Raw genomic sequence first — 280,208 nt, 5'->3', positions numbered from 1 at the left:
TGTAGTGTGCCAGAGGACATGGGGCAGATTAGGGAAACACCTATCTCTGAAGTAAAAGGAAAAGGGAACGTAGCACACCCTAAAGTGAAACACACTGTGAAAATCACAGGAAAACTAAAAGTGAGGTCAACATGGATCTACCCACTGAAGAATCACACAATCAGGTTCCTAATCCAAAACTAATCGAACCCAACAATTTAGAGTCAGAACTCAGCAAGAATAAGGGGCAGGAAGAAATCCCAGATGCCTCACATGGGCTAAAAAAACAATGGATCACCCACTACCACCCTAGAATTAAGAACTATCAATGTGCCGGAACCTGAATGGTTAACAGCATGTATTGTGGAAGCAGTAGTTGAGGGGTTAAAGCTCATGCAAACAGGGAACCTTGCCACAAGCAGTAACAGAAATTTTCACACTACAAGCTTCACCAATGATCACATGGTCCTGGAGATTAACTTTCTTAGAATAGTACAAACTGGTGTGAGAAACTACAACCACATTTGGCAACACGTAACCAAAATAAATGCAATTTTTTGATGAGACCTCATCCAAAGGAAAGATGATTTAAAAGAAAGCTTAGGCTAGCAGCATAAGGAGTGAATGAAATGAATGTGTAAAGTGGTGTGACTCTAAACTATCTTACTGTTTCTTTTTTCCCTTTCTAAACTACCCCCAAAAAAACAACATAAAAATGAAATCCAGGGAACTTCATTTGTTCCCTTTTGGGAGGTGTCACGCAAACAGGAACTGCGATGATACAACAATCACAGACTCACTCTGAAGAGTTATGAAAAATGGACTTTGTCTTTAAAAAATGAGCCTTTATTTTTAAAAGTGATCAATGGTCTAAAATGGCCACCGAAGAAAGGGGATTGGCCTTTTGTGTATTCAAACTGTCTGACAAAGACAAAGGACTAATCTTCAAAACCAAAAGATGTTAATTATAACCTCTCCTAAAAACATTCCAGAATTGAATGTCTTCTTCTGAAACAAAGGAAGTGTGAAGTAGCCACATCCTAGGCCATTGTGCCATGGGGAAGAGATGAGAATGTCTCCTACCAGAAGGTGAGAGGTGAGACAGTTTTACCTTAAAAAAAAGACAGCCAGAGAGAGAGAGACTGACCCAGAAGGTGAAGCTACTTGTAACAGCTTGAGTTTCAGCCAAGCCAGGAAGCACAGTGCTCTGCTGGAAAAATCCAACATCAACAATATATAGCAGTGAGAGCTCGAAGTAACCACTATCTTCAACAGAATTTTTAATCGCGAGAAATCCACAATCATCTCAGGCCTACATCCATCTAGAACTTGATTTACCGGATGAACTCGATTTATCATAAGCTTTCCACTGAAACCACCTTCCTTTTTCCCTTCTCTATCTGTCTCTTCGTGTCTATGTGTGTGTGTGCGTTTATGTGAGCAAATGTGTGAATGGATGCGGGGTTACGATAATTTTGGGATAAGGCATATTGATCAATGAAGAATTGAATCACTCACGTCACACCACGTGGCTGTAACTATGCGTACACACTTATTTTCTTTATAAAGGCTTCAACATATACTAGAATATAGGGATATTTTTCTGCCCTGGGCTGCAACCTATATTGATAATGGAATTTATTGTTTGGAATGCCTTACATAGAAACATAGAAAATAGGAGCAGGAGTAGGCCATTCGGCCCTTCGAGCCTGCTCCGCCATTCATTATGATCATGGCTGATCATCCAACTCAGTAACCTGTTCCCGCTTTTGCCCCATATCCTTTGATCCCTTTAAACCCAAGAGCTATATCTAACTCCTTCTTGAAAACATACGATGTTTTGACCTCAATTGCTTTCTGTGGTAATGAATTCCACAGGTTCACCACTCTCTGGGTAAAGAAATTTCTCCTCATCTCAGTCCTGAAAGGTTTACCCCGTATCCTTAGACTATGACCCCTGGTTCTGGACTCCCCCACCATCGGGAACATCCTTCCTGCATTTACTGTGTCAAGTCCTATTAGAATTTTATAGGCTTCTATCAGAACCCCCTCACTCTTCTGAACATAATCCTAACCGACTCAATCTCTCCTCATACGTCAGTCCCACCATCCCAGGAATCAGTCTGGTAAACCTTCGCTGCACACCCTCTATAGCTAGAACATCCTTCCTCAGATAAGGAGACCAAAACTGCACACAATATTCCAGGTGTGGCCTCACCAAGGCCCTGTATAATTGCAGCAAGACATCCCTGCTCCTGTACTCGAATCCTCTCGCTATGAAGGCCAACATACCATTTACCTTTTTTACCGCCTGTTGCATCTGCCTGCTTACCTTCAGCGGGTGTGGCCTCAAATAATTGCAGTAAGACAGGGTATTACTGAAGCTTGACATATTTTAGATGTAATCATCTTGTCAGCCTGTGCTGCCAGCACAGAGCTGTGTATGTTAAAATGAAGTTCAATTACTTTTATCTTCAAATGTCTTTTGGCATTGCTGTCGCAGTACTCTTCAAAAAGTAAGTGGATCTCTTAAAATGCAGCAACTTGTTCCACTAAACATGAAAATGCCCGATACCTATTATTTAAAAGATGATTTTTAAAAATCTTGCTACGTTTATAGAAAAACAGGTCTATTTCAGATGGAAAAACACAAAGATTATTGATTCAGTTCTGATTTCCTATTTTCTGCTCTTTTTTTGACTTCGCTTTCAAAAAAAATATTCGTGTATCCATCTCTTGGATAAGTACCAAGGCTAATCTCAAACTAATGACTCAGGGGTAAGTAATAGCTGCCTCGAAATGAATTGCCCTGATTTTTCTGTCGCTACTCCAAGTTCCTGATGAATTATTAGGCATATAAAGTCACCTGGCATTCAGTACTAACTTGTATTTATATAGCACATTTTTATGTTGGAAAATGCCCCATAGCATTTCACAGAGACATAATCAAAAATGGAGTCTGTGCCAATAGTGGAGATATTAGGAGGGGTGACCAAAAACTTGGTCAAAGACCTGGGTTTTAAGCAGGGCCTCCAGGAGGAGGGGGAGGTATGCAATTTCACATCATGGAGCCTAGGCAGCTGAAGGTATGGCTGCCAATGGTGGGAAAAAGGAAAGATGGGTATGCACAAGAGACCAGAGTTTATTTTACTGGAGTAGTAATCCAAAGGCTCGGACTAATTCTCTGGCGCGGTGTGTTCAAATTCCACCATGACAGCTGGGGAATTTAAATTCAACTAACTAAATAAATCTGGAATAAAGAAACTAGAATCAGTAATAGTGACCATGAAACAACCGGATTGTTGTAGAAATCCATCAGGTTCACAAATGTCCTTTTAGGGAGGAAAATCTGTTGTCCTTACCTGGTCTGGCCTCCGAGTGACCCCAGACCCACAGCGATGTGGTTGTCTTTTAATTGCCCCTGAAATGGCCTAGCAAGCCACTCAGTTGAATCAAGCCACTATGAAAAAGCGTAATAATAAAACTGGATGTACCACCCTGCATTGACCTAGACACCAGATACAACAAAGGCACATCCAGTCCAGTTGACCCTGCAAAGTTGTCCTCCCTAACATCTGGGGACGTGGGTTTAAACTAATTTGGCAGGGGGGTGGGCACCAGGAACTAGCATGGACAAACAAGGTGGACAAAGGATTAGGAAAGACAGCACGAGAGTAAGAAATAGTAAGGTATTAGGTGGGGTCAGACTAAGAGAATACAAGGAGGTATTTGCTGTGGCAATAATGGGAGACCTGGCTCCAAAAAGGACAGGATTGGGTACTAAATATTTCTGGATACAAGGGGCTGAATTTTCATTCTGGAGGTGGGAACAGGAACTTGGTCTGTTTAGGATTTGAAACCTGCCTCCTCTCGGAAGCTGATTCAGATTGCAATTTTCAGGTGGAAAAGCCCTTAATTGATATGGAGATGGGTTTCATGTCCTCTTAGAGCAGTGGGATTGAAAATGGCAGTGGGTCTGCAAGTGTGGGGCTCATGCAGACTTCCAGGGCAGCCATCAGTGAGGCTGCTGATTGTCCTGAAGGAGAGATCTGCCTTCCACAGTACCAGAGGGAAGTGAGGTGTCACAGGGGAGCTGGAGGCCTGGCACTAGGGGCAGGGCAAACTCACGCTTCATCGATGCCCACCTGGATCTAATGCTGTAGGCCATGAGGTAAAGGAGGGAGGTCCTATTCCCGGAGGGTGGCAGGAGGAGGCCTCTCTGTTAAGTGTTATCCCCTTCTGCCCCCTCTTCCTCCTCCCCTCTTACCTCCTCCTCCCATGACGAGCTATCTCCTTCTAGGGTTTCAAAGGTCTACACCTCTTTGGAGGGCCATGTTATGGAGAGCTCAGCAGACTACCACAATGACCGAGATCCTTGCAGGAGGATATTGGATGGTGCCACCTGACTGATCCAAGCACCAGAATCACAATTCACAAACCCAATGGCTTACTCAATGGCTGGTCTGCTGAGCAGGTGACCTTGGTTCTTTAACTCTGCCTCCGTCTGTGGCTCCCGTAGAGGGGTCAGTAGCCATCTCTTCAAGGGATTTCCCTTGTCCCCTTGGATCCATCCACATGCGTTGGGGGAATGGAGTGAAGATCAGAGGCAGCCTGGACTGGCGGAGTTTGAAGGAGTTGTGGCAGCTTCCAAGAAAGCAAGCACAAAACATGGAGGGAGCTCTTGTGGAAGTGGACCATTTCAGTGTTGAGGGAGTGGAAGCCCTTCCTGTCCATGGATCTCACTGTGTGCACCTGAAAGAATCCATCAATGTTGTCAAACCCCAATGTCCTCTGTGCCAGTACAGCCCCATCTGTGTCAAAGTGGGTGTAGTCCTGCCCTCCTGTAAAGGGCATCTGTGATGACCTAATGAGATGCCAACTGCAAGATGCCACCTAGGTCCACAGCTGATCCCTGGAATGGCCCTGTTGCATAGAAGTTCAGGGCAGCTGAGACCTTGATGGCTGCAGGTAGGTGACTGCCATGGGGGCCGTGAGGCCTCAGGTTATTCTGGAACAGAGCACACAGGACAGAGACCATCTGCCTGGATAGGCACAGGCGCCTATGGCACTGGCACTCTGTCATTTGCAGGTGGCTGACTCTTGGGCTGTGCACCCGATGTCTTGGGTAGCGCCTTCCTCCCCTTGCAGCTCCCACTGTTCTCCTCTGGCTTCCTGCTGTCTAGGAGGTTGATTCTGCTGCAGTTCATCCTGGCTGTTCTGTCCAATGTCAGACTAGCCTGATCCCATCTGAACTCCCTCTGCTGGGCTTTGTGCGTTCACCAGGCCTTTCCCTGTCAACCCCATTGTCCCTGTGTTACCAACTGGCTCACATCCTTCTCTGGCTTCCTGCCACTTACCAATGAGAAAGTCAACTCTTCCAGCTGCACCAATATCTACACTGAGGCACATCTGAAGCAGCTGAGCTTTATTTACTGCCTCTGCTTTATTTCAATCAGCCCTTCTCATGGCCCGCCACACTGTTTACGTCTTCACAACCCTGTCGTATTCCCATGGCATCTTCCAGGTTCCCAGCCTTTAAAAATAGCTCCCTGCTCCTGAAAAGCCTGTTAATGCACTCTTTAGTGAGCTCAACAGGCAATTAATTGGAGGCGACGCCCGACCCATTCCCTCGCTCATGGCGTCCCTTTAAAAATGGCGTCACGTTCCTAAAATGGCGGGTCCCGGTGGCAACCTCTGTGAACGCGATCTTCAAATCACGCTCAGTTCCATTCCTGCCTTCAATGGACTTTGAAAATCTGGCCCAAGCTGTTCAGGAAAGATTGGGAAGGAAAGAAAGGAGCGGGTGCATGGCAGTATTGATTAAGGAGAATATTACAGTGCTGGAGAGAGGGATGTCCGAGAGGGGTCAAAGACAGCATTTATTTGGTTAAAGTTAAAAAAAATAGAGCTGCCATTACACTACCGGGTGTATCCTATAGTCTACCAATTAGTGGGAAGGATATAGAGGAGCAAATTTGCAAGGAGATTGCAGAGTTTTGCAAGAAATATAGAGTTGTGATAATGGGAGACTTCAATTATCCTAATATATAATTGAATAATAGTGTAAAGGGCAGAGTGGGTGAAGAATTTTTGAAGTGTGTTCAGGAGAACTTTCCTTATCAGTATGTTTCCGACCCAATAAGGAAGGACACATTGCAGGATCTGGTTCTGGAGAATGAGGTGGGTCAAGTGGAACAAGTGTGATTTAGATTTGCTATGGAAAATGACAAGAAGCAATCTAGGGTAGAAATATTTAACTGGAGAAGGGTCAGTTTCAATAGGTAGAGGGCGGATCTCATCCGGGTAAATTGGAATCAAAGATAGGTGGAAAAAATATAATCCATCAATGGACGGCCTTGAAAGAGGAGATGGTTTGGGTACAGTCTATGTACATCTTCATGAGGGGGAAAGGTAGGGCAACCAAACTGGAGCTCCCTGGATGATGAAAGAGAGTAAAATGAAGGGAAAAAAGGGGGTCTTTGACAGATGTTAGGTTGGTAATACAAGTGAAAAACAGGGTGAATATAGAAGGTTCAAAGAGGAAATAAAAAGGAAGAGAGTATGAGAATAGACTAGTACCTAATATAAAAGGGAATCCAAAAGTCTTTTGTAGGCAAATAAATAGTGCATGGGTCATAACAGCAGGGGTGGGCGATTAGGGACCAAAAAGGAGACTTATGCATGGAGGCAGAGGGCATGGCTGAGGTACTCCGTGAATACTTTGTTTCCTCTTTCATCAAGGAAGAAAATGCTGCCAAAGTCAGAATGAAAGAGGAGATAGTTGAGATACTGGTTGGGCTAAAAATTGATACAGAGAAGGTACTAGATAGGCTGGCTGTACTTAAAGTAGATAAGTCACCAGGTTCAGATGAGATGCATCCGAGGTTGCTGAGGGAAGTAAGAGCGGGAATTCAGGACGTACTGGTGATAATCTTCCAATCCTCCTTAGATAAAGCCGTGGTGCCACAGGACTAGAGAATTGCAAATGTTACACCCTTGTTCAAAAAGGGTTTAAGGATAAACCCAGCAACTACAGGCCAGTCAGTTTAACTCAGGGGTGTCCAACCTTTCTGACAAATTACAATTTTTGTCCTACATGGGGGGCTGGTGAATCAATTTCAGAAAGATAAAGGCATTAAAAATTCACCTTACTATTAATCAAAACAACAACAAATGTGCATTTTTGTGAACAAGTTTTAAATGAGAAGACTAATTAACTTACTTTATCTTCACAATGTTCCAAATAGATGTCCATCTGTCAGGACTGATCTTGATCTCTGTCCATCTCCCTCTCTCTCTCTCTCTTTGTCTCCCCATTCTCTCTGTGTCCCCCCTCACAGTGTCTCCCCCCTCTCTCTGTCTCATCCCCCTCTCTTTGTCCCCCAACGCATCTCCCCCCTTTATGTGTCTCCCCCTCTCTCTATGTGTCTCCCCTGTCTCTGTGTGTCTTTCCCCTCTCTCTCCCCTCTCTCTCTCTGTCTCCCCCTCTCTCTGTGTCTTCCCCTCTCGCTCTGTCTCCCCATCTCTGTGTGCCTCCCCATCTCTGTCTCTCCTCCTCTCTCTCTTTCTGTCTTCCCCGTCTCTGTGTGCCTCCCCCATTCTGTGTAGCCACCCTCTCTCTCTCTCTGTCCCCCCTCTCTGTGTCTCCCTGCTGCTCTGAATCACCCCCTGTCCCCACCAGTACTATATGGATAGCTTACATCAATGTGTGATGAACTGTTTTATTTCAATGCAGACGGGATTAATGAGTTTCAGTTCTAGCACACATGGATGTGTATTTCAGTGCAAGAGAAGGTATGTGTCATGTGATTTTGTCCTCCAACCTGTTGAAGGCAAGTGTACCAATCTTTTTAAATTGTTCTTTTTTTAATAACTCTTCAGTTTAATTTTTGTATTTCCATCGCTGCATTTCCCATGCACGTGACAAAAGGAATGTGTGTGATAACAAGGTGTGTCAGTCAGAGGAGTGCTGTGCAGGAGAATGAGAGAGATTGATGGCTGCCACGTGAGAGTTGCAGGACACTCACCTTGCTGAGCTAATGAGGCCATTAAACCCTTTCTGGCACTGGATCCATGTGTTCGACACCACACAAGACTGCTTGGTGAGGCTGGCTGGCCTCCTGCTGCCATCCTCAGGGAAGAGGACTTCTCTTTATGCCCTCACTGTATTGATCAATCAGGAACAATTCTGAGAACAGGGAGGCAGGCTTTCCATGTCGTCCCTCCATTCTGCAGCTCTTTGCTCCTTCCCACTGGTATCCTGAATAGTGCAATCACTGTTGCCAATTTGAGTCCTGCCAGGATCCCTTTAAATAGAGACCCTTCATTGCTTGTTTAGGTGCATCATCCTGCCCACTCTCTGTGATTGGTCAGTGAACCTGGAGGCGGGATGATGATGTAATTGCTCTAGGAAAGAGCCATGGCATGTCGCACAAATTAGTTAATCGGGTTCTCGACCTGAAAATGATCCTGCCCTTCAGGCGGGACTAAGTCCAGAAGATTCCGCCTATTAGGTCTAATTCTGGGCACCGAACTTCAGGAAGTATGTGAAGGCCTCAGAGAGGATGCAGAAATAATTTACTAGAATGGTTCCAGGAATGAGGGACTTCAGTTACATGGATAGATTGGAGATGCTAAGGTTATTCTCCTTAGAGAAGAGAAGGTTGAGAGGAGATTTGATAGATGTGGTCAAAATCAAGAGGGGTCTGGACAGTGTAGATAGAGAGAAACTGTTCCTGTTGGCAGAAGGGTCAAGAACCAGAAGCAAAGATTTAAGGTGATTGGCACAAGAACCAAAGGTGACATGAGGAAAACAATTTTTACACAGAGTGGTTATGATATGGAATACATTGCCTGAGAATATGGTGGAGGTAGGTTCACTCATGGATTTCAAAAGGGAATTAGGTAAGCTCTTGAAGGGAAAAAAAATTGCCAGGACTAAGGGGAAAGGATGGGGGAATGGAACTAGCTGGATTGCTCTTACAGCAAAGCGGCATGGACTCGACAGGCTGAATAGTCTACTTCTGTGCTTTAAACATTCTATGATTCTGTGTCAAGTCCCACTTGCAGGATCGACCCATCAGAGGTGACTGCAGTCAGGAGGGAGTGGCTTTGAAAGTCCTCAACTCCAGACCTCATGACGTCTCATGACATCAGGTCAAACATGGGCAAGGAAATTTCCTGCTGAGTACTACCTACCACTCTCCCTCAGCCGATGAATCAGTGCTCCTCTATGGAAGAAGCACTGAGGGTAACAAGGGCACAGAATGACCAAGAGAAACCCGTTAGCACTACTACTGACTAAACTGGCTGAGTCCTGAAGGACACTGGGCCTCGAAAGGTGGCAAAAGAAACAATACTCTATGACTCTAACACAATGGAAAAACCTACTTGACCTTGGCCTCACCAATCTACCTGTCGCAGATGCATCTATCCATGACAGTATTGATAGGAGTGACCACTGTGCAGTCTTTGTGGAGACAAAGTCCATCTTAACATTGAGGATACCCTCACTACCACTGTGCTAAATGGGATCGATTCAGAAAAGATCAACAACTCAAAACTGGGCTACAACACTGGCATTTACCCAACAAATTACCTATGTACATCCTGTCCACAAAAAGCAGGATAAATCCAATCCATGAGGTGCTGGGGGGCCATCAGCATCAGTTGAATTGATTTGATTTTTTGATTTGATTTAGAGATACAACACTGAAACAGGCCCTTCGGCCCACTGAGTCTGTGCTGACCATTAACCACCCATTTATACTAATCCTACACTAATCCCATATTCCTACCACATCCTCACCTGTCCCTATATTCCCCTACCACCTACCTATAAAGAACAAAGAACAAAGAAAATTACAGCACAGGAACAGGCCCTTCGGCCCTCCAAGCCTGCGCCGATCCAGATCCTCTATCTAAACATGTCGCCTATTTTCTAAGGGTCTGTATCTCTTTTCTTCCTGCCCATTCATGTACCTGTCTAGATACATCTTAAAAGACGCCATCGTGCCCGCATCTACCACCTCCGCTGGCAACGCGTTCCAGGCACCCACCACCCTCTGCGTAAAGAACTTTCCACGCATATCCCCCCTAAACTTTTCCCCTTTCACTTTGAATTTGTGTCCTCTAGTAATTGAATCCCCCACTCTGGGAAAAAGCCTCTTAATATGCACCCTGTCTATACCTCTCATGATTTTGTACACCTCAATCAGGTCCCCCCTCAACCTCCGTCTTTCTAATGAAAATAATCCTAATCTACTCAAGCTCTCTTCATAGCTAGCGCCCTCCATACCAGGCAACATCCTGGTGAACCTCCTCTGCACCCTCTCCAAAGCATCCACATCCTTTTGGTAATGTGGCGACCAGAACTGCACGCAGTATTCCAAATGTGGCCGAACCAAAGTCCTATACAACTGTAACATGACCTGCCAACTCTTGTACTCAATACCCCATCCGATGAAGGAAAGCATGCCGTATGCCTTCTTGACCACTCTATTTACCTGCGTTGCCACCTTCAGGGAACAGTGGACCTGAACACCCAAATCTCTCTGGACATCAATTTTCCCCAGGACTTTTCCATTTACTGTATAGTTCACTCTTGAATTGGATCTTCCAAAATGCATCACCTTGCATTTGCCCTGATTGAACTCCATCTGCCATTTCTCTGCCCAACTCTCCAATCTATCTATATTCTGCTGTATTCTCTGACAGTCCCCTTCACTATCTGCTACTCCACCAATCTTAGTGTCGTCTGCAAACTTGCTAATCAGTCCACCTATACCTTCCTCCAAATCATTAATATATATCACAAACAACAGTGGTCCCAGCACGGATCCCTGTGGAACACCACTGGTCACACGTCTCCATTTTGAGAAACTCCCCTCTACTGCTACTCTCTGTCTCCTGTTGCCCAGCCAGTTCTTTATCCATCTAGCTAGTACACCTTGGACCCCATGCGCCTTCACTTTCTCCATCAGCCTGCCATGGGGAACCTTATCAAACGCCTTACTGAAGTCCATGTATATGACATCGACAGCCTTTCCCTCATCAATCAACTTTGTCACTTCCTCAAAGAATTCTATTAAGTTGGTAAGACATGACCTTCCCTGCACAAAACCATGTTGCCTATCACTGATAAGCCCATTTTCTTCCAAATGGGAATAGATCCTATCCCTCAGTATATTCTCCAGCAGCTTCCCTACCACTGACGTCAGGCTCACCGGTCTATAATTACCTGGATTATCCCTGCTACCCTTCTTAAACAAGGGGACAACATTAGCAATTCTCCAGTCCTCCGGGACCTCACCCGTGTTTAAGGATGCTGCAAAGATATCTGTTAAGGCCCCAGCTATTTCCTCTCTCGCTTCCCTCAGTAACCTGGGATAGATCCCATCCGGACCTGGGGACTTGTCCACCTTAATGCCCTTTAGAATACCCAACACTTCCTCCCTCCTTATGCCGACTTGACCTTGAGTAATCAAACATCTGTTCCTAACCTCAACATCCGTCATGTCCCTCTCCTCGGTGAATACCGATGCAAAGTACACTAGGGGCAATTTATAATGGCCAATTTACCTATCAACCTGTAAGTCTTCTGGCTGTGGGAGGAAACCGGAGCACCCAGAGGAAATCCACGCAGACACAGGGAGAACTTGCAAACTCCACACAGACAGTACCCAGAATTGAATTGTATTCTACCACAATCTGTAACCTCATGCCCCAGCATATCCCTCACTCTACTGTTACCATCAAGCCAGGGCACTAACCCTGGTTCAATGAGGAGTGTAGGAGAGTATGACAGAATCAGCACTACTCATGCCTAAAAATGAGATGCCAAACTGGTGAAACTATAGCACAGGACTACATGCATGCTAAGCAAGATGCACTGCAGTATTTCACCAAGGCTTCTTCGACAGCACCTTCCAAACCTGCAACCTCTACCACCGAGAAGGACAAGGGCAGCTGATGCATGGGAACACTACCACCTGCAAGTTCCCCTCCAAGCCACACACCATCCTGACTTGGAACTATATCGCCGTTTCTTCACTGTTGCTGGATCAAAGTCCTGGAACTCCCTTCCTAACAGCACTGTTGGTGTACCTACACCCCAAGGACTGCAGCAGTTCAAGAAGGCAGCTCGCCACCACCTTCACAAGGGCAACTAGGGATGGGTAATAAATTCTGTTCTAGCCAGTGATGCCCACATCCCCTGAACGAATGAAAAATAATGGAGGCAGTATGCTATAGGCAGAGCTAAGTGATCCCACAACCAATGAATCAGATCAAAGCTCTGTGGTCCTGCCACATCCAGTCATGAATGGGGGTGGAATTTAAAACTAATGGGAGATTCCACGAACATTCCCATCTGCAATGATGGCAGAGTCCAGCACATGAGTGCAAAAGACAAGGCTGAAGCGTTTGCTACCATATTCAGCCAGAAGTGCCAAGTGGATGATCCAACTCAACCTTCTTCTGAGGTTCCAAGCATCACAGATGCCAGTCCTCAGCCAATTTGTGATAACAAGAAATGGCTCAGCGCACTCAATCCAGCAAAGGCAATGGGCCCTAACTATCCTGGTTGTAGAGCTGAAGACTTGTGCTCAAGAACTAGCCGTGCCCCTAACCAAGCTGTTCTAGTACAGCTACAACACTGGCATTTACCCAACAAATTACCTATGTACATACTGTCCACAAAAAGCAGGATAAACCCAATCCAGCCAATTACCATCCCATCAGTCTACTCTCAACCAATAGCAAAATGATGGAAGATATCATTGGCAGTGCTATCAAGCAGCACTTACCCACCAATAACCTGCTCAGCGATGCTCAGTTTGGGTTCTGCCTGGGCCACTTGGCTCCCTAGTAAAATTGAAATCAATGAGAATCAGGGGAAAAACTCTCCACTGGTTGGAGTCATAGCACAAAGGAAGATGGTTGTGGTTGTTGGAGGCAAATCATCTCAGGTCCAGAACATTGCTGCAGGTGTTCCTCAGGATAGTGTCCGGGGCCCAACCATCTTCAGCTGCTTCATCAATGACTTTCCCTCCACCATAAAGTCAGAAGTGGGGATGATCGCTGATGATTGCGCAGTGTTCAGTTCCATTCATAACTCCTCAGTCAATGAAGCAGACCATGTCCACATCCAGCAAGCCCTGGATAACAATCAGGTATGGACTAATAGGTTGTAAGTAACATTCACACTACACAAGTACCAGACAATGACCATCTCCAACAAGAGAGAATCTGACCACCTCCTCTTGACCTTCAACAGCAATAATACTGCTGAATCCCCCACCATCTACATTCTGTGGGTCATCATTGAACAGAACTGGGCCAGCCACATAACCGTTCATACCTTCTTCTGGTACATTGATGACTGTATCAGTGCCGCTTTCTGCTCTTGTCCTGAACTGGAAAATTTCATTGACTTTGTTTCCAATTTCCATCCTTCCCTGAATTTCACATGGTCCATCTCCGACTCTTACTTGCCCTTCCTTGTCTTCTTTGTTTCCATTGCTAGGGATAGGCTATCAACTAGTATTCACTATAAGCCCACGGACTCCCACAGCTACCTGGACTACACCTCCTCACATCCCACTTCTTGCAAGGACTCAATTCCATTCTCCCAGTTTTTCTGTCTCCATCACATCTGTTCCATACTAACGCTTCCAATATGTCTTCCTTTTTCCTCAACCAAGGATTCGCCCCAACCGTAGCTGACAGGCCCTCAACCGTGTCCGATCTATTTCATGCACATCTGCTCTCACCCCTTCCCTTCTCTCCCAGAACCATGATAGGATTCCCCTTGTCCTCACCTTCCATCCCACCACCCTCCGTATTCAAAGGATAATCCTCCACCATTTCCGCCACCACCAAACACATCTTCCCCTCCCCTCCCAATTCAGCATTCCGAAGGAACAGTTCCCTCTGCGATTCTCTGGTTCACTCCTCAGACACCCCCAACACCTCCCCCCTTTCCTACAGCTCCTTTCCGTGCAAGCGCAGGAGGTGCAACACCTGCCCTTTTACCTCCTCCCTTCTTGCTGTCCAGGGCCCCAAAATATTCCTTCCAATGGACAAGGCGATTTACTTGTACTTCTTTCAATTTAGTATACGGTATTTGCTGCTCACAATGTGGCCTCCTCTACACTGGGGAGACTAAACGCAGACTGGGTGACCACTTTGCAGAACGTCTCCGTTCAGTCTGCAAGCCAACCCCACGCTTCCTGTCGCTTGCCGTTTCAATTCTCCGTCTTGCTCCCACTCTGACCTTTCTTTCCTTGGTCTGCTACAGTGTTCCAGTGAAGGTCACCATAAGCTCGAGAAGCAACACCTCATCTTTGAGTTCGACACTTTATAGCCTTCGGAACTCAACAGAGTTCAATCATTTTAGATCATAACCTCTGCCCCAATTTTATTTCTTATTTTATGTATTTTTTTGCTGGTTCGCGCCCCCACTAACCACCCCACCCCACTCCAGCCTTGTAGCCTTGTTTCTTTCTTTGTGTTTGGACGGCTGCTATATGGCCATTTACACCTCATCCAGACACATCTTTTATTTCTTCACTTGGCTTTGTACCATGAAACTTGTTGTCATTTAATCTCTCCTGTCCTCCACCCTATCACAGACCTTCCCTTTTGTTTTTCTTCTCCCCCTCCCTCCTTTCACTTGCTTAAAACGTATTACGTTTCTAGTTTTTGCTAGTTGTGATGAAAGGTCACAACCTGAAATATTAACTCTGTTTTTATTTCCACAGATGCTGCCTGACCTGCTGAGTATTTCCAGCATTTCTAGTGGCTACTATAGCAGCTCATAGGCTGGTATTCTGCAGTGAGTCTTCTGACTTCCCAAAGCTTTTCCACCATCTATAACACACAAGTCAGGAGTGTGATGGAATACTGTCCACTTGCCAGGATGAGTGCAGCTCCAATAACACTCAAGCATCTCCAGATTACTCCCAGTACCACGCACAAGTGCATATAAAAATAGGAGGATAGAGCAGATGAATGCTTGGCTGGAGATATGGTACAGGAGGGAGGGCTTTAGATTCCTGGGACATTGGGACCAGTTCTGGGGGAGATGGGAGGACCTGTATGGACAGGTTGCACCTGAACAGAGCCTGGACCAATGTTCTTGCAGGGCAATTTGCTCGTGCTATTGTGGATGGTTTAAACTAACTTGGCAGGGGTGTGGGAACCAGGAGGTAACATTAGAGAGGAAAACCAAAGTGCACAGAGAATTGGGAGAGACAGATAGCACTAGAGTAGGAAATACTAAGGCATTAGGTGGGGTCAGAGTAAGATGGAATGTATTAAGGTCTAAATTAGATTTACTGTGCATGTATATGAATGTGCAGAGTGTGGTAAGTAAGCTTGGTGATCTGCAGGTGCAGATAGCCACTTGGACATATAATAGCATGGTGATAATGGAGACCTGACTCATAAAAGGGCAGGTCTTCCTGGATACAAGGTGTTCAGGAACAATAAGGAAGGAAGGAAAGAAGGAGGGGTGGCTGTATTGATTCAGGAGAACATTGCTGTGCTGGAGAGAGAGGATGTCTGAGAGGAGTCAAGGACAGAATCTATTTGGTTACAGCAAAGAAACAATAGAGGTACCGTTACATTGCCGGGTGTGGTCTGTAGGCCACCAACTAGTGCGAAAGATATAGAGGAACAAATTTGCAAGGAAATTAGAGAGGTGCGGCACAGTGGTGCAGTGGCTAGCACCGCAGCCTCACAGCAACCTGGGTTCGATTCTGGGTACTGCCTGTGTGGAGTTTGCATGTTCTCCTTGTGACTGTGTGGGTTTCTGCCGGGTGCTCTGGTTTCTTCCCACAGCCAAAGACTTGCAGGTTGATAGATAAATTGGCCTTTGTAAATTGCCCCTAGTGTAGGTGGTAGGAGAATTGTGGGGATGTTGTAGAGAATATGGGATTAATGTAGGATTAGTATAAAATGGGTGGTTGATGGTCGGCACAGACTTGGTTGGCCGAAGGGCCTGTTTCAGTACTGTATCTATAAATAAAAAAGGTGTATGAATTATAGAGAGGTATAATGGGTGAATTTAATTATACTAGGATAGTAATAGTGTAAAGGGCAGAGAGGGGCAAGAGTTTCCAGACTGTATTCAGGAGAATTTTCGAAATCATCATGTTTCCAGTCTAACGAGGAAGGAGGCATTTCTGGATCTGGTTCTGGGGAATGAGGTGGGTGAATCAAATGTCAGTAGGGAAACATTTAGGAACAGTGACCATAGCATCATAAGGTTTAGATAAGCTATGGAAAAGGACAAGGAGCAATCCAGAGTAAAAAATAATTAATTGGGGGAGGGCCAACTTCAATGGAGGGAGCATGGATCTGTCCAAGTAAATTGGAATCAAAAGATTGGCAGGCAAAACTGTAACAAACAATGGCTGCCTTTAAAGATAGATAATTTTGGTACAGTCAAGGTGTATTCCCAAGAGGGGGAAAGGTAGGGCAAATAGATCCAGAGCTCCCAGGAGATAGAGAGAGAGAGTAAGATGAAGCAGGAAAAGTGTGCATATGACAGATGTCAGGTGGATAATACAATTGAGAATCAGACTGAATATAGAATGTTCAGAGGGGAAGTGAAAAAACGAATAAGGGAAGCAAAGAGAAAGATTGAGAAGAGACTGGCAGCGAACATAAAAGTATTCTATAGATATTTAAATAGTAAAAGGGTGGGAAAAGGAGGAATGGGGCTGATTAGGGACCTAAAAGGGGAGTTACGCTTGGAGGCAAGGGGTATGGCTTAGGTACTAAATGAATACTTTGCCTCTGTAGTTACAAATGAAGAAGAAGCTGTTCAAGTCATAGTGAAAGAGGAGGGAGTTGAGACACTGGGTAGGTTAAAAATTGATAAAGAGGAGGTATTAGATAGGCTGGTTGTACTTAAAGTAGATAAGTCACAAGGACCGGATGAGATGCATCCAAGGATACTGAGGGAAGTAAGGGTGGAAATTGCAGAAGCACTGGCCATAACCTTCCAATCCTCCTTAGATACCGGGGTGGTGTCAGAGGACTGGAGAATTGTAATTGCTACACCCTTGCTCAAAAAAATGTGTAAGAACAAGGCCAGCAACTACAGGCCAGTCAGTTTAAACCCAGTGGTAGTAAAGCTTTTAAAAACGATAATTCAGGGCAAAATTAATAATCACTTTGACAAATGTGGATTAATTAAGAAAAGCTAGCATGGATTTGTTAAGGGCAAATCATGTTTAACTAACTTCCATGAGTTTTGTTGACGAGATAACAGAGAGAGTTGATGAGGGTTATGCTGTTGATGTGGTGTACATGCACTTCCACAAGGCATTTGATAAAGTGTCACATAACAGGCTTGTCAGCAAAGTTAGAGCCCAGGGAATAAAAGGGACAGTAACAGCATGGATATGAAATTGGCTGAGTGACAGGAAACAGAGAATAGTTGTGAAGAGTTGTTTTTCGGACTAGAGAAAAGTATATAGTGGGGTTCTCGAGGGGTCGGTGTTGGGACCCCTGCTTTTTTTGATATATTGATGACCTAGACTTGTGTGTACAGGGCACAATTTGAAAATTTGCGGATGACACAAAACTTGAAAGTATTGTGAACTGTGAGGAGGATAATGATAAACTTCAAGAGGACATCTACAGGTTGATGGAATGGGCGGACAGTGGCAGATAAAATTAATGCAGATAAGTGTGAAGTGATTCATTTTGGTAGGAAGAATAAGGAGAAGCAATATAAATTAAAGGGTACAGAGGTTCCTGGGGGTATACATGCATCATTTGGGAGAAGGTAGGATCGTGGTAATGTCACTGGACTAGTAAACCAGAGGCCCAGGCTAATGTCCTAGGGACATGGGTTCAAATACCATCATGGCATATGATGGAATTTAACTTCAATTAATTAATTTTAAAAAATCGGGAATTGCAAGTTAGTCTCGGTAATGGTGCCATGAAACTATCATTGATTGTCTTGGGTCTTGCAAACAAGAAGAGCTCAGAGAGAACATAGGGGAAATAGGAGATAAGCTAGAGAGAAACATGGGTGAGGGCAAGGGCAGCTTCAGAGAAGATTTGACTTGTTGGGTAAGGGGGAAGCACCAGAGGCAGATGGTCACATATTTCTTGACATGGAAGTCCATGAACTCTTCACACTTGTTGAAGGTGAATAGGGCAGGGGTTTAAGGGGATGGTTGGTAGTAGAGAAAAGAAGAGGGTAATCTTGGCTCTCCAGGATGAGTCCAGAGTAGTGGGTGGTATTGGTAAAGAAAAACAATCACTTTGATGTAGTATCTTTCATGACCTCTGAGCATCCCAATGTGCTTCCACCCAATGAAGGTTGGACCGCAAATCCTCTCCATCACAAAGACCACCTCCACCTTGACACCATTGCCAGTCCCGGTCCCTGTCTCAGCCCCTCTGCTACTGAATTCCTCATCCATGCTTTCGTTACCTCTAGACTCGGCCATTCCAATGTCCCCTTGGCAAGCTTCCCATCATCCAACCTTCATAAGCTTGAGTTCATCCAAAACTCTACTACCCTTGTTCAACTTGCACCAAGTCCATTCACCCATCACCCCATGCCTACTGACCTACATGGGCTCCTAATCCACCAACGCCTTGAGAGATTTTCTCTCAGAGGGTCATGAGTCTTTGGAACTCTCTTCCTCAAAAGGTGGTGGAAGTGAAGTCTTTGAATATTTTTAAGGCAGAGGTAGATAGATTCTTGATATGCAAAGGGGGGGTCAAAGGTTTTCGGGGGTAGGCAAGAACGTGGAGTTGAGGTTACAATCAGATCAGCTGTGATTTTGTTGAATGGAAGAGGGGCCAAGTGGCCTACTCCTGCTCCTAATTCGTATGTTTGTATGTTGATTTTAAAATGCTGATCCTCATGTTCCAATCCCTCAATGACCTAGCCTCTCCCTACCTATGTAATCTCCTGCAGCCTTAAATCCATCCTAAAACTCTACATTCCTCCAACTCTAGCCTCTTGTGCATCCCCAACTTGTTTCACACCATTGATAGCTGTGCCTTCAGTCATCAAGACCCTAAGATCTGGAATGACTTCCATAAACCTTTCAGCCTCTCCACTTCTCTCTTCTCCTTTAAGACATACCTTTAGAACCTACCTCTTTGACCAGGCTTTTAGTCACCAGTAATTTCAGGAGCTAATCCAATCATGGAGTTCAACCTTTATTTCTTAAACTATGTACATAATGCATTAATAATTATGATGTCATCTGACCTGTCAATTAGTCTGCTGCCTTAGCAATTCATTAAAAGTGGCCATTGTTCTACACATGATTCGAAATCACTAAATGAAAGGGTTTACCCAAAAGAAAAATACTGTAATAGTTGGCAAGAATTATTGTATTTGTTATAGCTGGACTTCCTTGAGGGCATTATGGCAATTTAAAGTCATTCCACCTCTTAAGTTATCATTATTATAGGAAAAAAATCTCATTATTTGCTTTATGTTTGGCCTCACTTTTTAAGAAAAATTATTGTTGGGATGCAAGTGATCAGCTTTTTCTTGAACTGTTACAATACTAGTGATGTTGGTGCTCCAATAATGGTGTTAGATTGGTAATTCCAGATTTTTATTCCAATGATGAAAGAGCAGTAGAATATGTCCAAATCAAAATGATAATTGATTTCATTGGGAATTTGAAGATGATGAAGTTCCCACAACATTGCCACTCTTGCCCTTCTTCATACGAAAGCTTCTGGAACTAGGAGGTGCTATTAAAATAAACTTGGCATGTTGCTATGGTCATCTTGTAATTTGTACGTACTGCAGCCACAGTGCACCAGCTATTGAGCTCTATGGTAATTGTTATATATTATTTTATTCGTAAAGAGCTAGGGACTAATTAGCTAAGAACTAATTTTTAATGTGTAAGTGTGTTCCATGGTGCCACATTCACTGGTGCACTGGAGTCATGTGATGTGTAACACTGCACCAGCCTAACAGCATGGTGAACTTATGAGAACCAGAAGATATAAATGGTGACAGCAGGTGGCTGTGAGTAAGCCTAAAACATTTTAAATGAATTTAATGCTGAATTAGATTGAAATAATCGATTCAAATTAGTGCGAGTGAGTAAGAGAAAAAACTGAGCAAATCGTGTGAAATCAAAATGGCCACTGCCACAGCAATGAATGCACAGCTAACAGCCCATAATGAATTGGGAAGCTGATGATGTCGTAGAGGCATTTGCCAAGTTTAAACAAAAGTTCAGACTGACATTCAGTAGTTTTCTAAAAGGCACTAGTAAAGAGAGGGTCAGCTTATATCCTTCTGAGGACAGGAGATAAAGAATTAAATTTGCTTAATAGCTGGGAGCTGAGTGAAGAGGACAGCAGAAATCCAGACAAAAATTTTTAAAATTTGAGCACCCATCTCCAATCAAAATCGAATCATCGGATCTACCGATATGAATTTCAAGGCCTCACAGGAATTAGGTGAGACGATTGAAATTTTGTTAACAAGATTGGAAACTTGACCCAGAAAATGTATGTTTAAAGACACAGATGAAGGGCTGATAGATCAGCTAATTTGGGGTCCTTCACACCGTGAAGTACAAAAAGCTCTACCTGGAAAGGACAAGCTCACAATATCACAGGTTGTAGACACTGCCAGAGTACATGAAGCCATCAGTAAAGACAATGGTTAACCTTCAGTTAAGCCAAGAGAAAGGCAGCAGGGTTGATGCCGTGAAATGGCAACAAAAGAAGGCACACCAGACAGAAAGATGTGCAGGAGCTGTGAATGCCCACATGAATTCATGGACAGAAGGAGAAGTCCTGCATATGGATCAATATGCAGAGCTTGCGGAAAAGCTAATCACTGGGAAAAGATGGGCAGAACAAAGGAAGAAGATGGTAGATGAGTCACCAAAGAAAGAGCAACAGGGCGAATGAGTAGGAAAAGAAACCGAAACATCCATACCCTGGAAGATGACGATGAGTTTGCTGTTAACAACATTCAACACACCCTTTGGATGGTACAAATTCTTGTGTTGACCTTTTGGCCTTAAAGTGAGCCAGGATGTCTTCCAGCAGAAAGTAGATGAGACATACCGAGTATGTAAAGGAGCAGTTGTCATAGCTGATGATATCCAGATATATGGTGTAGACAAAAAAGATCATGACTATCATCTACATGAAGCTATGGGGGAAACCAGGAAAGCTGGGATCAAGCTAATCGCAGACAAATGCATTGGAAAGGTGACAGAATGCCAGTTCTTCGGAATGGTGTACACATCTGATGGAGTCAAGCCGAATCCTGAAAAAATCTCAGCTATCTCTGGGATGGAAGCCCCAAGGGATAAGAGAGAGTTGAGAAGTTTCCTTGGCACGATCCCATACATGAGCTCCTTCATACTGCATATGTTGGAACACACAGCAAACTTGCAGGAGCTGATGAAAGAAGATGTAGAGTACCAGTGTTCAGAGTCACATGAGAGGAGTTTCAATAAACTCAAAAAGATGGTATGCAAGGAGACAAGTCAGTCATACCTCAAGAAAGAAACGTGTCACTCTGCAAATAGATGCTTCTACAAAAGGACTAGGAGCAGCCCTGGTACAAGAGGGAAAGCCAATAGCATTTGCAACTGGTGGAATTTAAATTCAATTAATTAATTGAAAAAACTGGAATTGAAAGCTAGTCTCAGTAATAGTGCCAAGAAACTATCATCGATTGCCGTAAAAACCCAACTGGTTCACTACTGCCCTTTAGAGAAGGAAGTCTGCCGTCCTTACCTGGTCTGGCCTACACATGACTGCAGACCCACAGCAATGTCGTTGACTCTTAACTGTCCTCTGAAATGGCCTAGCAAGCCACTCAGTTGTCAACAGCAATCAGGGATGGGCAACATCGCTTGCCAGCGATGCCCACATCCCATGAAAGAATAAGAAGAATAAGGGTCATTTGCATTTTAATGACTTCTCTAAGATATGTCCCAAAAGGTTATTTGCATTTTAATGACTTCGCCAAGCCTTGTCCAGACATGAAAATTAGCTCAGGGTTCTTGCAGTTCCATGCGTATTGGCAGGAAAGTAAAGGTTTTCTGACCTCACAACTCCATTTTGTTTTACAGGAAAGTGTGCATTTCGGGTTTACTTCATTTTTTTATATTTATAATTCATAAGTTCATATTGTGTTAGCGTGTCAATAACTTGCAAAGACAATTTGGAGATTCCTTCTGCCATAATAAATTCAGTGAATTTCCTTTTCCTTGTTTCTCACAACCAGGTTTGTGTTGAAATAGGTGGAATCACTGACAGATTCTTCCATCAGCATTGGCCCTTTCATTGTCTTCTGACTTTTCCATTGACAGTTGTTTCACACAGCTCATAGCAGTAAGAGAGGATTGGCATGACATGGGGACACTTGCTGCCAGTTTCACCAGATCCTAACAGAACACACCATGCTACTCTTGTCCCCATCCAAAACATGATTTCCCCTTGTAAGTACAAAACCTTCTTCAATTCTCATAATGACACAGTTGGTAAGACCAGCATGTGATTGAGCCACACATACCAGAGTACTACAGTCTCAATTCCTAGTCTGGGCAGAGTTACCAGATCTCAATCAGGATAGTAATAAGAGCATTTTAATTGATTGACTGCAGATGAACCTTCTGCTATTCTGGAAGGCAGTAGCAGTTGAGGGCAGTGATGACTTTCAAGCATTAAATATTGCAGTTGGGACAGACCCCTTAATTTATGAAGAATTGTCTACACAAAAAAACGACCACTGTCTCTTTAAAAACTCCAATCCCCATTCAGCTAACTTTAAACAACCCATTGTCAAAGGGTAGAATTAGCACTGGGCAGGACTTTTGCCTGAAAACTAGGTAATCCTAACTTTCATAGGAAGCGTCTTACTTATATGTTTGACACATCCATAATCAACCTCTTTCACATTGTATTATACACCAGCATTGAAGGCAGGCTGGAAATTTGTGCAGAGATAGCTGTGAGTGGGGAACCAGCAAGATAGTTAAATGTAAGATTTTGCTGCTCTCGTCTTCTTTCCACAGTCAGGAATGTTCCTGCCACTTGGAAATTCTCTTCATAAATTTTGCTGGTTGTGAACAAAGCTGTACTTACACCATGGATGTACTACAGCAACGGGAATGTGGATAAAGCCTGGCTCAGGTATAAAATTAAAACCCGACCCAGGCCCGACCTGACCACAGCCAACCAGGGCCTGAGTCCAGTTCCGAAGAAGGGTCACTGACCCGAAACGTTAACTCTGCTTCTCTTTCCACAGATGCTGCCAGACCTGCTGAGTGAATCCAGCATTTCTTGTTTTTGTTTCAGATTTCCAGCATCCGCAGTATTTTGCTTTTATTACCTGAGTCCTTCTATTTTTTTTCAAGCCCGACCCGACCCGAAAATATCAAATATGTTATTAGTACAGAAAAAAAATGGCGTCCAAATGTAGATTTAGAAGAAAACAATATAAACAAAACCTGATCACAACCAACCCGAACCCAACCCGACCCAAGCCTGAATGCTGGACACAGAATATAGACCCGGCCCAACCCGAACCCAATACATGTAGTCGGGTTTGGTCGGGTTCGGGTTGGGCAGCCAGGCTTTAAATGTAGATTCTCAGATACAAGCAACGCACATTATATCTGCGGTGCTGCCAGCTACAAACCACTGTCTTCCACTACTGATCTTAAACCATTCATGCAGCGCAGATGCAGCCTTTACTTTTAACTCATCAAAGGTGGACATTAACTCACCACTAACAAAAAGGTGAGTGAAAATTTGCCCAATAACAAGAGAAATTAATTCATGCAGCCATTTCTTTTCCCTGACTTCAATTCAGAATCCTTCAGCTCCACCAAGTGGAGAATGAGTAAGTGTGGTAACACTTAACAGACCCAAGAGAACAATACAAGCACAAGTTGAAAACACAAGAAAGCAGTGTTTTAAAATGTTACCTACAATTCAACTATTATTTAAAGGTTTTAATTAACCAAAAAAATCAGAAAGGTAGAACTTATGATTAGCCAAATTCATGTATGAAGATTTAACTTGCATGGAGCTGGGTGAATCACAATGAGAGTACTATTTGGTGTGAGGAATTCAGTGGAGACAAGGAAGGTGGCTCTCATGCCAAATTCCAAAGAAGGAGTGGAGCCACAGAACCCAAGGATTTGAAGGTACATTTCTATGCTAAGTATTTTGATATTTATGTTTTTTGTGTTCAGTAATCCTAGTGGTTCTTGCTAAGCTTAAGTAGAGTGTAAGGGACATCATGGAGAAAGTGCAGAACATTTATGTTTTTGCGGGAGGGAAGGGGAAAACCAGAAGTTGTAGTCCATGTTGAAAGTAAAGACACAGGGAGGAGACACAGGGAGGAACATAGGAGCGGGAGTAGGCCATTCAGCCCATCAAGCCTGCTCCACCATTTAATACGATCATGGCTGAGCATCCACTTCTATGCCTTTTTCCCACACTATCCCCATATCCCTTTATGTCATTGGTATTTAGAAATCTGTCAATCTCTATTTAAAACATACTCAATAACTAAGCTCCACAGCCCTCTGGGGTAGAGAATTCCAAAGATTCACAACCCTCTGAGTAAAGAAATTTCTCCTCATCTCTGCCCTAAGTGGCTTCCCCCTTATTTTGAAATTGTGTCCCCTGCTTCTAGATTCCCCAACCAGGAGAAACATCTTACCTGCAACTACCCTGTCTATCACTTTCAGTATATTGTAGGTTTCAATGAGATCACCTCTCATTCTTCGAAACTCTAGAGAATACAGGCCCAGTTTCCCCAATCTCTCTTCATAGGACAGTCTCGCCATCCCGGGAACAAGTCTGGTGAACCTTCGTTGCACTTCCTCAATGGCAATAATATCCTTCCTAAGGTAAGGGGACCAAAACTACACACAGTACTCCAAGTGCGGTCTAACCAAGGTTCTATACAATTGAAGCAAGACTTCACTACTCCTGTACTCAAATCCTCTTGCTATAAAGGCTAACATAACATTAGCCTTCCTAATTACTTGCTGCACCTGCATGTTAGCTTTCAGTGAATTATTGACGAGGGCACCCAGGTCCCTTTGTACATCTACACTTTCTAATCTCTTACCATTTAGGAAATACTCTGCACATCTATTCCTCCTTCCAAAGTGGATAACCTCACATTTTTCCACATTATATTCCATCTGCCATGTTCTTGCCCACTCACTAAGTCTTTCCAAATCCTCTTGAAGTTGCTTTGCATCTTCCTCACAACACACATTCCCACCTAGTTTTGTGTCATCTGCGAACTTGGAAATATTACATTTGGTCCCCACATCCAAATCATTGATATATATTGTGAACAACTGGGGCCCAAGCACTGATCCTTGCGAAACCCCACTAGACATGGCCTGCCAATGCGAGAATGGCCCATTTATTCCTACTCTCTGTTTTCTGCCTGTTAACCAATCCTTAATCCATGCCAGTATATTACCTGCTATTTCATGTGCTTTAATTTTGCTAACCAACCTCCTCTGGGGGACTTTATCAAAAGCCTTCTGAAAATCCAAGTTTACTACATCCACTGACTCCTTTTTATCAATTCTGTTCGTAACATCCTCATAAAACTCCAACAGGTTCATCAAACATGATTTCCCATTCATAAATCCATGTTGATTATGCCTAATCAGATCATTATTATCCAATTGTCCATTTATCAAATCCTTTAGAATAGATTCTAACATTTTCCTACTACTGATGTAAGGCTAACAGGTCTGTAGTTCCCCGTTTTATCTCTCCCTCCCTTCTTAACTAGTGGGGTGACATTTGCTACCTTCAATCTGCAGGAACCATTCCAGAATCTATAGAATTTTGGAAGATGATCACCAATGCATCCACTGAAGTCACCTGGCAGACAACACTTCAGTTTGAAGATGGTACTGGTATATCTTAGTTCAATTTTCACAGGTGGAGGAGTTGTTCAAAAGGTACTCGCTTACTTCTCTGCTGCAGTTGGTTGCCAACCCATCTCACCAGGGTTCAAATGTCTTAGCTGGAATTGATCTCTCTCCCTCTCTCTCAGCCTTATGCTGGAATTAAAGATGGCTTTGGATGTTCTCTCTGCTGCCGAAGATTCCTGTCTGATGATCTTGATGTTCTGATGACTTGATGACAAATGACTTCCTTTGTTCTCCCAAAAAGGTTAACTTTAAAGGTAAGTTCATAAAGTGTTTGTTTTGGCCATGTGACTTTAGGCTTTTGGTTCCTGAGGGGCTATACAGTGGCTTCTGATCTCAGCCCATTTTGACAAGGTGAGGGATGTTCACGCCTCATTGTAGTGATTGTAGCTGGAGATGAAGCATCTGCTAATGCCTTTGCTTTAGCTCACTTTGTGGAGAGCTCACATCCATGTGTGATGAGCTGCTTAATTTCAATGCAGAAAGGGTTAATGGGTTTTAGGTCTTGGCTGACATGGATGTGTATTTTAGTGCAGGAGATGGCATTTGTCATGTGACTGTATCGTCCATCTATTTGAAGGCAAAGATGTACCAGTCTTTTGCAAAGTGTTCTAATTTTTATTACTCTTCAGTTTAATTTTGTATTTTCACCGTTGCACTTCTTGTGAGCGTGACACCCTACTCTATCCCCATTGCCCTGCATGTCTATTTCCCTCAAGTGCCCGTCCAGTTTCCTTTTGAAGTCATTGATTGTCTCTGTATCCACCATCCATGAAGGCAGCGAGTTCCAGGTCATTAACACTCGCTGCGTAAAAAGTTCTTCCTCACATCCCCACTGCATCATTTGCCCAAAACCTTAAATCTGTGTCTCCCAGTCCTTGTACCAACAGCTAATGGGAACAGCTTTTCTTTGACTACCTTATCTAAAACTGTCATAATCTTGTACACCTCTATCAAATCTCCCCTCAATCTCCTTTGAGTGCTGTCAAGAAAACACAATATGCCAAATGAAAAAAATTATTCATCAGTTGGAAACTTTCATTAGACTTTCAATTGAGAAAATCCTACTGTTAACTTTAAAAAAAATACTGGCAGCCAAGATGGCCACCACAATTTGCATCTGAAATACTTCACTTTCCAGAACATCGAATTGGAGACACAAGAAGCCCAGCCAGGACAATGCTTTGGCTAACTAAGTAGATTATCCAGATCACCTCGTTAGCAGAACATTCAAAGCCATCTTGAGGCATTCATGAGTGAGATATCCCTCCAGGGGTTAAACACTGACAATACCACCTAAGAGAGGTTTTTGGCTTCTAGACTTTGGACCTCATTAAAAAGAAAGTGGATTAAGAGAACCATGTGACCATCTCCCCAGGCTGTGTAAAACTGGGAGTTTTGTTACACAAAAAGAGACAAGCAATAACTGAGTGTGCAGCATTCCCTTTCTCTCTCTGCCTGTCTATCCAGAAAACACCAAGTTTGCAAACCGTCTGCGACTGTGGACCCTCCAAGCTTAAAGATTGATACAGAGGCCGAGGAAGAGAGCCACCTATAAAACTGCCACCAACAAAACCCTGAGCCTAGTGGGCCAGCCACAAAGTGCGCTTTGACCAGGCAAAGGCTTCAAGAATGCAACTCCAGCCAGAAGACCACTGAATCATCCAACCTGAGACTGTGTATTTAACATTTATTTATTCTGGACTTTAATCCAACCAAAAAACCTACCTTCCACTTTGTAATCGATTTGTGTGTTTGTGATCCGCATGTGAATGTGTGCGTGAATGTGTAGCATTTTTTTGATTATTTTAAATCGGGTTTAGATTGTTAAGTAAAATAAACTCACCTCTTTCTTGTTTAAACTCAAGAAAACCTGTCTGATTGGCTCTTACACGATCACATTAAAGGTAAAAGGTAAAGACTCACTGGGGTGGTAAGCACAACCAATTTTTAAAACAGGAATAAACCTTGTTGCGGTCAAATAAGATGACGACTGTGACCCCCTCCTCACCTGGCCATAACAGTACAAAAGCCAGGACATTATGCTTAACCTATATACTTACTGTTTTACTTACTGTTTTCCTTGTCTTTGAGTTTCTTTTGGCGCCGGAGGAACCGGAAGCTGGTCGGCAGCGAGGACTCCTGGGTAGGTATTTTCCTTAAAGGTGCGGAGCTGAGTAAACCCGAGCCACTACACATGTAGTGTCTCCCACCCATCCTCCTCCTCTAACCTAATAATAAGACCCTTTTTACCCTCCTCCTCTAACCAAAAAGGACTGAGCAGGTAAGCTATTTACTGTTTTTGTTAATATCTATAGTTGTACTTAACTAAGGGGTAATTGAATAAAAGAAATGGCAGCCAGTGTAGTGTATTGCTCCTCCTGCAGAATGTTCGAGGTGAGGGAAACCTCCGGTGGCCCTGCCGACTTCACCTGCTGGAAGTGCATCCGTCTCCAGCTCCTATCAGACCGTGTTAGGGAATTGGAGCTGGAGCTGGATGAACTGAGGATCATTCGGGAAGCTGAGGGGTTGATAGATAGAAGCTACACGGAGGTCGTTACTCCACAAATCAAAGGCAGCTGGGTAACAGTTAGAGGTGGGAAGAGGTCAGTGCAGGGATCTCCTGTGGTCGTTCCCCTCAACAACAAGTATACAGTTTTAGATACTGTTGGGGGGGACGGCCTATCGGGGGCAGGCTGCAGTGACCGGGCCTCTGGCACGGGGTCCTGCACTGTGGCTCAGAAGGGAAGGAGGGAGAATGGGAGAGCACTAGTCATCGGGGACTCGATGGTGAGGAGTACGGACAGGCGGTTCTGTGGGCGCAGGCGAGACGCACGGATGGTTTGTTGCCTCCCTGGTGCCAGGGTCCGTGATGTTTGTGATCGCGTCTTCAGGATCCTTAAAGGGGAGGGGGAGCAGCCAGAGGTCGTGGTGCACATTGGCACCAACGACGTAGGAAGGAAGGGTGGCACAGATGTTAGAAGTGAGTTTAGGGAGTTAGGCTGGAAGCTGAAAGCTCGGACGGACAGAGTTGTTATCTCTGGTTTGTTGCCGGCGCCACGTGATAGTGAGGCTAGGAATAGGGAGAGAGCACAGCTGAACACGTGGCTGCAGGAATGGTGTAGGAGGGAGGGCTTCCAGTTCTTGGATAATTGGACTGCATTCTGGGGAAGATGGGACCTGTTCAAACAGGACGGGCTGCATCTGAACCAGAGGGGCACCAATATCCTGGGAGGGAGGTTTGCTAGTACTGTTCGGGAGGGTTTAAACTAGTTTGGGAGGGGGATGGGAACCGGACTTGTAATCCAGGGACCAGTGGGTCCACTCAGAAAGACAAAGAGTGTAGTGAGGTATTGGGGAAGGTAGCACTGTCACAGAGGACAGATGGGCACGGAGAAGGGTTAAAGTGCGTATACTTCAACGCAAGAAGCATCAGGAATAAGGTGAGTGAATTGAAGGCGTGGATGGGCACTTGGGACTACGATGTTGTGGCCATCACTGAAACGTGGATAGGTGAGGGGGAGGAATGGTTTTTGGAGCTACCTGGTTATAGATGTTTTCATAAGATTAGGAATGGTGGTAAAAGAGGTGGGGGGGTGGCATTGTTAGTTAGAAATAGTGTAACAACTGCTGAAAGAATTTTCGAGGAGGATCTGCCGACTGAGGCACTGTGGGTTGAGGTCAGGAACAGGAAAGGAGCAGTCACCTTGATGGGAGTTTTCTATAGGCCCCCCAATAGCAGCAGGGAGGTGGAAGAGCAGATTGGGAAACAGATTTTGGAAAGGAGCAGAAGTCACAGGGTAGTAATTATGGGGGATTTCAACTTCCCAAATATTGATTGGCAACTCTTTAGATCGAATAGTTTGGATGGGGTAGTGTTTGTGCAGTATGTCCAGGAAGCTTTTCTGACTCAGTATGTAGACTGCCCGACCAGAGGGGAGGCAATATTGGATTTGGTACTAGGTAATGAACCAGGGCAAGTGATAGAGCTGTTGGTGGGTGAGCACTTTGGAGATAGTGATCACAATTCTGTAGCATTCACTGTGGTAATGGAGAGGGATAGGTATGTGCAACAGGGCAAGGTTTACAATTGGGGGAAGGGTAGATATGATGCTGTCAGGCAGGAACTGAGGAGCATAAGTTGGGAGCATATGCTGGCAGGGAAGGGCACGGTCGAAATGTGGAACTTTTTCAAGGAGCAGATAGTAGGGGCCATTGATAAGCATGTCCCTGTCAGACAGGGAAGGGATGGTCATGTGAGGGAACCGTGGTTGACAAGAGAGGTTGAGAGTCTTGTTAGGAAGAAGAAGGATGCGTATATAAAGTTGAGGAAAAAGGGCACAGGCATAGCTCTGGAGGGATACAAGATGGCCAGGAAGGATCTGAAGAAAGGGATTAGGAGAGCTAAGAGAGGGCATGAAAAATGCTTGGCGGGTAGGATAAAAGAAAACCCCAAGGCCTTTTACGCGTATGTCAGAAATATGAGGATGACTAGGGGGACCATAGGTCCGGTCAAGGACAATAGCGGGAGACTGTGTGTTGAGCCGGAAGAGATAAGTGAGGTTTTGAATGAGTACTTCTCTTCGGTATTTACGAATGAGAAGGGGTGTATTACTGAAGAGGACGGTGTGAAACAGACTGGTAAGCTCGAGGAAGTGCTCGTTAGGAGGGAAGATGTGTTGGGGTTTTTGAATAACTTGAAGATAGACAAGTCTCCCGGGCCTGACGGGGTATATCCAAGGATGTTATGGGAAGCAAGGGATGAAATTGCAGAGCCGCTGGCAATGATCTTTTCATCTTCTCTGCTGACGGGGGTGGTACCAGGTGATTGGAGGGTGGCAAATGTTGTGCCCCTGTTCAAGAAAGGGAATAGGAACAACCCTGGGAATTACAGGCCAGTTAGTCTTACTTCGGTGGTAGGCAAGTTGATGGAAAAGGTGCTGAGGGATAGGATTTCTGAGCATCTGGAAAGACACTGCTTGATTCGGGACAGTCAGCACGGTTTTGTGAGGGGTAGGTCTTGCCTCACAAGCCTGATTGAATTCTTTGAGCAGGTGACCAAGCAAGTGGATGAGGGTAAACCAGTGGATGTGGTGTACATGGATTTTAGTAAGGCATTTGATAAGGTCCCCCATGGTAGACTTATGGAGAAAGTCAGGAGGCATGGGATAGTGGGGAATGTGGCCAGTTGGATTAAGAATTGGCTAACTGATAGAAGGCAGAGAGTGGTCTTAGATGGTAAATACTCAGCCTGGAGCCCAGTTACCAGTGGCGTGCCGCAGGGATCAGTTCTGGGTCCTCTCCTCTTTGTGATTTTTATTAACGACTTGGATGAGGACGTCGAAGGGTGGGTCAGTAAATTTGCAGATGATACAAAGGTTGGTGGAGTTGTGGATACCGAGGAGGGCTATTGTCGTCTGCAAAGGGACTTGGATAGGTTGCAGTGCTGGGCTGAAAAGTGGCAGATGGAGTTTAACCCTGAAAAGTGTGAGGTCGTCCATTTTGGAAGGACAAACATGAATGCAAAATACTGGGTTAACGGTAGGGTTCTTGGGCATGTGGAGGAGCAGAGAGACCTTGGGGTCTATGTGCATAGATCATTGAAAGTTGCAACTCAAGTGGATAGGGCTGTGAAGAAGGCATATGGGGTGTTAGCGTTCATTAGCAGAGGGATTGAATTTAAGAGCCGTGAGGTGATGATGCAGCTGTACAGGACCTTGGTAAGGCCTCATTTGGAGTACTGTGTGCAGTTCTGGTCGCCTCATTTTAGGAAGGATGTGGAAGCCTTGGAGAGGGTGCAGAGGAGATTTACCAGGATGTTGCCTGGAATGGAGAATAAGTCTTACGAGGAAAGGCTGAACATTCTAGGCCTCTTCTCATTAGAAAGGAGAAGGATGAGGGGTGACATGATAGAGGTTTATAAGATGATCAGGGGAATAGATAGGGTAGACAGTCAGAAACTTTTTCCCCGGGTGGAGCAAAGCGTTACAAGGGGTCATAAATTTAAGGTGAAGGGTGGGAGATATAAGGGGGATGTCAGGGGAAGGTTCTTTACCCAGAGAGTGGTCGAGGCATGGAATGCCTTGCCCGGGGAAGTTGTTGAGTCAGAAACTTTAGGGACTTTCAAAAGGCTTTTGGATAGGTATATGGATAAAGGAGAATGATGGGGTATAGATTAAATTGTCCTTGACAGAGGACAAAGGATCGGCACAACATTGTGGGCCGAAGGGCCTGTTCTGTGCTGTATGTTCTATGTTCTATGTATGAAGTGAAGTTGGAAGGGGGTAGAAACATCAGTGATGAGGGATACAAGGGAGTGAATGGAGATAGCCTTGTTTGTGATTGCAACCATGGGAGTAGCGAAGCTACAGGACCTGCAAAATCAATTGATGCCTGTGAATATGGGTATGAGAGATTCTAGGAAGGAAAAGGTCTAGGGAAGACAGGGAGCAATGAAATTAGAGAGAAGGCAAGGAGTATTAATGCAATGGAGATTAAAATCACTGAGGATGAGGAGTCGCTCAGTGCAGAATCCGAGGGAGGAAGGGAGGCAGGATTTTTTAGTGAAAAAATAAGGTTTGGTTTTGGAGAGGGCAGTCGATAATGATAATTTTAGTGTCGAAGCGAGAGAGATAGATCAAGAAGAAGTGCATGAAGAAAGGAGCAGGTGAAGGACAAGGCGTGATCTGTTGATCAGGGCCATTCCATAATTGTGACAGTTTGGATTGGACAAGTGGCGCAAAGCATAGCCAAATAGGAAGGATTTAGTAAGGGATGAGGTTCTGTACCAGGAGCAGGACCTTTTAAAAGGTCACAGAAACATAGGATAGGCCATTCAGCCCCTCAGGCCTGTTCCACCATTCAGTTCAGTCATGGCTGATCTGTATCTTAACGCCATCTAACTCCCTTGGTTCCATAACCCTATCAAAAATCTATCAATATCAATCTTGAAATTTCAATTGACCTAGCCTCAACAGCTTTTTGGGGGAGGTTTTGACTACCCTTTGCGTGAAGAAAAGGTTTCTGGCATCACCCCTGAATGGCTTGACTCTAATTTTAAGGGTATGCCCCTTTGTTCTGGACCCGCACACCAGAGAAAATAGTCTCTCTCTGTCTACACTATTAAATCCTTTAATCATATTAAACTATTTGCTATATTCAATGGATTACAAGATTAGTTTATGCTACCAGTCCTCATAATTTAACTAAAATAAAAACAAGAAATGCTGGAACCACTCAGCAGGTCTGGCAGCATCTGTGGAAAGAGAAGCAGAGTTAATGTTTCGGGTCAGTGACCCTTCTTCGGATTTAACTCCTTTTTAGCTCTGGTGTCATTCTGGTGAATCTGTACTGCATCCCCTCCAAAGCCAATATATCTTTCCTGAGGTGCAGTGCCCAGAACTGAATACAGTTCTCCAGATGAGGTCTAACCAGAGGACTGTACAGCTGTAACATAACTTCCACCCCATGGTATTCCAGTCCTCTTGAGTTAAGGCTTAACATTCTATAAGCTTTTTAAATTATTTTTTGTACTTATCCATTAGCTTTTAGTGATTTCGGTACTTGGACCCCTAAATCGCTTGCTTATCCATGCTTAGCCAGTTCCTAGCTTCTCACCATTTAGAAAATACTTCACACTTACCCCACATTGAACTCTGTCTGCCATAGTTTTGCCCACTGTCTTAATCTAGATGTTCCTTAGAAACTTTCTGTTCCCATCTAAGCTACTTATTTTGCTACCCAACTTTAATGTTGTCAGCAAACTTAGATATATGGCTCTCTATTGCTTCATCCAACTCATTCATAAATACAGTGAAAACTGTAACCCTGAGAAACCACAAGTACTCACATCCTGTCAAATTGCTTACATACCCATATGTCAGTTACGAGGTCATTCCTTTATCCAAGTAGCTACATTTTCTATTGTACTAACAAACAAACTAGTAAGCTGCTCTGTTACAACAACTAATTCCAAATTTTCAGACCAGTTTATTACAGATCATAATTTCAACGTTTAAAAAGAAATTTAAAATTCCTTCTATCTATGAAGATAAATTTCATGTCATGACGACCTCCTGGAGACCTAGCCGTGCCAAAGAGCACTAAAAAGACAGTGAGTCTGATAGAAGACAGTTGTACCCATTATTTTCAGTATCCTTCAAAGTCCTGGATATTGATCTCACTGCAATTGTAACATCTCCTCTGACCATGCCTACCAACAAGACAACCCAAATCTAAGAGGCCCCTTGCAGAGCTGGTACCAATTGTTGTCAGACAAGATAATTTTCTAATTCTTTGTGTAGTTCTGACCTGAAAAATATATCTGTTTGGCAAATATATGTTTATCTTTCTGTTCAGTAGTCTTACCTTGCCAGATTTTTAAAAATATGCCGTCTTCTTTTGCATCTGTTCTCAGCTCCTTCTTTATCCCTGACCCCAAAGCATTGTTTCAGCTTTTGTCAGTCCCTAACCAGTTGTCTTTAATTTACCTGCACTCTACTGCCATCCATGTGTGCCTCTCCCTTCCTGGCCATTCATTATCCTTTACCTCCCTCTTTCATTATTCCTCCTGGCCCCCCAAAAATCAATCCAGCTCTCCCTTGCCTCCCTCAGGATCTCCTCCCCCTCCTTTGACTTTCCAGCACCAGTTTGGCTCTGCAGAGGGATCATCAGATTTTCTCCCACCTCAAATCAGCTTTTGGAATGCTAATAAGGCCTGAACATGAAATTGGTTCAGGTCTCAGACTGGTTCCATCAGGCAGATGGCAGGTTCATTCTGTCTACCTCCTACTGCATGGATGCTGTTACATGAAAATGTACCTCATGGAATCCAATACCAGGGCAAGGGAATTTGAAACCACATCCTTGTTGGTTCTAAGGCCAGTGTGAAAAGCTGAATTTGTCTGTAACTTTCATACAGAATTATACCTAAAATCTACAGAAATCAGATTTTAATTTTGAAAATTGGGAGTTTTATTAATTTTTCACAAATAAAACCAAAAATCAGACACAGTAAAGTATTAAAAAACACATGAAAAATACTACATTGACAAATAATTATTTTTGCCACACTGAATATTACAATGATTATAACAAAGACATAAATAATGTAACATGTTTTTGCAGTGCTTTGTAGTTGAAGTAGTACAGTTCAGTATTGGGAAACTAAAATCAAAGTAGTATTTTTTTAGTGCAAAATCATAATACAATATACTGCTCTAGAAAACTCTTAGATTCTAATCTATATGATTTATGTTAATAAAACCTCCAGAACTTCTATTTTTATCTTACATTTTGCGATGCATTGCTTTCTGCCATTTTGATGGCTTCTTACTCAACACTTCATAGAAATAAAACAATCTATAAAGAGCATAATTCACGAAAATAATCTTTTCTACATGAACATAGGAAGGCCAGGAGAGGATTAGTATGCTGAAAGTATCTCTGGCTATGTGTCTTCAAGTGTTGGAATATAGAGAATCCTAAAGTACTGCTTTATTGGCCGGAATTTTTTGGCTCCCGGCATCAGAGCGGCCAAGTTACCCGAATCCGCTCTGCGCTGCCTGCCCACCGACATCACGCGCGGGGCTGCCACTTAGCAGTCCCTCGGCGTATTCTCCACCCGACAAGGTGAGCGCAGGCACGTCAATCAGTAGATTTTGGGGCTCGGCCAATGTAAGCCCTTTAAAAAGGCATATACCATTGTAATTGAGCAGCCGCACAGGGGAATACATCGGAGGAGGAGCTGTGACTGTAACTGCTGGACCTTCCGAGGTGACCAACTGACTGTAAAGTCAAGAAGTTAAGGAAGACTGACAGTGCCCGGGGCAGAAAAGGAGAAATGATTTGCATTCAGCAGAAGAAATCCAGATTGATGGAGGGGAGAAGGTTCACCACAGCCCCCAGATTCTCATACGAATCTCTGCAGGTCCTCCTCCAGTGGGTGGAGGCGAGGTATGATATTTTATTCAACGCTGATGGCCGAAGAAGGCCCACAGAAGTGACCAAGAGGGCCTGGCTGGAGGTCGCCGAGAAGGTCAGCAACTGCTGTGTGGTATGGAGGACATGGCTCCAGTGCCGCAAGCGGCTCAAAGACCTGCTTCGCTCTGCCCAGGTAAGGGGTACTCCTCATCAATCTTATTGTGAATGTGTCAGGGAAGGGTCAGTCTGTCCTAACGATGCAAGGTGGAAGCCAGCAATGAGCAGTGCTTGCCTGATGCATTGTATTGGGATGCACGATGGGCAGGGCTGGGATGCATTGTGATCCATATGTGTTAAAATTGGGCGGTAGCGGTGAAATGCAACAACAAACCCAATGGGTAAGGGTATGAGATACCAAATCATATGTTTAAACTAGGTGTGCTTGTTTAAATAGGAGAAGTGGGGTCACAGTGCCCGAGAGAGGTCCCGGACCGGTGGTGGCCATGGCAATCAGGCATACCTGACCAGTATGGAGGAGGATGCCTTGATGCTGGCAGGGGAGGACCCACTGTGGCAGATGGCGATATTGGCGGTGCTGGCCGTCAGAGTGAATGACCCATAATGTGGCGGGAGAGTCTAAGGGGGTTGGGGGGGCCGCGGGGTTGGGGGGCAGTTGAATTGGTGATTGTCCTACGCACTGAAGTGTGCTAATAAAAGTTGATTCAAATGTGTGCAAACTGCAGTAAGAGACATGTGCTTAAATCTGTGGTGCTGATCAAACTGATTTTCCCTGTAGGTCAAACACATCAGCAGCCAGGAGGGGTCTCGGGGGCTCAACAGTCCACCACTGAGGATGAGGAAATCGCCTCAGAGGGTGCACTATCACATCATCGCACCTCACCAAGCGCTAGCGCAGAGACTTCCAGCATGGTTGGGATTACTGTCTCTGTGGAAACGATGTCATTTATGGGTGTTCGCATAGCACAGTCGCTGGACCAGAGGCAGAACCAGCCAATGCCTCACACTCGGAGGAGTGTGGGAGACCAGGCCAGTGCAGAGCCGCAAGCCGATGATGCACCTCTAAGAACATCCATTCGGTGGGAGATGTTGCAGGTTCAACATGCGGGGCATGAACATCTGGCAGAGTTGCCAGAAATGCTGCGAGCCATAGCACATACCCTGGAAACTTACATCCAGGGCATGTCAGCTGCAAACTCTCAGGCATTTGTCCATCTGGCATCCTGCAATGACAGATTGACAGCTGCAGTGGAGGGGCCAGTCCTGGAAGCCATCTGTGATTTATTTTTATTTATTTTATTTAGAGATACAGCATTGAAACAGGCCCTTCGGCCCACCGAGTCTGTGCCAACCAACAACCACCCATTTATACTAACCCTACAGTAATCCCATATTCCCTACCACCTACCTACACTAGGGGCAATTTACAATGGCCAATTTTACCTATCACCTGCAAGTCTTTGGCGGTGGGAGGAAACCAGAGCACCCGGTGAAAACCCATGCAGTCACAGGGATGACTTGCAAACTCCGCACAGGCAGTACCCAGAATTGAACCCGGGTCCCTGGAGCTGTGAGGCTGTGGTGCTAACCACTGCGCCACTGTGCCGCCCCATCTCAGAGGGAGTGTAGCCTCCCTAGACCAGGCCATCAGAGCACAAACTCAGATGCGCATGCGGCAGGTCAAGGCTGCTCAGCCCTCTGAGGTCAGCTTTGATGACCAGTCAAGCCTCAGGAGGGCACAGGGGCAGCAGCCAATAGCACATGGGAGCTCCTCTCATGCAGCCCCTCTCTCCCTCCGCTAGTGACATGCCAACCGCATACTCCCAGGGTGTTAGAGGGTGCTCCTGATATTTCTCATGATCACCCTGATATGCCGCGGCCTGCATGGCGCGAGCAGGCAGAGGACATCCGCCAAAATCATCAAGAGCAGGGCAGCAGCCCAATCAGCCACCTGCCTCTGGTGAGTCTGGTAGCGAGGGATCGTCCACCTGCAAGAGCACACACGGCGGCTCATTTACTTGGCTGGGGCAGACCATACCCCACCGATGACATGGAGGGGACGGGCAATCCGTCCCCGGCAATGGCGTCCGGCGCCACCATGCAGGCCCCAGCACCATTTCAAGCCCTTCCACTTCATTTAAATTTTTAAAGTTATAGGGAGTATAAATTAAAAGTGAAAAATGTAATTAAAGTTTCCAGACCTTCTCCCCCCGCCCATTACTAAACAAATTATTACTTGCCCTCTCCTCCCCAAAAAACTTATCTTGCAATCCTGACACCCCCCCCTCCACCCCATAGTTTATAAACTTTGAACTTTACCCCTTCCCACGACCCCCTGGATCAATCAAAAAGGTTTGACGCCGCTTCCCTCCCCGCCCTGAAAACTTACCTCCTCCCCCCTCCCCACTTGTGTCCTGCCATACTTCACTAGTCAGGTATCGGACGGCACACGAGTTCCGGCCACCGACCATAATATGGGAGCATCATTATAATATTTAAATTCCAACCCTTCGCAGGGCCACCACGAGGCCTCACTGCCACCGGTAATATGGGGCAGGTCTCTCCTGGAGGCATTTTCCAGGCTCTGCTGCCACGAACCCTGATACCGGGGGGCTGGTAAATTTCAGCCCATTGACTGTGACATCTCTGGTGAGCTGCTGAACAGGACATGCAATTTTATTGAAGGATACAAAATGGCAAATTACGGAAGTGGTTTGTATACTCTTCTATTATTATCCTGGCCCAAGAAAAATCAATTCTGACTCTCCCTTGCCTTCCCTCGGGATCTCTCCTCCACCCCCCCAACCTTTGACTTTCCAGCACAGTGTGGCTCCGCTGAAACCGCCAGATTTTACATCTTATCCAATCAGCTTCTGGAATGCTAATAAAGCTTGACCATGAAATTAGTTCAGGCCTCATCTTCATCTTCTCTGGCAGATGTCATCAAAAAATGATGTCCTGGAGAACATTTAAATCCCTATCTACAACAACAACAACAACTTGCATTTCTACAGCATCTTTAATGTAGTAAAACATCCCAAAGGCACTTCACAGGAGCGTTACCAAACAAAATTTTACACCAAGCCATCAAGACAAAGAGAGCAAAGGCCTGAAGGAAAACAGTTTCAGGGGCCTACAGTTAAAAGCAGCATCAGTGAGACAGCGGGAGACTGAGACAATGAGAGCCTGAGAGCAAACACTGCCAGAGACCCACAGGTAAAAGCAGTGACTGGGAGTCAATGGGACACAAAGCAAGCAAGAGCCTGAGGGAAAACAGAGCCACAGACTGACAGTTAAAAGTGACAGCAGGGGGTCAGTGGGAGGCAGAGAGAGCAATCCTGAGGGATAACAATGCTGGAGACCCACAATTAAAAGCAGCGGCAGGGAGTCAGTGGGATTTAGAGCGATCACGTTCAAAAAACAAGAAAAAATATCAAAGTGTAACAGGAAAGCAGTTAAGTGATTGGTTGATGACGACTTCTCTTTTTCTTTCTCTAAACTACGGCATTTGTTTAAATTCCACAATTCCCTGTCCAATAAACACATGATGAAATTCTATCATAACTTTGAAGATGATGAAAATATCTATATCTCGAGCACGTCAGGCACAGTCATTAGAGCAGATATTGAAAGCAAGGAAAAGTAAAACAGTAAGAGGATTAATAAAAGTATTAGCACAGAGCAGGTCAAGAGGCATTAATTAAAATTAATAGTTTAAACAAGGTACTAACTAGATTCTAAAAGAAGGAATAGAGTTTTTTTAGACCATGGATGGGCAGCTGAAACCTGTTGTTTGCAATTCCAAGATCATGTGGGAACTTCAGGACAAGTCATCTGTCTTGGGGACCACATGTGTACGAAACGTCTCCAACTGCTTGAGCTCAAGCTCAGGATTTCAGATCTTGAGGGACAGCAGGAGTCCCCACGGAACATCGGGGAGGATGAGAGCTGCCTGGATCCTACGTTCCCGGAGGTGGTCACCCAGAAGCAGAGAAAGTTCAGGATAGTAAATGGGTGGCCATCTGGAAGAGTTGTAAGAGGCAGGAAGTGCAGGAGTCTTCAGGGTGTGTGCCACTCTCAAACTGGTACTCAGTATTGGAGACTGCTGGGAGTGACAACACGTTGAAGGAGTGCAGTCCAGACCATGGCATCAATGGGCAAGGGACTGAACAGGGGGAAGCAGCAAAGAGTAAAAATGCAATTGTTATAGGGAATTCCATAGTTAGGGGGACAGACAGGCACTTCTATAACTGCCATCGTGAGTCCGACATGGTGTGTTGCCTCCCTGATGTCAGAGTAAAGAACATCACAGAGAGGGTGCAGAATATTCTGCAGGGGGAAGGGAGTGAGCCAGAAGTTGAGGTACACTTCTTGTCCCTCCAATCAGTATAATCCAAAGATGAAGATGTCCTATTTTCTGACTTGTGCCAGTGTTAAATTCAACAGCCCTGCATCCCAATTGCAATTGCTTATAACTGTATGTTTTCAGAGGGATTTTCGAGGTTATAGTCGGAAAAAAAAGGATAGCTCCTTTCCCAGCTGCCCTGGCCTCCCATAGCTGGCTTCTATCCCGGCAGGGTAGCTTTTTCCTTGATTACCTTGGCCACTATGTAAAAATATAACCCATTAACAGGCTAACAAAAACAAATGTTGTGTAAATGCTGTTTAACTTTGCACATAAAAAGCTGCAGATCTATAGCATCTATAAAGCACACAGCTTTGTTTAGCCACTTTTGTGTATGTCATCCATAGTGCTTCTACAGTTCACCTGTATTTCTTTCATTTTCTTAACCTTTTATTAAGTTATATATTTCAGCTGATCCACATGAATGTTTGGGGTGCAAGTACAGCAAAAAAGGCTCAAATGGAAGTTAGTTATAGAATGCCAAGTGCTGGTTATATTTTTAGTGTACAGGAATTAGGTATGGAATGAATGCACCCACCCATTTACTGACTGAGCCAAACCAGTCCAAGGTTTCTGCCCAAAGTCCTAGTTGGATCTCAGCCATCTTTGTGTCCAAGTAAAACCGCTACCTTTGGAGAATATATTATTTCGAGATAGAGATTGGATTTGTCAGAATGAGCATGAAGATTAATTTGAATGCTAATTCGCCAAAATAGCCTCTGATCAGATTTCAGTGGCAACTCTAAGTCTTTTCAGCAAAGTCTGGATGCTTCCAGAAGGCTGAAGCTGCCCTATAAAAAGTTGAAGGAATCCAAATCCTTACTTCACTCCTGAATATCCTAAAGCAAAATCTTTTTAGGTCTGGCTTGCCTCAGTGTGCTTAAGGGTACAAATGATTGCAGAATTGCCTGTGTTGCAATATGGATTTATTCTAAAATGGTGAAAAAACTACTTGATGAGACGAAAAGTGATTAACAGTGCAACATATACTCCCTTGCAAACAGTAATTCCACTGCAATCTAAGGGAAATGTGCTGAACCAGTTTACATTATTAGTTCAATTGCTGAGAAATGTGGGAATTTGCATGATTTTGATGAGATTGATTGTCCATTATTATTAGAAGTAGGTTAATTCATTAATATGTTCCAGTTGTAAAGAATGAATTGTTCCAAACATTTGGCTCCCCACAGTATGATAAACGGCGTTTACACTGAAAGCAACGGCGGTATTTATTACATTGATCAAGTAGAAAAAGTCCTCCAGCCCTGTAAAGTAAATTAAAAATAGTTAGTATTGGCTTTGGCTTAATAAACAATTACTAGGTTCCTAAAATACCTCGTCAACCATCCCTCTCTAACTGAACCACTTTTTCTAATGAAAGATCACAGACTTGAAACATCGGCCTGAATTTTCCGCCGTCCCAGCGGGTCGGATGGTGGCATGGGGGCAGCGTAAAATTGATTGGGAGGCTCCAAGAGGCCTTCCCACCTGGCTGCCGCCTCCGGCCAACTTTACAGTGGTCGGGCAGGGGGCAGAAAATGACCCGCCCGCCCGAGACCAATCAAGGCCCTTAAGTGGCCACTTAACGGCCCCAAACTGTAGTGGTAAAGTTGGGAATGGCATTAAACAGGAAATTAGAGATGCGTGCGATAAAGGAACATCTGTAATTATGGGTGAATTTAATCTGCATATAGGTTGGGCAAATCAAATTCAAAGTGATTATCGACAAAGCAGCCGGCAGCTGACGTCATCAGACTGTGCCAACCTGCGCACATGCGCAGATTGGCTCCTACTCTCTGCGCATGCGCTGCGTTCCGCATTGCCAGGACTGGTTGGCACATGCGCAGATTACACCATCGAGTAACGCGTGCAGAAAGCCGGGGTGGGCAAAGTGGGGAGAGAGCCGGGGATGGGGAAAGTGGGGAGAGAGCCGGGGATGGGGGAAGCGGGGAGAGCATGGCCGAAGACCATGGCGGTGGCGGCGGGTGCACTCTCCTCCTCCACCACCCGCCCCGGGCCCGCCTGCTCACTCTCACTCCCCCGGCCTGCCCGCTCAATCTCAGATCTCACCGCCCTGGCCAGCCCGTTCGCTCTCTCCCCACCGGCCCACCCGCTCGCTCCCCCCCCCCGGCCCGCCCACCCGCTCGTTCCCTTCCGGCCGGCTGGCCCGCTGCCCACCCTCTGCTTGCCCACCCGCTCGCTCCCGTCACCACCCCCAGGCCCGTCCGCTCGCTCGCTCACTCGCTCTCTTCCTCCTGCCATTGTGTGCTGCCAAGTGTTTAGGTTGCCTTTGTGTGATTATATGAGCAGCGCCATTTTTAGTCCTGGCAGCTGCCTGACGTCACAGACTTTGACGTTTCAGTGGCACAGGCTGCATTTGCGTATGTGTCACTGCAGCGCTACCTAGTGGTAGCATTGTCAGCAAACGCAGCCAATCAAATTAGTCACAATACCATAGAGGAGGAATTCTTGGTGTGTATACGGGATGGTTTTCTGGACCAATACGTTGAGGAACCAACTAGAGAACAGGCCATATTAGACTAGGTATTGTGGAATGAGAGAGGAATGATTGACAATCTAGTTGTGCGAGACCCCTTGGGGATGAGCAACCATAATATGATAGAATTCTTCATCAAGATGGAGAGTGACGTAGTTGATTCTGAGACTACGGTCCTGAATCTTAGTAAAGGAAACTACGAAGGTATGAGGCACAAGTTGGCTATGATGGATTGGGAAATATTACTTAAAGGGATGACAATGGAAAGGCAATGGCAAACATTCAAAGAGCGCCTGGATGTTTATTCCTGTCTGGCGCAAAAGTAAAACAAGAAAGGTAGCCAAACCATGGTTTACAAGGGAAATTAGAGATAGCATTAGATCCAAGGAACAGGCATATAAATTCACCAGAAAAAACAACAGACCTGAGGATTGGGAGCAGTTTAGAATTCAGCAAAGGAGGACCAAGGGATTGATGAAGAAGGGGAAAATAGAGTACGAGAGCAAGCTTGCGGGGAACATAAAAACTGACTGTAAAAGTTTCTATAGGTATGTGAAGAGAAAAAGATTAGTGAAGGCAAATGTAGGTCCCTTACAGTCAGAAACAAGGGAATTTATTATGGGGAACAAAGAAATGGCTGACCAACTGAATGCATAGTTTGGTTCTGTCTTCACAAAGGAGGACACAAATATCATACTCGAAATGTTGGGGAACACAGGGCTTAGTGAGGGAGAGGAACTGAAGGAAATCAGTATGAGTAGAGAAATGGTGTTGGAGAAATTGATGGGATTGAAGGCTGATAAATCCCCAGGGCCTGATGGTCTGTGTCCCCAGAGTACTTAAGGAAGTGGCCCTAGAAATAGTGGATGCATTGGTGGTCATCTTCCAAGATTCTACAGACTCTGGAACAGTTCCAACAGATTGGAGGGTAGCTAATGTAACCCTACTATTTAAAAAGGGAGATAGAGAGAAAGCAGGGAATTATAGACCAGTCAGCCTGATGTCAGTAGTGGGGAAAATTCTAGAGTCCATTATCAAAGATTTTATAGCAGAACACTTGGAGAACAATGGTAGAATCAGACAGACTCAGCATGGATTTATAAAAGGGAAATCATGCTTGACAAATCTACTAGAATTCTTCGAGGATGTAACTAATAGAGTTGATGATGGGGGATTCAGTGGATGTGGTTTATTTGGACTTTCAGAAGGCTTTCGACAAAGTCCCACATAAGAGATTAGCATGTAAAATTAAAGCGCATGGGATTTGGGGTAGGGTGTTGTGATGGATAGAAAATTGGTTTGCGGACAGGAAACAAAGGGTAGGGATAAATAGGTCTTTTTCCGAATGGCAGGCAGTGACTAGTGGGGTACCGCAGGGATCAGTGCTAGGACTGCAGCTATTCACGATATATATTATATATTAATGATTTAGATGAGGGAACTAAATGTAATATCTCCAAATTTGCAGATGACACAAAACTGGATGGGAGGGTGAGTTGTGAGGGGGATGCAGAGAGGCTTCAGGGTGATTTGGACTAGTTGAATGAGTGGGCTAATGCATGGCAGATGCAGTATAATATAGATAAATATGAGGTTATCCACTTTGGTAGCAAAAACAGGAAGGCAGATTATTATCTGAATGGCTATAAACTGAGAGAGGGGAATATGCATTGAAGCCTGGGTGTTCTCGTACACCAGTCGCTGAAGGTAAGCATGCAGGTCCAACAGACAGTCAAAAAGGCAAATGGTATGTTGGCCTTCATAGCAAGAGGATTTGAGTACAGGAGCAGGAATGTCTTGCTGCAATTATACAGGGCCTTGGTGAGGCCACATATGGAATACGGTGTGCAGTTTTGGTCTCCTTATCTGAGGAAGGATGTTCTTGCTGTAGAGGGAGTGCAGCGAAGGTTTACCAGACTGATTCCTGGGATGGCCGATTGATTTATGAGGAGAGATTGAGTCGGTTAGGATTATATTCGCTGGAGTTCAGAAGAATGAGGGGGGGAATCTCATAGAAACCTATAAAATTCTAACAGGACTTGACAGGGTAGATGCAGGAAGGATGTTCCCAATGGTGGGGGAGTCCAGAACCAGGGGTCATAGTCTAAGGATACAGGGTAAACCATTCAGGACTGAGATGAGGAGAAATTTCTTCACCCAAAGAGTGGTGAACCTGTGGAATTCGCTACCACAGAAAGCAGTTGAGGCCAAAACATTGTATGTTTTCAAGAAGGAGTTAGATATAGCTCTTGGGTTTAAAGGGATCAAAGGGTGTGGGGCGAAAGTGCGGACAGATTACTGAGCTGGATGAGCAGGCTCGAAGGGCTGAAAGGCCTACTCCTAAACCTATTTTCTATGTTTCTATGACCCTTACCCACCTCCATGGGTATTTTACCCATGGCAAGCGGGCGTGCTGGGGATGTGAAAGGCTCCCCAGTGATTGCTTTCACTTTTTAAAAATCCCATTTTAAATTTTTACTCAATTTTGTCCTAATTTTAGCAAACCGTTGATATATCAAGAAGTGGACAACTAATTTTTAATCTATCTAAATTGACTACTAGACAAATACATATTTAAAGTAGAAATTTAAGGGAAGATTTTGAGGCCTCAAATTCAGGTGATACAGGATAGCAGCTTCCCAAAAATGGGGGGAATAACTTATTGCACTGTTCCCTATCTTTCCCAAGGCCTGCCTCTGGGCCATCTCACAGCCCATCACAGTAGACCCTTTTAACGTGCAAACTGAGGTCCTATGACATGCACAGGGCTCTGACTGCAATTTTATGACAGTACAAAAACAGAGCATGGCCAGCTCACAAAACACTGCTCATTGGGATGGGGTTCGTTTGGGGGTTTGGGGGGGGTGGGGCGGTGGTGGTCAGGGAGTCTATCCTGTACAATTATCTGGAACATGCTGGGAGCATCACTTGTAGGATAACTGTGCAGCAATGTTCCAGCTAGAGCCGATCCTCTTGGTGCACTACAGTTGATCCAAGTGGGCCAGTAAAGAATATTTTCAGAAATTGGAAAGATATTTTTGAACCTTAGTAGAAATATTTTCAGTTTCTACTAATTTCTTATTCCTCACTTGCACATTCAGATAAGCTTTTGTTATGAAAACCCTACATGTCAAATGGGAAATATTAATTTCATCAATTGGAACTTTGCCTGAGACTTTTACTGGAAATTGTTACAAATACCTTTTTTTAAAAGAACAGCTAGCAGCCACAATGGCCAAAAACCTTTGCATTTGAAACACCAAAGGATTAGACTGGATACAAACTTGATTGACTCAGCCCAGCCAGAACAATGGGTGCTCTCTGATTAAATTACCTGAGATAGCCTTGCCAATGTGATCGTCAAAAGCCATTGACACGCCATTGACTTTGAAGGAGCCAGCTCCCCACCAAGTATGTCTGGGCAGCCTGAGGGGAGAGCCTTGAATTTCAGTGAAAATTCCAGAAGATTCTCATTAAAACACAAAGAGCTGGTCATATCATGTGACTGCTTATGCAACTCTGGGAGCTTGTGAGTGGTGACTCACAAGGCAGACTATAACTGGAAGTGAGCAAGGGAACGGTTCTCTCTCCTTCTCCCTCTCTCCAGTGGAGATCCAGAGAAGCCTCAAGCGGCAGCTGGTAAAGCCAAGTCTACAGGCTCCTACAACCAACAACTAGGATACAAGCAAGTCTGAAACCATGCACATGGCCCAGCGAGAACTTCAGGACTATAATTTCAACTAAAGACTTTGAGACTACTAAACTGTATTTCAATTCCGTTTATTACAAACTCTACTCTAACCTCCCAACAAGGTTTTTCCCTCTGTAATCTATTTATGTATGTGTGGCTCTTGTGTGAATGTGGGCATGGATGTGTAGCGTATTTTAGTAATTTTAACTGGTTTAGAGTGATAAGGATAATAAACTTACATCTTTCTTGTTTAAATTCAAGAAAACCTGTCTGATTGGTTCATTTGCAATTATATTAGAGGAACAGGAGCAAGCGCTCACTGAGGTGGTAAGTTCAATCATTGTGTTGAAAAAAGGATAAACTCTGTTGCAGTCAAACCAGAGAAGGGAGCCTAAGACCCCTTCCTCACCTTGTCATAACACTTTATTAACCATTGATGTAGCAGACTGGCAACTGATTCATCATCATAAATTCCAAGTTGAATCAGGACTGCTATTAATGTACTTGTCAGAATTTCTGTATCTCATCATACCTTCCCTTAATGTTTACAAGCCTTTTGTTTGATTAGCAGACAGAAGTGCCATACCTCCTCATAGTATTCAGTAAGTCCAATTTGACAGGTATTTAAACCAGTTGCTCCAATCACCTTCCCTCTGGAGCCTGTGGGGAGTATAGTGCTTATACTCATCAGGCTTTTAAATTCTGCCTCTTCCTTTCTCCTCACCCCACCAACATATTGGTGGTCCTCTATGAACATGTTTATATAGATACCGATAACTCTCTCATATGTGCATCTCTCCACACTCTCTCCGATTCTAACTTTTCCCCTTTTTCCTCTCATTCCTGTTTTTTTCTTTCTCTCACTTTTGCTATTCTCTTCAATTGTGGTTTTTTACTAACTTATCTGTCGGTCTCTTCCTTTGTGTCCCTACTAGATTTTAGCTCAATTTTATACAATCACTAAGGACAATGCTGACAGTGCTAGTCCTAGTGATTAGGTGAACTTTATTCTTATTGTTATAATGGTCCAGATCTTGCTGCAAAAATAATAGTGAAGCTATCAGCGCTAACCATTATTAAACTGCAAATTGGACAGTAACTTCCAACGACCACACATATGCAGTTAATTGCGGAAATCAGGAAGTTGTTGTTCCAGTTATCATGCTCTTCCAGATGCTTCACTATACTGGTATCTCTCTGAAAGACTCAGCATTGAAATACATAGAATGGGGTGAACTTGCTGTACTTGCATGACAGAAACTCACTAAACTCACCAGAAAAAATTAGGGCTTGTCATTGCAGTATAAGTACATTTTTAATGGCGTGGTTAGTCATAATTATTGCCAAACAACCTCTTTGGCACTGAAAATTAACTTTTACAAGTGAGGAGTCTCATTCCTTCAGAGCATAATTGTTTTATTGTTGTTGGAGATTTAAAAACAAAGAAAAATTATTTCTGTCTCTTTTATCTCTTACTCTTAATCCCATCTTTCTTTCCCTCTCTTTATTTCACTTTCTGTACATGATTTGGCATTGAATTAAATATTCCAAGTTGCACTTCGCAGTTCAAATGCTGTGCCTCATTTGTAATTCTTCAGTTTGGTTGGTTAAGGAGATATACAGTTGCTTGCCCTTTTCACACAGGTTCCAGATCCCCTTTAGAGGGCACTATGCTGAAATGGTTTTCTAATCACAACAACAACGACTTGTATTTATAGAGTGCCTTCAACATAACAAAATGTCCCAAAGTGCTTCACAGGAGCGTTATATAGCAAAATCTGACACCGAGCCATATAAGGCTATATTAGGGAAGATGGCCAAAAGCTTGGTCAAAGAGGTTGGTTTTAAGGAGCATCTTAAAGGAGGAAAGAGAGGTAGAGAGGTTTAGGGAGGAAATCGTAAAGCTCAGGGCTGAGGCAGCTGAAATCACTCTGGCAGAGTTATGTGGCTGAAGGAGATTACAGAGATAGGAAGGGGTGAGGCAGTGGAGGGAGTTGGAAACAAGAATGAGAATTTGAAAATCAAGGCATTGCTTAACTGGGAGCTAATATAGGTCAGTGACCATGGGGCAGCGCGGTGAGGTGGGGGGAATAGGTCAACAGAACCTCGTGTGAATAGGGCCATGGGCAGCAAAGTTTTGGATGACCTCAAGTTTATGGAGGGTAGAATGTGGAAGGCCAACCATGAATGTATTGGAATATACAATTCTGGAGGTAACAAAGGCATTGCTCAGGGTTTCAACAGATGAACTGAAGTGGGGGCACTGGCAGGTGATGTTATGGAGTTGGAAATAGGTGGTCTTTGTGATGGTATGGGTATATGCTCAGAAGCTCTTCTTGGGGTCAGATATGACACCATGGTTGCGAACAGTCTGGTTCAGCCTCAGGGAAAGCGATGGAGTCGGTAGCTAGGGAATGGAATAGCCGATGACAATAGCTTTGGTCTTTCCAATATTTAATTGGAGGAAGTTTCTGCTCATCCCATGCTGGATGTCAGACAAGTAGTCTGATAATTTAGCGACAGTGGAGGAGTCAAGAGAAGTGGTGGTGAGGTAGAACTTGCTGTCATCAGTGTACATGGGAAAACTGACGCGATGTTTTCAGATGATGTGACTGAGGGGCAGCAGCTGGGTGAGAAATAGGAGGGGGCCAAGGACAGATCCTTGGGGGATGCCAAACTAATGGTGTGGGACAGGGAAGAGAAATCATTGCAGGTGATACTTTGGTTACAATTATTTAGATAAGAATGGAACTAGGAGAGTGTAGTCCCACCCAGCTGGATAACAGTAGGTTCCAGCAGCAAATTCCAGTGCAATACATCATGGAAAGTCTGTAGGCCAGTGCAGGTAATGGATGGCATCTTTTGTTCGCTGCTGACCACAAAATTTGAGGTATTACTTCCACAATTATGGGATCTGGGACCAATAAAACAATAAACACAAAAATCTTTGACTAGTCACTCAAGTGGCCAAAGTAGTGGGGTCTCAATGGACATTGTGGGGCTGAGACCCCAAGCATTATTGCTAGGATGGGCTCACCAGGTATCTGCACCACCAACCCTGCCAGTGTGCATGTTGTCAGAGGAGGGGTCCTGATCTAATTATGACTCTCAAGTACCTGCATTATTAGGAACGCATTTCGGGTGTCTGTCAGATGGGATGTCTGCATGCTTTGGAGGGGGCGCTCTCCTCAGAAAATCCCAAAATGTGGACCATCAGCTTCCTTTGTAAGGGAGTCAAGAAAATTCAGCAGCACAAACGTTTTTGGCGGGGAGGGGGTTCCAAGCTACATCCCAGGTTATGAGCTGATACGCCTCTTTTCACTGGATGCATCAGCCATTGCAGAGAAGAGGAAACTCCTAGCCACACCCTCACAAACAAGACCCTGCAAAAACTGGCAAAGATGACCAGGCCCTTCTACAGCTCTCCTGTCAGACTTACGTGAAAGTGCACTGGAATAACAACAGATTTTTGATCCCTGTATATATCATGCCTTTTTACTGGCATTTACAGCTTAAATTAATAGAGAATTATCTTTTCTTGGTGTCAAGATAATGATATTTCAATGACTAATCTAAGCTACATGCAAATACTTGAATTCGAATGTGCAGAACAGATCTGATATTTTAAGAAAAATGTGAAAGCTGTACGACTCACAAGCATTGCTCATACAACTGAATTGCATTGTCTTTCATAAATATAAGAACTTCTAAAAATGCTGGCATATTCTCTTTACTCTTTGAATGCACAGGTCTTGGTAAAAGCTTTAAGCACCTCTTTGAATGGAACACCACCATATTGATTCTATAGGCAGTGGCATTACCAACAATGGGCACAGATCAGGTTGCTTTAAAATATTATCTGTTAGCTGTAACAGTTTCATCATCTTACTTTGAGTATTGTTTCTCTTCATAATCTTTCAGTCGCTTCATAGTCACATTGTCGTCCCATGCTTCCTCTAAAGCTTTACGCATTCGCTGTAAATTTTCATAGCGGTTTTTATATTCATTTATCAAACTGTGGAAAGTATTTAAATTCCATTAGTAACATAGCTGCAGATAAATGCCTAACCTCCTGTATAGATTTCATATTTACCAAATTTTCAGTCTAGTGATGTTCGTTGACGCTTAAATATGTTTCCTACAACAGTGATTACACTTCAAAGGTACTGCATTGGTTGTAATGCGCTTTGGAATGCCCTGAGGTCATGAGAGGCATAAATGCAAGTCTTACTTTCTTTTCTGTCTTATGTTCAGATGTACAAGACATTTATACTTAAGCTAGATTCATGAATCTTGCTGGTACATCCAAGGTGAATATATAGAATTATATTCTTGGCAGTTTTCAAATTGATAGTCTGTTGTATTGCCTCTCACAGAACTTGTCAGAGCTCTGTACATTTTCCCCACTATATTTAAAGCCTCGTTCTCTAGCTGTCACTCAACTACAAATATTTTAACAATTTTACTTGCTGGCAATCCGAGTAATCAACAAATGGTGTTATTATCTAAAATTAAATATTTGACAAAAAATCTCATAAAAACTACACTGGAATCATTAATCCTACAATTAGCTGTCGATACCACTCTCATCTCTGATTCAAGCTTAAGAATAAAATCTTGTGCTGAAGGAGTGCTGCATTGTTAGCAGCACCAGCCTTCAGAGGAGACATTAAACCACATCCACTCCTGCCTGTTTCGCTGTTTCAAATGGACTGTTAAAAACTCAGGTCTGTCATGGATGACTGATGTCAGTCACACCGGAAATAGTCTGAGCATCTTACTTTTGAGGGAGTTAACTCCCATATGCTATATCTACTTGTGCTATAGGATAACCCAGAGAGGCAACAATAGCATTCCTCTGTGAGCTGGATTGGGCATTCATATCTTTTGCACAAATGCTTCTTTAACCTGTCTGAAAGCGGGCTGTGTAATATAGTGGGATGAGGTTGGATAGGAATTATTAAAACTGCTTTATTTTACATCAGGTAAACATACAAAACAATAGTTTTATTCAGATTCTTTTACTTGAACCAGTACAATGTGCGCTCACATAAAAGTAATAATGAGTATTATATGCTATCATATCAGTCCATCAGCTTACTTGATGTAAAATAACTTTCCAACTCCTGCATGCCATCCCTCTTGTAGACTTTTTCTGCCTGACTGCCTCTCATTTTTCTGTTTCAAACAAACGCTGACTGCTTGAGGGTAATTTAAACTTTGGGCGATAGTGTAAACCTTGCAACATCAGCACAACCATCCATTAAACAACTCTCTCGATTTTCATTTCCATTTATGTCAAATGAGCCTAAAGGAATTTTGACCCCTTTGTCTCCCTTCCTTTCTTTTAGATGCTGCGGGACTTGAGTATCTCGTACAAGTAGCTAGTGTTCATCTGTAAACCTCGGCAGTAACAATTTTCTGAGCTTATTATTAAAGTGTATGTAACTGAGTTTCATCCTACCCTTGCAGTTATTAGTTGAGACACTGGCAGGTGACCTCATTGACATTTCCTCGCCCGAATCTGTTCACTATGAAGCCAGTTGTACTGTTCACATTGACACCTCACCCTAGATTGGATTTCTGCTATATTTAACTCCAGAAACAAAAGATTTATATTAAGATTTAACTCACCCCTGTTGGTCTCTCTGATTTTATATTGGTTAAGCACACTGACATATCTTTTTACACCTATTAATATGCAATTCCTCAGTTAAATATTGCATAAAAATAATCCAAGGTGAAGTATCAATGTGAATAGTACAACTGGCTTCACTGTAATGGCTATGGGGGGGTGGGGGAAAGGGGTGAACTCTGCGTTATGCTGTATTGTTTACTGGGCTGGCAGCCTTTTAAAAATGGCACCAGCACCTGCTCCTTCAACAGGTGATGCTGTGAACAGCCACCATATTCCAACTACAAAATCCAGTCCAATGTTTCTGTTAAGATGCTTACCTCATAGCTATTACTCGACAATAAAAGTACCCAGGCATATCTCTAATGAGCTCTGTGTCAGTCAGTACTCATCCAAGATAATAAACAGGACATTATTATATGAAGGAGAGAAGAGGATTGAATTCCTCCACCTCCCCAAATAACAAGGACATATGTCTTCAGTCAGTCAATCTGCACAGAAAAACACTGCAGCAATAGATGGGGAAAATATTCAAACCTGTTTATCCACACTCCCAGCTTATGGATGATTTTTGAATCCAGTGGCTCATTTGATAAAGTAAAAATGCAAACCCACTGGCCAGAAGAAGAGTTAAATTCAGTAGTCCTGACTTGATTAATTTGCCAGTGTTCATGCAGAAGTAAACATATATGTTCATCTTTAAAGACAAGTCAAACAGCAGAAGCCCAGAACTGGAAAGTAAATCTCAACTTACCCATTCTTGTTTCGTTCTAGCATATCTGACTCAGTTTTCTGTTCATACAGTTGATTCAGAATGGCATTCCTCTTACGATCTGCTGCAGCCTGAACCTGATCTTTGTAAAGGTTATGAGCAGCTTGCTTTTGTTCTTCTGTCTTTCCAAATGATTCAGTGATACCAAAGATTGGTTCAAAGGAATCAGGTACAAATGCAGGTAATTGACGTGGTTTCTCTTTTCTCTAGATGTAGAAGGGCTAATGATTACATATGTGAACAATTGTCTTTTGTCATACCAATATATTAACTGCAGCCAAATACCCTGTGATCAGCAAGTTAGCAGGTTTTAGGTCAAAGTAATTAATAATAAACACAGCGGGCAGAATTTTAACTGCCAAGGGAAGGGGTGGGTTCAGGTGCAGGCGAGGAGTTAAATGGCTGAAAACTGCAGGCGAGGGGTTAAATGGCCAAAAAGTGCTGGCGAGTCAGAAACCTGACATGATCCCACTCATTTCCAGGTTTGGAAGGGAGTGGGACCCCCCTCCCCCCTCCCCCCCATGGAGCTGTTGGGTCAGTCATTAAATATGCAAACAAGAAATTATTTGTGGCTTTAACTTAGGACTCTGCTTTAACAGCCATCATTTGGGTTTCCCAAGCTGTGTGGAACTCACCAGGGTCAACAAGGTGAGAGCATAACAAGGAGTCATTGATTAATGAAACAGACAGGCTTGAAAGCCTTTAAACAGTGACTCACCACCACTTTCTCAAGGGCAATTAGGGATGGGCAATAAATGCTGTCCTAGCCAGCGATGCCCACATCCCAAGAATGAATAAAAAAAACCATAGCTGCTGGCCTGCCTATGTCAAAGGTTAGTGCTCACGGGACTTGTTCTGACAGTTTGATTTCACTGCTTCCCAAATTATTTCCGACATTTTGGAAGTCATTTCACCTACTTTAGACTTTACTCACCTTGATCTGAACTTCCCAGCTGTCAGCCTTCGCTGCAGCAGGGGAGCAACTTATGCAGCTATAGCATGGAACAGGAGGAGCAGCCATACCAACAGCAACAACCCCAGCTGCACCGGGAGCAGTAACAACACTAGCTGCCTTCTCCACAGCCATGTGCTGCTCCACAGGACAGAAGGGATCGGCAGAGAGCTCCAGCTCAAATATGAGATAATATGCCCCCAACACAGGGTATACAGGTGGAAGATCAGCTTCCTCAACATGACACAGCAACAGTGCCTCAGGAGGCGCAGGTTTTCAAGGCAGGTCATTGCTGATATCTGCAGCTTCCTGGAACAAGACCTCCTTCCAAGAGGGCCAGATGCACACGCATTGCCAGTGGCTATCAAGGTCACCACAGCCCTGAATATCTTCACCTCTGGCTCCTTACAGGGATCTGCTGGTGACATCTGCAAAATTTCAGAATCAGTTGCCCAGAAACATATCCCCCAGGTTACTGATGCCATGTTTGCTAAGGCTGTCACTTATGTCCACTTTGACACTAATGAGGCCAGTCAGACCCAAAGGGTTCTCGCATTTACTGCAGTGGCTGGATCCCACACATCCAGGGAATCATTGGCTTCACACATGTGGGAATCAAGGCACCCTCAGATCAGCCTGGAGTATTTATCAATCAGAAGGGATTCCACTCCCTCAATATTCAGCTTGTGTGTGACCACCGGAAGGTTATCATGCATGTCTTTGCAAGTTATCCTAGAAGCTGCCTTGATTGCTTCATTCTGCAATAGTCACATCTCCTACATGTTTCCGCACCTCTACACAGGGTAAGTGGGCGACATCTTGAAGATAAGGGCTATGCACCGAGGACCTGGCTGATGACTCTTGTGAGAAGACTTACCACTGATGCAGAGGAGAGGTACAACAAGAGTCATATGACCAAAAGGGTGATCATGGAGCAAGCCATTGGATTGCAGAAGATGCGATTCAGGTGGCTGGACAGCTCTGGAAGTGCCCTTCAGTGTACTGAATCAAGAGTCTCCAGAATGGCTGTGGTCTGCTGTGCCTTGCACAACATTGCGCTGTAAAGAAAATGGAGCTGCAAGAGGAGGAAGATGCTGTCTGCTTAACATCCTCAGAGGAGGTGGAGGAAGAAGAAAAGGAGGAGGAAGTAGATACGGCTGTAGTGCCTACATCCACTCACCTGACTGCCAGAGAAGCCCATGTCAGCTAAATTGAGCACATTAGGGCATATGGTAGTGCCATCAGAAACCCTGTGGCACTCCCCTGCCCAACACATATCATTCTCACAGTCAAAAATTCAACCGTCACATACACAGCCTTTCCTTGTCTTCCAACCTCGTCATACCATTCACCTCAAAGCTGCTGTCCAAGTGGAATTAGGGGTGCAACAAAGTGATGGCAGGAGAATGAAGAGTTCAAATAAGATGTTTGGTTCATTTAAATAAACATAAATATAATGTCATGAACATTGTTATACACATCCAAGTGAATTTCCGTATGCATTAAGTCTTTATCATCCGATTCCTATTACTCATACATGGTGCAACCCCTGTGGCTTCAGCAGGGCTAGAGGCAGGTTCCCCTGCTCTGACAAATGAGATGCTCATGGTGGATGTCCTCTGGGTTTTGGAGCCCGTGAGGGTCCTTCCAAAGACTGCCCTAAGGCAGGAGGCAGCATATAGGGTTCTGTCTGAGGTTGGGGTGAAGGAGGGGGGGGCAAGTGATGAGAAGTGGGGGTGCCTTGAGAAGAGTCCCCACTTCCATGTGCCCGTTCTCCATCTTCCCTTTCATGTCCCACCTGCACTCCCTGTTAGCCAAGAGTGAGAGAGCATTTCACTGCATTTCAGTGAGGCGTTGAGCCACCAAGGCAAGGCTTTTCTCCATCCTGTGTAAAGTGGCAGACTGAGGGCTGAATTTAGTGAGTCCATCGTGGATCCCGGCAGCGGACCCAGAAGTGGGCACTGTCACCACTCGTCATGTGTGCGACCAGCCAACTCCGATTACATGGTGGGCAACCACTTATCATAATGGAGGCCAGGGTCTGTTTAATTATGCGATGGGGGTGGGCTCCAAGGCACTGATTGCGGCATCAGATGACTCCGGAGCAGGTGCTGGCGCTATATTTAGAGCCCTGCTAGCCCAGCTTGCATTGCAGCCTTTGAGAAATTTACTGTTTGCCAATTGGTGGACCCGGTGTGGTAGTAACTCCTAGACTCCACCCCACTTCCCTCCCACCACCCCCCCCCCACCACACCCCCTCTCCCAGAAAGAAGGATGGCGAACCGTGGCAGAGGCAAAACACCGGGTGGCCTCACGGTTTAGCAATGCATCCCTGGAGATTCTTCCCCAGGCTGCAAGGGAAAGGCAAGAGGTCCTCTTCCCCAGGGATGCAAGAAGAGGTCCTCCCGCTTGACTAAGCAAACGTGGATGGAGATCGTAGAGGAGGTCAACAGCCGTGGGGTCACTCCCGAACATGGGTGCAATGCAGAAAGAGAGTCAATAACCTCCTTCATTCTGCCAAGGTGAGTGCTCCATACCTCTCTTCTTTTTGGGGCTTGCATTCAGCTTTGAGGGAGGCAGCACAACATGGGGAGGGAGTCACACTAAGGTGCTGGCACAGGGGGCTAGGCATCACCACATCCAGCCAGATGCATGGCTGCATCTCGACCACAGGCCACCTTCTTTCACAGCTCACCCCCATTACCTACCCTGACAGCAGACATGGGGAAAAGCCATGGAGGAAACCCCAGCTGGGGACAAGGGGATGCCACTAGCAGAACTCACTTTTCCTGCGAGCTCTTACTATCTCCCTCTTTCCACTTGAAGGACAAGCGGGCCCATAACAACAGGGAGACTTCAAGAACTGGCAGAAGAATTCCAGATATATGGCCTCTGTGGACGGTTGAGGAAGAGGCACTGGAGCTAGCAGGGACCCAGGGCAGCCACTCTGTAGAGGATGGTGATACTGGAGTATCTGTACAAGAGAGTAAGGATTGTCTTCATTCTATATCCAACACGCTTTTGGAGAGCCACATCATACAGGCTGGCTGGACAAGATCTGCACTGCCCAACCCACACGTTTGTGTTCTCTCATGTAGGTCGGCTTCCGCAGGAGGTTCCAGCTGAAGGGGGACAGCTGTCAACCTCTGAGGAGGAACAGTCAAAGGATGCACCATCACATAACTCTCCTGCACCTTCCACCAGTGCAGATATGTTCACCTCAGTGGGTTTCCGCTTGGCTTTAGAATCCTGGTCACAAGCTGGTGAAGACACTGCACACATGCCCAAGCAGCTGGCTGCGACTGAGACAGCCAAGCCACTGACAGTCAGAGGACTGTTGGTGGCCAGGCCCATGCTGAGCCCCAGGCTGATGATGAACCTCTGGTGTTGACATTCTGGAGTTGCAGAGAGAGATAAGGCAACATTTGGCAGAGCTGCCAGAGGCCATACGCGGCCATGAGCGGACGATGGAGAAGTCCATTCATGCCATGAGTGCCATTATGTCTCAGGTGTGTGAACACATGGCTTCGTCCATCAAGAGGTTAGCGACCCTCATGGAGAGACAGATCCTACAAATGTGCACAGACCTGCATACCATCGCCTTGGCCATGAGCACGATGCAGCAGTGGCAAGGCAAGAGAAGGACGAGGCACCAGGTCTTCATCTTTCTCTGGTCAGCAGGGAAGTTCAAATGTCTTGAAAGGGAGGAGGAGAAGCTGACCTCCTTAGCTGAGGTCTTCCCTCAGGACGCTCTGAGTGTGGACAGCAGCTCCTCAGCTCCCCCGCCAGTGAGCTCAGCTCCAGTAGTCGTGATGCCTGAGGAGAGTCCTGCACCTGTGCAGGAAACCCTCAGGCAGTTGGGGCCTTGCAGGTCTCAGGCAGCCAGAGGACGGCCGCCAAAGTCATCTCAGGCCAAGGGGCAGCCTGATCAGCAGCCTGCCTCCAGCCCAGCTGCTATCACAGGGGTCACACTTCATAGCAGCACTCGTAAACATATTAGGAAAAGCACGTAGACACACTTGGGTTTCACAGGTATTTGATATTTGCCATTTGTTTTGTGTTATCAAGTTCTGTTGTTATTACAGCTCATATTCATTGTTGAAAAATGCTTATTCTTTCATGCCTTAATTGTGAGATGCTGACTTTACCCTTCCTCCCTCATTGTGCTGCCAGTGTAAGCACAGCCCTCCTTAGATAAGTGTCTCAGATGTCAGAGCAAGTGGTTAAGCTGGGTGTTAGGCATGGAGTCCAGATAGAAAAGAATTGAGGTGAGTCTTTTATTGAGTTCACTCTGAAAAGCTATCATGGAGGCAGGAAGTGGATAAGTATGAGATTGTTTCTTGACTCCATGGCTCATCACTCAATGTGCCTGGCCTCCAGTGCAAAGAGTTCAAGATCCAGTGCTGCCTGTTCATTAGCCTCCTCCATGTCCTCCTCATCAGTTGAGGAATGGCGATCAATTATGTCCTCTACATGCAAGGCCTCCCCCCTCTGCGGTGCTAGATTGTGCAGAGCGTGGGAAACATGTACCCTGTGGATCCCTGAAAAGATCCAGACGTGTAAACGTTGAGTGCCACCGTGATCTTCAGGGCCACTGGCATAGGGTGACCACCAAATCCCACAGGTCGCAACTCGTCCTGCAGCATGGTGCCTAAGTCGGTGACAGCCTCCCTGAAGAGCCACAGTCTTTGCTGACAATGCTGCTCAGACATTTGCAGGTGGCTGAGTCAAGTCTGGTACATCCTCTGGCGCAGGTGGGGCCCTTCTTGGCGTCGCCAGCTGCTGTCACTCTCAGTGTGGAGCTTCACAGGCAGGTGCAGCAGCCTCCTCGCCCACCCACCCCCCGCTCCCCCACCACCCCCTCTGTTGGAAGTGCTGCATCACATCATGAACACCACAGGGATCCACAAATATAGGGCATACGAGACCCATGCCAGCTGATTAGTAGGCCTACAGGGCACAGTCCTCACAGAGATGAAGTTGCCTTAACATCTTTGCCTTTGCTACTCCCCTCGTCTTACGTTCTAATGGCCCTCAGTGTCCACCCTTGCTCATCAAATGACCCTGTTCTCAACGACCTTCCATTTGACCATCATCCACAGCTTGATGCAATGGCACTGTCACCATCTCCAGGGCTGCCTCCTCCATAGGGGTCAGCATGTGGAGCTACGACATATCACTACCAGTCCAAGACATCGCTCATTGATTAACCACTCTCTTCTCCTACAGGAGAAGGGACAAAGATTTATGAATGGGCTGCCCTACCTCACCCATTCCAGCATGACATTCACATGAGATGTTGTACTCCTCAGTGATGCCCTTTGCTCAATTGCACCCCATATGTGAGGGTTGTTGTGTCTTATTAATGCAACTGGTCACTTGATCTGACAATGTTCAGGAAAACTATGGGCACTCAGTCTGCTCAGCTGATGTGAACGTTGGTGTCTCCAGAGTTAGAGGCTTGTCACCTGTCTGTCACTTGCCACTTACCTTTCCAGACCTTAGCAGAACATTGAAGTGCTTTTTGCACTGCAGCCACATCCTCCGAATGACTCTCCGGCTGCTGACGTCCACGGCCAACTCCATCCATGCTCTCTTGGTCTGGCTGGGAGGATTTCTTCTTCTGATGGAGGGAAAAGCACAGCTCTCCTCTACAAAACTGTGTCTGTCAATGTCTCAAGGGAGGCATCAGACAAATGTAGGGCTGCCTGGGGACGCCTGCACAGGCCAGCGCTGGCCCTCTGACCACCCTGCTGCTCCATTCCTCCAGGCAATGGAAAGCCCAATCATGGCTGCCGTTTGCCTTTTAAGATCAACCTCTGTTATGAGGTCCCATCTCCAGGCTGCTCCCGGCGTCACTAATTGGGTGCCCAACTCGCCTCCGGCCTAATTAGGGCCTTTGACTTTAAAAATCGCATTGCATCATTGACGTTGACGCAGCACGGGGTCAGGACCCGGAAATGATCCAGCCGTCGGGTTCTCGATGCTGGATTGAAAATCCAGCCCCTAGCTCCTGAAATTCCAATCTGCTTTCCTCTTTCCTCCATCCCATGCTCTACAGATATATCCATAGTATCAGAAAAATGAGTTGACTTCACATTGTCAAGTGAGGTCAGCTGATTCCTGCACTGGCTTCTTCTATTGTATTTGATCATGGTCTTTGTTAATTTTATATTTTAGTAATGTTTTATGCTAATCAAGAGGGATGATTGTTTTGGAAATGGAATATTTTTTGCTTTTGGCATCTTGTGATAGCATTAAGTTGTCCAGGCAAGGGAGCACATGGGTTCTCTGGGAGCTCTAGGCATGGTAGGAGCAGGGGTGGCAATAGTGATCAGGGCCCCTGGCAGGGAATTTCGTTTTTAATTGGAATCTCGCCATCACCTCAAAAGGGCACTGTGCGATTGGAGATTCAGCAAAATAACTTTTATCCCAACATCAAAGGAGCCATTGGGTTTGAACCAAAACAGAAAATGCAGGTCAAGCATTTCAGCATTTTCTGTTTTTGCTTCAGATTTCCAGCATCCGCAGTATTTTGCTTTTGTATTAACGTTTAATTCACTGCCACTTCTCTTCTAGGAATGCCCACCTAGAAGAAGCTCTGCTCGTCTCCAACAGGATTTCCGTTTGTCTCTTCTACCTTGTTCACTTCATTGTTTTCTATCTCCATTCTCATGTTTGGTCAGGTAACTACCAAAACTCAGTTTCACAGCCACATCTCCTTCCTCAGCAACTGTCTCCAGCTCCAACTTATTCCACATGGATTCCAAGTAAAATTCCACCTTTCGTGTTTCAGATCCACCCATGATTACAAATATCTCCTAGACATTCAGCAATTTCCAGCATTTCCTGTTTTTTTTCAGATTTCTAGCAAATGCAGTATTTTGTTTTTGTATTAGAGTCTGAACCATCTTGTTACGGTGGGTGTTTAGATAAACTGGGTAGTTTTTTCAGATCATCATGTTATCTCTATTTTTAATATTGTTGGTTATGTTAAGTAGAGCAAATAAGATCAGCTTGATGGCAGTATTTTAAAGCAATTGAAGAAATTCTGTAGCAACAGTGTGTTGAGAGAAGGGTGAATTGTTCAGTGAGTTAGATGTTATATTTCTGTAGTATCGTCTTTCTTTGCCCCTGCAATAGATCTTATATTAATGTATGGACATTTATACTAGTTGTTACAGTGCTCCAAATATGAATACACATATTTCTTAATTATTTACCTGCATATCCAGTGCTTTCTTATAGGCCTCTGTTTGTTCATGTTTCTCCTTCTGATACTGTTCTCTCTGAACAGCAAGACTGTAAAAAAGATGTTCCTTAGAAAAACATATTTGGGCCAGTTTTTAATTAAGCATAAAGCAAAATGCAGATCAAAATGGTTCATAATACTCTCGGAGAGTTCCCTACAAATTAAAAATATATTATGACAAAAATAGCATCCTATAACCTAGTGCCTTTAAAGCAGCAAAATATCTCAAAATACATCACAGGAAAGAACAGACACAAAACAAGAGTTAAAGAAGCTTACCAAAGACATAGTCAAAAAGTTAGTTTTGATGAGGCTTTTAAAGGTAAAGGTAGAAAGAAATGGAGCAAGGTGGAAGGCTTTAGGAAGAAAGTTCAAGAGTGCATGGATGCAATGATGGAAAGTTCTGCTGTGATGGTAGAGCAGAAAGGATGTAGCAGGATGCACAGTACACAGTTGGAAGTGCAGTGTGTGCAGGCTAGGACATAATGCTGAAGGAAGGCACAAGACTAGAATATAGCAAGTCTATATAGAGATTTGTAGAGGAGAATAAGGATTTTTAAATCAATACAATGGGGTGGTCTCCAGTGGAGGTTAGCAAAGATAGAGGTGATAAATGACAGGGACTTCGGTTAGAACAAGAAAGATAAATTACTTAGCAACAGATCCCAGTTGCTTGTAGTGTGGAAATGAATCTATGTGGCCAGCAATCTGTCTGGCTGGTGGAATTTAAGTTCAATGAATACATATGACAGAATGGGATAATGTGAGGATAGTGTGGGAAAAAGGCATTGAAGTGGATGATCAGCCATGATCATACTGAATGGTGGGGTAGGCTCGATGGGCTGAATGGCCTACTCCTGCTCCTATGTTCCTTATTCCTATCTCCATTCTAGTTCCTTACAATGTTGCTGTTTATTCAACTACTAGAGGGTGTGCAAGAGCAGTGCTGGGTAATATTACCCATTTACTGGGTGCAGTGGCATAGTGGTTATGTTACTGGACTAGTAATCCAGCAGCCTGGACTAATAATCTAGGAACATGAGTTCAAATCCCACCATGCCAGTTGGGGAATTTAAATCAGGGAATTAAATAAATCTGGAATATATAGCTAGTATCAGTAATGGTGACCATGAAACTACTGGATTGTTGTAAAAACTCAACTGGTTCACTAATGTAATGTCCTTTAAGGAAGGAAACCCGTTGTCCTTGCCTGGTCTGGTCTATATGTGACTCCAGACCGACTGCCCTCTGAAATGGCATAGCAAGCCATGAAGCTGTATTAAAATTGCTATGACAGACTGCAGTGGTTTAAGTAGCTGATTCACTACCACCTTCTCATGGGCAATAAATGCTGGCCTTGCCAGTGACACCCACCTCAAGTGAATGAATAAAACAAAATGCCCACCAATTTTGTTACTACTACTTGGTACTTTCCTTGATAGTACATTTGAGAACTTGATGCGTGTGGACCAGCCAGCAGCAATGCATGAACTACAGCATTTTAATTGAGCCAATAAATACTGCATAGCCCACATCCCAACAAATTGAAAAAACATACTCTTCAGCTAACTGCACTTGTTCCAAGCGATCCAGAAATTCTTCATCCTGTTTCTTTCTGTTCTCTCTTTGCTTTTTCTCTTGAATCTGTTCATCCAGACACCGAGCATACTGCTGTTGCTTCAGAAAGATTGGTGGTGTAGACAGTCTCTTTTGGAATATGTATCCATTCTAAAAGCAAATCCCCAATATTACTTCCAGGATATATTATGTATAAAATAACAAATTTTCAATATTGAATTGAATTATTAATTTTCATAATTTTAAGTTTTTTCAAGGAGTGTAATTTATACTTCTAAACAATTACTTTGCAAACAATAAATGCATATGACATTGCAAAGCTGGGTATGCACAATTGTTCTATATGTAATAAAAACTAAGATTTAAATTGCAAGAGATGTGCTTAAAATGCACATATTCAGAAAAATTGGATGTTGTATGCAAACAAAACACCAGGTCACAGGAGATCCTACTCTTCCAACATAAAATCACTGATACATATGCATTTACAATAAAGCAATGTGGACCTACAGCTCCTGCACTAATTCAGCAATTTTGCAAGACTATGTCCCACACCCAAACGGTGCCTGAACTACATTCAATGTTTTATTGGTTTGGGTGATATATAGAATTCTCTGGGTCCATCTGTAACGGGCATTGGGCCCCTTGCATACACCAATGAGGGGCTTAACCCCTGTTTCGCGACCGCGATACAAAATCCAGCATGACTGAGCGGAGCATGCCTCACTCCCTTCAGTTTTTCAGGACTTCTGCGTCCTAACCAGCAGTCCCTAAAGAGAATACTAGAGGCTGAGGGTTGCTGTCAACATTGCAGGTGACCCAAACAGGTGGCCTTAAAACCTACAAGCTGCATCTTGATGTCTGATTGGAATCCGTGACGCGAAGAAACAAAGTTGATGAAGTCCAAGGCTCAGTTTCGGATGAGACTCAAGATGCAAGGAAGAGCTTCTGAGAATTATAGCAATCAACGCTTTGATAAAGATTTTGAACAGGATTTCCAAGACCTCACCGAGACAAGTCAGTGTATGATAATATTGATCAGTAGCACCTCTGGGGGCTAAATTTGAGCGACTAACAGATGATATACTTCAATATGTGACCAAACCAAAACCTAAGGATGGTCCTAAATTGGTCCTCGTGCCTCATTTTAATAATCAGAGTGGCATCTGTTGCACCTCAATAGTCAGCTTTCCTGTGTGGTTGCATGGAATTTGGGTCCCTTGCCTCGCCTCTGTGGCCCTCAGCTAAGTCCTGGATAGGTAAGGGGGAGAGCAGGTTGGGGTGGGGGGAAGAGAACAAGAAAAGAGGGCCTGACAGCACCCCATGGTCATGCTGTGGAGCCAGGAGCAGCACTCCTGCTTTTCACAGTTGCATGTCAGAGTAGTATGCTGACCTCCAGCAGTCCCTTGAAGGACTGGTCAGATCTCCTGTAAACCTGGTACTGTTGAGTGAAGCAGTTCTGAACAAAGAACAAAGAACAAAGAAAATTACAGCACAGGAACAGGCCCTTCGGCCCTCCGAGCCTGCGCCGATCCAGATCCTCTATCTAAACCTGTTGCCTATTTTCTAAGGGTCTGTATCTCTTTGCTTCCTGCCCATTCATGTATCTGTCTAGATACATCTTAAAAGACGCAATCGTGCCCGCGTCTACCACCTCCGCTGGCAACGCGTTCCAGGCACCCACCACCCTCTGCGTAAAGAACTTTCCACGCATATCCCCCCTAAACTATTCCCCTCTCACTTTGAACTCGTGACCCCTAGTAATTGAATCCCCCACTCTGGGAAAAAGCTTCTTGCTATCCACCCTGTCTATACCTCTCATGATTTTGTACACCTCAATCAGGTTCCCCCTCAACCTCCGTCTTTCTAATGAAAATAATCCTAATCTACTCAACTTCTCTTCATAGCTAGCGCCCTCCATACCAGGCAACATCCTGGTGAACCTCCTCTGCACCCTCTCCAAAGCATCCACATCCTTTTGGTAATGTGGCGACCAGAACTGCACACAGTATTCCAAATGTGGCCAAACCAAAGTCTTATACAACTGTAACATGACGTGCCAACTCTTGTACTCAATACCCTGTCCGATGAAGGAAAGCATGCCGTATGCCTTCTTGACCACTCTATTGACCTGCGTTGCCACCTTCAGGGAACAATGGACCTGAACACCCAAATCTCTCTGTACATCAATTTTCCCCAGGACTTTTCCATTTATTGTATAGTCCACTCTTGAATTGGATCTTCCAAAATGCATCACCTCGCATTTGCCCTGATTGAACTCCATCTGCCATTTCTCTGCCCAACTCTCCAATCTATCTATATTCTGCTGTATTCTCTGACAGTCCCCTTCACTATCTGCTACTCCACCAATCTTAGTGTCGTCTGCAAACTTGCTAATCAGACCACTTATACTTTCCTCCAAATCATTTATGTATATCACAAACAACAGTGGTCCCAGCACGGATCCCTGTGGAACACCACTGGTCACACGTCTCCATTTTGAGAAACTCCCTTCCACTGCTACTCTCTGTCTCCTGTTGCCCAGCCAGTTCTTTATCCATCTAGCTAGTACACCCTGTACCCCATGCGACTTCACATTCTCCATCAACCTACCATGGGGAACCTTATCAAACGCCTTACTGAGGTCCATGTATATGACATCTACAGCCCTTCCCTCATCAATCAACTTTGTCACTTCCTCAAAGAATTCTATTAAGTTGGTAAGACATGACCTTCCCTGCACAAAACCATGTTGCCTATCACTGATAAGCCCATTTTCTTCCAAATGGGAATAGATCCTATCCCTCAGTATCTTCTCCAGCAGCTTCCCTACCACTGACGTCAGGCTCACCGGTCTATAATTACCTGGATTATCCCTGCTACCTTTCTTAAACAAGGGGACAACATTAGCAATTCTCCAGTCCTCCAGGACCTCACCCATGTTTAAGGATGCTGCAAAGATATCTGTTAAGGCCCCAGCTATTTCCTCTCTCGCTTCCCTCAGTAACCTGGGATAGATCCCATCCGGACCTGGGGACTTGTCCACCTTAATGCCTTTTAGAACACCCAACACTTCCTCCCTCCTTATGCCGACTTGACCTAGAGTAATCAAACATCTGTCCCTAACCTCAACATCCGTCATGTCCCTCCTCGGTGAATACCGATGCAAAGTACTCGTTTAGAATCTCACCCATTTTCTCTGACTGCACGCATTATTTTCCTCCTTTGTCCTCGAGTGGGCCAATCCTTTCTCTAGTTACCCTCTTGCTCCTTATATATGAATAAAAGGCTTTGGGATTTTCCTTAACCCTGTTTGCTAAAGATATTTCATGACCCCTTTTAGCCCTCTTAATTCCTCATTTCAGATTGGTGCTACATTCCCGATATTCTTTCAAAGCTTCGTCTTTCTTCAGCCGCCTAGACCTTCTGGCAACTGCTTCACCTCTGGCAGATGAATTTTGTGGATGGATTCTGAGACAGCTGCAAGACATTCATTTCCATTTTGAACTGATGCCTGAGCTCAATTCAATTGGCTGGCATGGTTGCTTAAAAGGATGCCCTGACAAAGTTAGCAGTGGCCTGGGTGCAGGTGCAGGCCTTTCCACTGCAAAAATTATGCAGAGTTCAGGCTTACAATAAGTAGAGAGACTGGAAGTTGGGGTTGATTCTGGCTCAGCTGGGTTTCTGTTCCTTCTGTGTAGGTCTGGGGTATTCCTGGGCTATGTGGAAATTCCACCAGATATGCCACCATAAGCCAGTTGTCGCAACAAAAGCAGGCATAGTTATTGTTCTGAGCCACAAGTGAGCCTCAACCAGAAAAATAATCAAATAGCAATCTATCCTGGAAAGATCAATTGTCATTTGATTTGGGGTTTCCCAGCTTGGGAGTTTCTCCTAAAAGTCTAACACGACTTTATTTCTTTTGCTCAATAAGCCCATGACTTCCCCTCTTGGAGAGGATACTTCTCTAAGATTCAGTTTACTCTACTGTGGGGGTGACCTTGATGCATCGCTACTGAGGAGGGTACTTACCCCCTTTATGGTAATGGTCCCAGCCCCGAGTTTGGAACAAGAAAAGGCAGGGTCAAAAAGGTGAGCAGAATTTCCGACCTGTCATGCTTCCTACAGTGCCCCTGAGCAACCAGAATTTCTACCTTCATGCATCACAATGATCTTAAACACAAACACTAGATTGTGCCATTTCTGCCATCAAACTAGTTGGATTTTGACATACATAAAGAAAACAATTCCAGAAACAGATTCTTGATATGCTGTTCATGCCTTACGTAAAAGTCTTTGCATTTTGAATTCTTCCGTCTCTTTTTGGCTTCAGCGACTCCTACATTGAATGCTGAAATTTTCTGGTTGAATTCTCTGTGAGCCAACATTTCACACTGGGAAACAACAGAAAAACATTAATTACAATTAAGAACAAGAAGGGGAAATTGCCAAGAGAGAACATTTGAAGCACACATTGTCATTTAAGTAAACATAGTGAAAAACATTATTTCTTACTTATACCTGTGTATATTTAAGCTATAATTGCATCACAAGAAAATGGGGTGTTTTAACCATGCATATAATCATTTTGATAAAAAATAAGAACCTGTAAAAGAAGATATTAGTGTAGCAAGCATCCCTCCCTTTGTGTTCATTAAATGTCACAGCACTTTATCTGAATATTAGATATTTGAACTAACAAAACTTCCCCTAGATATTGGATTTCCAGCTTTCAGTGTGCATTGTAAGTTCACCAATATAATAAATCTATCAAGGAATCATGCCATTTTATTCAAAGGAGAGTATACCAACAGTTGTATAATCTTTTTGCCAATTACACCAAAATTCTGATCTCTCCATAATCTAATTAGTCACTACACAATGGATTATCATAGGGCAAAATAGCTCACAACTCTGCTGAATAAATTATTCACTTTTTTGCAAATAAAAAGAAACATCAGAGCTCGTCAAATGTCTCAATTGGCAAATATGGAACTTCCCTATTGTCACTGAAATCAGCTAGGCTGTTACGGATTTGATTATGTCTCCATACTGAGATGGTTGATCTAAGACACCATGATAGTATGCTCATACCTAATCATCCCTCTTACATTCCACTTCCCCCTCATCCCACAATCACTTCTAATTTACAAACAGCAGATGGTTTAAGGATGAACATGTTGCTTTCCCCCACTCAGTTCACTGCAATCCTACTCTTGTGTCTTCCTCCTTTCAGATACCCAAGAACTATAACCTGGCCAGGTAATGGTGCAGGAGCAAATAAGTGGAAGAGGAAGAAGAGAATGATGATGAAGCAACATCGTCACTTGCTCTGACATTCACAGCTACCAGCTCAGATACTGACACTGCACGTACTTTAGGCGGCATCTAAGAGGCAAGATTGCATATGGTGAGACTTTGGGCACAAGTGGCCTGCAGGCAGGGCAGGGGGAATGGGTAGCGGAGGTGCCAGCTTCCCAGAGGCCATGGTTGCACACAAGTTCTGTTGCAGATGTCTCAGATGAGGACTTCAATGGGCGGCCTACAGTCAAAGACAGATGGCATGCACAGCAAAATGCTTTGTGCATTGGCAGACCTGCCAGAGAGCCTGCTGTCATTGTCAAAGAACATGGAGGAGTCTGGCTTCAACTTGACACAAGACTTCATGAAGACCTTGGAGCCATCCTTTCCAGTGTGGAAGTTGTGGCCAACTCCATGAGGACACATGCAGATCCAACCATGATGCAGCGTCTGATGGCTGATGCCTCAGCTTCCATTGCAGCACAAGCCACACAACATCTGAGTGCTGCAGTGGAATTGGCCACAATTTTCACACTGGAAAGGATGGGTTCCAAGCTCTGCATAAAGCTCTGTGCAAGGTTGGTGCTTGATTCCTCCATGCTCCTTGATAATGACCACAGCCTTTCTGGAAGGCTTGTCAATGCATTGAGCATCTCATTGTGCATATCCATCAGCCTTTTACTGTTATCTGCCCCATCAAAGTCCTCAACTCCATCCTCTACAGCACATCTGGGAAGCTGGCACCTCCGCTACCCATGCTGGCATCCATGTAATTTTTCCCCCATTCTGGTTGCAGTTGCTTGTGCCCGGTGACTCACCCCAAACAGATCCCGCTTCCATGCTCTCTCTCTAAAGTACACAGAGTGCCAGTATCTAAGCTAATGGCTGTGAGTGTCAGATTGACATCAGACACCCATGATGCTTCTTGCTCCTCAGTCTCATCTCCCTCTAGGCCTTCAGCCTCCTGCACCAGGCCAGGTGGCATTTCTTGGGTAGCTGAAAGCATAAGGGCACAATCGGAGGGTTGAGGTGAGGGAAGCGAGGGGAAAGTGAGATGTACATTGTTACACCATCTGCAGCTAGTACATCATAATAGATTGCAGGACGAGTGTGAATTTGGATGTGAGAAGGTGCATTAACCAGGAGCATACCATCATCCTGGATGGTTTCAGCCCCACTGCTGACCATGGCCTCAGTGATGGCTACTCCAATTATTCCCAGCACCGTCTCCTCCAAGGGAGGGGTGAGCACATACAACTGCGTCTGCCATCCAAGGGATAGCTGCTACTGTCACCTATTATGGGCCACCTTGTCCTGCAAAAGAGAGGGAAGTGTGTCAGTGTGGTGCAGTGTGTTTGGGTGATGTGCCTGCCATAAGTGAATAGATGGTAGTGTGTGCAAACTATGAGATGTGAGAGTGCAGCTTTCAGTAGTGTTAAGTATGTGAGGGTAAGGTGAAGCATATGTGAGGGACAAGTCGTGGCTAATAGAGATTGTTAGTAGGTGATTGAAGGGGTGTGGTGAATACGAACATATGAATTAGGAGCAGGTGCATGCCACTCAATTCTTCGCGCCTGCTCCGCCATTCAATAAGATCATGGCCGATCTGATTGTAACCTCAACTCTACATTCCCACTTACCCCCGATAACCTTTCATAACCTTGCTTATCAAGAATCTATCTCTCTCTGCCTTAAAAATATTTAAAGATTCTGCTTCTACTGCCTTTTGAGGAAGAGAGTTCCAAAGACTTATGACCCTCTGAGAGAAAAAATTTCTCCTCATCTCTGTCTTAAATGGGCACTCCTTATTTTTAAATAGTGACCCCTAGTTCTAGATTCTCCCACAAGGGGAAACATCCTTTCCACAGCCATCCTGTCAAGACCCCTCGGGATCTTATATGTTTATGTTTATGTTTAGAGATACAGCACTGAAACAGGTCCTTCGGCCCACCGGGTCTGTGCCGACCATCAACCACCCATTTATACTAATCCTACACTAATCCCATATTCCTACCACATCCCCACCTGTCCCTATATTTCCCTACCACCTACCTATACTAGGGGCAATTTATAATGGCCAATTAACCTATCAACCTGCAAGTCTTTGGCATGTGGGAGGAAACCGGATTCAATCAAGTCGCCTCTTACTTTCCTAAACTCCAGCAGACACAAGCCTAGCCTGTCCAACCTTTCCTCATAAGACAACCTGCCCATTCCAGGTATTAGTTCAGTAAACCTGGAGCAGTGTGTGAAGTTAGTGGTGCAATTGGGAGGGTATGGCATGTGAGGATTCATTCACTGACCTTGACCAGTTGTGTGAGGTCATTAAACTTCTTTCGGCATGACATCCAGTTTCTCAGGGCTATACTGCTGGCATTAACTCATACAGCTACCTGCTCCCACTGCCTTCTCAGTACTTGCATGGAGGGTCTCAAGGCCCCTTGAGGGAAAAGAAGCTCTCTCCTCCTGTCAACCTCCTGCATCAAGGCCTCCAACTTGGCATCCGAGAGCCTTGAACTGGCTATCTGGCAACTTGTGCTACTTCTGTAGATTCCTTCAGGTCCTCCACTCTTCAAGCAGTTTCAGCCCTTGCTGCAGCCAGAAGGCACCTCACCTTTAAGAGGTGCAGTCTGGCTTTAAGTAGTGCAGGCTAATTTTAAGTGGTGCTAGCCTCGCAGAACTTGGGCCCCCTGCTTAGATGTGCATCCACTCAGTAGTGCAATCAGCGCTGGGCTGCATGCCACAATCATCATAATTAGCGGGCAGCATGAAGTTTGTGTGCTGCCTGCACCACTTTGAACAGGGGCATTGTGATCCCTGCACCCAATTTTGGGGCTATCCAATTTAGCCGCCAAGAATTATTTTTGATTGTGCATCTGTGAAGTGATTTGAATGGTTTTCTATGCACTGTATAAATGCGTGATTGTTGCTGAATTGTTAAACAGGAAAGTACTACATAGCACAAGAAGCTAGAGTCAGGGTAACAGAAAGTTCAAGGGGGAATAGAAGAGCTGGTGGAGATTACAGAGTAGGGGAAAGGTGAGGCCATGAAGGATTTCGGTGCCAATGTATGTCAGTAATGACAGCAGTGATGGAACGTGGGGGTCAATTTTAACTCACCCTGCTTGCCAGAAACAAAGTGGATAAGCTATTAAAATTGAGCAGCTCCACATCCTGCTTTGATCCCACAGACCTACAATTGTAAAGTGGCTCTTCAATAGAAACTACATGCATAAATTCTTAAATCCTATCTTACGACCAGGTGAGAATGGTGTCTAGGGGTCCCTTTCAGCCTTCTCCTGGTCTGTAACAGGATTTAATTTTTAAACACACTGTGTTTTGAGCTCCCCCTTGGTGAATCCTTGTTCACAACTTCCCAATTATAAGGCAAAGAAATGAGTACAAACAGGCTTTCTTAGGTTTAAAGAAGGTGAAATTTTATTAAAACCTAAACTCTAATTCGGTTAAGGCCTATGGATACACGATGCGCCTACGCTAGCATGCATACGCGATACACAATTACAGATAGGGACAGAAAAGATCAGAAAAAAATAAAGTGGAGAGGTTTGAGGCAATATCTGAAGAGTTTCTTGTTACTGTGCTTCGAGCTCACTATAAAGTCCTTTTGTAGGTAATTCTTGCTTGTAGATCATTCTTGCTTTTCATTGGGGCCCAGTATTCTTCTTAAACCTTGTTCACTGTAGAGACTTTTCTCTCTTGGGGTTTATGTGTCTTCAATGGATCCCAAAGCCGGTGAGAAAGAGATGGGAGCAGACAGGAGAGAGATGTTCTCAATCCAGGAGCCAGGAGCTTTCTCTCTTCAAACACTGTTTCTCCAATTTAAAACTCCCCAAGTTGGCCAGCAGGGTGGTCACGTGATTGAACTGGTTTGACCAGGTCTTTTCTGTGTATTGGGAGCATGGCCTGGTCCTTTGTTCCAAGCAGTGTCTGCTACTATGCAAAAAATGTCCTTCCGGCCAGGCCTCGCAATTCCTTGTATTCAGCCTTCTCTTCTTCCCAGCAACAATTTGAAGTTTAATGCCCATGTGGCAAAATTAATGTGCCTCATTCTTGGCAGGTGGGGGCCTGCATGACACCTATGACATCAATAAGATCCCTCTTGCATTTTAACTGGGGTCTGAGCAGGTCTACAGCTGGTAGGAAGAATGAAGAAGTCCTCCAATTAAATAAAAAACTTTCCTTTATTGGGCCAGAAAGGAGTTTTCCTCCAGGCTCACAAGTAAGTTGCACTTCTCTTATCTAGACTACCCCATTTTCCTTCCGGTAAGACCTTTCAAAACTCCCTCCCTGTCACATACTTCCAAGCCACCATCTTTCCCAGCTGGCAGCCACCCTGTACCCTCTTCCTGCCAGAATGGGGAAGAAATAGACTGACAGTATTTAAATGAGGCATGGGGGCTTAAAATACCCTGGATCTGAAATTTAGGCCGGCGAGTACATTTTGCACTTGCCCTGCCTCCTGTCTGCTCAAAACTCACTTGGGTTAGCTGAAGTTTATGAAAAGTGGTGAATGGGAGGCCAACTAGCAGAGCATTGGACTATTCAGGTTTGGAGATGACAAAACATTAAAGAAGTTTTCAGCAGGAGATGGATTGAAGTTGACACAGAAGTGGTGATGTTACTGAGGTGGAAGTAGGTGGTCTTTGTGTTAGAGGAGCAGGCAACAAAGACAAAGGACCTAGAAGATAAGTCCCATTTTTTTATATACAGATACATCAGACCATGTATCAGATCAAGTGGCTTCTCAGGCCTGCAACAGTAGCAGACGTTCTTCTCCAACATCAATGCATTCGGCCCTGTTGGGTACAAGTTATGCTAGAGACACTTCAGAGCCAAGCACATAACTGGAATCTGAAAATCCATGCAGAGTCAGGTCCAGCAACACACACTTAGGGTGTACTGTACCTGACTAGCACCCAGGTGGAGAGAAGGAAAATCAGTCCTAATAGCAACACAAGAAAAGGCATGTGGATGAATACTGAGTAAGATGAGTACATTCTTGAGTGCTGTTTATACTGCCTTTTCTAGTCTTCTCTTGAACACTACTAAATAATGCAGTGTAATTTAATGTTGCTCTTCCTGATGAAAGAAAAACTGTGTGATACTTGAGAAATTACAGTGTCATTAGATAAGGATTTTTAAAGATATTCATAAACTAAGGTAATTCTTTGGTATTTTTTATTTTTTTAAAAGTAAGGGTGAAATGTTCAACTTCAGCAGGGCATGAAACTGACAGTAATGGATGTGTTGCCCATTATACATGCTACCCGATCGTCCTTTCCATTGAAGTTTTCCAGCCCTGCTGAAACTTCTACTCTAAGTTTCTATAAGCTATAAGCAAATAAAAACACCCAACATTGCAATGTCCATCATAACATTCTCAGTCTCAGCCATCACTAGCCTGCTTAGCCCATCAACATCTTTTTAAAAAAAATCTTTCTTGGGATATGGATGTCACTGGCAAGGTAGCCATTTATTTCCCATCCCTAGCTTTTCTTGAGAAGGTGATAACAAGCTATCTTCTTAAGCTGCTTTAGTCCACATGGTATGATACTCCCAGAATATTATCAGATAGGAAGTTTCAGGATTTTGACCTAGTGACCATGAAGGAACAGTGAGATATGTCCAAGTCAGGATGCTATGTGTTGAGAATACAATTTTCACATTCTTTAGCACAAGTGGAAATTTAGGAATAATTATTCGTAATCTACACCCAAGCATTAAAACCCTATGTTCATGATTCTGTACTGCATGATAGCTGGAGTTAAGCCACATATAAATAAAATCCAAATACAACTCACATCTGTACTGTATCTGAGACTTTCTCAGGCTTTAAGTCAAAAGGCAATGAATATAAGAAATAACTTGAAAGCCAAATGCCTATTACTTTTAAACTGTTCACATAATTATCCATTATTCTATTTCCATTTTATAGCTAGATTCTTGTCCTTTATTTTTCGGTTCTACTAATTACTGTTACCCTTCTGACATGGGATGGTATTTGCAACTAGACAAAAGGATAGGGACTGGCTTTTATCACAATTACACAAGAGCATGTAGTACTCCCATACAAATACTCCACATAATATAGTCCTAGCTAGCTTATAGAAAGTCCTTGTCAAATAGCTAACATATCACTAAAATAATTAATTACCATGAGTGTGTAGGTTGCATACTTTAACGGAATTCTGCACTTCACCCTTTGTTCACAATTTGTTATATACCTGCTGCTGGAAGAGGGTCTCCTGGTCTTTTATTTGCTGGTATTGCTGCAGTATTTGTTCGTCCTCCTCTTCCTTTCTTCTCCTGTTCTCCGAAAGATCAATAGGGGAATTCTTCAGAGCTCGTTGCATGCAAAGGTAGCACAGCTCCTGCAATACCATACAGCAGCAAATATATTCAATTCACTCTCCTGTTTAAGAAATATTCCAATAGCTTGCAAATACACACTTGATATTCGTAGTGCACAGTTTAGAAGCTTATTGTATTGTTAACAATACACATTTCTGCTCCAACCCCAATGCATCTATTTAATAATGTTTTTATGCTCTAGTCCTTACAATTACTGCCACAGCTTTTTAAAGTCAATGGACAAAGCACAATAATATCTCTAAGAAAAGAACTATGCCTAAGAAGTTCCATTTTATTTCAGCTGTAATATTGGGGAAGATATCGTACTCAGCTGCACTAATTGCACAGGCGCAGAATAGGTATATCAGACAATTGGGTAACAGGTCATGTGCTACAACAAATTCCTCTGCCGATGTGTTTTTAATCTGGTGCATTTTGAGCAGCTCCGTCCAGACCAGTATCATTGTGGCCTTGAGGATGCCCTTGCTTTTGCAGAACAGTTTTTCACTTCTTGGCTTCACTTTGCCCACTAGTACCTCCAAGGAGGCATCTGAAAAGCGAGGGCAGCCTTTTGACTCACTTGTCTTGCCAGAAAGTCTTTCAGCGTTGCACAAGCAAAAATGCAAGGAGCAGATGCAAACTCGTTATGAGATGCATCGCTGCTTTAAGTAGGTCTGAAAAATTGCATGTGGGAGGGCTGCCCAATTTGTCACGATTGGGAGAGCAGCTGTCAATTATATTAAAATAAGACTCAAAGCTGAAGGGGCAGGAAAGCTATTGAATGAATCTTCTTATACACCCTTTAAATTTGTTTCCTCATATAGCTCAGTGTCAAGAAACCTTAGACACCCATTTATATGATGTGATTTGGATACAGTATTTAAACATTGTAATGAAGCTTCCATCTCTTTTCAGGTGGCAGTTTCCTCTGCCCACCATCAACCCATCAAAAATGCTCATTATACATAAAAGGGTTGGAGGGTCAGCGTTATAGGTCTCTGCCCCTTTTTCTGTGGCATAGTTCCACGTTAAACTGAACAGATGGCATGGACAATCATAAGACAAAAATTGGCCCCAATGCCTTCAAGTACTTTTTTTTTAACAGAAATTGCATCTAACAGAGCTCTCTCAAGATCACATGTTTGTTCACTGACATTCATATATTGTAATGGATGTGCTCTACCATGTATACAATACTGTAATGGGATTATGGCAAGTAATAAAATATATCTATTCAGATGCCTCAGTACTTGAAGAAGTACATACCTGTCCTGCCCTGCAATGGTCAGAGCAGGCAGTGGCTGGAGGCGTTTTGAGCTTCGGTGCCTGCAGGTTTGTGTGTTGAATGCCAGACTGACAGGATGGAGAACGATATGGAGAAGACAACCTAAAGATGTATGAAAAAACATGCGCTCCAAAATTCCACTTTAATTAAAATGATTCAAAATCACTTCTTCTACAAAACAACACATATTGCAGAAAACTGCAAGATTCGATACCTATCAATCAAGCGGCAAATAGTGCTGCTCCTGTAAGAAGATGAAGGCATTTAACAACTATGAAAGGATGAAAATTGTAATTTAATTTCATCATAATATTTCCTAGCACCTAAAATAACTATACATAATATTTAAAAGGAATATAGGTTGCAACTTTCCCCAATATATAAAAAATATTAGTTTCAGGCTATCTCATTTAATGTTTTCCCACAGCATGCTGTGACAAACAGATGCTTTACATCACAAATTAACTAAGTAACTAAAATGAAATGAATTATTTTGACTACTCAGCTCCAAACTATTTTACTTCATTGGTAAAGGTGTCAGAGAGATTAATATCACTCCCTAAATGACTTTCACCAAAGTTAGCATATAAACTAGACATGTCCTCAGGCTGAATTTTTACAGCTCGTCGCCAATCTTGGCGGCAAGCTTCAAAGACGGCATGGCCTCATGGAGCCGCCGCGATATTTCATGAGGTGGGCTCATGAACATGGAGGGGGCGGAACGCACACCCCTGATGATGTGGAGGGGGCGGAACGCACACCCCTGATGATGTAGAGGGGGCAGGCGCTCTGACGCCGGCAATGGCGTCTGGCACCACCGTACAGGCACCGCCGCCATGTTTAAAGGGCTTGAAGCCCTTCAGTTAGATTTAAATTTTTAAAGGTCCTGGTGTCCGAAATATTAAAATAAAATTGTAATACCCCTTAGAATCTCCTCTCCCACCCATCCCCAATAAGTACTTAATGTTGTGAGGAAAACCACACCTGCCAAGAATGAGGCATATTAATTTCATCATATGGAACATTAATTTTAAACTCTTACGGGACTGAAAACATGGCGGCACCTGCATTCTAAAAGGACAGTGGCTGGAAACATTTGCATTCTAAGGGACAGTTGCATGGAGAAGACAATGGAACTGCTCCCTGATTCAATTAACTAAATGGATTTTGATCAAAAGACATTGAGTGTGTGAAAGCTAGAGTTCCAGACCCCCTACTGAGGATATCTACTGAGATTGAAAGAGTCTACTAATAATCCAGGTGGGGAGCTAGTCACATGACTGGCCTGATGGCCCAGGTTTGGTTTGAATTGTGTACACAGAGGTTTGGGTCAGACTGCAACTGAACTTGAAGGAAGACAGCATCTCCCTGTCTTGCTCTCTCTCCCTCTCATGCAAAGACGGGGACCCACGGAAGAAACTAAGCCAAGACAGAAAACCATCGAAACATGTTTGAAAGAGTGCGCTGGGCCCCAACGGGGTGGCAAGATTTAACTGTAATCAACGATTTTACATCAAACTCGAAAGACAGTAAATGAACTCTAGCTATTGCTTCAAACCTTTCCCCTTGATTCTTTCTCCTTTTCTGTCTCTATCTGCATGTGTGTTTATCGCGTATGCATGCTAGCGTGGTCGCGTCACATATTTTTAGTAGTTTTATCCGAATTAGAGTTTTAAGGTTAATAAACTTACACCTTTCTTGTTTAAATCTAAGCAAACCTGTCTGGTTGATTTCTTTGCCATTACAATTGGGGAGCAGTGAACAAGGATTCACTGAGGAGAAGCTAAAAACAGTGTTTTGAAAATTAAACCCTGTCATGGTCAAACCAGGAAAAGGCTGAGAGGGAACCCATAGACCCCTTTCTCACCTGGTCGGAACAATATATAAATTGCCCTATCCCCCCCAAAAAAACTTTTATTCTGATGCCAAACTTTTCCTCCCAAACTTTGACCCTCAACCCCTTCCCTCAGCCAATAGTAAAATCTTTCCCCACAGCTCCCCCCCGCCCTGAAAACCTCACTCCTCCCCCCTCCCCACCAGCGTTCCGCCTTAGATCTCTGAATGGAGATCCGAAGGTGCAGGACTACTGTCAGGAATATCAGCGTGATATGGCTGTCGTGAAAAGGCAGGCTATTATTCAGTCATTAACATTTATTTAAATATTTAAAATAAGTTTCTATCGCCAAGAGGCAGGCGGGGAGGGGGGTGGCTTCCACGAGGCCTCGATAGCGGGGCTTTCCCAGCATCGAGGCCCGTGGCGGGGATCTACCGGAAGTATTTTCCGGGCCCCCCCCCCCTCTGCTACGACCCCCGACGTCAGGAAGCTGGTAAAATTCAGCCTTAAACTTTCTTCCTGATCACTATAGTGTTATGACCAAGGCGGGAGGAGTGCACTGTCTTTTCTAGTTCCACTTCTCCACAGGTCACAACATATATTTAAATGTTTACCCAGTTTCCGATACGGTCAATCATATACCCTACTCTTTATCCCAGAATAAAATACACCAACCAGGTTTCTTTAATAAACAACGAAATTATCAGTTTATTATGAAACAAGACTTATCCAGTAATGATGCAAAGCATTAACACACAGATTGAAATATGAAAGTTCCCTTTAACCTTGGCTATACACACACACACACACACACACACACGTTAACCGAAAAATAAAGAGATTTTCTCCGCAGAGTTTTTTTACAAAAAAAAAATACTTTGGCCAAATACTTGTTAATTCTTGAAGAAAACAGATGAGATATGTTGTGTCCCGAAATGGCATACAGTCTGGCATCTGAGTACACATAGACGGATCACGAATCTTTTCCAGAGCAGTTCTTTTCAGGCGATGTTAAGAATTAATCTGGCAAGCTTTCCAGGAGCTCCTCAAGCGAAATGTGGCATTTCATAGAGACAAGAGGAAGGAGGCAAGCTGGGTGTTTCTGTCTTGGCAGGTTGATCTCCAACTGCTTTTAAACACAGTCCACACCCCAACTGAACCAAACCATGGGCTGCATTTTATAAGCTCGCCGCTGATCTCAGCAGCGAACTTCAAAATTGGCAGTCCGCCCAGGCAGACCGCACGTCGTGGAACCACCCCGATATTCAGTGCGGCAGCTCATTTAAATGGCCGGGGTGGACTGCGCACCCCCCCCCCCGCACTCCCCACAATGGCGTGGGGGGGGCAGTCCAACCCAGCAATGGCGTCAGACCCACTGCGCAGGCGCCAATGCCATTTTTAAAGGGCTTTGAGCCCTTCCATTTAATTAACATTTTTAAAGACGCAGTGACTTAAAAAATGAAATAATTTATCCTGACCTTCTCCTAATGCCCCCCCGCCCCCTCCATAACCATGGAAAAAATATCCTGCCCTCTCCCCACCCCAAACACTCCCAACCTATCCCAACCCCAACGCTCATCAACGTTAAATTTTACCCCTTCCCACCACCCCCTAGACCAATGAAACCAGTTCTACCCCCCTCACCCCTTGAGAAACTCACCTGCTCCCCCCTCCCCACCAGTAACCGGCCTTAGATCACCGGATGGAGATCCAAAGGCATGGGAGTGCAAGCCACCGGCACCATAATGCACCAGAACAGAGGGCAGAGCAGATAAGTAATTAATTCATTTATTTTACTAAATTAAAATATTGAAATTTTGTTCCCATTGTCGAGTGGCAGGGGGGACCGCCACGAGGCCTCACCACCGCCAGTAATATCGGGCCAGGCCTTCTCAGCATCGAGGTCCATGGTGGGCCTCTGCCGTAGGCATCTTCCAGCCCCCTCCCCCACCTCGCCAGGACCCCTGACATCGGTGGGAGCTGTAAAATCCAGCCCCATATCTCAGAAGCGAAACCAAACAGGAAGTCAGAACCTCCTGACCCTCATAAATCGTGACATCTCACTTCTCTGTAAACATCTCCCCAGGTCACCATGGTTTCTGTTGTTTATTGAGCTTAAGACATGTGACTTCCAGTGAAGGGTGTTTTCAAACCAGACCTCAGTGTCTTTCCGATGACCTCTTTTAAAAAACAAAGTCCAACGTCTATGGAATTACTTCAATGAATCCATCTCCACAATTCTAACACACAAATCCTCAAAAAAAAAGAAGCACCTTCATAACAATAGCATATTTCATTAATTATGAAAATTTAATTTCAATACTTTAATTATCAACTGCTCCTCAGATATTCACTAAAGTTTAATGGTGAGACCTAACAATTCTTACAATCATTAACATTTTCATACTACATTCCATGCATATGCTCATACTAACTTAACACTGGAGATGCCTTTTTTTTATCTGGCACTCCCACACCTTTGGATCTCCAATATAGGTTCCTAAAAAGGAACCACTGTTGTTGCTTGTGACTCAAAATTACCCAGTCTCTTTTATCCATTACTATGTTCCTTCATGGCTTTTACAAAAGCTTTAGCAGTTGAAGTTCTTTACCTAAGTAAATATCTGAACATGTTGTTGTATTGAGAGTTTCACAATTTATTGATTGTAGTAGAAGATCATATTGGCAGACACTGCACTGAATGCTCTTCATATCTAGGGCATGTGAATGAGTGCGAGACTGTATTACATAGAATTTACAACACAGAAACAAGGCCATTCAGCCCAACTGGTCCATGCTGGCATTTATGCTCCACACGAGCCACCTCCCACCCCTCTTCATTTAATGATATTTGCAGAACCTTCTATTCCTTTCTCCCTTGTGTACTTATCTAGCTTCCCCTTAAATCCAGCTATACTATTCACCTTAACTACTCCTTGTGGCAACGAGTTCCACATTCTTACCACTCTTTAGGTAAAAAGTTTCTCCTGAATTCTCTACTGGATTTATTGGTGACTATTTTATATTTGTGGCCTCTAGTTTTGGTCTCTCCACAAGTGGAAACATATTTTCTACATCTAACCTGTCAAAAACCTACATAATTTTAAAGAACTCTTATTAGGACACCCCTCAATCTTCTCTTTTCTAATGAAAAGAGCCCAAGCCTGTCAGCCTTTCTTGATTTTTATAGCTTCTCAGTTCTGGTATCAACCTTATAAATTATTTTTTGCACCTTCTCCAATATCTCTGTATCTTTGATAATATGGAGACCGGAACAATGCACAGTACTCCAAGTGTAGCCTAACCAAGGTTAATAATATTGCTAGCGCAGAGTCTGACAGTATGACCCTTTACTACAAACATAAATTGTGAAAGTCACAATACAAGATAAGTTTAACACAACTTCTGTTTTTCAATTTATTCCCTCTGGAAATTATCCCTTTTCATGACCTTATCAACCTTACTATTTTCAGTGATCTGTACTCCTAGATCCCCTTGTTCCTCCAGCCCATTTGGACTCTTATTTTACAAGACGTATGTGGCCTCCTCACTCTTCCTACCAAAATATAACACTTATGTGTATTGATATTTATTTGCCAATTACACACCCATTAAGCAAATTTATTCTCAATGTCTAAAATGTTGAAATTGTTGAACTTCTGATTCCTAGGTCCAAATCATTTGAACAACAGTGGTCCCACCGTTGATCCTTGTGGAACTCCAGTACCCCCCTCCCCCACCCCCCCTTTGCCAATTTAAATAGCTTTCCTGAACTCCTAGGGCAGGATTTTGGTGGCCAAATTGGGTCGGGAATTGAGCCACCATGCTGGTTTCCCAATGCCATTCCGATAGCCAGCGATTTTTGTGATGAGGCGGGAAGGCGAGACCCGGCAACACACCTGATTCTGAGCAATGACCAGCTAAGCCTGTAAACCAGCTTGTTGCCAGCTCATTAAGGGATCGTCTGTAATTTTTATGGGAAGGCACAGCATCCATGTTGGATATAGAACAAGCCAAGTAGAAGGAGGTGGAAACACAATGGGGAGCCAGTCATGGTTGCTCAATTCAATGATATGGGCTCACAAAAGGGTGCACGGCTGAGAACGGCACTCATCCATTGGCGCACAGTTCTCATTTGGTGATTGGAATTAGCAAAGCAAGGGGTCTGTGCATGCTTGATTAGTTGAGGGAATCGTGACCCTCCTGGGATCGTGAGGCCATAAGAAGGGGCTACAGGAAGCAATGTGGGTGCAGCTGACCACAAGCAAAGCAACAGCTGGGCATGGGATTAAGGTAATCGGAGGTAAGGACAAGTAGATGACGATAAACATCCTCAGGGTAGATGCAGAGCGCTAGGCATGAGGAGGGCAGAGGAGAGGAACGAGGGGCAGGAAGGCAACAAAGGCCATACCCTCAGCATCAATTTATTGCCAAAGAAGAAGCTTCCTGAAAATGTCAGAAAATCAGTGCCGCAGGAGACTGCATCTATCTGGGTAGATGGTATCTAAGATTTGTGCCTGCATTGAGGAACATCTCAGACCTTACAGTACTGCTCACCATAGTCTGCCAGCAGTCATAAGAGTTACTGTGGTCTTGAACCGCTTTGCCTCTGGCTCGTTCCAAGGATCAGCAGCAGCAGACCTTGGTGGTGTCTCTTAAGCAGCAGCACACCACTGCATCTCGAAGGTCACTGATGCTCTATTTGCAAAAGCAGAGCAGTGCATACAATTTCAAACAGAAGGGGCCTCACAGGCACAAAGGGCAGTAGGATTTGCCTCCATCACCGGATTCCCGCAGGTGCAAGGTATCATCGATTGTACCATGAGGCCATCAAGGTGCCGAGTGAGAAGCCAGTGAGATTCCTCAACAGGAAGGGCTTCCACTCCCTAAATGTTCAGCTGGTATGTGACCATAAGTGCTTTATGCATGTGTGCACTTGCTATCCTGGCAGCTGCCACGATGCCTTCATCCTCTGGCAGTCCAGGGTGCTGCTGCTCTTCATCTCACCACCAAAATACCATGGATGGCTTTTGGGGCACAAAGGAAGAGATGGCTACCCACACCTTTACATGACTCTGAGACAGAGGTGCAGAGGCTCTACAACCGAAGCCACATGCTTACAAGGGCCACCGCTGAGCAGGCCTTCCGACTTCTCAAGATGCAGATTCGGTGCCTGTGCCCGTCGAGTGGCGCCCTGCAGTACACTCCTGCAAGGGTCTCATGCATTGTGCTGGTGTTCTGCACTCTCCATAACATGCCCCTCCAGAGAGGTGTGGACCTTGAAGGGGATGAAGTGCGAGATCGACGCAGTTCATCGGAGCTGAAGAAGGAGAAGAAGGAAGTGGAGGAGGAAGATACACAGCAGAACAGTGCCCAGGCTGTATAGAGGGATGGCCGGGGCTGTCTCAGGAGTCCAAGCACTCATCAGAATGGCACAGATGCCAGGGCACATCTGATCCACGCACATTTCACCTAAGCACTACTCATCCAGCAGGACTACATGCTCTGGTACTCACTTTGCACTGCCTGTGCGAACACATTGTTATGACCATGTGAGAAAGGTGTCTACGGGTCTTTTACTGTCTTCACCTGGTCTTATTGTAACAGAGTTTAATTTTAAATACACTGTGTTTTGAGCTCCCCCTTGGTGAATCCTTGTTCACTGTTTTCCAATTATAAGGCAAAGAAATGAGCACAAATAGGCTTCCTTAGGTTTAAGGAAGAAAAGTGTAATTTATTAAAACTTAAACTATAAATTCAGTGAACATCTACAGATACACACCACGCCCACGCTAGCATGCATACGCAATACGCGCATACAAATCGAGACAGAAAAGAGCAGAGGAAAAGATAAGTAGTACAGTTTGAGGCAATATCTTGTTACTGTGTTTCGAGCTCGCTGTAGTCTTTGATTGAAGATATGGGCTTGCTTTTCGTTGGGGCCCAGTATTCTTCTTAAACTTTGTTCACTGTGGGAGACTTTTCTCTCTTGGGGTTCATATGTCTTTAATGGTTTCCGAAACTGGTGAGAGTGAGATGAGAGCAGACAGGAGAAAGGTATTTTCCAGTCCAGGAGCAAACAGCTTTCTGAGTTCAAAATTCTGTGGCCAGTTCAAATTCAAAAAAACCAATAGCCAGCCAGTCATGTGGCTAAACTGGTCTGACCACCTCTTCTGTGTATTGGGGAAGCAAGGACTGGGTCCTTGTTCCAACATTGTCTGCTAGCATGCAAATGTATTTCCAGTCAGGGGCCTGGCAATTTCTTGTGATAGGCCCTCTTTTCTTCCCAGCCACTATTTTAAGTTTTAATGTTCATGTGGCGAAATAATGCGTGCCTCAGTCTTGGCAGGTGGGGGGCTTGCCTGAGAACATTCATTCAACGAACAACTTTGATTAGTTCTATTATTGCCGCCAATGCATGATACACATCTCGCCAGCGGTCTCAGTGCCCCCATTTAAAGACCACTGCTTCCCTTCACTGCTTCTTCCCTCTTTCCCAGTTTTGCCATAAAAGAATGGAACCTCACACGTCAAAGATCATGGCTCAACATGTCCAATGTAGCCAAAAAAATAACAATTTACACAAATGAATATCACCCAAGTGAACCACTCAATGCAATGAACAATGTGGTGGCCTTTGCTCTCTGCCACTTCTACATTGTACTCCCCTTGTGGTCTCGGATGAGTGGAGGCAGCCTGCTCGCCTGTGTCTGCTTGCGGCTGAGATGCCCGTGGCGGTCATCCTCATCATGGAGGTGCCAGTGGGAGCACCTCCAGAGGCTGCTGCACTGGCGTCAATGCAGGGGTAGCATCCATCTCAGGGCCCTGCTGCATAGATGGTCCCTCAATCAGATGGGCCAAGGAGACCAATGATGATGATGGCATCCTGTGATGGGTGGCACCCTTATCCTCTTCGGTGACAGCCTAAGTCCTTTGATGGCATTCTGTATTGCTAGAGGGGATCACCACCTGGGGCACAACTGGAATCCACTCCATGCATCTTTGTGCCACCAGTGTCACTAACCGGTCAATGCTACAGAACACTGCATGCATTCTGTGCGTGGCAGTGCGCTGTTCCTGCATCCACTCAGGGTGCTGCCGCATATAGCTCTTCATGAGGTTGGCCACTCTCTCAATGGAGGAGCTCATGCATTCAAAACCATGAACCATGTTAGTACACGTGAGCTGAATGGACTCCTCCAGTCTCAGCCCATGACTCCACACTGTCTCAGGGATCTCCAACATGTCGGCACACATCTCACGCTTGCTTGTGACTCCCGAGGTTGTGCATCTGCGCCCAGCTGAGCATGGCTGTGTCTGTCCTCTTTTTTCCAAGGCAGATTGCCCACAGTTGTCTCTGCCTCTCTTCTCCTCACACTCACTCGTGATGTGCTCTTCACCCAGTGCCACCCTTTCTAATTTTGCTCGAAGACCCACCGATGTAAGTTTATTTATTTATTTTTTTATTTAGAGATACAGCACTGAAACAGGCCCTTCGGCCCACCGAGTCTGTGCCGACCAACAACCATCCATTTATACTAATCCTAAATTAATCCCATATTCTCTACCACATCCCCACCATTCTCCTACCACTTACCTACACTAGGGGCAATTTACAATGGCCAATTTACCTATCAACCTGCAAGTCTTTTGGAGGTGGGAGGAAACCGGACCACCCGATGGAAACCCACGCAGACACAGGGAGAACTGACAAACTCCACACAGGCAGTACCCGGAACTGAACCCGGGTCACTGGAGCTGTGAGGCTGCGGTGCTAACCACTGCGCCACTGTGCCGCCCACTTGAGCTTGTGGAGAGCGCACTTGGATGGTGTGACGGTGCTGGGTCTGTGGCTTCCATCTCGTCCGACGATCCTGGTGATGTTGTTATGGCACCTACATGCTCACCCAGCACAACTAGCCCTGTGGGAGACATAAAGAGAATCATGAGAACTCGTCTCTGACAGTGGATGCTGCTGAAGAGCTGTGGCTTCCCATTGCAGCTGAAGTTTTGGCATGCTGTCAGATGGGAAGGAATACATGCCATCCACATCATCTACAGAATTCAATATCTTTACACCCTCTCCTACAGGTATTCCCATCTGTTTATCGCCCATTTGCGATGCCACACTTGCAATGTCAAATACCACCTCTTCCATTGCAGTAAGGATAGCGAGCTGAGCAATCTTCCTCCACTGTAAGCCCTCTCTCTCCTTAGCATCGTGCACACTCTTCTCCTGCAAGGACAAAAGACCAAGTGATAAAGTAATGCTGGCCTCTCTCACCAATTCCAGCACCTCATTTAAATGAAATGCTGCATTTATCAGTACTGCCAGCTCTTCAATGGTGCTAGGGATTTGAGCCTTGCTCACAGGTCAGTAATTATCCTAGGCACACATTTCTCCCATATTCAGGAGCACCATGCATCCTCAGGCTGCTCAGCTGATATATCTCTTGGTGGCTAATGACCTGGATGCCTGTCATCTGGGTGTCGCATTGCACTCACCTTGCCAGAACGAAGAAGGTCATTGAACCTCTTACAGCAGCACACCAGGATCTCCTCACGACACTGTGGGACTGTTCAGATGCTCTGCCACCTCCAGCCAGGCCTGCTTGGTTTGGCTGGGTGGCCTTCTGCTGCCACTGGGAACAAGATGCCTCGCTTTTCTCGCACTGCCTTCAGCATCATCTCAAGGACGGCATCATTAAACTTTGGGTCTGCCCTGCCACGGGTGCCTGACCTCTGCCTCCCCTCCTCCTCGCTTCTCCCTGCCTTTGCATTGCAAGACGGCTGCCACAATAATGGCTACCATCATCCCTTTAAATCAGGGCCCTGCTTTCAACCTCGCTCCTCCTTCCTGTGGCCGGCCGCCTCTGCTAATTGGCCACCAAACTCACCCTCCAGCCAATTAGAGCCAACCTCCGGGAAAATCACAACCCATGACTGCTTCCTCCTTGGAGCAGGGTCGGCACCTGGAAATGGTCCCGAGCCCAAATAGAAAATCCTGCCCCTACACTCTGACTCTCTGTCTGCTGTTCTGCAGTAAGTTTGCTATCCATTCTGCTACTTGTCCCCTAACCTCACAAGCTCTGACCTTAGTCATAAAGCCAGATAATGGTTACAGCTCAGAAGGAGGCCATACAGCTCACTGAGTCCGTGCCGGCTTTCTGCAAGAGTACTCTAGCTAGTCCTACTCCCCCACCCTTTCCCCTTAGGCCTGCAAATTCTTTCCCTTCAGGTGCTTATCCAATTCACTTTTGAAATCCATGATTGATCTGCCTTTGCCACACTCATAGGCATTCCAGATCATAACCACTCACCAAATAAAAAGTTTTTTCCTCATGTCACCTTGGTGCTTTGCCAATCTCTTTAAATCTGTGTCTTCTGGTTCTCAACCCTTCTGGAATGGGAACAGTTTCTCGCTACCTACTCTGTCTAGGCCTCTCAAAATTTTGAACACCTCTATTAAATTTCCTCTCAGCCTTCTCTTTTTTCTAAGGAGAACAACCCCAGCTTCTCCAATCTATCCACGTAACTGAAGTCCCTCATCCTTGGAACTATTCTTATAAATCTATTCTGCACCATCTCTAATGCCTTCACATCCTTCTTTAAGTGCCTTGCCTAGAATTGGACACAATACTCCTGGTGAGGCCAAATCAGCTCATCATAACTTCCTTGCTTTTGCACACTATGCGTCGATTTATAAAGCCCAGAATCCCGTATGCCTTTTTAACCACTTTCTCAACCTGACGTGCCACTTTCAATGATTTGTGCACATATAGCCCCAGGTTTCTCTGTTTCTGCACCCCCTTTACAATTATACCCTTTAGTTTATATTGCCTCTCCTCATTCTTCCTACCAAAATGTATCTCTTCGCACTTCTCAGCGTTAAATTTCATCAGCCACATGTCCGCCCATTCTACCAGCCTATCTATGTCCTCTTGAAGTCTATCACTAACCTGACAGTTCACTATACTTCCAAGATTTGTGTCATGTGGCCTGCAAACCCAAGGAACGCCACTATATACGTTCTTCCAATCTGATAAACAACCATTCACTGTTAATTTGTGCATCAATTGTTTAATTATTTGCAGGTGCAGGGTGTTAACTGGGGTCTTACTTCAGCACTTATAAGGGGACTGTTACTGAGACTGGTGGATGGTTTTGAGTGAGGAGCTACATGTTTGTAGTTCTTTTACTCTGTACAATAATTGTGAAACTGAGTAAAGATAGGCTCCAGCATTATCCTTCCACAACAAGCTTCTGGAATTTAACATTCACCACCACTCTCTGTTTCCCGTCGCTCAGCCAACTTCATATCCAAGGTGCCAATGTCCGTTTTATTCCATGGGCTTCAACTTTGTTGGCTAGTCTATGATGTGACACTTTATTAAATGCCTTTTGGAAGTTCATATGCACCATATCAACCCTGTTACCTCATTGCCTTGAGTCTATAACGAAGCACATTATTGAAGGTCTTAATGATACATCTACTGCATTACCTTCTCTAATCTTTCTGCTGCTACCTCAAAAACTCAATAAGGTTGGTCAAGTATGACCATCCCTTCAGAAATGTTTGTGTGTATCTGCACACACTGGGTAATTCAGTTTGAAGAAAAGGAGCCATTTACCATATTAGCTTGCAATGAGGCCAGGAATGGTAGTTGGGTTGGTAGCAGTTAGTGGGAATGCAGTCCAGGGAACAGGTGATGGATCTCACAGATGACATGAGATCAGCGTAGACATGGGACAGATGGAAGGGAAGTTAGAGAGAGATTAGGGTCTGGGGCTGGGGGAGGATCTTGGAGATGTTTGGCTTGGTGTTAATAGGAAAGGAAGGAGAAAACTGCAGAGATAGTTGAATGGATGGTGTCTGTTTTGATATCCAAGATATCCATTCAGCTACTCACATTATTAGATATAAGTGCCGGGAAAAGTGATTTAAGGAGATGGTTGGTAGGTGAGAAAGATTATCTTTGCTCTCCAGTGTGAGTCTGAAGTAGTGGGGAGATTAAATACGTGATTCGTTGTAGACTAATTTCCACAACCCTGAAATCCATCACCCCCCTCCCCCCACCACCCTCTTGATTGGAGTGCAGGTCTGGAGAGCACAGGACCACAGCCCCACCACAAAGATGCACTGCTGACCCAGCCAACCTTACATACAAGATACAAGCTCTAACAAGGGGCAAGGCACTACTGAAATGGGCAGAATTTAGTTGCAGCAGGCCACTGAAGCCTGCCAAAGCACAGGGATGCAAGCAGTTACTGTGTTGCCCATTAAATTGGAATTTAACACAAAAAAAAACGTATTTCTCTTCAGCCTGTGCAAGGCCAAATTCTATGAACACTGGTTGCCAAAACAAATTATTGAGTTCCTTCCACCAAAACCCAGGACAGCATGGGCTCAACAGGCATCTCTTGCATTCAACTAATGCTAATCCCAAGAAATATGTTGGTGGATACATTTCCCTCATACGAATTTGTTTTAAATCAGTCCACCCACATATGGGCAAGCAGATTTTGCAGCACTAGACCCAGGCACCAGAATCCTGGAATATTTACAGCACGGAAGGAGGCCATTCGGCCCATTGTGTTCATGCCAGCCAATAAGTAGCCATCCAGCCTAATCCCACTTTCCAGCTCTTGGTCCAGAGCCTTGTAGGCTACGGCATTTCTAGTTCATATCCAACTACTTTTTAAATGTTATGAGGATTTCCGCATCTACCACCTTTCAGGCAGTGAGTTCCAGATTCCCACCACTCTCTGCGTGAGAAAACATTCCCCTTGAATCCTCTCTAAATCTCCTACCTCTTTCCCTAAATCTATGCCCTGGTTATGGACCCTTCAACCAAGGGGAATAGGACCTTCCTATCCACTCTGTCTGGACCCCTCATCATTTTATACACTTCAATTAGGTCTCCCCTCAGCCTCCCCTGTTCTAAAGAAAACAACTCTAGCCTATCCAATCTTTCCTCATAACTAAAATTCTCCAGTCCTAGGCAACATCTTCATAAATCTCCTCTGTACCCTCTCTAGTGCGATCACATCTTTCCTATAGTGTAGTGACCAGTACTCCAGTTGTGGCCTAACTAGTGTTTTATACAGTTCCAGCAAAACCTGACAGTTCTGATATTCTATGCCCCGGCCAGTAAAGGCAAGAATCCCATATGCCTTCTTGACCACCTTACCTACCTGTCCGGCTACCTTCAGGGATCTGTGGACATGCATTCCAAGGTCCCTCTGTTCCTCTATACTTCTCAGTTTCCTACCATTTATTGTGTATTCCCTTACCTTGTTAGACTTCCCCAAATGCATTACCTTACACTTCTCCGGACTGAACTCCATTTGCCACTGTTGAGCCCACCTGACTAGTAGTCTTCCTGTAGTCTACAATTTTCTTCTTCATTATCCTTTTGTATCCTCTGCAAACTTCTTAATGATATCTCCTACATTCAAGTCCAAATCATTGATATATACCACAAAAAGCAAGGGACCTATGCAGAACCCCACTGGAAACTTTGTTTCCTGTCTCTGAGCCAATTTTGGAACCACTTACCACTTTGCCTTGGATTTACTTTTGTGACCAGTCTTTCAGGTGGGAACTTATCAAATGCCTTGCTAAAATCCATATAGACTACATCAAATGCACTACCCTCATCGACCCTCCTTCTTACCTCCTCAAAGAATTCAATCGTGACAGTCAGACACGAACTTCCCTTAATAAATCCGTGCTGACTGTCTTTGGTTAATCCGTGTCTTTCTAAATGATGACTTATCCTGTCGCTCAGAATTTTTTCCATAATTTTCCCACCACCAAGGTTAGGCTGATTGGCCTGTAATTACTCGGTCTATCCCTTTCTCCCTTTTTAAACAATGGTACAACATTAGCAGTCCTCCAGTCCTCTGGCACCACACCTGTAGTCAGAGAGATTTGGAAAATGATGGTTAGAGACTCCGCTATTTCTTCTCTTGCTTTCCTTAGCAGCCTAGGATACATACCGTTTGGGCCTGGGTATTTATCCACTTTCAAAAATGTTAAACCCCTTAATACTTCCCCTCTCACTTTGTTAATTTCATCTAATACTTCACAGTCCTCCTCCCTGATTGCAATGTCTGTATTATCATCATCCCTCCCTTTTGTGAAAATAGACAAAGTATTCATTAAGAACCCTACCCTCCTCCTCCGCCTCCACACACAGGTTACCCTTATGATCACTAATAGGCCCTACTCTTTCTTTGGTTATCCTCTTGCTCTCTTTGTACTTATAAAAAATCTTTAGGATTTCTTCAATTTTACATGCCAAATTTTTTAATGTTCTCACTTTGCTTTCCTAAATTTCCCTTTTAATTTCACAGAATCACGTTGGGGAGGCGGTGACGTAGTGGCAAAGTCACTGGACTAGTTATCCAGAGCCCAGGCTAATGCTCTGGGCACATGGGTTTGAACCCCACCACGGCAGATGGTGAAATTTGAATTCAATTAATAAAAAACAAATCTGGAATTAGAAAAGCTAGTCTAATGGTGACCATGAAACCATTGTCAATTGTTGTAAAAGCCCATCTGGTTTACTAATGCCCTTTAGGGAAGGAAATCTGCTGTCCTTACCTGGTCTGGCCGACATGTGACTCCAGTCCAACAGCAATGTGGTTGACTCTTAAAATGCCCTCTGAAATGGACTAGCAAGCCATTCAGTTCAATGGCAATTAGGGATGCTCAATAAATGTTGGCCTAGCCAGCGAGGCCCACATCCCACAAACGAATTTAAAAATCACAGAATTGTTACAGCACAGAAGGAGGCCATTTGGCTCATCGTGCTTGCACTGGCTCTGTGAATGAGCAATTCATCTAGTGCCATTGTTAGTTTAGGCAACCTTGTTGGAGTTTAGTAAAGGCCAAGACGCAAAGCATGATTGTTAGCCTTGCTTAAAAGATGTCAATGAGTGATTGTGTTAGACCCTGACCTTTGTCTGTCTAAAGGCTGAAATAAAATGTTTTCTTGCAAGGACATTGGTGCATAGAACAATGGGATAATTATAAACCAATTAAGTTAGAGCTGCAACAAAAACAAGAAATGCTGGATTCACTCAGCAGGTCTGGCAGCATCTGTGGAAAGAGAAGCAGAGTTAACGTTTCGGGTCAGTGACCCTTCTTCGGAACTTCGGGTCACTGACCCGAAACGTTAACTCTGCTTCTCTTTCCACAGATGCTGCCAGAACTGCTGAGTGAATCCAGCATTTCTTGTTTTTGTTTCAGATTTCCAGCATCCGCAGTATTTTGCTTTTAAGTTAGAGCTGCAGGTCATGAGGGATGTGCAAGTTTGCTGTATGCCTATGGATGGACAATGGGATAATTGTAAACTAACTAAGTGGGCTCAATTAAGGATTACCCAATATGGCATGAGGCCAGAGATAGAGGGGCATAAAGGAAGAACCCCTTAAACTCCAAGGTGCATCATCAAGAAGAACAGAAGAAAGAAGATAGACTTCAATCAAGAGACAAACGCTGCAGTCAACCGGAGGTCGAGGACCAGTGTTCCACAGTGAATGCGACTGCTTACCACTGCCTTTTTTAAATATCATGTTTTTGTGCTCATTGTGATAAACTTAATAAATTCTGTGGAGCCTGTGTAAACACACTCGTACTCAGTGTGGTTTGTAACTAGTCTGAACTGAAAGTCCCTTTGAGCTCAGCTCTCCTAACTTGATTTGTAATTATAATTAAATTAAAACAAACCCCAGATCTTACAACTGGTGCCCAAACTCGGGACCTTGACTCGTACTCAAATCAAGTGTGTTGAAGCAAGTTTCACGAGTGTAGGAACTTTGTTTGGCCAGCAATAACTCTTGCTGGGATAACCTCTTTTGAGGGGCAGAAGATTATACTGACCCAGTGGTGTCTAATCTTTAAAGTATAAATTATGTGGAGAAAGAACAATATAAAGAAGGGTCTCTGGGAAACATATGAGTAAAAATTAAACACTAAATGTCATACAGACAGTATCCAGTCGCTGTTAGAGGAGTGCTTATGGAAGCATGAGCGCGTTCCATTCAAAGAAATGGTAGAGTCTATCCAGGCGCAAGTCTTGGCTGAACTTTGGAAGAGTGACAGGGCATATGCAGTATCACATTGTACGTAGCGCAATGAGGAAATGATAGTCACACATGGTAGCTCAAAGTGAACAAATCCAGCAGCAGCAGACACAGCTGAAAATATTACATAATCAGCTAGCATGCTCGACTGCAAAAGTCGAGTCGGCAAAAGGTGCTTAATGCTATAGAGGCTGGGGCAGCTCAGCAGCAGTTAGAATTGGCAAGAACTGAAACTTATAAAGGGAATAGCATGAAAAAAACCAGTGCAGATAGCAAAGAGACCTAAGGTCACCCCCTCAGCTCCCCCTTTGAAATGTTACAATTGTGGGTGGGGAGGACACATGGCTCAGGAGTGTAGGGCCCCAAAGAAACAGGAAAGTGAGAAAAAGCGAGGTCCTCCACAGTTTAACCAATCATAGAGTAGGAGAGGACCCTCTGTCCCCCGGGATAATCCACCTGATTATACCCCACACTCACGGGATCCACACAGGGATAGAATAGAAGCTTTGGCTAGTACTGTGGAAAAATTGTCATCCGTAGTGCAGACAATGGTCACTACCCAAACTCAGCAGCAAAACCAAAGATTATATCCTGGCTGCCCATCTATTACAGAAGCATCGTCTGGTTCCTTGCTAATTGATGGGTGCAGGCCCCACAGAGTCACTCTGAGGTGGGGTTCAGACGTGACCGACACAGGAGACCGGTCATCACTATTCCGCTGCCAGGGGGCTGATGGCAAACAATGCTAATAGATACCGGTTCTTCAGTGACTACCATTCATACAAACCCCTCAATGGATTAAAGAGTCAGGGGGGGCAGAAAAATTGGCATTCTCTGGAGGAAGTACTAAGTTGAGGATAGCAGGAGAACTTAAAATAAGAGAACCCTTCTATATGGCTGCGTCTGATACAAAAGGAATCCTAGGAAGTGATTCTTTAAAGGAGGCAAGAGTTATTATTGATTACACCCAAAATTGTTTGTGGCTAACACCTTTGAAAGAGGATGTAGTCCAGATTTCAGATGCTCATTCAGTTTTTGTCATTAAAAAGGCTGAGGCACTGCCTCTCCCTTGACCATTCACTACCAAAAGTATAAACAGTATTCCAATAGACTGCTGAGGTTTTGCTGTCTCTAAACATGATTGTGAACGATTAGATACTGAGGTTCAGACCTACACAAGCCTTGTAAGCAGTATCCCATCCCATGGGAAAGTGTTCCTCATCTACGGACAGTCATTGCCTCATTAATGCAAAAAGGGGTTTTACAGACAGGATCTTTTACAACTAATTCCCCTATATGGCCCATTAGGAATCCAGATGATTCCTGGCACCTGACTGCTGATTACAGAGCCCTTAACAAGGTAACACCTAAACAAAACCCGACGATTAGTCAGGCCCCTTCCTTATTGTCAGCTACTCTACCCTGTGCTACTATCTTGATATAGGTTTTTGCAGCATTGCAGGAACAAAAGAAGACCAGTATAAATTTGCATTTACATTTGAGGGCCAGGGATATGCAGGTATATGCATGGACTTGTCTCCCACAAGGATTTCATAATTCTGCCTCTATTTTCCATCAACATATGGCACAAGCGATTAAGACTTTCTGTAAACTAGAAGCTGTTCTGCAATACGTAAATAATTGGTTATCTCGACAGTGGAAGAACACATTACCCTCTCAAATTAACTGTTAGACTTACTAAATAGGGCAGGTCCAAAAGTTAATCTGAAAAAGGCACAGTTGGTGCAGGATGACGTTACCTTTTCAGGTGTTAAGATTTCAGCCACCGGATTCACACCCGATCAGCAAAAAGTAGCCGCTATACAGAGGCTTTCCCTACCTGCACCCAAACAGCAATACAATCCTTTTTAGGGTTGGTGGGGTATCAGAGAAATTTTATTCCTAATTTTGCAGAGATGGCTAAACCTTTGTATGAACTGTTAAAAGGAGAATGAGGAGAGAACATCTAAACAGCCTGGGGAGAAGAACAGACACAAGTTGTAGAGTTCTATGTTCTATGTTAATTCGAAAAGAGCGACTATGCCGGCTATGGCACTGATGTCATCGGACCCAGAACAGCCGTTCCACCTAGAGATAGGGTCCACTGCATTCAGTCTCACAGCTGTCTTAAGCCAGTGAAGGGGAGAATCCCTGAGACCAATTGCATACTTCCGGCTCCTGCAGGGGGCAGAGAATACCTGTTCAGCCTGTGAACAACAGCTACTAGCTACCTTTTGGGCAGTGAAGCATTTTACTTACATGACTGGCTTGCAGAAGATTATCCTTCACTCTCCAACCACTCCGCTTAACCTCCTGAGGAGGACGGGAGACACAAAAGTGTCCTCTTAGCGAATTAGGAAATGGACACTTGAGCTGTTACAACGTGATTTAGATATCACCCCCAAACCAACGACACTACTACCTCTGGTGCTAGCTTATAATGGAACTCCTCATTAGTGTTGACTACCATCTTTAGGGATGGAACCGAGCCCGATAGCACAGAATCCCATTCCAGAACCCCAGGATATTTACGCCGTGGATCAACATATCATGCTGATGGGACACCGAAAACAGGATGTGCAACACTAGACATGGTAAATCCTGATCAGTCTATGGGGTTCCAAATTCCTGTCCATTTGTCACAACAGGCTGAACTAACTGCAGTCATCCTTGCCGCCCGCTATATCTCATCAGATCCGACTAACATCTGGTCTGATAGTGGATATGTCTGTAATTGTTACGACCAGGTGAGAAAGGTGTCTAGGGGTCCCTCTCAGCCTTCACCTGGTCTTACTGTAACAGAGTTTAATTTTAAACACACGGTGTTTTGAGCACACCCTTGGTGAATCCTTGTTCACTGCTTTCCAATTATAAGGTAAAGAAATGAGCACAAACAGGCTTTCTTAGGTTTAAAGAAGAAAGGTGAAATTTTATTAAAACTTAAACTCTAATGCGGTTATCGCCTACGGATACATGACGCGCCCACGTTAGCAAGCAGACGCGATACATGCAGATAGGGACAGAAAAGAGCAGAAGAAAAAATAACTGGAAAAGTTTGAGGCAATATCTGAAGAGTTTTTGCTTACGGGTCTTCAAGCTCACTGTACAGTCCTTGCTTGTAGGTAGATCTTGTTTTTCGTTGGGGCCCAGTATTCTTCTTAAACCTTAAAATAAAAGCAAAATACTGCAGATGCTAGAAATCTGAAATAAAAACAAGAAATGCTGGAAATACTCAGCAGGTCTGGCAGCATCAGCTGGAAATCTGAAATAAAAACAATAAATGCTGGAAATACTCAGCAGGTCTGATGCTGCCAGACCTGCTGAGTATTTCCAGCATTTATTGTTCTTATTTCTTCTCAAACCTTGTTCACTGTAGGAGACTTTTCTCTCTTGGGGTTCATGTGTCTTCAATGGATTCCGAAGCTGGTGTGAAAGAGATGGGAGCAAATAGGAGAGGCTGCGGTGAGCCAGCCAGGAGAAATCTTTTCTATCCAGGAGCAAAGAGTTTTCTGCCAGTTCAAACACTGTCTCTACAATTTAAAACTCCCCAAGTTGGCCAGTAGGGTGGTCACATGATCAAACTGGTTTGACCAGGTCTTTTCTGTGTATTGTATGGGAGCAGGGAATAGCCCCATTGTTCCAACACTGACTGCTAACATGCAAAAATGTCTTTCCGGCTGGGGGCCTGGAAATTCCTTGTAATAGGCCTTCTCTTCTTCCCAGCAACAATTTGAAATTTAATGTCCATGTGGCAAAATGAATGTACCTCATTCTTGGCAGGTGGGGGCTTCCATGACAGTAATGCAGTCCTAGCATCACCACTGTATCACAAGAATGGGTACGATTCATCAGATGGTAAAACTTTACTACGTGCAAACCTATTACACACACTCTGGAATGTACTCAAATAGCAGAAAGCTCCATGTCGTGTGGGTAAGGTATCAGCATAGAAAAGATTCCTCACCACACAGGCAAGGTAACAAGCAAGCTGACAATCTAGCAGCTGAGGAAGGTCTCACCCCTCCAGGGTGGGTTCTATCTAACCCTGCCATAGAAGTTGAAGTGGTGTTTAAAGTAACTGAACCTTATGTTTCTGAGTTACAGGACTCATATGATTCCTACCATAAGGTTAAGACCTGGCATGAGCAGAAGTGTCCGCTTCTGCAACCCATGCCTTGGGCTCACCTGACACACGTTCAAGCTCAGGGAGGTAATCCCTATCTGCTGATGGTTTGTAATAAAGAAGGAAATCTGGTTCTCTGTCTACCACCACAGTTAAGAGAAATGTTGGCACTGTTATACTCCAACCCAAAGCAGGTCACTACTCATCTCACACTACACTACAGCAGTTATCACATTTCTGTTGGTGACCAGAGGTGGGGGAGTATGTGGAGCAATGCGTGAACTGGTGTTTACTGTGTTTACAGATCAATTTCCCATCTCAGTCCATCCGAGCTTTGCTCAAGTCACAACCACCTCCAGGTGGTTCCTGGGCGCACTTGCAAATTGATTTTATAGGCCCATTCACTAAAGCTCAGGAGAGCTATGAATGTGCTTTAGTAGTAGTCAATCAATTCACCAAATGGATAGAAGCATTTCCTACCTGGAATAATAAGGCTTGAACCATGGCCCGCATCTTGCTCAGTGAGGTGTTCTGTAGGTGGGGAATACTACTCCAAGTGGACAACGACCAAGGTCCGCACTTTATAGGGTGAAATTTTTAAAGCTCTACAGTAATTGCTGCAGATTCAGCATATATTGCACATAACCCACCATTCGCAATCCTCAGAGATCGTGGCGAGAGGAAATATAAATATAAAGACTATGCTGAATGAGTTATGTACAGAACACTCCACTAAATGGGCAGATATGGTTCCGCTGTGTCTAATGGCAATAAGATCTACCCCACATAAGACCACAGGTGTAAATCCATATGAGGCCTTGACTGGACAGCAAATGAAAATCCCAGGTTACTTGAATTTTGGAAGGAACACTCCATTAATGTTACAACCATGCAGTCAGAAATGGCTACAGAATTTGATTGAGACATAGCCGAAGTAAACAAACTGGTGGCAAAAAATACAGGCAATCACGGAACAAAATTAAGAAATATTTTGACAGAAAAGTAAACCCATTTGAATATGATGTAGGAAATCACGTGATGGTGCAAAACTACCCCCCAAAAAACACTCATTTGATGTGAAATGGACAGGACCGTACACAATCATGGACAAATTGAACCCTGCTGTTTACCTATAAAAGGTTCCATTTGGGCCTAAGAAGGAACCAAAGTTGAAATGGTTCCACATCAATCAGTTGAAAACCGTGAAGGATAGATGCTAAACTTGGTCTCCCTGTTGCAGGTTGGAGGAAGATGGGAATTCAGGGCATAATTTTCATCATGCTGATGATTCCTGAGACTCAGAGTTTTCCACACCTACATAAGATGGGAGGATACGCTGTTAAATGCACACACTGGCTGGGATTTTATGGGCCCCCCAAGGTGGGTTGGGGGGTGGGGGGGCACAGAGAGTCGCGACAGGTGGCGGCGGGGGGCGGGGGGGCCCGTCACCTAGTGATTTTCCCTGGGGCGGGATAGGCCAAGGACAGCCTTGCTGCCCACAGGCCAATTGAGGCCCTTAAGTGGCCTGTTAATGACCAATTAAGGGCTCTTCCCACCGCCACTGGAATCTTACCTTGTAAAATGAGGCGTCCTCCCTGTGGGCTTGAGGGGGGTCTCTCTCACCATGAGCAATTTGTGGCCCACGGAGGACCCCCAATGGGAATAACTTTACCCTTCAGGAACCCTCCCCTCCCCGGACTGAATGACCCCCCACCCACCGCCCCCCCCCCCCTCGCAGGAGCCTTCTGAATTGGCCCCGGCGACCCTGCCTCACCTACCTCCGTTCCAGGATTCCATCGTTGAGCCTGGGTCTGAGGCCTCTACTGTACCGGCAGTGACCACTACTCCTGGTGGTGCTGCCGATACTGCTGAGCTGCCAGCCCTCTGATTGGCCGGCAGCTCTCGGAGGCAGGATCTCATCTCTTTAAAGGGATGGGGATCCCATCTCCTAAAACTTTGAATCAAAAAGACTGGAGGATCGCTCTGGTTTGGCAGGGGGTGTGGGGAGGGGGAGGGGAGCGGGGTGGGGGGGAGCTGGTGGTAGCGGTGGCACGAAAAGGGAGAGGCGGGATTCCCCCCGCCTTTTCAGCCCGCACCGGGAGCCTCACCTCCGGCATAAAATACAGCCCACTTTGACTGGACGGTCACAGAAGATATCCTCATAACAGAGACCTCCCAGACAATATGCATGAGCCTAGGCCCAAGATCTTAGTTAGGCAAATACAACAGATTGATAAGACCCTGATGAATTGTAATAGAAGTGATTTTATAGAATCCCTATTTTAATTTCTGTGTGATTTTGTATCCTTATTTTAATGTTTATAAGATTACCATGATCAAATGAATTGTAATTTTCTTGCTTAATCAATGGTCATTAAAACATTTGTAACAATAAAGCAATACAATTCAGCCTAATTAAAAGACTTAGAAGGGTGTATCTTGTTAAATACACAGTAATAACAATGCCTGAGTTTAAAAGAATAACTAATGATATTTTGTAAAGGGTGGACTCTTAGGAGTGTGATGATTTGAGTGATCAGCTTTGCTTCACCCTCAAGGTGGGGAGTTGTAGGTTTAGGCAATCTTGGAGGAGTTTAGGAGTTTAGTAAAGGCTGAGAAGGGAAGCATGATTGTTAGCCATGCTTAAAAGATGTTAATACTTGCATGAGTGATTGTGTTAGACACTGATGTTTTCTTGTACAGACCTTGGTGGAACTATGCCATAATTGTAAACCAACTAAGTTGGAGCTGTGGGTCGGTGAGGGATGTGCAAGTTTGTTGTATGCTTATGGATGGAGAATGGGATAATTGTAAAATAATTAAGTGGGCTCAAATGCAGTTTACCCAATATGGCACAAGGCCAGAGATAGAGCGGTATAAAGGAAGAACCCCTTAAACTCCAAGGCGCATCATCAAGAAAAGAAGATAGACTTCAAACAAGAGACGAGCGCCGCACTCAACTGGTGGACAGGGACTGGTATTCCACAGTGATTGCGACTGCTTACCACTACCTTTTGTTAAGTATCATGTTTTTGTACTCATTGTGATAAACTTAATAAATTCTGTGAAAACACACTCGTACCCAGCACGGTTTGTAACTAGTCTGAACTGAAAGTCCCTTTGAGATCGGCTCTCCTAACTTAGCCCTTTCATGAGTGGGTACAGTTTCTCCTTATCTACTCTATCCAGACCCCTCATGATTTTGAATACCTCCATCAAATCTCCTCTCAGCCTTCTCTTCTCCAAGGAAAACAGGCCCAAATTCTCCACTCTGTGTTCATAACTGAAGTACTTCATACCTGGAACCATTCTAGTGAATCTTTTCTGCACTCTCTCCAATGCTTTCACATCTTTCCTAAAGTGCAGCACCCAGAACTGGATGCAAAACTCCAGCTGAGGCCGAACTAGTGTCTTATACAAGTGCAACATAACCTCCTTGTTCTTATACACTATACTCCTATTAATAAAGCCTAGTATTGTGTATGCTTTATTAACTGTGCTCTCAACCTGTCCTGCCACCTTCAATGACTTATGCACATATACACCCAGGTCCCTCTGCTCCTGCACCCTCTTTAGAATTGTACCCTTTATATTGTCTCTCCATGTTCTTCCTACCAAAATGAATCACTTCACATTTCTCCACATTGAACTTCATCTGCCACTTGTCTGTCCATTCCACCAACTGGTCGATGTCCTTTTGAATTTCTACTCTATCCTTCTCACAGTTCACAATGCTTCCAAGTTTTGAATCATTCACAAATTTTGAAATTGTGCTCTGTACATCAAGGTCCAGGTCGTTAATATATATCAGGAAAAGCAAGGGTCCCAACACTGACCCTTGGGAACTCCACTAAAAACCTTCTTCCAGTCCGAAAAACATCCATTAATCACTACTCTCTGTTACCTGTCACACAGCCAATTACGCATCCATGTTGCTACTGTCCCTTTTATTCCACAAGCTGCAACTTTGCTCACACGTTGTTGTGCTGTACTGTATCAAATGCCTTTTGCAAGGCCATATACACTACATCAACAGTATTGCCCTGATCAACCCTCTCTGTTCCCTCTTCAAAAAACTCCAGTCAGTTAGCTAATCACAATTTTCCCTTAACAAATCCGTACTGGCTTTCCACAATTAACCCACATTTGACCATGTACCTATTACTTTTGTCCCAAATTATTGTTTCTAGAAGTTTCCCCACCACCAAAGTTAAACTTACTGGCCTGTAGTTGCCGGGCTTACCTTTACACTCTTTATGAACAAGGCTGTTACATTTGCAATTCTCCAGTCCTCTGGCACCACCCCTGAGTCTAAGACTGGGAAATTATGGCCAGTGTTTCTGCAATTTCCACTCTCACTTCCCTCAATATCCTTGGATGCATCTCATCTGGTCCTGGCGTTTTATCAACTATAAGCATAGACAGTCTATCTAATACCACCTCCTTATCAATTTTAAACCCTTCAAGTGGCTGATGTACTTCCTCTTTCACTGTGACCTGATTGCATCTGTCTTTACTAAGGAAGAAGATGCTAAGAATTAATTTAGTAACTCAGCTATTCCCTTTGCTTTCATATGTAAATTCCATTTTTGGTCCCTAATCAACCCCACTCCTCCTTTTACCACCGTTTTACTATTTATATGACTATAGAAGACTTTGGGATTCCCTTTTATGTTAGTTGTCAGTCTCTTTTCATACTCCCTCTTTGCTTCTCTTATTTGCTTTTTCACTTCCCTTCTGAACCTTCTCTATTCAGCCTGGTTTTCCACTGTATTATCCACCTGTCATCTGTCATAAGCACACCCTTTTTCTTCTTCAACTTAATCACTGTCTCTTTTGTCATTCAGGGAGCAGTGGATTTGTTTGCCCTACCTTCCCCCTTCGAGGGAATATACCTTGACCATGCCTGAACTATCTCTTCTTTGAAGGTAGCCCATTGTTCAGCTACTGTTTTTCCTGCCAACCTTTGATACCAATTTATTTGGCCCAAATCATTCTTACCCCATTGAAGTCGGCTTTCCCCTAGTTAATTATTCTTACTCTAGATTTTTCTTTGTCCTATTCCATAACCTAAACCTTATGATACAATGATCATTGTCCCCTAAATGTTCTCCTAATATTTGATTCACTTACAGAGGGACATAGATAGGCTGCAGAGCTGGGCTGAGAGATGGAAAATGGAGTTTAATGCGGAAAAGTGCGAGGTGATTCACTTTGGAAGGAGTAACAGGAATGCAGAGTACTGGGCTAATGGGAAGATTCTTGGTAGTGTAGATGAACAGAGAGATCTTGGTGTCCAGGTGCATAAATCCCTGAAGGTTGCTACCCAGGTTAATAGGGCTGTTAAGAAGGCATATGGTGTGTTAGCTTTTATTAGTAGGGGGATCGAATTTCGGAGCCACGAGGTCATACTGCAGCTGTACAAAACTCTGTGAGACCGCACCTGGAGTATTGCGTGCAGTTCTGGTCACCGCATTATAGGAAGGATGTGGAAGCTTTGGAAAGGGTGCAGAGGAGATTTACTAGGATGTTGCCTGGTATGGAGGGAAGGTCTTACAAGGAAAGGCTGAGGGACTTGAGGTTGTTTTCGTTGGAGAGAAGGAGGAGGAGAGGTGACTTAATAGAGACATATAAGATAATCAGAGGGTTAGATAGGGTGGATAGTGAGAGTCTTTTTCCTCGGATGGTGATGGCAAACACGAGGGGACATAGCTTTAAGTTGAGGGGTGATAGATATAGGACAGATGTCAGAGGTAGTTTCTTTACTCAGAGAGTAGTAGGGGTGTGGAACGCCCTACCTGCAGCAGTAGTAGACTCGCCAACTTTAAGGGCATTTAAGTGGTCATTGGATAGACATATGGATGAAAATGGAATAGTGTAGGTCAGATGGTTTCACAGGTCGGCGCAACATCGAGGGCCGAAGGGCCTGTACTGCGCTGTAATGTTCTAATTCTAATTCTAATTCTAATTCACTTGGCCCACCTCATTCCCAAGAACCAGGTCCAGCAGTGCCTTCCCTCTCATTGGACAGAGCGCATACTGCTGTAGAAAATTTTCCTGAACACATGCTAGGAACTCTTGCCCCTCTCTGCCCTTTACACTACTACTATCCCAGTCTATATTCAGATATTTAAAGTCCCAAAGTCCCCCATTATAATTACTCTATAATTCTTGCATCTCTCAGTAATTTCCTTGCAAATTTGTTCCTCTAAATCCTTTCCACTATTTGGTGGCCTATAGACAACACCAAGCAATGTAATTTACCTTTTTTGTTCCTGAGCTCTAGCCAAATAGATTCTGTCCTTGACCCCTCTGGGATATCCTCTCTCTCCAGCACTTAGTGCTTTCCTTAATCAACATTGCCACTCCTCCCCCTTTTCTTCCTTTCCTATCCTACCTGAACACCTTGTATCCAGGAATATTTAACGCCCAGTCCTCCCTTCTTTGAGCCAAGTCTCTGTAATAGGCAGAGCATCATATTTCCACATGTCAATCTGCACCTATAACTCACCAATCTTATTAACCACATCTGTGCATTCACATACATGCACAGTAACCCTGATTCAGACTTTATTACTTCCTCCTTTGCTCTGACCCTACCTAATAACTCACTATTCCCTGATTCCCTCAACTGAGTCCCAGCTCTATTTAGATGCAACCCATCTGGCCTGTACAAGTCCCATCTCCCCCAGACCCAGTCCTATTGTCCCAAGAAACTAAAGCCCTCCCTCCTGCACCATTTTTCCAGCCACACATTCATCTTCTTTATCCTCCTATTTTTATACTCACTTGTGCATGGTACTGATCCAGAGATTACTACTTTTGAAGTCCTGCTTGCTAATTTCCTACCTAGCTCCCTAAATTCTGACTACAGGACCACATCCCTCTTTCTGCCTATGTCGTTCATACCAATGTGTACCATGACTGCTGGGTGTTCACCCGCCCCACTCAAGGTGCTGTCCAGCCATTCAATGACATCCTTGACCCTGGCACCAGGGAGGCAACACACCATCCTGGAGTCATATCTGCAGCCGCAGTAATGCCTGTGTATTTCCCTAACTACCGAATCACCTATCACTATTGCTCATCCAGGCTTCCTTGTACCCCACTGTATAGCTGAGCCACCCATGGTGCCATGGACTTGGCTCTGGCTGTACTCCCCAGTTGAAACATCACTCTCAACAGTATTCATAACTGAATACTGGTTGGAGAGTGAGATGCACTCAGGAGACTCCTGCACTATCTGCCTGTTTCTACTTGACTTCCTTTTGGTCACCCATTCCCTCTCTCCCTGTATATTCGTAAGCTGTGGGATTACCACATCTATAAATGTGCTATCCACGAAGCTCTCAACCCCACGGATGCACCACAGTCATGCCAGCTGCTGCTCAAGTTCCGAAACCCATAGCTGAAGCTGCTGCAACTGACAAATGATTATCCAGGGAAGTCTCCTGGTGTTCCCACATAGCACAGGATGTAAACTCTGGAGGTCGGAGCAGCTTTGCCACTCCTCTGTTAGTTAATAACCTTGTTACTGCTACTAAACCTTTTTACTGTTAATAAACCTTTACCAATACTAATAAACCTTAATACCATTAATAAACCTTACTAATGTTGATAAGCCCTACTAATACTTAATACACCTTACTAGTAGTAATAAACCTTACTTTTTAAAAAAGAAAGATGAGACTTGCCTGTTTATTCCCTAGTTTAAATAAAATAGGAAATACTCACCAGCCAATCACCTACCAGCTTCCCTGTGATGTCACAGCTCAAGTTTTCTTTCCGAACATGGGCTCTGAACCTACAGACTGGTGTCGGCGGTCCGCTCCAGTTCCTTCCTGCCACTCTCCAAGTGAACTCTCGCTTTCTCCGTACTGTTTTTAAGTCCTGCTCTGCTCCTTCCATCGCTCTCTGAGTGAACTCTCGCTCTCTCTGCGCTGTTTTTAAGCCACGCTCTGCACTCGTTCCTTCCTGCTGCTCTCCTACAATTTTTATACTCCTCTAGGTTTTCTGCAGAATTGAGCCCCCAGTAGTGTCCTAATCGTCCCTTTTTTCTCTATCCTCTCCTTTAAGCCGCTTGATATCCAAGGGGCTCTGGATTTGTTAGTCCCACCCTTTTTCATTAAGGGAGCATACTTGCTCTGAACCCTCATTATCTCTTCCTTGAATGCCTCCCACTGATCTGACACGGATTTACCTTCAAGTAGCTGTTTCTATTCCACTTTGGCTAAATCATATCTCAGCTTAGTAAAATTAGCTTTTCCCCAATTGAGAACTTTTATTCCTGGTCTATCTTTGTCCTTTTCTATAACTACCCTAAATTTAACTGAATTATGATCATTTTCACCAAAGTGCCCCCCAACTGTGCTCTTTCCACCTGCCCAGCTTCATTCCCTAAAACTAAGTCCAGAACCATCTCCTTTTTTGTTGGGCTTGCTATATACTGCTAAAAGTGTTATCCTGAATGCATTTAAAAAATTGTGCTCCCTCTATTGGTCCCAGTCCTGTTGAGGTGCAACCTGTCTGATTCTCACAGGTTCCACCTCCCCCAGAAGCTGTCCCATTGCCGCAGGAATCTAAAGCCCTCCCTCTTGCACTAGCTCTCCAGCTAGGAAATGAGAGGAAGTACAAGGATGCAGCGGATCGCATACTGGAGCAATTTTCCACCCCTGCCTGCTTCAGACCCACTGAACTATCACCAAAGAAGGAGTTGGGGGAAGAGAACTAGATTCCAGGCTTGAGGTGCATCATGCACATGGTTGAATGACAATATATTAAACCAACAGACAAGGCCTTCCACAGGGGTTGGGGCACAAAGTCAGAAAATTACTCCTTACAGGCATTTTCACACCGCAAGAGTGCAGCCAATTACAGACAAGGCAGGTTCCCTCTCAGTTGGCCATATTCAGTGTAACTTAGCCCTGGTATCAGGAATAAGTAGACCTATACTTCTGAAACTTGGATAATGGAATAAGCTTTACTTATGTAAATCCATTTGCTTTCTATGGCTCTTCATATAAAAGTGAAGCTCACCATACCTACAGGGACTGGCTCATTCGTCTGAATGTAAAAGTGGAAGAGAGTTGCACACGGATGCTCCTTTCCTGAAATTGGAAGCACAACTATAAACCCAGTTTATGTATCTTTGTTGGGCACACTGCTTTGAGTGCATTTATCCATCCTATTGATGTACCATCCATTAATGAAGAACCTGCCACAGCCCTCAAGAGTTTTATTCCAGATTGCATTTGTTTCCCTTTCAACACATTCCTGTGACCATTGTTATTGTTAAATAAGATCAGGGAGATAACTGAAACCATTAAAGGCATTAGTTTACATGATTGCCAATCTTTATTAATAAATTATTAGCCACACAAAACATTTACCTCCAAGAGAAACTGAATAAATAATGCAAATCCTCTGCAATGTTTATGAGCAAGGCAGATAGCAAAGACAAGTCCAACACTTCTTCAACTAATTATAGAATTGCTGTTTATTCAGTAAAGTTCAGAAGATCATAAGATAGATATATTTGTGCAAGGATATTCGGAATCTTGCTTTTTTTATCCAACTAGAAAGAGGCTACAATTCTACGTCACTGTATCCAGCTGTTTCTTAAAATTACTTTTTTTTCCACTACCCTACTTAAAAGTCCATTCAAGATTGTGAGCATAATTTAAGGGCAATTTTCTGATGTTGTGTTTCTAGAGTGAAGACTCATCCATAAGCAGTACATTTCAGAAATGCAGGCACCAAGACATGCTAAAAGCAATCAAAGCAAATAACTCCCAGGGGTAGATGGTATTTATCCCACAGCTGATAAGACAACAGAGGAGATTTGTGAGGCAGTGACAATCATGGATCATTATAGAGCAGTGGTTGTCAAACATTTTCATTTGCAGACCACTTAGGCGGGGCAGAAGATGCTGCAGACCACCTACCGGTCCTACCCCATCCCCTTTTGCTCGCCATGGCGAAAGAAATCTCATCAGAATTAATAGGAAGAATGGCACTGCTTTGAGGTGATGTCTGGTTCCAAGCTGCAGAGCTTCAGACACATATCAATCTCCACGTTCGGCTGGTTGTTCTTCTTTATTTGAAGTGTTGAAAATCCGATCCCACAGTTGTATGTTGTAACAGTGACATAAATCTTGCTAATAAAACTACATTGTTGTTGTTCATGCTCATGATGGCAGAGTGTGACATCAGGCAAGAGGTGAGGATGAGGGTTCTGGCCTGTTCTCTCATATAGAGTCATAGAGTTATAAAGCACAGAAACAGGCCCTTCGGCCCATCGTGTCTGTGCCGGCCACCCAGCACCTACCGATTCTAATCCCATTTTTCAGCACTTGGCCCGTAGCCTTGTATGCTATGGCGTTTCAAGTGCTCATCTAAATACTTCTTGAATGTTGTGATGGTTCCTGCCTCTACCACCTCTTCAGGTAGTGCATTCCAGATTCCAACCACCCTCTGGGTGAAAACATTTTTCCTCAAATCCCCTCTAAACCTCCTGCCCCTTACCTTAAATCTATGCCCCCTGGTTACTGACCTCTCTGCTAGGGGAAAAAGTTTCTTCCTATCTAATCTATCAATGCTCCTCATAATTTTGTATACCTCAATCATGTCCCCCCTCTGCTCTAAGGAAAAGAACCCTAGCCTTTTCAGTCTCTCTTCATAGCTGAAATGCTCCAGCCCAGGCAACATCCTGGTGGATCTCCTCTACACCCTCTCCAGTGCAATCACATCCTTCCTATAGGCACGCGTCAGTGATTTGCATTTGGACCAGCCCGCAGACCACCTAGAGGACCCTCGCAGACCATCAGTGGTCCACAGATTATACCTTGGGATCCACTGTTACAGAGGACTAAAATACTCTAAGGGACCGCATGTATATTCTGGTGTGCACATTCCTTGACAAATCCAAACTCTGAACAGAATGTAACAATTATGCTATCACTCCCAGCTTTTCAACCCAGTCTAAACAAGATAAGAATAATTAATTGAGAATATTTTTTCAATGCCTGTTCACAATATTGAGACAGGAAAAGGGGAAAAGGCAGATTACTGTCTTGTTAAGTGCATCATTGCCTTCTCAAGCTTGTGGGCTTAGCAGGGATTTCTTTGCGGTATTCAAAGTATTACATGCAATGAAAAATCTTCAGGATAGATTTTATGATCTAGCACACCTGGCATAGAACTTTGCATGTTGGTATGGCATATCAGGAATTCAGATGTGGAAGTCAGTGCACTGGAGTCAAGAACTGTGAGATATTACACCAATTAAAATTAATAACTAGAAAATTACGTGAACCATAAATCAAGTAGCCTAATCTCTGCATCTGAATTCCCAACATGTACTCTTATTGTGCAAAGTTCTGTACCAATAGCATCAACATAAAGTGTACCCCTTTATCTCAATTCACCCTATTAACCTTGCCACTGGGAGAACAGAAATGCTTTTTTTTTGTATCTATACCAAAAGCCAGAAGGGAATCCGGAAAATAGTCTTTGATCTTTAAACTGGGTTTAGAATTGATAATAGCCTACTGGACCTGAGGCAGTATACTTAATAATACTTCAGTGACAACAGAAGTATGATTAGTTCAATTGACCAATAGACACCACAAGGGTTGCATTATCTTATTAGGAACATAGGAAATAGGAGCAGGAGCAGGCTATTCAGCCCCTCGAGCCTGCTCCACCATTCAACTAGATCATGGCTGATCTTCTATCTCAATGCCATTTTTCCGCATTATCCCCATATCCCTCAATATCTTTAATATCTGGAAATCTATTGATCTCTGTCTTGAACATTCTCAATGACTGAGCCTCCAGAGCCCTCTGGTACAGAATTCCAAAGATTAACCATCCTCTGAATGACAAAATTCCTCCTCATCCCATTTCTAAATGGCCTACCTCTTATTTGGAGACTATGTCCCCTGGTTCTAGACCCCACTCCACCCCCCTACCCCCAAAGTCAGGATAAATATCCTTCCTGCATCAACCTTGTCAAGCCCTGTAAGAATTTTGTATACTTCAATGAGATCATCTCTCATTCTTCTAAACGCTAGAGAATATAGGCCCAGTCTCCTCAATCTCTTCTCATAGGACAATCCCACCTTCCCAGGAATCAGTATGGTGAACCTTCGGTGCATTCCCTCTATGGCAAGTATATCTATCCTTAGGTAAGAAGACCAAAACTGTACACAATACTCCAGGTGCGGTCTCACCAAGGCTCTATACAATTGCAGCAATACTTCCTCACTCCTGTACTCAATTCCTCCTGCAATAAAGTTTAGTTTAGTTTAGTTATACAGCACTGACACAGGCCCTTCGGCAAACCGAGTCTGTGCCGACCATCAACCACCCATTTATACTAATCCTACACTAATCCCATATTCCTACCACATCCCCACCTGTCCCTATATTTCCCTACCACCTACCTATACTAGGGGCAATTTATAATGGCCAATTTACCTACCAACCTGCAAGTCTTTTGGCTTGTGGGAGGAAACCGGAGCACCCGGAGAAAACCCACGCAGACACAGGGAGAACTTGCAAACTCCACACAGGCAGTGCCCAGAATTGAACCCGGGTCGCTGGAGCTGTGAGGCTGCGGTGCTAACCACTGCGCCACTGTGCCGCCCAACATACCATTTGCCTTCCCAATTGCTTGCTGCACCTGCATGTTAGCTTTCAGTGACTTATGAACAAGGACACCCAGGTCCCTTTGGACATCAACACTTCCCAATTTCGCATCATTTAAGAAATACTCTGCATTTCTGTTTTTCCTACCAAAGTGAATAACTTTACATTTTTCCACATTATATTTCATCTGCCATGTTATTGCCTGCTCACTTAGCCAGTCTAAATCCCCCTGAAGTCTCGTTGCATCCTCTTCACAACTCACATTCTCACCTAGTTTTGTATCATTAGCAAACTTGGAAATATTACACTTGGACCCCAAATCTAAATCATTGCTATAAATTGTAAATAGCTAGGGCCCAAGAATTGATCCTTGCTGATACACCACTAGTCACAGCCTGCCAACCTGAGAATGACCCGTTTATTCCTACTCTTTGTTTTCTGTCCATTAACCAATTCTCAATCCATGCTAGTATATTACTCCTAATCCCATCTGCTCTAATTTTGCTTTCTAACCTCCTGTTGGGACCTGATCAAAAGTCTTCTGAAAATCCAAATACACCACATCCACTGATTCCCCCTTATCTATTCTGCTAGTTACATCCTCAAAAACTCTAACAGCTTTGTCAAACATGATTTCCCTTTAATCAACCCATGTTGACTCTGCCCAAACTTACCATTATTTTCTTAGTGTTCAGTTATAACAACATTTATAATAGATTCTAGCATTTTCCCTACTACTAATGTCAGACTAACAGGTCTATAGTTTCCCGTTTTCTCTCCCTCCTTTCTTAAATACTGGGATTACATTTGCTACCTTCCAATCTTCAGGAACTGTTCCAGAATCTACAGAATTTTGGAAGATGATCACCAATGCATCCACTATCTCTACACATACCTCTTTCAACGCTCTGGGATGTAGATCATCAGGTCCAGGGGATTTATCAACTTTCAGCCCCATTAATTTTTCCAGTACTATTTTGTTACTAATACTAATTTCTTTCAGTTCCTCATTCTTGCCAGTCTCCTGGTTCTTTAGTATTTCTGGGAGGTTTTTTTGTATCTTCCTCCAGGAAGACAGACACAAAGTAGTTGTTTGGTTTCTCTGCCATTTCCTTATTCCCCATTATAAATTCTCTGTCTCTGCCTGTAATGGGCCATTTGTCTTTGCTAATCTTTGCATTTTTACATTCCGAAAGAAGCTTTTATAGTCAGTTTTTATGTTTCTCGCTAGTTTACTTTCATATTCTATTTTCTGTTTCCTTATCAGTTTCTTGGTCCTCCTTTGCTGAATTCTAAAATGCTCCCAATCCTCAGGTTTATTACTTTTTGGACAACTTTATAAACTTTCTTATTTTGATCTAATACAATCTTTAACTTTTCTTGTTATCCATGGTTGGATCACCTTTCCTGCTGGGTTTTTGTGCCTCAAAAGAATGTAAATTTGTTGTAAACCAGGTATTAATTCTTTAAATGCTAGCCATTGCCTGTCTACCGTCATACCTTTTAACGTAGTTTCCCAATCTACCAAAGCCAACTTGCCCCTCATACCTTCATAGTTTCCTTTGTTTAGATTTAAGACCCCAGTTTCGATTGAACTACATCACTTTCTAACTTAATGTAAAATTCTATCATATTATGGTCACTCTTCCCTGGAAGCTCCTTTACACCAAGATTATTAATTATTGCTTTCTCATTGCACAATGCCAGATCCAAAATAGCCATTCTCTAGTTAGTTCCTAAACATACTGTTCTAGGAAAGCATCTCACACACATTCAAGGAATTTGTCCTCCACAGCATTAGTGCTCATTAGGTTTACAGGGAGGCAATGTGTTACGACCAAGGCAGGAGTAATGCTGTTACTCCACATGTCACAGCATATTAGTAAAGTTTCCCACCTACTGGAAAACAGCCAAATTAAACACTCTATTTGGCCCCCAGAATAAAGCACACCAAACCAGGTTTCTTCAAACAACAACAAAATTAACTATTTATTCATAAACTAAGTCTTTAGCAATAATGAGATAACTCTACATGTGAAAAGATTCTTTTAAAACTTCTTATTGTTCCTAACCCTCATGCACACTAAAGGCCTGCTCAGGTCAGGAAAAAAAACCCGACCCGAACCAGACAGAACCACATCGGACCTGAGCCCAACCCGGCCCGAGTATTTCCATTTTTTCCCACGCCCGATCTGACCTAAGCCCGACCTGACCCGAGCCCAACCTGAACACGGAATGATCACTTTAACTGGTTTTAAATGGATGTTTTGGATTACAACTGTTTCTTAGGAATAAAATAATTAGGATGTCATGTTCTGTTAGGATATTTCCGGGTCAGTGAGGTGTCCCAGAGTCGAATAGTCAGATGCCACTTGAAGTCTCTCCAGGCGAGGTTGATGAACAGTCTGTGATGAGGTGTTCATGGCACTTTGTCTGCAGCAGGCATCACACAAATCTTTCAGCAAAGGGTGTAGCAGCAGGTCTACTTGGGTTTTGAAACAGCAGTCTAGTAATAGAAGCTTTCAGGTTTCCCAAAACATAAGAGGAAACAGGAATCACCCCTGAGGCAAAAACTTTTCAGAGACTGGAGGCAATAGGAATCTGCTTCCATTAGAAATGCAGAGCTTGCTCTCAGCCAAGCAGCCTTCCTCCACAGAGAGCAGCAACTCTTCTTTTCCTGGGTCTTTTCCTCTCATGGGGTCTTTTCTCTCTCCGGGCAGACGAAGCCACCACCTCAAATGTAGAATTCATTTTTACAAGAGAGGCAATCCTTCTTTTTCAGGGAAAGGTATTTTATCTGGCCGGCAACAAACAGTTCCCAGCCAGTTTGTTCTGCCTCCTGTCTGTCCAGCTCACTGCTCTTTCACAATGCCAAATATGAAACTGAAACTCAACAATCAAATCATGTGACCTGTCATTCCCTTGCTGTTGGTGTTTGGAACAGGTGCCTTGCAGTCTGTCCCACTCAGTTCAAATACCAAGTTTCAGCATTCAATGTTCACAAAAAAATCCTTTTTTCTCAGTTTTTAAAAACACACAGAATTCTTAGTTTTCAAATAAAAAAACAAAACTCTTGTAACAGGTGGTGCAGTGGTAATGTCGCTGGAGTAGTAATCCAGATGTCTAGGCCAAGGGTCTGAGAACATGGGTTTGAATCCCACCACGGCAGATGGTGAAATTTGAATTCAATGAATAAAGCTGGAATTAAAAGCTAGTCTATTGGTGATCATGAAACCATTGTCGAAAGTTGTGAAAACCCATCTGGTTCACAAATATCCTTCCGGGTAGAAAATCTGCTGTGCTTACCTGGTCCGGCCTATTATGTGACTCCAGGCCCACAGCAATGTGGTTGACTCTTAAATGGCCTAGCAAGCCACTCAGTTGTACCAAACTGCTACAAAGCCAAAGAAAAGGAATAAAACTGGACGGACCACCTTGGCACTGGAAATGACCTTGGCAAACCCAGTCCTGTAGACCCTGCAAAGTCCTCCTTAATAACATCTGGAGCTTGTGCCAAAATTGGGAAAGCTGTCCCACAGATTAGTCAAGCAACTGCCTCACATAGTCATGGAATCATACCTTACAGATATTGTCCCTGACACCACCATCACCATCCCTGGGTATGTCCTGTCCCACCGACAGAGGTGATGGCACAGTGGTATACAGGCGGGAGGGAGTTCACCTGGGATTCCTCAACATTGACTCCGGACCCCACAAAGTCTCATAGCATCAGATCAAACATGGGCAAGGAAACCTCCTACTGATTACCACCTATCACCGCACCCCACCACCCCCCCCCCCACCCCCGCCGCCCAACTGATGAATCAGTGCTTCTCAATGTTGAACACCAATTGGAAGAAGCACTAAGGGTAGCAAGGGCATGGAATGGACTCTGGAGGTGGGACTTCAATGTCCATCGCCAAGAGTGGCTCGGTAGCACCACTATTCACCGAGCTGGCCGAGTCCTAAAGGACATAGCTGCTAGACTGGGTCTGCGGCAGTGGTGAGGAAAAAATCTACTTGACCTCGTCCTCACCAATCTATCTGTTGCAGATGCATCTGTCCATCACAGTATTGGTAGGAGTGACCATCACACAGTCCCTGTGGAGACAAAGTCCCATCTTCACATTGAGGATATCCACCATCCTGTTGTGTGGCACTACCACCAGGCTAAATGGAATAGAATTTTGAACAGATCTAACAACTCAAAACTGGGCATCCATGAGGCGCTGAGGGCCATCAGGAGCAACAGAACTGTATTCAACCACAATCTGTAACCTCATGGCCCAGCATATCCCCCCACTCTACCATTACCATCAAGCCAAGGGACCAACCCTGGTTCAATGAAGAGTGCAGGAGGGCATGCCAGGAGCAGCACCAGGCATACCTAAAAATGAGATGTCAGCCTGGTGAAGCTACAACACAGTTCTACATGCATGTCAAACAACAGAAGCAGCATTGATAGACAGAGCTAAACGATCCCACAACCAACGGATCAGATCTAAGCTCTGCAGTCCTGCCACATCCAGTCGTGAATGGTGATGGACAATTAAAAAACTAACAGAAGGAGGAGGTTCCACAAATATCCCCATCCTCAATGATGGAGGAACCAAGCACATCAGTGCAAAAGACAAGGCTGAAGCATTTGCATCCATCTTCTGCCAGAAGTGCATGATCCATCTCAGCCTCCTCCTGAAGTCCCCAGCAACACAGATGCCAGTCTTCAGCCCATCCGATTCACTCCACGTGATATCAAGAAATGGCTGAAGGCACTGGATACTGCAAAGGCTATCGGCTCTGACATTACAGCAATTGTACTGAAGGTTTGTACTCCAGAACTAGCTGTGCCCCTAGCCAAGCTGTTCCAGTACAGTTACAACACTGGCATCTACCCGGTAATGTGGAAAATTGCCCAAGTATGTCGTTTACACAAAAAGCAGGACAAATCCAATCTGGCCAATTACCACAATATCAGTCTACTCTCGATCAGCAGCAAAGTGATCGAAGGGGTTGTCGACACTGCTAACAAGCAGCACTTGCTTAGCAATAACCTACTCACTGACGCTCAGTTTGGGTTCCGCCAAGGCCACTCAGCCCCTGACCTCATTACAGTCTTGGTTCAAATATGGACTAAAGAGCTGAACCCCAGAGGTGAGAGTGACTGCCCTTGACATCAAGGCAGCATTTGAGCAAGTATGGCATCAAGGAGCCCTCGCAAAACTGGAGTCAATGGGAATCAGGGGGAAAATGCTCCGCTAGTTGGAGTCATACCTAGCACAAAGGAAATGGTTGTGGTTGTTGGAGGTCAATCATCTCAATCCCAGTACATCACTGCAGGAGTTCCTCAGGGTAGTGTCCTAGGCCCAACCATCTTCAGCTGTTTCATCAATGACCTTCCCTCCATCATAAGGTCAGAAGTGGGGATGTTCGCTGATGATTGAACAATGTTCAGCACCATTTGTGACTCCTCAGATAATGAAGCAACCCGTATCCAGATGCAGCAAGACCTGGACAACATCCAGGCTTGGGCTGATAAGTAGCAAATAACATGCACACTACACAAGTGCCAGGCAATGACCATCTCAAACAAGAGAGAATATAACCATCTCCCCTTGGTGTTCAATGGCATTACCATTGCTGAATCCCCCACTATCAATATCCTGGGGTTTACCATTGACCAGAAACATAAACACTGTGGCTACAAGAGTAGGTCAGAGGCTGAGAATTCTGCGGCGAGTAACTCATCTCCTGACTCCCTAATAGCGGTCCACCATCTACATGGCACAAGTCAGGAGTGTGATGGAATGCTCTCCACTTGTCTGGATGGGTGCAGCTCCAATAACACTCAGGAAGCTCGACACCATCCAGGACAAAGCAGCCCGCTTGATTGGCACCCTATCCACCACCTTCAACATTCACTCCCTTCACCACCAATGCACAGTGGCAGCAGTGTGTACCATCAACAAGATGCACTGCAGCAACTCACCAAGACTCCTTTGACAGCACCTTCCAAACCCATGACCTCTACCACTTAGAAGGACAAGTGCAGCAGTATCATGGGAACACCACCACTTGCAACTTCCCCTCCGAGCCACACACCATCCTGACTTGGAACTATATCGCCGTTCCTTTACTGTCGCTGGGTCAAAATTCTGGAACTCCCTTCCTAACAGCAGTGTGGGTGCACTTACCTCACGTGGACTGCAGCGGTTCAAGAAGGCAGCTCACCACCAAGGGCAATTATGGATTGGCAATAAACCCTTGTTACATGCACCTCTAATTTCCTGATTTATACTGTCCCCTACATTACCACTACTGTTTGGTGGTCTATATACAACTCCTACCAATGTTTGCTGCCCCTTGCTGTTTCTTAGCTCTACCAAAACTGATTCTACATCTTGATCCTTCAATCAAAGATCCTCTCTCACTAATGTGCTGATCTCATCCTTCATTAACAGCGCTACCCACCTCCTTTTCCTTTTTGCCTATCCTTTCTAATTGTCGAATACCCTTGAACATTCAGTTTCCAGCCTTAGTAACCCTGCAGCCACGTCTCCGTAATGGCAATTAGATCATATCTGTTTACTTCTGTATGTGCTGTCAATTCATCTACCTTGTTGCGAATGCTGTGTGTATTCAGATAGAGTGCCTTTAATTCTGTCTTTTTATTATTTTCAGAACCTCTAGCCTTATCTGCTGATGCACTCTTAGGTTTGTATGCTCTGTCCCATCCTGCCACACTCAGATTATCAAATCACATCTTCCCTCACTTGATCCCTCATCCCCACTATTTAGTTTAAATCCCTCTCTACCGCCCTAGTTATACGACTCGTCAGAACACTGGTCCCAGCTTGGTTCAGGTGAAGACCATCCCAATGGTACAGCTCCCACTTTCCCCACTACTGGTTCCAGGGCCCCATCAATCGAAATCTATTTCTCCCACACCAATCTTTGAGGCACACATTTAACTCACTAATCTTATTTGGCCTCAGCCAATTTGCACATGGCTCAGGTAATAATCCAAAGATTATTATCTTTTAGGTTCTGCTTTTTAATTTAGCCCCTGGCTGCTCATACTCCCTATGCAGAACCTCTTTCCTAGTCCTATCTATGTCATTGGTACCCACATGGACAACAACTGATCCTCCCCCCCCCCACTGCAAGTTCCTCTCCAGCCCTGAGCAGATGTCCCGAAGCCTGGCACCAGGCAAGCAACACAGCCTCTGGACTCTCGCTCTTGGCTGCAGAGAACTGTGTCTATCCCCCAACTATACTATCTCCTACTACCACTACATTCTTATTTACTTCCCCTGCTTGAATGGCTTCCTGTGCACAATGCCATGGTTAGTTTGCTCATCCACCATGCAGCCCTCACTCTCATCCATACAAGCTGGAAGAACCTCAACCTGTTGGGCAATTGAAAGGGTTGAGGCTCCTCTCCTTCTTCCTTCTCGATCCCCTTACCTGCCTTGCACCCTCCTGTCGCTGACCACAGACCTAATCAGATGACCCTATCCTAAGGGGTGTGATTGTCTTCTGAAACAAAGTGTCCAGGTAATTTACCCCTCCCTGATTATCGCAGTGTCCGTAGCTTGGACTCCAGCTCACTGATTCTGAGCCAAAATCCTTGAGCTGAGACAATTACTGCTGATGTGGTTGCCATGTATCATACTGGTGTCCACCTGCTCCCACATGCTACAGCTGCAACACATCACCTGCCCTGCCATCTTTATTCTGTTTTAATTAACTATTTGATTAATTAATTAAATTTTCTTTTACTCAACTCACTAGCCACTTACCTAACTAATTTAAACCTTGTAATACTAATAAATCTTACCACTTATAAGGTAGCAACTTGAGGGTTATTTAAAAAAAAAAGAAAATCTTCCGTTTTCTAATTTTCCAGCTATTTACACACAAACCCTAACAGCAGGTACTCACCAATCAATCAACTTACAGCTTTCCTGTGATGTCACTTTTAAATTTCTTTTTCACTCTTCAAACCCAGCGCATGCAGACTTCTAGCCATAGTCTGCCTCTCCGCACGCCCAGGTAAGTGTAGGCCCTGAACCACAGGCTGGATTTATACTCTCCCTCTCCGGTGCATTTCCTCACAGGTCCACCGCCTCTCCGCTCTCCCAGGTAAGTGTGGACCCTGAACCTCGGGCTAGATTCATACTCTCCCTCTCCAGTGCAGTTCCTCACAGGTCCACTGCCTCTCTGATTTCCCAGGCAAGTTATGTTCAAGAAACCGCAATGTTGAAATGGTGCAGTCTGACAGTAGTAATAAACACAATGACATATTTTTATGAAATTCCTTTGCCTGCTATTCTTCCAAGGTTGTTAACCCATTTACTTTAAAAGATGAATCTGTTTCTTAAAATAATATTAAAACAATTTCTTACAAAGTGTGTTTGTTAGTATGTTCAACCTACTTGTACCTTTTAATGTGGTTGAGTTAATATACAATAATTCCCTCTATATTAGTTAGGGACAGATATTTTCATATAATAAATCCCTCTCCATCCCATCCTCTAAACCAGGGTTGTCTAACCTATTTGCGGGGGTGGGGGGGGCACATTACAATTTTTGTCTTGCATGAGGAGGCTGGTGAGACAATTTCAGAAAGATAAAGGCATTAAAATGTATCTTACTATTAATCAAAACAACAACAAAGCTGCATTGTTGTGAAGAAGCTTTAAATGAAAAGATTAATTTATTGACTTACTTTCTGGTCACAATGTTGGACACTGATTTAGTGAGATGCCTGGCATTTTTTTTGCTTGCACAAGTAGTCAATATTTGCCTGTACACTTGTAGTGATGTGGAGTATTCTGGATAGATGTCATTCTGTCAAGTGTGATCTTGATCACTCTCTTTCCCTCTCTCTCTGCCCCACTCTCCTCTCTCTCTGCCCCACTCTATTTCTGTTCCCCCCTCCCTCCCTCTCTCTCTCTCCATTAACTTCTCTCTCTCTCTGTGCCCCTCCCCACCCCCTGTCCCCCCCCTTCTCTCTCTCCCTCTTGCTCTGTTGCAGAGAGTGGCAGTGCTAAGCAGATAGTTGATCAGTTTCACAGCTGACATCATGACATCGGGAACAGCAGTTTCTGAACTTCGGACAGATTCTGAGTTTTTTTAAAAGGCCGCAGGAAAACTGCAAATCTTTCCGAAGTTGAGAAATTACTGTTCCCGATGTCAGGATCTTTCAGCTGTGAAACTGACTTGTGATCTTTTTTAAAAGCTGGTCTGAAAATGTGGAATTTCTCATCTCCAGTCACAGACCCCTGGGGAGGTTGAGGAATGGCCCCAGTACGGTTTACATCCACGGGCCGGGTAGAAACCTTTGACGGGCCGGATCCTGGCCCACGGACCGTATGTTGGACAACCCTGCTCTAAACCCACTATACCTTACACCCTTACCCCTTCCCCATCTACCTTGCTGTACCTCTTCACTTTGGCTTCTTCTATCTTTCAGTGTTGCAGTCCTCCATCCATACCAATCCAATTACTCCCATCCTCAAAACTAACTTGATGACTACACTTAGCCTTGACTCCCCATGTGCAACAATACAGGAGATTGACGAGTAATTTTTGCACCTAGTGTACTCTTCCTGTTTGTGACACTTCTTGTTGTCACAGTTTTTCCATCGGACTTTCACCATTACATTTTCAGCATCACACTTGGTTGATTATCTCATAGCAAAATAGCACTGAAGAGCTGAGGAACTTATGCATCAAAAGTGAAGAAGGTGGCTAGGAGATGGCCAGTGAGAAACTAGTAAGAGCTTAGGAAAACAATCAATCCTGAATTACAACTAAGGAGAACCTGCCACCAATAAAAGAAAAACAGTAAAGCAATTGAACCAAAATAAAAACAAGAAATGCTGGAATTGCTCAGCAGGTCTGGCAGCATCTGTGGAGAGAGCAGCAGAGTTAACATTTCAGGTCACTGACCCTTCATCAGAACTTACAAATATTAGAAATGTAAAAGGTTTTAAGCAAGTAAAGTGGGGGTGGGGCAAGAGATAACAAAAGAGGTGTTGATAGGACAGGGTCACAGAGAATAAGTGGCCAGAAGGTCATGGAACAAAGGCAAATGGTATATTAATGGTGTGTTGAAAGACAAAGCATTAGTGCAGAGAAGGTGTTAATTGACTGTAAAATGAACAGCCCTGGCTCCAAGCACAAACATTTAAAAAAACAGTGGATAGGCACAGTAGAAACAAACTAAAACAAAATAAACAAATAAAAAATAAAAAATAACTAAAAATAAAAAGGGGGCACGTCATGCTCTGAAATGATTAAACTCAATGTTCAGTCCAGCAGGCTGTAGCGTGCCTAATCGGAAAATGAGATGCTGTTCCCCAAGCTTGCGTTGATGTTCGCTGGAACACTGCAGCAATCCCAGGACACAGATGTGAGCATGACAGCAGGGGTCGAAATGGCAAGCAACCGGAAGCTCGGGGTCATGCTTACGGACTGAGGGGAGGTGGTCCGCAAAGCTGTCACCCAATCTGCATTTGGTCTCCCCAATGTAGAGGAGACCACATTGTGAGCAGCGAATACAGTATACTAAATTGAAAGAAGTACAAGCAAATCGCTGCTTCACCTGAAAGGAGTGTTTGGGGCCTTGGATAGTGAGGAGAGAGGAGGTAAATGGGCAGGTATTAAACCTCCTGCAATTGCAGGGGAAGGTGCCGTCAGATTTCCAGCATCTGCAGTATTTTGCTTTTATTTTAGTGCTTAATTGCTCTCTCCACAGATGCTGCCAGACCTGCTGAGTATTTCTAGCATTTCTTGTTTTTATTTCAGATTTCCAGCATCTGCAGTATTTTGCTTTTATTTTAAAGCAATTGAACGATTTGTATTTAGTAAATGAATTCAAAATAAAGCTTGTAGATTAAAAAGGCATTAAATTACAATTAATATTTGCAAACATGATTGAAAATAATTCTAAAGTTGCTGTATATATCTTTTAGTTCTTTCATTAATGTTTTTACTTGAAAACCTCAGCCTCTCCCAAAAGCTTGAGCTTGAGCTTGAAATTTTTACTAAGTTATGATGCAGATGAGGGATAGATCCAACAGTCTGAGCATGTGCACTGTATAGAATTTCCTTTCCACAGCCTATAGCACTAAGTTTTTTTTTTCAAAATTATTTGAATAAAAGCTAGAAGGATACATTTCAAAAATGTTATTCAGTTAACGTTCATATCAAGGTTAAGGAGGACCGGGGACATAAGTACAAGATACAAAAGCATAAAACAAGACTGAATACTAGGAGGTATTCCTTTTCACAGTTGCCAGCTTTTACAGTGTGTAAATTTGCTGCAAGCATTTAATAAAGAAAATGAGTGTTTTCTGCCAGTGGCAAATATCTCTATACAGAGAACAAATGAACTTGCATTGAAATACGAATTATAGCACCTCTAACGATCTCAGGAAGTCCCAAATTGCTTCACTGCCAATGAAGCACTTTTGAAGCATAGTGACTACTATAATATAGCAATGATAGGTAGAGCACGAGGGTTTGTGTCCGCAAGTAATGCCGTGGGAAGTCTACTAGTAATAATCAAAGGTCTTGCGGATAGCACACACTGTCACACACTTCCTATAACACTTCTGTACAATATTTTCTGCAACATGTTTTAGCTATGACAAAAAATATTGAATTTGTTCTAACCTAGGCAAATTTATTCTACAGTAGATCACTTGGTCATTCTTCCCAGTCTGGCCCCGCTGGTCCTCATTACCAAATTCTCAACAACTGCATTATCTCTGCCACTTGTAAGTATGTACAGAAGGCACTACAGACTTAAGACAATTTTAAAATACTTTGGGAATGAATATCTGCAATTCTCTTCCACTACTGCATTTATAGCAGAGCAGAAGTTGTGCCTGACCCTGCCACAGCTCTCAGGGTTAGGGAATTTGCATTAATGCTGACACAGATGCCTGTAGCAGTATTGGTGCATCCTGAGTACTTGCTAGGTGGTGGGGGAATGGAAGATGGCACTGTACAGCTGCTTGCCTGCAAAGCCAGCAGGTCCTTGATTTTATTACCAGACCCTCTTCTGAAAGGCCACTGCTTGTCCTCTTCCATGTGTTTCTATCCACAAACCTGACCTGGAACACTTTAATAGGCTCCTTTTGCTGCATTCTCATGTAATTTATATTGCCGGCATGCAGTACATTGCAGGCACAGAAGGCAGGAGCAGTGGGAATTTTGGCAGATGATGCCATCGCACCAGTTCTTCCTCCTTCTTGTACAGTGGCACAGTGGCGCAGCGGTTAGCAATGCAGCCTCACAGCTCCAGGGACCCGGGTTTGATTCTGTGTACTGCCTGTGTGGGGTTTGCAAGTTCTCCCTGTGTCTGCGTGGGTTTTCTCCGGGTGCTCCGGTTTCCTCCCACAAGCCGAAAGACTTGCAGGTTGGTAGGTAAATTGGCCATTATAAATTGTCACTAGTTTAAGTAGGTGGTAGGGAAATATAGGGACAGGTGGGGATGTTTGGTAGGAATATGGGATGAGTGTAGAATTAGTATAAATGGGTGGTTGATGGTCGGCACAGACTCGGTGGGCCGAAGGACCTGTTTCAGTGCTGTATCTCTAATCTAATCTAAATACATCAAGCTCTAAGGAGCAGATGCAACACCAGTTGCCTATATCCCTAGATGAAATCCCAGTGGAGGTTTCTTCAGGTCCTAACTGTTTTCCACTCCCACCAGTCCTTACCAGCCCCTCTTACATAGATGTTAGCCTCAGGCCCCAAGGAAATTCATAGGCCATGAGTTTTAGAACCCTCTCTACAAGGACATATCAGTTTCACAATATCTCCAAATGTTTTAATTGACCCATCAAACAAACAAAATTAGGATTTCATTCTATTACCCAATTTTAACCCACAACAGCATTTCTTTAAAGTATGTACAGACATCACATTTAGTCTTAAATTCCCATTTACACAGTATAATGTTTGTCCTTATAAATCATTATATCTTCTGTACAGTATCATGCTAGGGCCCCACCTGCCAAGAATGAGGCACATTAATTTTGTCATGAACATTGATATTAAACTGTTACTGGAGTGAAGAAAGGACTTGTTAAACATATCAGCTGTGGCTGGAAAAGACATTTGCATATTAACAGACGGTGATTGGAAGGACAAAGAACCATTCCCTGAAACATTCAACCCATAATGGACCTTGATCACCAGGTGTAAGAGCAGCATTCCAGAGACTGCTAAGGTGATACAATCCAAGACGAAGTCAGACCAGTTAGTCACATGACTAACCTGCTTGGCAACCTGGATTTTTCTGAATTGTACAAACTGTTTGAACTGAGAAAGTCTGTTTGCTCCTAGACTGAGAAGATCTCTCCTGTCTGCACCCATCTCTTTCTCACAAGCCTCTGAATCCATTGAAGATACATGAACCCCAAGAGAGAAAAGTCTCCTACAGCGAACAAGGTTTAAGAAGAATACTGGGCCCCAACAAAAAGCAAGATCTACCTACAATCAAGGACTCTACAGTGAGCTCGAAGAACCATAACAAAAACTCTTCAGATATTGCCTCAAACTTTTCCACTTTATTTTTCTTCTCTTTTCTGTCTCTATTTGCATGTGTGTATCGCATATGCATGCTGGCGTGGGCACGTCGTGTATCTGTAGGCGTTAACCGAATTAGAGCTTAAGTTTAAGTTTAATAAACTTCAACTTTTCTTCTTTAAACCTAAGAAAGCCTGTTTTTGCTGGTTTGTTTGCCTTATAATTGGAAAGCAGTGAACAAGGATTCACCAAGGGGGAGCTCAAAACACAGTGTGTTTAAAAATAAAACCCTGTTACAGTAAGACCAGGTGAAGTCTGAAAGGGAACCCCAGACCTCTTTCTTACCTGGTCGTAATAGAAATTTGGGTGCTAGCATCCGGAATTGACCCACAGACAAACGAGTGAAATTGGAAGTGGGAAGCCAAATTGTTCCCAATCAAAAAAGAGCAAGATTTCAATACAGGTCTTCTTGTGGTTGTGTGTGCTTGAATACTAACATCTCTGCAACTGAAGCTAGTAGCTCCCCAAGCCAGGGTGAAGTAACTTGGGATAAGTTAAAAGCACTATCTATGGAGGAGTTGAGAAAAATGGCTGACCAGTGTGGCAAGGCTAGGAAGTCTGAACTCCAACCTTTTTTCCCTTGAATCTGAAAAAGTAGAAACGGGGTTAGAAGCAGACTCCAACAGGGTACTGTTAGCAAAGATACAACTGGAACAAAGGAAACTTGGAGTAGAAGATAGAAAAAGAGAGAGGCAGGAGATGGCGAGCCTTCCAGAAGGAACATGAAGAAAATGAAAGGCAGGAGAGGGAGAGAGAAAGAATATTCTGGAAGGAATGTGAAGAAAGAGAGCTGAAGCAGCTTGAGTTTACTAGGGGGTGACAGAGTAACCCCAGTGAAAGCATGGCCAATATGGAGGGGCGTAATTCAGGGCTGGGTACAAAATTGTTAAAGCTAGCTCAACTAATTCCAAAATTCAATGAGGAGGATGGAGAAGATTTTTGTGTCCTTTGAGAAACTGGCAAGGCAGCTAAAATGACCAGCTGAGACCTGGCCTCTTTTACTGCAAAGCAAGCTAACTGGAAAAGCCCATGAGGTTTATTCCCTGTTGCCAGATGAGTGTTCATCAAATTATGAACTGACAAAAAGTGCTATCCTTCGGGCAAATGAATTAGTACCCGAAGCCTATCGCCAAAAGTTTAGAACACTCAAGAAACAAGTACAGGATGTTGAGAGTAGTGAGGTCAGGGATAAGGTTACAAGGACGAAAGAGGACACTGGCAAGCAAGAACCTGGTTTAAAGTGTGTCTACTTCAACGCCAGGAGCATCCAAAATAAGGTGGGTGAGCTTGCAGCATGGGTTGGTACCTGGGATCTCGATGTAGTGGCCATTTCGGAGACATGGGTAGAGCAGGGGTAGGAATGGATGTTGCAGGTTCCGGGATTTAGATGTTTCAGTAAGAACAGAGAAGATGGTAAAAGAGTGGGGGGTGTGGCATTGTTAATCAAGGAGAGTATTACAGCGACAGAAAGGACGTTTGAGGACTCGTCTACTGAGGTAGTATGGGCCGAGGTTAGAAACAGGAGAGGAGAGGTCACCCTGTTGGGAGTCTTCTATAGACCTCCGAATAGTTCCAGAGATGTAGAGGAAAGGATAGCGAAGATGATTCTCGACAGGGGCGAGAGTAACAGGATAGTTGTTATGGGGGACTTTAACTTTCCAAATATCGACTGGAAATACTATAGTTAGAGTACTTTAGATGGGTCAGTTTTTGTCCAGTGTGTGCAGGAGGGTTTTCTGACACAGTATGTAGACAAGCCAACCAGGGGCGATGCCACATTGGATTTGGTACTGGGTAATGAACCCGGCCAGGAGTTAGATTTAGATGTAGGTGAGCACTTTGGTGATAGGGTGATCACAATTCGGTTAGGTTTACCTTAGCGATGGGTAGGGACAGGTATATACCGCAGGGCAAAAGTTATAGCTGGGGGAAAGGAAATTATGATGCGATTAGGCAAGATTTAGGATGCGTAGGATGGGGAAGGAAACTGCAGGGGATGGGAACAATCGAAATGTGGAGCTTATTCAAGGAGCAGCTACTCCGTGTCCTTGATAAGTATGTACCTGTGAGGTAGGGAGGTAGTTGTCGAGCGAGGGAGCCGTGGTTTACTAAAGAAGTTGAAGCGCTTGTCAAGAGGAAGAAGAAGGCTTATGTTAGGATGAGACGTGAAGGCTCAGTTAGGGCGCTTGAGAGTTACAAGCTAGCCAGGAAGGATCTAAAGGGAGAGCTAAGAAGAGCAAGGAGAGGACACGAGAAGTCATTGGCGGATAGGATCAGGGAAAACCCTAAGGCTTTCTATAGGTATATCAGGAATAAAAGAATGACTAGAGTTAGATTAGGGCCAATCAAGGATAGTAGTGGGAAGTTGTGTGTGGAATCAGAGGAGATAGGGGAAGTGTTAAATGAATATTTTGCGTCAGTATTTACAGTAGAGAAAGAAAATGTTGTCGAGGAGAATACTGAGATTCAGGCTACTAGGCTAGATGGGATTGAGGTTCACAAGGAGGAGGTGTTATCAATTTTGGAAAGTGTGAAAATAGATAAGTCCCCTGGGCCAGATGGGATTTATCCTAGGATTCTCTGGGAAGCTAGGGAGGAGATTGCAGAGCCTTTGTCCTTGATATTTATGTCGTCATTGTCGACAGGAATAGTGCCGGAAGACTGGAGGATAGCAAATGTTGTCCCCTTGTTCAAGAAGGGGAGTAGAGACAGCCCTGGTAATTATAGACCTGTGAGCCTTACTTCGGTTGTGGGTAAAATGTTGGAAAAGGTTATAAGAGACAGGATTTATAATCGTCTTGAAAAGAATAAGTTCATTAGCAATAGTCAGCACGGTTTTGTGACGGGTAGGTCGTGCCTCACAAACCTTATTGAGTTTTTCGAGGTGGTGACCAAACAGGTGGATGAGGGTAAAGCAGTGGATGTGGTGTATATGGATTTCAGTAAGGCGTTTGATAAGGTTCCCCACGGTAGGCTATTGCAGAAAATACTGAAGTATGGGGCTGAAGGTGATTTAGAGCTTTGGATCAGAAATTGGCTAGCTGAAAGAAGACAGAGGGTGGTGGTTGATGGCAAATGTTCATCCTGGAGTTTAGTTACTAGTGGTGTACCGCAAGGATCTGTTTTGGGGCCACTGCTGTTTGTCATTTTTATAAATGACCTGGAAGAGGGTGTAGAAGGGTAGGTTAGTAAATTTGCGGATGACACTAAGGTAGGTGGAGTTGTGGATAGTGCCGAAGGATGTTGTAGGGTACAGAGGGACATAGATAGGCTGCAGAGCTGGGCTGAGAGATGGCAAATGGAGTTTAATGTGGAAAAGTGCGAGGTGATTCACTTCGGAAGGAGTAACAGGAATGCAGAGTACTGGGCTAATGGGAAGATTCTTGGTAGTGTAGATGAACAGAGAGATCTTGGTGTCCAGGTGCATAAATCCCTGAAGGTTGCTACCCAGGTTAATAGGGCTGTTAAGAAGGCATATGGTGTGTTAGCTTTTATTAGTAGGGGGATCGAGTTTCGGAGCCACGAGGTCATGCTGCAGCTGTACAAAACTCTGGTGAGACCGCACCTGGAATATTGCGTGCAGTTCTGGTCACCGCATTATAGGAAGGATGTGGAAGCTATGGAAAGGGTGCAGAGGAGATATACTAGGATGTTGCCTGGTATGGAGGGAAGGTCTTACGAGGAAAGGCTGAGGGACTTGAGGTTGTTTTCGTTGGAGAGAAGGAGGAGGAGAGGTGACTTAATAGAGACATATAAGATAATCAGAGGGTTAGATAGGGTGGATAGTGAGAGTCTTTTTCCTTGGATGGTGATGGCAAACACGAGGGGACATAGCTTTAAGTTGAGGGGTGATAGATATAGGACAGATGTCAGAGGTAGTTTCTTTACTCAGAGAGTAGTAGGGGCGTGGAACGCCCTGCCTGCAGCAGTAGTAGACTCGCCAACTTTAAGGGCATTTAAGTGGTCATTGGATAGACATATGGATGAAAATGGAATAGTGTAGGTCAGATGGTTTCACAGGTCGGCGCAACATCGAGGGCCGAAGGGCCTGTACTGCGCTGTAATGTTCTAATTCTAATTCTAATTCTAATTCAAACTTATCTGGAGATTGAAAGAAGTAAGCAGCTGGCTTTTGACCTGTGAAGTGCAGCTCAGCTATGAGAATCTCAGGGAAGTAGTTCTGTTAGAGAAATTTTAAAACTCTCTCCCAGTCTCCATAAAGACCCGTGCAGAGGAGCAGCAGATACAGATAGCCCGGCAAGCGACCATCCTGGCCGATGAGTTTGCTTTAATTTATAGGTCGGTTTCCTGGGGAGAACCTTACCTAGTCACCCCCACAAATCCAAAAGGGACGAAGGGTGGGAAAGTGATAGGAGCCCAAGCAGTTCTGGGAGAGAAAGGAAAGTAGGAGACATAGGGGGCCCTCCTCTGGCCAAAAAGGAAAATGCTGAGCAAGAGTGAGACCCGGAGACCTGTGTGCTTCCATTGTAATAAAGCAGGGCATTTAAAAGCTGACTGCTGGAAACTAAAGGGAAAACCTGTAGGGTTAATCAGGGCACACCTGTTCAGTGAAGAAGGGACCCTGATGGAAAGCACAGCAGAACAAGCTGTGGCTTTAACTGCAGTAAGAGTGAGACCCAGGAAACTTATGGCTGCAAGGTTATCAAGGTTTTGTGTTTGAAGGGAAAGTAACCTCATACTGCTCGAGCGGGGAAAGCAAGCAATTCTCAGGGACACAGGGCCACTGGAGCCCTTTTAATGGGAAAAGGCCTGACCTTCCTCCAGAGAGCGCAGTGAATACCAGAATGGTGGTGAATGGTATTGGAGGGCAGTGTACGCCTGTACCTGCACCTGGAGTGCGACCTAGTTTCGGGACCGGTGACCGTAGGGATTGTCCCTAGTTTGCCTGTGGACGGGGTTGACCTGCTCCTAGGAAATGATCTGGCGGGGGTGAAGGTGGTAGCTCCCCCAGTAGTGAAAGAAAGACTACAGGAGGTCAGAGAGACAGGGCCGTGGCAGAAGACGGACCCCTGCAGTTTCCCTGAATGTGTAGTGGATCAGGCCAGCTCCCCCAGAGGAGACTGAATTATCACTGCAGGCAGATGACCAGGTCCAACTGTCTGAGACTTTCTTTGGAAAGTTAGGAGATCTAGGGAAAGAATTAAACGGATTTTCCCTAGGTGAGGCTCAGTGAGCCGACCCAGTATTGCGAGAGTTAGCGCAGGCTGCCCAGTCTGAAAGTGAAGCAGAGGGAGTCCCTGATTGCTACTATTTAAAGAATGGGGTACTGATGAGAAAATGGAGTTGTCCTCACAGACCTGAGAGCAAGGAGTGGACAGTAGTTCACCAGTTAGTGGTGCCACGGAGGTACCAGAAAGAACTATTAAGAAAGGCCCACGAGACTACAGTGGCTGTACATACTGGTATACGAAAGACCAAAGCCCACATAAGACAGCAGTTTAACTGGCCAAAACTCCACAAAGATGTGATGGAATACTGCAGGAGTTTCCACATGTGCCAGGTTGAGAGGAAACACCAACCTGCAGTGAAACCTGCACCCCTAAGCCCTGTACCGGTGTTAGGAGGACCCTCCAACAAGGTTAGACCTATGTAAATGCAGACACTAGATGCACATCACCTGAGTTGCTAACAGAATTTACAGGAACCTGCAGAGACAAAGCAAGACCTCGGGTGGGGGGGGGGGGGTGGGGGGAGAGAAACCATGAAAGTGATGCCTCACCTAGTCGAAGTGCGACAGGGGAGTGCAGTAGAGTCTGCACAAATACCTGCAGGCAGGACTGTCCTCTGGGACAGTGGGGAGATTAGCAAAGAATCCTCCCCCGCAGTCAGAAAAAAGAAAACCACCCAACCCCAAAGTCAAAAGCCTTTGCATGACTCAGCAAAGCACTGGAAGAGAGTTCAGGAAAGACCCGCCCACTACTGACTCTCCTGAAAAAAAAGGCTGCATTTGCTGTCAACAATGCAACCACTAGGTGACGCTGTACTGGCAAGTGCACAAATGTAGCCTGTTCCACTAAAACGTCAGTCTGCGAAGTTCAGGCTGCTGTCAGGACTAAAGATGGCACTGCTCAAATAATCACTGAAAGGCAACATAAACCCATGGCAAAACACAATGGCCGGAGAGAGCGGGCGGGCAGGGGCAGGGACGGGGAGGGAAGCGGGGAGAGAGCAGCGGGGGGGAAGTGAGGAGTGAGCCGGGGTGGGGGGGGGGAAGCAGGGAGAGAGCGGGGGGAGGGGTGTGGGGGAAAGCGGGGAGAAAGCGGGCGCGGGGTAGCGGGGGGGGTGCAGTGAGTGGCCAGAGAGAGCAGGCGGCGCGGGGGCAGGGGGGAGATGCAAGGAGCAAGCAGCCAGAGCTGGAAGGGGGGGGAGCGGGGAGATAGCTGGGGTGGGGGGGAGCGAGGAGCGAGTGGCCTGCAGTCAGTGGCTGGGAGGGGGGGTGCTCTCTCCCCGCTTCCCCCCACCCCTCTCTCTCCCCGCTTCCCCCCACCCCGCTCTCTCCCTGCTTCCCCGCATCACGTGATGACATCATCTGCGCATGCGCCAACCTGTCCTGGCAATGTGGAACGCCACATATGCGCAGAGAGCAGGAGCCCATTTGCGCATGTGCGCAGCTTGGCGCAGTCTGATGACGTATGCCGCCGGCAGCGTTGTCAGGAATCACTTTGAAAAAAAAAAATTACCTCAGCAGGAACAAAGATCCTAGGCAGCCATGGAAATGGGCAAATGGAAGAGAAACGTCCCCAAAAAAGAACCACATAATTATTGCGATGCCCAAAAAAGGGGCAATTTTACTCAGTTTTAGGATTTGTGAATGAATGAGAAATGCATGTTTTTTTTCTGTATCTTATATTTTCTCTTGACCCTTTTAATGAAATGCACTTTTCTCAATTCGCATTTCTTTCTGCTGGGTGTGGAGGTGTCATGCTAGGGCCTTACCTGCCAAGAATGAGGCACATTAATTTTGTCATGAACATTGATTTTAAACTGTTACTGGAGCGAAGAAAGGACTTCTTAAACAGATCAGACTTGGCTGGAAAAGATATTTGCAAATTAACAGACAGTGATTGAAAGGACAAAGAACCATTCCCTGAAACATTCAACCCACAATGGCCCTTGATCAGCAGGTAGGTAAGAGCAGCATTCCAAAGACTGCGAAGGTGATACAATGCAAGACATGATCAGACCAGTTAGTCACATGACTAACCTGCTTGGCAACCTGGGTTTTTCTAAATTGTACAAACAATTTGAGCTGAGAGTGCCCGTTGGTCCTGGACTGAGAAGATCTCTCCTGTCTGCTCCCATCTCTTTCTCACAAGCCTCTGAATCCAAGGAAGACACATAAACCCCAAGAGAGAAAAGTTTCCTACAGCGAACAAGGTTTAAGAAGAATACTGGGCCCCAACAAAAAGCAAGATCTACCTACAATCAAGGACTCTACAGTGAGCTTGAAGAACTGTAACAAAAACCCTTCAGATATTGCCTCAAACTTTTCCACTTTATTTTTCTTCTGCTATTTTCTGTCTCTATTTGCATGTGTGTATCACGTATGCATGCTAGCATGGGCGCGTCGTGTATCCGTTAACTGAATTTTTTCTTTAAACTTCAGAAAGCCTGTTTGTGCTGGTTTCTTTGCCTTATAATTGGACAGCAGTGAACAAGGATTCACCAAAGGGGAGCTAAAAAGTGTGTTTAAAAATAAAACCCTGTTACAGTAAGACCAGGTGAAGTCTGAAAGGGAACCCTAGACCTCTTTCTCAACTGGTCATAACAACTGTATCATCAGAGAATAATTAGTAATAATATACAAGTACTGGATATGATGAGGAAGGCAAGTTATAAGTTGGAGTTATTAGCAAAATTCAATGATATTATACAGTACTCTGACAGAATTTTATATTTTGTCAATCATTTAGCAATCTACACTATTGAAACAGTTGGGCCAAATGACTTTTCCCATTTCTTACCTCCTTATGAAATAAAGACAACAGCCGCAGTGGAATGTAATGCTGAATCCAGGTACCGTATAACATACCAAAATTGAAAATTGTTTTCAACTTGCCCTATTGCAATTTACTTGTAAGATTCTTGAACAAGGACACAAATGACTGAGAATTACTAGCTGCAACCAGTCACATATTACCTTTCTGATATATCTTTGGATTCAGCAGCCTTTTGAAAATCTTCTGTCAGACATATAGCAGAGGTTTTAGCAGGAGTCAAAGATTGTTTAACAAAAGATTGCTTGACATCGAGCATTTCTGTTAAAACAAAAAGAGTATTAGGGTTAGGAATTTGTCGGTGCCTGGTTTCAGGCACAAAGGCAGTGATGCAGCCCCAATGTGCACCCGAACCCGGAGGCCAGCCCAAAATTGGGCCTCGAACCTCATTAATATTAACTGAGTGAGCTGCCGGCGCATGTGGCGCTTCCACAGAGAGCTTTCCCATTTGAACAAAAATTAACATTCGATCACTTGCCTTGGCAACAGCAGCCCAAAACTAAGTCCCATGGCGTTAGGGTGGAGGGGCAAGGAGGGGATGCCCAGTTGGGATACTGTGGGGTCAGAAGAGCACTCCTATGGATGCTCTTTGCTGCCAGCCAAGTTTTTACTCGTAAAGTGTTTCACAGGTCTAAGCAGACAAAAATGGACACTGAGACAAAGAATGGGATAAGGGGTGACAAAAAGCTTTTTCAAAGATGTTGGCTTTAAAGAGGTGGTAAAGGAGGATAGGGAAATAGAGAGGTGGAGGGGATTAAGGAGGGAATTCCAGAGCGTGATGCTTAGCCAGCTGAAGGCACAGCTACCAATGGTGAGGTGAAGGGAGGACAGAATGCATAAGACATCACAGCCATAGGAATGGAGAGTACAGGACAAGGAGTGATTGTAGGGCTGAAAGAGCTTATTAAGATGGAAAGGGCAGGACCACGAAGGGATTTGAGCACAAGGAGAAGAATTTTAAATTGAAGGCATGATGAAGTGCGAGATAATGTGGGTCAGCAAGGACAGGATTGATGGGTGATCGAGACTTGGTGCAGGATAGGATATGAGCAGCAGCGTTTTGAATGAGCTGAGGTTTAGAGAGCATTGATATGGGAGGTCGGCCAGGAGAGTGTTAGAATCGTTGAGTCTGGAGGTGACAAAGGCATGAAGGAAAGTTTCAGCAGCAGGTGGGCATTAAGTAGAGGAGGAGGAAGTAGGTGGTCTTTGTGATGGAGAGGATATGTAAAGGCTTAGCTTTAGTTTAATAGGAGGCAAAGCTAAGCTCCCAACATAGGATTCGAGAGCTAGCAATTCACACAAAAATCACAGAAGTTTATAGCACAGAAAAGGTGCTTTTTAATCCAGTGTGCCTGTGCCAGTTTTTCACTGGAGCAATCTAAAATCATTTACTCTGCCTTCCTCTCTCCGTGTAGCCCTATACTTCTGCCACTTCAAATATATATCCACTTTCCCCTAAAAGATGTAGGGAGCAAAATTAGTCTCTGCCAAGAGTGCGAAACAGGCCCGAAGCGAATCAGAAGCCTATTTTTCACTGCGCTTGATCTTCTTTTCACTTAAAGTTCACAGAACAATGGTTCAAACTATTTTTGAAATTTGTTTCCTAGTCTCACTGTCGCTTTTACCTGGCTTGAAATTAAAAATATTTTCCAAGTCATTGGAAAATAAAAACTGGTGCAGTGAAAAACTGACTGCCGATTTGCAACAAGCTCATTTCATACTGTTGGCATAAATTAATTTCACTCTCACAGTACTGTCTGTCTCAACTATTCCTTATGACAAAGCATTCCTTCACAGGTTCACAAGATAATTACAGACCATTTGAGTATCTAAATTCATCTATCTGGAAGCACCCAAGTTACCCCCCACTCCATTGCAGCATTTAATTCCAGTTTTTGCACCACTACTATATGTGGAAGTCCATTCCAAATGTTGGTCACACTCTGTGTGAAGAAATATTATTGATTCTCTGTGTGCAGAACTTACTGATATCAGTCCTAACAATTTAGTTTGAACCATGCACTACTCCCATAACGTAATTTAAGGTAGTATTCGAGATCTATTTTTTACATACCTCTGTAAGATCATGTCTCAAGACAGCTGCTTTCCAGCTGAAAAGCCTGCATTTCTCTAGTCTTTCCATATATCTCATCAGGGCTCTTCTCGGCATTGGATCCAGTGTTTGAATGTCTCCCTTGTGTCTCGGTGACCAGAACAGGACACATTACTCAAGGTGCGGTCTGACCAGAGCAATGTACAGTTTGATCACTACTTTCTCTGACTTATGTTTTTTTTTTGACTATGCAGTTCCATACTCTACTGGCTTTCTTCGTTGCTCTGTATTGCTTGGGCATGTATAGTGTAGGGTCTACTAGACTACCTGGTCTCTTTCCACTTCACCTATAGCTATTTCAACACCATTTATGCAGTGTGGCTTGCCTATTTTCCAATCCTATTATTTTTAAATTCATTCTTGGGTGTGGGCATCGCTAGTAAGGCCGATACTTATTGCCCCTTTCTAGTTTTCCTCAAAAGTGGTGGTGGGTGGCCTTCTTGAACCGTTGCAGTCCATGTAATGAAGGTGCCCCCCAAAATGCTGTTAAGTAGGTAGTTCCAGGATTTTGACCTAGCAACTATGAAGGAACAGCAATAAGTCAGGATGGTGTGTGACTTTCAAGGTAACTTGAAGGTAATAGCGTTCCCATGAATTTACTGCCCTTGTCCTTTAGAGTGGTGAAGGTCTTGGACTTGGGAGGTGCTGCAACTTGATGCAGTATATGCTGAAGATGGTTTTTTTTGTTCTTTCATGGGATGTGGGCATCGCTGGGACCAGCACTTGTTGCCCATCCCTAATTCCCCTTGACAACTGAATGGCTTGCTCGGCCATTTCAGAGGGCAGTTGAGAGTCAACCACATTGCTGTGGGTCTGGAGACACATATAGGCCAGACTGGTAAGAACGACAGATTTCCTTCCCTAAAGGACATTAGTGAACCAGATGGGTTTTTACGACAATCGATGATAGTTACACGGCACCATTACTGAGACTAGCTTTTAATTCCAGATTTTAATTCATTAATTGAATTTAAATTCCACCAGCTGCTGTGGTGAGATTTGAACCCATGTACCCATGGAATTAGCCTGGGCCTCTGGATTACTAGTCCAGTGACATTACAACTACGCCACCATCTTCGCAAACACAGTCGCCACTGTGTGCCTACGGTAAAGGGAGTGGATGTTTAGGCTAGTGCATGAAGTGCCGATCAAGCGGACTGCTTTGTCTGGGATGGTGAGTGCTGTTGCAGCTGCAACCATCCAGGCAAGTGGAGAGTATTCCATCACACTGCTGATGTGTGTCTTATAGGTAGTGGAAACGTGTTGGGATGTTAGGAGGTGAGTAACTTGCCACAAAGTCTCTGACCTGCTCTTGTAGCTACAGTATTTATTCCGCTGGTCTAGTTGAATTTCTGGCCAATGGGGACACCCCAGGATGTTAATGATAAACGACTCAGTGATGGTAATGCCATTGAATGTCAAGGGGAGATGGTTAGGCTCTCTTTTGGTGGAGGTGGTAATTTTCCAGCACTTGTATAGAGTGAATGTTGCTTGCCACTTACCAGCCCTAGCCTGGATGCACATATGGACTGTTTCATTATCTCAGGGATTATGAATGGAGCTAAACACTGTGCAATAATCAGCTAACAGCCCCACTTCTGACCTTTTGACAGAGGGAAGGTTATTAATGAAGCAGCTGAAAATAATTCAACCTAGGATGCTACCCTAAGAAACTCCTTCAGTAATGTCCTGGGCTGAGATGATTGACCTCCAACAACCATAAACAAATATGAACCCCCAAGCAGCTTGCTGGCAAAGAGGCTTTGAATTTCAGGCCACCCTCAGGTAGGTTGCTAAAGGGGAAGGGGATACAATCAGGAGGGGTCAATCGGGTCATCAAGATGCAGGTCAAGGCAGCAACCAGGAGGGGAGGTTACGGCAGTGATTGGGAGGGGTAGGCTGACAGTGACTGTGGTTTTAATGTGGGGTCAGGAGCAGCACTCTTACTCCTCCCAGATCCAAAGTCAGGTAAATATATTTTTCACACTTTTTTGGCGGTGGCTTGCAGCAGTCCCTTTAAGGATGCCAGGTGCATTCAGGGCAACAAAGTTTTGTACAAGGAAATCAAAAAGGCTTTAGGCTCCTTATTTACATATGCAAAGGGTCAAACACCAGCTTCAGGATTGAGCCCTGGACCAATACCAATTTTTGTCTATACTAACATGGTGGGTGATGCACTTCCAACTTGTAATGAGTGCACACTTCCTGTCCATGATATTGCCTGTTTTGTGCCTGAAAATCAGGTGTGGCACTGTCAAATTTTTAGGCCTCTGAGTCTCGGTTATTTATGAAAATAAGAAACAATAGTAACCCCAACAACGAAGCCTGGGGCACTTCAACCAGTACTTTCGCACACCTAACACCACAACCCCTCCCCACCCTAAGTCTTTTTAAAGCGTACTCACTGCTTTCTACCTTCAATCAGTTTCTTATCGACTCCCACTGTTTACGCTGAATCTCCTCCAGACCTTTGAATTTTTCTAATAGCCTCAGTTATGTGGAGAGACTAAAGAAGCTGGAATTTTCTCCTTAAAGCAGAGATTGGGAGATTTAATTGAGGTGCTCAAATTATGAGGTGTTTTGCTAGAATAAATAACGAGAAACTGTTTCCACTGTGGGTCAGTAAACCAGAGGACACAGCTTTAAGATAATTGGCAAAAGAACCAGATGGGCGATGAGGTTAATTAAGCTGTTATGATTTGGAATGCACTGTGAAAGGGTGGTAGAAGTAGATTCAAAAGTAACTCTCGAAAGGTAATTGGATATGTACTCAAAAAGGAAAATTTCACAGGGCTGGGGAAACAGCAGGGTAGTGAGACTAATTGCAGAGCTCGTTCAAAGAGCCTGCACAGGCACAATGGGCTTAATGGCCTCTCTATGTGCTGTAAGCTTCTATGAGTCTATGACTAGTCAAATGCCTTTTGGAAATCTTGGTACACTATGTCATAGGGCATTTCACACTTGGGATGTTACTTCCTCAAAGAGAGGAAGTTGGTCAGGCATGATCTTCCCTATCTGAATCCTTGTTAGCTATTCGTTCCTAAGTTGCTATGATATAGATACTCCTCATTTATATCTGATCGATTCAATTATTTTTCATGGAATGAAGGCTAGACTAATGGGTATGCCTTTGTCTGTTTTATCATTTTTGAATATGATCACGGCACTGGCCTGCTTCCAATCTACTGGTATCATCTTAGTCACCAGTGACTCCCTCAAAATGATATTTAGTGCCTCAACAATTTCTTTGCTAGTCTCTTTCAGCACTTTGGCATAATTACTATATATCTGTGATTTTTTTTTGCATCGAGTCCTTCTGGCTGCCTAATATTTCCATTTCATTTATATCGCGGTCCTTAACTTCAGTTAGTTCTGTTTGGGAAAGAAATGTTGCTCATACCTTCCCTTATGAATATTTGAAGGAAACAGTCATTCAGAATATTGACTATCTTCTGTTCACCCTCCATTTTCGTTCCATTTGTATCCTTTATGGTTTTCACTCCTTTTTCTCAACATATCTCTCCTTTGTTGAACCATTTCTATCTCCATGGGGGTGAATTTCCGTGGGGTTTAATAGCATTAACATCATTTTCCAGGCTTTCCGTGGCTCTACTACTGATGTTACCCAGGCGAGTGGGAAAACTCCTGTGGAAATTCATCCCAGTGGAGATAGAAATGCTTAGGCAAAGGAGACAGGCATGGAGAGAAAATCAGACATGAGGACAGAAAAAATTTTGGGCACTTAAGGAGATGGGGCAAGAGAGAATTTGACACAGAGAGAGAGAGGGAGAGGAAGCGGCGGGGAGATAGAGGGACTTTCAGCAACATTGATAGGCACAGAACCACAGATACACACAGGAATAAGAGGGGCAGTGTCAGCTTGGATAAAACATTGGCTTAAAGACAGAACACAGCAAGTTATGGTAAATGGTTGTTTTTTACACTGGAGTATGGTAGACAGTGGTGTTCTCCAAGAGTCAATGCTAGGACAACTGTTTTTTTGATATATATAAATGACTTGGATATTGGAATACAGAGTAAAATTTCAAAATTTGTCATGATACCAAATTTAGAGGAGTGGCAAACAGTAAGGACGATACCAATCGACTGCAACAGGACATATAGGTAGGATAGCAGAATGGGCAAATATGTGGCAGATGGAATTTAATACTGTGAATTGTAAGGTGATGCATTTTGGCAGAAGGGATAGGAAGAGCCAATACATACTTAATGACACAGTTCTAAAGAGTGTGCAGGGACAGAGGGACCTGGGGGTTCATCTTTAAAAGTGACAGGACATATTGAGAGACTGGTTAGCAAAGCATATGGGATCTTGGGCTTCATAAATAAATGTGCTGTGTACAAAAGCAGGGAAGTTATGCTGAATTTTTATAAAGCTCTGGTGATGCCACAACTAGAGTATTGCGTCCAATTCTGATCACCACACTTTAGGAAGGATGTGAAGCTCCTTGAGAGGGTGCAGAGCAGATTTACCAGAATGGTTCCGGGGTGAGAGTTAGAATGGTGAAACTGGGGTTTTCCTCCTCGGAGTAAAGGAGGTTGACGGGGGAATCTGATAGAGGTGTACAAGATTAAGACAGGTTTAGATAAGGTCGACAAAGGAAGACTGTTCCCATTAGTTGACCGTACAAGGAATAGGGGACACAGATTTAAGGTTTTGGGCAAGAGATACAGGGAGGATATGAGGAAGAACTTTTTTTACGCAGCAAGTGGTAATGACCTGGAACTCGCTGCCTACGAGAGTGGTAGAATGGAGACTATCAATAATTTCAAAAGGAAATTGGATAGGAACTTGAGAGAAATAAACCTGCAGGGCTACGGGGATAGAGCAGGGAAATGGGACTGACTGGATGGCCGAGTGGCCTCCTTCTCTCTATGACTCTGAGATAGAGAACAATAGATAAATAGCACCTGTCAGGTTAGAGAGAAGAGAACCATAAATACACATGGGAATAAGGGAAAATTCAGCCACACAAAAGCACTAGGATTGGTTTCAGTTATTTCAAATGAAGTTGTGGAGCTGCCCAACAGGATGTGCTTATAAAACATGAAAATAAAATCAATTTGCCCCAGAGCTTTAAGATTTTGCTCCAATAAAAGTAGTTGTGCCCATCCCTGCACCTACACCAACCTCTCTGCACTCCTATCCTTACTCAATCTCACACTTCACATATACTCTCCCACATACAATCTGAGACCCCATACCAGTACTGTGAGAATTTATGTTGCCATCCAAATGCTTCCAAATCCCAGGGCTTCTCTGAAGCTGAATATCAGTCACTTGCCAAAATACCCTTATAAAATTGTACAATAGCATGAGCTATACACTATTATCCAGGGATGAGATAAGTGAACCAAAGTATATTTAGCAATATTTTTATACATTATAATTTCCAATGGAACAAATAAAAGCAATTTTGGAGGCACTGGTCTTTGAACTTCGCCTCTCAACACATTCACACAGACACACCATTTAACATCTAGCAAAAAAGAAAACCTAGCAGTAAATTAATGTGAATCACATTGCCTTATGTTTTCCTATCATTCCAATAACTAAAAGTTGTCAAGGGTAATTTCATACCGCATACCTGTTTCTCTACCTTTCTCTCTTTCTTTCATTTTCTCAGTTTGCTCATTTTCACTACTTAGCTCATTTTGTTGAGGCTTGCAGAGGTTTTCATCATTGTCTCTGTTATTTTCTTCTTTAATTGTCTGCAACACTGATTTTTTTTCATTGAGATCACGTACCAGAATCCTATAGTAAGGTAACATTTATGATCAGAGATAGATACACATACAAATCTAAGGACAACATATAATCCATATATAATAGCTAAGCCTGACCAATTATATTTTATTGTTCCCATTGATAGCCGCATTTTCGCCTTTGGGACACCTCACCAAAACAAAGGACTTCCTTTCCATACCTTCTTTTCAGCCTAAGTGTTTTTTTTTATTCCTTCTATTTCTTTCTAACAGCTGTAAACAAAAATCCCTTTTTTTCCAGTTAACCGGTAGTGTAAGTGTGTGCGCGTGTGCGTGAGGCTAGGATAAATAAGGGGCTTTAATATTTCAATTTGTGTGTATGTTTTACTTTATTATTGGTTAAGACTTGGTTTATAATAAATAGATAATTTTGTTGTTTATTAAAGAAACCTGGTTGGTGTGTTTTATTCTGGGGACAAATAGAGTATCTGATTGACTATTTTGGAAGTGGGAAAATTTAAATATATGTTGTCACCTGTGGAGAAGTGGGACTGAATTAACAGTTCACACTTCCCGCCTCAGTCGTAACACTACTTGGATTTTAGCAAGGTTCCACCTGGCAAACTAGGCAGAAAATTAAAAGCCTATGAGATCCAAGGGCAAGTGGCAAGTTGGATCCAAAATTCATATTACTTATCAAAATCACTTAGAGAGCCCGGACTGCAAGGTTTGAGCTTTGTTGACCATTGTGCCATCCTTTAGATAAAATGTTCAACTGCTCCCCCCCACACCCACCCCACCCCCAGCCAGGACCTTAAAAGAATCCTCAACGCTATTTGAAGATCAGGTGGTTTCTGCTGATATCTTGGTCAACAAGAGACCAAAGGAAGATGTTAAAATCAGGGTTAAGGCTTAGGGGACTCTCTCAACCACACTGGTGTTAGTTAGAGCTTTTGTTTCCGACGTCACTTCTACATTTTGCCCACAATCCTCAAGCTGTGATGATGGATCTCAAATATGGGCTAAAGGAAGCCTTTTCATTGCATACTGAGGGACTCCAAACTATGAAGGAGACTGTTTGTTTGGACAAATATCTTTTATATCAGAAGCTTACCTGCATTGGGACTTTGCTGTCACTGTGGAGACAAAATACCACAGTGCTCTTTTCCTCTTCTCAGTGTGACCCCTAAGAACTCTGTCCAAGCTATAGGAGGCATCTACCAGAACCAATATCACTCAATAATTGTGGCTGATCCCCTTGTATCTTCTTTCTGCCATGCACAACCTAAGTACTATGCATGGAGCACCTACCATCATAGCCCACTGGCTACCCCATTATTCAAGATGGTGAGTGAAGCACACGAGATACACGTATTATTATTATTATTTAGGAAAAGAAGCACCACAACTTTTACAGGAATGCCAGGAACATACAACTTGAGGATCTCTCTTACAATGTAATCCAACACATCATTGGTACAAAAATCTAGTATGATGGACAATAGTGGATATTGGTGCATTGCACCTGTAATATACGTCAAAGCAGACCATGTGGACGATCTGACAAGACTATTGACTAATCTCCCTAGACAGTTACTTTTCTGATGGCATTTTCACTTCACCAGTGGAGTCCTGATTCCTTCATGGGTTGTCAAGTGTTCTTCTAAAATGGTAATGGCCACTTCAACAAATTAAGTGCATGTAGGTGAGTTATCCAAAAAGACAAGAAAGGGATTTATATAAATTGGTATTAGTACGTATATTGTGAAGCAGGAGGCAGCTGCAGACATGATTTTAAAAGAGTCCTACAAATGTGGGTGCAATATTACTGCAGACTATTTTATATTATCGCATGACTATATGCGTGGATGTTAGAAATTTTAAAAGATTTTGGCATTCTGCCTATGTCAGACTTATATGCAGTGCTTTTCCAACTACTTTGTTGCGCTAGGAGATTACAGAAAATTAAAACTCACCAGCCCCATGGAATTCTGAATTGCATGGTATGACTTCAACTACAGTCTTGAAGATTTAGAATTTGATCCTCTGACCAAGTTAGATCTTTTTCTGTGCCTTGTCACCATGACAATATCTTGCTCTTTGAGCAATGAACTGAATTTTACTTTTGACACTTTGTTCATTTATTCCTATCACTGCTCACACATTTTCCCTTCCTTCACATGTTGATAATGATATAGCTGTTCCTAGGAAAGTGTTTTGATGCTTGATGAAATGTTTCTCAAGAAAGAAAAGCTCAGATTGAGTGGAGCATGGCCAGTGTTTTTTCTGGACAACATTTTGGGCTGAATTTTACCAGCTCGTTGCCGATGGCAGGGCACACGCGCAGGATTTGCTCCGTGGAACTGCTGCAATATTAAACGCGGTGGCTCATTTACATGGCCGGGGCGGACTGTCGCCCCCCACCCCGATGATGTGGAGGGTGGGCAATCCGTCCCCAGCTTCTGGCACCACTGCGCAGGCACCGGTGCCATTTTGAAAGGGCTTAGAGCCCTAAATGACAATTTAAATTTTTAAAGAAACAGAATTTTTAAAAACAGAATAAAATTATTGCAACCCTCTCCCATCCCCCCATGACCTAAAAATTTATTACATGCTCTCTCCCCCATAAAAATAACTTACCTTGCGATCCCAACCTTCCCCCACCAAAGTTAATGAATTGTTGAACTTTACCCCTTCCCACTACCCCCAGACCAATCATAAAGGTTTGATACCGTTTCCCCTCCCCCGCCATCGCCCTGAAAACTTACTTATTACCCCTCCCCATCAGTGTTCCGCCACACTTCACTGGTCGGGGATTGGACGATGTGGGAGTGCTGTCCACCGACCATAATATGGGAGCGGGACCGTGGGTGCACCCAAGTAAATAATTATTCTTTCATTTGCATTCATTAACATATGGAAATGTTGGTCCCGTCACCGAGCAGCGGGGCGGCCGCCATGAGACCCCCCTGCCGCCAGTAATATGGGACGGCGCCTTCCCAGCATCAAGGCACGTGGTGGGCCTCTCACGGAGGCATTTTCCACGTCCCCCCCACCACCCCTGCCATGACCCCTGACGTCCGGGCTGGGGGGGGGGGGGGGGGTGGGGTGGTGTTGGTAAAATTCAGCCCTTTGTTGTCTTCTTCTATCATTTTATAATGTTGCTCATTTGCATTCACCAGCATTATTTTTGATATATTATATGATATTTAACTCAGATAGTAGATTTTGCTAGTGACAACTAAATTTTTGATTAGCTGTCTCAACTTAACTGAAGTGTTTTAAGATAAACATTTTATTAAACTCCTGCATTTATTTTCAAATTGTAACTATAACCTAGTACCATGAAGCCTGCAACTTTCAGCACTCCTAATCCAGAAGAAACAACTCTTATTTATATAATGTCCTACATCACAGACTTGTATTTATTTTCTCCTCAGATTTTTAAAAAGTGTGTGCATTTAAGACTCTGTTTGGAAATAGTGTGCCTTTAAGACTGAGCACAGGTGCCAGCTGTGGTCCTAGGCCACAGCAGGAGAGAGGTCACATGATATAATGTTTCAATTTGACTGTGTGTATAACTGGCAAAACCAGTCTGAACCAGACTCACCAGCGAAGCGTGCTGAAAAGAGCTGTTTATTCTCTCTCAGCAGAAATTCTACAAGGACCTACAGGTTCAATCAGATGCTTAAAGAAGAAATAACCCTTTTAAGAGACCATTTGGTATTGCTGAAGGAACTGTTGATGCTTGTTGCAGCTGAAGAGTTTGAATGCCTATCAAAAACAGACTGCTTCATCAAATCCAAGTGAAGACTTCGAGTAGCATTTGATTATATTCACATTAGAATACCTCATTCATCAGGAACGTAACCCACAAAGACTTACTTGTTTATTTATTCTGAACAAACAGCTAAATTTTTTTTAAAACACCACTTTTAAAACTGGTTAACTGTGATTTTTGAATGTATGCGTGTGAATCGGGGAGTTAGATTAAAATAAGAAGTTATAAGGTCTTTAGACATCGGTTTATCTTAATAGTGTTTAAGATCTAGTTTTTTAATAAATCGTTAATTTGTTGTTGTCTAAAGATACCTGTTTTGGTCTGTTTTATTCCGGGGGTTACTAGAGTGTTTAATTTGACTGTTTTCCAGTAGAGTGGGAAAAGTTTAATAATATGCTGCGATTTGTGAAGTGACGGGACTGAATTGACTGTGCGTTGCTCCCGCCATGGTCATAACACCCATCATATCCTATCCTCAGAATGGCACAAATCAATGTACAAATCAATGGATTACTTCAGAAATTACTGTTGTAATATGTGGCAAATATGACAACACAAAAACCAGCAAATAAAGTAATGAATGATTGGTGATATCAGTAGAATGAGGAACATTGCCAAGGAACCAGGCTCTTCTTCTCTATCACGGGATCTTTTAAACAGCTTACTGGCAGACAGAGCATCAGTTTATAATTTCATCTAAAAGGCAGCACCTCCAACAATGCAGTAATTGCATTGAAGTATCAGCCTAGAATATGTGCTCGAGTCCATAATGGGCATTCAACTAACTGCAATGTACGAAACCATAATTCTGATGGGAATCTTAGAATGTATTTACTACAACACCAGATTCATGATGGCTTATTTATAAATTATTTTAAACAGGACTATCATTACATTTTCTGCTTGCATTGAGTCATCTGCTTTCTGGCCATTCTTTAGTAAAATTAATAAACACTCAAGTAGGAACATTGGCTCTATACTTGTTTTCTTCTCAGGAATCATTTTCAGATAGGTGCAAGGATTCTTACCTGGGAAACAGAACAGAGTTGGTTGTAGCAGGCCGATCTGCACACACGTCCCTGACTGACTTTACAGAGTCTGCAGTCCCGGGTCTCTATTCGGAGAGAAAAATGTGTATTAATTGTGGAACAAGTTATAGATATTGTCATGGTCCTGTAGTTTTTTTTCGGAATATGCGGTTTGCCTTTAAGGCTTGCAAAGGATCAGTATTGCTTTAAGAGACGGCAAGCCCTAGGAGTTATAGGAAGGTGCATTTTCATTGCCTTAGTAAGAGCCATTTGGAGACTGCGATTCAAAGGGTGCATTCTCGTTACCATAGATATAGCCACTGGGAGTGAGCATGATGCGATACATTTGTTACAATTCAGTTTTGAACTGGCTTATGAGTGGAAGACAATTTGTTCTGACAGAAGACACAGACAGCTGTGATGAGCACACCTGAAAAAGAGCTCTCTACTATTTAAACCAAAGGAATAGGATTTTAGTCTGTTTAATTATTATCTCTCAAAATTCTAAAAACATCAAGCCAAAACAGAGATCTCTGGTAATTTAAATTGAAGAAAGGGAAGTTAGACTGGGACAATCTTTTATTCCTCAAAAACTCTAAAGTCAGATTGATTCTATTGAAAGTGTTTGCAAGTCGTTAATTGTTGAAATTCGCTGCAGAATTTGCAACTGTAAATTTGCAAGGACTCTAATTTTTTTCTATTTTAAATGTTGCTTATATCTTCATAGTGTTTAAGAATTTAGTTCTTCTAATTAAAGAGTTAATTTGTTGATTTAAAGACACCTGGTTTGGTTAGCCACATTCGGGGGTTAATAGATGGTACAATTTGGCTAGGTCTTCTTTAATTTGGGGAGCTTTAAATGATATGTTAGCCAATCTGTGGAGCGACAGGATTGAATTAACAGTGCATTGGTCCCACCACAATCAGAATCGTATATTTTGATTGGGGGCTTTGACAGGAGTGGTCGGTCGTAACAATATAAAATGAATCAACTCTATTATCACAACTGATCACCAACCTGTGTGTCAAGTGTTGCTTATTAAGCATTTCTTTTTTAAGAAGTTCCAAAGAATGTGATACTTTTACATTTTCTCAAGACATATTTACAATTCTGTGACAAGTGGGAAGTAATGCCTTTTTCAATATACTTCTGTTAATTCAAAGTCTTCTTTTTGCATTAACAGTTCAAATTGTCCAGTATTTTAAATTAAGCAACTCCAAATTAACAGGAGTAGACTCTATTTTCTGTTCTTCGTAAGCTCACAAATAAAATGCTCAATAGGGCATATGGAATATGCAACATTGTCCTGACTGGTATACTCTAAAATGCTCATTGCCAACTGAACTAACATAAATGCAGTATATCTGACATATGAACTTTTTTTCCAATATCAGTTTAGATGGCAATTTGCCATGCATTTTGATTCCAATGAAAAAAAGACAGGGTACAAAAATAACCAAATTTCTAAACAAATTACTGTAATGTTGCGATATACTCTGCTCCAAAACATTGTAAACGTAATTTCACAAGTCGCCTGCAAGGAGCCTTATTCGCCAGTAACACCTATTGGAAATTCAGACACAAACTGCCCAGAATTTTGTCTCAGTGTGAGGTAGAAATTTGCATGGGCCCATTTTTGGCCAGGGAATTTGTGCATTGCTGGCAGCACAAGTCGAATCAAGTGGACAGGACAAGGTTGTTATATTGGTTGGGGGCCGTCATTAGAATGAAATAGTTACACTGTTAATTAGCAGCACAATGTGATCGAGGTTTTGAATTTTTGGTGTTCCTGTCTTTATTTAAAGACAGCCTTCTTAAAGGGGAGATGAACTTTGGCTGCAGGCAACCTGAAGGCAGCTAAAGACATAAGAGAAGCAGATACTGCAAGGACCCCTTTCTTTACACTACAATGAAGTTCTAGCTGGAGGAAATTGGCAGGAGGAGGGAGAACCTCTTCCTACCAACATCAGGATATTATTCCCCCCAAACTGCTCAGCGACAGTGAGCAGAGGTGGTGGAGGATGCCAATGCCAGCATCATCATTTCATGGACTGGCTTCAATGTAGGAAGACATTTATGATATGACTGGGGTTGCTAAGGTAAACTTCCTAACTTTGATCTTGCACTATTCCCAGTATAATCCTGTACTACCTGAAATTCCAGCACTTGCCATCCTTCCCTCCTGAGTACCAGCACTTTCCTCCATTTACTGTAGCACACTTCACTTCACCATATACAAGATGCACTGTAGCAGCTCATCAAGGCTCCTTCGACAGCACTTTCCAAACCCGTGACCTCTACCACCTAGAAAGACAAGGGCTGTAGATGCATGGGAGCACTACCACCTGCAAATTCCCCTCCAAGTCACATATCATCCTGACTTGGAACTATATCGTCGTTCCTTCACTGTTGCTGGGTCAAAAACCTGGAACTCCCTTCCTACCAGCACTGTACCAACACCAAATGGACTGCAGCGGTTAAAGAAGACGGCTCACCACCACGTTCTCAAGGGCAATTAGGGATGGGCAACAAATGCTGGCCTTGCCAGTGACGCTCAGATCCCATCAAAGAAAAAAAACTCATGCCATACTCTGCACCTCCTCACTAGTATAACCTTTGCCTCCTCACACCCCTTCCATGTTTCAAACACCCGAACCCATATATGATCTTGATATGCACATCCTCTATTCAGCTATAGTCTTTCGTACAGTACGCCACCAGATCACTCCTGGCACCGGAACCTTTGTCTGAGGATGCCCATGGGTTGTTCAAATGAGAGCTCTTGTTCGTGTGTGGCTGTCATTGCATCCACACTCCATGTCTGCACTTGGGTTTCTAACACCTGTCTCTAAGAAGCTAGCCTGTTGGTCTGGATCGAAAGTGGTTGGTGGGGGTCGGGGGGGGTGGGGGGGTGAACTTGGGGACTGTCACAGTATGAAGGCATTATGAGCACTGCCAGGATACTGGGCACGGATCTGTATTATTCATTACATAGAATTTTACAGCTCAGGCCTAAGTCCATCTTTATGCTCCACTTGGAAAAGTGTGAAGTGATTCATTTTGGAAGGTCGAATTTGAATGCAGAATACAGGCTTAAAGACAGGATTCTTGGTAGTGTGGAGGAACAGAGGGATCTTGGGATCCATGTCCATAGATCGCTCAAAGTTGCCACCCAAGTTGATAGGGTTGTTAAGAAGGCGTATGGTGTGTTGGCTTTTATTAACAGGGGGATTGAGTTTAAGAGCCGCGAGGTTATGCTGCAGCTCTATAAGGCCCTGCTTCGACCACACTTGGAATATTGTGTTTAGTTCTGATCGCCTCATTATAGGAAGGATGTGGAAGCTTTAGAGAGGGTGCAGAGGAGATTTACCAGGATGCTGCCTGGACTGGAGGCCATGTCTAACGAAGAAAGATTGAGGGAGCTAGGGCTTTTCTCATTGGAGCGAAGAAGGATGAGAGGTGACTTGATAGAGGGGTACAAGATGATGAGAGGCATAGATAGAGTGGATAGCCAGAGACTTTTTCCCAGGGTGGAAAGGGCTATCACCAGGGGGCATGATTTTAAGGTGATTGGAGGAAGGTTTAGGGGAGATGTCAGAGGTAGGTTCTTTACACAGAGTGGTGGGTGCGTGGAATGCGCTGCCAGCGGTGATAGTAGAAGCAGATACATTAGGGACATTTAAGCGACTCTTGGATAGGTACATGGATGATAGTAGAATGAAGGGTAGGTAGTTAGTTTGATATTAGAGTAGTATAAAGGTTCGGCACAACATCGTGGGCCAAAGGGCCTGTACTGTGCTGTACTGTCCTATGTTCTATGAACCACCTCCTACCTCATCTCACCCTATCAACAAAGTTTGTGGAAGCTCTGTGGTGAGTTGCTGGAGCAATTTGGAGGTTTTTGCTGACCACAAAAAGGCAGAAAATAGCATTGCCTTTCCATAGGTATGGGGGCAGTAGTTGCAGTACCACTTGCTCTGCAACATGAACAAGCCATGCAGAGGAGGAGGCAGGGAGGGGAACCTCTGAGAGGGAGGAGAAGGAGGGTTCTCCATAGAAAGCCCTACCCATAAACCGTCTTCTAGAAGCACCACTCCTTCATAGCAATGAGCCAGGAACAGTGCCTGAGCAGGCTATAACTTCAAAGGAGGTTGTCATGGAGTTATGTCAACTCTTTCATGACTGCCTGGAGCCTCAAATCAGTGTGAGGATCGCCCACCCAGTGGCTGTGAAGTTCACCATCGTCCTTACATTTTACGCCATGGGATCCTTCCAGGCAGGACCAAGCAACCTCAGCAATGTATTGCAGTTCGCCCTGCATAGAAGCAACAAGGAGGAAACAGAAGCACTGTACAGAAGGAGAGGGGACTTCATCCTCTTGTTCCTAAGCAGGGAACACCAGAATGAAAGGCACATGGATTCACCAGGATAGCGGGACTCCCCCTAGTGCAGGTGCCATTGATTGCATGCATGTGGTTCTGCAGGCCCCCCACGTCAACGAGGAGCAATACCACAACTACAAGGGTTTCCACTCTCTCAGCATGCAATTGGTGTGCAACTACACCAAGAAATTCATCTCATTGATTGCATGCTGTACTGGAAGCATCCACAATGCTTTTATCCTATATTAGTTCGCAATACTGACCATCTTCAGGCCTCCGAAATGCTCCAAAGGATAGCCGCTCGGCCACAAGGGCTAGACCCTCCATACATGGCTCATGACCCCCTTCCACCATCCCACCAAGCGAGGTCAGAGGGCCTTCAATGTAAGCCATGGAACCATCTGCAACACTGTGGAGCAAGATATTAGTCTCCTAAACCAAAGGTTTCGCTGCTTAGATTGCTCGGGGAGGTCCTGATTCAACAACATTCATTAAAGGCAGTAGGGAGACTGGCATAACTTAGGTCCCTGTAATTTGAGAAAGCTTGCCTGCTAGACACACAAATTATTTGAATACCTAATCAGAAGGTTACGAGCTCAGGAGGGAGACACCCGAATCCTATGAATAGCCTAAGAATCCAATGAATAGGGTAATCAAGCGGTTGACGAGGTGAATAATATAACCAAGGCAGGATGAGATCAGGGAAGGCAATAGATGGGAGATGATGTAATTAAAAAGCAGTTTTATCAAGTAAACCTCCTGTAAAACTGTATAAAATGACTACTGGAACAATGTATTAGAAGAACCCCTGCAATCATTCGTGAGAGTAGGACTTCTCCTTGCATGCTCGTAAATAAAGATCGCTCGTTTGTAAAAGACATCTGACACTCGAGGCGTTTTTGGGTACCTATCCAGCAATACATGAATGATACAAAAACCCAGAACTAATCACACTTGTGCATCCCCTTAGTGCCTGGCATGCAGGTACCCAAGGCCTGGTCTAGAGATCCTCTGCAGTGCCATCCAAGTGGCTGAAGCATGGCTGGTGGAAGGCTGCTGACTTTCACTGGGAGAGACTGCAGATGGCCTTGAAGAACCTCCTCAAACAGCTCTGATTCTTGAGAACCTGGCTTTGGAATGTATCACCTTGGCATGGGTGACAGCAGATAGGTCTGGCTGGCTGAGAGGCAACAGCAAAGGCAGTGGTGGGAGCACGGATGCTGTCATCCTGAGAAAGTACAGCAGATTTGTGCTCCATTCGTCTACATGCCTCCACAAACCTACAGCTATTCAGATATGGCATGCGCACCACCCAACCACACTGAATCACAGTTACTGACATTCTGCCCTCTTTCTTGCAGTAGAAGGTGGTCCACAACAGAAGGGGGAGGAACAGTACGCCTGCATACCCTCAGTGCCCTGGAGAATATGTGCATAGAATTATCGGCACCAATGCCACAGAACCAGTGGCACCCGATGCTGCCAAGGCCATACAGAATGATGTTAAGTTGCTGCCTTATGCACTTTCTCCACTCACTCCTCACCCTTATCCTGAGAGAGACCATGAAATGGAAACTGCTGATTGTGTGACTGTGGACCTACTGCTTTCTTCCCTACCCACCCTTCCCACACCTCTACCCTCCCCTTATACTTTGGTGCTTGCAGATAGTCAAGAATTGTCCCCTGGTCAGCCACTGCAGTCTCAGGAGGAAGGGCAAGAGTAACAGCAGACCTTTGAGGAAGAAGCACCAGCACTTAACATATGCACAGCCACCAGCTCAGATACTGACACAGTATGTACCTTAGAGGTTGGTATAGAGTCTGGATCTATACTGGTGAGTCACTGGGCATGAGTGGCTTGCAACCAGGACAGAGGAATAGGCCAGCTCATGTGCGACCTCCCGGAGGGCGAGATCGTAGATGAGTTCTGCTGCAGGAAACTCGGATGAGGACCTTGTTGGGGTAGATGGGCAATTTCCTTATTTCCCTCAGCCTTTTGGAACTGCCTTCACAACCAGAATTCCACAAGCCAACCTGCTTAATTTTTTTTCAAGCCATGGAAAAGAGTGGGCAAGGACTTTGTTGCAGATATAGATAGAGGCAAAGGGATACATGGATACAGAGATGAAGAAAACACAACTGAAACGGGTCAAAGAAAACCTGGGAGAGACAGGTGGCGCAGTACATTACTGCAAACAGAAAAGGGGAAGAGTGAGATGTGGAGACAGACAGATATACAGAAATGGAGGAAAGATAGGAGAAACCTGGGTAGTAGTATGGAGGAGTATAGAGACATGGGGGAGCAAGACAGGAATACACGTCTTGGGGGAAGTATAGGACCGATATCTAGATTAAAACCTAGAACAGAGAGATGGGGTAAGATATTATTGCAGACAGACACTGGAGGGAAACAGTGGGGAGAAACATTAGAAGAGCTGGGAAAAAGGTAATATATTGGGGTCCCAAGGCTTTTACTTACATCTTTGGGGACAGACAAAGAAATAAGAAAGAGATTGTGGGAACAAATTACACACGGTGAAATTCGGGAGGATGTTACTAGAGAAGGAGATGTATGGTGGCATTGCTAAAAGATATACACAAGCAGAAAGGTTGGAAAGAAATAAAAGAACATAGATTTATATTGTGGCTTTCATGTCCCCAAAGTACTTTACATTGAATGAATTACTTTTGTGATGTCACTGCTTTATTTTGTTGGCACACACATCTGCAAACCAAAAAAAAGAGACAAATGATGAGTTCATTTGTTTTTGGTGGCATTAGTTAAGAGATAAATGTTAGCTAGAGCTTCTGCCCTCTAGCTCTATTCCCACTGCCCACACCACTTATACCCAATGCTGTTTTATAAGCCTGTCCGTGCCCCCTCCTCTACAGTCCAGTTTCTCACCAGCCCCATTCCATGCACTTTAGCTTCCAAAAAAAACTCTTGCTATTCTTCTTTCTTCATAACCAATAAAGAGTTTATTACAAGTGAGGGGACCAAGCCGATGATCTATAAGGATGAAAAAAAAAACAGCTAAGTGTAACGAAGCTGGTAGGGTAGAATTGGAAGAAGGGACCAGGAGTAAAGTAAGCCATGATGATATTCAGCCTCTATATGAAAAACAAATAGAAATGAAATAAATAGTTTTTACGGAATGAAAGAAAAAAATAAATCTTGTAGTCATTTCTTTCTACAGGCAATGTATCTCCAGGTAGATCTAATAAGACAGGGTGGACAGGAAAAACAATTACAAAAGTACAGGAGCATTTGGAAGAAAATTTCAGCAGGTGCTTGACAGCTGTATCACTACAGGGAACCCAACATCAGTATATTGGAGAACCCATGTATCATTAGGAGACATCTGTATCATTATATTTTATAGAACACATATATAGTAGATAACTCCTACATCAAGATTATGTTGCGTCAATATAAATCTGAGAACCTGTATAAGAATATATTGCAAGGAACGCCAATACATTTTTTATATATTTGAGAACCCTACATCATTAGATAAATTATATATAAGAAAAATACATTACATAGAACTCACTTCACTACAGACCCACCCACCCAAAATCTGCTTAGTTAAGAGTCAGGGCTAATATGGATATCAGAAAACAGACAACAGACAGGGCAGCACAGTGGCGCAGTGGTTAGCACCACAGCCTCACAGCTCCAGCGACCCGGGTTCAATTCTGGGTACTGCCTGTATGGAGTTTGCAAGTTCTCCCTGTGTCTGCGTGGGTTTCCTCCGGGTGCTCCGGTTTCCTCCCACGGCCAAAAGACTTGCAGGTTGATAGGTAAATTGGCCATTATAAATTGCCCCTAGTATAGGTAGGTGGTAGGGAAATATAGGGACAGGTGAGGATGTGTTAGGAATATGGGATTAGTGTAGGATTAGTATAAATGGGTGGTTAATGGTCGGCACAGACTCAGTGGGCCGAAGGGCCTGTTTCAGTGCTGTATCTCTAAATCAAACTTTAAACAGATCTACCATCATACTTGGACCTCTGTCTGCTATTTGGTGTCTGATCAATCACCACCCCCAAGCCACCGGATTTACTGGGAAACTGGCACTTGCCAATTCTTAGGGCAGCAGGAGCAATAGTCACTACCAATAATCAAGGAACAACTTGACATAGTCATACTCACCAAATCATACCTTACAGCCAGTATCCCAGACCCTTCCAGCACCATCCCTGGGTATGTTCTGTCCCACCAAAAGGGAAGACTAACCAGAAGTGGTGACACAGTGGTATACAGTTGGGAGGGAGTGGCCCTGGGAGTCCTCAATATTGATTACAGATCCCATGAAGTCTCTTGGCATCAGGTCAAACCTGGGCAAGGAAACTTCCTGCTGATTACCACCAACTGCCTTCCCTCAGCTAATGAATCAGTGCTCCTTCATGTTGAACATCACTTGGAAGAAGCACTGAGGGTAGCAAGGGCACAAAATGTACTATGGGTGGGGGACCTCAATGTCCAATCACCAAGAGTAGCAGGGCTGGCTGAGTCCTGAAGGACATATCTGCCAGACAGGCCTGCGGCAAGTGATGAGAAACAAAAAGAGGGTAAAACTTACTTGACCTTGTCCTCACCAATCTACCAGTCACAGATGCATCTGTCCAAGACAGTATTGGTAGGACTGACTACTGCAGGAAACAAAGTCCCATCTTCACACTGAGAACATCCTCCATCATGTTGTGTGGCACTACACTGTGCTACATGGGCATCCGTGAGACTCTGTGGGCCTTCAGCAGCAGCAGAATAGGTCCTCATTTTTGTCAGAGGAATTAACGACAAATTTGAAATCACGGAGCAATGTATCAATAGAATCAATGAAAGCTCCTCTGGAGTAAACAGGCAAACGTGACCACAGATGGATCACCAAATGTAACTGGGGAAAATGTAGGGCTTTTAAAAAGAATTGAGGACAAAATAAAAGAAGAAGACCCTTAGAAAGAGGTATTTTCTCTGCATTGTAGTTTACATCAAAAATGTCCTGGACATTGATCATGTTGTTCACAGTGGTGAAAATAGTGAACTACATAAGAGTGAGGGCATTTAGTCATTGGCAATTCATTTCCGTTCTTGAAGAAACTGACGGCGACGTCAGGACTTACTTTATCATACAAATGTCCGCTGGCTTAGCCTAGGAAAAGTATTCCAGGAAGTGTGGAAGCTTAGAGATCAAATTTGCAATTTTCTGGAGATGCAGGGGAAAGAAAATGACTTCCCTGAATTAAGGAATTCCAATGAGTTGTGTGACCTCGCTTTTGGTGTGAATATCTTATCACATTGAATTTAATGTAAAACTGCAAGGCAAGAATGTGTTCGTACACGAATTATATTCTAGTGTGAAAGCTTTCAAGGTCAAGTTAGTCTTGTTTTCAAAACAAATGAAGAGCGGAGTTTGTTCACTTTCCAACACTGAAATACCTGGAAGTGACGCCAGAGCAGACAAAGAAATACAGCAAAATTTTGAATGATTTGCATGGAGAATTTACTCATATATTCTCTGACTTTTAGAAGATAGAGAAGGCATTAGAGCTGGTGTCATGCCCGCTGTCGTTTGACTATGAGAAAGCCCCGCAAGAATGATCTCCAGTGTGATTCCACCATAAAGGGAAAATCCAATTCAGAACAACTGGACAATTTTTATGCCTGCTTGAGTGAAACTAAGTTCCCAAATATCCGCAACGTGGCAGAGCAAATCCTTGTTTGATTCGACTCCACCTATGTATGCGAACAAATATTTTCCCTGCTGAAATGCAATAAGTCTCGCTACATATCCCAGCATCACAGCTCTTTATTGCGGATTTCCACAACAAGAATGATAACGGAATTTGATGTCATTGTAAAGAGGGGTGACAAACTCCATTGTTCACATTCGGCAGAGAGCGTGAAAAAGAGGGCAAGTTTGGTTTCATTGTTGTAATGTATCGTTATGATTGTATCGTTATAACGAGTAAGATTTATGTTTATTTCTACCAAAATTTATCTTTATTTTAATATTTCTTCAGAATTAAATTGATTAACAAAGAAACTGCTTAATAACTTCTGGTTTACTTTGAAGCTAAAATAGTTTGAATATATTTTGGTTATTGCCGCTGTCAAATGGAGAATTACTGATGATTCAACAAAGCTAATTGCAGATTTAAACGTAAAGACATCATCAATAAACAGGAAACCCACCAAACTTTTACATAGTGCATTACACTGAAAATTTTTAGATATAAATTTGTATTCTGACAGTAGCAATACAATTGTGCGGTAGAATCAACCAGCAACTGAAGTACGCAATTTTCTAACAGTGCATTGTTCAACAGTATTATTTTAACAGTGTTGATTTTAAAACAAAATTTGTGTTATCCCTATTTGAACATGAATTGTTCATTTCTTGAACATTTATGGCCTGCCATACAATTTTCATACACAGGTGTGACCCTCAGGCCAAAACGTTTGCTCACCCCCTGACCTAGAATGACAAGGGCAGTAGACGCAAGGGAAACCACCACCTGCAAGTTCCCCTCCCAGTCACATACCACCCTGACTTGGAACTATATCGTTGTTCCTTCACTGTTGTTGGGACAAAATCCTAGAACTTCCTCCTTAACAGCAAGCGGGCAGCTCACCACCACCACCTGGTCCAGGTTAATTGGGGATGAACAATAAATGCCGGTCATGCCAGCGACCCCCCACATCCCATAAATGAATAAAAAAAAGTGCGATTAGATCCAAGGGAATGAATGTTGGCACCGCATAAAGAAGCAGGACAACAGGATTAAGATACCAAGGCAACTCCAAGTATTGGGGGAAATCACGCAAAATCAGAACAGGGCAGATGGCAGCTGCACATATTGTAGAAGGTCTACCTGGCAGGATGAGAGATACACCATAGAGGGCAACCACCCAGAATTGACACTTTCTAAAATTCAAAACATACTAAAGTGCATTATAGATTACATATTATAACCCCTACAAATCTTTACAAACATTATATAATAACAAGGAAACAAGTTTTCTCATTTCCTCTTAGGCAGCAACATGCAATAGCTGGGGCTAAGAAACAATAAGATCAGCTATTATAATATCATATAGAGAGGAAAACCATTTGGTTCATCTTAGCTCATTCACCTAGAAAAACCCAGAGTTTTCCCTTCTATTTTCCTATGGCCCTCTACAATATTCATCTGTCTTTTAAATGACTTCAGCAAAGGTTTATCACATTTTGTTCAAAGGAAAACTTCCTGACTGTCCCAAATTTGCCTTTCACCAGTTTTCCTTTATTGCAATGGCTGCATTTCAGAAATAATTCATAGGTTGTGAAGTACTTTTGAATATCTGAAGATATAAGTGTCTTCCTGTCTTGTCAAGCTTTGCTTACAGTAACCACCTTTTGTACATGGTTTATTATCTTGCATACCTCTATTAAAATTTCTTCTCAGTTGCTTCCTTTCTTGGCTAAAGAACCCAAAGTTCTCCAGTTTTTCCTCATAACTCAATCCTTTGACACTTGGGATAAGTCATTTGGATTTCCTCTGCAATATCTCCAAGCCATTAATGTTTTCAGTTATCAAAATAGTCCACAGTACTAGAAGTGCATTTGCAACATGAAATCACCATATTTATTTTCTATTGCTTTAGCAATATAGTTCAGCCTTTTCTTTTTGACTGCTGCTCTATGGTTACTTAACATGTTAATTGCTGAGTCTAAAAATACCCTGCCATGTAAAAAACGATTTTGTTGTGCTATTGTCACTAGATGGAGAAACTAGAATTTGCAAGCAGTAAAGGAATTGAAGCCTGTCATTGCCATTTACTATGTTACTGTCTCTGGCTGTCCCATCCACAATTAAATGACAGATCATAGCTTGATAGTGGGAGATTTTATCAAAAACTTACCTTTTTGGCAAACTGATTCGATCTTTTCTTTCAGCACTGTAAGCAGCCTTTGTATACCATTTGTGAAATGGAAATGCATCTTGTGTTGAAATATATGTTGTCATGATGGTGTTAACATAGATGTGATAGAAAGCTTGGGTTATGTTCATGTTTGCATTTGGACATGTAGATTGCTAGGAAGATAATGCATGCACAAAACCTGTTCAATATTTGTAACTGTAAAGGTGACAGAGGAAACTACAACAACTAAAGAGGTATCTCACTCCTTAGCGTCATGGGAAAGGACTTTGCTAGGTCATACTTAAAAGACTCCATTTACTTGCAGACTTACCAGCCCCCGCATCGGGGGTCATGGCAGGGGGGCCCGGAAAATACCTCTGGGAGAGGCCCACCACGAGCCTCGATGCCAGGAAGGGCCCATCCGATTTTGCCGGCGGTAGCAAGGCCTCGTGGTGCCACCGACCCCCACCTCCATTCAGTGACAGAAACTTTATTTAAATATTTAAGTAAGTGTTAATGAAACCATAATTACTTACCTCGTCGCAACAGCACTCCCACGGCGATATTACGGCCAGTTGCCAGAAGTCCCGCACCTTTAGATCGCCGTTCGAAGATACGAGACGGAACATTGGTGGGTAGGGGGGAGGAGTGAAGTTTTCAGGGCAGGAGGGGGTGAGAATGGCAAAAACGTATACAGTTGGTGGAGCGGATGGTGGGAAGGGGTTGAAGGGTAAAGTGCAGAAAGTTCAGGGGGAAAGGTCGGCATCAAAATTTTAATTTTTTTGGCTGGAAAGGGCTATTTAGATATCGATTACTCATTAGGGGTAGGTGGGAGACCGTATTTAAACTGACAATAAAGTAAATGGCAAGCTTTACAATCTATCAAGACTGAAGGCGAAGACAAAAACACATCGCGTCCTGATAGAGAACTCCTCTACACTGATGTTGCTGGGCTAGTCACTCACATAGAAACTCAGCTACAAAGACTCATGGACTGTGTCTCTTGTGCCTGTAACTTGTTCTCCTTGACTATAAACGTCAAGAAAACCGTGGTCATGGGACAAGGTGTTGCATTTCCACCCCGATCACACTAAATAATACCCCAGTGGAAGTGGTTAGCAAATTCTGCCACCTTGGGTCCATGGTGACAGACAATCTGTCCCTTGATGCAGTGCTCAATACACGCATAGGGAAAGCAGCTACCACCTTTGGCCGACTCGCAAAACACGCATGTGGGTAACAAACACCAAGCTGACCCTTAGGACCAAGCTGATGGTTTAGAAGGCATGTGTTCTCAGCACCTTGATGTATGGCTGTGAAACATGGGCGACTTACAGCTACCAGGAAAAGAAGCTCAATAATTTCCATCTTTGCTGTCTGCGGCGCATTATGGGTATATCCTGGCAGAACAAAATCACTAATGCAGCAGTCCTTTCAAAGGCAGAGCTCCCAAGTGTGTTGGCATTAATCAAACAGAGGCACGTCCGCAGGATAGAAGACAGTCGCATACCCAACGACCTTCTGTATGTTGAGGTAGCCAGAGCCAGATGACCAGTGGAGCACTCAAAGCTCCACTTCAAGGATGCATGCAAGCATGACAGGAAAGCCCTTATGTCGACTATCACATCTGTGAGTCACTAGCTGGCAAAAGAGGGAAATGATAACACACTCTGTGGACTGATGTGCACTACCACGACGACCAGTTGCTACAGCAGCTTGGCAACAGGCGCCAACATCAAAAATAACAACTCACAGCATCACTTGGCAGCTTCACATGCAGCACTTGTGGCAGAACCTGCTTCTCAAGGATTGGTCTTCACAGCCATCAGCAAAGGTGCACCAAGAGAAGACACCCCACCGAAATGGATTGTTTGCTGCATGTCCATCATCTTTTGTAGATAGAAGGATGCCAACCAACCAACCAGCAGCCATCACTAGCAAACTGACCTTTCAGGTGAGCCTTCCTACAACTACTGGCTTTCAAACTGTGCATTCCTTTGTAAACGCAGAACATAGCCCAACTAGTGAGTGGCAATACATTCTCAGACATCCATTGCACAGCTTTAATGTCCCAATGAACCATTTGTACTGACCATCACTTTTACATTTACCTCCTTTACTCAGCCATAAAAATCTGTTTTAGGGGTAAATTCTCATCTATTCTCACCACATAGTGCAGTCAAGCTTTTATCAGCATCATCTCAATGCTCTTTCCAAAACCTTAGTATTGAGATTGTTGCCCTGCTATTTAAATGGCAGAGATGCTGCATACGGAATATGCTAAATTCATCATGTGCATTCTGTATCACTTCCAAGATGCAAATGACTGTAGCTTGCTAAGACATTTATGCTGGATCTACATCTCTAAACATCATTTCCTGTCCTCCAGCTAATCATTGACCAGTCATTTGTTTTCTCCCTACCTCTTTTTTCCCTGGCTCTGTTCCTTCATATAAGCAGTTCATTTGTAACATCATCTGGTTCTGAAGGATCACAGACCTGAAACATTATCCCTACCTTCCTCTCTCCAAATGCTGCCTGACCTGTTGAATGTTTCCCGCATTTTCTGATATCTTCTGACCTCTTCATTGCTCTTGGCCATCCTCCAATAATGGCAATCTATTCGATATCTTAGCAAGTCACTGGCCCAGTGTTTTCTGTCTAATCCCAGCCGCCTTCCTAATGCCAGCTGTAAATCATTCAATTTCCTTTTGGTCTGGGGTGGGTGGGCAACCTGTGCTTACCTACCCTGGTCATCCGCTGATCTACTACAAGCCAGCTGATATATCAGGCTTTGAATTCTGAAGGCAGCTAAGTCAATAGGGATCAGGTCAGGGAGTGCTGCTAACACCACAGGTAGGCCCAGGATAATGGCTGCAAAATAATCAGGAGCAGGACAGAGGGTAGCTTTAGTCATCCTGGGGAGTTTGAGGTACAGCCGAGGGCCATCCAAAACCAGAAATATTTACATTTCAAACTTATAATTAATATATATGGCATTCAAGTTTTGGTTTAAAAAATGTAAAAGCCAATGTCTAACATAAAATTTGATGTTTTATTTTTAAGGCTGCTGAAGAAACTAAGTTCAGAAACGTCCTCCACAGGCACCCAATGATTATGCAATCAACATGACAATTTTGCACAGGTATTTTTCATGTCAATGTGGAAAAAGCAAAGCAAAATGTGTGACAAAATTTGACAACAGGTGTTGCACACTGGAACCCAAGACCAAGTGCTATAGTCAGGGCAAGCAGGGTTAGGAGACAACTGGACCAAGGTGGGGAATGGAATAAGAGGGAAGAAGTGAGGAAGAGGAAGGGAGGAGGAAAGGAGGGGAGGGAAAGAAGAGAGAGGAGAAGATGATGATGGAGAGAGAAGGGAGAAGGCAGAAAGGAGGAAATGGGAAGGTGATGGAGAGGTAGAAAAGGTATAGAGTGAGACAAGAAACAAGCTCAGTGAGAAGGGAGAGCATTGGGAAGGTTGCAGAACAACCAGTCAAAATCTACAAAATTCCTCTCAGTGCGAGGAGAATGGGTGGGAAGGCCTCTTGCACCATATAGCTAATTTTCTTGAGGAGACGGTTCATCCAACTAAATACTATTGTGAGGGAAGCACAAATTGCTGCACTGTAGGTTGCGGGTGAGTTGTCCTGCTGAAGTGCGAGGGGTCCAATCCACAAAATGGTGTGACAAGGCCATTAGGCCTCATTGCAGTAGGCCGGCAGGCCATCAGGCCTACATGCTGTGGGACTATAATTAATCATTTTTGGGGGATTGAATAGACATCAGGGGTGCAAAGGAGGCAACAACAGTTGAAATAATAAGGAAGTTAAAAAGGTTTACCAATGCCAAATGTTAGGAATTTCAGCGATGATTCAAATAAACAGATGAGCAACAGGTCATCTAAAGTCATGTAAAGTTGGGGGGAATCCCACTTTATTTAATGAGTCACATAACATGGCTTTCATGGCATCACTTACAGATGCAGTACCAATGGGATGGTGCAGCCATGGAGAGAAAGAGAAAACAAATTAAAAGGTAAAAGGCACAATGAAATTGAATGGTACTAGATATTAAAAAAACAGACATAATTAAAAAACTCATCTGAAGTTCAGTCAGGTACATTGCTGGACTAATGTAAACAGAACTTAGTTTGAGTCTAGATTATACTGTGCCTGACAACAGAAGATTTAATGTTACCACAGGGGGCCAAAAGTGAAAAGATGTTCCATCCTTTACCTTGATAAGTATTAAATAAGGAACACAAAAAAATCACCATGCATACAAAGTGTAATTCCACAAGACTCTTCATTTTGTCTCACACTTTGTCTTGTGTGCATCTCATAAGCCAAGCATCAAGCTGATCAACATGGCCGTTTTAAAATATCTTTCTTTCTTCACTCAGAGCAGCTACAATGGGTCAATCACATAGATTCTCGTTAATATATTTTGCTTTTCCAAAATATTTATTGTACTTACATTTGAAAGGGCTTTCACTAAACTTCCACCACCATCCATAGAATTAAGAAATTCTCTAAAAAACTTCATTTTGATCTTGTTATTTCGTATAGTTAGCACACCAATATCTTTGAATGTGAAATGCACATTACGGTTACAGGCGATATAACGATACATGATTTGCAAAGTCTCTTTGACACATCCTTCAACTGTATCCCGATCATAAGGGCTCTCCAGAGCCAGGAATGTAAAATTTAATTCAACAATAGGTATGTCACCTACAGAAAAATAAATGATAAAACTTGATTAAATTTGTACAAAGAGTAGGTAACAAAGAAATACATCAATGGATTTCTTTGATATTCTGTGACCTCTGATCACAATTTTTTCCAGGATATAGACAATCAATATGCTAGGTGTCAGCCTAACACTGTAATAGGCAATTGCTAGAATATTTTCAGAGGGATTTTTCACTATTTTCAGTAACAATAAAAAGTTGAGTTTCCACTCTTTACTGTTTTCAATTACATCTATTTGAAGTTGCATCTATGTACATGCTGGGTGACCTGGCTAAGCTGGAACTCAGCATCCCCAGCAATCATATAACCTCCTGATATGCACCGTCGAAATATGCATTTGAAGAATGCCCACTAGGGTGAGGTACTGCAAACTGGAGCAATAAACAAAAGAGAAAAGAGAAAAAATAATATAGTAAAAATTACATTAAAAAATCATTCTGAAGTGTTTTTAACCCTTTTACAGCTTGATTAAAATTGTGGAAGTAACTGTGAACTTGTTTTAAAATTACTGACCCTGAACTTGAGCCAGAGATCTGGCAGTCTGTGAAATCCCGTAACATGTTTTACTGTGGAGCTCTTACAAAGATGTAAAGACTCTAGACTATTTCATACTCAAAATGGAATTTCTTATTTTCAAATTCTGAGCACAAAAAAACTGTTGGGCAGCATGAAAACACACTGAATTGTTGTGAAGCAGCTGCCAGCATGAACCTGATAGGTGAAGGGAAACAAACTTTTATCATACAGTAGTTATTTGTCTTTTATTCAATTTATATTGCCACTCTTAAGAAACATGTAATTGATATTGCTACATGAGTAAAATATCTCTTTCATATTATCATGAAAAAGAAAGAATTTATATTGATTTATATGTTACCTAGTATTTACAGCACAGAAATGGGCCATTCGGTCCAACTGGGTGTTTATGATCCATGCAAGCCTCCTCCCAAACATCTTCAATTAACCCTATCAGCATAACCTCCTATTCCTTTCTCCTCATGTGTTTATTTAGGTTCCCCTTAAATGCATCTATGCTATTCACCTCAACAACTCTTTGTGGTCACACACTCCACAGTCTAACCAATCTGGGCAAAGAAGTTTCTCCTGAATTCTTAATTTGATTTATTAATGACTATCTTATACTTAGGGTGCCTAAGTTTTTGTCTCCCCTTTCAGTGTGCATTTATATAGCACCTTTCAGAATCTGAGGACATCACAAAGTGCTTTACAGCAAATTAATTATTTTTTAAATGCAGTTACTGGTGTAATGTAGGAAATGTTGCTTCAAGGTGCTAAATGAACAAAACTAATTTCTTCAAATGTAAAGTTAATCTTAAACAATAGCTCTTAAATAATTCAGTCAGTTCTATGAAGAAAAGGGGATCTTGAACTAGGGATGGTATTCTTGAAACAGATTACTTTTGAAAGTCCATTGCAAATGCTTCATGTTGACTACCACAGGAACTTAATGTTGCTGCATCGTCATGAATATAGCTTTGATTTTTTGATAGCTTTCATTTTAAAAAGATAACAAACATAAAAGTCGTGAATGTACAGTGCTATGATATAATCATATTTTCCTCTGTATTGGTTCACCTGATAAAATGTCTTGTCACCTTCTCACCTTTTTAATACTTCTGCATAAAAGTGTGGATTTGCTTAAGCAGTGGAAGGCAGTATTTTGGGGCTAGTGCATTGTGATCTGGTTCACATTGCCACAAATGCCCCAATATTGCCTCCACTGTTGCATTAAGGCGGCACAGTGGCGCAGTGGTTAGCATCACAGCTCCAGCGACCCGGGTTCAATTCTGGGTACTGCCTGTGTGGAGTTTGCAAGTTCTCCCTGTGTCTGCGTGGGTTTCCTCCGGGTGCTCCGGTTTCCTCCCACAGCCAAAAGACTTGCAGGTTGATAAGTAAATTGGCCATTATAAATTGCCCCTAGTATAGGTAGGTGGTAGGGGAATATAGGGACAGGTGAGGATGTGGTAGGAATATGGGATTAGTGTAGGATTAGTATAAATGGGTGGTTAATGGTCGGCACAGACTCGGTGGGCCGAAGGGCTTGTTTCAGTGCTGTATCTCTAAACCTAATCTAATCTAAATGATGCTGTATCACTAACCACACCTAATTCATGATTTCCCTATTCTATTATACATATTAATTGGCATACATTTAATTATTAGTGCACTAAGATAGCTTATTACCTGATACGTGTTGTTTTGCGTGTGATAATCCATGAATCTGCACGAATTTTTCAGACATCACAAATACCGGTCTCTGAATTAAAATTAATCTATGTCCGACATCCAATCTTTGCTGTGAAAATGTAAAAGTTCCCAAACCTGAGATATGTACTCCCTGCAATACAGGACACAAAACAAATTTGTAATTTTAAACATGTTTTTGTTGCTGATCGCTAATATATATTTCACATAAATGCTATTAAAGGTCCAGAGCTTGATGACTTTGAACAAGTTATTGGCGTATTATTCCATAATTCTTAGTTAACATATATTTGCAACTTTTACTTTAACCAACAAATATACGTGTCGAATTCGGAGGGAAATATAAACCGACGTATTAAATATCAGTTTTTCCGTATTAATCCTTCTGACCAGTAACAAAACATGATACTTCCCCATTTCAAAGATGCAATTTTATTGCCTGGCTTCCCCTTTCATTAATGAGTTTACTCAGCGACTTCAGTGTCTGATTTCCAACGCAGGCCGCTTTTTACCTTCTGGAGAGACATATGGCGATCCACGAAAGCAGAAACATTTGCCCATATATTCACAATGTCTGATGGGAAAACAAGTTGGAGTAAGGTAACTAGTAAAACAAGTTTACAAGTAAAGACAACTGACGTTTCTTGAGCTCATCCGACCCATAGTATTACGATTATAAAACAAGCACTCCGATTATGTGCAATTCACTCCAGAGAGGAAAATTAATTCGTTTCAAAGACAATAATTAAACAGTTTCTCCAGCTAATATCAGTAAAGTAGGAACGAGGGACTGAGCTACTAATCAGTTCAATGAATTGTTACTGAGCAGATCTTTACCTTCATCTGAAAGGTTGGAGAGAGTTAGGAAACAGTTTCTACCAATTTCGACGATCGCGTACTGTATGGTATCCAGCATTGTTGCTTTGTCTGATTTTGCCCACCGGAGGCCTGCTTTCCCCTCTTCTCGGGTGACCTTTTCCTCTGTTGCTTCCCGCACTCCCGCAGCACCGACTCATGGCAGCGCCGTTGCTAAGACGCGACAAGTGACCTTTCACCCCAATTCGGTTACCTAGTGTGACGTCATTTGGGCTACGTCATTTGGGCTTCTTGAGTCGGGTTCAAAACAATTATATTAACCCACTTGAACTTCCACCGTCACCATTGGTTGCTCTCCACGTTCGTCATCGCAACAATACCAATTGGAAAGTGAACAGCCTCTTCGTGAAGAATCATCCAATCAGGTAACGGAGCAGTCAAACAGCCATGTTCCCCAAAGCCAATGTGTTTGCAATGAAGAAATGACAAGTGAAAAAGTTAAATTAAATGCCCCTATGATTTTTTTCCCAGATTGTTACTCTCCCTGTCACCTATCTGAGTTTTGTTCATAACCTTGGTATCAGATTTGACCCAGAGATTAGCTTCCGACCACTTCTCCATGCAATGACTAAAACTGTCTATTTCCACCTAGAATCATAGAATGATAGAAAGTATACAGAACAGAAAGAGGCCACTTGGCCCATCGTGTCTGTGCCGGCCAAAAAACGATCCACCATTCTAATCCCACCTTCCAGCATTTGGTCCATAGCCCTGCAGATTAAGGTACATGTCCAGTCTCCTTTTCAATGAGTTTAGGGTTTCTGCCTCAACTACCCTTTCGGGCAATGAGTTCCAGACCCCCACTACCCTCTGTGTGGAAAATGTTTTCCTCATCTCCCCTCTAATTTTTCAACCAATCTCTTTACATCTATGCCCCCGAGTCACTGACCTCTCTGCTAAGGTGAATAGACCCTTCACCTCCAGTGTAACCAGGCCCCTCAAAATTTTGTACATTTCAATTCGATCTACCCTCAGCATTCTCTGTTCCAAGGAGAACAACCCCAGCCTATCCAATCTTGCCTCATAGCTGCATTTTTCCAGTCCTGGCAACGTCCTCATTAATCTCCTCTGTACCCTATCTAGTGCAATTACATCCTTTCGGTAATGCGCTGACCAGAACTGCACACAGTACTCAAGTTGTGGCCTAACCAATGAGTTATACAGTTCCAGCATAACCTCCCTGCTCTTATATTCTATACCTTGGCTAATAAAGGAAAGGATTCCATGTGCTATCTTAACCACCTTATCGACCTGTCCTGCCACCTTCAGGCATCTGTGGACATTCACTCCAAGGTCCCTCACTTCCTTTACACTTCTCAATATTTTCCCATTAATCGTGTATTCCTTTGCCTAGTTTGACCTCCCCAAATGCATCACCTCACTTTTCCGTGTTGAATTCCATTTGCCATTTTTCTGCCCATCTGACCAGACCAGCAATATCTTCCTGCAGCCTACAGCTATCCTCATCCCTATCTACCACATGGCCAATCTTTGTGTCGTCTGCAAACTTCTTGATCATGCCCCCTACATTTATGTCCAAATCGTTAATATGTACCAAAAAAAGCAGGGGACCCAGAACTGAGCCCTGCAGAACGCCACTGGAAATAGCCCTCCAATCTCAAAAACACCGTCAACAATTACCCTTTGTTTCCTGCCACTGAGCCAATTTTGTATCCACCTTGCTACATTTCCCTGGATCCCATGGGATTTTTTTTTAACCATGTGGGACCTTGTCAAAAGCCTTGCTAAAATCCATGTAGACCACATCAACTGCACTACCCTCATCTATCCTCCTTGTTACTGCTTCAAAAAATTCAATCAACTTGGTCAAACAAGATCTTCCCTTAACAAATCCATGATGACTATCGTTGATTAACCTTTGCCTTTCTAAGTGACAGTTTATCCTGTCTCTCAGAATAGATTCCAATAATTTGCCCACTACCGAGGTTGGACTAACTGACCTGTAATTATTCGGTCTATCCCTCGCTCCCTTTTTAAACAGAGATACAATATTACCAGTTCTCTAATCCTCTGGCACCATACCTGTATCCATTGAGGACTGGAAAATGATGGTCAGACCTTCGGCTATTTCCTCTCTTGCTTCTTTGAACAGCCTGGGGTACATTCCATCCGGTCCTGGTGATTTATCAACTTTCAAGGATGCTACCCCATTAATACTTCCTCTCTCCCTATGTTTATCACATCCAAAACTTCACACCCCTCTTCCTTAACTATGATATCTGCATCGTTCCCCTCTTTTGTGAAGACAGACGCAAAGTATTCATTAAGAACAATGCCAACATCTTCCGCCTCTAAACATAAGTTACCTTTTTGGTCTTTTATGGGCCCTACTCTCCCCTTAGTTATCCTCTGTATATTAATGTATTGATAAAACATCTTTGGGTTCACCTTGATTTTACTTGCCAATATTCTTTCATGCCCTCTCTTTGCTTTCCAAATTTCCTTTTTGATTTCACTCCTTCACTTTCTATATTCCTCTCAGCTTTCTGTCGTATTGAGTTCTCGTGTCAGCCATTAGCTTTCCTTTTCTGCCTTATCTTACCCTGTAAGCTCCTTGACATCAATGGGGCTCTAGGATTGGCTGTCTCACCCTTTTCCTTTGTGTGAACATATTACTCTGAACTCCTTGAATCTCACTTTTGAATGCCTACCACTGCTCTGACACTGATTTACCTTCAAGTAGCTGTTTCCAGTCCACTTTTGCTAAATCACTCCTTAGTTTAGTAAATTTGGCCTTGCCTCAATTGTGAACTCTAACTCCTGTTCTATCTCTGTCCTTTTCCATAATTATGTTAAAACTGACTGAATTGTGATCACTATCACCAAAATGCCCTTGAACTGCCACTCCTTCTACCTGCCCAGCTTCATTTCCTAAAACTAAGTCTAAAACTGCACCATCTCTTATTGGACTTGCTACATACTGGCCAAACAAGTTCTCCTGAATGCACCTCAGGAATTCTGCTCCCTCAATCCCTTTCACACTAAAACTATCCCAGTTAATATTGGGGTAGTTAAAATCCCCTACTATTACTGCCTTATTGTTCTTGCACATCTCAGAGATTTGTCTACTTATCTGCTCTTCTATCTGCCTCTGACTGCTTGGCGGTCTATAGTACACTCTCGGCAGTGTGATTGCCCCTTATTTGTTCCTTAGCTCAATCCAGGATGGTGCGTTGCCTCCCTGGTGCCAGGGTCAAGGATGTCACTGAGTGGCTGCAGAGCATCCTGAAGGGGGAAACTGAACAGCTAGCAGTCATGGTCCACATCGGAACCAACGACATAGGTAGAAAGAAGGATGTGGTCCTGCAGTCAGAATTTAGGGAGCTTGGTAAGAAATTAGAAGCGGGACCTCATAAATAGTTATCTCTGGATTACTTCCAGTGCCACGCGCAAGTGAGTATAGAAATAGAAAGATAAGACAGATGAATGCGTGGCTGGAAAACTAGTTTAAACCCTCCCCATCAGCACTAGCAAAATGTCCCGCAAGGAACTCAGACCCAGCTCTGTTCAGGTGCAACCCGTCTGACCTGTACAGGTCCCATCTCCCCCAGAACCAGTCCCAATGTCCCAGAAATCTAAAGCCCTCTCTCCTGCACCAGCTTTCCAGCCACACATTCATCTGTCTTATCTTTCTATTTCTATACTCACTTGCGCGTGGCACTGGAAGTAATCCAGAGATAACTATTTATGAGGTCCTGCTTCTAATTTCTTACCAAGCTCCCTAAATTCTGACTGCAGGACCACATCCTTCTTTCTACCTATGTCGTTGGTTCCGATGTGGACCATGACTGCTAGCTGTTCAGCTTCCCCCTTCAGGATGCTCTGCAGCCACTCAGTGACATCCTTGACCCTGGCACCAGGGAGGCAACGCACCATCCTGGATTCCCATCTGTGTCCACAGAAACGCCCGTCTGTTCCCCTGACTATTGAATCAGCTATCAGTATGACTCTTCCAGTCTTCACTGTACCCCCCTGTGCAGATGAGCCACCCGTGGTGCCGTGGACTTTGCTCTGGCTGCACTCCCCAGGTGAAGCATCAGTTTCCTCAGTATTCAGAACTGAATACTTTTTGGAGAGTGAGATGAACTCAGAGGTCTCCTGCATTATCTGCCTAATTCTTTTTCACTGCCTGGTGGTCACCCATTCCCTCTCTCCCTGCATACTCTTAAGCTCTGGGGTGACCACATCTATAAACGTGCTATCCACGTAGCTCTCATCCTCACGAATGCACTGCAGTGTTGCCAGCTGCCACTTAAGTTCCAAAATCCGGAGCTCAAGCTGCTGCAATTTACAACACTTCCGACACAAATGGTTCTCCAGGATACGGGAAGCATCCTGGAGCTCCCACATAGCACAAGAGGTGCACACTTGAGGTTGAAGCACCCCTGCAGTTCCTTTATTTATTAGTTGATCCTTTGCTACTGCTAAAAAAGAAACCTTACCAATACTGCAACATCTTAGAATTATTAATAAAATCTCATGAGTACTGATAAATCCGACCAATAATCAATATAGTTCACTAGTTAACATAAACCTTACTCAAAAAAAAACTCACCAGCTACTCACTTGTTCCTTATTATTAATATTTAATGTTTTACTCGTTTTTAGTCTGCCAGTTGTTGTGACGCTATAACCCAGCTATTTACACACGCACCCTATCAGCTATTTACAGATACTCCCTAACAGCAGTTACTCACCAACCAATCACTTTACAGCTTTTCTGTGATGTCACTGTTCACTTGTTTTTTTCAAACTCGGGTGTACCTGGACTCCTCTTCGCTGCTCTCCGGAAGGTAACATTGTCCAACACCTGAGGCCCCTGCCTCAGCTCATCTGCTGCTGAAACCTTCATCCATGCCTTTGTTATTTCTAGAGTTAATTATTCCAATACACCCCTGGCCAGTCTCTGTGTTCTACCCTCCATATACTTGACATCACCAAACGTCAGCTGTCCGTGTTCTTGCTCGCACCAAATCCCATTCACCTATCACCCTTGCGTTCACTGACCTACAGTAGCTCCCAGCCCACAGTGGTTAGCACCGCAGCCTCACAGCTCCAGCGACCCAGGTTCGGTTCTGGGTACTGCCTGTGCGGAGTTTGCAAGTCCTCCCTGTGACCGCATGGGTTTCCGCTGGGTGCTCCGGTTTCCTCCCACAGCCAAAGACTTGCAGGTTGATAGGTAAATTGGCTATTGTAAATTGCCCCTAGTGTAGGTAGGAAAATTGTGGGGATGTGGTAGGGAATATGGGGTTAATGTAGGATTAGTATAAATGGGTGGTTGTTGGTTGGCACAGACTTGGTGGGCCGAAGGGCCTGTTTCAGTGCTGTATCTCTCTATGACTCTATAAGCATAGCCTCGATTTTAAAATTCTCATCTTTGATTTCAAATCCCTCTACAGCCTTGGCACTCCCTGTCTCTGTAATCTCCTCCAGCCCCACAACCCTGAGATATCTGTTTTTTTCTAATTCTGGCCTGTTGCGCATCCCAGATTTTAGTTGCTCCACCATTGATAGACATGCGTTCAACTCTGGAACTCCCTGCCAAAACCTCTCTGCCTCTCTTTCCTCCTTTAAGATGCTCCTTAAAACCTACCTCTTTGACCAAGCTTTTGGTCATCTGCCCTAATATCTCCTTTTGCAGCTAGGTGTCAAATTTTGCTTTAAACACTCCCGTCAAATGCATTTTGGAACATTTTATTACATTAAAAGTGCCATATAAATACAAGTAGTTGTTGTTCACAACACTGTCTAGGAGATTAGTTTGTAATTCTCGAAGACTCCAGAACAATCCCGGAGGGTTGGCAACCTTTCACTAAGCAATGTAAGTTTACAACTTTACAATTGTAGTTGATGAGATTGAGGTTGATTCAGTAACTTGCCTCTATATTTCAAATATGAATTTAAGCACTTCCTGTGCTCTATACTATTTCCAATTATTCAAGAAATCAATTGAACATGGTCCACTTCATTCTTCCAACAGCATTGCCAACTCTAGTTGATTGTATTCCTGGAGGTTTGATCATGTTACATCTGGCCATGTGATGACTGATTATGCAAGACATCTGAAACTGTTGTACCATTTACTTTATGAAGGTTGGGACCCCAGTGGTAGAGCAACTTTGCTCATAGTTTTGCAGCAGCAGTTGATGTGCTAGAAATTTCAAGAATCGGGAGGTCATCGCAAGCAGGCAAAGAAGGAAACCCAAGGACAAGGAAGAGGGGAAATCGATGGTGAAGGAAAGATGGAAACAAGGGAAACAAAAGGTGGGGGAGAGATTCACAGATGGAAACCAGAAGTGGGAGGAACTTTGATTCTGACAGTAACTAATAGTAACCCACTGAAATAACACTGATCATAGTAATATAAAAGCAAAATACTGCGGATGCTGGAAATCTGAAATAAAAACAAGAAATGCTGGAACCACTCAGCAGGTCTGGCAGCATCTGTGAAAAGAGAAGCAGAGTTAACGTTTCGGGTCAGTGACCCTTCATCGGAACAGGGTCGATGAAGGATCACTGACCCGAAACGTTAACACTGATCATAGTAATATTGGTAACACTCAGAGTCCCCTCATAATCAACAGAGACACAGTTTAAGATACCCAATTCTTATATACATAGAATTAGGACTTGGTTTTATCTCATGATTAAGGCTTTAGCTTTCTTTTTCACTTGTACGTAGCTTGTGGATTTGCACTATAGCTCAAAATAATAAAATGGTCAATTTGTTCATTCCGAGAATGGCCTTGGATGACCTTTAGCAAGAAAAAAACTTTGTCAGCAAGCAGAGGTCTTTTGTCAGCAAGGAATGCTTAAACAAGGGATAAATGGTCTTCCCGAAAAGCGTAGTCTATATCACGAACAACAAGACAATGAACAACAGATTAGTTCGGAAAAACGAAAAATAGCTAAACTGAAAAACAACTCTGATCATGCCATAATGAATTATCAAGGTTACAAGGATGGGTGTGAGTGACTAGAAGCCCTAAAAAGATCATAAACTTTCCTTCACAATTCATAGAGAAAGACAAAAGCAAAAGAATCAATGATGGTAACATTGCTACCCAGAACAAAAGCAGGTAATATTGTTTATTTCTCTGTATGACTATCGCTTAAGACGTCAAATGTGTCAAGACTCGGTTGAATGTTATAAAGATAGTGTCAAGTCTAAGAACGTTAAAACAGTAACTCACTGATAGCTTATATGTAACATGTAGAAATAGGTATAATGCCCTAATATCCTACCTGTAACTATTAGTAATCCTAGAGTCATAGAATGATACACCAGAGGAGGAGGCCAATTGGACAATGGTGCTTGTGCCAGCTCTTTGATAGAACTATCCAACTAGTCTCATTCCCCTTGCAATTTTTTTTTCCTTCAAATATTTAACCAATTCTATTTTGAAAGTTGCTATTGAATCTGCTTCCATCACTCTTTCAGGTAGTGCATTTCAGATCACAACTCGCTGTTTGCTTATCCTTATGTGGGGAACAGAATGCTTTGTAAACTGAGTACTAAAGTCAGGAATTTGGTGCAAGTGGGAATTCTCTGCAGAGGGGGAAGAAAATGCTGCTTTTTATTCTTTTTGTTTTACCTTCAGTAGCTGGTCTGTGTTCTTTTGCCTCCAAGCTCGGAGACTGTAACCTGCTCTTACTTTACTAAATTATTAACTAGTTTACTAATCAAATCAAATAAATGAAGATAGACAGACATGGCGGGCAGGGCAAGTGGCATACCATGACTGCGATATGTGGGAGTTTGTGGAACACATTGTGATCCCAGATAACCATTATCTGCAGTGTATTTGTGGCTTGAGCAACTTCAAATCAGAGTTGTTGAGCTGGAGTCTGAGCTGCAGACATTGTGGGGCATCAGGGAGGGGGAGAGTTACCTAGACTTTTTGTTCCAGGAGGCAGTCACACCCCTTAGGTCAAGTAGAACTTTGGAGTTGGTCAATGGTCAGGGACAGGAGGGTGTGACTGCGAATCAGGCAGATGTGGGGATCTGGGGATAAATGAGCACTTTCAAGTTGGCAGCTTGCAACTAGTGGAGTGCTGCAAGGGTTAGTGCTGGGACCTCCACTATTTATGATCTATATTAATGACTTAGATGAAGAGACCGAGAGTAATGTATCAAAGTCTGCTGACAATACAAAGTTAGGTGGAAATATCAACTATGAGGAGGACACAAAGTCTGCAAAGAAATATGAATAGGTTAAGTCAGTGGGCAACAAGGTGGCAGATAGAATATAATATGGGAAGTATGAGGTTATTCACTTCGGTAGTAAGAATGGAAAAACAGAATATTTTTTAAAAGGCGTGAAACTTATAAATGTTGATATTCAGAAAGATTTGGTTGTACTCAAACAAGGAAGGCATAAAGTTAGCATGCAGGTACAGGAAACAATTAGGAAGACAAATGACATGTTGGCCTTTATTGCAAGGTGATTGACCAAGAATAAGGAAGTCTTGCTACAGTTGTATAGGGCTTTGATGAGACCACATCTGGAGTACTGTGTGCAGTTTTGGTCTCCATATCCAAGGAAGGATATACTTGCCTTGGAGGCAGTACAACGAAGGTTCATGAGATTTGTTTCTGGGATGAGAGGGTTGTCTAATGATGAGAAGCTGTGTAAATTGGGCCAAGTCTCTGGATTTTAGAGGAATGAAACATGGAAGATTCTGAAGGAGCTTGATAGGGTAGGCACTGAGAGATTGTTTCTCTTGGCTGGGAATCTAGAACACAGAGGCACAGCCTCAGCTTCAGGGGTCAATCATTTAGGACTGAGATGAAGAGAAATTGCTTCACTCAGAAGGTTGTAAATCTTTGGAATTGTCTGTTCCAGAGGGTTGTGGATGCTCCATCATTGAGTATATCCAAGACTGAAAATGATACATTTTTGATCTCTCGGGGAATCAAGGGATATGGGGAGTGGCCAGGAAAGTGGAGTAGAAGAACAGCCATGATCTTATTGAATGACAGAGCAGGCTTGAGAGGCTGAATGGTCTACTCCTGCTCCTATTTCTTATGTTCTTTTGTCACCTTTCATCTTTTGTCAATCACCATAAATCTGTGTCTTCAGGTTACCAACCCTTCTTCCACTGAGACCAAGGCGGACCTGCGAGGAGACAGGCACCGGCGAGCGAGAGTTCCAGCGGCTTAAAAGAGGCTGCGAGAGGCCAGGGAAAGAGTGAGACCAAGGCAGACCTGCAAGGGGACAAGCACCGGCGAGTGGGAGTTCCAGAGGCTTAAAAGAGGCATACTCTCACACACTCTCACAGGAACAGCGAGAGAGCTCCACGACTGACGTCACAGTTCAGAAAGTGACGCTATGCAAGGGGAGGCAGCTGATTGCTAAGTAGGAACAGGTGAGTATTTATACCCTTTTTTACTACTTTCAATAGCTGCAGTAAAAGTAAAGGTAGGGAATTTAGATTGTAGTAGGTAGTGTTTGGAGTAAAATAAGGTCCCTATCGTAATTAGTACTCTAAATTAAAGGAAGTAACTAAGGAGCTTAATCTAACGGTAAGTCATAGCAGGAGAGCTCAGCCCGTGGCATGCTCCTCCTGCGCTATGTGGGAAATCAGGGACACTTCCAGTGTCCCTGGCGACTATGTGTGCAGGAAGTGTGTCCAGCTGCAGCTACTAGCTGACCGCATTGCACAGCTGGAGCTGCGGATGGACTCACTGTGGAGCATCTGCGATGCTGAGGATGTCGTGGATAGCACGTTTAGTGAGGTGGTCACACCACAGGTAATGGCTGCAGAGGCAGAAAAGGGATGGGTGACCACCAAGAGGAGTAGTAGGTGCAGGCAGGTAGTGCAGGGGTCCCCTGTGGCCATCCCTCTCGCAAACAGATGTACCACTTTGGATACTGTTGGGGGGAATGGCCTCCCAGGGGAAAGCAGCAACAGCCATGTTCGTGGCACCACGGATGGCTCTGCTGCACAGGAGGGGGTGAAAAAGAGTGGGAGAGCCATACTGATAGGGGATTCAATTGTAAGGGGAACAGACAGACGTTTCTGTGCCTGCAAACAAGACTCCGGGATGGTATGTTGCCTCCCTGGTCCTAGGGTCAAGTATGTCTCGGAGCAGCTGCAGGACTTTCTGAAGGGAGAGGGTGAACAGTCAGAGGTCGTGGTACACATTGGTACCAATGACATAAGTAGAAAGAGGGATGAGGTCCTGCAACAAGAATTTAGGGAGCTAGGTAGCAGATTAAAAAGCAGGACCTCAAAGGTTGTAATCTCTGGATTACTCCCGGTGCCACGTGCTACTAAGTATAGGAATAGGAGGATAGAGCAGATGAATGCGTGGCTGAGGAGGTGGTGCAGGAGGGAGGGCTTTAGTTTCCTGGATCACTGGGTCTGTTTCTGGCAAAGGTGGGACCTGTACAAGTTGGATGGGTTGTACCTGAACCAGAACGGGACCGACATCCTTGCTGGGAGGTTTGCTCGTGCTGTTGGCCGCGGTGGGGGGGGGGGGGGTGCGGTTTAAACTAATTTGGCAAGGAGATGGGATACCTAGTGGAGTTACAGTAGAGGGTGATGCACAGTCAAATATAGAAGAGAAACTGAGTCAGTCTGGAAGGCAGAGCAAAATAGACCTGTTAAGGCACAAGTGAATAATGCAAGGCTGGATTGCATCTATTTTAATGCAAGAAGTCTTACTAGTGAGGCAGATGAATTGAGGGCATTGATTAGCCCATGGCGTTATGATATTATTGCTATCACAGAGACATGGTTGAGGGAGGGGCAGGACTGTCAGCTCAATATTCCAGGGTATAGAATCTTCAGGTGTGACAGGGGAAGGGGTAAAAGAGGAGATGGCATTGCATTGTTGATCAAGGAGTCAATTACTGCAGTAAGGAGGGATGATATCTTAGAAGGTTCCTCAAATGAGGCCATATGGGTAGAACTTAAAAACAAAAAGGGGGCAATCACTTGGCTGGGAGGGTACTACAGACCTCCAAACAGTCAGGGAGAGATAGAGGAGCAGATATGTAGGCAAATCTCAGAGAGGTGTAAAAATAATAGGGTAATAATAGTAGGGGATTTCAACTTCTCCAGTGTCAACTGGGATAGTCTTAGTGCAAAAGGCTTAAAGGGGCAGAATTCTTAAAATGCATACAGGAGAGCTTTTTAAGCCAGTACGTGGTAGAAGTGTCAGTGGGGTAACATTTCGGGGATAGTGACCATAACTCTGTAAGATTTAAGGTAGTTATGGAAAAGAACAAAGACGGACCGGCAATAAAGGTACTGAATTGGGGAAAGGCCGATTTTAAGAAGATAAAACAGGATCTGGCTAAAGTGGACTGGGAGCAGCTACTTGTAGGAAAGTCTACATCAGATCAGTGGGAGTCATTCAAAGAGGAAATAATGAGAGTTCAGAGCCAACATGTACCCATTAAGGTGAAGGATAGGACCAACAAGTCCAGGGAACGCTGGATGTCAAGGGACATAAAGGATTGGATCAGGAAAAAAAAGGAGGCTTATGGCAGATTCAGAGCACTGAAAACAGTGGCGGCACTAGAGGAGTATAGAAAGTGTAACGGGGTACTTAAAAAAGTAATTAGGAGAGGAAAGAGGGGCATGAAAAAACACTGGCAGGCAAGATAATGGAAAATTCTAACGCATTTTATAAGTATATTAAGGGCAAGAGGATAACCAGGGAAAGAGTAGGGCCCATTAGGGACAAAAGTGGCAATCTGTGTGTGGAACCGGCGGACATAGGTGAGATTTTAAATGATTACTTTTCATCTGTGTTCACTATAGAGAAGGACGATGTAGGTGTAGAGATCAGGGAGGGGGATTGTGATATACTTGAACATATTAGCATTGAAATGGAGGAAGTGTTATCTGTTTTTCTTCTTCTTCTTCTTTGGCCTCGTTGTCTCGAGAGACAATGGGTAAGCGCCTGGAGGTGGTCAGTGGTTTGTGAAGCAGCGCCTGGAGTGGCTATAAAGGCCAATTCTAGAGTGACAGGCTCTTCTACAGGTGCTGCAGATAAAATTGGTTGTCGGGGCTGTTACACAGTTGGCTATCCCCTTGCGCTTCTGTCTTTTTTCCTGCCAACTGCTAAGTCGCTTTGACTCGCCACTCTTTAGCCCCGCCTTTATGGCTGTCCGCCAGCTCTGGCGATCACTGGCAACTGACTCCCACGACTTGTGATCAATGTCACAGGACTTCATGTCGCGTTTGCAGACATCTTTAAAGCGGAGGCATGGACGGCTGGTGGGTCTGATACCAGTGACGAGCTCGCTGTACAATGTGTCCTTGGGGATCCTGCCATCTTCCATACGGCTCACATGGCCAAGCCATCTCAAGCACTGCTGGCTCAGTAGGGTGTATATGCTGGGGATGTTGGCCGCCTCGAGGACGTCTGCGTTGGAGATACGGTCCTGCCACCTTGATGCCAAGGATTCTCCGGAGGCAGCGAAGATGGAATAAGTTGAGATGTCTCTCTTGGCAGACATACGTTGTCCAGGCCTCACTGCCATAGAGCAAGGTACTGAAGACACAGGCTTGATACACTCAGACTTTTGTGTTCCGTGTCAGTGCTCCATTTTCCCACATTCCCTTGGCCAGTCTGGACATAGCAGTGGACACCTTTCCCATGCGCTTGTTGATTTCTGCATCGAGAGACAGGTTACTGGTGATAGTTGAGCCTTGGTAGGTGAACTCTTGAACCACTTCCAGAGCGTGGTCACCGATATTGATGGATGGAGCATTTCTGACGTCCTGTCCCATGATGTTCGTTTTCTTGAGGCTGATGGTTCGGCAAATTTGTTGCTGGCAGCCGCAATCCTGTCAATGAGTCTCTGCAGACACTCTTCTGTTAATGCTGTTAATGTGATGTTAATGCAGCATCGTCAGCAAAGAGGAGTTCCCTGATGAGGACTTTCCGTACTTCGGTCTTTGCTCTTAGACGGGCAAGGTTGAACAATCTGCCATCTGATCTTGTGTGGAGGAAAATTCCTTCTTCTGAAGACTTGAACGCATGTCAGAGCAGTAGGGAGAAGAAGATCCCAAACAGTGAAGGTGCATGTGTTTGCGGCATTTCTCCTGTAGCTGGTGAAGGGAGAACAGCCTGTCAATGGTGGATCTCTCTGCTCGACAGCCAGCCAGCTTCTGGAACCTGTTTAAAATGACTCGAGCGAAGACTTTCCCCACTATGCTGAGCAGGGAGATTCCACGGTAGTTGTTGCAGTCACTGCAGTCACCCTTGTTCTTATAGAGGATGATGATATTGGCATTGCGCATGTCCTGTGGAACTGCTCCCTCATCCCAGCACAGGCAAAGCAGTTCGTGGAGTGCTGAAAGTATAGCAGGCTTGGCACTCTTGATTATTTCAGGGGTAATGCCGTCCTTTCCAGGAGCTTTCCCACTGGCTAGAGAATCAATGGCATCACTGAGTTCCGATTTTGTTGGCTGTTCGTCCAGCTCATCCATGACTAGCAGAGACTGGGCTGCATGAAGGGTGGTCTCAGTGACAACATTTTCCCTGGAGTACAGTTCTAGGTAGTGCTCCACCCAGCGGTCCATTTGCTTGCGTTGGTCAGTGATCATGTCCCCTGATTTATTCTTGAGAGGGGCGATCTTCCCGATGGTTGGCCCAAAAGCTCTCTTCATGCCATCATACATTCCTCTGATGTTTCCGGTGTCGGAGGCCAGCTGAATACGACTGCATAGGTGTTGCCAGTAGTCATTTGTGCAGCGCCAGGCTGTTCTTTGTGCAACGCCCACCCCCTTCCCCCCTCCCACCCCCTTCCCAGCTCACCCCCCGCACCCCCTTCCCCCCTGCACCCCCCTCCCAGCTCACCCCCCTCGCACCCACTTCCCTCCACCCCCTCCCCACGCACCCCTCCCCCTCACACCCCCTCCCCCCAGCACTCCTTTTCCCCCACCTCCTCCCAGGGGCATCCACCAGAGATGGGGCGCCACGGGTTGCCTTTGTAGGTGGGAGAGGTCATCTCACTGGACAGCTACCGCCCACCTCAAACCGGGCAGCCCCCAGTCAGTAAGGTTCTGTCCTGCAACAGTCCACCTGCCTCAATGGGTGCTTGGAGCTCAGGGTCATTGCCCGACAAGTGGACTGTAACACCGCACCAAACAGCACGACAAAGAAAGGAAAGAAGGTACCATCCCTTCGTTTTGCAAGCTGGAATGTCAGAACTATGTATCCTGGCCTGTCGGAAGACCTTACATAAATCAACAATTCTCGGAAGACTGCCATCATTAACAACGAGCTCAGTAGACTCAATGTGGACGTTGCAGCACTTCAGGAGACACGCCTCCCTGCGAGCGGATCTCTAATAGAGCAAGACTACACCTTCTTCTGGCAGGGTAGGGATCCTGAAGAACCAAGAAAGCATGGAGTGGGCTTCGCCATCAGAAACTCTTTGCTCAGCATGATAGAGCCACCTTCAAATGGCTCGGAACGCATACTAACCATCCGACTGCTCACCGCCTCTGGTCCAGTACACCTACTCAGCATTTATGCTCCAACACTCTGCTCCCCACCTGAAGTTAAAGACCAGTTCTACGAGGAACTCCATAATATCATTAGTAGCATTCCCAATACCGAACATTTGCTCCTGCTGGGGGACTTTAACGCCAGGGTTGGGGACGACCATGACTCATGGCCCTCCTGCCTTGGGTGCTATGGCATTGGAAGGATGAATGAGAATGGACAGAGACTGCTGGAGTTGTGTACCTATCACAATCTCTGCATCACCAACTCGTTCTTTCATACTAAACCCTGTCACCAGGTTTCTTGGAAGCAACCAAGATCACGTCGTTGGCTTCAGCTGGACCTCATCGTCACAAGGCGAGCTTCTTTAAACAGCGTTCAAATCACATGCAGCTTCCACAGTGCGGACTGCGACACCGAACCACTCCCTGGTGTGCAGCAAGGTTAGACTCAAACCAAAGAAGCTGCATCACTCCAGGGCCGCCCGCGCATCAACACCAGCAGAATTTCTTATCCACAGCTGTTACATAAGTTTCTAAATTAACTTGAAAAAGCCCTTCAAAACACTCTTGCAGGGGATGCAGAAACCAAGTGGGCCCACATCAGAGGCGCCATCTATGACTCAGCAATGACCACCAATGGTAAACGTGTGAAGCAGAATGCAGACTGGTTTCAATCTCACTTTGAAGAGCTGGAACCTGTCATAGCCGCTAAGCGCATTGCACTGTTGAACTATCTGTTTTAGCAGGCTTAAAAGTGGATAAATCCCCAGGCCCAGATGAGATGTATTCCAGGCTGTTATGTGAGGCAAGGGAGGAGATTGCAGGGGCTCTGACACAAATTTTCAAACCCTCTCTGGCCACAGGAGAGGTACCAGAGGATTGGAGGACAGTGAATGTGGTACCATTATTTAAGAAGGGTAGCAGGGATAAACCAGTTAATTACGGGCCAATGAGTCCAACATCAGTGGTTGGGAAACTATTGGAAAAGAGTCTGAGGGACAGGATTAATCTCCACTTGGAAAGGCAGGGATTAATCAGGGATACTCAGCATGGCTTTGTCAGGGGGAGATCATGTCTAACTAACTTGATTGAATTTTTCAAGGCGGTGACAAGATGTGTCGATGAGGGTAAAGCAGTTGATGTAGTCTATATGGACTTCAGTAAGGCTTTTGATAAGGTCCCGCATAGGAGATTGGTTAAGAAGGTAAGAGCCCATGAGATCCAGGGCAATTTGGATCCAAAATTGGCTTAGTGACAGGAGTCAGAGGGCAATGGTCGAGGGTTGTTTTTTGCGAGTGGAAGCCTGTGACCAGTGGTGTACTGGTAGTTGGGAAGGCATATGGGATACTTGCCTTTATTAGCCGAGGCAAGGAATATTAGAGCAGGGAGGTTATGATGGAGCTGTATAAAATGCTAGTTAGGCCACAGCTGGAGTACTGTGTACAGTTCTGGGCACCACACGATAGGAAGGATGTGATTGCACTGGAGAGGGTGCAGAGGAGATTCACCAGGATGTTGCCTGGGCTGGAGCATTTCAGCTATGAAGAGAGACTGGATAGGCTAGGGTTATTTTCCTTAGAGCAGAGAAGGCTGAGGGGAGATATGATTGAGGTATACAAAATTATGAGGGGCATTGATAGGTTAGATAGGAAGAAACTTTTTCCCTTAGTGGAGGGGTCAATAACCAGGGGGGCATAGATTTAAGCTGAAGTGCAGGAGGGTTAGAGGGGGTTTGAGGGAAAAAATTTCTCCCAGAGAGTGGTTGGAATCTGGAACGTATTGCCTGAAGAGGTGGTAGATGCAGGAACCATCACAACATTTAAGAAGTATTTAGATGAGCACTTGAAACGCCATAGCGTACAAGGCTACGGGCCAAGTGCTGGAAAATGGGATTAGAATAGTTAAGTGCTTGATGGCCGGCACAGATACGATGGGTTGAAGGGCCTGTTTCTGTGCTGTATAACTCTATGACTCTGGAAACAGGGTAAATAAGGAGAAACTATCAAAACTATTCTGATCTTGAACACCTCTAATAAATCTCCTCTGAAGCTTCTTTGCTCCAAGGAGAACGTCAGTTTCTGCAGTCGCTCCACATAACTGAAGTCTCTCATCCCTAGTACCATTCTACCAGAACATTTCTGCACCTTTGCCAAGGCCTTGACATCCTTCCTGAAATGTAGTGCCGAGATTTGAACACAGTACTCCAGCTTAGGCCTCACCAGCATCTTATAAAGGTTTAGCATAATTTCTTTGCTTTTGTACTCTATGCCACTATTAACAAAGCCAAGGATCCTGTATGGATTTTTAACAGCCTTTTCAACTTGTCCTGTCATCTTAAATGATGTGTGTACATACGCCCTAGGTTTCTCTGTTCCTGCAACCCCTTTAAAATTGTATCATTTAGTTCATATTGCCTCTCCTCATTCTTCCCATCAAAATGCAACACTTCGCACTTCTCTGTTAAATTTCATCTGCCATATGCCTGCCCATTTCACCATGTTCTCCGAAAGTGATTCTCCTAGTGGTCGTACAGAGTGGTCGTAAATGAAATGCATCATAAACAGAGTGTAAAATTTGGGTATTTCATGAGAGTGGGATTTTGGATCAGAGTGGAAAGAATGTGATGCTTTTCGTCTGCAATATTTGTTGTGGTTCATGTAACTTTGAGGCAGTAAGTATTTAAAATTTTTGTCCAGTGTTTTAGTGCTTAGTGAAAGCTACAGTGTCAAAAAAGACAACAAAAACTTGCACAAACCAAAAAGTAGATATAAATAATCTAGGCTAAGATTGGGAGAGCAGGTTGTGTGTCTGGACTGCAGTATGTGGTAGTTTGTAGAAAGCAAGATTGTCTCAAGTGAACACATCTGCAGTGGATGAGTCCACCTGGAATCTCTCCAGCTCAGTCATTGAGCTGGAGTGAGTTGGAGACACACTGACACATAAGGGAGCAGGGGGAGGGGAAGTATCTGGACAGTTTGGTCTCGACCTCGGTCACACCTGACTGAGAGGGGCAGAATCAGAATGGGGTTGGTGTGACCAATAACGTACAGAGTCAGGGGAACTCAGGTGAGATAGATAACCAGGAGACCACAGAATCTGATCCTATCCAACAGCTACAATATTGCTATCTGTGAGGATAAGGATAAAGACTATCAGAGGACAGCCAGAATGCTGGCCAGGGCACCTTGGAGCAGGAGGTTGTACATATTGAGGTGAGAGGAGGACGAGTGATAGTGTAATGTGGTAGTTACAGGGAATTCAATTACTAGGGCAATGGATAACATCCTTTATAAGCAGGATCAAGAGTCTTACATGGGGGCTGGGATTTTATGGGCCCCCCCACCCCCCAATGCGGGATCGGAGGCAGGGAGGCATGGAGAAACGCGACGGGTGGCGGGGCGCGGAAGGGAGGAGGGCCCATTGCTCAGCAATCTTCCCCGGGGCAGTATAGGCCGACGGTGGCCTTCCTGCCCAGAGGAAAATTGAGGCCCTTAAGTGGCCGATAAAGGGACAATTAATGGCCTCTTCCCACACCACTGGGATCTTCAGAGGCAGGATTCCCCCCGCCTTTTCGGCTCGGCACCAGGAGCCCCACCTCCAGCACAAAATCCAGTGTGGGGTGTTACCTACATTCTGCCAGAGTGAGTGACATCTCGAACTGGCTTGAAAGAATATTGGAGAGGGAGGGGAAGGATCCAGTTGTTGTCGTCACAGAATTACAGAATCGTTACTGCGCAGAAGGAGACCATCTGGCCCATCGTGCCCGCACTGGCTCTCTGAAAGAGCAACAGCCTCAGTTCCATTCCCCTGCCTTCTCCCCATAACCCTGTACATTCTTCCTTCTAATATAACTGTCTAATTCCCTTTTGAATGCTTCAATTGAACCTGCCTCCACCACATTCTCAGGCAGCGCATTCCAGACCTTAACCACTCGCAGCGTGAAAAAGTTTTTCCTTCTCTTACCAAATACTTTAAATCTGTGCCCTCGCGTTCTCGATCCTTTCACGAATGGGAACAGTTTCTCTCTATCTACTCTGTCCAGACCCCTCATGATTTTGTATACCTCTATCAAATCACCTCTCAGCCTTCTCTTCTCCAAGGAAAAAAGTCCCGACACCTTCAATCTATCTTCATAACTGAAGTTCCTCATACCTGGAACCATTCTCGTGAATCTTTTCTGTACTCTCTCCAATGCCCTCACATCTTTCCTAAAGTGCGGCGCCCAGAACCAAATGCAACACTCCAGCTGAGGCCAAACTAGTGTCTTATACAAGTTCAACATAACTTCATTGCTCTTGTACTCTATGCCTCAATTAATAAAGCCCAGGATGCTGTATGCTTTATTAACCCCGCTCTCAACCTGTCCTGCCACCTCCAATGACTTATGCACATATACACCTAGGTCCCTCTACTCCTACACGCCCTTTAGAATTGTACCCTTTATCTTAAATTGTCTCTCCATGTTCTTCCTACCAAAATGAATCACTTCACATGTCTTTGCATTGAACTTCATCTGCCACCTGTTTGCCCATTACACCAACTTGTTGCTGTCCTTTTGATGTTCGACACTATCCTCCTCACAGTTGACAGTGCTTCCAAGTTTCGTATCATCTGCAAACTTTGAAATTGTGCCCTGTACACCAAGGTCTAGGTCATTAATATATATCAGGAAAAGCAAGGGTCCCAACACTGATCCCTGGGGAACTCGGCGGCACAGTGGCGCAGTGGTTAGCACCGCAGCCTCACCAGGGACCCGGGTTCGATTCCGGGTACTGCCTGTGTGGAGTTTGCAAGTTCTCCCTGTGTCTGCGTGGGTTTTCTCCGGGTGCTCCGGTTTCCTCCCACAAGCCAAAAAGACTTGCAGGTTGATAGGTAAATTGGCCATTATAAATTGTCATTAGTATAGGTAGGTGGTAGGGAAATATAGGGACAGGTGGGGATGTTTGGTAGGAATATGGGATTAGTGTAGGATTAGTATAAATGGGTGGTTGATGTTCGGCACAGACTCGGTGGGCTGAAGGGCCTGTTTCAGTGCTGTATCTCTAATCTAATCTAATCAAACCTTCCTCCAGCCCGAAAAACATTCATTAACCACTACTCTTTGTTTCCTGTCACTCGGCCAGTTTCATATCCATGTTGCTACCATCCCTTTTATTCAATGAGCTACAAGTTTGCTGACAAGTCCATTGTGTGGTATTGTATCAAACGCCTTTTGAAAGTCCATGTACACCACATCAACAGCATTTCCCTCATCAACCCTCTCTGTTACCCCCTCAAAAAACTCAAGCAAGTTAGTTAAACATGATTTCCCTTAAGAAATCCATGCTGCTTTCCTTAGTTAACTTGCATTTGTCCATGTGACTATTGATGTCCTGAATTATTTTTTCTCGATGTTTTACACCACCGAAGTTAAACTGACTGGCCAGTAGTTGCTGGGCTTATCTTTACACCCTTTTTTGAACAAGGGTTTTGAACAATCCCCATCCTCCTTTTACCACCCTTTTACTATTTATATGCCTATAGATTGGGATTTCCTTTAATGCGAGCTGTCAGTCTCGTTTCACGCTCTCTCTTTGCTTCTCTTATTTGCTTTTTCACTTCCCCTCTGGACATTCTATATTCAGGCTGGTTTTCAATAGTATTTTCTACCTGACATCTGCCATAAGCACACTTTTTCTTCTTTATCTTCGTCTCTACCTCTTCTGTCATCCAGGGAGCTCTGGATTACCTCTGTCATTGGTACCAATGTGAACCACGACCACTGGTTGCTCGCCCTCTCCCAGACAAATGTCCTGTGGCCGCTCTGTGCCATCCTTGACCCTGGCACCAGGGTGGCAACACACCATCCTGGAGTCACGTTTACTGCCCCAGAAACGCCTGTCTTTTCCCCTAATTAACGAATCCCCTATCATTACTGCTCTTCCATTCTTCTTCCTACCCTCCTGTGCAGCTGAACCACCTCTGGTGCCACAAACTTGGGTCTGACTGCACTCCTCTGAGGAACCATCACCCTCACCAGTATCCACACTGGAAGACTGATTAGCGAGTGAGATCATATCAGGGGCCTCCTGTACTGCCGGCCTGTTCTCTGAGGTTGCCTGGCGATCACCCATTCCCTATCTGCCTGCATGCTCCTAATTTACTTTCTTAACCCGACTTTACTTTCTTAACCCTACTTTATTTCGAGGGTAAATCCCAGTTAAATGCTAACTGCAGACCAGACTTTTATAAAGATACCTTCTTTGGCCTCCTTATCTCGAGAGACAATGGGTAAGCACCTGGAGGTGGTCAGTGGTGTGTGGAGCAGCGCCTGGAGTGGCTATAAAGGCCAATTCTAGAGTGACAGGCTCTTCCACAGGTGCTGCAGAAAAATTTGTTTGTCGGGACTGTTACACAGTTGGCTCTCCCCTTGCGCTTCTGTCTTTTTTCCTGCTGACTGCTAAATCTCTTCGACTCGCCACACTTTAGCCCTGCCTTTATGGCTGCCCGCCAGCTCTGGCGAACGCTGGCAACTGACTCCCACGACTTGTGATCAATGTCACAGGACTTCATGTCGCGTTTGCAGACGTCTTTAAAGCGGCGGCATGGACGGCCGGTGGGTCTGATACCAGTGGCGAACTCGCTGTACAATGTGTCTTTGGGGATCCTGCCATCTTCCATGCGGCTCACATGGCCAAGCCATCTCAAGCGCCGCTGACTCAGTAGTGTGTATAAGCTGGGGATGTTGGCCGTCTCGAAGTCTTCTGTGTTGGAGATACGGTCCTGCCACCTGATGCCAAGTATTCTCCAGAGGCAGCGAAAATGGAATGAATTGAGACGTCGCTCTTGGCTGACATACGTTGTCCACGCCTCGCTGCCAGAGAGCAAGGTACTGAGGACACAGGCTTGATACACTCGGACTTTTGTGTTCCATGTCAGTGCGCCATTTTCCCACACTCTCTTGGCCAGTCTGGACATAGCAGTGGAAGCCTTTCCCATGCACTTGTTGATTTCTGCTTCTAGAGACAGGTTACTGGTGATAGTTGAGCCTAGGTAGGTGAACTCTTGAACCACCTCCAGAGCATGGGCGCCAATATTGATGGATGGAGCATCGTTTTCTTGAGGCTGATGGTTAGGCCAAATTCGTTGCAGGCAGCCGCAAACCTGTCGATGAGACTCTGCAGACACTATTCAGTGTGAGATGTTAAAGCAGCATCGTCAGCAAAGAGAAGTTCCCTGATGAGGACTTTCCGTACTTTGGACTTCACTCTTAGATGGGCAAGGTTGAACAACCTGCCCTCTGATCTTGTGTGGAGGAAAATTCCTTCTTCTGAAGACTTGAACGCATGTGAGAGCAGCAGAGAGAAAAAAATCCCCAAAAGTATGGGTGCGAGAACACAGCCCTGTTTCACGCCACTCAGGATAGGAAACAACACTTAAAATCCCCACTCATCAAATTTGAATCTCTACACTCAGCTTGCAATTTGCACACCGCTTGCAGGCTGCATCCAGACCTCTGTATTTATACCTTTTGAAGCTAAAACTGCTGCATCCAGATTTGACTGGTCGCTACTTAACTAACCAGCTACTCTGCAGCAGAGCCTGTTAATCCCTGCCTAAGACTGCAAGAAACTTACTTTACTTTCTTAACCTTACTTTACTTTCTTATAGTTAGGGGGATTGACACTGTTCTCTGTGATGGCTGTGTTGCCTGCCCGGTGCCAGGGTTCGGGGCATCTGCTCACGGCTGAAGAGGAACTTACAGTGGAAGGGGGAGGATCCAGTCGTCATGGTCCATGTAGGTACCAACGACATAGGCAGGACTAGGAAAGAGATTCTACATAGTCAGTATGAGGAACTAGGTGCCAAATTAAGAAGCAGAACATCAAAGGTAATAATCTCTGGATTATTACCTGAGCCATGTGCAAATTGACATAGGGCAAATAAGATTAGAGAAATTAATGCGTGGCTCAAAGACTGGTATGGTAGAAGTGGGTTCTGGTTCATGGGGCACTGGCACCATTACTGGGGAAAGTGATGGCTGTACCATTGGGACGGTCTACAGCTGAACCGTGCTGGGGTCAGTGTTCTAGTGAGCTGCATTACTAGGGAAATAGAGAGGGTTTTAAATTGAATAGTGGGGGCAAGGGATCAAATTTGGGAAGATATGGTAAATCAAGGAGTAGAGTCAAGGCAAGAGAGAAAGGTATTAATATGGAAATGATAAACAGACTGTGACAGGAAGGGACAGAGCGTACAAATCTAAGAGTAAATCAACAGATAAGGAAAGAGGTTACAAAAATAATAAAAGGTCAAAACGAAAGGCTCTGCATCTGAATGCATGTAGCATTCTAAACAAAACAGATGAACTGAGAGCGCAAATAGAAATAAATAAGTACGATCTGATAGCCATTACAGAGACATGGCTGCAGGACAACATAGATTGGGACCTGAATATTGAAGGGTACATGGTATTTAGGAAGGACAGGAAGCTAGGAAAAGGTGGAGGGGTAGCTCTGTTAATTAATGATAGTATTAGCACCATAGAGAGGGATGACCTAAGTTCAGGAGACTAGAATGTAGAAGCAGTTTGAGTAGAGATGAGAAATCATAAAGGCAAGAAGTCACTTGTGGGAGTGGTGTACAGGCCACCTAACATTAACCACACTGTAGGATGGGGTATAAAGGAAGAAATAATGGCAGCTTGTCAGAAAGGTACAGCGATAATTATGGGGGATTTTAACCTACATATAGACTTGAAAAATCAGATGGGCAAAGGTAGCCTAGATAAGGAGTACATAGAATGTTTTCTACAAGAAAGCCCCCAGCGAGTTAACAGCCGTAACACTTAAAGCAGCCAGAAGCACTGCACAAAGAACAGCCAGGCGCTGCGCAAATGACTACTGGCAACACCTATGCAGTCATATTCAGCTGGCCTCAGACAACGGAAACATCAGAGGAATGTATGATGGCATTATGAGAGCTTTTGGGCCAACCATCAAGAAGATCGGCCCCCTCAAATCTAAATCAGGGGACATAATCACTGACCAACGCAAGCAAATGGACCGCTGGGTTGAGCATTACCTAGAACTGTACTCCAGGAAGAATGTTGTCACTGAGCTCAATGCAGCCCAGCCTCTACCAGTCATGGATGAGCTGGACATACAGCCAACAAAATCGGAACTCAGTGATGCCATTGATTCTCTAGCCAGCGGAAAAGCCCCTGGGAAGGATAGCATTACCCCTGAAATAATCAAGAGTGCCAAGCCTGCTATACTCTCAGCACTGCATGAACTGCTTTGGCTGTGCTGGGACGGGGGAGCAGTACCTCAGGACATGCGCGATGCCAATATCATCACCCTCTATTAAAACAAAGGTGACCGCGGTGACTGCAACAACTACCGTGGAATCTCCCTGCTCAGCATAGTGGGGAAAGTCTTTGCTCGAGTCGCTTTAAACAGGCTCCAGAAGCTGGCCGAGCGTGTCTACCCTGAGGCACAGTGTGGCTTTCATGCAGAGGGATCGACCATTGACATGCTGTTCTCCCTTCGTCAGATACAGGAGAAATGCCACGAACAACAGATGCCCCTCTACATTGCTTTCATTGATCTCACCAAAGTCTTTGACCTCGTAAGCAGACGTGGTCTCTTCAGACTACTAGAAAAGAGTGGATGTCCACCAAAGCTACTAAGTATCATCACCTCATTCCATGACAATATGAAAGGCACAATTCAACATAGCGGCACCTCATCAGACCCCTTTCCTATCCTGAGTGGCGTGAAACAGGGCTGTGTTCTCGCACCCACACTTTTTGGGATTTTTTTCTCCCTGCTGCTCTCACATGCGTTCAAGTCTTCAGAAGAAGGAATTTTCCTCCACACAAGATCAGGGGGCAGGTTGGTCAACCTTGCCCGTCTAAGAGTGAAGTCCAAAGTACGGAAAGTCCTCATCAGGGAACTCCTCTTTGCTGACGATGCTGCTTTAACATCTCACACTGAAGAGTGTCTGCAGAGTCTCATCGACAGGTTTGCGGCTGCCTGCAACGAATTTGGCCTAACCATCAGCCTCAAGAAAACGAACATCATGGGACAGGACGTCAGAAATGCTCCATCCATCAATATTGGCGACCACGCTCTGGAAGTGGTTCAAGAGTTCACCTACCTAGGCTCAACTATCACCAGTAACCTGTCTCTAGATGCAGAAATCAACAAGTGCATGGGAAAGGCTTCCACTGCTATGTCCAGACTGGCCAAGAGAGTGTGGGAAAATGGCGCACTGACACGGAATACAAAAGTCCGAGTGTATCAATCCTGTGTCCTCAGTACCTTGCTCTATGGCAGCGAGGCCTGGACAACGTATGTCAGCCAAGAGCGATGTCTCAATTCATTCCATCTTCCCTGCCTCCGGAGAATATTTGGCATCAGGTGGCAGGACCATATCTCCAACATAGAAGTCCTCGAGGTGGCCAACATCCCCAGCTTATACACACTACTGAGTCATCGGCACTTGAGATGGCTTGGCCATGTGAGCCGTATGGAAGATGGCAGGTTCCCCAAAGACACATTGTACAGCGAGCTCGCCACTGGTATCAGACCCACTGGCCGTCCATATCTCCGCTTTAAAGACGTCTGCAAACGCGACATGAAGTCCTGTGACATTGATCACAAGTCGTGGGAGTCAGTTACCAGTGTTCGCCAGAGCTGGCGGGCAGCCATAAAGGCGGGGCTAAAGTGTGGCGAGTCGAAGAGACTTAGCAGTTGGCAGGAAAAAAGACAGAAGTGCAAGGGGAGAGCCAACTGTGTAACAGCCCCGACAAACACATTTTTCTGCAGCACCTGTGGAAGAGCCTGTCACTCTAGTATTGGCCTTTATAGCCACTCCAGGTGCTGCTCCACACACCACTGACCACCTCCAGGCGCTTACCCATTGTCTCTCGAGATAAGGAGGCCAAAGAAAGAAGAAGAAGAGAATGTTTTCGGGATAATTTCTTGGAACAATACACTCTGGAGCCAACCAGACAGCAGGCTATATGAGACCTGCTATTGTGCAATGAGATAGGATTAATTAATGACCTCAGTTAAGGTGCCCCTAGGTAGCAGCGATCGTAATATGATTGAATTTTACATTCAGTTTGAGGGAGAAAAGAGTGGGTCCAAGACTTGTATTTTAAACTTAAATAAGGGCAATTATGAGGGCATGAAAGCAGAGCTAGCTAAAGTGAACTGGCAAATCACGTTAAGGGATAGGTCAATAGAGATGCAGTGGCAGACATTTAAGGGGATATTTCAGAATACACAGAATAGATACATTTCAACGAGAAAGAAAAATTCCAAGGGTGGGACCCGCCATCCCTGGTTAACTAAAACAGTTAAAGATAGTACCAAACTTAAAGAAAAAGCCTAAAATTGTGCAAAGATAGGAGGCAGGTCAGAAGATTGGACAGAATATAAAAAACAGCAAAGAATGACAAAGATTGAGAAGGAAGGTAAAATTAGAGTATGAGAGATACTTTAGATATTTAAAAAAGAAGAGTTTATAAAGTGAGCGTTGGTCCAAAAGAAAGTGAATCTGGGGAATTAATAATGAATAATAAGGAGATGGCAGATGAATTGAACAGATATTTAGCATTGGTCGTCACTATTGAGGATACATGTAACATCCCTGAATTAGCTGTAAGCCAGGAAATGGAAGGGAGGGAGGAACTCAAGAAAATTACAATCACCAGGGAAGTGGTACTGAACAAATTGTTGGAGCTACGGGCTGACAAGTCCCTGGGTCCTGATGGACTTCATCCTAGGGTGTTAAAAGAAGTGGTTAGTGAGATAGTTGATGCGTTAGTTTAAATTTTCCAAAATTCCCTAGATTCAGGGAAGGTTCCATTAGATTGGAAAATAGCGAATGTAACTCCTTTATTCAAAAAGGGAGGGAGACAGAAAGCAGGAAACTACAGGCCAGTTAGCTTAACATCTCTCTTAGGGAAAATGTTAGAAGCTATTATTAAAGATGTTATAGCAGGGCATTTAGAAAAATTCAGGGTAATCAGGCAGAGTTAACATGGTTTTGTGAAAGAGAAATCATGTTTAACCTATTTATTGGAGTTCTTTGAGGGAGTTACATGTGCTGTGGATAAAGGGGAATCGGTGGATGTATTATACTTAGATTTCCAGAAGGCATTTGATAAGGTGCCACATCAAAGGTTATTGCAGAAAATAAAAGCTCATGGTGTAGGGGGTAACATATTGGCATGGATAGAAGATTGGCTAGCTAACAGGAAACAGAGAGTAGGCATAAATGGGTTATTTTCTGGTTGGCAAGATGTAACGTGTGGTGTGCCACAGGGATCTGTGCTGGGGCCTCAACTTTTTACAATTTATGTAAACAACTTAGATGAAGGGACTAAAGGTATGGTTGCTAAATTTGCTGATGACACAAAGATAGGTAGGAAAGTAACTTGTGAAGAGGACATAAGGGGGCTACAAAGGGATATAAATAGGTTTAGTGAGTGGGCAAAGATCTGGCAAATGGAGTATAACGTGGGAAAGTGGGAAATTGTCCACTTCAGCAGGAAGAATTAAAAAGAAGCATATTATCTAAATGGTGAGAGATTGCAGAGCTCTGAAATGCAGAGGGATCTGGGTGTCCTAGTGCGTGAATCGGAAAAGGTTCGTATGCAGGTACAGCACGTAATTCGGAAAACTAATAGAATGTTATCGTTTATCGCGAGGGGAATTGAATACAAAAGTAGAGAGGTTATGCTTCAGTAATCCAAGGCATTGGTGAGACCACATCTGGAGTACTGTGCACAGTCCTGGTCTCCTTATTTAAGGAAGGATGTAAATGCATTGGAGGTAGTAAGAGAAGGTTTACTAGACTAATACCTGGAATGGGCAGGCTGTCTTATGAGGAAAGATTGGACAGGCCAGGCTTGTAGCCGCTGGAATTTAGAAGAGTAAGAGGTGACTTGTTTGAAACATAAAAGATCCTGAGGGGTCTTGACAGGGTGGATGTAGAAAGGATGTTTCCCCTTGTGGGAGAATCTAGAACTCGGGGTCACCTGTTTAAAAATAAGGGGTCGTCCATTTAAGACAGAGATGAGGAGAATTTCTTTCTCTCAGAGGGTCATGATTCTTTGGAATTTTGTTCCTCAAAAGGCAGTGGGAGCAGAGTCTTTGAATATTTTTAAGGCAGAGGCAGATAGATTCTTGATAAGCAAGGAGGTGGAAGGTTATTGGGGGTAGATGGAAATGTGAAGTAATCAGTTCAGCCATGAACTTATTGAATGCCAGAGAAGGCTTGAAGGGCCGAGTGGCCTACTGCTGCTCCTAATTCATATGTTCGTACAAATGGTAGAGGAGGAGGAGTAGCCTTAGTGATTAGTATGAAATTGCTTCACTCATAAGAGAGGATATAACAAGAGGCAAGCAGGCCGTGGAGACTTTATGGGTAGAATTAAGAGACAGAAAAGGATTTAAGACTGGTCGAAGTTGTGTACAGGCCCCCTGGTAATCGCTGTGAAGTGGCAAATTGTATAAAAGCAGAGATTAGACAAGCATGTGACAAAGACAGAATGGTTTTAATGGGGGATTTTTAATTTTCATATCGATTGGGATAAACAGACTGGCATGTCAGATATGTAGTGAGTTTCTTGCATGTGTTTAGGATATTTTTCAGCAGTAGTATGTCCTAGAACCAACAAGAGAACAAGCGGACAGGCCATTTTAGATTTAGTAATGAGTAATGAACCAGATTTAGTTAACGGCCTAACAGTGTGTGAAAATGTATCTAGTAGCAATCATAATATGATCGAATTCAACATAATGTTTGAAAGGGAAAAACGTGAAACAGTTACTATGATTCTAGATTTAGGCAAGGCTGACTTCAATGGGATGAGACAGACTTTCCACAGTAAATTGCACATATTTGCTAATGGGTAAAAAAAACATAAGATCAATGGGAGATGTTCAAAAAAAAGCGATGGACAAATAAAGAGATAAGAGACAACATAAAACTGAAAGAAAAGCATACAAAAACATAAAAAAGCACAGATCCTGGCAAATGGGAAGCATACAAAGAATGGCAAAGGGTGGCAAAACAAACAGTAAGAAATACAAAAAGGGAGTATGAAAAGAAACTTGTAAGGATATCAAAATCAACACAAACAAAATCTCAATAATATTAGGAAAAAGAATGGTCAGGAGCAATGTTGGGCCCCTTGTAAACTGATAATGGTGATATTGCCAATGAGAATAAGGAAATGGTGGGTACATTAAATACTAACGCAAAGCACTAATTCACAGTAGAGGAACATGTCGGATGTTCCAAGGAAACCAATATTGAATCAGGATAGGAAGTCACCAAAATTAACGTGAACAAAATAACAGTAATTAAGAAAATATTGGCACTAAAAAAGTGACAAATCCCCAGGATTAAAAGGTTTCAATTCCAAGGTTTTAAAGTAGCTGAGAATGTTGCAGATGCCGTATGCTCTTCCAAAGTTCAATTCAGAAACTACTCCTTTGGATTCGAAATTTGCGCATGCCACTCTACTTAAGAAATGTGAGAAAAGGAAACCAGGGAATTTTAGACCAGTTAGCCTAACACTGTTGTCAGGAAATTACTCGTCTATAATTAAGGATAGAGTGACTGAAGACATTAAACTTTCAGCTGATCCGAGATAACCAGCATAGATTTGCAAAGGGTGGGTCACGCCTGAAGCACCAGATTGAATTTTTTGAAGAGGTGAACAGGGGAATGTCTATGGATGTTATTTATATGGACTTCCAGAAGGCATTTTATAAAGTCCCTCATAAGACACTGTCATATAAAGTTGAAGTTCATGGAATTGAAGGCAAATTATTGACCTGGTTAGAAAATAGGCTACGTGACAAGAGATAGCGAGTAGGGATAATGGGCAGGTACTCCAAGTGGCAGGGTGTGATTAGTGTTGTTATACAAGGATCTGTGTTGGGGCCTCAACTACTCACCGTATTTATTGACGACTTAGATGATGGGATAGAAAACCATGTATCCAAGTTTTTCGATAACACAAAGATGTTTGGTATTGTAACCACTGTAAATGCAAGTATAAAATTGCAATATAAAATAATATAAAAGGTAGTAATAGATTAAGTGAATAGGCAAAATTGGGACAAATGGATTTCATTTGCAGGCAAATGTGAAGTGATCTACTTTGGACCAAAAAAAGATAGAACAGAGTACTTTTAAAATGGTGAAAAGCTAGAAACATTGGAGGTCCAAAAAGACTTGGGTGTCCCAAGAGAGGGCCCAAGGGATTCCCAGTAGATTAAAATGTCATAAACAGGTACAGAAAATAATCAAAAAGGCTAACGGAATGATGACTTTCATATCTAGAAGACTAGAATACAAGGGTATAGAAGTCATGGATCGCTATACAAGGCCCTGGTTAGATCATATCTGGTGTATTGTGAGCAGTTCTGCACACCACACCTTTGGAAGGGTATATTGGCCTTGGAGGAAGTGCAGCGCAGCATTACCATAATGATATCTGGACTCCAAGGTTTAAATTACAAGAAGACATTACACAAAGTAGGGTTATATTCCCTATAATTTACAAGGTTAAGGGATGATTTGATTGAAGTTTTCAATATATTAAAGGGAGCAGATAGGGCAGATAAAGAGAAACAATTTCCATTGGTTTGGGAGTGTAGGACGATGAGGCACTGTCTAAACTTTAGAGCCAAACCTTTCAGGAGTGAAATTAGGAAACACTTCCCTACACACAAAGGGTGGTAGAAGTTTGGATCTCTCTTCTCCAAAGGGCAACTGATGCTAGATCAGTTGTTAATTTTAAATCTGAGACTGATAGATTTTTGTTAACCTAAGTAATTAGAGGAATATGGAGCAAAGTGGGCATGTGGAATTAGGTCACATATCACCCATAATCTCATTGAATGGCAGAACAGGCTCGAGGGGCTAAACGACCTACTCCTGTTCCTATATTCCTTCTTCTCCTCTTAGACAGTCCCTTGAGACTGAGGATAACTTGCTTCTACTTCGGTTCGATGAGTTCGGAGATGGCTAGAATCAGTGCGTGATTTTGCAGATTCTGGCCCATGTGGGGCAGGTAGTCCTTGAAGGGTCAGGTAGATGAGTATTTTGTAGGTTTGTGCGCTCCCTTTGATGTCTCACCTTCACCTCTGCATGTTCCTGACGTCCCTCGAGGTGTACGATGCCTTCCGGAATGAGGTTTCTCCATCTAGGAAAGCCATGAGCCAGGGACTCCCACGATGTTTGATCTCTTCAGGGATGCTTTGAGGACATCTCTAAAGCATTTCTGCTGTCCTCCTGCAAGTCTCCTGCTGTGACCAAGTTCTGAGTAGAATAGCTGCTTTGGTAGTCTGGTGTCAGGCATGCAAATGACATGTCCCACCCAATGGAACTGGTTTTGGGTGATTAGCACCCCAATGCTGGGCAGGTTAGCTTCAGAGAGGACACTGCTGGACCTCCTTCCTTGGCACTGGATTTGGAGGATCTCTTTGAGGTGCCTGCTGTAGGTTGTCCAGATCTCCAAAGCATTATAGGAGCATAGGGATCACTGCTACCCCAGTAAAGCATGATGGGTCTTTCAGTAAACTCAGAAACTGAAGGTCCTCTTTCAACCAACTCCCACAGCACAACACCTTCCCCCATCAATCAAGATCAATCGCGAGATTCTGGAAAATGTGGACCATTTTCCATGCCTTGGGAGCCTCCTTTCGGTGAAGGCAGAGATGACGAGGATCATCATCGCCTCCAATGTGCCAACTCTGCCTTCAACTGACTGAGGAAGAGAGCATTTGAGAATCAGGATCTCAAACCCGAGACTATATTCCTATAAAGTTGTTACTGTCTTCCTCAGTTTCCTGCATTTCCGAGTTTTTTGACATCTGCAAACTTTGAAATCATGCCCTGTATTCCGAGGTTATGAATATGAAAAAAGTGTTCCTGATATCGAACTTAGGGGGAACACCACTGCATACTTCCCTGCAGCCTGAAAACTAACTATTCACCACTACAGTCTGCTTTCTGTCCCTTAACCAATTTCATATCCATACTGCCTCCCTTTAATCCCATGGACTTCAATTTTGCTAACAAGTCTATATTGTGGTACTGTGTCAAATGCCCTTTGAAAGTCCATGTACACATCAACTCTGTGTGTTAGTTCATCAAAGAACTCAATAAAGCTAGTATCACAACTTGTCTTTAAGAAATCCGTCCTGACTTTCACTTATTAGCCCATATTTTCCTAATGGTAATTAATTTTGTTCCAGATTATATTCTCTGAAAGTTTCCCCACCATCGATGTTAAGCTGAGTGACCTGTAGTTGCCATATTTATCCCTCACCCCTTTTTTTTCAAACAGCAACGTAACATTTGCAATCCTCCAGTCTTCTGGTAACACTTCCATATCGAAGGAGGATTGAAAGATTGTGGCCAGAGCCTCTGCAATTTCAACATTTACTTCTCTCCAGAACCTTGGATACATTTGATCCAAACTGGGGGACTTTTCTATTTTGAATCTGCTGATATGCATCCAGAACTGCAACCAGAAACTGCTGCAGTGCACAAAGTGTGGTCAGGCTCCTCAGTTGATGCCACTTTTAACAAGCCTCATCTCTCTCTCAGCTCCTTGAATTCTGATTTAGACTTAGGTTTTGAGTGAATGTGACCACTCTGAACTGGGAGCCTCAGTCAGTACCAATCTGTTCTTGGACTTCATACATCAACAACCAGCTGGCACAGACTGACCTGAACCAAATCAAGAGATCACACAAAGGACAGTGAGCTCAGTGTTTGGGACACTTCTCACAGATCACATCATCCTAAACTCAGTTCACCACCAACATTTCTAAGCCACTCCCTGGGTTCAGACACAATAAAGGAGAATTTTAATAGAATGGTAGAAATTACTGAACTCTCTGCTGTAACTCCATTCCCCACCCCCTCTTCAACTAGTTATCCCATTCCACAATAGCCATTTGAGGTGAAGCATGCCATGGTTTAATAGGCCCCAGTTCAATAATCATCTTTCTCCTTTCCTGCAAGAATCCTCAATCTCCATTTCCATGTTCCCCACTCACTCACCAGTAAAAACAACCTTTCACTGTTTACCTATGGTAAACTTCCTAGGTTTCACTCACCCCTTCACTGGCTGCTCCTTCCAGTGCCACTCCCACATATTGCTGCTGTTCTCAGCTCTGCAGTCCCCTTTTCTCCCACCTTAGAACATAAGAAGTTGGAGCTGGAGTAGGCCCTTTGGCCCATCAAGCCTGCTCCACCATTCAATAAGATCATAGCTTATCTTCCACTTCAACTCGAATCATTGGGATCTCTTCTGGTGCAGAGGTGACCTGTACAAGAAGGACGGGTTGCATCTGAACTGGAAGGGGACCAATATCCTTGCGGGGAGGTTTGCTAGTACTACTCGGGAGGGTTTAAACTAGTCTTGCAGGTGGGTGGGACCCAAAGTAGTAGTCTCTCCGCTGAGATAGTTGAGGTAAACGTAGAGGTTAAAGCAATCAAGTCCAGTAGTCAGGCCGGGCAGGGGCAGGACAGGGAGCAAGGAAGATCTGGTAGGTTAAACTGCATTTACTTTAATGCAAGAAGCCTTACAGGTAAGGCAGATGATCTCAGAGCATGGATCGGTACATGGGATTGTGATATTATAGCGATTACGGAAACGTGGTTGAGGGATGGGCAGGACTGGCAGCTCAATGTTCCGGGGTACCGATGCTTCCGGCTTGACAGAGGTGGAGGTAAGAGAGGAGGGGGAGTTGCACTATTGATTAGCGAGGACATCATGGCAGTACTTAGACAGGATATCCAAGGGGGAACGTCCAGCGAGGCCATATGGGTAGAACTTAGAAATAAAATGGAGTGATCACTTTGATGGGATTATACTATAGGCCCCCCAATAGTCAGAGGGAATTGGAGGAGCATAGAGGTAGAGAAATCACAGATAGGTGTAGGAATTATAGGGTTGTAATAGTAGGTGATTTTAACTTCCCTAATATTGACTGGGACTGCCTTAGTGCTAAGGGATCAGATGGAGAAGAATTTGTTAAATGTGTCCAGGATAGTTTTCTGAAGCAGTATGTGGATGGCCCTACTAGAGAAGGGGCTACACTCGACCCCCTCTTAGGAAATGAGGCTGGGCAGGTGGTTGATGTGTCAGTGGGGGAGCTCTTTGGGACCAGTGACCATAACTCTGTTAGCTTCAAGATAGTTATGGAAAAGGATAGGACTGGTCCTCAGGTTGAAGTCCTAAATTGGGGGAAGGCTAATTTTGATGGCATTAGACAGGAACTCTCAAAAGTTGAATGGGAAAGGCTGTTTACAGGTAAAGGGACGTCTGGCAAGTGGGAGGCTTTGAAAAGTGAGATAGGAAGAGTTCAGGGCCAGCATGTTCCTGTTAGATGGAAGGGCAAGGCTGACAAGTTTAGGGAACCTTGGTTGACGAGGGATATTGAGGGTCTGGTCAGGACAAAGAAGGAGGCATATGTCAGGTATAGGCAGCTGGGATCAAGCGAGTCCCTCGAGGAGTATAGGGGATGTAGGAGTACACTTAAGAAGGAAATTAGGAGGGCAAAAAGGGGCCATGAGATTTCCCTGGCAGATAAGATAAAGGAGAATCCTAAAAGATTCTATAAGTATAGTAAGAGTAAAAGGGTAGCTAGGGAGAGAGTAGGTCCCCTTAAGGATCAGTGTGGTAATCTATGTGTGGAGCCATGGGAAAAATGGGCGAGGTCTTAAATGAATACTTCCCGTCTGTATTTACAGCGGAGAAGGTCATGGAAACTAGTGAGTTCAAGGGAGGGAACAGCACTATCCTGGAGCATATCAACATTACAAAGGAGGAGGTGTTGGAGGTTTTGAAGCACATTAAGGTGGATAAATCCCCAGGGCCTGACCAGGTGTATCCTAGGATGCTATGGGAAGCAAGGGAGGAGATTGCTGAGGCCCTGGCAGAGATTTTTGTATCATCGTTAGCCATGGGCGAGGTACCGGAAGACTGGAGGATAGCTAATGTTGTGCCTTTATTTCAGAAGGGCAGCAGGGATAAGCCAGGGAACCACAGGCCGGTGAGCCTTACATCAGTGATGGGAAAGTTATTGCAAGGGACTCTGAGAGACAGGATTTATATGCATTTGGAAAGGCAAGGTCTGATTCGGGATAGTCAGCATGGCTTTGTGCGTGGGAAATCATGCCTCATGAATTTGTTTGAGTTTTTCGAGGAGGTGACCAAGAGGTTTGACGAGGGCAGGGCGATGGACATTGTCTACGTGGACCTTAGCAAGGCCTTTGACAATGTCCTGCATGGTAGGCTGCTCCAGAAGGTTCGAACACATGGGATCCAAGGTGAGCTAGCCAATTGGCTTGGTGATAGGAGGCAGAGGGTGGTAGTGGAGGGTTGTTTTTCAAATTGGAGGCTGGTGACCAGTGGTGTGCCACAAGGATCGGTGCTGGGCCCTGTTGTTTGACATATATATTAATGACTTGGATGTGAATGTAGGGGGCATGATTAGTAAGTCTGCAGATGACACCAAAATTGGTGGTATAGTGGACAGTGAAGAAGGTTGTCTAAGGTTACAACAGGATATAGATCAACTGGGAAAGTGGGCAGGGGATTAGCAAATGGAATTTAATGCAGACAAGTGCGAAGTGATGCATTTTGGGAAGTTAAACCAGGGCAGGACATATACAGTGAATGGCAGGACCCCGAGCAGAGAGACCTTGAGGTGCAAGTACATAGTTCCCTGAAAGTGGCAACACAGGTAGACAGGGTGGTGAAGAAGGCGTATGTCATGCTTGCCTTCATCGGCCAAGGCAATGAGTACAAGAGTTGGGACGTCATGTTACAGTTGTACATAACGTTGGTTAGGCCGCATTTGGAGTACTGTGTGCAGTTCTGGTCGCCGCACTACAGGAAAGATGTGATTAAGCTAGAGAGGGTGCAAAAAAGATTCACAAGAATGTTGTCTGGTTTGGAGGGCTTGAGTTTATAAAGAGAGATTGGATAGGCTGGGTCTGTTTTCCCTGGAGTGAAGGAGGCTGAGAGGGGACATGATAGAGGTATATAAAATTATGAGAGGCATAGATAGGGTAGATAGCCAGAGTCTGTTTCCCATGGTAGGGGTGACTAAAACTAGAGGGCAGAGATTTAAGGTGAGGGGGAGGAGGCTTAAAGGGGATCAAAGGGGTAAATTTTTCACACAAAGAATAGAGGGTATCTGGAATGATCTGCCTGAGGAGATGGTGGAGGCAGGAATGGTAGCAACATTTAAGAGGCATCTGGACAGGTACTTGAATGAGCAAGGCATAGAGAGATATGGAATTAATGCAGGCAGGTGGGATTAGTATAGATAGGCATTATGGTCGGCATGGACGCAGTGGGCCAAAGGGCCTGTTTCTATGCTGTACGACTCTATGACTAACTCCACCTTCCCACACTATCCCCCATATCCCTTAATTCCCTTAATACCCAAAAATGTATCGACCTCAGTCTTGAATATACTCAATGACTGAGCCTCAATCTACCTCCCCCACCCAGACCCATCCTCTTGTCCTCCAATCCCCAGGAAACAAATTAAAAGTTAAGGATGTTTTCTCAGAATTGTTAGAATTAGGCAGCAATATCCCACAGGCTTCTGCCAATATTTTAAAAGTTTTTTTTTAGTTTAGATTTAAAAAATGTGCTGGATTATCTGGTCAAAAACTGGAGAGTTGTCACCGTGTGAGGAAACATACAGTAATAGACTACTGTTACCTAGATCAGCTGAAAATATTCTCACCTCCATGAAGGTTGCATGTTTAAGGCCCCCTCCAGGAGCTGACTATATAATCTGAGCGGACACTTCAGTATTGAGGAAATGCTCTCTTTTAATAGTAATTACAACACTGAAATTGGTTGTGTTGGGGTTTATCTTCCTATGACTTTTTTCATTCTGTTCCTATATCCCTTTATTTATTTTTCTTTCAACCAACTTTCAAACCTACTGTTAAATGTTGACACGGTCTCTTCAATGTGGTAGTTCATTCCACAGCTTCTCAACCCTCTGAATTAATAAAGTTCCTCCTGCTCTGTATCTATGTCCCCTGATTCTAAACTCTCAGTCACTAAAAAGTCTGTTTCTATCTACCCATTCCTTCACCATTTAAACACATTTATCAACTCACCCCTTAATAGCATCTGTTTTAACAAAAACAGCTCCATTTAAGTTTTTTATTGCACTTCCTTATACAGGGCATCATGGTAGTAAAAATGCTATGTTTTATTGCCTCAACATCCTTCCTGTAGTGTAGAGCTGACAGTATTCCCACTTTGGTCTTAAGTTTTATGTAGATTCACCACTACACCTTGGCTTTTATATTCTATACCTCTTGCCATAAATCCCAGTATTCCATTACTTGATATCTTATCAACTTGTGGTGATGCTTTTAATGTCTTGTGAACCTGAACCCCCAAATCTGTTTTTCCACATTATCCAATTTTCCCATTTCAAAGTATAATTACTTTTAATGGTTACCAAAATGTACCACCTTTGACTCACACTGAATTTCATATTCTACTTTGTCCATTCTATCATTGTATTATTCTTTTGCAACTTGATTTGATCCTCAGAGTTTTTACTGTGCTGCCTGTTTTAGTATTGTCATTCTAACTATACTGTTAAAACCTAACTACAAGTATCACCAGAAATTCTTTTCCCCACAGTGGTGGAGACGTGGAACAGAATCCCAGTTAATCATGTGAATAAATGGTTGAATCAATATTAATTGAAGATCAGTCTACAGAATCACAGAACTCTTACAGCACAGGAGGCCATTCGGCCCATCGTGTCTGCACCTGCTCTCCAAATGAGCAATTCACCTAATATCATTGCCCCGCCTTCTCCCCATAATAACCCTGCGCATTCTTCCTTTTCAGATAACAGTCTAATTCCCTTTTGAAGGCCTCAATTGAAGCTGCCTCCACCACACTCTCAGACAGTGCATTCCAGATCCTAACCACTCGCTCCGTGAAGAGATTTTTCCTCATGTCGCTTCTTTTGCCAATCTTGTTAAATCTGTGCCCTCTCTTTCTAGATCCTTTCAGGAGTGGGAACAGATTTTCCCTTTCCACTCTGTCCAGACCCCTCATGATTTTGTATACCTCTATCAATCTCCTCTCAGCCTTCTCTTCTCCAAGGAAAACAGTCCCAACTTCTCCAATCTATCTTCATAACTGAAGTTCCTCATCTCTGGAACCGTTCTGGTGAATTTTTTTTTTTAGAATTAGAATTAGAATTAGAACATTACAGCGCAGTACAGGCCCTTCGGCCCTCGATGTTGCGCCGACCTGTGAAACCATCTGACCTACACTATTCCATTTTCATCCATATGTCTATCCAATGACCACTTAAATGCCCTTAAAGTTGGCGAGTCTACTACTGTTGCAGGCAGGGCGTTCCACGCCCCTACTACTCTCTGAGTAAAGAAACTACCTCTGACATCTGTCCTATATCTATCACCCCTCAACTTAAAGCTATGTCCCCTCGTGTTTGCCATCACCATCCGAGGAAAAAGACTCTCACTATCCACCCTATCCAACCCTCTGATTATCTTATATGTCTCTATTAAGTCACCTCTCCTCCTCCTTCTCTCCAACGAAAACAACCTCAAGTCCCTCAGCCTTTCCTCGTAAGACCTTCCCTCCATACCAGGCAACATCCTAGTAAATCTCCTCTGCACCCTTTCCATAGTTTGCACATCCTTCCTATAATGCGGTGACCAGAACTGCACGCAATACTCCAGGTGCGGTCTCACCAGAGTTTTGTACAGCTGCAGCATGACCTCGTGGCTCCGAAACTCGATCCCCCTACTAATAAAATCTAACACACCATATGCCTTCTTAACAGCCCTATTAGCCTGGGTAGGAACTTTCAGGGATTTATGCACCTGGACACCAAGATCTCTCTGTTCATCTACACTACCAAGAATCTTCCCATTAGCTCAGTACTCTGCATTCCTGTTACTCCTTCCGAAGTGAATCACCTCGCACTTTTCCGCATTAAACTCCATTTGCCATCTCTCAGCCCAGCTCTGCAGCCTATCTATGTCCCTCTGTACCCTACAACATCCTTCGGCACTATCCACAACTCCGCCTACCTTAGTGTCATCCGCAAATTTACTAACCCACCCTTCTACACCCTCTTCCAGGTCATTTATAAAAATGACAAACAGCTTTGGCCCCAAAACAGATCCTTGCGGTACACCACTAGTAACTAAACTCCAGGATGAACATTTGCCATCAACCACCACCCTCTGTCTTCTTTCAGCTAGCCAATTTCTGATCCAAAGCTCTAAATCACCTTCAACCCCATACTTCCGTATTTTCTGCAATAGCCTACCATGGGGAACCTTATCAAACGCCTTACTGAAATACATATACACCACATCCACTGTTTTACCCTCATCCACCTGTTTGGTCACCTTCTCGAAAAACTCAATAAGGTTTGTGAGGCACGACCTACCCGTCACAAAACCGTGCTGACTATCGCTAATGAACTTATTCTTTTCAAGATGATTATAAATCCTGTCTCTTATAACCTTTTCCAACATTTTACCCACAACCGAAGTAAGGCTCACAGGTCTATAATTACCAGGGCTGTCTCTACTCCCCTTCTTGAACAAGGGGACAACATTTGCTATCCTCCAGTCTTCCGGCACTATTCCTGTCGACAATGACGACATAAAGATCAATGTACTCTCTCCAATGCCTTCACATCTTTCCAGAAGTGCGGTGCCCAGAACTGGACGCAGTACTCCAGCTGAGGCCGAACTAGTGCCTTATACAAGTTCAACATAACCTCCTTGCTCTTGTACATTATGCCCCTATTAATAAAGCCCAGGATACTGGTATACTTTATTAACTGCTCTCTCAACCTATTCTGCCACCTCCAATGACTTATGCACATAATCTATTGTTCTATGTCAGGTCCCAAGTCCTTCTACTCTTACACCTTTATCTTATATTGTCTCTCCATGTTCTTCCTACCAAAATGAATCACTTCACATTTCTCCTCACATATTGAACTTCATCTGCCACTTGTCCACCATTCCACCAACTTGTCTATGTCCTTTTGAAGTTCTACACTATCCTCCTCACAGTTCACAATGCTTCCAAGTTTTGTCTATTCCTAATAATTATGACTTGTGTGCGAAAACCAATTAATTTAAATTAGCTAACATAACTAATGCAATGTGGGAAGTTATTATTGTTTAATTATATGACTGAACAATAGACTGTATATCTTCTTCTTTGGCCTCCTTGTCTCGGGAGACAATGGGTAAGCGCCTGGAGGTGGTCAGTGGTTTGTGGAGCAGCGCCTGGAGTGGCTATAAAGGCCAATACTAGAGTGACAGACTCTTCCACAGGTGCTGCAGAAAAAATTGGTTGTCGGGGCTGTTACACAGTTGGCTCTCCCCTTGTGCTTCTGTCTTTTTTCCTGCCAACTGCTAAGTCTCTTCGACTCGCCACACTTTAGCCCCGCCTTTATGGCTGCCCGCCAGCTCTGGCGATCGCTGGCAACTGACTCCCTCGTTTTGTGATCAATGTTACAGGACTTCATGTCGCGTTTGCAGACGTCTTTAAAACGGAGACATGGACGGCCGGTAGGTCTGATACCAGTGGCGAGCTCGCTGTACAATGTGTCCTTGGGGATCCTGCCATCTTCCATGCGGCTCACATGGCCAAGCCATCTCAAGCACCGCTGACTCAGTAGTGTGTATAAGCTGGGGATGTTGGCCGCCTCGAGGACTTCTGTGTTGGAGATGCAGTCCTGCCACCTGATGCCAAGAATTCTCCAGAGGCAGCGAAGATGGAATGAATTGAGACGTCGCTCTTGGCTGACATACATTGTCCAGGCCTCGCTGCCGTAGAGCAAGGTACTGAGGACACAGGCTTGATACACTCGGACTTTTGTGTCCGACTGTATATGGATAAGGGTAATCAGAGATGATCAAATACGGTGAAATATCATGTCAAGGCAAGTGTGGGAACAGATTAAAAGTAAGCTCATCAGCTAACAGACTAACTGTGAAGCTGTGGAGCCAATTTGTAACAATAACAAGCAGAAGCTAACAGGACAGCTGCAGATAGCTTATTAGCCACCCATTGTTGATGGTCAGTCTAACGAGTTCACCAATCAGGCTCTGACAACAAGAAATTGCAGAAGTCTGCAAACCACTCAAACAGGGGGAGGGGGCCCTTACTAGTTTGTTTGAATAACTATCAGAAAGGCTTGCTGTGGTGAGCACTGGTTCTTTGTTCGTTTCTCTTGTTTCTTTCTTTTACTTTGTTCTTTTGTTTTGCTTTTTGTTTCTTTTGTAACTTTGCAATGTAACAAGCATATACTGCAATAAAATTCCTAAAAGTTACGGTCAGACTTCGTCTGTCTTTGTAATCGATGGAATCCAACAACTTGGCGTAGTCGGCAGGATCGCTGGAGGATTAAAACCGAAGCCCTAGATATCGGACCTATATCGGCGCCCCCGGAGGTAAGGACTCCTTTTTACTTTAAAAAGCCCTCAACCGTTGTCTGATTTCGGTTCACCACCACGCGATCCCGAGGCTCGAGACCCCCTTTATAGACGTCTAAATCAGCGGTGTTCAATGGGAATACACCAGCCCGGCTGAAAAGCTCCACGGCATCAGTAGAAGAAGCCCCACAGCTCGAGAGCCCCTCCCTACTCGAATCGATACAATGATCGACGAAGGCAACCTACAGTTACCAACTACCGTCAAAGGCAGGCAGGCCCCGCCAGGCGTTTCCAAAGATGGAATGCCTCGGCAGTTAAAAGGATATATAGAACAGTTTAATTTGGCTAAAACCTGTACTGAAATTGAATAGAAATATGGTGCCTCCAAGGGACAGTGGTCCCTGGAAGATATAAAGAGGGCTTGGGGAAAAACGACCCGTTTAAAGGATAAAAGAGGAACCCAATGGTCCTTAGCCATAATGGGACAGATCCAACAGCGTAATGAAATTATCCAACAAACTCAATGCGACCGCGACCTGACCAGTGCGAAGGACCAATTGAAGGCAGTTTGCGAACAACTGAGGAAGGAGAAACTTAAATCGGAAAAGTTAGAAACCGAATTAAAAGAACTTAAGAAACAATTACGGGAAGAACAGGCGACCCAACCGAAGGGACCAGGACCCCGCGGACCTCCTCCACCACCCCACTTGTATCCGAACTTGGACTCATTACAAAAAAAATTACAGAAAACACAAAGGCACGAAGCCGGTATAGAGGAATCTGAATCCTCCAGTGATCAAAGTGATTCGGATGATGAGTTGCCTTTTGTGCGGCTCACCCCCCTTAAACAGAAACATGTTAAGGTCACACAGGAAAAGAAGACTACAGACAGTAACGAGGTGACCACGTCTGAGCACCAGACACACTGGGTACACCAGCGGACCCTAAGAAAATTGACAAATGGTCTGAAAAATTGCCTGACCCGAAAAAGGGGGGCCAGAAAACATGGGAAAAGTTGGAACGTTTGAAGGGAATTTACCACCTCCACCCGTGGGACGGGGTACAGATTTTGACCGTCATGGTGCCCAGGCGAGCAGGGCGAAGACTGAACAGAGAATCCAAACTGCTTTGGGCGAGGACGAGCAACAACTAGATGCCGGATGGGCTACGATTAGTCGGTGGCTGCGAGCGTACTGTCCCGCAAAGACGGATTGGAATAAAATTACAGCCTGTCAGCAAAAAGGTACCGAAGAGGTGCGGGAGTATGAAGAGAGGTTTAGATCTGTTTGGCTGGAACACTCGGGGATAATGGACGTTGCTTCAGAGGATCTGGACGATACCCGTTTTGCGCCCTTGAAGTCTGCCTTTATTGCAGGGCTAAAACCAGAATTATCCAAGATGCTGAAGGTAACCTTACCAGTGTGGGAAGGCAAAGGAGTAACCTACGCGCAGTTGATTGATCGATGCAGTCAGCTGGACAGGGACATGGGAGCGAAGCTCCGAGCCCTGCAGACGGGTTGGACGCCCAAAGGCCCTGATATGCGACCCGGGGCCTGCTACTACTGCAGAAAGGAAGGCCATTGGACTAAGATGTGTAGAGCGAAGGGACGGGGCAGAGGACGGCAAGGATACAATCCGGCACCAAGACCGGGTCCACCCCCTGATGGTAATGACCTCCTAGAGAGGTTCAAACAGTTGACGCCCCAGCAACAGAAGGAGTTACTTGATGCGGCAAAAAACTAGCGGAGCCCCCCCTCGCCCTTTCGGCGCCCCTTCTGGCGCTAATAGAATAACGAAGAGATGGATTGTATATAACTGCGAGGGTGGGCGACCAAGACATAGACTGCCTATTGGATACCGGAGCAGAATTAACATGCCTACCTCAACAATACGGGAACTCCATACCGATGGATGGTAAAGTTACGACTGCCCACGGAGTCGGTGGCCATGGGTTGGCAATCAGGAAAACCCAGCCCATACGCATTGGTCTTGGCCCACACGAATTGATAACATCAGTCTGGATAGTTCCAGTGGACCAGGCCCTTCTGGGTATGGACGTTCCTACTCAACTTAACTCCTCGTTGCATTTTGAAGGCGGCCAGGTGACATGGTCTATCAGAAGTCTGAAGAAAGAGGAGCTGAGGGAGCACCCAATATGGGCTCGGGATAAGAACGATTGTGGGCTACTTCAAATGGAACCAGCAACGTTTACGGGATCCGCTCCGCCCTGTACTAAACAATACCCCATTAGTCCAACATCTATTGCAGGAATCTTACCCATAATTAGGCAGCTGGAGGAGTGAGGCGTGCTGGTTAAAACACAGTACCTCCAACATCCATGTGTGGCCAGTACGGAAACCAAATGGGACCTGGCGGCTTACTGTTGACTATAGAAGGGCTAACCAGTGTATTGATCCAAAGGCTCCTCTGGTAGCTAGCTGACCCTTCTACGGTATTCAATGCTCTGAGGCCGGAACATGAATGTTATCGACATGGCCAGTGGATTTTGGTCGGTGCCACTGGCACCCGAGGTCCAACCGTGGTTCGCCTTTACCATTCAACAACAACAGTACACCTGGACCCGGCTGCCACAGGGTTTCCACAACAGCCCTACGGTATTTCATATGGCCCTACAAAACCATTTGAGGGAGTTACCTCCCATGCACTCCACGGTCATACAGTACGTGGACGACATCCTGTTAGCCTCTGAAACGGAAGAACAACATGAACAAGATCTGCGTACCCTGCTGGACCACCTTCATCAGAGAGGACACAAGGCCAGTATCGACAAAGTGCAAATAGCCCAAGGAGAGGTCGTGTACTTGGGACAAAGGATTTCGAAAGGAAAGAGGGAACTCATCCAGGACAGGACCACAGCCATTCGGACTGCCAAACAGACCACCACTATCCACGAGATTAGGTCCTTTTTTGGGTTTGTGTAACTTCAACAGAAATTGGAACGACTCCTACACACAGCTGGCCCAACCATTAACTGATCTCTTGAAGGGAAAGCGGGCCTCTAAAGAATCAGTTACTCTAACCAAAGAACAACAAGAGGCTTTCGAGAATTTAAAGAAGGCCTTGTGCTTGGCGCCAGCCCTGGGAATCCCCGACAACGGGAAACCGTTTACCCTGTTTGTACATGAAAAAGAGGGATATATGACTGCCATACTGACACAGGAGCATGGGGACCAACAGAGACCTATTGGATACTATTCGAGAAAACTGGACACCGTAGCCCTAGGATGGGGCAGTTGCCTAAGGGCCATGGAAGCTACATGCCAAGCTGTGATTGCTACTGCAGGTCTGGTATTGGATCAAAAGCTAACAGTCAAGTGTCCGCACACCGTCCACACATTGCTATCCATGAACAGAGTATCCCAAGTGACAGCAGCCAGATGGACCCGATGGACAACAGTCCTAGAGGCCCCCAACCTCCATATAGTCTGAGGAAGCCCGGTAAACCCAGCAACTATGCTCCCGTGGCCTGAGGAGCAAGAGGGGGAGGAGCATGATTGCATGGAGTCTGAGAGAGACAGCGGAAGTAACCTTAGCGGCGGAGGAAGAATTGCACAATCCAGATTTAATCCTTTTTACAGATGGCTCCTCCTTTGTTGACAACGGTACCCGGAAAGCAGGATGGGCAGTTAGAACCCTACACGAAGTCGTGGCGATGGGATTTCTGCCCTCGGGGACATCAGCCCAACAGGCCGAACTACAGACCCTGTCGGAGGCATGTCGAATAGCGGAGGGAAAGACGGCGAATATCTATACGGACTCACGATACGCCTTTGGAGTTGCGCACGACTTTGGTCAGTTGTGGTGTAAGAGAGGATTTCTCGCTGCCGCTGGTACACCGATCCGAAACAGGAAAGAGGTTTGAGACTTGATAGAGGCCATGCAATTACCACAAGAGGTGTCCATTCTGAAATGTAAAGCCCATATGAAGGACAATATCATAGAGGCAAAGGGGAATGCCCTTGCCAACCAGGCAGCCAAGGAAGCCACCTTGCAGGGTGACTCCCTGGACGCACAGATGCAAATATGTAAACTGAATGCACCCAGTCTGGCACGAGACCTACAAGTAATGCAGAGCGAGTGCCCCAGAGACAAAAAATGGACATGGATAGAGGCAAGGATCAAGCTATGTGAAGACGGCATCTGGAGACAAAGGGACACCGATAGACCAGTCGCGTCACAGGCACTGATGCCCTTTTTAGCCCAACAGATTCACTCCTGGGGGCACCTGGCCCCACAACAGATGAAGGCTCAGTTCCAGAAAAGCTGGTGGGGTTGGGGGTTCAAAAAACACGCCCAGTTGGTGGCTGACCGCTGTGTGGTCTGTCAGAAAAACAATCCAGGACCCACCACGATACTGCCTCAACTAAGAGCTCCTGTTCCAGCCGGCCCATTCCAGTGCTTGCAAGTCGACTATATCACTCTCCCACCTTGCCAAGGATACACCAGCATTCTCGTTATTGTCAACAGATTTTCCAGATGGGTAGAGGCCGTCCCAGCCAGAAGAGCCATGGCCAACCACACTGCTAAGGTCTTGTGCAAGGACTACATCCCCAGATGGGGAGTACTGGTCAGCATTGATTCTGACCAAGGGACCCATTTTACAGGCGCGGTCTGTCAGGAAGTCAGTCGGCTACTGAACATTACGTGGGATTTACACTGCCCTCACCACCCACAGTCCTCGGGCCAAGTGGAGCGAATGAAGCAGACCCTAAAGCAACGACTATCCAAGTATCACCAAGAAGGAATACCATGGCCCCAGGCGTTGCCGATAGTTCTGTGCAGCATTAGGGTGACTCCGAACAGAACTACGGGCCTGAGTCCATTTGAAATAATAACAGGGAGACCCATGTCTCTGCCAGGAACAATTGATTTGCGAAAAGCTGATTGTCACCTGAAGAGTGACGCTCTACTAGAATATTGTCAGAACCTAACAAATGCTATCAGTTCTGCTTCCTCGCAGGTATCGGCAGCTTGGGGTGGCCCATCAGAAGGAGGGCATGACATCGTCCCAGGAGTCTGGGTCTACGTGAAGAAAATACATGAAGGACCATTGGGCGCCAAGTGGGAGGGACTTTTCCAGGTGCTATTGACCACCCAGGCAGCAGTTAAAGTCGAAGGGAATAAAGCCTGGATACACACCTCTCACGTCAAGCGAGCAACCCGTGACTAAACACCGACCCGCTATCAGGACGATTACCATTTGCCAATATGTTCAGAATTTGTATTATCCTCTTTGCACGCATTTTAAGTATCTGCTTGCTTTTGGCTAACCAAACCTGTCCACTTTGGGGAACTAATCGAGTGTCCAGGGAATTGCACATTAACCCTTTCCTTTACATGTTTTATACCTATGCCAAGGCAGCTAACATCTCTAGCTGTTGGGTACGTGCACACATGCCCATCCATTCCAGAGAAGGCATTCCATTACGGCCCATACCTCTTAATACATCCCAGATGGGATGGTGGCTGACAACCCATACGTTGGAACAGGGGGTTTGCGACCCCCCTTCCTATAGGTTCGGGATTCGCCAGAACCTGATGTCATCCGGGTATATCGATAGCTAGCATGTGGAGTTCGTATACACCTCCCTTTAATGGCTCGAGTACAGCTCCTTATCTTGCATTGACCAATACCTCAGGAGTGGGACGGCCAATGGGAATAGTGTGCATGTCCCGTCATTTGACCGATGGCTACCCCGTCGGTAATAGCATTTGCAACTATACAGTGTTCATAGACCCCACCAGGCGACAACGTCTCCATTTCCTTTTAATCACACAGGTCAAAGCCATTGGAATCTCACGTTTCTGCCCAAGGCCCTAGATGCGTCCAAATTCAACTCCTATAATGGCACTTACTTTATTTGCGGTCATAAGGCCTATCCCTGGTTACCGAAACTTTGGATGGGAGCATGTTATTTGGGTTATGTTACAGCTTATATCCGGCACTTGACCTCCCTGCCTGTGCCACCTCACTGGCAAAGGATGAGGCGAGCTATCTCGGAGACGGAGAGATTCTTTGCGATCTTGTTTCCCTGGTATGGGACAGCTAAGCTGGCCAGGGAATCTATTAACGTGGCCTCTGTCCTAGAAAAGGTGGCCAATGACACCTCCGAAGCCCTGGTTAAAATAAATGCAGAAATGGCAGCCACTCGAACAGTGGCCCTTCAAAACCGAATGGCCCTAGATTTTATCCTTGCAGAAAAGGGGGGTACATGTGCCTTGATAGGGCCCGAATGCTGCACCTACATTCCAGACAGCTCCGAAGAGATCTCTAATCTGGCAAAGCACATCCAAAAGGAGATAGAAAAGCTCAAACAACCCCCAACACCTACCTTATGGAGTTGGGCAACCGGGTGGTTGGGCTCAATAGGGACCTCAATGGTACAGGGTTTGATCTTTTTTGTTATAATCATAACTTTGTATTTTATGTTTTTGCTTATTAAGTGCTGTTGTAAACAAGTAACTGAAGCCCCTGCCAAACTTATGCCTTTACAGAGCTCCCACCGCCCCCTCTTGTGGCACAAGTGGGCGACGTATTAAGCGCAATCCCTCCGGGTGTTGAAGGCTGTTTCTAGACAAGTAGAGACCATTAAAGGCACCAAGGCGGGATTGATGGATGATTCTTAAAGGAGTTTGAAGAATCAAAGGGGGGATTGTGGGAACAGATTAAAAGTGACTGTGGGAACAGATTAAAAGTAAGCTAATCAGCTAACAGACTAACTGTGAAGCTGTGGAGCCAATTTGTAACAATAACAAGCAGAAGCTAACAGGACAGCTGCAGATAGCTTATTAGCCACCCATTGTTGATGGTCAGTCTAACGAGTTCACCAATCAGGCTCTGACAGCACGAAATTGCAGAAGTCTGCAAACCACTCAAACAAGGGGGGGGCCTTACTAGTTTGTTTGAATAACTATCAGAAAGGCTTGCTGTAGTGAGCATTGGTTCTTTGTTCGTTTCTCTTGCTTTGCTTTTTGTTTCTTTTGTAACTTTGCAATGTAACAACCATATACTGCAATAAAGTTCCTAAAAGTTACGGTTGGACTTCGTCTCTCTTTGTAATCGATGGGATCCAACAGCAAGTAACGACTCAATATTATATACTCTGAGGTTTCACCTGATTAATTTTTAGGTCAGTGAGAAACTTTGGAGCATCTTTCCTCCAGAGATTCCATGCACCAGGTAGAGCTCATTACAAGAGAAATTGTGTGTGCTGTGGAAGAACAGATTTGATACACTGAATAGCTGTTCCATAATTTACATTTTGGATAAACCAGGGATCCTTCAATTTGTAGATGGGTGGCATCTGGATTTAAATGAATAAATTTTTGTAATTTATTTTTCACATATTGCTGTTTACTGCTCATTAACATGCATTTATCCCTATAATAACTTTAGTGTAAGGAAGGCATACTGATAATCATCTATAGGAACATAGGAGCAGGAGTAGGCCATTCAGCCCATCGATCCTACTCTGCCATTCAATATCATAGCTGATCATCCCCTTCAATGTCTTTTTCCCACACTATTCCCATATCCCTCTATGTCATTGATATTTAGAAATCTGTCAATCTCTGCTTTAAACATACTCAATGACTGAGCTTCCACAGCCCTCTGGGGTAGAGAAATCCAAAGATTAACAAACCTCTGAGTAAAGAAATTTCTCATCTCAGTCCTCAGTAGCTTCCCACTTATTTTGAAGTTGTGTCCCCTGGTTCTAGACTCCCCAGCCAGGGGAAATATCTTACCTGCATCTACCCCCTCTATCCCTTTAAGTATTTTGTAGCTTTCAATGAGATCACCTCTCATTCTTCGAAACTCTAGAGAATACAGGCCCAGTTTCTCCAATCTCTCTTCATAGGATAGTCCCGCCATCCTAGGAACGAGTCTGGTGAACCTTCGTTGCACTCCCTCAATGGCAATAATATCCTTCCTAAGCTAAGGAGACTAAAACTGCAGTACTCCAGGTGTGGTCGAACCAAGGTTCTATACAATTGAAGACTTCACTACTCCTGTACTCAAATCCTCTTGCGATAAAGGCCAACATTACATTAGCCTTCCTAATTGCTTGCTGCACCCGCATGTCAGCTTTCAGTGACTTACTGACGAGGACACCCAGGTCCTTTTGTACATCTACACTTTCTAATCTCTTACCATTTAAGAAATACTCTGCACATCTATTCCTACCAAAGTAGATAACCTCACATTTTTCCACATTATATCCCATCTGCCATGTTGTTGCCCACTCACCAAGTCTTTCCAAATCCCCTTGAAGCTGCTTTGCATCTTCCTCACAACACACATTCCCACCTAGTTTTGTGTCATCCACAAACTTGAAAATATTACATTTGGTCCCCACATCCAACATACATACATATATATATATATATATATATATATATAAATAAAATATATAGTGAGCAGCTGGAGCCCAAGTACTGATCCTTGCAGTACCCAACGCATCACAGCCTGCCAACACGAGAATGACCCATTTATTCCTACTCTCTGCATTCTGCCTGTTAACCAATCACTTTCTTTTGTTGCAGCAGCTTTGACAGAAGTGGAGGTGCGGAGCAAACTTGCAGCTGGGAGGTCAGTTTCAGTGTAAGTTAAAGTTAATTCCCTTTTGTTTTCGGAGGACCAGGAGACTGCTGGGTAAGTAAAAACTATATATTTGGGCGGTTTAAAATCACTTTCTTTTGGTGCAGCAGCTTTGACATAAGCGGAGGTGCGGAGCGAACTTGCAGCTGGGAGGTCAGTTTCAGTGTAAGTTAAAGTTAATTCCCTTTTGTTTTCGGAGGACCAGGAGACTGCTGGGTAAGTAAAAACTATATATTTGGGCGGTTTAAAATCACTTTCTTTTGGTGCAGCAGCTTTGACAGAAGCGGAGGTGTGGAGCGAACTTGCAGCTGGGAGGTCAGTTTCAGTGTAAGTTAAAGTTAATTCCCTTTTGTTTTCGGAGGACCAGGAGACTGCTGGGTAAGTAAAAACTATATATTTGGGCGGTTTAAAATCACTTTCTTTTGGTGCAGCAGCTTTGACAGAAGCGGAGGTGCGGAGCGAACTTGCAGCTGAGAGGTCAGTTTCAGTGTAAGTTAAAGTTAATTCCCTTTTGTTTTCGGAGGACCAGGGGACTGCTGGGTAAGTAAAAACTATATATTTGGGCGGTTTAAAATCACTTTCTTTTGGTGCAGCAGCTTTGACAGAAGCGGAGGTGCGGAGCGAACTTGCAGCTGGGAGGTCAGTTTCAGTGTAAGTTAAAGTTAATTCCCTTTTGTTTTCGGAGGACCAGGAGACTGCTGGGTAAGTAAAAACTATATATTTGGGCGGTTTAAAATCACTTTCTTTTGGTGCAGCAGCTTTGACAGAAGCGGAGGTGCGGAGCGAACTTGCAGCTGGGAGGTCAGTTTCAGTGTAAGTTAAAGTTAATTCCCTTTTGTTTTCGGAGGACCAGGAGACTGCTGGGTAAGTAAAAACTATATATTTGGGCGGTTTAAAATCACTTTCTTTTGGTGCAGCAGCTTTGACAGAAGCGGAGGTGCGGAGCGAACTTGCAGCTGGGAGGTCAGTTTCAGTGTAAGTTAAAGTTAATTCCCTTTTGTTTTCGGAGGACCAGGAGACTGCTGGGTAAGTAAAAACTATATATTTGGGCGGTTTAAAATCACTTTCTTTTGGTGCAGCAGCTTTGACAGAAGCGGAGGTGCGGAGCGAACTTGCAGCTGGGAGGTCAGTTTCAGTGTAAGTTAAAGTTAATTCCCTTTTGTTTTCGGAGGACCAGGAGACTGCTGGGTAAGTAAAAACTATATATTTGGGCGGTTTAAAATCACTTTCTTTTGGTGCAGCAGCTTTGACAGAAGCGGAGGTGCGGAGCGAACTTGCAGCTGGGAGGTCAGTTTCAGTGTAAGTTAAAGTTAATTCCCTTTTGTTTTCGGAGGACCAGGAGACTGCTGGGTAAGTAAAAACTATATATTTGGGCGGTTGAAAATCACTTTCTTTTGGTGCAGCAGCTTTGACAGAAGCGGAGGTGCGGAGCGAACTTGCAGCTGGGAGGTCAGTTTCAGTGTAAGTTAAAGTTAATTCCCTTTTGTTTTCGGGGGACCAGGAGACTGCTGGGTAAGTAAAAACTATATATTTGGGCGGTTTAAAATCACTTTCTTTTGGTGCAGCAGCTTTGACAGAAGCGGAGGTGCGGAGCGAACTTGCAGCTGGGAGGTCAGTTTCAGTGTAAGTTAAAGTTAATTCCCTTTTGTTTTCGGAGGACCAGGAGACTGCTGGGTAAGTAAAAACTATATATTTGGGCGGTTTAAAATCACTTTCTTTTGGTGCAGCAGCTTTGACAGAAGCGGAGGTGCGGAGCGAACTTGCAGCTGGGAGGTCAGTTTCAGTGTAAGTTAAAGTTAATTCCCTTTTGTTTTCGGAGGACCAGGAGACTGCTGGGTAAGTAAAAACTATATATTTGGGCGGTTGAAAATCACTTTCTTTTGGTGCAGCAGCTTTGACAGAAGCGGAGGTGCGGAGCGAACTTGCAGCTGGGAGGTCAGTTTCAGTGTAAGTTAAAGTTAATTCCCTTTTGTTTTCGGGGGACCAGGAGACTGCTGGGTAAGTAAAAACTATATATTTGGGCGGTTTAAAATCACTTTCTTTTGGTGCAGCAGCTTTGACAGAAGCGGAGGTGCGGAGCGAACTTGCAGCTGGGAGGTCAGTTTCAGTGTAAGTTAAAGTTAATTCCCTTTTGTTTTCGGAGGACCAGGAGACTGCTGGGTAAGTAAAAACTATATATTTGGGCGGTTTAAAATCACTTTCTTTTGGTGCAGCAGCTTTGACAGAAGCGGAGGTGCGGAGCGAACTTGCAGCTGGGAGGTCAGTTTCAGTGTAAGTTAAAGTTAATTCCCTTTTGTTTTCGGAGGACCAGGAGACTGCTGGGTAAGTAAAAACTATATATTTGGGCGGTTGAAAATCACTTTCTTTTGGTGCAGCAGCTTTGACAGAAGCGGAGGTGCGGAGCGAACTTGCAGCTGGGAGGTCAGTTTCAGTGTAAGTTAAAGTTAATTCCCTTTTGTTTTCGGGGGACCAGGAGACTGCTGGGTAAGTAAAAACTATATATTTGGGCGGTTTAAAATCACTTTCTTTTGGTGCAGCAGCTTTGACAGAAGCGGAGGTGCGGAGCGAACTTGCAGCTGGGAGGTCAGTTTCAGTGTAAGTTAAAGTTAATTCCCTTTTGTTTTCGGAGGACCAGGAGACTGCCGGGTAAGTAAAAACTATATATTTGGGCGGTTTAAAATCACTTTCTTTTGGTGCAGCAGCTTTGACAGAAGCGGAGGTGCGGAGCGAACTTGCAGCTGGGAGGTCAGTTTCAGTGTAAGTTAAAGTTAATTCCCTTTTGTTTTCGGAGGACCAGGAGACTGCCGGGTAAGTAAAAACTATATATTTGGGCGGTTTAAAATCACTTTCTTTTGGTGCAGCAGCTTTGACAGAAGCGGAGGTGCGGAGCGAACTTGCAGCTGGGAGGTCAGTTTCAGTGTAAGTTAAAGTTAATTCCCTTTTGTTTTCGGAGGACCAGGAGACTGCTGGGTAAGTAAAAACTATATATTTGGGTGGTGGCTGTACCCGAGACACTACACGTGTAGTGTCTCCCACCCACCCTCCTCCTCTAACCAAAAAAAAGGACTCTGGTGTGTTGATAAGGTAAGCTTTTTATTTAAAAAGTTCTGTCCATCGGATTGCTAAGCTAACAAGTTTTGACTTTTTTTGGTTTTTCAGTAGATTTGTTGGGAATTTAGAATAGTGGGAATGGAGGTTAAGGCAGTTGTATGTTCCTCCTGCAGAATGTGGGAGGTAAGGGTCGCCAAGAGTGTCCCTGCTGACTGCATCTGCGGGAAGTGCACCCAACTCCAGCTCCTCGAGAACCACGTTAGGGAACTGGAGCTGGAGCTGGATGAGCTTCGGATCATTCGGGAGGCGGAGGGGGTTATTGAGAGGAGTTATGGGGAGGTAGTCACACCTCAGGTAAAAGAAGTAGGTAGATGGGTTACCGTCAGGGGAAGGAGAGGGAACCAGCAGGCAGTGCAGGGATCCCCTGTGGCCATTTCCCTCAACAACAGGTATACCGTTTTGGATACTGTTGCGGGAGACGACTTACCAGGGGTAAGCAATGGGGTACAGGTCTCTGGCACAGAGTCTGTCCCTGTTGCTCAGAAGGGAAGGGGGAAGAGGAGCAGAGCATTAGTCATTGGGGACTCCATAGTTAGGGGAACAGATACGAGGTTCTGTGGGAACGAGAGAGACTCACGGTTGGTGTGTTGCCTCCCAGGTGCCAGGGTTCGTGATGTCTCGGATCGTGTTTTTGGGATCCTTAAGGGGGAGGGGGAGCAGCCCCAAGTCGTGGTCCACATAGGCACCAACGACATAGGTAGGAAGAGAGATGGGGATTTAAGGCAGAAATTCAGGAAGCTAGGGTGGAAGCTTAGAGCGAGAACAAACAGAGTTGTTATCTCTGGGTTGTTGCCCGTGCCACGTGCTAGCGAAGCGAGAAATAGGGAGAGAGGAGTTGAACACTTGGCTGCAGGGATGGTGTAGCAGGGAGGGTTTTGGTTTCCTGGATAATTGGGGCTCTTTCTGGGGTAAGTGGGACCTCTACAAACAGGATGGTCTTCATCTGAACCACAGGGGTACCAATATCCTGGGGGGGAGATTTGCTAGTGCTCTTTGGGGTGGGGGGGGGGGGGGAGCGGTTTAAACTAATTCAGCAGGGGAATGGGAACCTAAATTGTAGTTCCAGTGTACAGGATGTTGAGAGTAGTGAGGTCAGGGATAAGGTTACAAGGACGCAAGAGGGCACTGGCAAGCAAGAACTTGGTTTAAAGTGTGTCTACTTCAACGCCAGGAGCATCCGGAATAAGGTGGTTGAGCTTGCAGCATGGGTTGGTACCTGGGATCTCGATGTTGTGGCCATTTCGGAGACATGGGTAGAGCAGGGGTAGGAATGGATGTTGCAGGTTCCGGGATTTAGATGTTTCAGTAAGAACAGAGAAGATGGTAAAAGAGGGGGGGGGGGGGGAGGTGTGGCATTGTTAATCAAGGAGAGTATTACAGCGGCAGAAAGGACGTTTGAGGACTCGTCTCCTGAGGTAGTATGGGCCGAGGTTAGAAACAGGAGAGGAGAGGTCACCCTGTTGGGAGTTTTCTATAGACCTCCGAATAGTTCCAGAGATGTAGAGGAAAGGATAGCGAAGATGATTCTCGACAGGAGCGAGAGTAACAGGGTAGTTGTTATGGGGGACTTTAACTTTCCAAATATTGACTGGAAATACTATAGTTCGAGTACTTTAGATGGGTCAGTTTTTGTCCAGTATGTGGAGGGTTTTCTGACACAGTATGTAGACAGGCCAACCAGGGGCGATGCCACATTGGATTTGGTACTGGGTAATGAACCCGGCCAGGTGTTAGATTTAGATGTAGGTGAGCACTTTGGTGATAGTGATCACAATTCGGTTAGGTTTACCTTAGCGATGGGCAGGGACAGGTATATACCGCAGGGCAAGAATTATAGCTGGGGGAAAGGAAATTATGATGCGATTAGGCAAGATTTAGGATGCGTAGGATGGGGAAGGAAACTGCAGGGGATGGGCACAATCGAAATGTGGAGCTTATTCAAGGAGCAGCTACTGCGTGTCAGGCAGTATGTACCTGTCAGGCAGGGAGGAAGTTGTCGAGCGAGGGAGCCGTGGTTTACTAAAGAAGTTGAAGCGCTTGTCAAGAGGAAGACGGCGGCTTATGTTAGGATGAGACGTGAAGGCTCAGTTAGGGCGCTTGAGAGTTACAAGCTAGCCAGGAAGGATCTAAAGGGAGAGCTAAGAAGAGCAAGGAGAGGACACGAGAAGTCATTGGCGGATAGGATCAAGGAAAACCCTAAGGCTTTCTATAGGTATATCAGGAATAAAAGAATGACTAGAGTTAGATTAGGGCCAATCAAGGATAGTAATGGGAAGTTGTGTGTGGAATCAGAGGAGATAGGGGAAGCGTTAAATGAATATTTTTCGTCAGTATTTACAGTAGAGAAAGAAAATGTTGTCGAGGAGAATACTGAGATTCAGACTACTAGGCTGGATGGGATTGAGGTTCACAAGGAGGAGGTGTTCGCAATTTTGGAAAGTGTGAAAATAGATAAGTCCCCTGGGTCAGATGGGATTTATCCTAGGATTCTCTGGTAAGCCAGGAAGGAGATTGCAGAGCCTTTGTCCTTGATCTTTGTCGTCATTGTCGACAGGAATAGTGCCGGAAGACTGGAGGATAGCAAATGTTGTCCCCTTGTTCAAGAAGGGGAGTAGAGACAGCCCTGGTAATTATCGACCTGTGAGCCTTACTTCGGTTGTGGGTAAAATGTTGGAAAAGGTTATGAGATAGGATTTATAATCATCTTGAAAAGAATAAGTTCATTAGCGATAGTCAGCACGGTTTTGTGACGGGTAGGTCGTGCCTCACAAACCTTATTGAGTTTTTCGAGAAGGTGACCAAACAGGTGGATGAGGGTAAAGCAGTGGATGTGGTGTATATGGATTTCAGTAAGGCGTTTGATAAGGTTCCCCACGGTAGGCTATTGCAGAAAATATGGAAGTATGGGGTTGAAGGTGATTTAGAGCTTTGGATCAGAAATTGGCTAGCTGAAAGAAGACAGAGGGTGGTGGTTGATGGCAAATGTTCATCCTGGAGTTTAGTTACTAGTGGTGTACCGCAAGGATCTGTTTTGGGGCCACTGCTGTTTGTCATTTTTATAAATGACCTGGAAGACGGTGTAGAAGGGTGGGTTAGTAAATTTGCGGATGACACGAAGGTCGGTGGAGTTGTGGATAGTGCCGAAGGATGTTGTAGGGTACAGAGGGACATAGATAGGCTGCAGAGCTGGGCTGAGAGATGGCAAATGGAGTTTAATGCGGAAAAGTGTGAGGTGATTCACTTTCGAAGGAGTAACAGGAATGCAGAGTACTGAGCTAATGGGAAGATTCTTGGTAGTGTAGATGAGCAGAGAGATCTTGGTGTCCAGGTACATAAATCCCTGAAAGTTGCTACCCAGGTTAATAGGGCTGTTAAGAAGGCACATGGTGTGTTCGCTTTTATTAGTAGGGGGAGCGAGTTTCGGAGCCACGAGGTCATGCTGCAGCTGTACAAAACTCTGGTGAGGCCGCACCTGGAGTATTGCGTGCAGTTCTGGTCACCGCATTATAGGAAGGATGTGGAAGCTTTGGAAAGGGTGCAGAGGAGATTTACTAGGATGTTGCCTGGTATGGAGGGAAGGTTGAGGGACTTGAGGCTGTTTTCGTTGGAGAGGAGGAGGAGGAGGAGAGGTGACTTAATAGAGACATATAAGATAATCAGAGGGTTAGATAGGGTGGATAGTGAGAGTCTTTTTCCTCGGATGGTGATGGCAAACACGAGGGGACATAGCTTTAAGTTGAGGGGTGATAGATATCGGACAGATGTCAGAGGTAGTTTCTTTACTCAGAGAGTAGTAGGGGCGTGGAACGCCCTGCCTGCAACAGTAGTAGACTCGCCAACTTTAAGGGCATTTAAGTGGTCATTGGATAGACATATGGATGAAAATGGAATAGTGTAGGTCAGATGGTTTCACAGGTCGGCGCAACATCGAGGGCCGAAGGGCCTGTACTGCACGGTAATGTTCTATTCTAATTCTAATCTAATCTAATCCGTGCCAGTATATTACCTCCAATCCCATGTGCTTTAATTTTGCTAACCAGCCTCCTGTGGCAGACTTTATCAAAAGCCTTCTGAAAATTCAAGTATACTACGTCCACTGACTCCCCTTCATGAATTCTGTTCGTAACATCCTCAAAAAATTCCAACAGGTTCCTCAAACATGATTTCCCTTTCATAAATCCATGTTGACTATGCCCAATCAGATCATTATTATCCAAGTGCCCATTTATCACATCCTTTAGAATAGATTCTAGCATTTTCCCTACTCTTGGGCGAACAGGTCTGTAGTTCCCTGTTTTCTCTCTTCCTCCCTTAAATAGTGGGGTGACATTTGCTGCCTTCCAATCTGCAGGAATCTTTCCAGAATCTATAGAATTTTGGATGATGATCAATGCATCCGCTATCTCCATAGCTACCTCTTTCTGGGATGTAGAATATCAAGTCCCGGGGACTTATCAACCTTCAGCCCCAATTTCTCCAATACACAACCTTCATACTAATACTAATTTCCTTCAATTCCTCATTCTCCCTTGGATCTCTAATTCTGGGAGATTTATTGTATCTTCCTCAATGAAGACAGACACAAAGTAATCATTTAGTTTCTCTGCCATTTCTCTATTCCCCATTATAAATTCCCCTGACACTGCCTGTAATAGACCCACATTTGTCTTAGCCAGATGTTTCCTTTTTACATACCTATTGAAGCTTTTACAGTCTGTTTTTAGTTTTTTTGCTAGTTTACATTCATATTCTATTCTCCCTTTATCAGTTTTTTGGTCCTCTTTTGCTGGATTCTAAAATCCTCCCAATCCTCACTGCTATTTCTGGCAACTTTATAGGACTTTTCTTTTGTCATACAATCCTTACCTTTGTTAGCCACAGTTGACTGCCTTTTCGTTTGGGGGGTTTTGTGCCTTGAAGGAATGTATAATTGCTGTAAACTATGTAATAATTCTTTAAAGACTATCCATTTCCTATGTACTGTCATACCTATAATTGTGTCCTGCAGCCCAACAGTTCAGAAATTAAGATTAGAATCAATTTATTATTAGACAATAGCTAACTAAACAGTTCAAAGACAATAATCCATTTATGTATTTAAAGCATTACCAAACACAATAACTACAATTGGTTGGTGATGCACCATATAGTGAATAACCAAATATTACAAAGACTCTGACCTGTTCTTTTAATATCTAAAAATATATCTAAAGTGCACTAAATGAATTATCACCTGCTGACCTTTACAATAGTAAGAGTTTAGTTTATGTTTTGATGGAGCATGCAATGTATACATCAAAACATTGAGCATTTACCCAAGTAGGTAGGCATATAACTATGTTTTAGTATCATAGACTACTATAATTGAGTAGTTGTGACAATATAAACCAGTGTTACTGCAGTTCATAAATTTTGTACCATATTGCTCAGTATTTGAGAAATCAGTTTCAACTTGAGCAAATTGCTGAGATATGCAAGAACATATCAGTCTTGGCTGCTTTTGTCCACTTCGCAGTCAGTTTAAGAATGATCGTGGCCAAGATTTGTCATGGTAGAGTGTGGTGGCATAAATCATTTTTTTTCTCCTTTTTCAGAACAGAATTTCTCATTCCAGTAAATTCATTGGTAGTCGGTAGGATCAACCTTATACTGCCAGGCTGTCCATGGCCAATTTAAATTTAAACTGCCCTATTACTGTTGTCAAAGGACTAATCTATTTTGAAGTGACCACTGCTATAAACTACAAGTGTTATGATCACAGGGCAGTAATGAAAATGCATACCCACTGTGGATTTGGCAGACAAGTCTCTATCAAAGTCAAAAGAGGACTGTGCAGATAAACAAGAATGAACTCAATTTTGGCGCAGCTGTACTCTTGCTTTGAATTAATCTATCTTTCACATATCATTTCCTAATCATGCCTATATAACTAGGACAAATACAAGACAACTTTGTTATTAAAAAGACATGGGAACCGGATGACATTATGTATTAGCATATTGCCCTTTTGATTTTATAACCTAGGTTTTAGCCCAGCTCACATCAATGGGATGAATGTCCCTTCTCCTACGGATTCTTTAAGGGTACCATAGGAGTTTAGGCACCCTCAATTCAGTTAATAACAGCTGCATGTACAGCATAAAAGTCTACACAATTCAGCATAAAATTAGTAATTTTAACTGAGAATAATTAGGATGGCACTCATGAAAGGCAATCATCTATATAGCAATGTTCTCTACATTGACTGGATGCTGAGTCAGAGGGATAATCTTCTAAATTCTGCACCAATGTTCGATTATTAGGGCATTTTCCTCAGGTACTTGTTGACTATTATTGCATTATTACTGTAATGTTGGCTATCCATGTTTGATAACAATAAAATTGTTGCAGTACTTAAATGCCTCGAGATCCAGTTTCTTAGTTTGTGGTAATGTAGACAAAGGGGGACAAAAAGAAATCAGGGTTTCAGATAGCATTGACACTGTGAAAAATCTAGCCACATTGTCATACTTTGTTTTATAATGCTCCTGTAAAGCGCCTAGGGAAGTTTTATCACATTAAAGGTGCTATATAAATAGGAGCTGTTACTGTATTCTAATAATCTAGCATACCCAAGATTAATGTTGCAGTTAAGTCAAGCTGCATATCCAGGCTTTTGATTGGCATTAACAATATATAGTTGGATAGATAGGGAAACCGCAATCACCACTGTTCAGTCTGGCAATGAAATTTCAACTATATTGACTGGTTTATACTTATATAGGTCACAGCAAGATTCAGAAAAAGAGGATGCAAGAGGTAGCAGAGGAGACAAAGTAGGAAACTTATTTTTAAGCAGAGGATCTGCTTGACTAAATGTAAAAACGGTACAGAAAGATAAAACAGGGAAGCAAGGACAAGCAGAATAGATATACAATGAGCCCTTAGAGCGCTACAATGCAAGATTGGGATGCAGAGCCCACTAAAATAACCCAACAGTAGTATTCTCGATTTGACATTTAAAACTAAAACCCAATTTGATTATAAATATTTACGGTATTGGATCTTATTAGCCGAGAAAAAAAAAGTAGTTGGAGATAGTTTCCATGCAAAATCCAAATTTTATCATGTAGGTCGCACTTAAAGAAAACTCTGTAAAGGCAGAGCAAAAAATGTTAAGAATTAATTTTTAAAAAACCATGCTTCAGGAAGAGTTTAAATGCCTGCAATTGGGACCAAATCCAACAGGTAAATTAATGGTACTGCTCTTTGCAGAAATCTTAGTTCTACAACATTTCAGACTTCACTCATTACTTTTGATGAATCTTATAAAGATGATAGATCTTGCAGGATCAGGTTTAATCTTCCTCTTGTTGCTTCAGAAATGCCCTGTTGAAATGCAAGGCTGGATTTTATGGAGGAGGCCGGGCTCCTGGTGCTGGGCAGCCCGCATCGGCCTTCTGTACCCCGCCAGAGCGATCCTCCACTATTTTCAAGCCGAAGTGCCCCACACCGGGAACCCCGTCCCTTTAAAAACAGGGATCCTGCCTCAAAGAGCTGCTGGCCAAACACAGGGCCGGAAGCTCAGCAGTACTACTGGGAGCGGTGGCCACTGACAGTCCTGCAGAGGCCTTGGACCAGGCCCAGCAACGAAGCCCCAGATCTCAGATAGGTGAAGCAGAGAAGCTAAGGCCAGTCTGCATGGCCCTGGCGAGGGGTGGGAGGCTGGCTGTGGTCCAGGGAGGGGGTGTCCATGGAGTTGCAGGTTTTGCCAGTGGGGGTCCTCTGTGGGCCACAGATTGCCCATTGAGGAGGGACCCCCCCACACAAGCCTGCAGGGAGTGCGCATTGTGTTAGATCCCAGTGGCGACAGGAAGAGGCCCTTAAGTGGCCTTTAATAGACCACTTCTTAAGGGCTTCGATTGGCCTCTAAACAGGAAGGCATTTGTCTGCCTATCTGCCCCAGCCAAAAATCACTTGGCGACGGGCCCTCCGTGCCCCCGTCACATTCTACGGCCAGCTCCCTCCCTGCCTCAGGGGGGCCCATAAAATCCAGCCCAAAGTGTGCACTGCACTGTAAAAGCTTTCTTACTCGTGCATCTCAATTGACGTGTGAACAGTTGAAATAAAGAATCAAGTACTTAGATGCTGGTAAATTTTGGAAATATTTTACTAATTTTCAATTTATGCAGCTCCAATCCTCTATTTAACTGATTTGTATTTGAAGAGTTTACAAAAGAGATTTTCGTCATCCTGCTAAAAGATGCAATTGTTTTGAAAGCTTTTCAACTTATGTGGCGACTGAATTAGATGATGTCTGCAATCCCTTCAGGGGAACATTATGTTTCTGATATTAGGATAGCAATTCGCTGACACTATACTCATTAAGCACTGCCTATCCTTTATGAACTGTACACATTTTTCTTTTCCAGTGTCCAACTAGGGCTGCATTGTGCCAATTAAATGACAGCTTCCCTTACAACTTATCCATTTCCAATTCCATTAATGTATTCTGCATACTTAGCTTTTCCCCTCAATTTTTTGTCGTTTTTCCCCTCCTCTTCAGCATTTCCTGTAAGCACTTTGCCTTGGGGGAGGCTCCGGGTACATACAATGTTATCAAGAAAGAGGTAGGTCATTTTCTATTTTAATGCTAGTCTGCCTACTCTTGTACAGGAGATCATTCAATAAAATACCCTTGGTTTACTGCAAAACAACTTCCAGTTATGTTAAATCCATGACTAGTGACAGGCACTATTTACGAACTACTCATTTACATCCATATACTACTGGAAGCAGTTTATCACTACGGGACTAGATAACAGGTCAGGCAGTATCTGTGGAGAGAGAAACAGAGTTAACTTTTCAAATTGATAACCTTTCATCAGTATCCCAGTTCTGATGAAAGGTCATCGACTTGAAACATTAACTCAAGAGCAAGAAGCAGAGATGCTGCCGGACTTGCTGAGCATTTCCACCATTTTCTATGTTTTATTTCAGATTTCCAGCACCACAGTATTTTCCTTTTGTGTTGAGACTACATAGCAATGCTCTGAAATACTTAACTTTGATTGAGTTTTTTGAGGAAGTGACGAAGATGATTGATGAAGGAAGGGCAGTGGATGTTATCTATATGGACTTTAGTAAAGCCTTTGACAAGGTCCCTCATGGCAGACTGGTACAAAAGGTGAAGTCACACGGGATCAGAGGTGAGCTGGCAAGATGGATACAGAACTGGCTCGGTCATAGAAGACAGAGGGTAGCAGTGGATGGGTGTTTTTCTGAATGAAGGGATGTGACTGGTGGTGTTCCGCAGGGATCAGTGCTGGGACCTTTGCTGTTTGTAGTATATATAAATGATTGAGGAAAATGTAGCTGGTCTGATTAGTAAGTTTGCGGACAACACAAAGGTTGGTGGAGTTGAGGATAATGATGAGGATTGCCAGAGGATACAGCAGGATATAGATCGGTTGGAGACTTGGGCGGAAAATCGGCAGATGGAGTTTAATCCGGACAAATGTGAGGTAATACATTTTGGAAGGTCTAATGCAGGTGGGAGGTATACAGTAAATGGCAGAACCCTTAGGAGTATTGACAGGCAGAGAGATCTGGGCGTACAGGTCCACAGGTCACTGAAAGTGGCAACGCAGGTGGATAAGGTAGTCAAGAAGGCATACGGCATGCTTGCCTTCATCAGTCGGGGCATAGAGTATAAAAATTGGCAAGTTATGCTGCAGCTGTAGCCACACTTAGAATATTGCGTGCAATTCTGGTCACCACACTACCAGAAGGACGTGGAGGCTTTGGAGAGGGTACAGAGGAGGTTTACCAGGATGTTGCCTGGTCTGGAAGGCATTAGCTATGAGGAGAGGTTGGAAAAACTCGGATTGTTTTCACTGGAACGACCGAGGTGGAGGGGCGACATGGTAGAGGTTTACAAAGTTATGAGTGGCATGGACAGAGTGGATAGTCAGAAGCTTTTTCCCCAGGGTGGAAGAGTCAGTTACTAGGGGACATAGGTTTAAGGTGCGAGGGGTAAAGTTTAGAGGGGTAAAGTTTAGAGGGGATGTGCGAGGCAAGTTTTTTTTACACAGAGGGTGGTGAGTGCCTGGAACTTGCTGCCAGGGGAGGTGGTGGAAGCAGATACGATAGCGACGTATCGTAGGAAGGGAATAGAGGGATATGGGCCCCGGAAGTGCAGAAGGTTTTAGTTTCGGCAGGCATCAAGATCGGCGCAGGCTTGGAGGGCTGAATGGCCTGTTCCTGTGCTGTACTGTTCTTTGTTCTTTGATGCTGAGGTTACAGCAAAATTTGGCTCTGATGCATACAGACAGCATACATCGTTCCTCTACACATTTTAAGCACTGCAACAGCCCGCAGTCCAAATTTTAAGTTCACTATCTTCTGGAACTTCAATCAGAACTTAAAATAACAAACATCACAGAGGGAAAGCATCATATGTAGAGGTAATGTAAATTGCTGAGAAGTCAATATAGCCTCTCTTGATAAGGCAGATTTCATGACTGATACTGATGGCAGAAAGGAAAAAAGATGCAAGTGGAGAATATAGAACATCTTAGATACTACAGGAAGAAAAAAGTGCATAGTTTCACAAAGATTTATCTTGAATAGGCATCCATGTGATTTTTTTCTCTCTAGATGATTGGCAACCCACTCATGGCATATGGAGTATAATGAAGTTTTACATCATAATAGAGCTTCTAAACATTCTCAAGTGCTCAATTCCAATTTAGACCCAGTTTGAGTGTGAAAATAAAACTGGGAATTCAAACATGATTAAAAAGATTGTTACAATCCATTGTATTACAAGTGTGACAGGTACCAGAAGCAGCACATACCAAAATAATTTTCAAACCAGCTTGATTACTATGAAAAGCATCATGTATTCAAAAATGGCATCTTGCAGAAAAGGATTTGCAAAAATCAGTTTACACAGATTGAACATTGTAGGTTGTAACAATTATCTTCAGCAGAATGTGGTTTATGATTTCCAAAAATGTGGGTTTTGGGATAATCTTCTGTGAAAATTCTCATACCTAAGGATGGAAAAAAAAAAGACAAAAAAGTGCACAGGGATTAGCAACATAATTACCTTTGCAAAATAAACATTAAAATAATTAAGGCATTGGTTTTCTTGGTGTATCTACAGAAATTAGTATGCACTAACAATTTCTAATCCTCTTTTGGTCAATCTCTTCCTTTTAGATCTTTCATATGCAAAATAAAAATTCAGAAAATATTGACTCCTACAATGTTGTGTCCTTTTTGAGATAGAGACGTGCAGGGGAGGTGAAGGAAATGAAAGAGAACCATATTTTTGGTATTTTTTCCCCCCAGGAAAGTGAAGTCAAATTTCTGTGCAAAGCACCTACTCAGAAATACTGAGGAATACAATCAGCCCAACTCTGAAGAAAAATTAACATTTCACTTTCAAAGCTGGGACCAGAGAGAAAACTAGGCCATAGCAGCTACAGTTCCAAATCATAAAACAGATCTAAATGAGTACTTAGTACATTCCAAACTTTAAAAAAAAAAGTGTAAAAGAGGTGGATTGAGTGGTACTTTTCTCAGAGGTGAGTTGCTAAAGATCCAGCAGCTAATATAATAACTAAAGTGGTAGTTAGCAACGGATTCAATAAGCCATCAAAATCTCCATTTAGTATTATGGCTAGTATCAAAGAATACGTGACTCAACAGAAATTATTGGCAAATATACATATAACAGTGACCTAATGAACATCTAAACTAGGGAATGGTTTTAAAATCTTGGATTGGGCTGCAGCAAACAATTGGATTAAAGGTGGGAAATTTAAAACTTCTTGACACAAGGATATATACTAATTTAAGTACAATGCACCCTTGAAATTTTTATCAATGCTTAAACAGGCTTCAGCTTTATTGAAGCAACAGTTACTTAAACAATATGCGTCTGATGAAAGGTTACAGACCTGAAATGTTAACTCTGCTTCTCTCTCCACAGATGCTACCTGACCTGCTGAGTATTTCCAGCACTTTGTTTTTATTTCAGATTTCCAGCATCTGCAGTATTTTGTTTTTATTGAAGAAAAGCTATTCGCATTAGCTGATGGGACAAGGAGACACAAACTTAAGGGGGGAGATTAGAAAAAGCTATTTTTTTTTTCAAAAAACGCAGCAAGCAATAATGACTTGGAACTCTCCGCTACGAGAGTGGTGGAAGCAGAGATGATGAATGATTTCAAAAGAAAATTGGATGGGCACTTGAGGGAAATAAACTTACAGGGATACAGCCGGGAATGGAACTGATTGGATTGCTCTGCAGAGAGCCAGCATGGAGTCGATGGGTCGAATGGCCTCCTTCTGAACCACTATGACGATGACCATGACTAATTAGCAAAAATTAAGTTCGTAGGACTGCTTAATGGTTCAGCTTATTAAAAAAAAAAATGAACAGTTGAGTCATGTAGACGAGTAAAAAAGGTCCTAGATAAAGAATGCTAGCTCTAAGAAAGCAGAGGGAATGCACAAAATAATTCATGAGAAACATTTATACTGTATAGTGGATAAATTTAGTTTTTTTATTCTCCAGAATAATTTAAATTTAAAAAAAAAGATATAAACTAGGGTTGGCTGAAAACACAATAAGACCACCGTAAAGGAAATTGAAAGAATTTTTTTCCAGAAATCTGATTGATCACTTATTTGACAGCCACCAGTTATTCATTGGTTGTGTTTTAGTGAAATGGATAGGACAGCAAAAGGAACAATTTTCTAGATAGCTTTATTTTAAATGAGCTCCTTACATCTAATGAATGTGCAACACACCATACAGACGCATCAACATTTCCAAAATGCCAATATATTTTTCCAGTTCTTCCCAACTAATCAAAAATTTCCCCTGCCCTGCATATGCAGGCCAGACTTTTATTTCTATAGAAGATTGAATTTAAATCTAACTTTGGACAGATAGCTACTTCCCATGTTATGGAAAGTGTAAAATTATTAAATAAGTAACCAGGAAGATTAAAGTATTTAATTATACACACATGCATATAGCATCAAAATAAGAGAACTTTTCTAAAACTAACAGTTCAATCAAGATGTGTGCACTAAGGGAAAAGTAACCTTTTCTCTTTGCTGTTGTAAATAGATATACAATAGAGAACTTATATTTACCATTTCAAGACAATACTTGCTGGGATGAACATCTCGGAGGGATTTGGGATCATCTGAGCCTGGGTCAGTGCAAATGAAGTTGAAAAATTATAGAAGTTGTCTAGCATCTTCTGTGTAAACTGAAAGTATGAGAAATTTATAGGGTATTCAGACTTTAGCATTCAATATTCTACATACAAGTAAAATACCAAAAACAAAGAGAGATGCAGCAGCCCAGAGGTACAAAGACAAATGTTCAAACTTGATTACTAATCAGTTTCTGGAGAAAGATACTTCCACAGTAGAAAACAAGCACTTTACTAAGCCATGAACTGATTGCTCCTGCTAGCAGATTTTCAAAGCAGCATTTCTTTTAGATGTCTAGAGAGTGTTTGTGTGACAGTTTAGGATTATTTCTTGGAAAGGGCTTGAACATGAGCTATGTTAAGATGTGCTTTTTAGAAAAAGCATGCCTAAAAAAGGGATTCGCTTCCCAAAATAGCTCCATGCTGGGCTGTGGATCAGTAGGCAGGCTTACAATAACTACAAAAGGCGATGGGAAGTTGTTTTTCTCAGAAAACCAATCAACGATTCATTAGCCATATATTCTGGCCAATATTTATCCCTCAATAAGCATCACAAAGCAGATTATCTGGTCATTATCGTATTGCTGTTTGCGGGAGCTCGCTATGGGCAAACTGGCTGCTGCAATTTGTACATTAAAACAGAGACTGAATTTCAAAAAGAACTTCACTGGCACTTTGGGATGTCGTGAGGTTGTGAAAGGCACTATATAAAAATGCAAATATTTTCTTACGCTTGGCTATTCAGAGACATTTCGCACCTTGGTGTGAAACCTTTTTTTTTGGGGGGGGACAGGCTCAGAGAAGCTTTTAAAAATCAGAAGCCATCATAAAAGCCGTCAGGCAACAGAATGTTAAGGAGGAAGTGTAACAAACCTGGCAAGTAGGACAGGATTCAGAGAGATTGTGCTTTTAGACTGTGTTAAACTACCAACTGAAGTGGCTAGTACTCGGATATTCTTTATTTTGTAACAATACTCGAACAGAAGTATATTGATCACATCAAGTGACTCACATTCTTATTCTGTGCTTTACCTACCGTAGAACAAAGCAGCTCACTATTAAAATCAAACTTTGCCTTACCAGTGCTAACTCAGATGCCTTTGCAGAGTTGAAGGAGTACACATACATAAAACATGGAAATCCAGTCCAGATCATGAAGTTTCATTGTTGTACTCCTGAATCTTGCTATTGCTCAAGTAGATATAGGGCAATGAGAGTCAACCTCCATAAAAAATAGGCAGTCTTATGGGACTGGCACTACTGTGCCCAAGAAGCTATCAACAATAGCCACAATTTTTTTTTTTTTTAAAAAAGTTTGCAAGGAGCTCAGATTATTGTTAATGTCAAGACTTGTACAAAAAAACTGCGAGGAGAGAAAGATGAATGTCAAAAGCATATTCTAGGACTCTCAAAATAGTTTTTTACTGAATACTTAAGTGTTATCTTCTGATAAAGGTTTTATTGGCAAATACAGCAGGGTTATTATACCAATATCTAGCACAACATACAAGTAAAACTGGAAACCTCATCTAAGCACAAATGCAAAGAAATGCATAAGTTAATTTCAAAAAAGGAACAATTATGATTTTTTAAACTGTGAAAGCAATAGGAAAATAAATTATATATACTGTGCAACTGATTCAAATATAGGTCCAGAATTTGCTGAAAAAAGTGTGAATGATGCATGTGCTAATATGTGAATCAGCCAACAACTTGTGTGGAGGAAGATATACCCCGTGAATTACACATTGCCACAAGTTGCTAGCCGATGCGCACCACTCCGTTAGCTTCGTGAAGAGGGCTGCACCTCCCAAATTTCACGAAGTTTCTGCATTCGCACACTAACTGCCCATTGAACTCAGAAATTAATAGCACAAGTGCCCTTTTGACAACATGATAATTGTTAAAGACTGCCAATCTCTGATCCAGAAAGTGAACAAAGAAGTATGGAGTCTCATTCCTACATGTAGCAATTTGTAGTTGGAGACTTTTCAAACATCAAATTTTACTTTTTTCCTTTTTCCTCTCTCTTAATCCAATCTTTATTTCCTCTCTTTTATTCCTCTTTCTGTACCTGATTTGACATTGAATCCACCCATACTAATTCACCCTTCTTCTCAGCCTTCCTCTGTTTCTTTCTGTACTTTTAAATCTCATCAGTTAAGGAGATAGATACACTGTTGGTCCCATCGTTCACCAAGGTTCCAGATGCCCTGTTGCCCTCGTTATCAGCTCACACATCCAGCAACTTTGTAGGCAGAACATTTTTAATCTGAAAGGTGCAGGAACAAGTCTAACTAACAGGACATGCTGTGAAATGCCCCACTCTCTGGGCCGTAATCTTTTATAAGTTTGACGCAATTTTCTTTAAGCGATATAAACTGTGTGACGCAGGGAAGAATTAGATTCTATGCTACATCGTGTTTTTGCAAGGGTTCCAATTATGGATAGAAAAAAAAAATCTCTTGCACTAGCCAATGCAGAAAGAAAAATACTGACCTAGAAACCAAGTTGAAAACAGTGGAAATCTGAAGTTATGGAGAAACACCCAACACATGATAATGTTATTTCTTCACAATGGGCTGGATCTTGGTGACGAACTTCAAAAATGGCGGTCTGCCCACACGGGCTGCATGCCAAAGAGCCACTGAGATTCCAAGTGCGGCGGCTCATTTAAATAGACAGGACGGGCCGCCCAGCCCCCCAACTGATCACATGGAGGGGGCGGGTTGTCCGTCCCCAGCAATGATGACAGCTGCCTGTGCACAGGCACTGACGCTATTTTTAAAGAGCTGTTAGCCCTACAGGCTTATTTAAATAAAGATAGACTCAAGTACATTTCTTTTGCCTCTCTCCCACCTCCCACAATAATTAATTATTTGCCCTTCCCCCACCCCCCCCAATAACACTTACCTTTACCATCTGACCTCCCCAAACTGCACATACTTTAAACTACAATCCTTCCCACCATCGCCTATACCCTTGACGTTAATTTGACCCTGTTGCTCCCTGCATTGATAAACTTACCTCCCCCCACCAATGTTGCACCTCATTCCCCAGAGGGGATCCGAAGGCCCGGGTGTACCGGCCGCCGGGCCGACGATCGCAGCAGGACGTCGGGAGGTGATGGAAGTTTATTTAAATTAATTATTTTAATTGATTTAAATATTCAAATTGTGGCCCCGTTGGCCAGCAGCAGGGAGTCTGCCATACTTCTGCCAGGATGATCGGGCCGGCCCCTGCCAGCGTCGAGGTCCGTGGCTGGCCTCATCCGGAACCATCTTCAGGCCCACACGGCCACAGATCCCGACGTTGAGGGCTCCTTAAAATGCAGCCCAATATGTGGTCATTAGGCTGAATCACAAATCAACTGGTGTGTAACTTTTTTATTGAAGTCTTAGCTCTGTAAATTGGAATGTACTTCAATCAATCAGGTCATGAAGCAAAAATGACAATGATAAGCCTGAGAAGATTTAACTTCCAAATGGCTTTCATCCTATATTGGATACCACATCTACGGAAAACTATACCCATCAGCTAGATCCATATTTACGTTATTCAGAGTCTGTTCATTCTCTACAACCAGCTGAGGTTAACTTCAGAAGAATGGGCTTAAATGCAAAGAAATACCTTGATGAGTCAGAACCTAGCAATCTGTGATCTGACCACAAGGGCTGGGCTGCACAATTTTTCTTCAGCCCTAAGGCTGATTAACAGTTATAACTACATTTTACTCTAGCTGCATAACTGCGTACATACAGCTTCCTTCTAAATTCTTTATAAAGTCATACTGTCTTCTATTTATTACCTGCATTTGTACTATTAGAGATACTTAACTGTCACCTTGCCAGGGACACCCATATCCCTTGAATGAAAAGCACTTATTGAGTTAATAGCTGTCGAGGCTTTTACAGATTGAAAAGACCTTTTTTTATTTAAATTGAAAGCCAAAAAATTTGTGTGCTTTTAAAGACTGAGAAAAAGGATTTTCTGTGAACATTGAATGCTGAAACTTGGAATTGTGAACTGAGTGGGACAAACTGCAAGAGACCTGTTCCAAGCAGCTCAATAGTGAAATGACAAGGTGATTTATGACTGTCACGTGACTTGATTATGGGTTGCTGGAGTTAAAGGACCAGGGGGCTGGAAGCAGCTAGCAGTAAGCTGGCTGAGACTGATGTTCGCAGGAGGCAGTGGCATAGTGGTATTGTCACTAGACTAGTAACCCAGAGACCCTGGGGACAAGAGTTCGAATCCCACCATGGCAGAAGGTGGAACTTGAATTCAATTGATAAACCTGGAATTAAAAACTAGTCTAATGATGGCCGTGAAACAATTGTCGATTGTCGTAAAATCCCATCTGGTTCACTAAGAACAAAGAAAATTACAGCACAGGAACAGGCCCTTCGGCCCTCCAAGCCTGCGCCGATCCAGATCCTCTAGCTAAACATGTCGCCTATTTTCTAAGGGTCTGTATCTCTTTGCTTCCTGCCCATTCATGTATCTGTCCAGATACATCTTAAAAGACGCTATTGTGCCCGCGTCTACCACCTCCGCTGGCAACACATTCCAGGCACCCACCACCCTCTGCGTAAAGAACTTTCCACGCATATCCCCCCTAAACTTTTCCCCTCTCACTTTGAACTCGTGACCCCTTGTAATTGAATCCCCCACTCTGGTAAAAAGCTTCTTGCTATCCAACCTGTCTATACCTCTCATGATTTTGTACACCTCAATCAGGTCCCCCCTCAACCTCCGTCTTTCTAATGAAAATAATCCTAATCTACTCAACCTCTCTTCATAGCTAGCGCCCTCCATACCAGGCAACATCCTGGTGAACCTCCTCTGCACCCTCTCCAAAGCATCCACATCCTTTTGGTAATGTGGCGACCAGAACTGCACGCAGTATTCCAAATGTGGCCGAACCAAAGTCTTATACAACTGTAACATGACCTGCCAACTCTTGCACTCAATACCCCGTCCGATGAAGGAAAGCATGCCGTATGCCTTCTTGACCACTCTATTGACCTGCGTTGCCACCTTCAGGGAACAATGGACCTGAACACCCAAATCTCTCTGTACATCAATTTTCCCCAGGACTTTTCCATTTACTGTATAGTCCACTCTTGAATTGGATCTTCCAAAATGCATCACCTCGCATTTGCCCTGATTGAACTCCATCTGCCATTTCTCTGCCCAACTCTCCAATCTATCTATATTCTGCTGTATTCTCTGACAGTCCCCTTCACTATCTGCTACTCCACCAATCTTAGTGTCGTCTGCAAACTTGCTAATCAGACCACCTATACTTTCCTCCAAATCATTTATGTATATCACAAACAACAGTGGTCCCAGCACAGATCCCTGTGGAACACCACTGGTCACACGTCTCCATTTTGAGAAACTCCCTTCCACTACTACTCTGTCTCCTGTTGCCCAGCCAGCTCTTTATCCATCCAGCTAGTACACCCTGGACCCCATGCGACTTCACTTTCTCCATCAGCCTACCATGGGGAACCTTATCAAACGCCTTACTGAAGTCCATGTATATGACATCTACAGCCCTTCCCTCATCAATCATCTTTGTCACTTCCTCAAAGAATTCTATTAACTTGGTAAGACATGACCTTCCCTGCACAAAACCATGTTGCCTATCACTGATAAGCTCATTTTCTTCCAAATGGGAATAGATCCTATCCCTCAGTATCTTCTCCAGCAGCTTCCCTACCACTGACGTCAGGCTCACCGGTCTATAATTACCAGGATTTTCCCTGCTACCCTTCTAAACAAGGGGACAACATTAGCAATTCTCCAGTCCTCCGGGACCTCACCCGTGTTTAAGGATGCTGCAAAGATATCTGTTAAGGCCCCAGCTATTTCCTCTCTCGCTTCCCACAGTAACCTGGGATAGATCCTATCCAGACCTGGGGACTTGTCCACCTTAATGCCTTTTAGAATACCCAACACTTCCTCCCTCCTTATGCCAACTTGACCTAGAGTAATCAAACATCTGTCCCGAACCTCAACATCCGTCATGTCCCTCTCCTCGGTGAATACTGATGCAAAGTACTCATTTAAAATCTCACCCATTTTCTCTGACTCCACGCATAACTTTCCTCCTTTGTCCTTGAGTGGGCCAATCCTTTCTATAGTTACCCTCTTGCTCCTTATATATGAATAAAAGGCTTTGGGATTTTCCTTAGCCCTGTTTGCTAAAGATATTTCATGACCCCTTTTAGCCCTCTTGATTCCTCGTTTCAGATTGGTCCTACATTCCCGATATTCTTTCAAAGCTTCGTCTTTCTTCAGCCTCCTAGACCTTACGTATGCTTCCTTTTTCCTCTTTGCTAGTCTCACAATTTCACCTGTCATCCATGGTTCCCTAATCTTGCCATTTCTATCCCTCATTTTCACAGGAACATGTCTCTCCTGCACGCTAATCAACCTCTCTTTAAAAGCCTCCCACATATCAAATGTGGATTTACCTTCAAACAGCTGCTCCCAATCTACATTCCCCAGCTCCTGCCGAATTTTGGTATAGTTGGCCTTCCCCCAATTTAGCACTCTTCCTTTAGGACCACTCTCGTCTTTGTCCATGAGTATTCTAAAACTTACGGAATTGTGATCACTATTCCCAAAGTAGTCCCCTACTGAAACTTCAACCACCTGGCCGGGCTCATTCCCCAACACCAGGTCCAGTATGGCCCCTTCCCGAGTTGGACTATTTACATACTGCTCTAGAAAACCCTCCTGGATGCTCCTTCCAAATTCTGCTCCATCTAGACCTCTAACACTAAGTGAATCCCAGTCAATGTTGGGAAAATTAAAATCTCCTATCACCACCACCATGTTGCTCCTACATCTTTCCATAATCTGTTTACATATTTGTACCTCTATCTCACGCTCGCTGTTGGGAGGCCTGTAGTACAGCCCCAACATTGTTACCGCACCCTTCCTATTTCTGAGTTCTGCCCATATTGCCTCACTGCTCGAGTCCTCCATAGTGCCCTCCTTCAGCACACTAATGTCCTTTAGGGAAGGAAATCTGTTGTCCTTACCTGGTCTGCCCACAGCAATGTGGTTGACCCTTAAATGTCCTCTGCAAAGCCCTAGCAAGCCACTCAGTTATATCAAACCGCTACAAAGACAATAAGGAATGAAACCAGATGGACTACCCGGCATTGACCTAGGCACCAGAAACAACGCCAAACCCAGCCCTGTCTACTCTGCAAAGGCCTCCTTACGAACATCTGGGGGCTTGTGCTAAAGTTGGGAGAATTGTCCCACAGGCTAGTCAAGCAACAGCCTGACATAGCTATGCTCACAGAATCATACCTTACAATGTCCCAGACACTGTAATCACCATACCCGGCTATGTCCTGTCCCACCGGCAGGACAAACCCAGCAGAGGTGGCAGCACAGTGGTGTGCAGTCAGGAGGGAATTGCCCTGGGAGTCCTCAGCATTGACTCCGGACCCCATGAAGACTCATGCATCAGCCCTACCATGGGCAAGGAAACCTCCTGCTGATTACCACCTAGCACCCTCACCCCTCCCCCCGCCCTTACCGATGAATCGGTACTCCTCCATGTTGAACACCACTCGGAGGAAGCATGGAGGGTGGCAAGGGCACAGAATGTACTCTGGGTGGGGGACTTCAATGTCCATCACTACTGACCAAGCCCTTAAGGACATAGCTGCTAGACTGGGTATGTGGCAGGTGGTGAGGAAACCAACAAGAGGGAAAAACATACTTGACTTCGTCCTCACCAATCTGCCTGCCGCAGATGCATCTGTCCATGACACTATTAATAGGAGTGACCACCGCACAGACCTCGTAGACACGAAGTCTCATCTTCACATTGAGGATACCCTCCGTAGTGTTGTGTGGTGCTAAATGGGATAGATTTCAAAACAACGCAAAACTGGGCATCCATGAGGAGCTGTGGGCCATCAGCAGCAGCAGAATTGTACTCAACCACAATCTGTAACCTCGTGGCCCAGCATATTCCCCACTCTACCATTACCATCTAGCCAGGAGACCAACCCTGGTTCAAAGAAGAGTGCAGAAGGGCATACCAGTAGCAGTAACAGGCATACCTCAAAATGAGGTGTCAACCTGGTGACGCTACATCCCAGGACTACTTGCATGCAAAACAGCATAAGTAGCATGCGATAGACAGCTAAGTGATCCCACAACCAATGGATCAGATCTAAGCTCTGCAGTCCTGCCACATCCAGTCATGAATGGTGGTGGACAATTAAACAACTAACTGGAGGAGGTGGCTCCACAAATATCCCCATCCTCAATGATGTGGGAACCCAGCAAAAGAGAAGACTGAAGCATTTGCCTCCATCTTCAGCCAGAAGTGCCAAGTGGATGATCCATCTCGGCCTCCTCCTGAGGTCCCCAGCATCACAGATGCCAGTCTTCAGCCAATCCCATTCACTCTGTGTGATATCAAGAAAGGCCTTGGATACTGCAAAGGCTATGGACCCTGATGACATTCCAGCAATAGTACTGAAGACCTGTGCCCCTAGCCAAGCTGTTCCAGTACAGCTACAACAATGTCATCTACCTGGCAAAGTGGAAAATTGCCCAGGTATGTCCTGTACACAAAGCAGGACAAATCCAACCCAGCCAATTATCACCCCAGTCAACTGTCAATCAGTGAAGTGATGCAAGGTGTCATCAACAGTGCTATCAAGCGACACTTGCTCAACAACAACCTGCTCACTGACGCTCAGTTTGGGTTCTGCCAGGGAGACTCATTACAGTCTTGGTTCAAACATGGACAAAAGAGCTGAACTCCAGAGGCGAGGCAAGAGTGACTGCCCTTGACATCAAGGCAGCATTTGATCAGAGTATGGCCTCAAGGAGGCCTAGCAAAACTGGAGTCAATGGGAATCAGGGGGTAAATGCGCTGTTGGTTGGAGTTGCACCAAGCACACAGGAAGATGGTTGTGGTTGTTGGAGGTCAATCACCTGAGCTCCATGACATCACTGCAGGACTTCCTCAGGGCAGTGTCCTAGGCCCAACCATCTTCAGCTGCTTCATCAATGACAGTCCCTCCATCACAAGGTCAGAAGTGGGGATGTTCGCTGATGTTTGCACAATGTTTAGCACCATTCACGACTCCTCAAATACTGAAACAGTTAGTGTAGAAATGCAGCAAGACCTGGACAATATCCAGGCTTGGGCTGATAAAGCGGCAAGTAACATTCGTGCCACACAAGTGCCAGGCAATGACCATCTCCAACAAGAGAGGATCTAACCATCTCCCTGGAATTCAATGGCATTACCATCGCTGAATCTCCCATGAACAACATCCTGGGGGCTACCATTGACCAGAAACTGAACTGGATTATCCATATAAATACCGTGGCTACAAGAGCAGGTCAGAAGCTAGGAATCCTGCAGTGAGTAACTCACCTCCCGACTCCCCAAAGCCTGTCCACCATCTACAAGGCACAAGTCAGGAGTGTGATGGAATACTCTTCACTTGCCTGGATGGGTACAGCTCCAACAATCAAGAAGCTTGACAGAATCCAGGACAAAGCAGCCCACTTGACTGGCACCCCATCCACAAACATTCACTCCCTCCACCACCGACACACAGTGGCAGCAATGTGTACCATCTATAAGATGTACTGCAGCAACGCACCAAGGCTCCTTAAACAGCACCTTCCAAACCCGTGACCTCTACCACCTCCAAGGACAAGAGCAGCAGATGTATGGGGAATACCAACACCTGCAAGTTCCCCTCCAAGCCATACACCATCCTGACTTGGAACTGTACCGCCATTCCTTCACTGTCGCTGGGTCAAAATCCTGGAACTCCCTTCCTAATAGCACTGTGGGTGTACTTACCCATGTGGACTGCAGCGGTTCAAGAAGGCAGCTCATCACCACCTTCTCAAGGGCAATTAGGGATGGGCAATAAATGTTGGCCTAGCCAGCAATGCCCAGATCCCTTGAATGAATAAAAAAAACGACCAGAGAAAAAAAAAACCTACTCTCTAAAAAGATTTGCCTCTCTTGAAAAAAGAATTCCTAAATTTGAGGTGTGGCTGTGGTTTGCCTGGAAAGAAAAGACCCAGGAAAAGAGGAGTTGCTGCTCTCTGTGGAGAAAGGCTCCTTTGCTGAGAGGAAGCCCTACATTTTTTTTAAAAGGTACAGACTCCTATTGCCTCCAGTCTCTGAAAAATCCCTGCCTCAGGAGTGATTCCTGTTGCCTCTTATGTTTTGGGAGATCCTGAAAGCTCTAGAAAGCTTCTATTGCTAGACTGCTACTTCTAAACAAACAGACCTGTTGCTACACCCTTTGCTGAAAGATATGTGTGATGCCTGCTGCAGACGAATTGCCTTGAACACCTACCCAGAGACTGTTCATTAACCTCGCTTGGAGAGATTGCGAGTGGCATCTGACTATTCGACTCTGGGATACCTCACCAGCCCGGAAATGTACTACCAGAACGTTACAACCCTGTTATTTTATTATTCCTAAGAAACAGTTGTAAAGAGAAAAGCCTTTTGAAACTGGTTAACTTTTTTTTTCCATGTATGTGTGTGTGCGCGCATGAGGGTTAAGAAGAATAAGAAGTTTGAAAGGAATTCTTTCACATATATAGAGTTATCTCATTATTGCTCGAGACTTAGTTTCTTAACAAATAGTTAATTTTGTTATTGTTTAAAGAAACCTGGTTTGCTGTGCTTTATTCTGGGGGACAAATAGAGTGTTTAATTTCGCTATTTTTCCGGTAGGTGGGAAACTACCAATATGCTATGACCTGTGCAGTAGTGAGATTAAATTAACAGTGCATTACTCCCACCTTGGTCGTAACTAGATATATCTTCAGTAGTTCACAGGCCATCACTTCAATGATGATGACAATACCCTAAAAATGGTGCATAACAAATCTGTTCAGCCCTCTGAATATCTCTTTATTGTAACTGACAGCAGCTCTACAATAAGCAATTTTCTCACATTTTAAATATACTGCCCTGCCAGAAGGCAACAGATTAAGATGTTAATACTTAAATGGCAAATGTGAGGCTACAGCTTACAAATGTAATGCGTTAATGTAATGGTTTGTAGCTTTAACCATACTATACAGCAATCTCATTTAATTATATAACAGAGGCAACATCCTGGGATACAAGTTACATAGCAATATAACCAGCAACCAACCAGAACCCTTCTGATATTCCAGGCAGGAGAAACCCTGATCTGATTTTTGCAAATGTATCTGCACATTATGGAATGATTTATAAAAAACATTCAAATGTTATTTTTTAAGCCTAATATGATGTAGTCTGAATACTTTAGTTATCGTACTTACCTGCGTAAATGAATCAAGTGTTGATACAGCTGCACTTGCTACTGGAGTTTGCTGCGTCAATAATTCCATAGGTTCCACAGAGATTCCAATTTGGGCAACAGATGGAGTTTGTACAATATTCATCATTCCAAAAGGATGCTGGCCACCTTCTTCTGCAAGGAGATATACATTCCTGCTATTAGGTAATTTTATCAATCCAGATCAATACATTTCTTTGGAAGAGTTTACATTGTAAAGCATTGAAGCAGAACTCTAACACAATGAAGCAGCTTAAAGCTGAAATGAAAAAACACATTACTACATTACTTTTAAACGACCTTTGCAAAAATTGCACTAATGGTGTCAATTTGTTTAAAAAGATACAGAAGACATTTGATCTTTGATTTTTAAGCTATAGAGAAAAAAAACTGAATAGCCCAAGCAACAGAGCCTTATTGGGGGAAATTATTTGTAAAAGCATATTTATGTACTAGTCAGTGCCACAGTTGAATTCTCTCCATTCCAGGCAAATTTGCTAACATACAGAAACATTTAATTTAACCCATTATTTAAAAAAATCTTCACATCACAAGATCACAATCTTACTGATTTCTAACAATGGTTCATACCTTTGTATGAATCAAACTTATACAGAACCTTAAATTTTACTTGCTTCAGTAAACACATCAAATTTTGAACCTTAAGGAATGTTATGATGGCATCAAGGTGAGGTCCAGTAAGAGATACAAGTGAGCAATCAAGGTACCACAAGCTGCTTGGCAAGTATTTTTAGTATGCAAGTGTACAGCAACATGTACTACAGTCCATCTACGTATTCCATACCAGCACTGGATGCTTAACAGGAAGGAATAAGATTATGCATTTGAATTGGCAGATTATTGGAGGAAGAGTTCTAATGTTAGCTATTCCACTATCAATTACACTGTACATTCTTTATGGAGAAAGTCAAAAGTTCAATAAAATAATTTTACTTTTATGGTAAAGTGAACTAATGCACAGTATAATTCTTGGTGGTCCAGTTAGTAAAGACACCATAAATAAATCATACAGATCCAGAAGGTTCCAAATCTGTGCTAACAGAGCTCAACTGGGGGTAGGGTGCTACAATGCATCTCAGGGTCCAGGGTAGGGGGGGGGGGGGGGCCACGGGTGACAGAGAGATGAAAAAAAGATTGTATTTGGAAATAGAACCCTATCAGGCAACTACCTCCCCTCAACTAGGCCAACCATATTAACACCTTGGCTCTATAAGAGCAAGTACTCTGCGACAAGTGGCTCACCTTCTGACTCCTCAGTCTCTCCACCACCTACAAGACTCAAGCCAGAAATGTAATAGAATGCTCGCCACTCGCTTGGATGGTGATTACAATGATTAGCAACTAGTCAAGAAGCTAGACACCATTCAAGACAGAGCAGTTCACTTGAATGTGGCTGCTGTTTGTGCAATCTACAAGATGCATGTATCAACTCACCAAGGTTACTTTGGCAGCTCCTCCATCATGATCTCTACCACCAATAAAGACAAAAGCAGCAAGGTTCTGGATGCATAATCACCTCCAAGTTGTATACCATCCTGACTTGGACACATAAATTGACATTTTTTCCTCATTGGTAAGTCAAAATACTGGAATTTCCTATCTAACACTATCAAAAGGACTGCAGTGGTTCAAGAAGGCCCACCATCACCACCAAAATACAAGGGATAGGCAATAAATATGGCCCTGCCAGTGTCATCCACATTCAGAGAACAAATAAATGACTTAAATATTCATAGGGAAGGCAATAAGGTCAAACGAGAGCCAAATAATCCCAATAACCAAAGTGAGACCAGGAATCGATTGAGGGATATAAAAGGAGATAGATAAATAATTTACTAGCCACTGCTACCTAACCTGCCAGATTTAGAAGTATATGTCCAGCATTTTTAAATGGACAGCTCTTTCAAGTGCTTTCATAACAAATATGCCTAAATATCTGGTAAAGTGACCTTTGAATTTGATAGGGCATGAATGGCTTGTTGAGGAAAATCACATGGTGCTGCACCCTATTATCTTTTTTGAGAGGCAGGAAGGAAGGCAAACAAGCAAGCATGAACACATTGGCTGAATATGGAGATAAGATATAAATTTAAAAGGCCCAGACGAAAAATGTGCTGAAAGATATAAACAACAGAATTTAATAAGTTTTACTTTTCATTTGGCATAGAGATCTAGGAAACAATTATGAACTTTTCTGAAGACAGTCCAGAGGACATCTCGGGTGGAGATGAATCTCAGTAATCTTGGCAATTCAGGATGCTCACCTTTTATGCCAGTTAAGAAGCAGATATCCAGAGGTATGTCATTCTATTAACAAGTAATAAGAGATTATAAAACTGTTGCACTGTGTCACAGCATCATGAGTCTTGAATACCCTTTACATAGAACAAGATCCCAGAAATAGCAATGAGATCATGACCAACTGATCTGCCCTGGTGCTGTAGGTTGAGGGATAAATGTTTGCCTATTTATTTATTTTGGATAATAAGAAATTGTAGTCAATGTAACATGCATTTGCTCCTCCAAGCAAACAGCCTATGCAGTGTGGCTTCTCAAATGAGCCCTCAAATCATCTGAAAGGGAATAGGATTTTTAAGGCAGTTGAACAAAAATCTAAACCCAGGTGTACCATCAAACTATTCCCTTGGAGATCCAATTTTTAGATGAAATGGAATCTTTTCATTCTAGCTTCTTTGCAACTGTTAACTAGAGTAAAATATACTTTTATGAAACCGAAATGGGCCAGTTTGGTGGCTTCTGATCAGAATGTCCATCTCCCACTGGAAGAGGAAATTCATCCTTTTAATTATCATATTTTCAATCACAGTTGCCCAATCAGACCTAGTTTATCTGATTCTTCCAAACTTGGAAAAGCAATAGATTTTTAAGTAGTGAACTTTAGATAACGCAATTCAGTTTTGCTGAGCTCAGTGATTGCATTCTTGCCTCTGAATCAAAAGGTTGTGGGTTCAAGTCCCACTCCATAACTTGAGCACATAATCAAGGCTGACTTTTCAGGGCAGTGCTAAGGAAATGCTGATACCTTTTGGATGAGATATTAAGTCTGTTCAGATAGACATAAAAGATCCCATGACACTATTTTAAAAAGAGCAGGGAAGTTCACTTGTATCCAGGCCAATATTTATCCCTTAACTTACAGCGCCAGAACAGATCAATTGGTCATGATCTCATTGCTATTTATGGGACCTTGTGTGCAAAAGGGCTGCTACATTCACCTACATAATAGTACTACATTTCGAAAGAAATTAATTGGCTATAAAGCACTTTTGGATGTACTGAAAATGTCAATATAGGTGTATGTTTTTTTCTATTTCTGTTAATAAAAGAGTCATCACATTGAAAGGCCACCTTTTACTTGCCTGCCTTTAAACGCGATATTTTGAAGATTGCACTAGGTTTTTCATTAGTTATGAATCCCAGCAACTGCCATACTGGCACTCCACTCTTGTCCGGATAGGAGAAATACACAGATCCTCCTGCTCCTACAGGGAATGGTGTTGTCCCCAGCATAAAGACCACCACGTGATTGACATTCTCATAATCAGGAAGGTTAAATACAAATTTCCCCTCTGCAATTTGTTGTGCATCTGTCTGCACCTGGGCAAGGGAGAAAAACATCATTAGTGGACACAGAATACAAGAAACAGAAGTCCAAGGTATATTCCAACATTTTCACAACAGCAGCAGTAGAGAGAGATTGCATTAAAAAAGATGGGGAGACACAAATAATTACAAAAAAAGAGATATGAATTTTCTTTTCCATTTTGTCCAAAAGCAAAGCCATGGGAGATCAACTAATAGCAATTTCCTATTTTCACAAGGTTTGCACAAACACACTAAATTTGGGCTATCTCTTTCCTTGTCTTAAAAAAAAACGTGCCTCTAGATGACAGTAAGCAAGCCAATACAGTACTGTCCCAGTAATGTTGTATTACACAGTATTTATACCACAGAAACAGGCCATTCAGCCCAACAGGTCTATGCCAGAACTACAGGCCAGTTAGCCTAACATCATTAGTTGGGAAGATGCTGGAAACTATTAAGGAATCTTAACATTGCAATTGGAAAAGCATAGTATGATTAGAACAAGTCAGCATGGCTTTACTAAAGGGAGATCCTGTTTGACAAATTTCTTAGAGGTTTTTGAGGATGTAACTAGTAGGGTAGATAAAGGGGTACCAGTAGATGTAGTATACCTGGGTTTTCAAAAGGCATTCGATAAAGTGCCACATAAAAGATTAATAGGCAGGATAAGGGCTCATGGGGTTGGGGTAATATATTAGCATGGATAGAGGATTGGTTAACAGACAGGAAGCAGAGAGTGAGCATAAATGGGACATTTTCAAGTTGGCAGGCAGTGAATAATGGGGTGCCACAAGGATCAGTGCTGGGGCCTCAACTATTTACACTCTACATTAATGACTTGGATGAAGAGACAGAGTAATGTATCCAAGTTTGCTGATGATACAAAGCTCAGTGGAAAGGTAAGCTGCAGGAAGGATGTAAAGCGATATAGAATGGGCAACAAGATGGCAAATGGAGTATAATGTAGGGAAGTGTGAAGTTGTTCACTTTGGTCATATAATAGAAAAGCAGGATTTTTTAAAAAAAGATGTGAAACTGGTAAGTGTTGATATTCAGAGACACTTGCAGGTACTCGTGCAAGGGATGCACAAAGTTAACATGCAGGTGCAGCAGGCTATTAGGAAGGCAAATAGCATGTTGACCTTTATTGCAAGGGGATTGGAATACAGCAACAAAGTCTTACTAAAATTATACAGGGCTTTGGTGAGACTGCACCTGGAATACTGGGTGCAGTTTTGGTCTCCACATTTAAGAAAAGTTATACTTGCGCTGGAGGCAGTGCAGCAAAGATTTACTAGATTGGTCCCTAGGATGAGGGGGTTGTCCTATGATGAGAGGCTGAGTAAATTCGACCTATATTCTCTCGAGTTTAGAAGAATGAGAGGCAATCTAATTGAGACATACAAGATTCTGAAAGGGCTTGATAGGGTAGAAGCTGAGAGATTGCTCCCACTAGTCAGGGAATCTACAACATGGGAGCATAGTCTCACTATAAGGAGTCAATCACGGAGGACTGAGAAGAGAAATTATTTCACTCAAAGGGTTGAGAGACTTTGGAATGCTCTTAACCAGAGGGTTGTAGATGCTCCATCATTGAATACATTTAAGGCTCGGATAGATAGATTTTTGGTCTCGCAGGGAATCAAGGGATATGGGGAGCAGGAATGTGGAACTGAAGCCCAATATCAGCCATGATTGTACTGAATGGCAGAGCAGGCTTGATGGGCCATATGGTCTACTTCTGCTCCTATTTCTTGTGTTATGGTCCACACCAGTCCCCTCCCATCAATACATCCTTCTTTGCCTCCGTCCCCCATGTACTTATCCATCTTCCCCTTTAATGCATCTATGCTATCCGTCTCAACCACTCCATGCGGTAGCAAGTTCCACATTCCAACTACTCTGCAAATAAAGAAGTTTCTCCTGAATTCCTTATTGGATTTATTGGTGACTATCTTATATTGATGGCCCCTAGTTTTGAACTCCACCACAAATGGAAGCATCTCTACATCTTCTCTATCGAACCTCTTTCTAAGTTTAAAGACCTCTAGCAGCCTATAGCTCTAGCTGTTCTTTATGGTAGTTATAAACACTGGGTTCTGGTATCAACCAAAATCTATTTTGCACCTTCTCCTACATCCTGTATCCTTTCTGAAATATGGAGACCAGAACTGAGCATAATAGCAAGTGTGGTCTAACCAAGGTTTTAAATAAAGTTTAACACAACTTCTGTTTTGAATTCTATTCCTCCAGAAATGAGCCCCAGTGCTTTGTTTGCATTTATTAGGCTGAGTTAACCTGCGTGGCTACTTTTAATGTAGTATGAATCTTGTTACGACCGACCACTCCTGTCAAAGCCCCCAATCAAAATATACGATTCTGATTGTGGTGGGACCAACACACTGTTAATTCAATCCCGTCGCTCCACAGATTGGCTAACATATTTAAAACTTTACAAATTAAAGACCCAGCTAAATTGTACCATCTATTAACCCCCAAATGAGGCTAACCAAACCAGGTGTCCTTAAATCAACAAATTAGCTCTTTAATTAGAAGAACTAAATTCTTAAACACTATGAAGATATAAACAATTAAAATAGGGAGAAAAAAAAGAGTCCTTGCAAATTTACAGTCCAATGTTGCTTGAAGTCCTCACAAAATGTTGCTTTCCTTCTCCAGCGAATTTCAACAATTAACGACTTGCAAACACTTTCAACAGAATCAATCTGACTTTAGAGTTTTTGAGGGATAAAAGATTATCACAGTCTAACTTCCCTTTCTTCAATTTAAATTACCAGCGATCTCTGTTTTGGCTTGACTTTTTTTTTAAATTCTGAGAGATAATAATAATTAAACAGACTAAAATCCTATTCCTTCAGTTTAAATGGTTGAGAGCTCTTTCCTCAGGTGCCAACACCAGCTGTGTCTGTATGTCTCTGTCTGTTAGAACAAACTGTCTTCAACTAACAACCAGTTCAAAACTGAATTGTAACTAATGTATCGCATGAGACTCACTCCCAGTGGCTATATCTACAGTAACGAGAATGCACCCTTTCAATCACAGTCTCCAAATGACTGTTTCTCAGGCAACGAAAATGCACCTTCCTATAACTTCTGAGGCTTGCTGGTTCTTAAAGCAATAATGATCCTTTGCAAGCCTTAAAGGCAAACCGCATAATCCAAAAAAAAACTACAGGACCATGACAATCTGTACCTCTAGATCCCTTTTCTGCTCTATCTCATTTAAACTCTTATTTTCCAAGGACTGGGTACCTCCTTATTCCTGCTACGAAAATGCACCACCTTGCACTTAGATATATTTAATTTCCTACTTGCACACTATTTCATCAATTTTGTTAAATTTGCCTTGTATTTTGTCACAGTCTTCCTCAGTATTAACTATACATCACCCCACCCACCTCCCCAACACCCCACAATTTGGTGTCATCTGCAACATTTTGATATTGTATTACTTCCAATTCCCAAGTTCAAATCATTTATGTAAATGATAAACAGTAGTCCCAGCACCAATCCCTGTGGGACACCACTTCCCACCTCCCACCAAAACTGCCATTAGCCCAGAAATCAGTTATTATAGCATTCCAATCCAAAGACAACACATCTATAAAATGGGAAAAAAAATCCTACAGATGTTAGCAGCTGATTGTGCATTTTTTTTTAAACCTATATAATCCTAAGCAACTTCAAAGTGACTAGAGTAAGATTTAACCACCTTATGCCCTCTGAAACCACTAAGAGTGCATCAGTGTTGTCTCTAGGGATTTCCAGAAGACACAATAAAAGTGCACGGAATTGAAGGTGACCTTGTGATATGGGTCAGAAATCAGCTGGGATATAGGAAACAGAAAGTAGGGATAAAGGGCAGTATGAGATAAGTGGTATTGCCCAGATATCTGTACTGGGGCCACAGTTTGCACCATATATATCAATGATTTGGATAAAGGAATAAAGAACTGTCTATCCGAATTTGCACATGACACAAACTTAGGAGGCACAGCAAGTTCAACAGATGGGAGTAGGAAGTTACAAAGGACAGAAAGATTAAGTAGGCAAAACTGTGCCAGATGGAGTTTGACGTGGCAAAGTGTGAAGTTGTCTACTGTGGATGCAAGAAAGACAAATTGGAATATTTTCTTAATGGTGACCATAAACTGTTGTGGAGCAAAGGCATTTAGGTGTCTACGCACAAAGAACCAAACGTTCGTGTGCATCTGGAAAAAGTAATCAAAATGGCTAAATGGAATGTTGGCCTTTATCTCAAGTGGCTTGGAATAGATAAGTGAGGACGATATGCTTCAGAACAAGGCAATCCCTGCCTCCACCCTAGTAAAATGAATGGGGTTGTTTTGTAATGTTAAAGGTGCTATATAAATGCAAGTTGTAGTTGTTCAACACCTAGGTGTTAATTTGAGAGATTGGTAGAGTTCTTTAGTTTTTTTTAAAAATCTCTATCTTGTGAAAATGAAAACAAATTTTCATGTCCAGCAGTTATTACGGTCTTATTTTCCTATAGTTATTCAAGGTGTATTTGAGAGGAGAGAAAACATTACAGATTACACTGCAATTTCGATTTGCTTAACTAAGAGTAATACACTGAACTAAATGTTATGAAACTCAGTAAACTTATTTTAGGAATTTTTAAAAATCATATACGTTAATACATCTGCTAATTTTCAGGCAAGAAAGCTGTAAATCCAGGAGATTAAAAAAATGAAAAATCAGATTTTAAAAACCTGACAGCAATGCAGCCTGCACTTCATATTATACAACAATTTGCATTCATATAGCACCTTTAACAGAAAAAAATCCATAGGCACTTCACAGAAGCATAATCAAACAAAAAATTGAAACAGGTCAAAGAAGGGTAGTCGGAGTAAAATCTTTGTCAAAAGAGGTAGATTTTAAGGAGCATCTTAATGAAAGAGGGAGAGAGAGGTGGAGAGGCAGAAAGGGTGGGGAGGGAATTCCAGAGCTTATGGCTGAAGGCACAGCTGCCAGTGGTGGGCAAAGGAAATTGGGGATGCACAAATGGCCGAAGATAGAGGAACACAGAGTTCTTGGCAGGTTGTAGGGCTGGAAGAGATTACATAGATAGTGCACAAAGGGATTTGAACAAGAAAGTGCGAATTTTAAATTGTAGGGAACCAGGAGTGAATGTAGGCCAGCAAGCACAGGGGTGATGGTTTAAGATATGAGCAGCAGAGCTTTGGATGAGCTGGAGTTTATGGAGGGTGGAGAATGGAAGACCTGGCAGCACAGCAGTGGGTTAGTCAAGTCTGGAGATGGCAAAGGCATAGATTAGGGTTTCAGTAGAAGGGTTGAGTCAAGAACAGAGGTGAAAGTAAGTGGTCATTGTGATGGTGACAGTATGGGGTCCGTTGCTCAGCTCAGGGTCAAAAAGGGCACCGATGTTACAAACTGTCAGCTTCAACGCAAGACAATGGCAGGGGAGGGAATAGAATCAGCAGCAAGGGTATAGAGTTTGTCACAGGTACCAAAGATGTCTTCAATTTTCCCAATTGTTCAACTGAAAGAAAAATGGTTCACACAGGATTGGATGTCATAGAAGCAGTTTGATAACAGACAGTGGCAGCACAGCTGGGTGTTGTCACCATATATGTTGAACCAGTCGCCATGTCTTCAGATAATGTCACCGAAGGACAATGTGTAGATGAAGAATAGTAGGGAGCCCAAGAATAGAACCTTAAAAGGACTCCAGAGGTAACATGCAGAGGCAGGAAGAGATGCCACTGCTAGAGATGTTCTGGCTATGGTTGGATAGGGAAGAGTGGAACCCATTGAGAGCAGTTCCAATCAGCTGGACAACAGAAGACAGGAGTTAGAGGAGGATGGTGAGGCTAACTATGTAAAAAGTTGCAGAGAGATCAAGAAAGACGAGAAGGGATGGTGCACCACTGTCACAATCAGTTTCACAAATTCAGTTCCCAGGCCATGGACTCCATGTCTCTTTCTGGTCTGAGGCTGAACCACACCAATCGCAATCTTGGCGTCCTATTTAGCCCGGAGATGAGCTTCCAACCACATATCCATTCCGCTTCCTTCCACCTCTAACATCGCCTGTCTCCATCTCTCCCTCAGCTCACCAGTTGCTGAAACCCTCATACATACCTTTGTTACCTCTAGACTTGACTGTTCCACAGCTCTCCTGGCCTGCCTCCCATCTTCCACCCTTCATGAACATGAACTCAGCCAAAATTCTGCTGCCCGTATCCGAACCCACACCATGTCTTGCCCACCCATCACCCCATGCTCACTGACCTACATCGGGTCCTGGTCTGGCAATGCCTCGATTTTAAAACACTCATCCTCATTTTCAAATGCCTCCATAGCAAAACTTGGCCCTAAAAGTCACCAAGATTGCCGTGCTCCAACACTGGCCTTTTGTGTATCTCTAATTTTAATCACTCCACCATTGGCAGCTGTGTTTCAGATGCCCGGCACCTAGGCACTGGAATTTCCTCCCCAAACCTCTCTGTCTCTCTACCTTTAAGACGCTTCTTAAAACCTCTCCCTTAGGACAGGTGACAGAAAGCTTGTTCAAACATTTCTCTATGTGCCTCAGCATTAAATTTTGTTTAATAATGCTCATGAGAAGCACTTTGGAACATTTACTTTGTTGAGGACACTATTATAAATGCAAGCTGTTGTTTTTCAATTGAGATGAAGCTCATAGACAAGACAAGCTCAGTGTGAGAATAGGAAAAAAGCTAAGGAAAGGGCTAGCACAGCTAAGAGAAAGTGTGGCTGCAACAGAGGCAGCTGATGCTCTCTTAGTAACAAAAACGTCCGTGAGACCCTTGCACTTGTTGTTGAAGAGGATGAAGGAGAAACGGGAGAGGGGTTTATGAGAACGTTTGTATTGGAGAAAGGAAGCCAGGTGTTATCTTTGCAGTCGAGGATGATTCTGTCAGACTGGGTGGTTTTGGCAGAGCAGATTCAGGCCCAGTACTGCTTGATGTGACAGTCAGATCTGCCCATGGATAGCAAAGCCAGATACATTCAAATCTACAGCACTTTGGCTTGAGAGTGCAAAGATAGGAGCTAGAAGAGACTCTACACAACAAATGCTTTGTTAAAACAACCATTTATTTAAAGAACCGTTTCTTATTTTTAAATAATAGTTCCTTACTTTAAATCTACAAGTAATTTAGAAGCGAAAAATAAGCACGCCCCAGCCGAATTTAAGCATTTCCCCAAACGTCAGAGTAAAACAAAATTTAAGTAAATTACAAAAGCAAACTACTGGGGATGCTGGAAATCTGAAGTAAATTTGCAGAAATGCTCAGTAGGCAGGTCAACTTCCAGATCGGCTGTGTATTTGTAGCATTTTCGTTTTTACTGAAGCGAATTGATCGTGTTTTTTTCCAAAACACAGCTTTTATTCATCCCCGCTTCCAATAATGTAACTTCTCACAGACCCCAAAAAATATTACGTCGCTTTCAGCACCCACAAAATTTGTTTAAAAGAAATAATTAAATCCCAATTCTGCACGTAACGTACACAAGTATTGAATCAAAACAAACTTACCAATCGACCCGCAACCAGGCATCCGAACATTGTTTCACCAAATGCACCGCCCCTCTCTGATCAGAGCCCAGCTCTCGCCAATCTCTGACATGTCACTGTTGCCTCCGTTCCACTCCACTGAGCACCGCCGCTCACCAACAAGGGCAGAAGCTTCTCGAACCCACAATACGCCGCCACCACAGGAACCGCCCAGCGACCTTTCACCCGGAAACGGTTCGCTGTCCTCAGTGCGCTTGGAAATTATATCGACCGAACGGTTCAGATTTCTGCGAAGAGTGGCTCTGACCATTTTTTTTTCTTACATTTAGTACATTTGTACCGATTATCTGATGAACGTACGCTCCAGTTACTTCCCATCAACTTTAATCCATTGCTGTTTATTTCATTGAAGATCCACTCCTGGTGAAAGTTGATTTTGTTACTGGTTCGCCAGCAAAACGTGTTGTCATCCATAAATATTACTAAAAAATACTCTCCTTAAATTAAGTATAGGCTCGATGCATGTTGTTTTGGAAAGTTTCCTCTGCTGCGATCGTAAACATGAAGTTTTTGGTTTTAACGGTCATGGTAATGCATGTAGAACCGTTGACATGGGTAGCTTGTTTCCAACTGCGCCTGCGTGGCCTGACCTCTGAAAAGAGTTCTCAATCCTAATAAAAACAAGAAATGCTGGAACCACTCAGCAGGTCTGGCAGCATCTGTGAAAAGAACTCTGCTCCTCTTTTCACAGATGCTGCCAGACCTGCTGAGTGGTTCCAGCATTTCTTGTTTTTATTCTCAATCCTAATGTCAGGCTGCAGCTTTTGGTCCAGGGTCCTGTAGGTTATGACACTTGGTCCAAGCGCTTTTTAGCGCAAGTGCCGTGGCTTTGCGGTTGACTGCAAAATCTGCGCCCTTGTTTCAACATGCCGTACTCTCCTGCCAGGTTGCTGGAACTTGGTCTGCTTTGCCAGTTTTTCATGATTCTATTTCTGCCTGTTTCATCCTTACCTATTTCAGTCATTCATATGTTCTCGTATACGTAGCCAAATTAAAATCTCTAGAGCCCTGAGCACCAAGGGCATTCGGAGAACATTGGGCTGCTACTTTCCAGATCGAGACTCGCAGGCATTGATGGGCAGCTTCTTCTTACAATAGGTTGGATTTTGCAGTCAGCAACAAATAAACAGTGCCAGCCATTCATCATGCTTGCACTGCCTCACAGACTTACTATGGGCTTTTGTATTGGAGGTTCTTTCAGCCAACCATCCAAAAGGTTCAGCATCTATGTGAACAGGGCAAGCACCTAAGTATCTCCTTAACCAATCAGATGAATGAATAGTTAATGAGCAGCACCAAGTCCAAACCGGAAAGTTCCTATTAGAATATTGAATTCATTGTCAAATCAGGTACAGAAAGTGAAATAAAGAGATGGAAGAAAGATTGAATTAAGAAAGAAAGATAAAAGAGTAAAAAAATGTTACTCTCCAAGAGCAATTAAAATCTGAAGAAAAGAAACTCCACTCTTGTAAAAGTTAATTTTCAATGTCGAGAGTTTTTGTGGCAAAAATAATTAAGACTTATCACGCCAATAAAAGGGTACTTAACTGGAATGGACAAGCCCTAACTTTTAATCTGTATCTCTGAGGTAAGTAGAGCAATTTCATGCCATTCATTGTATTGGAATGGTGCGATACCATTTATCATGCCATTTCTGGAGGAGCAGGGCACCTTGAACAGCAACTTCCTGATTTCTGCATTTAACTGCACATGTGTGATCGCTGGAAGTTGATATCCTATTTCCATATATAACATTGAGCTCTCTTTACTGGCCGCTCTTTACTATAAAGTTCAAAACCGGAGAGGGAGGGACGAGAAGAGGGATCTTCGCTTGAAACGTGAGATTTGTATTGCTGAGTTGATGAAAATCACTGTAAACATCTAGAATCATAGAAATCTTAGAAAGTTTAAGGCACAGAAAGAGGCCACTTGGCCCATCATGTCTGTGCCGGCTGAAAAACGATCCACCTATTCTAATCCCACCTTCCAGCATTTGGTCCGTAACCCTGTAGCTTACGGCACTTAAGGTACATATCCAGACTCCTTTTGAATGAGTTGAGGGTCTCTGCCTCAATTACTCTTTCAGGCATCACCACCCTCTGGGTGAAAAAATTTTTCCTTAGCTCCCCGCTAATTTTTCTACCAATCACTAAATCTATGCCCCCTCGTCACTGACTTCTCTGCTAAGGTGAATAGACCCTCCACTCTATCCAGGCCCCTCAAAATTTTGAACATTTCAGTCCGATCTCCCCTCAGCCTTCTCTGTTCCAAGGAGAACAACCCCAGTCTATCCAATCTTTTCTCAAGCTGCATTTTTCCAGTCCTGGCAACATTCTCGTAAATCTCCTCTGTACCCTCCCTAGTGCAATTACATCCTTTCTGTAATGAGCTGACCAGAACTGCACACAGTACTCAAGTTGTGGCCTTACCAATGAGTTATACAGTTCCAGCATAACCTCCCTGCTCTTGTATTCTATACCTCGGCGAATAAAGGAAAGGATTCCATGTGCCATCTTAACCACCTTATTGACCTGTCCTGCTACCTTCAGGGATCTGTAGACATTCACTCCAAGGTCCCTTATTTGCTCTACACTTCTCAGTATTTTCCTATTAATCTTGTATTCCTTTGCCTTGTTTGACTTCCCCAAATGCATTACCTCACACTTCTCCAAGTTGAATTCCATTTGCCATTTTTCTGCCCATCTGACCAGGCAATCAGTATCTTCCTGCAGCCGACAGCTATCCACCTCACTACCACACGGCCAATCTTTGTGTCGTCTGCAAACTTCTAGATCATGCTCCCTACATTTACGTCCAAATCGTTAATATGCACCACAAAATGCAGGGGACCCAGTACTGAGCCCTGCAGAACGCCACTGGAAGTAGCCCTCCAGTCGTTAAAACATCCGTCAACAATTACCCTTTGTTTCCTGCCAATTTTGTATCCACCTTGCTGCATTTCCCTGAATCCCATGGGATTTTATTTTTTTAAACAGTCTGCCATGTGGGACCTTGTCAAAAGCCTTGCTAAGATCCATGTAGACCACATCAATTGCACTACCCTCATCTAGCTTCCTTGTTACTTCTTCAAAATATTCGATCAAGTTGGTCAAACAAGATTTTCCCTTAACAAATCTGTGCTGACTATCCTTGATTAACCTGTGCCTTTCTAAGTGACAGTTTATCCTGTCTCTCAGAATAGATTCCAATAATTTTCCCACTACTGAGGTTAGACAGACTGGCCTGTAATTATTCGGTCTATCCTTTGCTCGCTTTTTAAACAGAGGTACAATGTTAGCAATTCTCCAATCCTCCAGCACCACACCTGTATCCATTGAGGACCAGAAAATGATAGTCAGACCCTCTGCTATGACATTTCATATAGTCCTGGTGATTTATCAACTTTCAAGGATGCTAATCCCATTAATACTTCCTCTCTCCCTATGTTTATCACATCCAATACTTCACACTCTTCCTCCTCAACTACAATATCTGCATCGTCTCCCTCTTTTCAGAATCACAGAATAATACTGTGCAGAAGAGGCCCTTCGGCCCATCGAGTCTGCACCGATGCAATAAAGACACCTGACCTGTCTACGTAATCCTATTTGCCAACACTAGGCCCATAGCCTTGAATGTTATGACGTGCCAAGCGCTCATCCAGGTACTTCTTAAAGGATGTGAGGCAACCCGCCTCTACCACCCTCCCAGGCAGTGCATTCCAGACCGTCACCACCCTCTGGGTAAAAAAGTTCTTCCTCAAATCCCCCTTAAACCTCTTGCCCCTCACCTTAAACATTTGTCCCCTCGTAACTGACCCTAAAACTAACGGGAACAGCTGCTCCCTATCCACCCTGTCCATGCGCCTCATAATCTTGTACACCTCGATCAGGTCACCCCTCAGTCTTCTCTGCTCCAGCGAAAACAACCCAAGCCTATCCAACCTCTCTTCATAGCTTAAATGTTCCATCCCAGGCACCATCCTGGTGAATCGCCTCTGCACCCCCTCCAGTGCAATCACATCCTTCCTATAATGTGGCAACCAGAATTGCACACAGTACTACAGCTGTGCCTTACCAAAGTTCTATACAACTCCAACATGACCTCCCTCCTTTTGTAATCTATGCCTCGATTGATAAAGGCAAGTGTCCCATATGCCTTTTTCACCACCCTATTAACCTGCCCTTCTGCCTTCAGGGATCTATGGACAAACACGCCAAGGTCCCTTTGTTCCTCAGAACTTCCCAGTGTCAGGCCATTCATTGAATACTTTTGTGCCACATTACGCCTTCCAAAGTGTATCACCTCACACTTTTCAGGGTTAAATTCCATCTGCCACTTTTCTGCCCATTTGACCATCCCGTCTATATCTTCCTGTAACCCAAGACACTCAACCTCACTGTTAACCACTCGGCCAATCTTTGTGTCATCCACGAACTTACTGATCCTACCCCCCACATAGTCATCTATGTCGTTTATATAAATGACAAACAATAGGGGACCCAGCACAGATCCCTGTGGTACACCACTGGACACTGGCTTCTGGTCACTAAAACAACTGTCTGTCATCACTCTCTGTCTCCTACAGCTAAGCCAATTTTGAATCCACCTTATCAAGTTACCCTGTATCCCATGTGCATTTGCTTTCTTGATAAGTCTCCCATGTGGGACCTTGTCAAAGGCTTTGCTGAAATCCATGTAAGCTACATCAACTGCACTACCCTCATCTACACACCTGGTCACATGCTCAAAAAGTTCAATTAAATTTGTTAGGCATGACCTCCCTCTGACAAAGCCATGCTGACTATTCCTAATCAAATTTTGCCTCTCCAAGTGGAGATAGATTCTCTTCTTCAGAATTTTCTCCAATAGTTTCCCTACCACTGACATGAGACTCACTGGTCTATAGTTCCCTGGCTTATTTCTACAACCTTTCTTAAATAGTGGGACCACATTAGCTGTTCTCCAGTCCTCTGGCACCTCCCCCATGGCCAGAGAGGAATTAAAAAATTAGGATCAGAGCCCCTGCAATCTCCACCCTCACCTCCCACAACATCCTGGGACACAAATAGTCCGGACCTGGAGATTTGTCCACTTTTAAGCCTGCCAAAACCTCCAATACCTTGTCACTCCCTTTGACAATTTGCTCAAGAACCTCACAGTCTCTCTGAGTTCCATATCTACATCCTCATTCTCTTGGGTGAAGACAGATATGAAGTATTCATTCAACACCCTACCAATGTCCTCTGGCTCCACCCACAGATTTCCCCTTTGGTCCCTAATGGGTCCTACTCTTTCCCTGGTTATCCTCTTCCCATTGATATACTTATGCAATATCGGGATTTTCCCTACTTTTACCAGCCAGAGCTTTCTCATATCCCCTCTTTGCTCTCCTAATTGCTTTCTTAAGCTCCATCCTACACTTTCTGTATTCCACTAATGCTTCCGTTGATTTGCTCTCCTTGTATTTGCTAAAAGCCTCTCTTTTCCTTCTCATCGTACCCTAAATGTTTCTGGTCATCCATGGTTCTCTGAGCTTGTTGCTCATACCTGTTACCCTAGAGAGAACATATTGGGCCTGTACCCTCCCCAAGTGTGAAGACAGACGCAAAGTATTCATTAAGAACTATACCAATATCTTCCGCTCCTACACATAGGTTACCTTTTTGGTCTTTTATGGGCCCTACACTCTCCTTAGTTATCCTTTTACTTTTAATATATTGATAAAACATATTTGGGTTCACCTTGATTTTGCTTGCCAATATTCTTTCATGCCCTTTCTTTGCTTTCCTAATTTCCTTTTTGATTTCACCCCTCCACTTTCTATCCTCCTCTCTGCTTTTAGTAGTATTGAGTTCTCGGTAGTACGTTTATTCAAGATTTTAATATCTTCATGGGTATGAAAAATTTGTGTCCAGGGAAGTGCTTCTGACACACAATAGGACTCTGTTAAAGTTAAAGATATCAAAAGAAAAGAGACATTTAACTTACAAGAATATGATAGAGTTGTGGAACAAATTATCAGTAGAGTGGTAAAGAAGCTGATGGGCAGGTTTGGAAGAATAGGCTTGATAGAAATATGATATTCTCCTGTCTATGTTACTATGTAATGACCACAATAATTAATGCTTCCAAATCGAGGGACATAGAAGTAGTAGAAAACATTTTTTTTTTACTTAAAAATCAAACTTGTGTTGTGTATACATTTTAGAAATTTACAGATAGCCTTCTCAAAAACACACTATTTTATTGAAAATGAGATTTCAGTGCTAGAAAATTGATTACTTTCTCATTTCAAGCACCATCAAGCAATCTCAGGTCATTTATGAACAGTCCATGTAAAGTTCACTCTGCTCTGTCCCAATAATCTACCTTATTGCAGAACTTATAAGAGTATTGTTACTGCACAAGAGGCCCACCACCACCACCTTCTAAGGCTGTTTGGGATGGGCAATAAATGCAGCCTTGCCAGCACTGCCCAAATCCTGAAGAAACTAAAAAAATTACATAAATCTTCCTGATTCAGATTATAGGTTTAGTGTCAAATTGGAAACAGTTTGTGGTGTAAGACCATATCCTAGAAATTTGATTGAGATTGTCTAAACTCATTTTAGAAAGGCCCTTTCAGCCATCAGAGAGAAACTTATCTTCTCACTTTAGGAAGAATTCAAACCCAAGATCCAGAGGCAAATGGACAATAAGCTAACCCATTATGCCACCCTAACCTACATTTCAAACCAAAATAAATATCAATCTTAATAAGTAAGGCTTAATGGGTCTTCGGATAAAAACATTTCCTATCACATACAGTCTTGGAAACTAATATAAAAGGAAATCTGACAATTATTTATTTGTACATTTTCCTCCAGCAAAGGTCAGGCTGTTGTAGCCAATGTTGATATGGCTAGCCCTTTTAAGCATCTGGTTAGTGATGGGCCCCCAAGATGTTGGTGGTAGAGTAATCGATAATATTGGTGATGTTAAAGATCAGAGGGAAATGATCCCTGTTTGTGTGAGATGGTCATTACCAGGCACTTATGTAGCATAAAGGAGGTGGTAGTGTAGTGGTAATGTCACTGGGCTAGCAACCCAGAGGCCCAGGCTAATGTACTGGGGACATGGGTTTAAATCCCACGATGGCAACTGGTGGAATTTAAATTCAGTTAATAAATCTGTAATTATAAAGCTAATCATCAGTGATGGTGACCATGAAAACATTCTCATTTGTTGTAAAAACCCATCACGTTCACTAATGCCCTTTAGAGAAGGAAATCTGCTGTCCATACCTGGTCTGGCCTACATGTGACCCACAGCAATGTGGCTAACTCTTAAATGCCCTTTGAAATGGCCTAGCAAGCCACTCAGTTCTACCAAACTGCTAGAGAAAAGTTTGAAAGGAATGAAACTGGACAGACCACCTGGCATCGACCTAGGCACCGGAAACAACCACGGCAGACACAGCCCTGTCCACCCTGCAAAGCCCTCCTTACTAACATTTGGGGGCTTTTGCCAAAATAGGGGGAGCTGTCCCACAGGGTAGTCAAGTGACAGCCTGACATAGTTGTACTCACGGAAACATACCCTACAGACAATGTCCCAGACACCACCATCACCATTCCTGTTCCACCAACAGGACAGACCCAACAGAGGTGGCGACACAGTGGTATATAGTCAGGAAGGAGTTACCCTGGGAGTCCTCAGCATTGACTCCGAACCCCATGGCATCAAGTCAAACATGGGAAAGGAAACCTCCTGCTGATTATCTCCTACTGCCCCCTCAGCTGATGAATCAGTACTCCTCCATGTTGAACACCAATTAGAAGAAACAATGAGGGTGACAAGGGCACAGAATGTACTATGGGGACATCAATGTCCATCACCAAGCGTGGCTAGGTAGCACCACTACTGACCAAGCTGGCCGACTCCTAAAGGGCATAGTTGCTAGACTGGGTCTGCAGCAGGTGGTGAGGGAAAAACCTACTTGACCTTGTCCTCACCAAACTATCTGTTGCAGACACATCTGTCCATGTCAGTATTGGTAAGAGTGACCACCGCACAGTCCTTGTGGAGACGAGGTCCCCTCTTCACATTGGGGATACCTTCCATCGTGTTGTGTGGCACTACCACCATGCAAAATGGGATAGATTTTGAACAGATCTAGTAACTCAAAACTGGGCATCCATATGAGGTGCTGTGAGCCATCAGCAGCAACAGAATTGTATTCAACCACAACCTCATGGCCCAGCATATCCCCCACTCTTCCATTACCAACAAGCTCAGGGATCAACCCTGGTTCAATAAAGAGTGCAGGAGGGCATGTCAGGAGCAGCACCAGGCATACCTAAAAATGAGGTGTCATTCTGGTGACGCTACAACACAGAACTGCATGCATACCAAACAGCGGAAACAGCATGTGAAAGACAGAGCGATCCCACAACCAATGGATCAGATCTAAGCTTCGCAGTCCTGCCACATTCAGTCATGAACAGTGGTGGACAATTAACTAACAGGAGGAGGAGGCTGCACAAATATACCCATCCTCAATAATGGTGGAGCCCAGCACATCAGTGCAAAAGGCATGGTTGAAGCACTTGCAAACATCTACAGCAGAAGTGCTGAGTGGATGATCCATCTTGATCTCCCCCTGAGGTCCTCAGCATCACAGATGCCAGTCTTCAGCCAATCTGATTCACTCCGCGTGATATCAAGAACAGCTGAAGGCACTAGATACTGCAAAGGCTATGGGCCCTGACAATATTCCGGCAATAGTACTGAAAACTTGTGCTCACAGCCCTATAGCCAAGTTGTTCCAGTACAGCTACAACACTGGCATCTACCCGACAATATTGAAAATTGTCCAGGTATATCCTGTACACAAAAAGCAGGACAAATCCAACCCGGCCAATTACCACCCCATGAGTGTACTCTCGGTCATCAGCAAAGTGATGGAAGGTGTCATCGACAGTGCCATCAAGCGACACTTGCTCAGCAACAACCTGCTCACTAACGCTCAGTTTGGGTTCTGCAGGGCCACTCAGCTCCTGACCTCATTACAGCCTTGGTTCAAACATGGACAAAAGAGCTGAACTAAAGAGGTGAGGTGACAGTGACTGCCATTGACATCAAGGCAGTGTTTGACCGAGCGTGGCATCAAGGAGTTCCAGCAAAACTGGAGTCAATGGGAATCGGGGGAACACTCTCCGCTGGTTGGAGTCGTACCTAGCGCAAAGGAAGATGAAATAAAAACAAAGTGCTGGAAATACTCAGCAGGTCTGGCAGCATCAGTGGAGAGAGAAACAGAGTTAACGTTTGAGGTCTGTGTCGCTCCATAGATGTGGCCAGACCTGCTGAGTATTTTCACCACTTTCTGTTTTTATTTCTGATTTCCAGCATCTGCAGTATTTTGCTTGTATACAAAGGAAGATGGTTGTCGTTGTTAGAGGTCAATCATCTCAGTCCCAGGACATCACTGCAGGAGTTCCTCAGGATAGTGTCCTAGGCCCAACCATCTTCAGCTGCTTCATTAATGACCTACCCTCCATCCTAAGGTCAAAAGTGGGGATGTTCGCTGATGATGGCACAATGTTCAGCACCATTCACAACTCCTCAGATACTGAAGCAATCCATGTCCATATGCAGCAAGACCTGGACAAAATTCAGACCTGTTACATTCAGGCAAGTTACATTTGTGCCACACAAGTGCCAAGCAATGACCATTTCCAATGAGAGAGAATCTAACCATCTCCCCTTGACATTCAATAGCATTACCATCGCTGAATCTCCCACTATCAACATTCTGGAGGTTACCATTGAACAGAAACTGAACTGGACCAGCCATGTAAGTACTGTGGCTACACGAGCAGGTCAGAGGCTGGGAATTCTGAGGCGAGTAACTCATCTCCTGACTCCCCAAAGCCTGTCCACCATCTACAAGGCACAAGTCAGGAGTGTGATGGAATACTGTCCATTTGCTTGGATGAGTGCAACTCCAACAACATTCAAGAAGCTCGACACCATCCAGGACAAAGCAGCCCACTTGATTGGCAACCCCTCCACCACCTTCAACATTCACTCCCTCCACCACCGATGCACAATGGCAGCAGTGTGTACCATCTACAAGATGCACTGCGGCAACTCACCAAGGCTCCTTCAACAGCACCTTCCAAACCCGCAACCTCTACCAACTACAAGGACAAGGGTGGCAGATTCATGGGAACACAAGCACCTGTGAGTTCCTCTCCAAGCCACACACCATCCTGAAATGGAACCATATCACCATTCTTTCACTGTCGCTGTGTCAAAATCTTGGAACTCCCTTCCTAACAGCACTGTGGGTGTACCAACACCACATGGATACAGTGGTTCAAGAAGGTGGCTCACCACCACCTTCTCAAGGGCAACTAGGTATGGGCAATAAATGCTGGCCTAGCCAGCGACACTCACAAACTGTGAAAGAATAAATTAAAAACAGTTACCTGCCACTTGTCAGTCCAAGCCGCAGGCTGGCGCAGACTGCTTCACCATCAAAGGAGTGATGAATGAAGTTGAAAACTCTGGAATGTTGATCGTCCCAAAGCCTTTGTTGTGTCCAGTGCACTCAGCTATTGTTAATGTGAATTGAATTTATGATAGTGCAGACCGAATGAGGTCTGAGGTGGATCAAACAGGTTCAGCCTTGCCTCTTGCACTTGCTTCCTAGCTCTACCAAGGTTCAGGATGGAGATGTTCATGGAGCCTCCTACCATTGATAGTTCCATGGTTGTCCACCACCATTCTCAACTGATGTTATGGGCTACAGATCTTTGCTTTGATCTGTTGGATGTCAGATTGTTTAGCTCTTCTGTGGACTGCTCATTTTGGTGTTTAGCCTGCTGGTAGTCTTTAGTCATGGGTTAACTAGAGTATGTCTGATGTTGCTCCTGGCATGTCCTTTTATATTCCACATTAAGCAAGATTTGGTCTCACAGCTTAATGATTCTCATGGTTGAAGGTTATGCCGCAAATGAAGTTGCAAGTGATGCTGGTATATAATTATGCTGATGATGATGACCCAACTCCATTATGGCTGTACAATATCTGTCCTTAGTGTATCCTACTTCTACTGCAATAGTCTACACCATGGAAGATATTCTCATTGTGGAGATGAGACTTTGGCATCATAAAGTCTGTGCCATTGTCAGTGCTATCGTGGCAGACACATCTGTGACCAGTACATAAGTGAGGATGTGGTCTGGTGGGTTACTTTATGTTGGTTCCCTCGATCTGATGCAGGCCCAGTCTGCAGATATATCCTACAGGACTCATGCCAGGGCAGCCAGTGGTAGTAGTACCAAGCCATTCTTGGTGGTGATTATTAAAGTCACCTCCCCTGAGTACATTCTATGCCTCTGCTTCCCTCAGAGCTTCTTCTCCAGGGACCTGGGTTCGAGTCTGGGTACTGCCTGTGCGGAGTTTGCAAGTTCTCCCTGTGACTGCGTGGGTTTTCGCCGGGTGCTCCAGTTTCCTCTCACGGCCAAAGACTTGTAGGTTGATAGGTAAATTGGCCATTGTAAATTGCCCCTAGTGTAGGTAGGTGATAGAGAATATGGGATTACTGCAGGGTTAGTATAAATGGGTGGTTGTTGGTCGGCACAGACTCGGTGGGCCGAAGGGCCTGTTTCAGTGCTGTATCTATATAAGAATAAGGAGAAGTACTGATTAGTTGGTTGAGAGGGGCAGTGATATGTGATCAGCTTGTTTCCTTGATATTGGTCTGAAAAGTCATGAGACTTTATGAGATCTGGATTCAATGTTGAAGATTCGCAGAGCCACTTCCATCTGAATGTAAACCACTGTGCCCCCAAAACTGATGGGACAGGACATATCCAGAGATGGTGGTGGTCTTGAGTGTTGTCCTTCTGATTTTTTTGCTTTTTGCTTTTGCAATTGCTTTCTCGGTCACTTCAGAGGGTGTTGAGAGTGAACCACATAGGCTGGGACTTGAGTCAAGTGTATGCTAGACCAGGTAAGAGTGGCAGCCTGCTTTCCCTTTAGAAAACTAATGAAACAATTATGTTTTTATGACAATCCAAAAGCTTTCGTGACTATTTTTCTGGTGCGAGTCCACAAATGATCAGTTATTGAATTCAATTTCACAATTTGCCAGGGTGGGTTGTTAGTCCAGTACCATAACCCCTACTACCCATACCAGGAACTGTTGTTGGTCAGGTGCCTGAGAAAGGAGTTAAGCCTTTCAATTCAAATACAAATATCTTGTATGATTTATTCACGTTTTTGATTGATGACTATTTTAAAATGTAATTGTAACTTAAATTCCCTGGGTCACTTTTTTGAAGGTGTTTTATCAGCCTCTCTTTTTCTGAGGCTCCAGACATATTCTCCAATTTCATGGATAGTTCGACTAAATGACTTCTACAGATGGTGAGCAGAGGAAAAGAATGGTTACATAAGATGACATATATCACACTTTACCACGATCTGAGTACAGGGGTTCTATCACTACTCTAAACACTTCAAGAAGCATAAAGGTGCTTCACTATTCTGAACATCTCACAACAGCATGGTACTGATACACAAACCAGCAAGCTCCCCAGCTCAACCCCTGAGCTGTGCAGAGGGCGACTGTGGAATGCAGTTTCATTGGCACTAGTATACCTCAGCATTGGAAAGAGATTGAATTGCAGTGCTGTCTGATAATTGTTCAACGAATGATTCTGGCAATGCAGATGTATTGTTTAACCATTGCACTATGTAGACTTACTGAGGGATGCCTTTTCCACTTAAGTTATAAAAGATATTTATACTGGTGGATATCCCACAGCATATATTGTTTTATAACAACAGAAATATTGCACCATATAAAAGAATGCATTGATAGTATTGTTGAATTTCATTGCACTGCTCAGTATAATAAAGTATGTTTTTTACCCCACATCCTTTATATTGCTTTTTCAATCTTGTTTACCTCTTTTCTTCCTATCTGTAAGGCTGTTCAACTTTTCTCTCATTCTGGTATCTAATTTGTCATGCTGCTTGTCCAACATCCAGTGCTGGATGAGCAGAAATTTCCTCCAACTAAATATTGGGAAAACTGAAGTAATTCTCTGTGATCCCTGCCACAAATTCAGTTACCAAGCCACCGACCCCTAATACAAAAACAAAATACTGCAGATGCTGGAATCTGAAAACAAAACAGAAAATAGTGGAAATAGTCAGCAGTCTGGCAGCATCTGTGGAGAGACATATAGAGTTAACATTTCTGATGAAAGGTCGCAGACCTGAAACATTGGGCTGAATTTTCCCAGCCGTATGTTGATGGGCTGGGAGGCAGGAGGGATGGCAATATGGCAAGGGAAGGTGTCTGAAGGGAAGTCCAGTGTCTTCCTACCACCATGACATATTGGCAACAGTGCAAAATTCAGCAGCATGGCAGCTCACTAGGTGGCCAATTGAGCCACTTAAGAACCAAATTAAGCACCACTTCCTGCCTCTGTGGACATTTTGCCTGAATCAGGAGGGTCGCTGCCACATGGGGAAATCGCCAAGTAAACCTTGGCGGCCTCCCAGTGGGTTCTGGCGGAGGGCACCTCCTTGATAGGTGCTCCACCGCCTACAGAAGGACCCCCCAATGCCAATGCTATCCCCACTCCCAGGGTACTACTGCCGAAACAAGCAGCCCCTGCTCCAAACACACCCTGATCACCAGGGCATGCTTGTCTGCCTGGCCCCAGCTTCCCCAAAGAAACTCACTAGTCTTTGAGGGTGCCTCGCATTGAGACGTCCTCCCCTTTATAATGCAGTCTCAGAACTGTCCACTGCTAGCGCTGGCACTGCTGAGCTGCCAGCCCTCCAATTGGGCCTACTAATTGGCTGCCACCAGCAAAATGGCGTCCCATGGTTCCACCACCTATCAGAGCAGGATCAGCTCCCGCTTTCAGCCCTGGTGCCAGGCCTTCTTAGAGGCTGACAAAATTCAGCCCATTAACTTTTTTCTCTCGCCACAGATGCTGCCAGATCTGCTGAGCATTTCCAGCATTTTCTGTTTTTATTTGACTCCACCCCTCTCCCTGGCTACCATCTGAGGCTGAAGCAGACCATTCACAACTTCAACATGCTATTTAATGCTGCGATGAGCTTCCAACCACATATATGCTCCATCACCAAGACAACCTCCTTACACCTCTGTAGCATTGCCCATCTCCACCACTGCCTCAGCTCATCTGCTGCTGAAAACCTCATGCATGCCTTTATTACCTCTAGACTTGATTACTCTAATGCTCTCCTATCTTCCACCCAGCATAAACCTAAGCTTATTCAAAACTCTGCGGCCCGTATCCTAATTTGCATCGTCCTAATCACCCATCACCCTTGTGCTCACTATCCTTGATTTTAAAATTCTTATCCTTGTTTTCAAATCCCTCCATGGCCTAACCCTCAACTACCTCAGTAAACTCCTCCAGCCTTACAACCATCTGAGGTCTCTTTGCTTCTCTAATTCCATCCTCTTGTGCATTCCTGATTTTAATTGCTCCAACATTGGCAGCCGTGCCTTCAGCTGTCTGGGCCCTAAATTTTGTAATTCCATCCCAAAACCACTCCACCTCTCTGTCCTTTAAGATATTCTTTAAAACCTACCTCACTGACCAAGCTTTTGTTCATCTGCAATACCTTAAGCAGCTCGACCACATTAAAGCCACCATATTATTGCAAACTGTGGTTGTGTCTTGATCTACATAGATGCAAGTTGTTGCTGTTGTGTTTATGTCTGCAACAGCTTGTATTTGTATTGTTACGATCAGGGGAGGAGGGGTTGAAAGGCTCCCCTCTTGTCCCTCTCCTTATTTGACTGCAAGAGGGTTTATTTCATTTAAACAGTGGATGTGCTTCAGTGAGTGTTTAACCCTTTATATGCTATGATCATAAAAGAACCGATCGGACAGGTTTTCTTGAGTTTAAACAAGAAAGAGGTTAGTTTATTGTACTTAAAATCAAAACCTGATCTAAGTAAAAAATAATCAAGTATGCTGCAATATTCATGTGCAGGCACACACACACACGCACACAAATAGGTTACAGAGTGAAGAAGGATAGTTTGGTTGGATTAGAGTCTAGAAAAAATAAAATAATATACAGTCTGTGGAGTCTGGTAATTCAGTTGTCTGCTGCCTGAATTCATGGTCCTGAAGTTCCTGGCTGGTAGAGGTGGCCACCTGGTTCATGGTTTTCTTAGAGACAATGATATAGATGGCTTTCTCCCTGGAGTCTCTGTCAGCAGCAATGATAGACTTGGATGTTTTGCAACCCACAGACAGTGTTCGAACTTACAGTGTTACCTGGACAGAGAGAGAGAGACAGACAGACAGAGCCCCACTGGGGTCCTGAACTGATTAGCACTCAAAGCTTGTTTGATACGTTCAAAATAAATTCCAAGTTTTCACACAGACTAGGAAGACTGTCACATGATTCTCTCAGTGTATTCTCTTTTGCACTTTAATGAGATCCAAGACTAAGAATTTCAATCTCTCTCAGGTCTCATTGTTTCAATGTTTACTCCCTGGAGGTTCATCGCCACTCGGGTTAATGTTCCAAGATAGCTTTGAATGTCTTGCTAATGAAGGCAATATCAGATAATTCATTCAACTGCTCAAGCCATTGTTCTGGATGAGGGCTTATTCAGATATGCATCTCCACCTCCATCCCTTGGAACGTGAAGTATTTCAATGCAAATTGCATTGGCCATCTTAGCTGCTGTCTTTTTTAAAGTTGAATTTAGAGTTCCAGCTTTCCTTTTAAAAGTTTAATTTAAGTTTTTAACTAATGAATTAAAAATAATCATTCAGCATAGAACATTTTCTGATAGTCTATTACCTTTAACATAACAAAATACCACAGATTGTTTCTCATGGGAGTAGCACAGTGTAGGCGATTTTACCTCTTTCTTAAGTTCAGAGACCGAGAATTACGATTGACATAATCCCACATTAAATCCAACACCTTTATTGAAAACTTTAAACTAAACAGTTACAATTAAATTATCCAGTTACCTCTCAGGTGGTCAATCAGCAATTGACTTAGGTCACTCAGGAGTGATCTTGACTGGGATTTTCCTTCTTGGACTCTTCCCATAGATACTTATCTTCTGTCTTCTTTCTTGAGCGCTGCTGTGAAGGATCTTTTCAGGGGTTTATGTACAAAATACAGTTTTTGAAAAAGCTCATGGACAATCCTCTTCTTATGTGGATTAGTTAGTTGGGTGCATGATCAGTTGTTGGTTGGTTAGTGTATTCCCAAGTTGTCTTCCTTTGGCTTAGCCATATCCAGACATCTTCCTGTCCCACTGTGATTACATGTCTGGTTCCAATCAGTCTACTGAGAATAATAGTTCTATTGAATTCAAGTTGTTCTATTTAATTCAGCAGGTATCACTGTACTTCAGCAAGTATCTGCGATTAACAGTTCTCTTCAATTCAGCAAGTATCACTATAATTCAGCAAGTATCACTGTACTTACTGCACCCATCCCGTTTCCACACAACAATCTCTGCTCTGAGACTGTAGCCAGTCCATTAAGCCTTTCCTTATAGTCTCCCCTGAAGTGCCTCTAACACTCTGTATGAGGCACTTTACGTTTTCAATGTATGCATAGGTGACATCTTGACGATTATGAGGCTCAAGGTTTTGGTGCACCTTGGGCCATTAACTTCTTTAACTTCTTTGCCTTCCTCACAATAGGTAAATCATTATTACCAACTGCGCCACCACCAATACATGAGATATAATCCTTTTCCAGGGATGAACCTCAATATTCATACCCCAATTCCAAATTGTCGACCAAATAGATCCAGTGCTCAATTTATCAATTTGTTTTCTCACCTCCTTGGTATGTTGTTGAATTTGGTGATAATGCTTACAAAATAGGTCAATCTCCTACCGCAATGCAGTCAAATGCTCAGGGAGAAGGGGTATATTATGCACAAACTTAGTTACATAATCTTTCAACTTCTTACTGACTTCATCCTTCACGTAAACATGTGTTACATTATGAATGTAAATAGTTACAATTTCCCACGTTCCGATTCTAACAGGTCGAACCGGAGTAAAGCAAAAGGTACTATTTACAATAGGGAAACTCTGATTACCATACATATAATTCCTTTCAACAGTTGTTACACAATACTCCCCATTACCCATATAGGCACTCTGACTTGCTTTGTGCTTGGACCTCAAACCCTCCACGGTACATTTAACTTCTCCCTCATCATCCTTTGGCTCAAACCCACAGGTAAGTGCCGGATGAAATTCCACTTGGTAGGGACACACCATCATACTGCCATGGGTGGAACATCCCTCCAGCTTAGTTACCACTAATCTTTCTATAGGCATCATATAAGGTGGAGCCTGATGATACTGCACATGCATTTGCTCCTTAAATACCCCAATATTTTCCACTTGGTATATTGGATATGGACCTTCTTGCCCTGATAACACAGGGATTCATGCAACCAAACCCAAGAGGGTCAGGTTGGAGAGAGTATAATTAGGTCCAACAGGGTGAACTTCACCCAACCCTCACAACGGACAAGTGGTCAAGTTATTCCCATATGAGACTAAGGCTTCCAAATGTTCATCCATTAAACATGTGGGGACCTCTCCCCTAGTAATCTTTTCCTAGTCACCCTTGGCTGTACACTTAACCATGATTCATACACTACACATATATGATTTTGGGCTGTGACATCCGAGGCATTATGATCTTCCTTAATTAACTTATTAACAATATTTGTTCTATTGCTATAACAATATTTTGTAAATGTATGGTCATCGCCCCGCCCTCTTCTGCCAATTTTGACTCATCTTTGTTTGTTTCCTGCAAAATCTCCTTCACGTGTCGCTGGATCTGCTCTATCTTGATGGGCGATGCAAGCAGGTCGAGGTGATTGATCGCCGACATGCCTGTATTAAAAATTGACAGTGCATCAGTAACCAAACTTCGTTTCCTTCATATCTCCCCCTTAGTTTATTCAGTTGATTGATTTCCCATCCAGTTCCCATAGATCCCCCGCATCTTAGGGTCTTCCTGATTTATCCATCTCCGTTGCTTCACTAAGGTATACATCATTTCCACACACAACTGTTTAGTTTTTACCAGGCACCAATCTGGTTGTCCTACATCAGTCAAGTTCAGAATGACTGGGACTAGTGCACACCATGCTACAGAACATTCTCAATTGGGATTAGAAACAGCCCATTCCTTGGTCCGGGTCTATGTGTTGGACAATCGGGATTTATCTGAGTGTGATTCTGAGATTCTTGTGGTCTTTTGTCCTGAACCTCAATATATACCCCCTGCACCTTGCCTTTAGGCCATCTAAATCATCCATGCATTGGTAAACACCCACATTGCATTTCCAGAAATTCCTCCAGCATAGCTTACGCCAACATGTTTTATTTCCTTCACCGTAACTGGACCTCACCTCAGGCTCCGTGAAAAAAGGTGGTTATCTTGGGTCTCCCCTTGCTGGGCACATAGCACACTCACCTTACCTCCTTCCCTCACCGGATATCTGCTGGCATTCAGCGTAAAATTACCCATTATCGATGCAGCGAGTGTCTTCGCTGATTTATGCCCTCGTTCCCAAAATACTTCAAAGTTTCCATACCTTCCCCAACCACCTTGCATAATTCTATACTGAATATTCTTAGTCGATTGGCCCCCTTCCAACTCAAGGCCTCCTGTAACCTCCGCTACCATCCAGATAAAAGCTGTCCACCACAGCCACCTCCACATCTCAACAACTGTGGGAGACAAAAACAATAATGGGTCTGTGGCAGTGTAGCACAGACCTGATTAATTATTGAGTTTCCATCGCTTCCCTTTCTTCTGGTATCTGGCTGGTGTAGTGAGTGGGGGAAGTGTATCTGTCTGTTGGCCTCTTGATCAGGTCAGTAATCCTGACTGGTGTTGGCCCTTGAGATGGTGATGACAAACATTTTAGCTCAGGTTGGCCTACGGCTCCCTGTCAAGCCTGGTTTCCTGGATCCCCGGCCTAGGGTTGGTCATCATCATCATCCCAGAACATGGGATACTGATGGTAGGCTATAGAAAGGACAGTTCCCTGGTCTTGAACTGCCTTCACCTCTCCCTTTCCATGGTACAATTTACACTGGTTGATGTGATACCATAGAATGGTTACAACTAGAAGGAGGCCATTCGGCCCGTCGTGTCTGTGCTCGCTTTCTGAAGGAGCAATTAATCTAGTGCCACTCCTCTGCCTTCTCCCCATAGCCCTGCGCATTCTTCCTTTTCAGATAATAATCCAATTCCCTCTTGAATGCCTCAGTTGAACCTGCCTCCACCATACTCTCATGCGGTGCATTCCAGATCCTAACCACTCACTACATGAAAAAGTTTTTTCTCACATCGCCATTGCTTCTTTTGCCAATTGCCTTCAATCTGTGTCCTCTGGCTCTTGATTCTTCCACCAATGGGAACAGTTTCTCCCTCTCTACTCTGTGCAGACCGCTCATGATTTTGAATACCTCTATCAAATCTCTTCTCAACCTGCTCTACAAGGAAAGCAGTCCCAACTTCTCCAATCAAGCTACGTAACTGAAATTCCTCATCCCTCGACCATTCTTGTGAATCTTTTCTGTACCCTGTCTAACGCCGTCACATCCTTCCTAAAGTGTGGTGCATAGAACTGGATGCAATACTCCAGTTGAAGCTGAACCAGTGTTTTATACAAGTTTAACATAACTTCCTGGCTTTTGTACTTTATGCCCCTATTGATAAAGCCTAGGATGCTGTATGCTTTATTTACTGCTCTCTCAACTTGTCCTTCCACCTTCAATGATTGTATCCTTTATTTTATAATGTCTCACCATGTTCTTCCTACCAAAATGAATCACTTCACGTTTCTCTGCATTAAATATCATCTGTCACTTGTCCGCCCATTGCACCAACCTGTCTATGTCCTTTTGAAGTTCTACACTATTATCTTCACAGTTTACAATACTTCCAAGTTTTGTGTCATCTGCAAATTTTGAAACTGTGCTCTGTACACCATGTTTTAAGTCATTAATATATATCAGGAAGAGCAAGGATTTTAACACCAACCCCTGGGGAACTCCACTATAAACCTTCCTCCAGTCCGAAAAACAACCATTCACCACTGCTCTCTGTTTCCTGTCACTCAGCCAATTTTGTATTCCTGTTGCTTCTGTCCCTTTATGGGCTCTAACTTTGCTGACAAGCCTGTTATGGGTACTTTATGAAATGCCTTTGGAAGTATACGCACACCACATAAACAGCATTACCCTCATCAAACTTCTCTGTTACCTCATCAAAAAACTCAATCAACAAATCCGTGCTGGCTTTCCTTAATTAACCCACTTTTGCCCAAGTCACTATTAATTTTGTCCCAAATTATCATTTCTGGAAGTTTCACCACCACTGAAATTAAACTGTCTGGCCTATAGTTGCTGGGCTTATCTTTACACCTTGTTTTGAACAAGGGTGTTACATTTGCAATTCTCCTGTCCTCTGGCACCACCGCTGAGTCTAAGGAAGACTGGAAAATTATGGCCAGTGCCTCTGCAATTTCCACTGTCACTTCCCTCAGTGTCCTCATCCGGTCCTGATGCCTTATCAACTTTAAGTACAGGCAGCCTATCTAATACCTCCTCCTTATCAATTTTAAACCCTTCAAGTAGCTGAAGTACTTCCTCTTTCACCATGACCCGCACAGCATCTTCTTTCTTGGAAAATCAGATGCAAAGTGTTCATTTAATACCTCTGTCATGCCAGTGCCTCCATGCATAAATTTCCTTTTTGGTCCCTAATAAGCCCCACTCCTTCTTTTGCCAGCCTCTTACTATTTATATGCCTAAACAAGACTTTTGGATTCCTTTTTATGTTAGCTGCCAGTCTCTTCTCATACTCTCTCTTTGCTTCTCTTATTTGGTTTTTCAATTCCCCTCTGAACCTTCTATATTCAGCCTGGTTCTAGGTTGTATTATCCACCTGACATCTGTCATAAGCAAACTTTTTCTTCTTCATCTTAATTTCTATCTCTTTTGTCATCCTGGGAGCTGTGGATTTGTTTGCCCTACCTTTCTTCTTTATGTGAATATACCTTGATTGTGCCCAAACTATCTCTTCTTTAAAGGCAGCCCATTGTTCAGTTGCCATTTTGTCTGCCAACCTTTGATTCCAATTTTTTGGGGTCAGATCCATTCTTATCCCATTGAAGTTGACTTTCCTCCAGTTAATTATTCTTACTCTGGATTGTTCCTTGTCCATTTGCATAGGTAACCTAAACTTTATGATACAATGGTCACAGTCCCCTCAATGTTCCCCTACTGACACTTGATCCACTTGGCCACATCATTACCAAGAACCGGGTCTAGTCCTGCCTCCTTTCTCGTTGGACTGGAAACATACTGCTGTAATTCTCCTGGAACACACCCTAGGAACTCTTCCCCCTCTCTGCCTTTTATACTACTACTATTCCAATCTATATTCCAATAATTAGAGTCCCCCAACATAACTATTCTATAATTCTTGCACGTCTCTGTAATTTCCTTGAAAATTTGTTCCTCTACATCTTACCCACTAGTTGGTGGTATATGGACTACACTGAGCAATGTAATTGCACCTTTTTTGTTCCTCATCCCTAGCCAAATAGATTCTGTCCTTGACCCCTCTGAGACATCCTCTCTCTCTTCCTCTCTCTGGCACTGCAATGATCTCCTTAATCAATACTGCTATCTCTCCCTCTTTCCTATCTTTCCTGAACACCTTGTATCCAGCAATATTTACTATACAGTCCTGCCCTTCTTTGAGCCAGGTCTTTGTTACAGCTCCAACATCATATTTCTACATGGCTGTCTGCGCCTGCAACTCACCAAACTTATTTACCACACTCTGCACATTCCCAAACAAGTGAAATGGAGGTTATAGTAGAGAGGAATACCAAGGTGGACAGAATACTGAGCTAGACAGCCAGTATGTGAGTAGAAAATAGTAAGTTATTAGGTGGGTTCAGAGTAAGGGGAAATGTAATAAATAATGTGTCCTAGGCCCAACCATCTTCAGCTGCTTCGTCAATGACCTTCCTTCAATCAAAAGGTCAGAAGTGTGGATGTTCGCTGTTGATTGCACAATGTTCAGCACCATTCATGATTCCTCAGATACTGAAGCAGTCCGTGTAGAAATGCAGCAAGACCTGGACAATATCCAGGCTGATAAGTGGCAAGTAACACTCGCGCCACACAAGTGCCAGGCAATGACCATCTCCAACAAGAGAGAATCTAACCATCCCCCCTTGACATTCAATGGCATTACCGTTGCTGAATCCCCCACTATCAACATCCTAGGAGCTACCATTGACCAGAAACTGAACTGGAGTAGCCATATAAATACCATGGCTGCAAGAGCAGGTCAGAGGCTAAGAATCCTGATGCGAGTAACTCAGCTCCTGACTCCCCAAAGCCTATCCACCATCTACAAGGCACAAGTCAGGAGTGTGATGGAATACTCTCCACTTGTCTGGATGGGTGCAGCTCCAACAACACTCAAGAAGCTCGACAACATCCAGGACAAAGCAGCCTGCTTGATTGGCACCCCATCTACAAACATTCACTCCCTCCACCACCGACGTGGCAGCAGTGTGTATCATCTATAAGATGCACTGCAGCAATGCACCAAGGCTCCTTCGACAGCACCTTCCAAACCCGCGACCTTTACCAACTAGAAGGACAAGGGAAGCAAATGCATGGGAACATCACCACCTGCAAGTTCCCCTCCAAGTCATACACCATCCTGACTTGGAACTATATTGCCGTTCCTTCACTGTCGCTGGGTCAAAATCCTGGAACTCCCTTCCTAACAGCACTGTAGGTATACCTACCCCAAATGGGCTGCAGCGGTTCAAGAAGGCAGCTCACCACCACCTTCTCAAGGGCAATTAGGGATGGGCAATTAATGCTGGCCTAGCCAGCGATGCCCACATCCCATGAATGAATAAAAAAAAAGCCCAGTTAACATAATTTAGACTTTATTACATTTCCCCTTACTCTGAACCCACCTAATAACTTACTATTTTCTACTCACATACTGGTTGTCTAGCTCAGTATTCTGTGCACCTTGGTATTCCTCTCTACTATAACCTCCATTTCACTCGTTTGGGCAATTGGCCTGCATACACCACGGGGCTGGCTTTATCTACAATAGGATATGATCCCTTGTACAAGGATTCAAAAGCTCCTACTCAAGCATAGCTCTTTACCATGACCCAGTCCCCAATGTCCCACTCCTGGGGTTCCAAGAACATCTGTTCCCTGCATGTTGTTTCCCAATTTTATCTGAGTAGCAGCCAAATACATTCCCTTAAAGATTTCCATAGATCTTTTACATACTGATCCTTGGTCAAATCTCTCAACTAAGTTTCACTAAGAGTGGGGACCAGCAGATGAGTTAGGGTTCTCATTTGTCGCCCTGTCATCAGTTCATGGGGCAAATAGCCTGTCCCCTTTGATGGAGTGACTCTAATGTTCATCAGAACCAGTGGCAGTACCACATTCCAGTACCTAGGATTGTACCCCAACTTTTCCTCAATTTTCCCTTCATCCTGTTTTGTTCATCCTTTCCACAATTCCTCAGGACTGAGGATTGTGGGCAATGTGCCATTTCCCCTTAACTCCCAACAATATCAAGGTAGCCTGCATGACCTGTCCAGTGAAGTGGGTTCCTTGATCGTGGTCCACCTCTCAAGGTAGCCCCCACCTGGGGAACACTTCTTTTGCTATTGCCGTTGCCAGGGTAGTGTCGGATTTAAGCTGAAATGCCTCTATCCATTTAGAAAAGACATCAACCAACACCAAACAGTAATTATTACTCTGGCATGTGGTAGGCAGTTGTCCAATAAAATCAATTTGTACGCACTGCCATGGGCTTTCTGCCCTTCTGGTGTGGCCTAATGGAGCTTTTTGCTTGTGCAGGTTAGGGTTGTGGGCGGCACACACGAGACAGTTTTCACTGTAATCTGTCACATCCTGTCCAACTTCCTCAATTCTGCTTCTAGTTACTGCAGACCCTGGGTGCCCTGTCCCCAACCCTCCATGTGCCAAATGTAAGAACTCTTCCCAATATACCTCAGGCACCACACACTTCTCTCCTTTGCACGACATCCCTTCCTTTACTGCCACATCACTTGCTCCAAAGGGTCCCTTGAGGGGTGTCCCTTCCTGTTTGGCCTTCAAGACTGATTGTAACACTATGTCCCCTGTTCTGAATGTCCTACAATAGCCTGTTAGACCTAAGAACAAGTGCAGAGAGGCTAGTGAGTTGGGTTGTGGTAATTCCTGAACTGTTTTCTGTTTTGCTCTGTCGATGGCACGTTCTCCTGACCTGATCACGAAGCTCAAAAACTGTACTTCCTTCTGTCCTATTTGAGCCTTTCTCAGGTTCATTTTTAATCCAGCTGCCTCCAAAAGATGAAACAATTCACAGAGGAGGATTTCATGTTTTCCCCTATCCGCAGTGAATAGAAACAGGTCGTTGACATGAGACAGTCAAGCTGACAAAACTCCTTCAGGCATTTGGCTATACACTGGTGGAAGCCTGAAGGGCTATTGTGGAAACCTTGGAGTAGGCAGTTCCACGTGTACTGTTGTTCTTTGAAGGTGAACGCAATTTGTACTGGTCTTCCCTTCGGACTTGTATGGACCAAAATCTATTAGAGATGTCTAATACAGTGAAAACCAGGGCGCCACTGGGGATTGCAGCAATCAGATGGGCCACAGCCACCATTGTAGGTGTGTTCCGATTTAAAACCCAGTAATCAATGGTCATTCTCCAGGACCCGTCTGGTTTCTTTACCGGCCATATTGGGGAATTTACACGAGTTGCTATGGGATGCAAGACTACCTGTTCACCTGTTCTACTAAGGACGTCACCACCTTTTCTAGATCTTTCTCAGCTTTGTGAGGGTAGGTATACTGTTTCTGTGATCTGGTCATGGGCTCACCCTCGACCTCCACCTCTGTTGTGGTCATTCTCCCACAATCAAGCTTATGTGTGACGAATGCTCCCTTGTTCTGCCAAAGAATCGTCCAAAATTCTTGCAAAACCTTATCCTATGTCATGGTCAGATCGGATGGACCGGTTGCTTGGACGGAACACATGTTTCCCTCCCATTTTGCTGAAACTATCCAGACTTCCCCCACACCCGTTTTCTACACTGTGCCCCACAGGCAGTTATTTCCCATGTCTAATATCATATTCTGGGCTAACATCCAATCCGATCCCAATACGCCTACACCAGGGTGAGCCCAACTGAGAAGTATACATTTCCATTTAGTCTCTAAGGGTCCGACCCAAAAATTTAGGCGTTTTGATACCATCCCTGCCTGTTCATGCCCTGTAAATCCGTTTAATACAAAGGGAGTTCTGCTTGACCAGGGTGACCATGTGGGATCCGGAGTGTCCACTACCATACTAGAGGCTTTGGTACCAGATACCGACCCCCACCCCCCTTCTTTCCCTCTACCCAAATCTCTTTACACGGGCTTCCCCAACTGTCATACTCAAGCCGGCACAAATACTCAGGCTGGACATAGCCCCCTTATTGGGGCTTCTGATGCCCTGCCATTTCTCTTTCTCCAGTGGCCATCATTTATTGATCCTTTGGCCATCTGCTGGAGCGCCTTTACCAGTACCCCCAACATTTGCTGTTCTTGGGACTGTTCAGGGTGACCCTTTCCTCCCAACTCCCCCCCCCCCTCCCCTGCCACTCCCGATTTTCTTTGTGTTCCCTTCTTGGGTCTTTCATATTCTCTAGCATGGTGTCCCACTCCGTCACAATTATAGCAACAGCCATCTCGGGGAGACTTAGCCTCCTTTCCCTCCTGTTTCCACTGCCTACTGTGGGGGTCCTCCTTCAAATGTTCTCTAGCCTCATTTGAATTGCCTTTTGCTTTTCATGACCCCTATCACCCTTCTCCCTTTCTGAACTATTGGTCCCCTTTTCCTTTTCCTCCGCCCTGTGAGCGTTGAAAGCGAGGATCATTTTCCTAAAAGCTACGGCCTCTGATCTCTTTGTGGGTCAAACCACATGTTATCCACAGGAGCGACAGTGTGTTTCCACTCCCGGTGCATGGTGGGTGAAGGGACGAATTGTTGAAAAAAGAGGTTAGTAATTTATTTTAACCAGTATGCCCTATTTCTTTTACCCAGAACAACCAAGGTTTTGGTTCTGTGCTGGGGGAAGTGTCAGTCAGCGAAAGCATCGACCTGTTGGTAGTTTTGTAACCGTTTGGAAGCTAGTTCATTCTGGTAGATAATTAAGAATTGTTTTCCCCTCTCTCTCTTGTTTGGTGCTCGGGTACATTTTCAAATTTGCCATACGTAACTACCAACCGCAGGGGCTGAACTAATTGAGATCCAAAATGACAGTGACATGAAAAGAGTTTTCACAGAGCATGACCTTCTGACGTTTTATTGTCAATATGTTCTCTCAGTGTCTTATCTATCAAAACATGCCCTTTGATTCATTGCATTGTTTAGCAGCACATATTGCTGAGAACAGCTTTTTTTAAGAATTAAAAGTGTCAAAACAAGATCAAGATCACTCCTGACAGATGAACATCTATCCAGAATACTCCACATCACTACATCAAGTGTACGGGCAGACATTAACTACTAGTGCAAGTAAAAACAATGCCAGGTATCTCACTAAATCAGTGTTCAATATAGTGACAAGAAAGTAAGTTAATATATTAGTCTTCTCATTTAAAGTTTGTTCACAAAAATGCACATTTTCTGTTGTTTTGATTAATAGTAAGATCCATTTGTAACGCCTTTATCTTTCCGAAATTTGCTCACCTGCCCTCTGTATAGGACAAAAATTGTAATGTGGCCCCTGCCACGAAAAGGTTGGACACCCTGCTATAAGGGATCTCGTAATCACTATGTAATGTTCGGGACTTTTGTGCATCTACAATAAACTTTTGCTTTTCACTGGGACCATTGGTCCCGACCCGTTTCGATCTGGAGGGTCAGGGGCATGAGGAGGGAACCTGCAGCCACCATGCTGGAGTCCATCATTGAGCTCCCTATCCCCTGGACTCATTAAACACAGGGTCACCCGTGCTGTACTCAACTGCTGCCTCAATTCCCATATCTGGGCCTCACACTGCTGATGGGCTACTTTACTGTGTGACTCATTTCGCAACACCCTAAAGGGAGCTTTTACATCCTCCATTTCTTTTTCTGCTTTCTCCACCCTTTTTACCTTAAACTTATTCTCCTCCTCCCAATCATTACACTTCCGTTTACGATCTGTCAACTGACATTGATACAATTCTATGCACTGATGTTTTCCGCCTCACAAGAGGACTTCTCACGCTCCTCCGTGAGATCACTCATTAACCTGTTCATCACTGCCTCTCTATCACGAGCCTTCCTTTGGAGTTCTGCCTTTTCTAACTCCAATTGCCTTATTTTTTTCCTCTTGTTTCTGAAGTTGCACCTTATATGCCAGAAGCCATATGGCTTTCATTAATTATGGCTTGGCGAGAGAATTCTCTGTCCATTCTCCAGCTTTTTCGACCGATTCTCACCTCAAGTTATCTCCTTAACCCAAAGTTCTAACACCTAAATTTTTCAGTGATATATTTAGTCACTAACTCTTCCATACTCTTATTGGATTTAGGCATTTAGTCCTGCCTGACTTGCCAAAAATTGTGATGATTTTGCCTTTCTTAAGTTTGAAGACCGAGAATTGCAATTGACACAATCCCATACTAAATCTAACAACTTTATTCAGAACTTTAAACAAAACCTTCTTTGGCCTCCTTATCTCGAGAGACAATGGGTAAGCGCCTGGAGGTGGTCAGTGGTTTGTGGAGC

At 43.9% G+C, this 280,208-nt stretch overlaps 2 protein-coding genes and 1 long non-coding RNA gene across 6 annotated transcripts; 1 reads left to right on the top strand and 2 right to left on the bottom strand.

The window, feature by feature from the left end:
- Positions 1-38,290: 38,290 nt before the first annotated feature.
- Positions 38,291-163,861, bottom strand: LOC137371406 (coiled-coil domain-containing protein 81-like). Of its 3 annotated transcripts, XM_068033965.1 has the most exons (16): positions 163,698-163,861; positions 163,373-163,434; positions 162,840-162,993; positions 160,357-160,613; positions 143,587-143,672; positions 138,660-138,826; positions 131,081-131,198; positions 95,627-95,704; positions 75,595-75,715; positions 74,202-74,348; positions 66,942-67,049; positions 62,636-62,805; positions 61,049-61,127; positions 52,856-53,079; positions 50,356-50,481; positions 38,291-41,543 (listed from the first exon to the last, which is right to left on the bottom strand). In XM_068033965.1, the coding sequence occupies exons 1-16, from the start codon at positions 163,774-163,776 to the stop codon at positions 41,414-41,416; spliced, it is 2,106 nt and encodes a 701-aa protein (XP_067890066.1). In that variant the 5' UTR covers positions 163,777-163,861; the 3' UTR covers positions 38,291-41,413. The 3 variants fall into 3 exon arrangements, with proteins under 3 accessions (XP_067890066.1, XP_067890067.1, XP_067890068.1); XM_068033966.1 differs by lacking the exon at positions 95,627-95,704; XM_068033967.1 differs by lacking the exon at positions 163,373-163,434 and having other exon boundaries at positions 163,698-163,783.
- Positions 158,950-203,911, top strand: LOC137371407 (uncharacterized). Its single transcript, XR_010975215.1, has 3 exons — positions 158,950-159,023; positions 172,841-173,126; positions 203,835-203,911. It is a non-coding gene; the product is annotated as an uncharacterized lncRNA (long non-coding RNA).
- A 17,596-nt stretch (positions 203,912-221,507) lies between these two features.
- Positions 221,508-252,456, bottom strand: hikeshi (heat shock protein nuclear import factor hikeshi). 2 transcript variants are annotated; one of them, XR_010975214.1, is made up of 6 exons: positions 252,261-252,456; positions 244,465-244,702; positions 241,047-241,198; positions 229,639-229,757; positions 228,432-228,565; positions 221,508-227,519 (listed from the first exon to the last, which is right to left on the bottom strand). XR_010975214.1 is itself a non-coding variant. In XM_068033964.1 (5 exons), exons 1-5 carry the CDS (start codon positions 252,288-252,290, stop codon positions 227,465-227,467), a joined length of 594 nt encoding a protein of 197 aa, XP_067890065.1. In that variant the 5' UTR covers positions 252,291-252,453; the 3' UTR covers positions 221,508-227,464. The 2 variants fall into 2 exon arrangements, 1 of the variants encoding a protein (XP_067890065.1); XM_068033964.1 differs by lacking the exon at positions 228,432-228,565 and having other exon boundaries at positions 252,261-252,453.
- Positions 252,457-280,208: the final 27,752 nt, after the last annotated feature.

The sequence above is a fragment of the Heterodontus francisci genome, chromosome 6 (genome assembly GCF_036365525.1).
Source record: "Heterodontus francisci isolate sHetFra1 chromosome 6, sHetFra1.hap1, whole genome shotgun sequence".
In the NCBI taxonomy this organism is placed as follows: domain Eukaryota; kingdom Metazoa; phylum Chordata; class Chondrichthyes; order Heterodontiformes; family Heterodontidae; genus Heterodontus; species Heterodontus francisci.
The sequence above is the reverse complement of the archived record's forward strand: the minus strand, read 5'-3'. Positions and strand labels throughout refer to the sequence as shown.

What these genes read in the sequence shown, in the direction of transcription:
- LOC137371406 (XM_068033965.1), bottom strand. Translation starts at nt 163,776, where the DNA reads ATGCTGGATACCATACAGTACGCGATCGTCGAAATTGGTAGAAACTGT. An exon ending in CGCAAAACAACACGTATCAG is followed by an intron (nt 160,614 to 162,839) that starts GTAATAAGCTAT and finishes ATTTTTCTGTAG; the next exon opens with GTGACATACCTATTGTTGAA. An exon ending in AGAAAGCACTGGATATGCAG is followed by an intron (nt 53,080 to 61,048) that starts GTAAATAATTAA and finishes TTCTACATCTAG; the next exon opens with AGAAAAGAGAAACCACGTCA.
- hikeshi (XM_068033964.1), bottom strand. Translation starts at nt 252,290, where the DNA reads ATGTTCGGATGCCTGGTTGCGGGTCGATTG. An exon ending in CACTTGATTCATTTACGCAG is followed by an intron (nt 229,758 to 241,046) that starts GTAAGTACGATA and finishes TCATACTTTCAG; the next exon opens with TTTACACAGAAGATGCTAGA. An exon ending in GCAAGTATTGTCTTGAAATG is followed by an intron (nt 227,520 to 229,638) that starts GTAAATATAAGT and finishes TTCCATCCTTAG; the next exon opens with GTATGAGAATTTTCACAGAA.